General features: G+C 37.3%; 541 non-coding genes across 541 annotated transcripts; 517 read left to right on the top strand and 24 right to left on the bottom strand.

The window, feature by feature from the left end:
- Positions 1–30830: 30830 nt before the first annotated feature.
- Positions 30831–30912, top strand: Trnas-aga (transfer RNA serine (anticodon AGA)). Its single transcript has one exon. It is a non-coding gene; the product is annotated as a tRNA-Ser (tRNA).
- Positions 30913–31114: 202 nt separating this feature from the next.
- Trnas-aga (transfer RNA serine (anticodon AGA)) lies at positions 31115–31196 on the top strand. The gene has a single exon. It is a non-coding gene; the product is annotated as a tRNA-Ser (tRNA).
- Positions 31197–31397: 201 nt separating this feature from the next.
- Trnas-aga (transfer RNA serine (anticodon AGA)) lies at positions 31398–31479 on the top strand. The gene has a single exon. It is a non-coding gene; the product is annotated as a tRNA-Ser (tRNA).
- A 202-nt stretch (positions 31480–31681) lies between these two features.
- Positions 31682–31763, top strand: Trnas-aga (transfer RNA serine (anticodon AGA)). The gene has a single exon. It is a non-coding gene; the product is annotated as a tRNA-Ser (tRNA).
- Positions 31764–31965: 202 nt separating this feature from the next.
- Trnas-aga (transfer RNA serine (anticodon AGA)) lies at positions 31966–32047 on the top strand. Its single transcript has one exon. It is a non-coding gene; the product is annotated as a tRNA-Ser (tRNA).
- A 202-nt stretch (positions 32048–32249) lies between these two features.
- On the top strand, positions 32250–32331 carry Trnas-aga (transfer RNA serine (anticodon AGA)). Its single transcript has one exon. It is a non-coding gene; the product is annotated as a tRNA-Ser (tRNA).
- A 486-nt stretch (positions 32332–32817) lies between these two features.
- Positions 32818–32899, top strand: Trnas-aga (transfer RNA serine (anticodon AGA)). Its single transcript has one exon. It is a non-coding gene; the product is annotated as a tRNA-Ser (tRNA).
- Positions 32900–33101: 202 nt separating this feature from the next.
- Trnas-aga (transfer RNA serine (anticodon AGA)) lies at positions 33102–33183 on the top strand. Its single transcript has one exon. It is a non-coding gene; the product is annotated as a tRNA-Ser (tRNA).
- Positions 33184–33385: 202 nt separating this feature from the next.
- Positions 33386–33467, top strand: Trnas-aga (transfer RNA serine (anticodon AGA)). The gene has a single exon. It is a non-coding gene; the product is annotated as a tRNA-Ser (tRNA).
- Positions 33468–33669: 202 nt separating this feature from the next.
- Positions 33670–33751, top strand: Trnas-aga (transfer RNA serine (anticodon AGA)). Its single transcript has one exon. It is a non-coding gene; the product is annotated as a tRNA-Ser (tRNA).
- Positions 33752–33953: 202 nt separating this feature from the next.
- Positions 33954–34035, top strand: Trnas-aga (transfer RNA serine (anticodon AGA)). Its single transcript has one exon. It is a non-coding gene; the product is annotated as a tRNA-Ser (tRNA).
- Positions 34036–34234: 199 nt separating this feature from the next.
- Trnas-aga (transfer RNA serine (anticodon AGA)) lies at positions 34235–34316 on the top strand. The gene has a single exon. It is a non-coding gene; the product is annotated as a tRNA-Ser (tRNA).
- A 1325-nt stretch (positions 34317–35641) lies between these two features.
- On the top strand, positions 35642–35723 carry Trnas-aga (transfer RNA serine (anticodon AGA)). The gene has a single exon. It is a non-coding gene; the product is annotated as a tRNA-Ser (tRNA).
- Positions 35724–35925: 202 nt separating this feature from the next.
- Positions 35926–36007, top strand: Trnas-aga (transfer RNA serine (anticodon AGA)). Its single transcript has one exon. It is a non-coding gene; the product is annotated as a tRNA-Ser (tRNA).
- A 202-nt stretch (positions 36008–36209) lies between these two features.
- Trnas-aga (transfer RNA serine (anticodon AGA)) lies at positions 36210–36291 on the top strand. The gene has a single exon. It is a non-coding gene; the product is annotated as a tRNA-Ser (tRNA).
- A 202-nt stretch (positions 36292–36493) lies between these two features.
- On the top strand, positions 36494–36575 carry Trnas-aga (transfer RNA serine (anticodon AGA)). The gene has a single exon. It is a non-coding gene; the product is annotated as a tRNA-Ser (tRNA).
- A 202-nt stretch (positions 36576–36777) lies between these two features.
- Trnas-aga (transfer RNA serine (anticodon AGA)) lies at positions 36778–36859 on the top strand. The gene has a single exon. It is a non-coding gene; the product is annotated as a tRNA-Ser (tRNA).
- Positions 36860–37061: 202 nt separating this feature from the next.
- Trnas-aga (transfer RNA serine (anticodon AGA)) lies at positions 37062–37143 on the top strand. Its single transcript has one exon. It is a non-coding gene; the product is annotated as a tRNA-Ser (tRNA).
- A 202-nt stretch (positions 37144–37345) lies between these two features.
- Positions 37346–37427, top strand: Trnas-aga (transfer RNA serine (anticodon AGA)). Its single transcript has one exon. It is a non-coding gene; the product is annotated as a tRNA-Ser (tRNA).
- Positions 37428–37629: 202 nt separating this feature from the next.
- Positions 37630–37711, top strand: Trnas-aga (transfer RNA serine (anticodon AGA)). Its single transcript has one exon. It is a non-coding gene; the product is annotated as a tRNA-Ser (tRNA).
- Positions 37712–37913: 202 nt separating this feature from the next.
- On the top strand, positions 37914–37995 carry Trnas-aga (transfer RNA serine (anticodon AGA)). The gene has a single exon. It is a non-coding gene; the product is annotated as a tRNA-Ser (tRNA).
- Positions 37996–38197: 202 nt separating this feature from the next.
- Trnas-aga (transfer RNA serine (anticodon AGA)) lies at positions 38198–38279 on the top strand. Its single transcript has one exon. It is a non-coding gene; the product is annotated as a tRNA-Ser (tRNA).
- Positions 38280–38481: 202 nt separating this feature from the next.
- On the top strand, positions 38482–38563 carry Trnas-aga (transfer RNA serine (anticodon AGA)). The gene has a single exon. It is a non-coding gene; the product is annotated as a tRNA-Ser (tRNA).
- A 199-nt stretch (positions 38564–38762) lies between these two features.
- Trnas-aga (transfer RNA serine (anticodon AGA)) lies at positions 38763–38844 on the top strand. The gene has a single exon. It is a non-coding gene; the product is annotated as a tRNA-Ser (tRNA).
- Positions 38845–39330: 486 nt separating this feature from the next.
- Trnas-aga (transfer RNA serine (anticodon AGA)) lies at positions 39331–39412 on the top strand. Its single transcript has one exon. It is a non-coding gene; the product is annotated as a tRNA-Ser (tRNA).
- Positions 39413–39898: 486 nt separating this feature from the next.
- Positions 39899–39980, top strand: Trnas-aga (transfer RNA serine (anticodon AGA)). Its single transcript has one exon. It is a non-coding gene; the product is annotated as a tRNA-Ser (tRNA).
- A 202-nt stretch (positions 39981–40182) lies between these two features.
- Positions 40183–40264, top strand: Trnas-aga (transfer RNA serine (anticodon AGA)). The gene has a single exon. It is a non-coding gene; the product is annotated as a tRNA-Ser (tRNA).
- A 202-nt stretch (positions 40265–40466) lies between these two features.
- Positions 40467–40548, top strand: Trnas-aga (transfer RNA serine (anticodon AGA)). Its single transcript has one exon. It is a non-coding gene; the product is annotated as a tRNA-Ser (tRNA).
- A 202-nt stretch (positions 40549–40750) lies between these two features.
- Trnas-aga (transfer RNA serine (anticodon AGA)) lies at positions 40751–40832 on the top strand. Its single transcript has one exon. It is a non-coding gene; the product is annotated as a tRNA-Ser (tRNA).
- A 202-nt stretch (positions 40833–41034) lies between these two features.
- Positions 41035–41116, top strand: Trnas-aga (transfer RNA serine (anticodon AGA)). Its single transcript has one exon. It is a non-coding gene; the product is annotated as a tRNA-Ser (tRNA).
- A 202-nt stretch (positions 41117–41318) lies between these two features.
- On the top strand, positions 41319–41400 carry Trnas-aga (transfer RNA serine (anticodon AGA)). Its single transcript has one exon. It is a non-coding gene; the product is annotated as a tRNA-Ser (tRNA).
- Positions 41401–41602: 202 nt separating this feature from the next.
- On the top strand, positions 41603–41684 carry Trnas-aga (transfer RNA serine (anticodon AGA)). The gene has a single exon. It is a non-coding gene; the product is annotated as a tRNA-Ser (tRNA).
- Positions 41685–41886: 202 nt separating this feature from the next.
- Trnas-aga (transfer RNA serine (anticodon AGA)) lies at positions 41887–41968 on the top strand. Its single transcript has one exon. It is a non-coding gene; the product is annotated as a tRNA-Ser (tRNA).
- A 202-nt stretch (positions 41969–42170) lies between these two features.
- Trnas-aga (transfer RNA serine (anticodon AGA)) lies at positions 42171–42252 on the top strand. The gene has a single exon. It is a non-coding gene; the product is annotated as a tRNA-Ser (tRNA).
- A 202-nt stretch (positions 42253–42454) lies between these two features.
- Trnas-aga (transfer RNA serine (anticodon AGA)) lies at positions 42455–42536 on the top strand. Its single transcript has one exon. It is a non-coding gene; the product is annotated as a tRNA-Ser (tRNA).
- A 202-nt stretch (positions 42537–42738) lies between these two features.
- On the top strand, positions 42739–42820 carry Trnas-aga (transfer RNA serine (anticodon AGA)). The gene has a single exon. It is a non-coding gene; the product is annotated as a tRNA-Ser (tRNA).
- Positions 42821–43022: 202 nt separating this feature from the next.
- Trnas-uga (transfer RNA serine (anticodon UGA)) lies at positions 43023–43104 on the top strand. The gene has a single exon. It is a non-coding gene; the product is annotated as a tRNA-Ser (tRNA).
- Positions 43105–43306: 202 nt separating this feature from the next.
- On the top strand, positions 43307–43388 carry Trnas-uga (transfer RNA serine (anticodon UGA)). Its single transcript has one exon. It is a non-coding gene; the product is annotated as a tRNA-Ser (tRNA).
- A 199-nt stretch (positions 43389–43587) lies between these two features.
- Trnas-aga (transfer RNA serine (anticodon AGA)) lies at positions 43588–43672 on the top strand. The gene has a single exon. It is a non-coding gene; the product is annotated as a tRNA-Ser (tRNA).
- Positions 43673–44158: 486 nt separating this feature from the next.
- Trnas-aga (transfer RNA serine (anticodon AGA)) lies at positions 44159–44240 on the top strand. Its single transcript has one exon. It is a non-coding gene; the product is annotated as a tRNA-Ser (tRNA).
- A 202-nt stretch (positions 44241–44442) lies between these two features.
- Trnas-aga (transfer RNA serine (anticodon AGA)) lies at positions 44443–44524 on the top strand. Its single transcript has one exon. It is a non-coding gene; the product is annotated as a tRNA-Ser (tRNA).
- Positions 44525–45010: 486 nt separating this feature from the next.
- Trnas-aga (transfer RNA serine (anticodon AGA)) lies at positions 45011–45092 on the top strand. Its single transcript has one exon. It is a non-coding gene; the product is annotated as a tRNA-Ser (tRNA).
- Positions 45093–45294: 202 nt separating this feature from the next.
- On the top strand, positions 45295–45376 carry Trnas-aga (transfer RNA serine (anticodon AGA)). Its single transcript has one exon. It is a non-coding gene; the product is annotated as a tRNA-Ser (tRNA).
- A 202-nt stretch (positions 45377–45578) lies between these two features.
- On the top strand, positions 45579–45660 carry Trnas-aga (transfer RNA serine (anticodon AGA)). The gene has a single exon. It is a non-coding gene; the product is annotated as a tRNA-Ser (tRNA).
- A 202-nt stretch (positions 45661–45862) lies between these two features.
- On the top strand, positions 45863–45944 carry Trnas-aga (transfer RNA serine (anticodon AGA)). Its single transcript has one exon. It is a non-coding gene; the product is annotated as a tRNA-Ser (tRNA).
- A 202-nt stretch (positions 45945–46146) lies between these two features.
- Positions 46147–46228, top strand: Trnas-aga (transfer RNA serine (anticodon AGA)). Its single transcript has one exon. It is a non-coding gene; the product is annotated as a tRNA-Ser (tRNA).
- A 202-nt stretch (positions 46229–46430) lies between these two features.
- Positions 46431–46512, top strand: Trnas-aga (transfer RNA serine (anticodon AGA)). Its single transcript has one exon. It is a non-coding gene; the product is annotated as a tRNA-Ser (tRNA).
- A 202-nt stretch (positions 46513–46714) lies between these two features.
- Trnas-aga (transfer RNA serine (anticodon AGA)) lies at positions 46715–46796 on the top strand. The gene has a single exon. It is a non-coding gene; the product is annotated as a tRNA-Ser (tRNA).
- Positions 46797–46998: 202 nt separating this feature from the next.
- On the top strand, positions 46999–47080 carry Trnas-aga (transfer RNA serine (anticodon AGA)). The gene has a single exon. It is a non-coding gene; the product is annotated as a tRNA-Ser (tRNA).
- A 485-nt stretch (positions 47081–47565) lies between these two features.
- Positions 47566–47647, top strand: Trnas-aga (transfer RNA serine (anticodon AGA)). Its single transcript has one exon. It is a non-coding gene; the product is annotated as a tRNA-Ser (tRNA).
- A 202-nt stretch (positions 47648–47849) lies between these two features.
- On the top strand, positions 47850–47931 carry Trnas-aga (transfer RNA serine (anticodon AGA)). The gene has a single exon. It is a non-coding gene; the product is annotated as a tRNA-Ser (tRNA).
- A 202-nt stretch (positions 47932–48133) lies between these two features.
- Trnas-aga (transfer RNA serine (anticodon AGA)) lies at positions 48134–48215 on the top strand. Its single transcript has one exon. It is a non-coding gene; the product is annotated as a tRNA-Ser (tRNA).
- A 202-nt stretch (positions 48216–48417) lies between these two features.
- Trnas-aga (transfer RNA serine (anticodon AGA)) lies at positions 48418–48499 on the top strand. Its single transcript has one exon. It is a non-coding gene; the product is annotated as a tRNA-Ser (tRNA).
- A 202-nt stretch (positions 48500–48701) lies between these two features.
- Trnas-aga (transfer RNA serine (anticodon AGA)) lies at positions 48702–48783 on the top strand. Its single transcript has one exon. It is a non-coding gene; the product is annotated as a tRNA-Ser (tRNA).
- A 202-nt stretch (positions 48784–48985) lies between these two features.
- Trnas-aga (transfer RNA serine (anticodon AGA)) lies at positions 48986–49067 on the top strand. Its single transcript has one exon. It is a non-coding gene; the product is annotated as a tRNA-Ser (tRNA).
- A 465-nt stretch (positions 49068–49532) lies between these two features.
- Trnas-aga (transfer RNA serine (anticodon AGA)) lies at positions 49533–49614 on the top strand. Its single transcript has one exon. It is a non-coding gene; the product is annotated as a tRNA-Ser (tRNA).
- Positions 49615–49816: 202 nt separating this feature from the next.
- On the top strand, positions 49817–49898 carry Trnas-uga (transfer RNA serine (anticodon UGA)). The gene has a single exon. It is a non-coding gene; the product is annotated as a tRNA-Ser (tRNA).
- Positions 49899–50067: 169 nt separating this feature from the next.
- Trnay-aua (transfer RNA tyrosine (anticodon AUA)) lies at positions 50068–50149 on the top strand. Its single transcript has one exon. It is a non-coding gene; the product is annotated as a tRNA-Tyr (tRNA).
- Positions 50150–50351: 202 nt separating this feature from the next.
- Trnas-aga (transfer RNA serine (anticodon AGA)) lies at positions 50352–50433 on the top strand. Its single transcript has one exon. It is a non-coding gene; the product is annotated as a tRNA-Ser (tRNA).
- Positions 50434–50635: 202 nt separating this feature from the next.
- Positions 50636–50717, top strand: Trnas-aga (transfer RNA serine (anticodon AGA)). Its single transcript has one exon. It is a non-coding gene; the product is annotated as a tRNA-Ser (tRNA).
- A 198-nt stretch (positions 50718–50915) lies between these two features.
- On the top strand, positions 50916–50997 carry Trnas-aga (transfer RNA serine (anticodon AGA)). Its single transcript has one exon. It is a non-coding gene; the product is annotated as a tRNA-Ser (tRNA).
- A 202-nt stretch (positions 50998–51199) lies between these two features.
- Positions 51200–51281, top strand: Trnas-aga (transfer RNA serine (anticodon AGA)). The gene has a single exon. It is a non-coding gene; the product is annotated as a tRNA-Ser (tRNA).
- A 202-nt stretch (positions 51282–51483) lies between these two features.
- Trnas-aga (transfer RNA serine (anticodon AGA)) lies at positions 51484–51565 on the top strand. Its single transcript has one exon. It is a non-coding gene; the product is annotated as a tRNA-Ser (tRNA).
- A 202-nt stretch (positions 51566–51767) lies between these two features.
- On the top strand, positions 51768–51849 carry Trnas-aga (transfer RNA serine (anticodon AGA)). The gene has a single exon. It is a non-coding gene; the product is annotated as a tRNA-Ser (tRNA).
- Positions 51850–52048: 199 nt separating this feature from the next.
- On the top strand, positions 52049–52133 carry Trnas-aga (transfer RNA serine (anticodon AGA)). Its single transcript has one exon. It is a non-coding gene; the product is annotated as a tRNA-Ser (tRNA).
- Positions 52134–52332: 199 nt separating this feature from the next.
- Trnas-gga (transfer RNA serine (anticodon GGA)) lies at positions 52333–52414 on the top strand. The gene has a single exon. It is a non-coding gene; the product is annotated as a tRNA-Ser (tRNA).
- A 202-nt stretch (positions 52415–52616) lies between these two features.
- Trnas-aga (transfer RNA serine (anticodon AGA)) lies at positions 52617–52698 on the top strand. The gene has a single exon. It is a non-coding gene; the product is annotated as a tRNA-Ser (tRNA).
- A 202-nt stretch (positions 52699–52900) lies between these two features.
- On the top strand, positions 52901–52982 carry Trnas-uga (transfer RNA serine (anticodon UGA)). The gene has a single exon. It is a non-coding gene; the product is annotated as a tRNA-Ser (tRNA).
- A 202-nt stretch (positions 52983–53184) lies between these two features.
- Trnas-aga (transfer RNA serine (anticodon AGA)) lies at positions 53185–53266 on the top strand. Its single transcript has one exon. It is a non-coding gene; the product is annotated as a tRNA-Ser (tRNA).
- Positions 53267–53468: 202 nt separating this feature from the next.
- Trnas-aga (transfer RNA serine (anticodon AGA)) lies at positions 53469–53550 on the top strand. Its single transcript has one exon. It is a non-coding gene; the product is annotated as a tRNA-Ser (tRNA).
- Positions 53551–53753: 203 nt separating this feature from the next.
- On the top strand, positions 53754–53835 carry Trnas-aga (transfer RNA serine (anticodon AGA)). The gene has a single exon. It is a non-coding gene; the product is annotated as a tRNA-Ser (tRNA).
- Positions 53836–54037: 202 nt separating this feature from the next.
- Positions 54038–54119, top strand: Trnas-aga (transfer RNA serine (anticodon AGA)). Its single transcript has one exon. It is a non-coding gene; the product is annotated as a tRNA-Ser (tRNA).
- Positions 54120–54321: 202 nt separating this feature from the next.
- Positions 54322–54403, top strand: Trnaf-aaa (transfer RNA phenylalanine (anticodon AAA)). Its single transcript has one exon. It is a non-coding gene; the product is annotated as a tRNA-Phe (tRNA).
- A 202-nt stretch (positions 54404–54605) lies between these two features.
- Trnas-aga (transfer RNA serine (anticodon AGA)) lies at positions 54606–54687 on the top strand. Its single transcript has one exon. It is a non-coding gene; the product is annotated as a tRNA-Ser (tRNA).
- Positions 54688–54889: 202 nt separating this feature from the next.
- On the top strand, positions 54890–54971 carry Trnas-aga (transfer RNA serine (anticodon AGA)). Its single transcript has one exon. It is a non-coding gene; the product is annotated as a tRNA-Ser (tRNA).
- A 486-nt stretch (positions 54972–55457) lies between these two features.
- Trnas-aga (transfer RNA serine (anticodon AGA)) lies at positions 55458–55539 on the top strand. The gene has a single exon. It is a non-coding gene; the product is annotated as a tRNA-Ser (tRNA).
- Positions 55540–55741: 202 nt separating this feature from the next.
- Trnay-aua (transfer RNA tyrosine (anticodon AUA)) lies at positions 55742–55823 on the top strand. The gene has a single exon. It is a non-coding gene; the product is annotated as a tRNA-Tyr (tRNA).
- Positions 55824–56025: 202 nt separating this feature from the next.
- Trnas-aga (transfer RNA serine (anticodon AGA)) lies at positions 56026–56107 on the top strand. Its single transcript has one exon. It is a non-coding gene; the product is annotated as a tRNA-Ser (tRNA).
- A 487-nt stretch (positions 56108–56594) lies between these two features.
- Positions 56595–56676, top strand: Trnas-aga (transfer RNA serine (anticodon AGA)). Its single transcript has one exon. It is a non-coding gene; the product is annotated as a tRNA-Ser (tRNA).
- Positions 56677–56877: 201 nt separating this feature from the next.
- Positions 56878–56959, top strand: Trnas-aga (transfer RNA serine (anticodon AGA)). The gene has a single exon. It is a non-coding gene; the product is annotated as a tRNA-Ser (tRNA).
- A 486-nt stretch (positions 56960–57445) lies between these two features.
- Trnas-aga (transfer RNA serine (anticodon AGA)) lies at positions 57446–57527 on the top strand. Its single transcript has one exon. It is a non-coding gene; the product is annotated as a tRNA-Ser (tRNA).
- A 202-nt stretch (positions 57528–57729) lies between these two features.
- On the top strand, positions 57730–57811 carry Trnas-aga (transfer RNA serine (anticodon AGA)). The gene has a single exon. It is a non-coding gene; the product is annotated as a tRNA-Ser (tRNA).
- Positions 57812–58013: 202 nt separating this feature from the next.
- On the top strand, positions 58014–58095 carry Trnay-aua (transfer RNA tyrosine (anticodon AUA)). Its single transcript has one exon. It is a non-coding gene; the product is annotated as a tRNA-Tyr (tRNA).
- Positions 58096–58297: 202 nt separating this feature from the next.
- On the top strand, positions 58298–58379 carry Trnas-aga (transfer RNA serine (anticodon AGA)). Its single transcript has one exon. It is a non-coding gene; the product is annotated as a tRNA-Ser (tRNA).
- A 487-nt stretch (positions 58380–58866) lies between these two features.
- On the top strand, positions 58867–58948 carry Trnas-aga (transfer RNA serine (anticodon AGA)). The gene has a single exon. It is a non-coding gene; the product is annotated as a tRNA-Ser (tRNA).
- Positions 58949–59150: 202 nt separating this feature from the next.
- On the top strand, positions 59151–59232 carry Trnas-aga (transfer RNA serine (anticodon AGA)). Its single transcript has one exon. It is a non-coding gene; the product is annotated as a tRNA-Ser (tRNA).
- Positions 59233–59719: 487 nt separating this feature from the next.
- Trnas-aga (transfer RNA serine (anticodon AGA)) lies at positions 59720–59801 on the top strand. Its single transcript has one exon. It is a non-coding gene; the product is annotated as a tRNA-Ser (tRNA).
- A 202-nt stretch (positions 59802–60003) lies between these two features.
- On the top strand, positions 60004–60085 carry Trnas-aga (transfer RNA serine (anticodon AGA)). The gene has a single exon. It is a non-coding gene; the product is annotated as a tRNA-Ser (tRNA).
- Positions 60086–60571: 486 nt separating this feature from the next.
- On the top strand, positions 60572–60653 carry Trnas-aga (transfer RNA serine (anticodon AGA)). The gene has a single exon. It is a non-coding gene; the product is annotated as a tRNA-Ser (tRNA).
- Positions 60654–60855: 202 nt separating this feature from the next.
- On the top strand, positions 60856–60937 carry Trnay-aua (transfer RNA tyrosine (anticodon AUA)). The gene has a single exon. It is a non-coding gene; the product is annotated as a tRNA-Tyr (tRNA).
- Positions 60938–61139: 202 nt separating this feature from the next.
- On the top strand, positions 61140–61221 carry Trnas-aga (transfer RNA serine (anticodon AGA)). The gene has a single exon. It is a non-coding gene; the product is annotated as a tRNA-Ser (tRNA).
- A 486-nt stretch (positions 61222–61707) lies between these two features.
- Trnas-aga (transfer RNA serine (anticodon AGA)) lies at positions 61708–61789 on the top strand. Its single transcript has one exon. It is a non-coding gene; the product is annotated as a tRNA-Ser (tRNA).
- Positions 61790–61991: 202 nt separating this feature from the next.
- On the top strand, positions 61992–62073 carry Trnas-aga (transfer RNA serine (anticodon AGA)). The gene has a single exon. It is a non-coding gene; the product is annotated as a tRNA-Ser (tRNA).
- A 202-nt stretch (positions 62074–62275) lies between these two features.
- Positions 62276–62357, top strand: Trnay-aua (transfer RNA tyrosine (anticodon AUA)). The gene has a single exon. It is a non-coding gene; the product is annotated as a tRNA-Tyr (tRNA).
- Positions 62358–62559: 202 nt separating this feature from the next.
- Trnas-aga (transfer RNA serine (anticodon AGA)) lies at positions 62560–62641 on the top strand. Its single transcript has one exon. It is a non-coding gene; the product is annotated as a tRNA-Ser (tRNA).
- Positions 62642–63128: 487 nt separating this feature from the next.
- Trnas-aga (transfer RNA serine (anticodon AGA)) lies at positions 63129–63210 on the top strand. The gene has a single exon. It is a non-coding gene; the product is annotated as a tRNA-Ser (tRNA).
- Positions 63211–63697: 487 nt separating this feature from the next.
- Positions 63698–63779, top strand: Trnas-aga (transfer RNA serine (anticodon AGA)). The gene has a single exon. It is a non-coding gene; the product is annotated as a tRNA-Ser (tRNA).
- Positions 63780–63981: 202 nt separating this feature from the next.
- Positions 63982–64063, top strand: Trnas-aga (transfer RNA serine (anticodon AGA)). Its single transcript has one exon. It is a non-coding gene; the product is annotated as a tRNA-Ser (tRNA).
- Positions 64064–64549: 486 nt separating this feature from the next.
- On the top strand, positions 64550–64631 carry Trnas-aga (transfer RNA serine (anticodon AGA)). The gene has a single exon. It is a non-coding gene; the product is annotated as a tRNA-Ser (tRNA).
- Positions 64632–64833: 202 nt separating this feature from the next.
- On the top strand, positions 64834–64915 carry Trnas-aga (transfer RNA serine (anticodon AGA)). Its single transcript has one exon. It is a non-coding gene; the product is annotated as a tRNA-Ser (tRNA).
- Positions 64916–65117: 202 nt separating this feature from the next.
- Positions 65118–65199, top strand: Trnas-aga (transfer RNA serine (anticodon AGA)). The gene has a single exon. It is a non-coding gene; the product is annotated as a tRNA-Ser (tRNA).
- A 202-nt stretch (positions 65200–65401) lies between these two features.
- On the top strand, positions 65402–65483 carry Trnas-aga (transfer RNA serine (anticodon AGA)). Its single transcript has one exon. It is a non-coding gene; the product is annotated as a tRNA-Ser (tRNA).
- Positions 65484–65685: 202 nt separating this feature from the next.
- On the top strand, positions 65686–65767 carry Trnas-aga (transfer RNA serine (anticodon AGA)). The gene has a single exon. It is a non-coding gene; the product is annotated as a tRNA-Ser (tRNA).
- Positions 65768–65969: 202 nt separating this feature from the next.
- Trnas-aga (transfer RNA serine (anticodon AGA)) lies at positions 65970–66051 on the top strand. Its single transcript has one exon. It is a non-coding gene; the product is annotated as a tRNA-Ser (tRNA).
- Positions 66052–66253: 202 nt separating this feature from the next.
- On the top strand, positions 66254–66335 carry Trnas-aga (transfer RNA serine (anticodon AGA)). The gene has a single exon. It is a non-coding gene; the product is annotated as a tRNA-Ser (tRNA).
- A 202-nt stretch (positions 66336–66537) lies between these two features.
- Positions 66538–66619, top strand: Trnay-aua (transfer RNA tyrosine (anticodon AUA)). Its single transcript has one exon. It is a non-coding gene; the product is annotated as a tRNA-Tyr (tRNA).
- A 202-nt stretch (positions 66620–66821) lies between these two features.
- Positions 66822–66903, top strand: Trnas-aga (transfer RNA serine (anticodon AGA)). Its single transcript has one exon. It is a non-coding gene; the product is annotated as a tRNA-Ser (tRNA).
- Positions 66904–67105: 202 nt separating this feature from the next.
- Positions 67106–67187, top strand: Trnas-aga (transfer RNA serine (anticodon AGA)). The gene has a single exon. It is a non-coding gene; the product is annotated as a tRNA-Ser (tRNA).
- Positions 67188–67388: 201 nt separating this feature from the next.
- Trnay-aua (transfer RNA tyrosine (anticodon AUA)) lies at positions 67389–67470 on the top strand. The gene has a single exon. It is a non-coding gene; the product is annotated as a tRNA-Tyr (tRNA).
- A 202-nt stretch (positions 67471–67672) lies between these two features.
- Positions 67673–67754, top strand: Trnas-uga (transfer RNA serine (anticodon UGA)). The gene has a single exon. It is a non-coding gene; the product is annotated as a tRNA-Ser (tRNA).
- Positions 67755–67956: 202 nt separating this feature from the next.
- Positions 67957–68038, top strand: Trnas-aga (transfer RNA serine (anticodon AGA)). The gene has a single exon. It is a non-coding gene; the product is annotated as a tRNA-Ser (tRNA).
- Positions 68039–68240: 202 nt separating this feature from the next.
- Trnas-aga (transfer RNA serine (anticodon AGA)) lies at positions 68241–68322 on the top strand. Its single transcript has one exon. It is a non-coding gene; the product is annotated as a tRNA-Ser (tRNA).
- A 211-nt stretch (positions 68323–68533) lies between these two features.
- Positions 68534–68615, top strand: Trnaf-aaa (transfer RNA phenylalanine (anticodon AAA)). Its single transcript has one exon. It is a non-coding gene; the product is annotated as a tRNA-Phe (tRNA).
- Positions 68616–68817: 202 nt separating this feature from the next.
- Trnas-aga (transfer RNA serine (anticodon AGA)) lies at positions 68818–68899 on the top strand. The gene has a single exon. It is a non-coding gene; the product is annotated as a tRNA-Ser (tRNA).
- Positions 68900–69101: 202 nt separating this feature from the next.
- On the top strand, positions 69102–69183 carry Trnas-aga (transfer RNA serine (anticodon AGA)). The gene has a single exon. It is a non-coding gene; the product is annotated as a tRNA-Ser (tRNA).
- A 202-nt stretch (positions 69184–69385) lies between these two features.
- Trnas-aga (transfer RNA serine (anticodon AGA)) lies at positions 69386–69467 on the top strand. Its single transcript has one exon. It is a non-coding gene; the product is annotated as a tRNA-Ser (tRNA).
- Positions 69468–69669: 202 nt separating this feature from the next.
- Positions 69670–69751, top strand: Trnay-aua (transfer RNA tyrosine (anticodon AUA)). The gene has a single exon. It is a non-coding gene; the product is annotated as a tRNA-Tyr (tRNA).
- A 202-nt stretch (positions 69752–69953) lies between these two features.
- Positions 69954–70035, top strand: Trnay-aua (transfer RNA tyrosine (anticodon AUA)). The gene has a single exon. It is a non-coding gene; the product is annotated as a tRNA-Tyr (tRNA).
- Positions 70036–70237: 202 nt separating this feature from the next.
- On the top strand, positions 70238–70319 carry Trnay-aua (transfer RNA tyrosine (anticodon AUA)). Its single transcript has one exon. It is a non-coding gene; the product is annotated as a tRNA-Tyr (tRNA).
- Positions 70320–70521: 202 nt separating this feature from the next.
- Positions 70522–70603, top strand: Trnaf-aaa (transfer RNA phenylalanine (anticodon AAA)). Its single transcript has one exon. It is a non-coding gene; the product is annotated as a tRNA-Phe (tRNA).
- A 486-nt stretch (positions 70604–71089) lies between these two features.
- Positions 71090–71171, top strand: Trnas-aga (transfer RNA serine (anticodon AGA)). The gene has a single exon. It is a non-coding gene; the product is annotated as a tRNA-Ser (tRNA).
- A 202-nt stretch (positions 71172–71373) lies between these two features.
- On the top strand, positions 71374–71455 carry Trnay-aua (transfer RNA tyrosine (anticodon AUA)). Its single transcript has one exon. It is a non-coding gene; the product is annotated as a tRNA-Tyr (tRNA).
- A 202-nt stretch (positions 71456–71657) lies between these two features.
- Positions 71658–71739, top strand: Trnas-aga (transfer RNA serine (anticodon AGA)). The gene has a single exon. It is a non-coding gene; the product is annotated as a tRNA-Ser (tRNA).
- Positions 71740–71941: 202 nt separating this feature from the next.
- On the top strand, positions 71942–72023 carry Trnas-aga (transfer RNA serine (anticodon AGA)). The gene has a single exon. It is a non-coding gene; the product is annotated as a tRNA-Ser (tRNA).
- A 202-nt stretch (positions 72024–72225) lies between these two features.
- On the top strand, positions 72226–72307 carry Trnas-aga (transfer RNA serine (anticodon AGA)). The gene has a single exon. It is a non-coding gene; the product is annotated as a tRNA-Ser (tRNA).
- Positions 72308–72509: 202 nt separating this feature from the next.
- Trnas-aga (transfer RNA serine (anticodon AGA)) lies at positions 72510–72591 on the top strand. The gene has a single exon. It is a non-coding gene; the product is annotated as a tRNA-Ser (tRNA).
- Positions 72592–72793: 202 nt separating this feature from the next.
- Positions 72794–72875, top strand: Trnas-aga (transfer RNA serine (anticodon AGA)). The gene has a single exon. It is a non-coding gene; the product is annotated as a tRNA-Ser (tRNA).
- Positions 72876–73077: 202 nt separating this feature from the next.
- Trnas-aga (transfer RNA serine (anticodon AGA)) lies at positions 73078–73159 on the top strand. Its single transcript has one exon. It is a non-coding gene; the product is annotated as a tRNA-Ser (tRNA).
- Positions 73160–73361: 202 nt separating this feature from the next.
- On the top strand, positions 73362–73443 carry Trnas-aga (transfer RNA serine (anticodon AGA)). Its single transcript has one exon. It is a non-coding gene; the product is annotated as a tRNA-Ser (tRNA).
- A 202-nt stretch (positions 73444–73645) lies between these two features.
- On the top strand, positions 73646–73727 carry Trnay-aua (transfer RNA tyrosine (anticodon AUA)). The gene has a single exon. It is a non-coding gene; the product is annotated as a tRNA-Tyr (tRNA).
- A 201-nt stretch (positions 73728–73928) lies between these two features.
- On the top strand, positions 73929–74012 carry Trnas-aga (transfer RNA serine (anticodon AGA)). Its single transcript has one exon. It is a non-coding gene; the product is annotated as a tRNA-Ser (tRNA).
- Positions 74013–74214: 202 nt separating this feature from the next.
- On the top strand, positions 74215–74296 carry Trnas-aga (transfer RNA serine (anticodon AGA)). Its single transcript has one exon. It is a non-coding gene; the product is annotated as a tRNA-Ser (tRNA).
- Positions 74297–74498: 202 nt separating this feature from the next.
- Trnay-aua (transfer RNA tyrosine (anticodon AUA)) lies at positions 74499–74580 on the top strand. The gene has a single exon. It is a non-coding gene; the product is annotated as a tRNA-Tyr (tRNA).
- Positions 74581–74782: 202 nt separating this feature from the next.
- Trnas-aga (transfer RNA serine (anticodon AGA)) lies at positions 74783–74864 on the top strand. The gene has a single exon. It is a non-coding gene; the product is annotated as a tRNA-Ser (tRNA).
- Positions 74865–75066: 202 nt separating this feature from the next.
- On the top strand, positions 75067–75148 carry Trnas-aga (transfer RNA serine (anticodon AGA)). Its single transcript has one exon. It is a non-coding gene; the product is annotated as a tRNA-Ser (tRNA).
- A 202-nt stretch (positions 75149–75350) lies between these two features.
- On the top strand, positions 75351–75432 carry Trnas-aga (transfer RNA serine (anticodon AGA)). The gene has a single exon. It is a non-coding gene; the product is annotated as a tRNA-Ser (tRNA).
- A 202-nt stretch (positions 75433–75634) lies between these two features.
- Trnas-aga (transfer RNA serine (anticodon AGA)) lies at positions 75635–75716 on the top strand. The gene has a single exon. It is a non-coding gene; the product is annotated as a tRNA-Ser (tRNA).
- Positions 75717–75918: 202 nt separating this feature from the next.
- Trnay-aua (transfer RNA tyrosine (anticodon AUA)) lies at positions 75919–76000 on the top strand. The gene has a single exon. It is a non-coding gene; the product is annotated as a tRNA-Tyr (tRNA).
- Positions 76001–76202: 202 nt separating this feature from the next.
- Positions 76203–76284, top strand: Trnay-aua (transfer RNA tyrosine (anticodon AUA)). Its single transcript has one exon. It is a non-coding gene; the product is annotated as a tRNA-Tyr (tRNA).
- A 201-nt stretch (positions 76285–76485) lies between these two features.
- Trnay-aua (transfer RNA tyrosine (anticodon AUA)) lies at positions 76486–76567 on the top strand. The gene has a single exon. It is a non-coding gene; the product is annotated as a tRNA-Tyr (tRNA).
- Positions 76568–76769: 202 nt separating this feature from the next.
- Trnas-aga (transfer RNA serine (anticodon AGA)) lies at positions 76770–76851 on the top strand. Its single transcript has one exon. It is a non-coding gene; the product is annotated as a tRNA-Ser (tRNA).
- Positions 76852–77053: 202 nt separating this feature from the next.
- On the top strand, positions 77054–77135 carry Trnay-aua (transfer RNA tyrosine (anticodon AUA)). Its single transcript has one exon. It is a non-coding gene; the product is annotated as a tRNA-Tyr (tRNA).
- Positions 77136–77337: 202 nt separating this feature from the next.
- On the top strand, positions 77338–77419 carry Trnay-aua (transfer RNA tyrosine (anticodon AUA)). The gene has a single exon. It is a non-coding gene; the product is annotated as a tRNA-Tyr (tRNA).
- Positions 77420–77621: 202 nt separating this feature from the next.
- On the top strand, positions 77622–77703 carry Trnas-aga (transfer RNA serine (anticodon AGA)). Its single transcript has one exon. It is a non-coding gene; the product is annotated as a tRNA-Ser (tRNA).
- A 202-nt stretch (positions 77704–77905) lies between these two features.
- Trnas-aga (transfer RNA serine (anticodon AGA)) lies at positions 77906–77987 on the top strand. The gene has a single exon. It is a non-coding gene; the product is annotated as a tRNA-Ser (tRNA).
- A 202-nt stretch (positions 77988–78189) lies between these two features.
- On the top strand, positions 78190–78271 carry Trnas-aga (transfer RNA serine (anticodon AGA)). Its single transcript has one exon. It is a non-coding gene; the product is annotated as a tRNA-Ser (tRNA).
- Positions 78272–78470: 199 nt separating this feature from the next.
- Positions 78471–78555, top strand: Trnas-aga (transfer RNA serine (anticodon AGA)). Its single transcript has one exon. It is a non-coding gene; the product is annotated as a tRNA-Ser (tRNA).
- A 202-nt stretch (positions 78556–78757) lies between these two features.
- Trnas-aga (transfer RNA serine (anticodon AGA)) lies at positions 78758–78839 on the top strand. Its single transcript has one exon. It is a non-coding gene; the product is annotated as a tRNA-Ser (tRNA).
- A 202-nt stretch (positions 78840–79041) lies between these two features.
- Positions 79042–79123, top strand: Trnas-aga (transfer RNA serine (anticodon AGA)). Its single transcript has one exon. It is a non-coding gene; the product is annotated as a tRNA-Ser (tRNA).
- Positions 79124–79325: 202 nt separating this feature from the next.
- On the top strand, positions 79326–79407 carry Trnas-aga (transfer RNA serine (anticodon AGA)). Its single transcript has one exon. It is a non-coding gene; the product is annotated as a tRNA-Ser (tRNA).
- Positions 79408–79609: 202 nt separating this feature from the next.
- Trnap-agg (transfer RNA proline (anticodon AGG)) lies at positions 79610–79691 on the top strand. The gene has a single exon. It is a non-coding gene; the product is annotated as a tRNA-Pro (tRNA).
- Positions 79692–79893: 202 nt separating this feature from the next.
- Trnas-aga (transfer RNA serine (anticodon AGA)) lies at positions 79894–79975 on the top strand. Its single transcript has one exon. It is a non-coding gene; the product is annotated as a tRNA-Ser (tRNA).
- A 202-nt stretch (positions 79976–80177) lies between these two features.
- Trnas-aga (transfer RNA serine (anticodon AGA)) lies at positions 80178–80259 on the top strand. Its single transcript has one exon. It is a non-coding gene; the product is annotated as a tRNA-Ser (tRNA).
- A 202-nt stretch (positions 80260–80461) lies between these two features.
- On the top strand, positions 80462–80543 carry Trnas-aga (transfer RNA serine (anticodon AGA)). Its single transcript has one exon. It is a non-coding gene; the product is annotated as a tRNA-Ser (tRNA).
- Positions 80544–80742: 199 nt separating this feature from the next.
- On the top strand, positions 80743–80827 carry Trnas-aga (transfer RNA serine (anticodon AGA)). Its single transcript has one exon. It is a non-coding gene; the product is annotated as a tRNA-Ser (tRNA).
- A 202-nt stretch (positions 80828–81029) lies between these two features.
- Positions 81030–81111, top strand: Trnas-aga (transfer RNA serine (anticodon AGA)). The gene has a single exon. It is a non-coding gene; the product is annotated as a tRNA-Ser (tRNA).
- A 202-nt stretch (positions 81112–81313) lies between these two features.
- Trnas-aga (transfer RNA serine (anticodon AGA)) lies at positions 81314–81395 on the top strand. Its single transcript has one exon. It is a non-coding gene; the product is annotated as a tRNA-Ser (tRNA).
- Positions 81396–81597: 202 nt separating this feature from the next.
- On the top strand, positions 81598–81679 carry Trnas-aga (transfer RNA serine (anticodon AGA)). The gene has a single exon. It is a non-coding gene; the product is annotated as a tRNA-Ser (tRNA).
- A 202-nt stretch (positions 81680–81881) lies between these two features.
- Positions 81882–81963, top strand: Trnas-aga (transfer RNA serine (anticodon AGA)). Its single transcript has one exon. It is a non-coding gene; the product is annotated as a tRNA-Ser (tRNA).
- Positions 81964–82165: 202 nt separating this feature from the next.
- Trnas-aga (transfer RNA serine (anticodon AGA)) lies at positions 82166–82247 on the top strand. The gene has a single exon. It is a non-coding gene; the product is annotated as a tRNA-Ser (tRNA).
- A 202-nt stretch (positions 82248–82449) lies between these two features.
- Trnas-aga (transfer RNA serine (anticodon AGA)) lies at positions 82450–82531 on the top strand. Its single transcript has one exon. It is a non-coding gene; the product is annotated as a tRNA-Ser (tRNA).
- Positions 82532–83301: 770 nt separating this feature from the next.
- Trnas-aga (transfer RNA serine (anticodon AGA)) lies at positions 83302–83383 on the top strand. Its single transcript has one exon. It is a non-coding gene; the product is annotated as a tRNA-Ser (tRNA).
- Positions 83384–83585: 202 nt separating this feature from the next.
- Trnay-aua (transfer RNA tyrosine (anticodon AUA)) lies at positions 83586–83667 on the top strand. The gene has a single exon. It is a non-coding gene; the product is annotated as a tRNA-Tyr (tRNA).
- Positions 83668–83869: 202 nt separating this feature from the next.
- Trnas-aga (transfer RNA serine (anticodon AGA)) lies at positions 83870–83951 on the top strand. The gene has a single exon. It is a non-coding gene; the product is annotated as a tRNA-Ser (tRNA).
- Positions 83952–84153: 202 nt separating this feature from the next.
- Trnas-gga (transfer RNA serine (anticodon GGA)) lies at positions 84154–84235 on the top strand. The gene has a single exon. It is a non-coding gene; the product is annotated as a tRNA-Ser (tRNA).
- A 487-nt stretch (positions 84236–84722) lies between these two features.
- Positions 84723–84804, top strand: Trnas-aga (transfer RNA serine (anticodon AGA)). Its single transcript has one exon. It is a non-coding gene; the product is annotated as a tRNA-Ser (tRNA).
- Positions 84805–85007: 203 nt separating this feature from the next.
- Positions 85008–85089, top strand: Trnas-aga (transfer RNA serine (anticodon AGA)). The gene has a single exon. It is a non-coding gene; the product is annotated as a tRNA-Ser (tRNA).
- A 202-nt stretch (positions 85090–85291) lies between these two features.
- On the top strand, positions 85292–85373 carry Trnas-aga (transfer RNA serine (anticodon AGA)). Its single transcript has one exon. It is a non-coding gene; the product is annotated as a tRNA-Ser (tRNA).
- Positions 85374–85860: 487 nt separating this feature from the next.
- Trnas-aga (transfer RNA serine (anticodon AGA)) lies at positions 85861–85942 on the top strand. The gene has a single exon. It is a non-coding gene; the product is annotated as a tRNA-Ser (tRNA).
- A 202-nt stretch (positions 85943–86144) lies between these two features.
- Trnas-aga (transfer RNA serine (anticodon AGA)) lies at positions 86145–86226 on the top strand. The gene has a single exon. It is a non-coding gene; the product is annotated as a tRNA-Ser (tRNA).
- A 202-nt stretch (positions 86227–86428) lies between these two features.
- On the top strand, positions 86429–86510 carry Trnas-aga (transfer RNA serine (anticodon AGA)). Its single transcript has one exon. It is a non-coding gene; the product is annotated as a tRNA-Ser (tRNA).
- Positions 86511–86711: 201 nt separating this feature from the next.
- Positions 86712–86793, top strand: Trnas-aga (transfer RNA serine (anticodon AGA)). The gene has a single exon. It is a non-coding gene; the product is annotated as a tRNA-Ser (tRNA).
- A 202-nt stretch (positions 86794–86995) lies between these two features.
- Positions 86996–87077, top strand: Trnas-aga (transfer RNA serine (anticodon AGA)). Its single transcript has one exon. It is a non-coding gene; the product is annotated as a tRNA-Ser (tRNA).
- Positions 87078–87279: 202 nt separating this feature from the next.
- Trnaf-aaa (transfer RNA phenylalanine (anticodon AAA)) lies at positions 87280–87361 on the top strand. Its single transcript has one exon. It is a non-coding gene; the product is annotated as a tRNA-Phe (tRNA).
- Positions 87362–87563: 202 nt separating this feature from the next.
- On the top strand, positions 87564–87645 carry Trnas-aga (transfer RNA serine (anticodon AGA)). Its single transcript has one exon. It is a non-coding gene; the product is annotated as a tRNA-Ser (tRNA).
- A 487-nt stretch (positions 87646–88132) lies between these two features.
- On the top strand, positions 88133–88214 carry Trnas-aga (transfer RNA serine (anticodon AGA)). The gene has a single exon. It is a non-coding gene; the product is annotated as a tRNA-Ser (tRNA).
- Positions 88215–88416: 202 nt separating this feature from the next.
- Positions 88417–88498, top strand: Trnas-uga (transfer RNA serine (anticodon UGA)). The gene has a single exon. It is a non-coding gene; the product is annotated as a tRNA-Ser (tRNA).
- Positions 88499–88700: 202 nt separating this feature from the next.
- On the top strand, positions 88701–88782 carry Trnas-aga (transfer RNA serine (anticodon AGA)). The gene has a single exon. It is a non-coding gene; the product is annotated as a tRNA-Ser (tRNA).
- A 202-nt stretch (positions 88783–88984) lies between these two features.
- Positions 88985–89066, top strand: Trnas-aga (transfer RNA serine (anticodon AGA)). The gene has a single exon. It is a non-coding gene; the product is annotated as a tRNA-Ser (tRNA).
- Positions 89067–89268: 202 nt separating this feature from the next.
- Positions 89269–89350, top strand: Trnas-aga (transfer RNA serine (anticodon AGA)). Its single transcript has one exon. It is a non-coding gene; the product is annotated as a tRNA-Ser (tRNA).
- Positions 89351–89552: 202 nt separating this feature from the next.
- Positions 89553–89634, top strand: Trnas-aga (transfer RNA serine (anticodon AGA)). The gene has a single exon. It is a non-coding gene; the product is annotated as a tRNA-Ser (tRNA).
- Positions 89635–89835: 201 nt separating this feature from the next.
- On the top strand, positions 89836–89917 carry Trnas-aga (transfer RNA serine (anticodon AGA)). The gene has a single exon. It is a non-coding gene; the product is annotated as a tRNA-Ser (tRNA).
- Positions 89918–90119: 202 nt separating this feature from the next.
- On the top strand, positions 90120–90201 carry Trnas-aga (transfer RNA serine (anticodon AGA)). The gene has a single exon. It is a non-coding gene; the product is annotated as a tRNA-Ser (tRNA).
- Positions 90202–90687: 486 nt separating this feature from the next.
- Trnas-aga (transfer RNA serine (anticodon AGA)) lies at positions 90688–90769 on the top strand. Its single transcript has one exon. It is a non-coding gene; the product is annotated as a tRNA-Ser (tRNA).
- A 202-nt stretch (positions 90770–90971) lies between these two features.
- Trnas-aga (transfer RNA serine (anticodon AGA)) lies at positions 90972–91053 on the top strand. The gene has a single exon. It is a non-coding gene; the product is annotated as a tRNA-Ser (tRNA).
- A 202-nt stretch (positions 91054–91255) lies between these two features.
- Positions 91256–91337, top strand: Trnas-aga (transfer RNA serine (anticodon AGA)). The gene has a single exon. It is a non-coding gene; the product is annotated as a tRNA-Ser (tRNA).
- Positions 91338–91824: 487 nt separating this feature from the next.
- Trnas-aga (transfer RNA serine (anticodon AGA)) lies at positions 91825–91906 on the top strand. Its single transcript has one exon. It is a non-coding gene; the product is annotated as a tRNA-Ser (tRNA).
- Positions 91907–92108: 202 nt separating this feature from the next.
- Positions 92109–92190, top strand: Trnay-aua (transfer RNA tyrosine (anticodon AUA)). The gene has a single exon. It is a non-coding gene; the product is annotated as a tRNA-Tyr (tRNA).
- Positions 92191–92392: 202 nt separating this feature from the next.
- On the top strand, positions 92393–92474 carry Trnas-aga (transfer RNA serine (anticodon AGA)). The gene has a single exon. It is a non-coding gene; the product is annotated as a tRNA-Ser (tRNA).
- A 202-nt stretch (positions 92475–92676) lies between these two features.
- Trnas-aga (transfer RNA serine (anticodon AGA)) lies at positions 92677–92758 on the top strand. Its single transcript has one exon. It is a non-coding gene; the product is annotated as a tRNA-Ser (tRNA).
- A 486-nt stretch (positions 92759–93244) lies between these two features.
- Positions 93245–93326, top strand: Trnas-aga (transfer RNA serine (anticodon AGA)). Its single transcript has one exon. It is a non-coding gene; the product is annotated as a tRNA-Ser (tRNA).
- Positions 93327–93528: 202 nt separating this feature from the next.
- On the top strand, positions 93529–93610 carry Trnas-aga (transfer RNA serine (anticodon AGA)). The gene has a single exon. It is a non-coding gene; the product is annotated as a tRNA-Ser (tRNA).
- A 202-nt stretch (positions 93611–93812) lies between these two features.
- Trnas-aga (transfer RNA serine (anticodon AGA)) lies at positions 93813–93894 on the top strand. The gene has a single exon. It is a non-coding gene; the product is annotated as a tRNA-Ser (tRNA).
- A 487-nt stretch (positions 93895–94381) lies between these two features.
- Positions 94382–94463, top strand: Trnas-aga (transfer RNA serine (anticodon AGA)). Its single transcript has one exon. It is a non-coding gene; the product is annotated as a tRNA-Ser (tRNA).
- Positions 94464–94665: 202 nt separating this feature from the next.
- Trnay-aua (transfer RNA tyrosine (anticodon AUA)) lies at positions 94666–94747 on the top strand. The gene has a single exon. It is a non-coding gene; the product is annotated as a tRNA-Tyr (tRNA).
- A 202-nt stretch (positions 94748–94949) lies between these two features.
- On the top strand, positions 94950–95031 carry Trnas-aga (transfer RNA serine (anticodon AGA)). Its single transcript has one exon. It is a non-coding gene; the product is annotated as a tRNA-Ser (tRNA).
- Positions 95032–95233: 202 nt separating this feature from the next.
- Trnas-aga (transfer RNA serine (anticodon AGA)) lies at positions 95234–95315 on the top strand. Its single transcript has one exon. It is a non-coding gene; the product is annotated as a tRNA-Ser (tRNA).
- A 202-nt stretch (positions 95316–95517) lies between these two features.
- Positions 95518–95599, top strand: Trnas-aga (transfer RNA serine (anticodon AGA)). The gene has a single exon. It is a non-coding gene; the product is annotated as a tRNA-Ser (tRNA).
- A 202-nt stretch (positions 95600–95801) lies between these two features.
- Positions 95802–95883, top strand: Trnas-aga (transfer RNA serine (anticodon AGA)). The gene has a single exon. It is a non-coding gene; the product is annotated as a tRNA-Ser (tRNA).
- A 201-nt stretch (positions 95884–96084) lies between these two features.
- On the top strand, positions 96085–96166 carry Trnas-aga (transfer RNA serine (anticodon AGA)). Its single transcript has one exon. It is a non-coding gene; the product is annotated as a tRNA-Ser (tRNA).
- Positions 96167–96368: 202 nt separating this feature from the next.
- Positions 96369–96450, top strand: Trnas-aga (transfer RNA serine (anticodon AGA)). Its single transcript has one exon. It is a non-coding gene; the product is annotated as a tRNA-Ser (tRNA).
- Positions 96451–96936: 486 nt separating this feature from the next.
- Positions 96937–97018, top strand: Trnas-aga (transfer RNA serine (anticodon AGA)). The gene has a single exon. It is a non-coding gene; the product is annotated as a tRNA-Ser (tRNA).
- Positions 97019–97220: 202 nt separating this feature from the next.
- Positions 97221–97302, top strand: Trnas-aga (transfer RNA serine (anticodon AGA)). The gene has a single exon. It is a non-coding gene; the product is annotated as a tRNA-Ser (tRNA).
- Positions 97303–97504: 202 nt separating this feature from the next.
- Trnas-aga (transfer RNA serine (anticodon AGA)) lies at positions 97505–97586 on the top strand. The gene has a single exon. It is a non-coding gene; the product is annotated as a tRNA-Ser (tRNA).
- Positions 97587–98072: 486 nt separating this feature from the next.
- On the top strand, positions 98073–98154 carry Trnas-aga (transfer RNA serine (anticodon AGA)). The gene has a single exon. It is a non-coding gene; the product is annotated as a tRNA-Ser (tRNA).
- A 202-nt stretch (positions 98155–98356) lies between these two features.
- Positions 98357–98438, top strand: Trnas-aga (transfer RNA serine (anticodon AGA)). Its single transcript has one exon. It is a non-coding gene; the product is annotated as a tRNA-Ser (tRNA).
- Positions 98439–98924: 486 nt separating this feature from the next.
- Positions 98925–99006, top strand: Trnas-aga (transfer RNA serine (anticodon AGA)). The gene has a single exon. It is a non-coding gene; the product is annotated as a tRNA-Ser (tRNA).
- A 202-nt stretch (positions 99007–99208) lies between these two features.
- Positions 99209–99290, top strand: Trnas-aga (transfer RNA serine (anticodon AGA)). The gene has a single exon. It is a non-coding gene; the product is annotated as a tRNA-Ser (tRNA).
- A 202-nt stretch (positions 99291–99492) lies between these two features.
- On the top strand, positions 99493–99574 carry Trnay-aua (transfer RNA tyrosine (anticodon AUA)). The gene has a single exon. It is a non-coding gene; the product is annotated as a tRNA-Tyr (tRNA).
- Positions 99575–100060: 486 nt separating this feature from the next.
- Positions 100061–100142, top strand: Trnas-aga (transfer RNA serine (anticodon AGA)). The gene has a single exon. It is a non-coding gene; the product is annotated as a tRNA-Ser (tRNA).
- Positions 100143–100344: 202 nt separating this feature from the next.
- Trnas-aga (transfer RNA serine (anticodon AGA)) lies at positions 100345–100425 on the top strand. The gene has a single exon. It is a non-coding gene; the product is annotated as a tRNA-Ser (tRNA).
- A 202-nt stretch (positions 100426–100627) lies between these two features.
- On the top strand, positions 100628–100709 carry Trnas-aga (transfer RNA serine (anticodon AGA)). The gene has a single exon. It is a non-coding gene; the product is annotated as a tRNA-Ser (tRNA).
- A 202-nt stretch (positions 100710–100911) lies between these two features.
- Positions 100912–100993, top strand: Trnas-aga (transfer RNA serine (anticodon AGA)). Its single transcript has one exon. It is a non-coding gene; the product is annotated as a tRNA-Ser (tRNA).
- Positions 100994–101195: 202 nt separating this feature from the next.
- Trnas-aga (transfer RNA serine (anticodon AGA)) lies at positions 101196–101277 on the top strand. Its single transcript has one exon. It is a non-coding gene; the product is annotated as a tRNA-Ser (tRNA).
- Positions 101278–101479: 202 nt separating this feature from the next.
- Trnas-aga (transfer RNA serine (anticodon AGA)) lies at positions 101480–101561 on the top strand. The gene has a single exon. It is a non-coding gene; the product is annotated as a tRNA-Ser (tRNA).
- A 202-nt stretch (positions 101562–101763) lies between these two features.
- Positions 101764–101845, top strand: Trnas-aga (transfer RNA serine (anticodon AGA)). The gene has a single exon. It is a non-coding gene; the product is annotated as a tRNA-Ser (tRNA).
- A 202-nt stretch (positions 101846–102047) lies between these two features.
- On the top strand, positions 102048–102128 carry Trnas-aga (transfer RNA serine (anticodon AGA)). Its single transcript has one exon. It is a non-coding gene; the product is annotated as a tRNA-Ser (tRNA).
- Positions 102129–102330: 202 nt separating this feature from the next.
- Trnas-aga (transfer RNA serine (anticodon AGA)) lies at positions 102331–102412 on the top strand. The gene has a single exon. It is a non-coding gene; the product is annotated as a tRNA-Ser (tRNA).
- Positions 102413–102613: 201 nt separating this feature from the next.
- On the top strand, positions 102614–102695 carry Trnas-aga (transfer RNA serine (anticodon AGA)). The gene has a single exon. It is a non-coding gene; the product is annotated as a tRNA-Ser (tRNA).
- A 202-nt stretch (positions 102696–102897) lies between these two features.
- On the top strand, positions 102898–102979 carry Trnas-aga (transfer RNA serine (anticodon AGA)). Its single transcript has one exon. It is a non-coding gene; the product is annotated as a tRNA-Ser (tRNA).
- Positions 102980–103181: 202 nt separating this feature from the next.
- On the top strand, positions 103182–103263 carry Trnas-aga (transfer RNA serine (anticodon AGA)). Its single transcript has one exon. It is a non-coding gene; the product is annotated as a tRNA-Ser (tRNA).
- A 202-nt stretch (positions 103264–103465) lies between these two features.
- Positions 103466–103547, top strand: Trnas-aga (transfer RNA serine (anticodon AGA)). Its single transcript has one exon. It is a non-coding gene; the product is annotated as a tRNA-Ser (tRNA).
- A 202-nt stretch (positions 103548–103749) lies between these two features.
- On the top strand, positions 103750–103831 carry Trnay-aua (transfer RNA tyrosine (anticodon AUA)). Its single transcript has one exon. It is a non-coding gene; the product is annotated as a tRNA-Tyr (tRNA).
- A 201-nt stretch (positions 103832–104032) lies between these two features.
- On the top strand, positions 104033–104114 carry Trnas-aga (transfer RNA serine (anticodon AGA)). Its single transcript has one exon. It is a non-coding gene; the product is annotated as a tRNA-Ser (tRNA).
- A 486-nt stretch (positions 104115–104600) lies between these two features.
- On the top strand, positions 104601–104682 carry Trnas-aga (transfer RNA serine (anticodon AGA)). Its single transcript has one exon. It is a non-coding gene; the product is annotated as a tRNA-Ser (tRNA).
- A 202-nt stretch (positions 104683–104884) lies between these two features.
- Positions 104885–104966, top strand: Trnas-aga (transfer RNA serine (anticodon AGA)). The gene has a single exon. It is a non-coding gene; the product is annotated as a tRNA-Ser (tRNA).
- A 202-nt stretch (positions 104967–105168) lies between these two features.
- On the top strand, positions 105169–105250 carry Trnas-aga (transfer RNA serine (anticodon AGA)). The gene has a single exon. It is a non-coding gene; the product is annotated as a tRNA-Ser (tRNA).
- Positions 105251–105452: 202 nt separating this feature from the next.
- Trnas-aga (transfer RNA serine (anticodon AGA)) lies at positions 105453–105534 on the top strand. The gene has a single exon. It is a non-coding gene; the product is annotated as a tRNA-Ser (tRNA).
- Positions 105535–105736: 202 nt separating this feature from the next.
- Positions 105737–105818, top strand: Trnas-aga (transfer RNA serine (anticodon AGA)). Its single transcript has one exon. It is a non-coding gene; the product is annotated as a tRNA-Ser (tRNA).
- A 203-nt stretch (positions 105819–106021) lies between these two features.
- Trnas-aga (transfer RNA serine (anticodon AGA)) lies at positions 106022–106103 on the top strand. The gene has a single exon. It is a non-coding gene; the product is annotated as a tRNA-Ser (tRNA).
- Positions 106104–106305: 202 nt separating this feature from the next.
- Positions 106306–106387, top strand: Trnas-aga (transfer RNA serine (anticodon AGA)). Its single transcript has one exon. It is a non-coding gene; the product is annotated as a tRNA-Ser (tRNA).
- A 202-nt stretch (positions 106388–106589) lies between these two features.
- Trnas-aga (transfer RNA serine (anticodon AGA)) lies at positions 106590–106671 on the top strand. The gene has a single exon. It is a non-coding gene; the product is annotated as a tRNA-Ser (tRNA).
- Positions 106672–106873: 202 nt separating this feature from the next.
- Trnas-aga (transfer RNA serine (anticodon AGA)) lies at positions 106874–106955 on the top strand. Its single transcript has one exon. It is a non-coding gene; the product is annotated as a tRNA-Ser (tRNA).
- Positions 106956–107157: 202 nt separating this feature from the next.
- On the top strand, positions 107158–107239 carry Trnas-aga (transfer RNA serine (anticodon AGA)). The gene has a single exon. It is a non-coding gene; the product is annotated as a tRNA-Ser (tRNA).
- Positions 107240–107440: 201 nt separating this feature from the next.
- On the top strand, positions 107441–107522 carry Trnas-aga (transfer RNA serine (anticodon AGA)). Its single transcript has one exon. It is a non-coding gene; the product is annotated as a tRNA-Ser (tRNA).
- A 202-nt stretch (positions 107523–107724) lies between these two features.
- Trnas-aga (transfer RNA serine (anticodon AGA)) lies at positions 107725–107806 on the top strand. Its single transcript has one exon. It is a non-coding gene; the product is annotated as a tRNA-Ser (tRNA).
- Positions 107807–108008: 202 nt separating this feature from the next.
- Positions 108009–108090, top strand: Trnas-aga (transfer RNA serine (anticodon AGA)). The gene has a single exon. It is a non-coding gene; the product is annotated as a tRNA-Ser (tRNA).
- A 202-nt stretch (positions 108091–108292) lies between these two features.
- Positions 108293–108374, top strand: Trnas-aga (transfer RNA serine (anticodon AGA)). Its single transcript has one exon. It is a non-coding gene; the product is annotated as a tRNA-Ser (tRNA).
- Positions 108375–108576: 202 nt separating this feature from the next.
- Trnas-aga (transfer RNA serine (anticodon AGA)) lies at positions 108577–108658 on the top strand. Its single transcript has one exon. It is a non-coding gene; the product is annotated as a tRNA-Ser (tRNA).
- A 202-nt stretch (positions 108659–108860) lies between these two features.
- Positions 108861–108942, top strand: Trnas-aga (transfer RNA serine (anticodon AGA)). The gene has a single exon. It is a non-coding gene; the product is annotated as a tRNA-Ser (tRNA).
- Positions 108943–109144: 202 nt separating this feature from the next.
- On the top strand, positions 109145–109226 carry Trnas-aga (transfer RNA serine (anticodon AGA)). Its single transcript has one exon. It is a non-coding gene; the product is annotated as a tRNA-Ser (tRNA).
- Positions 109227–109428: 202 nt separating this feature from the next.
- On the top strand, positions 109429–109510 carry Trnas-aga (transfer RNA serine (anticodon AGA)). Its single transcript has one exon. It is a non-coding gene; the product is annotated as a tRNA-Ser (tRNA).
- Positions 109511–109712: 202 nt separating this feature from the next.
- Trnas-aga (transfer RNA serine (anticodon AGA)) lies at positions 109713–109794 on the top strand. Its single transcript has one exon. It is a non-coding gene; the product is annotated as a tRNA-Ser (tRNA).
- A 202-nt stretch (positions 109795–109996) lies between these two features.
- On the top strand, positions 109997–110078 carry Trnas-aga (transfer RNA serine (anticodon AGA)). The gene has a single exon. It is a non-coding gene; the product is annotated as a tRNA-Ser (tRNA).
- Positions 110079–110280: 202 nt separating this feature from the next.
- Trnas-aga (transfer RNA serine (anticodon AGA)) lies at positions 110281–110362 on the top strand. The gene has a single exon. It is a non-coding gene; the product is annotated as a tRNA-Ser (tRNA).
- A 202-nt stretch (positions 110363–110564) lies between these two features.
- Positions 110565–110646, top strand: Trnas-aga (transfer RNA serine (anticodon AGA)). Its single transcript has one exon. It is a non-coding gene; the product is annotated as a tRNA-Ser (tRNA).
- Positions 110647–110848: 202 nt separating this feature from the next.
- On the top strand, positions 110849–110930 carry Trnas-aga (transfer RNA serine (anticodon AGA)). The gene has a single exon. It is a non-coding gene; the product is annotated as a tRNA-Ser (tRNA).
- A 202-nt stretch (positions 110931–111132) lies between these two features.
- On the top strand, positions 111133–111213 carry Trnas-aga (transfer RNA serine (anticodon AGA)). The gene has a single exon. It is a non-coding gene; the product is annotated as a tRNA-Ser (tRNA).
- Positions 111214–111415: 202 nt separating this feature from the next.
- Trnas-aga (transfer RNA serine (anticodon AGA)) lies at positions 111416–111497 on the top strand. Its single transcript has one exon. It is a non-coding gene; the product is annotated as a tRNA-Ser (tRNA).
- Positions 111498–111699: 202 nt separating this feature from the next.
- Positions 111700–111781, top strand: Trnas-aga (transfer RNA serine (anticodon AGA)). Its single transcript has one exon. It is a non-coding gene; the product is annotated as a tRNA-Ser (tRNA).
- A 203-nt stretch (positions 111782–111984) lies between these two features.
- On the top strand, positions 111985–112066 carry Trnas-aga (transfer RNA serine (anticodon AGA)). Its single transcript has one exon. It is a non-coding gene; the product is annotated as a tRNA-Ser (tRNA).
- Positions 112067–112268: 202 nt separating this feature from the next.
- Trnas-aga (transfer RNA serine (anticodon AGA)) lies at positions 112269–112350 on the top strand. Its single transcript has one exon. It is a non-coding gene; the product is annotated as a tRNA-Ser (tRNA).
- Positions 112351–112552: 202 nt separating this feature from the next.
- Positions 112553–112634, top strand: Trnas-aga (transfer RNA serine (anticodon AGA)). Its single transcript has one exon. It is a non-coding gene; the product is annotated as a tRNA-Ser (tRNA).
- Positions 112635–112836: 202 nt separating this feature from the next.
- Trnay-aua (transfer RNA tyrosine (anticodon AUA)) lies at positions 112837–112918 on the top strand. Its single transcript has one exon. It is a non-coding gene; the product is annotated as a tRNA-Tyr (tRNA).
- A 201-nt stretch (positions 112919–113119) lies between these two features.
- On the top strand, positions 113120–113201 carry Trnas-aga (transfer RNA serine (anticodon AGA)). The gene has a single exon. It is a non-coding gene; the product is annotated as a tRNA-Ser (tRNA).
- A 202-nt stretch (positions 113202–113403) lies between these two features.
- Positions 113404–113485, top strand: Trnas-aga (transfer RNA serine (anticodon AGA)). The gene has a single exon. It is a non-coding gene; the product is annotated as a tRNA-Ser (tRNA).
- A 202-nt stretch (positions 113486–113687) lies between these two features.
- Positions 113688–113769, top strand: Trnas-aga (transfer RNA serine (anticodon AGA)). Its single transcript has one exon. It is a non-coding gene; the product is annotated as a tRNA-Ser (tRNA).
- A 202-nt stretch (positions 113770–113971) lies between these two features.
- On the top strand, positions 113972–114053 carry Trnas-aga (transfer RNA serine (anticodon AGA)). The gene has a single exon. It is a non-coding gene; the product is annotated as a tRNA-Ser (tRNA).
- Positions 114054–114255: 202 nt separating this feature from the next.
- On the top strand, positions 114256–114337 carry Trnas-aga (transfer RNA serine (anticodon AGA)). Its single transcript has one exon. It is a non-coding gene; the product is annotated as a tRNA-Ser (tRNA).
- A 202-nt stretch (positions 114338–114539) lies between these two features.
- Trnas-aga (transfer RNA serine (anticodon AGA)) lies at positions 114540–114621 on the top strand. Its single transcript has one exon. It is a non-coding gene; the product is annotated as a tRNA-Ser (tRNA).
- A 202-nt stretch (positions 114622–114823) lies between these two features.
- Positions 114824–114905, top strand: Trnay-aua (transfer RNA tyrosine (anticodon AUA)). The gene has a single exon. It is a non-coding gene; the product is annotated as a tRNA-Tyr (tRNA).
- A 202-nt stretch (positions 114906–115107) lies between these two features.
- Trnas-aga (transfer RNA serine (anticodon AGA)) lies at positions 115108–115189 on the top strand. The gene has a single exon. It is a non-coding gene; the product is annotated as a tRNA-Ser (tRNA).
- Positions 115190–115391: 202 nt separating this feature from the next.
- On the top strand, positions 115392–115473 carry Trnay-aua (transfer RNA tyrosine (anticodon AUA)). The gene has a single exon. It is a non-coding gene; the product is annotated as a tRNA-Tyr (tRNA).
- Positions 115474–115674: 201 nt separating this feature from the next.
- On the top strand, positions 115675–115756 carry Trnas-aga (transfer RNA serine (anticodon AGA)). The gene has a single exon. It is a non-coding gene; the product is annotated as a tRNA-Ser (tRNA).
- A 202-nt stretch (positions 115757–115958) lies between these two features.
- On the top strand, positions 115959–116040 carry Trnas-aga (transfer RNA serine (anticodon AGA)). The gene has a single exon. It is a non-coding gene; the product is annotated as a tRNA-Ser (tRNA).
- Positions 116041–116242: 202 nt separating this feature from the next.
- On the top strand, positions 116243–116324 carry Trnas-aga (transfer RNA serine (anticodon AGA)). The gene has a single exon. It is a non-coding gene; the product is annotated as a tRNA-Ser (tRNA).
- A 202-nt stretch (positions 116325–116526) lies between these two features.
- On the top strand, positions 116527–116608 carry Trnay-aua (transfer RNA tyrosine (anticodon AUA)). Its single transcript has one exon. It is a non-coding gene; the product is annotated as a tRNA-Tyr (tRNA).
- A 201-nt stretch (positions 116609–116809) lies between these two features.
- Trnas-aga (transfer RNA serine (anticodon AGA)) lies at positions 116810–116891 on the top strand. Its single transcript has one exon. It is a non-coding gene; the product is annotated as a tRNA-Ser (tRNA).
- Positions 116892–117093: 202 nt separating this feature from the next.
- Positions 117094–117175, top strand: Trnas-aga (transfer RNA serine (anticodon AGA)). The gene has a single exon. It is a non-coding gene; the product is annotated as a tRNA-Ser (tRNA).
- Positions 117176–117377: 202 nt separating this feature from the next.
- Positions 117378–117459, top strand: Trnas-aga (transfer RNA serine (anticodon AGA)). Its single transcript has one exon. It is a non-coding gene; the product is annotated as a tRNA-Ser (tRNA).
- A 202-nt stretch (positions 117460–117661) lies between these two features.
- Positions 117662–117743, top strand: Trnas-aga (transfer RNA serine (anticodon AGA)). The gene has a single exon. It is a non-coding gene; the product is annotated as a tRNA-Ser (tRNA).
- A 202-nt stretch (positions 117744–117945) lies between these two features.
- Positions 117946–118027, top strand: Trnas-aga (transfer RNA serine (anticodon AGA)). Its single transcript has one exon. It is a non-coding gene; the product is annotated as a tRNA-Ser (tRNA).
- Positions 118028–118229: 202 nt separating this feature from the next.
- Positions 118230–118311, top strand: Trnas-aga (transfer RNA serine (anticodon AGA)). Its single transcript has one exon. It is a non-coding gene; the product is annotated as a tRNA-Ser (tRNA).
- A 202-nt stretch (positions 118312–118513) lies between these two features.
- Positions 118514–118595, top strand: Trnay-aua (transfer RNA tyrosine (anticodon AUA)). Its single transcript has one exon. It is a non-coding gene; the product is annotated as a tRNA-Tyr (tRNA).
- A 202-nt stretch (positions 118596–118797) lies between these two features.
- On the top strand, positions 118798–118879 carry Trnas-gga (transfer RNA serine (anticodon GGA)). The gene has a single exon. It is a non-coding gene; the product is annotated as a tRNA-Ser (tRNA).
- A 202-nt stretch (positions 118880–119081) lies between these two features.
- Positions 119082–119163, top strand: Trnas-aga (transfer RNA serine (anticodon AGA)). The gene has a single exon. It is a non-coding gene; the product is annotated as a tRNA-Ser (tRNA).
- Positions 119164–119365: 202 nt separating this feature from the next.
- On the top strand, positions 119366–119447 carry Trnas-aga (transfer RNA serine (anticodon AGA)). The gene has a single exon. It is a non-coding gene; the product is annotated as a tRNA-Ser (tRNA).
- Positions 119448–119649: 202 nt separating this feature from the next.
- Trnas-aga (transfer RNA serine (anticodon AGA)) lies at positions 119650–119731 on the top strand. Its single transcript has one exon. It is a non-coding gene; the product is annotated as a tRNA-Ser (tRNA).
- A 202-nt stretch (positions 119732–119933) lies between these two features.
- On the top strand, positions 119934–120015 carry Trnas-aga (transfer RNA serine (anticodon AGA)). The gene has a single exon. It is a non-coding gene; the product is annotated as a tRNA-Ser (tRNA).
- Positions 120016–120216: 201 nt separating this feature from the next.
- On the top strand, positions 120217–120298 carry Trnas-aga (transfer RNA serine (anticodon AGA)). Its single transcript has one exon. It is a non-coding gene; the product is annotated as a tRNA-Ser (tRNA).
- A 202-nt stretch (positions 120299–120500) lies between these two features.
- Positions 120501–120582, top strand: Trnas-aga (transfer RNA serine (anticodon AGA)). Its single transcript has one exon. It is a non-coding gene; the product is annotated as a tRNA-Ser (tRNA).
- A 202-nt stretch (positions 120583–120784) lies between these two features.
- Positions 120785–120866, top strand: Trnas-aga (transfer RNA serine (anticodon AGA)). Its single transcript has one exon. It is a non-coding gene; the product is annotated as a tRNA-Ser (tRNA).
- Positions 120867–121068: 202 nt separating this feature from the next.
- On the top strand, positions 121069–121150 carry Trnas-aga (transfer RNA serine (anticodon AGA)). Its single transcript has one exon. It is a non-coding gene; the product is annotated as a tRNA-Ser (tRNA).
- Positions 121151–121352: 202 nt separating this feature from the next.
- On the top strand, positions 121353–121434 carry Trnas-aga (transfer RNA serine (anticodon AGA)). The gene has a single exon. It is a non-coding gene; the product is annotated as a tRNA-Ser (tRNA).
- A 202-nt stretch (positions 121435–121636) lies between these two features.
- Positions 121637–121718, top strand: Trnas-aga (transfer RNA serine (anticodon AGA)). Its single transcript has one exon. It is a non-coding gene; the product is annotated as a tRNA-Ser (tRNA).
- Positions 121719–121920: 202 nt separating this feature from the next.
- On the top strand, positions 121921–122002 carry Trnay-aua (transfer RNA tyrosine (anticodon AUA)). The gene has a single exon. It is a non-coding gene; the product is annotated as a tRNA-Tyr (tRNA).
- A 201-nt stretch (positions 122003–122203) lies between these two features.
- On the top strand, positions 122204–122285 carry Trnas-aga (transfer RNA serine (anticodon AGA)). The gene has a single exon. It is a non-coding gene; the product is annotated as a tRNA-Ser (tRNA).
- A 202-nt stretch (positions 122286–122487) lies between these two features.
- Positions 122488–122569, top strand: Trnas-aga (transfer RNA serine (anticodon AGA)). Its single transcript has one exon. It is a non-coding gene; the product is annotated as a tRNA-Ser (tRNA).
- A 202-nt stretch (positions 122570–122771) lies between these two features.
- On the top strand, positions 122772–122853 carry Trnas-aga (transfer RNA serine (anticodon AGA)). Its single transcript has one exon. It is a non-coding gene; the product is annotated as a tRNA-Ser (tRNA).
- A 202-nt stretch (positions 122854–123055) lies between these two features.
- Positions 123056–123137, top strand: Trnas-aga (transfer RNA serine (anticodon AGA)). The gene has a single exon. It is a non-coding gene; the product is annotated as a tRNA-Ser (tRNA).
- Positions 123138–123339: 202 nt separating this feature from the next.
- On the top strand, positions 123340–123421 carry Trnay-aua (transfer RNA tyrosine (anticodon AUA)). Its single transcript has one exon. It is a non-coding gene; the product is annotated as a tRNA-Tyr (tRNA).
- Positions 123422–123622: 201 nt separating this feature from the next.
- Positions 123623–123704, top strand: Trnas-aga (transfer RNA serine (anticodon AGA)). Its single transcript has one exon. It is a non-coding gene; the product is annotated as a tRNA-Ser (tRNA).
- Positions 123705–123906: 202 nt separating this feature from the next.
- Trnas-aga (transfer RNA serine (anticodon AGA)) lies at positions 123907–123988 on the top strand. The gene has a single exon. It is a non-coding gene; the product is annotated as a tRNA-Ser (tRNA).
- A 202-nt stretch (positions 123989–124190) lies between these two features.
- Positions 124191–124272, top strand: Trnas-aga (transfer RNA serine (anticodon AGA)). Its single transcript has one exon. It is a non-coding gene; the product is annotated as a tRNA-Ser (tRNA).
- Positions 124273–124474: 202 nt separating this feature from the next.
- On the top strand, positions 124475–124556 carry Trnas-aga (transfer RNA serine (anticodon AGA)). The gene has a single exon. It is a non-coding gene; the product is annotated as a tRNA-Ser (tRNA).
- Positions 124557–124758: 202 nt separating this feature from the next.
- Positions 124759–124840, top strand: Trnas-aga (transfer RNA serine (anticodon AGA)). Its single transcript has one exon. It is a non-coding gene; the product is annotated as a tRNA-Ser (tRNA).
- Positions 124841–125042: 202 nt separating this feature from the next.
- On the top strand, positions 125043–125124 carry Trnas-aga (transfer RNA serine (anticodon AGA)). Its single transcript has one exon. It is a non-coding gene; the product is annotated as a tRNA-Ser (tRNA).
- Positions 125125–125326: 202 nt separating this feature from the next.
- On the top strand, positions 125327–125408 carry Trnas-aga (transfer RNA serine (anticodon AGA)). The gene has a single exon. It is a non-coding gene; the product is annotated as a tRNA-Ser (tRNA).
- Positions 125409–125610: 202 nt separating this feature from the next.
- Positions 125611–125692, top strand: Trnas-aga (transfer RNA serine (anticodon AGA)). Its single transcript has one exon. It is a non-coding gene; the product is annotated as a tRNA-Ser (tRNA).
- Positions 125693–125894: 202 nt separating this feature from the next.
- On the top strand, positions 125895–125976 carry Trnas-aga (transfer RNA serine (anticodon AGA)). Its single transcript has one exon. It is a non-coding gene; the product is annotated as a tRNA-Ser (tRNA).
- A 202-nt stretch (positions 125977–126178) lies between these two features.
- Positions 126179–126260, top strand: Trnas-aga (transfer RNA serine (anticodon AGA)). Its single transcript has one exon. It is a non-coding gene; the product is annotated as a tRNA-Ser (tRNA).
- A 202-nt stretch (positions 126261–126462) lies between these two features.
- On the top strand, positions 126463–126544 carry Trnas-aga (transfer RNA serine (anticodon AGA)). Its single transcript has one exon. It is a non-coding gene; the product is annotated as a tRNA-Ser (tRNA).
- Positions 126545–126746: 202 nt separating this feature from the next.
- Positions 126747–126828, top strand: Trnas-aga (transfer RNA serine (anticodon AGA)). The gene has a single exon. It is a non-coding gene; the product is annotated as a tRNA-Ser (tRNA).
- Positions 126829–127030: 202 nt separating this feature from the next.
- On the top strand, positions 127031–127112 carry Trnas-aga (transfer RNA serine (anticodon AGA)). The gene has a single exon. It is a non-coding gene; the product is annotated as a tRNA-Ser (tRNA).
- Positions 127113–127314: 202 nt separating this feature from the next.
- Positions 127315–127396, top strand: Trnas-aga (transfer RNA serine (anticodon AGA)). Its single transcript has one exon. It is a non-coding gene; the product is annotated as a tRNA-Ser (tRNA).
- Positions 127397–127598: 202 nt separating this feature from the next.
- On the top strand, positions 127599–127680 carry Trnas-aga (transfer RNA serine (anticodon AGA)). The gene has a single exon. It is a non-coding gene; the product is annotated as a tRNA-Ser (tRNA).
- Positions 127681–127882: 202 nt separating this feature from the next.
- Positions 127883–127964, top strand: Trnas-aga (transfer RNA serine (anticodon AGA)). The gene has a single exon. It is a non-coding gene; the product is annotated as a tRNA-Ser (tRNA).
- A 202-nt stretch (positions 127965–128166) lies between these two features.
- On the top strand, positions 128167–128248 carry Trnas-aga (transfer RNA serine (anticodon AGA)). The gene has a single exon. It is a non-coding gene; the product is annotated as a tRNA-Ser (tRNA).
- Positions 128249–128450: 202 nt separating this feature from the next.
- Trnas-aga (transfer RNA serine (anticodon AGA)) lies at positions 128451–128532 on the top strand. Its single transcript has one exon. It is a non-coding gene; the product is annotated as a tRNA-Ser (tRNA).
- A 202-nt stretch (positions 128533–128734) lies between these two features.
- Positions 128735–128816, top strand: Trnay-aua (transfer RNA tyrosine (anticodon AUA)). The gene has a single exon. It is a non-coding gene; the product is annotated as a tRNA-Tyr (tRNA).
- Positions 128817–129017: 201 nt separating this feature from the next.
- Positions 129018–129099, top strand: Trnas-aga (transfer RNA serine (anticodon AGA)). Its single transcript has one exon. It is a non-coding gene; the product is annotated as a tRNA-Ser (tRNA).
- Positions 129100–129301: 202 nt separating this feature from the next.
- On the top strand, positions 129302–129383 carry Trnas-aga (transfer RNA serine (anticodon AGA)). Its single transcript has one exon. It is a non-coding gene; the product is annotated as a tRNA-Ser (tRNA).
- Positions 129384–129585: 202 nt separating this feature from the next.
- On the top strand, positions 129586–129667 carry Trnas-aga (transfer RNA serine (anticodon AGA)). Its single transcript has one exon. It is a non-coding gene; the product is annotated as a tRNA-Ser (tRNA).
- A 202-nt stretch (positions 129668–129869) lies between these two features.
- Positions 129870–129951, top strand: Trnas-aga (transfer RNA serine (anticodon AGA)). Its single transcript has one exon. It is a non-coding gene; the product is annotated as a tRNA-Ser (tRNA).
- A 202-nt stretch (positions 129952–130153) lies between these two features.
- Trnas-aga (transfer RNA serine (anticodon AGA)) lies at positions 130154–130235 on the top strand. The gene has a single exon. It is a non-coding gene; the product is annotated as a tRNA-Ser (tRNA).
- A 202-nt stretch (positions 130236–130437) lies between these two features.
- Positions 130438–130519, top strand: Trnas-aga (transfer RNA serine (anticodon AGA)). Its single transcript has one exon. It is a non-coding gene; the product is annotated as a tRNA-Ser (tRNA).
- Positions 130520–130721: 202 nt separating this feature from the next.
- Trnas-aga (transfer RNA serine (anticodon AGA)) lies at positions 130722–130803 on the top strand. The gene has a single exon. It is a non-coding gene; the product is annotated as a tRNA-Ser (tRNA).
- Positions 130804–131005: 202 nt separating this feature from the next.
- Positions 131006–131087, top strand: Trnas-aga (transfer RNA serine (anticodon AGA)). The gene has a single exon. It is a non-coding gene; the product is annotated as a tRNA-Ser (tRNA).
- Positions 131088–131289: 202 nt separating this feature from the next.
- On the top strand, positions 131290–131371 carry Trnas-aga (transfer RNA serine (anticodon AGA)). Its single transcript has one exon. It is a non-coding gene; the product is annotated as a tRNA-Ser (tRNA).
- A 202-nt stretch (positions 131372–131573) lies between these two features.
- On the top strand, positions 131574–131655 carry Trnas-aga (transfer RNA serine (anticodon AGA)). The gene has a single exon. It is a non-coding gene; the product is annotated as a tRNA-Ser (tRNA).
- Positions 131656–131857: 202 nt separating this feature from the next.
- Trnas-aga (transfer RNA serine (anticodon AGA)) lies at positions 131858–131939 on the top strand. Its single transcript has one exon. It is a non-coding gene; the product is annotated as a tRNA-Ser (tRNA).
- A 202-nt stretch (positions 131940–132141) lies between these two features.
- Positions 132142–132223, top strand: Trnas-aga (transfer RNA serine (anticodon AGA)). Its single transcript has one exon. It is a non-coding gene; the product is annotated as a tRNA-Ser (tRNA).
- Positions 132224–132425: 202 nt separating this feature from the next.
- Positions 132426–132507, top strand: Trnas-aga (transfer RNA serine (anticodon AGA)). Its single transcript has one exon. It is a non-coding gene; the product is annotated as a tRNA-Ser (tRNA).
- Positions 132508–132709: 202 nt separating this feature from the next.
- Positions 132710–132791, top strand: Trnas-aga (transfer RNA serine (anticodon AGA)). The gene has a single exon. It is a non-coding gene; the product is annotated as a tRNA-Ser (tRNA).
- Positions 132792–132993: 202 nt separating this feature from the next.
- Trnas-aga (transfer RNA serine (anticodon AGA)) lies at positions 132994–133075 on the top strand. The gene has a single exon. It is a non-coding gene; the product is annotated as a tRNA-Ser (tRNA).
- A 202-nt stretch (positions 133076–133277) lies between these two features.
- Positions 133278–133359, top strand: Trnas-aga (transfer RNA serine (anticodon AGA)). The gene has a single exon. It is a non-coding gene; the product is annotated as a tRNA-Ser (tRNA).
- Positions 133360–133561: 202 nt separating this feature from the next.
- Trnas-aga (transfer RNA serine (anticodon AGA)) lies at positions 133562–133643 on the top strand. Its single transcript has one exon. It is a non-coding gene; the product is annotated as a tRNA-Ser (tRNA).
- A 202-nt stretch (positions 133644–133845) lies between these two features.
- Positions 133846–133927, top strand: Trnas-aga (transfer RNA serine (anticodon AGA)). The gene has a single exon. It is a non-coding gene; the product is annotated as a tRNA-Ser (tRNA).
- A 262-nt stretch (positions 133928–134189) lies between these two features.
- Positions 134190–134271, bottom strand: Trnas-aga (transfer RNA serine (anticodon AGA)). The gene has a single exon. It is a non-coding gene; the product is annotated as a tRNA-Ser (tRNA).
- A 202-nt stretch (positions 134272–134473) lies between these two features.
- Positions 134474–134555, bottom strand: Trnas-aga (transfer RNA serine (anticodon AGA)). Its single transcript has one exon. It is a non-coding gene; the product is annotated as a tRNA-Ser (tRNA).
- Positions 134556–134757: 202 nt separating this feature from the next.
- Positions 134758–134839, bottom strand: Trnas-aga (transfer RNA serine (anticodon AGA)). The gene has a single exon. It is a non-coding gene; the product is annotated as a tRNA-Ser (tRNA).
- Positions 134840–135041: 202 nt separating this feature from the next.
- On the bottom strand, positions 135042–135123 carry Trnas-aga (transfer RNA serine (anticodon AGA)). Its single transcript has one exon. It is a non-coding gene; the product is annotated as a tRNA-Ser (tRNA).
- A 202-nt stretch (positions 135124–135325) lies between these two features.
- Positions 135326–135407, bottom strand: Trnas-aga (transfer RNA serine (anticodon AGA)). The gene has a single exon. It is a non-coding gene; the product is annotated as a tRNA-Ser (tRNA).
- A 202-nt stretch (positions 135408–135609) lies between these two features.
- Positions 135610–135691, bottom strand: Trnas-aga (transfer RNA serine (anticodon AGA)). Its single transcript has one exon. It is a non-coding gene; the product is annotated as a tRNA-Ser (tRNA).
- A 202-nt stretch (positions 135692–135893) lies between these two features.
- Trnas-aga (transfer RNA serine (anticodon AGA)) lies at positions 135894–135975 on the bottom strand. Its single transcript has one exon. It is a non-coding gene; the product is annotated as a tRNA-Ser (tRNA).
- Positions 135976–136177: 202 nt separating this feature from the next.
- On the bottom strand, positions 136178–136259 carry Trnas-aga (transfer RNA serine (anticodon AGA)). Its single transcript has one exon. It is a non-coding gene; the product is annotated as a tRNA-Ser (tRNA).
- A 202-nt stretch (positions 136260–136461) lies between these two features.
- Positions 136462–136543, bottom strand: Trnas-aga (transfer RNA serine (anticodon AGA)). The gene has a single exon. It is a non-coding gene; the product is annotated as a tRNA-Ser (tRNA).
- A 202-nt stretch (positions 136544–136745) lies between these two features.
- On the bottom strand, positions 136746–136827 carry Trnas-aga (transfer RNA serine (anticodon AGA)). The gene has a single exon. It is a non-coding gene; the product is annotated as a tRNA-Ser (tRNA).
- Positions 136828–137029: 202 nt separating this feature from the next.
- Positions 137030–137111, bottom strand: Trnas-aga (transfer RNA serine (anticodon AGA)). Its single transcript has one exon. It is a non-coding gene; the product is annotated as a tRNA-Ser (tRNA).
- A 201-nt stretch (positions 137112–137312) lies between these two features.
- Trnay-aua (transfer RNA tyrosine (anticodon AUA)) lies at positions 137313–137394 on the bottom strand. The gene has a single exon. It is a non-coding gene; the product is annotated as a tRNA-Tyr (tRNA).
- Positions 137395–137596: 202 nt separating this feature from the next.
- Trnas-aga (transfer RNA serine (anticodon AGA)) lies at positions 137597–137678 on the bottom strand. The gene has a single exon. It is a non-coding gene; the product is annotated as a tRNA-Ser (tRNA).
- Positions 137679–137880: 202 nt separating this feature from the next.
- Positions 137881–137962, bottom strand: Trnas-aga (transfer RNA serine (anticodon AGA)). The gene has a single exon. It is a non-coding gene; the product is annotated as a tRNA-Ser (tRNA).
- A 202-nt stretch (positions 137963–138164) lies between these two features.
- Positions 138165–138246, bottom strand: Trnas-aga (transfer RNA serine (anticodon AGA)). Its single transcript has one exon. It is a non-coding gene; the product is annotated as a tRNA-Ser (tRNA).
- A 188-nt stretch (positions 138247–138434) lies between these two features.
- Trnas-aga (transfer RNA serine (anticodon AGA)) lies at positions 138435–138516 on the top strand. The gene has a single exon. It is a non-coding gene; the product is annotated as a tRNA-Ser (tRNA).
- A 201-nt stretch (positions 138517–138717) lies between these two features.
- On the top strand, positions 138718–138799 carry Trnas-aga (transfer RNA serine (anticodon AGA)). Its single transcript has one exon. It is a non-coding gene; the product is annotated as a tRNA-Ser (tRNA).
- A 202-nt stretch (positions 138800–139001) lies between these two features.
- Positions 139002–139083, top strand: Trnas-aga (transfer RNA serine (anticodon AGA)). The gene has a single exon. It is a non-coding gene; the product is annotated as a tRNA-Ser (tRNA).
- Positions 139084–139285: 202 nt separating this feature from the next.
- On the top strand, positions 139286–139367 carry Trnas-aga (transfer RNA serine (anticodon AGA)). Its single transcript has one exon. It is a non-coding gene; the product is annotated as a tRNA-Ser (tRNA).
- Positions 139368–139569: 202 nt separating this feature from the next.
- Trnas-aga (transfer RNA serine (anticodon AGA)) lies at positions 139570–139651 on the top strand. The gene has a single exon. It is a non-coding gene; the product is annotated as a tRNA-Ser (tRNA).
- Positions 139652–139853: 202 nt separating this feature from the next.
- Trnas-aga (transfer RNA serine (anticodon AGA)) lies at positions 139854–139935 on the top strand. The gene has a single exon. It is a non-coding gene; the product is annotated as a tRNA-Ser (tRNA).
- A 202-nt stretch (positions 139936–140137) lies between these two features.
- On the top strand, positions 140138–140219 carry Trnas-aga (transfer RNA serine (anticodon AGA)). Its single transcript has one exon. It is a non-coding gene; the product is annotated as a tRNA-Ser (tRNA).
- Positions 140220–140421: 202 nt separating this feature from the next.
- Positions 140422–140503, top strand: Trnas-aga (transfer RNA serine (anticodon AGA)). Its single transcript has one exon. It is a non-coding gene; the product is annotated as a tRNA-Ser (tRNA).
- Positions 140504–140705: 202 nt separating this feature from the next.
- Positions 140706–140787, top strand: Trnas-aga (transfer RNA serine (anticodon AGA)). Its single transcript has one exon. It is a non-coding gene; the product is annotated as a tRNA-Ser (tRNA).
- A 201-nt stretch (positions 140788–140988) lies between these two features.
- On the top strand, positions 140989–141070 carry Trnas-aga (transfer RNA serine (anticodon AGA)). The gene has a single exon. It is a non-coding gene; the product is annotated as a tRNA-Ser (tRNA).
- Positions 141071–141272: 202 nt separating this feature from the next.
- Positions 141273–141354, top strand: Trnas-aga (transfer RNA serine (anticodon AGA)). The gene has a single exon. It is a non-coding gene; the product is annotated as a tRNA-Ser (tRNA).
- A 202-nt stretch (positions 141355–141556) lies between these two features.
- Trnas-aga (transfer RNA serine (anticodon AGA)) lies at positions 141557–141638 on the top strand. Its single transcript has one exon. It is a non-coding gene; the product is annotated as a tRNA-Ser (tRNA).
- Positions 141639–141840: 202 nt separating this feature from the next.
- Trnas-aga (transfer RNA serine (anticodon AGA)) lies at positions 141841–141922 on the top strand. The gene has a single exon. It is a non-coding gene; the product is annotated as a tRNA-Ser (tRNA).
- Positions 141923–142124: 202 nt separating this feature from the next.
- Trnas-aga (transfer RNA serine (anticodon AGA)) lies at positions 142125–142196 on the top strand. The gene has a single exon. It is a non-coding gene; the product is annotated as a tRNA-Ser (tRNA).
- Positions 142197–142398: 202 nt separating this feature from the next.
- On the top strand, positions 142399–142480 carry Trnas-aga (transfer RNA serine (anticodon AGA)). The gene has a single exon. It is a non-coding gene; the product is annotated as a tRNA-Ser (tRNA).
- Positions 142481–142682: 202 nt separating this feature from the next.
- On the top strand, positions 142683–142764 carry Trnas-aga (transfer RNA serine (anticodon AGA)). Its single transcript has one exon. It is a non-coding gene; the product is annotated as a tRNA-Ser (tRNA).
- A 202-nt stretch (positions 142765–142966) lies between these two features.
- On the top strand, positions 142967–143048 carry Trnas-aga (transfer RNA serine (anticodon AGA)). Its single transcript has one exon. It is a non-coding gene; the product is annotated as a tRNA-Ser (tRNA).
- Positions 143049–143250: 202 nt separating this feature from the next.
- On the top strand, positions 143251–143332 carry Trnas-aga (transfer RNA serine (anticodon AGA)). The gene has a single exon. It is a non-coding gene; the product is annotated as a tRNA-Ser (tRNA).
- Positions 143333–143534: 202 nt separating this feature from the next.
- Positions 143535–143616, top strand: Trnas-aga (transfer RNA serine (anticodon AGA)). Its single transcript has one exon. It is a non-coding gene; the product is annotated as a tRNA-Ser (tRNA).
- Positions 143617–143818: 202 nt separating this feature from the next.
- On the top strand, positions 143819–143900 carry Trnas-aga (transfer RNA serine (anticodon AGA)). The gene has a single exon. It is a non-coding gene; the product is annotated as a tRNA-Ser (tRNA).
- Positions 143901–144102: 202 nt separating this feature from the next.
- Trnas-aga (transfer RNA serine (anticodon AGA)) lies at positions 144103–144184 on the top strand. Its single transcript has one exon. It is a non-coding gene; the product is annotated as a tRNA-Ser (tRNA).
- Positions 144185–144386: 202 nt separating this feature from the next.
- Positions 144387–144468, top strand: Trnas-aga (transfer RNA serine (anticodon AGA)). The gene has a single exon. It is a non-coding gene; the product is annotated as a tRNA-Ser (tRNA).
- A 202-nt stretch (positions 144469–144670) lies between these two features.
- Positions 144671–144752, top strand: Trnas-aga (transfer RNA serine (anticodon AGA)). Its single transcript has one exon. It is a non-coding gene; the product is annotated as a tRNA-Ser (tRNA).
- Positions 144753–144954: 202 nt separating this feature from the next.
- Trnas-aga (transfer RNA serine (anticodon AGA)) lies at positions 144955–145036 on the top strand. Its single transcript has one exon. It is a non-coding gene; the product is annotated as a tRNA-Ser (tRNA).
- Positions 145037–145238: 202 nt separating this feature from the next.
- Trnas-aga (transfer RNA serine (anticodon AGA)) lies at positions 145239–145320 on the top strand. Its single transcript has one exon. It is a non-coding gene; the product is annotated as a tRNA-Ser (tRNA).
- Positions 145321–145583: 263 nt separating this feature from the next.
- Positions 145584–145665, bottom strand: Trnas-aga (transfer RNA serine (anticodon AGA)). The gene has a single exon. It is a non-coding gene; the product is annotated as a tRNA-Ser (tRNA).
- Positions 145666–145867: 202 nt separating this feature from the next.
- Positions 145868–145949, bottom strand: Trnas-aga (transfer RNA serine (anticodon AGA)). Its single transcript has one exon. It is a non-coding gene; the product is annotated as a tRNA-Ser (tRNA).
- A 202-nt stretch (positions 145950–146151) lies between these two features.
- On the bottom strand, positions 146152–146233 carry Trnas-aga (transfer RNA serine (anticodon AGA)). Its single transcript has one exon. It is a non-coding gene; the product is annotated as a tRNA-Ser (tRNA).
- Positions 146234–146435: 202 nt separating this feature from the next.
- On the bottom strand, positions 146436–146517 carry Trnas-aga (transfer RNA serine (anticodon AGA)). Its single transcript has one exon. It is a non-coding gene; the product is annotated as a tRNA-Ser (tRNA).
- Positions 146518–146719: 202 nt separating this feature from the next.
- On the bottom strand, positions 146720–146801 carry Trnas-aga (transfer RNA serine (anticodon AGA)). Its single transcript has one exon. It is a non-coding gene; the product is annotated as a tRNA-Ser (tRNA).
- A 202-nt stretch (positions 146802–147003) lies between these two features.
- Trnas-aga (transfer RNA serine (anticodon AGA)) lies at positions 147004–147085 on the bottom strand. The gene has a single exon. It is a non-coding gene; the product is annotated as a tRNA-Ser (tRNA).
- A 202-nt stretch (positions 147086–147287) lies between these two features.
- On the bottom strand, positions 147288–147369 carry Trnas-aga (transfer RNA serine (anticodon AGA)). The gene has a single exon. It is a non-coding gene; the product is annotated as a tRNA-Ser (tRNA).
- A 202-nt stretch (positions 147370–147571) lies between these two features.
- Trnas-aga (transfer RNA serine (anticodon AGA)) lies at positions 147572–147653 on the bottom strand. Its single transcript has one exon. It is a non-coding gene; the product is annotated as a tRNA-Ser (tRNA).
- A 202-nt stretch (positions 147654–147855) lies between these two features.
- Positions 147856–147937, bottom strand: Trnas-aga (transfer RNA serine (anticodon AGA)). Its single transcript has one exon. It is a non-coding gene; the product is annotated as a tRNA-Ser (tRNA).
- Positions 147938–148125: 188 nt separating this feature from the next.
- Trnas-aga (transfer RNA serine (anticodon AGA)) lies at positions 148126–148207 on the top strand. The gene has a single exon. It is a non-coding gene; the product is annotated as a tRNA-Ser (tRNA).
- A 202-nt stretch (positions 148208–148409) lies between these two features.
- On the top strand, positions 148410–148491 carry Trnas-aga (transfer RNA serine (anticodon AGA)). The gene has a single exon. It is a non-coding gene; the product is annotated as a tRNA-Ser (tRNA).
- A 202-nt stretch (positions 148492–148693) lies between these two features.
- Trnas-aga (transfer RNA serine (anticodon AGA)) lies at positions 148694–148775 on the top strand. Its single transcript has one exon. It is a non-coding gene; the product is annotated as a tRNA-Ser (tRNA).
- A 202-nt stretch (positions 148776–148977) lies between these two features.
- On the top strand, positions 148978–149059 carry Trnas-aga (transfer RNA serine (anticodon AGA)). Its single transcript has one exon. It is a non-coding gene; the product is annotated as a tRNA-Ser (tRNA).
- Positions 149060–149261: 202 nt separating this feature from the next.
- Positions 149262–149343, top strand: Trnas-aga (transfer RNA serine (anticodon AGA)). Its single transcript has one exon. It is a non-coding gene; the product is annotated as a tRNA-Ser (tRNA).
- Positions 149344–149544: 201 nt separating this feature from the next.
- Trnas-aga (transfer RNA serine (anticodon AGA)) lies at positions 149545–149626 on the top strand. Its single transcript has one exon. It is a non-coding gene; the product is annotated as a tRNA-Ser (tRNA).
- Positions 149627–149828: 202 nt separating this feature from the next.
- Positions 149829–149910, top strand: Trnas-aga (transfer RNA serine (anticodon AGA)). Its single transcript has one exon. It is a non-coding gene; the product is annotated as a tRNA-Ser (tRNA).
- A 202-nt stretch (positions 149911–150112) lies between these two features.
- Positions 150113–150194, top strand: Trnas-aga (transfer RNA serine (anticodon AGA)). Its single transcript has one exon. It is a non-coding gene; the product is annotated as a tRNA-Ser (tRNA).
- A 202-nt stretch (positions 150195–150396) lies between these two features.
- On the top strand, positions 150397–150478 carry Trnas-aga (transfer RNA serine (anticodon AGA)). The gene has a single exon. It is a non-coding gene; the product is annotated as a tRNA-Ser (tRNA).
- A 202-nt stretch (positions 150479–150680) lies between these two features.
- On the top strand, positions 150681–150752 carry Trnas-aga (transfer RNA serine (anticodon AGA)). Its single transcript has one exon. It is a non-coding gene; the product is annotated as a tRNA-Ser (tRNA).
- Positions 150753–150954: 202 nt separating this feature from the next.
- Trnas-aga (transfer RNA serine (anticodon AGA)) lies at positions 150955–151036 on the top strand. Its single transcript has one exon. It is a non-coding gene; the product is annotated as a tRNA-Ser (tRNA).
- Positions 151037–151238: 202 nt separating this feature from the next.
- On the top strand, positions 151239–151320 carry Trnas-aga (transfer RNA serine (anticodon AGA)). Its single transcript has one exon. It is a non-coding gene; the product is annotated as a tRNA-Ser (tRNA).
- A 202-nt stretch (positions 151321–151522) lies between these two features.
- Positions 151523–151604, top strand: Trnas-aga (transfer RNA serine (anticodon AGA)). Its single transcript has one exon. It is a non-coding gene; the product is annotated as a tRNA-Ser (tRNA).
- Positions 151605–151806: 202 nt separating this feature from the next.
- Trnas-aga (transfer RNA serine (anticodon AGA)) lies at positions 151807–151888 on the top strand. The gene has a single exon. It is a non-coding gene; the product is annotated as a tRNA-Ser (tRNA).
- Positions 151889–152090: 202 nt separating this feature from the next.
- Positions 152091–152172, top strand: Trnas-aga (transfer RNA serine (anticodon AGA)). The gene has a single exon. It is a non-coding gene; the product is annotated as a tRNA-Ser (tRNA).
- Positions 152173–152374: 202 nt separating this feature from the next.
- Positions 152375–152456, top strand: Trnas-aga (transfer RNA serine (anticodon AGA)). Its single transcript has one exon. It is a non-coding gene; the product is annotated as a tRNA-Ser (tRNA).
- Positions 152457–152658: 202 nt separating this feature from the next.
- Positions 152659–152740, top strand: Trnas-aga (transfer RNA serine (anticodon AGA)). The gene has a single exon. It is a non-coding gene; the product is annotated as a tRNA-Ser (tRNA).
- A 202-nt stretch (positions 152741–152942) lies between these two features.
- On the top strand, positions 152943–153024 carry Trnas-aga (transfer RNA serine (anticodon AGA)). Its single transcript has one exon. It is a non-coding gene; the product is annotated as a tRNA-Ser (tRNA).
- Positions 153025–153226: 202 nt separating this feature from the next.
- On the top strand, positions 153227–153308 carry Trnas-aga (transfer RNA serine (anticodon AGA)). The gene has a single exon. It is a non-coding gene; the product is annotated as a tRNA-Ser (tRNA).
- Positions 153309–153510: 202 nt separating this feature from the next.
- Trnas-aga (transfer RNA serine (anticodon AGA)) lies at positions 153511–153592 on the top strand. Its single transcript has one exon. It is a non-coding gene; the product is annotated as a tRNA-Ser (tRNA).
- Positions 153593–153794: 202 nt separating this feature from the next.
- On the top strand, positions 153795–153876 carry Trnas-aga (transfer RNA serine (anticodon AGA)). The gene has a single exon. It is a non-coding gene; the product is annotated as a tRNA-Ser (tRNA).
- Positions 153877–154078: 202 nt separating this feature from the next.
- Positions 154079–154160, top strand: Trnas-aga (transfer RNA serine (anticodon AGA)). The gene has a single exon. It is a non-coding gene; the product is annotated as a tRNA-Ser (tRNA).
- Positions 154161–154362: 202 nt separating this feature from the next.
- On the top strand, positions 154363–154444 carry Trnas-aga (transfer RNA serine (anticodon AGA)). Its single transcript has one exon. It is a non-coding gene; the product is annotated as a tRNA-Ser (tRNA).
- Positions 154445–154646: 202 nt separating this feature from the next.
- Trnas-aga (transfer RNA serine (anticodon AGA)) lies at positions 154647–154728 on the top strand. The gene has a single exon. It is a non-coding gene; the product is annotated as a tRNA-Ser (tRNA).
- Positions 154729–154930: 202 nt separating this feature from the next.
- Trnas-aga (transfer RNA serine (anticodon AGA)) lies at positions 154931–155012 on the top strand. Its single transcript has one exon. It is a non-coding gene; the product is annotated as a tRNA-Ser (tRNA).
- A 202-nt stretch (positions 155013–155214) lies between these two features.
- Trnas-aga (transfer RNA serine (anticodon AGA)) lies at positions 155215–155296 on the top strand. The gene has a single exon. It is a non-coding gene; the product is annotated as a tRNA-Ser (tRNA).
- A 202-nt stretch (positions 155297–155498) lies between these two features.
- Trnas-aga (transfer RNA serine (anticodon AGA)) lies at positions 155499–155580 on the top strand. The gene has a single exon. It is a non-coding gene; the product is annotated as a tRNA-Ser (tRNA).
- A 202-nt stretch (positions 155581–155782) lies between these two features.
- Trnas-aga (transfer RNA serine (anticodon AGA)) lies at positions 155783–155864 on the top strand. The gene has a single exon. It is a non-coding gene; the product is annotated as a tRNA-Ser (tRNA).
- Positions 155865–156066: 202 nt separating this feature from the next.
- Positions 156067–156148, top strand: Trnas-aga (transfer RNA serine (anticodon AGA)). The gene has a single exon. It is a non-coding gene; the product is annotated as a tRNA-Ser (tRNA).
- Positions 156149–156350: 202 nt separating this feature from the next.
- Positions 156351–156432, top strand: Trnas-aga (transfer RNA serine (anticodon AGA)). Its single transcript has one exon. It is a non-coding gene; the product is annotated as a tRNA-Ser (tRNA).
- A 202-nt stretch (positions 156433–156634) lies between these two features.
- Trnas-aga (transfer RNA serine (anticodon AGA)) lies at positions 156635–156716 on the top strand. Its single transcript has one exon. It is a non-coding gene; the product is annotated as a tRNA-Ser (tRNA).
- Positions 156717–156917: 201 nt separating this feature from the next.
- Trnas-aga (transfer RNA serine (anticodon AGA)) lies at positions 156918–156999 on the top strand. Its single transcript has one exon. It is a non-coding gene; the product is annotated as a tRNA-Ser (tRNA).
- Positions 157000–157201: 202 nt separating this feature from the next.
- On the top strand, positions 157202–157283 carry Trnas-cga (transfer RNA serine (anticodon CGA)). Its single transcript has one exon. It is a non-coding gene; the product is annotated as a tRNA-Ser (tRNA).
- Positions 157284–157485: 202 nt separating this feature from the next.
- Trnas-aga (transfer RNA serine (anticodon AGA)) lies at positions 157486–157567 on the top strand. Its single transcript has one exon. It is a non-coding gene; the product is annotated as a tRNA-Ser (tRNA).
- A 202-nt stretch (positions 157568–157769) lies between these two features.
- On the top strand, positions 157770–157851 carry Trnas-aga (transfer RNA serine (anticodon AGA)). Its single transcript has one exon. It is a non-coding gene; the product is annotated as a tRNA-Ser (tRNA).
- A 201-nt stretch (positions 157852–158052) lies between these two features.
- On the top strand, positions 158053–158134 carry Trnas-aga (transfer RNA serine (anticodon AGA)). Its single transcript has one exon. It is a non-coding gene; the product is annotated as a tRNA-Ser (tRNA).
- Positions 158135–158336: 202 nt separating this feature from the next.
- Positions 158337–158418, top strand: Trnas-aga (transfer RNA serine (anticodon AGA)). Its single transcript has one exon. It is a non-coding gene; the product is annotated as a tRNA-Ser (tRNA).
- A 202-nt stretch (positions 158419–158620) lies between these two features.
- On the top strand, positions 158621–158702 carry Trnas-aga (transfer RNA serine (anticodon AGA)). The gene has a single exon. It is a non-coding gene; the product is annotated as a tRNA-Ser (tRNA).
- Positions 158703–158904: 202 nt separating this feature from the next.
- Trnas-aga (transfer RNA serine (anticodon AGA)) lies at positions 158905–158986 on the top strand. Its single transcript has one exon. It is a non-coding gene; the product is annotated as a tRNA-Ser (tRNA).
- Positions 158987–159188: 202 nt separating this feature from the next.
- On the top strand, positions 159189–159270 carry Trnas-aga (transfer RNA serine (anticodon AGA)). The gene has a single exon. It is a non-coding gene; the product is annotated as a tRNA-Ser (tRNA).
- Positions 159271–159472: 202 nt separating this feature from the next.
- Positions 159473–159554, top strand: Trnas-aga (transfer RNA serine (anticodon AGA)). Its single transcript has one exon. It is a non-coding gene; the product is annotated as a tRNA-Ser (tRNA).
- Positions 159555–159755: 201 nt separating this feature from the next.
- Trnas-aga (transfer RNA serine (anticodon AGA)) lies at positions 159756–159837 on the top strand. Its single transcript has one exon. It is a non-coding gene; the product is annotated as a tRNA-Ser (tRNA).
- Positions 159838–160039: 202 nt separating this feature from the next.
- On the top strand, positions 160040–160121 carry Trnas-cga (transfer RNA serine (anticodon CGA)). Its single transcript has one exon. It is a non-coding gene; the product is annotated as a tRNA-Ser (tRNA).
- Positions 160122–160323: 202 nt separating this feature from the next.
- Trnas-aga (transfer RNA serine (anticodon AGA)) lies at positions 160324–160405 on the top strand. Its single transcript has one exon. It is a non-coding gene; the product is annotated as a tRNA-Ser (tRNA).
- Positions 160406–160607: 202 nt separating this feature from the next.
- Positions 160608–160690, top strand: Trnas-aga (transfer RNA serine (anticodon AGA)). The gene has a single exon. It is a non-coding gene; the product is annotated as a tRNA-Ser (tRNA).
- Positions 160691–160891: 201 nt separating this feature from the next.
- Positions 160892–160973, top strand: Trnas-aga (transfer RNA serine (anticodon AGA)). The gene has a single exon. It is a non-coding gene; the product is annotated as a tRNA-Ser (tRNA).
- A 202-nt stretch (positions 160974–161175) lies between these two features.
- Trnas-aga (transfer RNA serine (anticodon AGA)) lies at positions 161176–161257 on the top strand. Its single transcript has one exon. It is a non-coding gene; the product is annotated as a tRNA-Ser (tRNA).
- A 202-nt stretch (positions 161258–161459) lies between these two features.
- Trnas-aga (transfer RNA serine (anticodon AGA)) lies at positions 161460–161541 on the top strand. The gene has a single exon. It is a non-coding gene; the product is annotated as a tRNA-Ser (tRNA).
- A 202-nt stretch (positions 161542–161743) lies between these two features.
- Positions 161744–161826, top strand: Trnas-aga (transfer RNA serine (anticodon AGA)). The gene has a single exon. It is a non-coding gene; the product is annotated as a tRNA-Ser (tRNA).
- Positions 161827–162028: 202 nt separating this feature from the next.
- Trnas-aga (transfer RNA serine (anticodon AGA)) lies at positions 162029–162110 on the top strand. The gene has a single exon. It is a non-coding gene; the product is annotated as a tRNA-Ser (tRNA).
- A 202-nt stretch (positions 162111–162312) lies between these two features.
- Trnas-aga (transfer RNA serine (anticodon AGA)) lies at positions 162313–162394 on the top strand. The gene has a single exon. It is a non-coding gene; the product is annotated as a tRNA-Ser (tRNA).
- Positions 162395–162596: 202 nt separating this feature from the next.
- Positions 162597–162678, top strand: Trnas-aga (transfer RNA serine (anticodon AGA)). The gene has a single exon. It is a non-coding gene; the product is annotated as a tRNA-Ser (tRNA).
- Positions 162679–162880: 202 nt separating this feature from the next.
- On the top strand, positions 162881–162962 carry Trnas-aga (transfer RNA serine (anticodon AGA)). The gene has a single exon. It is a non-coding gene; the product is annotated as a tRNA-Ser (tRNA).
- A 202-nt stretch (positions 162963–163164) lies between these two features.
- On the top strand, positions 163165–163246 carry Trnas-aga (transfer RNA serine (anticodon AGA)). The gene has a single exon. It is a non-coding gene; the product is annotated as a tRNA-Ser (tRNA).
- A 202-nt stretch (positions 163247–163448) lies between these two features.
- Positions 163449–163530, top strand: Trnas-aga (transfer RNA serine (anticodon AGA)). The gene has a single exon. It is a non-coding gene; the product is annotated as a tRNA-Ser (tRNA).
- Positions 163531–163732: 202 nt separating this feature from the next.
- On the top strand, positions 163733–163814 carry Trnas-aga (transfer RNA serine (anticodon AGA)). Its single transcript has one exon. It is a non-coding gene; the product is annotated as a tRNA-Ser (tRNA).
- Positions 163815–164016: 202 nt separating this feature from the next.
- On the top strand, positions 164017–164098 carry Trnas-aga (transfer RNA serine (anticodon AGA)). Its single transcript has one exon. It is a non-coding gene; the product is annotated as a tRNA-Ser (tRNA).
- Positions 164099–164300: 202 nt separating this feature from the next.
- Positions 164301–164382, top strand: Trnas-aga (transfer RNA serine (anticodon AGA)). Its single transcript has one exon. It is a non-coding gene; the product is annotated as a tRNA-Ser (tRNA).
- Positions 164383–164584: 202 nt separating this feature from the next.
- Positions 164585–164666, top strand: Trnas-aga (transfer RNA serine (anticodon AGA)). The gene has a single exon. It is a non-coding gene; the product is annotated as a tRNA-Ser (tRNA).
- A 202-nt stretch (positions 164667–164868) lies between these two features.
- On the top strand, positions 164869–164950 carry Trnas-aga (transfer RNA serine (anticodon AGA)). The gene has a single exon. It is a non-coding gene; the product is annotated as a tRNA-Ser (tRNA).
- A 202-nt stretch (positions 164951–165152) lies between these two features.
- On the top strand, positions 165153–165234 carry Trnas-aga (transfer RNA serine (anticodon AGA)). Its single transcript has one exon. It is a non-coding gene; the product is annotated as a tRNA-Ser (tRNA).
- Positions 165235–165436: 202 nt separating this feature from the next.
- Trnas-aga (transfer RNA serine (anticodon AGA)) lies at positions 165437–165518 on the top strand. The gene has a single exon. It is a non-coding gene; the product is annotated as a tRNA-Ser (tRNA).
- A 201-nt stretch (positions 165519–165719) lies between these two features.
- On the top strand, positions 165720–165801 carry Trnas-aga (transfer RNA serine (anticodon AGA)). The gene has a single exon. It is a non-coding gene; the product is annotated as a tRNA-Ser (tRNA).
- A 202-nt stretch (positions 165802–166003) lies between these two features.
- On the top strand, positions 166004–166085 carry Trnas-aga (transfer RNA serine (anticodon AGA)). The gene has a single exon. It is a non-coding gene; the product is annotated as a tRNA-Ser (tRNA).
- A 202-nt stretch (positions 166086–166287) lies between these two features.
- On the top strand, positions 166288–166369 carry Trnas-aga (transfer RNA serine (anticodon AGA)). Its single transcript has one exon. It is a non-coding gene; the product is annotated as a tRNA-Ser (tRNA).
- Positions 166370–166571: 202 nt separating this feature from the next.
- Positions 166572–166653, top strand: Trnas-aga (transfer RNA serine (anticodon AGA)). Its single transcript has one exon. It is a non-coding gene; the product is annotated as a tRNA-Ser (tRNA).
- Positions 166654–166855: 202 nt separating this feature from the next.
- Positions 166856–166927, top strand: Trnas-aga (transfer RNA serine (anticodon AGA)). The gene has a single exon. It is a non-coding gene; the product is annotated as a tRNA-Ser (tRNA).
- A 201-nt stretch (positions 166928–167128) lies between these two features.
- Trnay-aua (transfer RNA tyrosine (anticodon AUA)) lies at positions 167129–167210 on the top strand. Its single transcript has one exon. It is a non-coding gene; the product is annotated as a tRNA-Tyr (tRNA).
- Positions 167211–167410: 200 nt separating this feature from the next.
- On the top strand, positions 167411–167492 carry Trnas-aga (transfer RNA serine (anticodon AGA)). The gene has a single exon. It is a non-coding gene; the product is annotated as a tRNA-Ser (tRNA).
- Positions 167493–167694: 202 nt separating this feature from the next.
- On the top strand, positions 167695–167776 carry Trnas-aga (transfer RNA serine (anticodon AGA)). Its single transcript has one exon. It is a non-coding gene; the product is annotated as a tRNA-Ser (tRNA).
- A 202-nt stretch (positions 167777–167978) lies between these two features.
- Trnas-aga (transfer RNA serine (anticodon AGA)) lies at positions 167979–168060 on the top strand. Its single transcript has one exon. It is a non-coding gene; the product is annotated as a tRNA-Ser (tRNA).
- A 202-nt stretch (positions 168061–168262) lies between these two features.
- Trnas-aga (transfer RNA serine (anticodon AGA)) lies at positions 168263–168344 on the top strand. The gene has a single exon. It is a non-coding gene; the product is annotated as a tRNA-Ser (tRNA).
- Positions 168345–168546: 202 nt separating this feature from the next.
- Trnas-aga (transfer RNA serine (anticodon AGA)) lies at positions 168547–168628 on the top strand. Its single transcript has one exon. It is a non-coding gene; the product is annotated as a tRNA-Ser (tRNA).
- A 202-nt stretch (positions 168629–168830) lies between these two features.
- Positions 168831–168912, top strand: Trnas-aga (transfer RNA serine (anticodon AGA)). The gene has a single exon. It is a non-coding gene; the product is annotated as a tRNA-Ser (tRNA).
- A 201-nt stretch (positions 168913–169113) lies between these two features.
- Trnas-aga (transfer RNA serine (anticodon AGA)) lies at positions 169114–169195 on the top strand. The gene has a single exon. It is a non-coding gene; the product is annotated as a tRNA-Ser (tRNA).
- A 202-nt stretch (positions 169196–169397) lies between these two features.
- Trnas-aga (transfer RNA serine (anticodon AGA)) lies at positions 169398–169479 on the top strand. Its single transcript has one exon. It is a non-coding gene; the product is annotated as a tRNA-Ser (tRNA).
- Positions 169480–169681: 202 nt separating this feature from the next.
- Positions 169682–169763, top strand: Trnas-aga (transfer RNA serine (anticodon AGA)). Its single transcript has one exon. It is a non-coding gene; the product is annotated as a tRNA-Ser (tRNA).
- Positions 169764–169965: 202 nt separating this feature from the next.
- On the top strand, positions 169966–170047 carry Trnas-aga (transfer RNA serine (anticodon AGA)). The gene has a single exon. It is a non-coding gene; the product is annotated as a tRNA-Ser (tRNA).
- Positions 170048–170533: 486 nt separating this feature from the next.
- On the top strand, positions 170534–170615 carry Trnay-aua (transfer RNA tyrosine (anticodon AUA)). Its single transcript has one exon. It is a non-coding gene; the product is annotated as a tRNA-Tyr (tRNA).
- Positions 170616–170817: 202 nt separating this feature from the next.
- Positions 170818–170899, top strand: Trnas-aga (transfer RNA serine (anticodon AGA)). The gene has a single exon. It is a non-coding gene; the product is annotated as a tRNA-Ser (tRNA).
- Positions 170900–171101: 202 nt separating this feature from the next.
- Trnas-aga (transfer RNA serine (anticodon AGA)) lies at positions 171102–171182 on the top strand. The gene has a single exon. It is a non-coding gene; the product is annotated as a tRNA-Ser (tRNA).
- Positions 171183–171384: 202 nt separating this feature from the next.
- Trnas-aga (transfer RNA serine (anticodon AGA)) lies at positions 171385–171466 on the top strand. The gene has a single exon. It is a non-coding gene; the product is annotated as a tRNA-Ser (tRNA).
- Positions 171467–171668: 202 nt separating this feature from the next.
- Positions 171669–171750, top strand: Trnas-aga (transfer RNA serine (anticodon AGA)). Its single transcript has one exon. It is a non-coding gene; the product is annotated as a tRNA-Ser (tRNA).
- A 202-nt stretch (positions 171751–171952) lies between these two features.
- On the top strand, positions 171953–172034 carry Trnas-aga (transfer RNA serine (anticodon AGA)). The gene has a single exon. It is a non-coding gene; the product is annotated as a tRNA-Ser (tRNA).
- Positions 172035–172236: 202 nt separating this feature from the next.
- Trnas-aga (transfer RNA serine (anticodon AGA)) lies at positions 172237–172318 on the top strand. The gene has a single exon. It is a non-coding gene; the product is annotated as a tRNA-Ser (tRNA).
- Positions 172319–172520: 202 nt separating this feature from the next.
- Trnas-aga (transfer RNA serine (anticodon AGA)) lies at positions 172521–172602 on the top strand. Its single transcript has one exon. It is a non-coding gene; the product is annotated as a tRNA-Ser (tRNA).
- Positions 172603–172804: 202 nt separating this feature from the next.
- Trnas-aga (transfer RNA serine (anticodon AGA)) lies at positions 172805–172886 on the top strand. The gene has a single exon. It is a non-coding gene; the product is annotated as a tRNA-Ser (tRNA).
- A 202-nt stretch (positions 172887–173088) lies between these two features.
- Trnas-aga (transfer RNA serine (anticodon AGA)) lies at positions 173089–173170 on the top strand. Its single transcript has one exon. It is a non-coding gene; the product is annotated as a tRNA-Ser (tRNA).
- A 202-nt stretch (positions 173171–173372) lies between these two features.
- Trnas-aga (transfer RNA serine (anticodon AGA)) lies at positions 173373–173454 on the top strand. Its single transcript has one exon. It is a non-coding gene; the product is annotated as a tRNA-Ser (tRNA).
- A 202-nt stretch (positions 173455–173656) lies between these two features.
- On the top strand, positions 173657–173738 carry Trnas-aga (transfer RNA serine (anticodon AGA)). Its single transcript has one exon. It is a non-coding gene; the product is annotated as a tRNA-Ser (tRNA).
- A 202-nt stretch (positions 173739–173940) lies between these two features.
- On the top strand, positions 173941–174022 carry Trnas-aga (transfer RNA serine (anticodon AGA)). Its single transcript has one exon. It is a non-coding gene; the product is annotated as a tRNA-Ser (tRNA).
- Positions 174023–174224: 202 nt separating this feature from the next.
- Trnas-aga (transfer RNA serine (anticodon AGA)) lies at positions 174225–174306 on the top strand. Its single transcript has one exon. It is a non-coding gene; the product is annotated as a tRNA-Ser (tRNA).
- A 203-nt stretch (positions 174307–174509) lies between these two features.
- Trnas-aga (transfer RNA serine (anticodon AGA)) lies at positions 174510–174591 on the top strand. Its single transcript has one exon. It is a non-coding gene; the product is annotated as a tRNA-Ser (tRNA).
- Positions 174592–174793: 202 nt separating this feature from the next.
- On the top strand, positions 174794–174875 carry Trnas-aga (transfer RNA serine (anticodon AGA)). Its single transcript has one exon. It is a non-coding gene; the product is annotated as a tRNA-Ser (tRNA).
- Positions 174876–175076: 201 nt separating this feature from the next.
- Positions 175077–175158, top strand: Trnas-aga (transfer RNA serine (anticodon AGA)). The gene has a single exon. It is a non-coding gene; the product is annotated as a tRNA-Ser (tRNA).
- A 202-nt stretch (positions 175159–175360) lies between these two features.
- Positions 175361–175633, top strand: Trnas-aga (transfer RNA serine (anticodon AGA)). The gene is made up of 2 exons: positions 175361–175397; positions 175589–175633. It is a non-coding gene; the product is annotated as a tRNA-Ser (tRNA).
- Positions 175634–175834: 201 nt separating this feature from the next.
- On the top strand, positions 175835–175916 carry Trnas-aga (transfer RNA serine (anticodon AGA)). The gene has a single exon. It is a non-coding gene; the product is annotated as a tRNA-Ser (tRNA).
- Positions 175917–176118: 202 nt separating this feature from the next.
- On the top strand, positions 176119–176200 carry Trnas-aga (transfer RNA serine (anticodon AGA)). Its single transcript has one exon. It is a non-coding gene; the product is annotated as a tRNA-Ser (tRNA).
- Positions 176201–176402: 202 nt separating this feature from the next.
- Positions 176403–176484, top strand: Trnas-aga (transfer RNA serine (anticodon AGA)). Its single transcript has one exon. It is a non-coding gene; the product is annotated as a tRNA-Ser (tRNA).
- Positions 176485–176686: 202 nt separating this feature from the next.
- Positions 176687–176768, top strand: Trnas-aga (transfer RNA serine (anticodon AGA)). The gene has a single exon. It is a non-coding gene; the product is annotated as a tRNA-Ser (tRNA).
- Positions 176769–176969: 201 nt separating this feature from the next.
- On the top strand, positions 176970–177051 carry Trnay-aua (transfer RNA tyrosine (anticodon AUA)). The gene has a single exon. It is a non-coding gene; the product is annotated as a tRNA-Tyr (tRNA).
- A 202-nt stretch (positions 177052–177253) lies between these two features.
- Trnas-aga (transfer RNA serine (anticodon AGA)) lies at positions 177254–177335 on the top strand. Its single transcript has one exon. It is a non-coding gene; the product is annotated as a tRNA-Ser (tRNA).
- Positions 177336–177536: 201 nt separating this feature from the next.
- Positions 177537–177618, top strand: Trnas-aga (transfer RNA serine (anticodon AGA)). Its single transcript has one exon. It is a non-coding gene; the product is annotated as a tRNA-Ser (tRNA).
- Positions 177619–177820: 202 nt separating this feature from the next.
- Trnas-aga (transfer RNA serine (anticodon AGA)) lies at positions 177821–177902 on the top strand. The gene has a single exon. It is a non-coding gene; the product is annotated as a tRNA-Ser (tRNA).
- A 202-nt stretch (positions 177903–178104) lies between these two features.
- Trnas-aga (transfer RNA serine (anticodon AGA)) lies at positions 178105–178186 on the top strand. Its single transcript has one exon. It is a non-coding gene; the product is annotated as a tRNA-Ser (tRNA).
- A 202-nt stretch (positions 178187–178388) lies between these two features.
- Positions 178389–178470, top strand: Trnas-aga (transfer RNA serine (anticodon AGA)). Its single transcript has one exon. It is a non-coding gene; the product is annotated as a tRNA-Ser (tRNA).
- A 202-nt stretch (positions 178471–178672) lies between these two features.
- Positions 178673–178754, top strand: Trnas-aga (transfer RNA serine (anticodon AGA)). The gene has a single exon. It is a non-coding gene; the product is annotated as a tRNA-Ser (tRNA).
- A 202-nt stretch (positions 178755–178956) lies between these two features.
- On the top strand, positions 178957–179038 carry Trnas-aga (transfer RNA serine (anticodon AGA)). Its single transcript has one exon. It is a non-coding gene; the product is annotated as a tRNA-Ser (tRNA).
- Positions 179039–179240: 202 nt separating this feature from the next.
- Positions 179241–179322, top strand: Trnas-aga (transfer RNA serine (anticodon AGA)). The gene has a single exon. It is a non-coding gene; the product is annotated as a tRNA-Ser (tRNA).
- Positions 179323–179523: 201 nt separating this feature from the next.
- On the top strand, positions 179524–179605 carry Trnas-aga (transfer RNA serine (anticodon AGA)). The gene has a single exon. It is a non-coding gene; the product is annotated as a tRNA-Ser (tRNA).
- A 202-nt stretch (positions 179606–179807) lies between these two features.
- On the top strand, positions 179808–179889 carry Trnas-aga (transfer RNA serine (anticodon AGA)). The gene has a single exon. It is a non-coding gene; the product is annotated as a tRNA-Ser (tRNA).
- A 202-nt stretch (positions 179890–180091) lies between these two features.
- Trnas-aga (transfer RNA serine (anticodon AGA)) lies at positions 180092–180173 on the top strand. Its single transcript has one exon. It is a non-coding gene; the product is annotated as a tRNA-Ser (tRNA).
- Positions 180174–180375: 202 nt separating this feature from the next.
- Positions 180376–180457, top strand: Trnas-aga (transfer RNA serine (anticodon AGA)). Its single transcript has one exon. It is a non-coding gene; the product is annotated as a tRNA-Ser (tRNA).
- A 202-nt stretch (positions 180458–180659) lies between these two features.
- Positions 180660–180741, top strand: Trnas-aga (transfer RNA serine (anticodon AGA)). The gene has a single exon. It is a non-coding gene; the product is annotated as a tRNA-Ser (tRNA).
- A 202-nt stretch (positions 180742–180943) lies between these two features.
- Positions 180944–181025, top strand: Trnas-aga (transfer RNA serine (anticodon AGA)). Its single transcript has one exon. It is a non-coding gene; the product is annotated as a tRNA-Ser (tRNA).
- A 202-nt stretch (positions 181026–181227) lies between these two features.
- Positions 181228–181309, top strand: Trnas-aga (transfer RNA serine (anticodon AGA)). The gene has a single exon. It is a non-coding gene; the product is annotated as a tRNA-Ser (tRNA).
- A 202-nt stretch (positions 181310–181511) lies between these two features.
- Trnay-aua (transfer RNA tyrosine (anticodon AUA)) lies at positions 181512–181593 on the top strand. Its single transcript has one exon. It is a non-coding gene; the product is annotated as a tRNA-Tyr (tRNA).
- Positions 181594–181795: 202 nt separating this feature from the next.
- On the top strand, positions 181796–181877 carry Trnas-aga (transfer RNA serine (anticodon AGA)). Its single transcript has one exon. It is a non-coding gene; the product is annotated as a tRNA-Ser (tRNA).
- Positions 181878–182079: 202 nt separating this feature from the next.
- Positions 182080–182161, top strand: Trnas-aga (transfer RNA serine (anticodon AGA)). The gene has a single exon. It is a non-coding gene; the product is annotated as a tRNA-Ser (tRNA).
- Positions 182162–182363: 202 nt separating this feature from the next.
- Trnas-aga (transfer RNA serine (anticodon AGA)) lies at positions 182364–182445 on the top strand. Its single transcript has one exon. It is a non-coding gene; the product is annotated as a tRNA-Ser (tRNA).
- Positions 182446–182647: 202 nt separating this feature from the next.
- Trnas-aga (transfer RNA serine (anticodon AGA)) lies at positions 182648–182729 on the top strand. The gene has a single exon. It is a non-coding gene; the product is annotated as a tRNA-Ser (tRNA).
- Positions 182730–182931: 202 nt separating this feature from the next.
- Trnas-aga (transfer RNA serine (anticodon AGA)) lies at positions 182932–183013 on the top strand. Its single transcript has one exon. It is a non-coding gene; the product is annotated as a tRNA-Ser (tRNA).
- Positions 183014–183215: 202 nt separating this feature from the next.
- On the top strand, positions 183216–183297 carry Trnay-aua (transfer RNA tyrosine (anticodon AUA)). Its single transcript has one exon. It is a non-coding gene; the product is annotated as a tRNA-Tyr (tRNA).
- Positions 183298–183499: 202 nt separating this feature from the next.
- Positions 183500–183581, top strand: Trnas-aga (transfer RNA serine (anticodon AGA)). The gene has a single exon. It is a non-coding gene; the product is annotated as a tRNA-Ser (tRNA).
- A 202-nt stretch (positions 183582–183783) lies between these two features.
- On the top strand, positions 183784–183865 carry Trnas-aga (transfer RNA serine (anticodon AGA)). Its single transcript has one exon. It is a non-coding gene; the product is annotated as a tRNA-Ser (tRNA).
- A 202-nt stretch (positions 183866–184067) lies between these two features.
- On the top strand, positions 184068–184149 carry Trnas-aga (transfer RNA serine (anticodon AGA)). The gene has a single exon. It is a non-coding gene; the product is annotated as a tRNA-Ser (tRNA).
- Positions 184150–184351: 202 nt separating this feature from the next.
- Trnas-aga (transfer RNA serine (anticodon AGA)) lies at positions 184352–184433 on the top strand. Its single transcript has one exon. It is a non-coding gene; the product is annotated as a tRNA-Ser (tRNA).
- A 486-nt stretch (positions 184434–184919) lies between these two features.
- On the top strand, positions 184920–185001 carry Trnas-aga (transfer RNA serine (anticodon AGA)). Its single transcript has one exon. It is a non-coding gene; the product is annotated as a tRNA-Ser (tRNA).
- Positions 185002–185203: 202 nt separating this feature from the next.
- On the top strand, positions 185204–185285 carry Trnas-aga (transfer RNA serine (anticodon AGA)). The gene has a single exon. It is a non-coding gene; the product is annotated as a tRNA-Ser (tRNA).
- A 202-nt stretch (positions 185286–185487) lies between these two features.
- On the top strand, positions 185488–185569 carry Trnas-aga (transfer RNA serine (anticodon AGA)). The gene has a single exon. It is a non-coding gene; the product is annotated as a tRNA-Ser (tRNA).
- Positions 185570–186055: 486 nt separating this feature from the next.
- Trnas-aga (transfer RNA serine (anticodon AGA)) lies at positions 186056–186137 on the top strand. Its single transcript has one exon. It is a non-coding gene; the product is annotated as a tRNA-Ser (tRNA).
- A 202-nt stretch (positions 186138–186339) lies between these two features.
- Trnas-aga (transfer RNA serine (anticodon AGA)) lies at positions 186340–186421 on the top strand. The gene has a single exon. It is a non-coding gene; the product is annotated as a tRNA-Ser (tRNA).
- Positions 186422–186907: 486 nt separating this feature from the next.
- On the top strand, positions 186908–186989 carry Trnas-aga (transfer RNA serine (anticodon AGA)). Its single transcript has one exon. It is a non-coding gene; the product is annotated as a tRNA-Ser (tRNA).
- Positions 186990–187191: 202 nt separating this feature from the next.
- On the top strand, positions 187192–187273 carry Trnas-aga (transfer RNA serine (anticodon AGA)). The gene has a single exon. It is a non-coding gene; the product is annotated as a tRNA-Ser (tRNA).
- A 202-nt stretch (positions 187274–187475) lies between these two features.
- On the top strand, positions 187476–187557 carry Trnas-aga (transfer RNA serine (anticodon AGA)). Its single transcript has one exon. It is a non-coding gene; the product is annotated as a tRNA-Ser (tRNA).
- A 202-nt stretch (positions 187558–187759) lies between these two features.
- Positions 187760–187841, top strand: Trnas-aga (transfer RNA serine (anticodon AGA)). The gene has a single exon. It is a non-coding gene; the product is annotated as a tRNA-Ser (tRNA).
- Positions 187842–188043: 202 nt separating this feature from the next.
- On the top strand, positions 188044–188125 carry Trnas-aga (transfer RNA serine (anticodon AGA)). The gene has a single exon. It is a non-coding gene; the product is annotated as a tRNA-Ser (tRNA).
- A 202-nt stretch (positions 188126–188327) lies between these two features.
- Trnay-aua (transfer RNA tyrosine (anticodon AUA)) lies at positions 188328–188409 on the top strand. Its single transcript has one exon. It is a non-coding gene; the product is annotated as a tRNA-Tyr (tRNA).
- A 202-nt stretch (positions 188410–188611) lies between these two features.
- Trnas-aga (transfer RNA serine (anticodon AGA)) lies at positions 188612–188693 on the top strand. The gene has a single exon. It is a non-coding gene; the product is annotated as a tRNA-Ser (tRNA).
- Positions 188694–188895: 202 nt separating this feature from the next.
- On the top strand, positions 188896–188977 carry Trnay-aua (transfer RNA tyrosine (anticodon AUA)). The gene has a single exon. It is a non-coding gene; the product is annotated as a tRNA-Tyr (tRNA).
- A 202-nt stretch (positions 188978–189179) lies between these two features.
- On the top strand, positions 189180–189261 carry Trnas-aga (transfer RNA serine (anticodon AGA)). The gene has a single exon. It is a non-coding gene; the product is annotated as a tRNA-Ser (tRNA).
- Positions 189262–189463: 202 nt separating this feature from the next.
- Positions 189464–189545, top strand: Trnay-aua (transfer RNA tyrosine (anticodon AUA)). The gene has a single exon. It is a non-coding gene; the product is annotated as a tRNA-Tyr (tRNA).
- A 202-nt stretch (positions 189546–189747) lies between these two features.
- On the top strand, positions 189748–189829 carry Trnas-aga (transfer RNA serine (anticodon AGA)). The gene has a single exon. It is a non-coding gene; the product is annotated as a tRNA-Ser (tRNA).
- Positions 189830–190031: 202 nt separating this feature from the next.
- Positions 190032–190113, top strand: Trnas-aga (transfer RNA serine (anticodon AGA)). Its single transcript has one exon. It is a non-coding gene; the product is annotated as a tRNA-Ser (tRNA).
- Positions 190114–190315: 202 nt separating this feature from the next.
- Positions 190316–190397, top strand: Trnas-aga (transfer RNA serine (anticodon AGA)). Its single transcript has one exon. It is a non-coding gene; the product is annotated as a tRNA-Ser (tRNA).
- Positions 190398–190599: 202 nt separating this feature from the next.
- Positions 190600–190681, top strand: Trnas-aga (transfer RNA serine (anticodon AGA)). The gene has a single exon. It is a non-coding gene; the product is annotated as a tRNA-Ser (tRNA).
- A 202-nt stretch (positions 190682–190883) lies between these two features.
- On the top strand, positions 190884–190965 carry Trnas-aga (transfer RNA serine (anticodon AGA)). The gene has a single exon. It is a non-coding gene; the product is annotated as a tRNA-Ser (tRNA).
- A 202-nt stretch (positions 190966–191167) lies between these two features.
- Trnas-aga (transfer RNA serine (anticodon AGA)) lies at positions 191168–191249 on the top strand. The gene has a single exon. It is a non-coding gene; the product is annotated as a tRNA-Ser (tRNA).
- A 486-nt stretch (positions 191250–191735) lies between these two features.
- On the top strand, positions 191736–191817 carry Trnas-aga (transfer RNA serine (anticodon AGA)). The gene has a single exon. It is a non-coding gene; the product is annotated as a tRNA-Ser (tRNA).
- A 202-nt stretch (positions 191818–192019) lies between these two features.
- Trnas-aga (transfer RNA serine (anticodon AGA)) lies at positions 192020–192101 on the top strand. The gene has a single exon. It is a non-coding gene; the product is annotated as a tRNA-Ser (tRNA).
- Positions 192102–192586: 485 nt separating this feature from the next.
- On the top strand, positions 192587–192668 carry Trnas-aga (transfer RNA serine (anticodon AGA)). Its single transcript has one exon. It is a non-coding gene; the product is annotated as a tRNA-Ser (tRNA).
- A 202-nt stretch (positions 192669–192870) lies between these two features.
- Positions 192871–192952, top strand: Trnas-aga (transfer RNA serine (anticodon AGA)). The gene has a single exon. It is a non-coding gene; the product is annotated as a tRNA-Ser (tRNA).
- Positions 192953–193154: 202 nt separating this feature from the next.
- Trnay-aua (transfer RNA tyrosine (anticodon AUA)) lies at positions 193155–193236 on the top strand. The gene has a single exon. It is a non-coding gene; the product is annotated as a tRNA-Tyr (tRNA).
- A 202-nt stretch (positions 193237–193438) lies between these two features.
- Positions 193439–193520, top strand: Trnas-aga (transfer RNA serine (anticodon AGA)). The gene has a single exon. It is a non-coding gene; the product is annotated as a tRNA-Ser (tRNA).
- A 202-nt stretch (positions 193521–193722) lies between these two features.
- Trnas-aga (transfer RNA serine (anticodon AGA)) lies at positions 193723–193804 on the top strand. The gene has a single exon. It is a non-coding gene; the product is annotated as a tRNA-Ser (tRNA).
- A 202-nt stretch (positions 193805–194006) lies between these two features.
- Positions 194007–194088, top strand: Trnay-aua (transfer RNA tyrosine (anticodon AUA)). The gene has a single exon. It is a non-coding gene; the product is annotated as a tRNA-Tyr (tRNA).
- A 202-nt stretch (positions 194089–194290) lies between these two features.
- On the top strand, positions 194291–194372 carry Trnas-aga (transfer RNA serine (anticodon AGA)). The gene has a single exon. It is a non-coding gene; the product is annotated as a tRNA-Ser (tRNA).
- A 202-nt stretch (positions 194373–194574) lies between these two features.
- Trnas-aga (transfer RNA serine (anticodon AGA)) lies at positions 194575–194656 on the top strand. Its single transcript has one exon. It is a non-coding gene; the product is annotated as a tRNA-Ser (tRNA).
- Positions 194657–195711: 1055 nt separating this feature from the next.
- Trnas-aga (transfer RNA serine (anticodon AGA)) lies at positions 195712–195793 on the top strand. The gene has a single exon. It is a non-coding gene; the product is annotated as a tRNA-Ser (tRNA).
- A 202-nt stretch (positions 195794–195995) lies between these two features.
- Trnas-aga (transfer RNA serine (anticodon AGA)) lies at positions 195996–196077 on the top strand. Its single transcript has one exon. It is a non-coding gene; the product is annotated as a tRNA-Ser (tRNA).
- A 5198-nt stretch (positions 196078–201275) lies between these two features.
- Trnas-aga (transfer RNA serine (anticodon AGA)) lies at positions 201276–201357 on the top strand. The gene has a single exon. It is a non-coding gene; the product is annotated as a tRNA-Ser (tRNA).
- A 466-nt stretch (positions 201358–201823) lies between these two features.
- Positions 201824–201906, top strand: Trnas-aga (transfer RNA serine (anticodon AGA)). Its single transcript has one exon. It is a non-coding gene; the product is annotated as a tRNA-Ser (tRNA).
- Positions 201907–202107: 201 nt separating this feature from the next.
- Trnas-aga (transfer RNA serine (anticodon AGA)) lies at positions 202108–202189 on the top strand. Its single transcript has one exon. It is a non-coding gene; the product is annotated as a tRNA-Ser (tRNA).
- Positions 202190–202391: 202 nt separating this feature from the next.
- Trnas-aga (transfer RNA serine (anticodon AGA)) lies at positions 202392–202473 on the top strand. Its single transcript has one exon. It is a non-coding gene; the product is annotated as a tRNA-Ser (tRNA).
- The last annotated feature ends 27297 nt before the right edge of the window (positions 202474–229770 follow it).

Raw genomic sequence — 229770 nt, 5'->3', positions numbered from 1 at the left:
CACGCCTTTACAACTCTGACGGGTTACGAGACAAGTAATAGTAACGGTAACAGTAGACAAGACAAGTATTTTTCCTGACTTTGAAATTTTAAATTGCATATTATATTATATGAATTATATTACGTGTATATCAACATACTGTGTCGTACAAAATGGTAGGTGTTGATGTGCCTAATTTTCAAGAGTAGTATTTCTTCTTTAGGGGCGAAAATAAAAAGAAACGTGTACAACTGCTTGTTGAGATTTTCTTTTGTTTGTTTTCTTTCTTTTGTTTCTTTTTTCCTTATATCCGGAAGTCAGTGTTTCCAACAAACCGCATTGATATAGCCTTCGAACACAACTTTCACAAAAGAGGAATCTCTCACTTTCTGCCTTCCTATATTCGTGCACAGCTAATTTCACGAAAAGTTATTTTATTTACTTTCTCTGTAGGAGGTTAGATACAAGATCAAATATTTGTTTGATGAAAGGGTTTCTAAGGAACAAACTGGTTTCAAACTCGGTACACCCAGATTTTCAGTGTGTTGTTAACAGCTTAACCCCCTCCACAATTTTATGAAAAGTTCGCAAGAGATTACAAAATAGTTATTACGTGGCATCACATTTCGGAGAAGGAAATTTGGTTCCACTATTTTACGAGAGTATTATTTTTTATTTGTTTTCCATACGAATCACCCTTGTGCGACATTTTTGATTATTACTATCGGCATAAGTTTCCTTGATTCTTTCAAATATTTCTAGGAAGGACCATCGTTAGGTTGCTAATATCCTTAAGTGAAAATGGAACTGTGGAAACAATTAGATTTGAACTCGGCACTCCAGGTTGTCAGTTTGCGCCCTTATTCACCTCAACACTACTACCTTGCAAATTCCCCGTTAAACGCGCAAATCTAACAGACGGCTGAAAAACTATTTCTTTCTTGTACAATTCTACCTTTTTCATCTAGCGAAGGTTAAAAAAACAAACTAAGACTAAAAAGTAAACTTGTATTTGCAGACAATTTTTCGAATTCCTGGTTACTGATTGCCAAAAAAAAAAGGTGAACATATTCCCAGAAGGCTTTTGCGGCAAAGTGAAATTAATGCATATCGCAGAAGTAGCGCTCGCACAAGAGTAAAAAGGGTTCCAGGCGACGCCAATCCCCCCGTGTATGACCTTCTGTACGCAGTGAAATTCAAAAGAAATGAAAAGATGTTTTCCGTGTACAAACATAACTCTTGAGAAAAGTCCGGAAAAAAATGTTCTTCTCTCATCAACTGATGTTGTTTATTATTCTGTGTCCGTTTCAACCATGTTTCATCGTTAGATGAATATTACAGTCAAACGGAATATATATATATATATATATATATATATATATATATATATATATATGGTAAGTTATGAAAAAATATATATGGCAATTAAGCTACCCAAAATTTTCTGCGTTTCATCCTCGTCAGGCCTCGTCAGGCTAATGCATGAAATTGATGTATACGGGTGTTTATATATATATATATATATATATATATATATATATATATATATATATATATATATATATATATAAGAGCAAATAGTTAATAAAACATGTTAAAAACACTTTGAAAAAGAGTTAAAAACATATTTAATCTGAAAAGGAAACACCTAATAAGTGGCTAGTCCTTAATCCGCGGAGTTACAAAGAAATACTTTCCTTCTCATCAGAGGGTAGGAATTAGCAAAATGCGGGATCGGATTTTGCATACAAAAGTATTTGATGAAACTGCAAGTAAGTTAAAGATCTTACTTGATAACAACAAGTGAAGCAGACGGAATATGGTGAAGAAAAAGGTGATTTCACGTTAATTGATAGTCTGGTGAAAGGTAAAGTATCCAATGATTGTAAAATCAAAAAATGTAAATCCAAGAAAATTAATTAAATTTCCATTCGCACAAGTAAAATCCAAGGAAATCGCGTAATTGGAAGATGGTCCAAAATAATCCAAAAGGCCGAAATCCGTGGAATAATTCACAAATATATACAAGGAAAAGGGAAAAATTCCAATAATATTAATAAAAAAAAATTAGATATGCGTTTAACACGGCTGCCGAGACAAAGTGTAATTAAGAAAAATCAATGAAGAAGAAGAGAAGAAAGATTAAATGGCGATAGAATTAAATATAAAATAGAAAAGAAAATGTAAAAATGATCCAGACAAAATGACGTTAAAAGGCGCGAAAACTGTATTATATATATATATTTAAAGGTCAAAACTTAAACGAGATTAGACATAACTTCAAAATGAATTTTTAAACGCTTTTAAACGAGACTTAAACTGAATGACAGGGGTGGGGATGCTTAAAGAAAAATAATAATATAGAATGAATCATCCCATACTTTTTAATTTATTGCTTCAAACTTATTAAAATAGCATACAAAAAAATAAAATAAAGGATAAAATAAATAAATAAATAAAAATTATGGTGTGCATATATAGAGTTCCGGTTCCGGTTAAAGACAGATGAGAGTCGGCTGAAGAGAGCCTGAGGCGGACATTAAGAGCAGTCCTCAACTACCGGGCTTGAAACCGTCGGTACCGACTACCGATATAAATGTAAATTCCTGTATATATTATACAAAAAAATATATTGCTCTTATTTCGAGAAAGGTTTTTTCCCTAATAATAGAGCACTGTATGGGATTTCTTTTTCTACAAAAAAGTACAAGTATATATATATATATATATATATATATATATATATATATATATATATAGTGTTATAATGGAATAATTCCAGGAGGAAATCCGGGTATGAGAGCTCAATGTCTTAAAACAGAGCAATAACATAAAATATAGACAATTATGTAATTTCCGTGTTATATATATATATATATATATATATATATATATATATATATATATATATATATATATATATATATCATAATTTAGGAATTTCAAATTTGTGATCTGAAAAGGTTAAATTTCAAATATAAAAATTGTATTGTATATAAGACAAAGAATACAGTATAGTAAAATATATTTCCTTAACCCATGAGTTTTCGATGTTTATACATCTTTTTTCTCCCTTTCTTTCTTTGTTTAATATTACTAGACTTTTTCTTTTTTAACATTACTAGGTTTTTTCTTTCTTTCTTTTTCTTTTTCTTTTCTTTTCTGCCTTTTTAACTCTTTGCTTGAACCGTGACCTATTTTTGAATCGTTTCGTGTCTAGACATTTCATATTCAAGATTAATAAGTTAGATGCTCCCTTTCTTTTCTTTTCTTTTCTTTTTCTTTCTCCCCTCTTTTTAAGTTAAATTCTCCTACCACTTCCTTATTTTTAGAAAATAGAATTTAAATTTTGCGATTTTAATAATATTATAACATTTGCACTTGCGCTGACTTAGAAATATAATCTTGATAACAAAAAACTGCATCTGATTTTTACATACATTGTTTAAACCTGGGTGACCTTAGACATGTCTGTTTATATTTTTGCTTATATTTTAGGTGTTATATTAGTTTAATTGATTTAATAATTATAATTATTATACGTGAATAGTTATTTATTTAATTTTATTTACTTGATAATTCATTATTATTATTTTTGTGCATTATTATCCTAAAGTATACCGTTGTTTGTCATTTCACTTCTGCAGTTTAATACATTTGGGGTTCTTTAAAATTTAAATTTACGAATTTCTCATTCATACATAGTCTACATGGATGATTTAAATTGCTACATGCACTGGCTTTTCATTCTATTATTGGATAGTGTGGCTTGAGCGTGCCAGATTGCTCGAGGAATGAACTATATGTCCGATGTTATTTAGGTTTGAAATATTTCGATAACAGTTAAATATTTATATAATAGAGGATTTGTAATTTTAGTCTTGCAAAATAATAACATTATGATTTACGAAAACAATAAAACTAACTGTGTTACGTGATGTATGATAATTAACAAGAAATGGGGTATATATTCATAAAGCACAAATCAGTCAGAGATTTTTCCAGCCAGGCGACTAGCGAACAGGGATTGAGTCGAGTCACTGGAGTTGCCGGAAGAAATTTTGTCTCTGCCGTCCATTGAGCATCTACTGCATCAACTAGAGAAGATGTGGAAAAAAGGGGGATGTGACAAACTCCGAGTGTAGAGAAAAATAAAGATTTGTAAATTATAACTTGTTGTTATGTCTGTTTCTTTTGGAGGAAAAGTAGCTTAATTACAGGACTCACGCTAAAGACGACCGCCAGGAACAAAAGATCTATTTCATAAGGTATGTTTTCCCATTTCCTGGTGCAAAGCAGACCGATATGTTTATTCGCTTCGGTTACAAAAAATGTATTTGTGTTTTGTGAACTTTCTAATTAAATCTTTATATACACTCGCATACACAAAAAAGATTCTTTACTATACAACCCGGTAACATACAGACATAATATATACATACACATATATAACATATACATTTGAAATCATTCATACATCAAGCGACTTGTTTACATAAACGTGGTTAAGTAGAGGCTATAAACCTGACACGTATAAATGCACCTATATATGTATACACAATAGACGACACAATCATCTATGTAAATACGTCATATATATGAACATTTATGTTATCACATACATCACAGACAATACGTATATACATACGACTATACGAAATGCATGCATACTAGTATACTACATGTATTTATAATGTGGTGCCGTGACCAGGATGCTTTTGTGTGAATAACCCAATTAAATCTATAAATACACACGAGTATACGACACTATTTTTCACTTGATTATCGCCGAGCGTTTATTTTCGTTGAGCTCCAAATAGTGGTTCGCTACTAATCTTTATATCTTTATACTTTATATATATAATAAGTTATTAGTTCAACCACAATCTGGACTGTCTCCCCCGAACACTAACACTACTGACAATGGTCGACCGCTCCAGCAAGTAAATTAGATTTCCTATCTAGAGAGCATTCTAACATTAGCATCGGGAAGAACAGAATCAGGGGAGCCCATTTCACATTTGGCCAACTCAACATATTTCAAATCCACACATTGACGATGGCACTAAAATTATGGTTTCCCAGGCAGTAGTCCTTTCCACTTTTTTATACGCTTGCAAAACATGAACTCTACATACAGAAGCGAGGTAAAAATGATAACATGCTTCCAGCAAGTGAAACTAACATCTTTTGGGAGAGCTACATTACCAACACAGAAGTGTAGCGTCGAGGCCACCATCTTCCACCAATGCCTTAGTTGGGCAGAACACGTCCACAGGATGGATCCTTCTAGGCTCCCCAAGAAATACTATATGGCGAGCTGGCATCGGGACCAAACGACGAGAAAGACCTAAAATGCACTAGAAAGACTAACTAACCAACTTACCAATATCATTCCATCTTCATGGGAAAAATCTACCAGGAATCGAATGACTTGGAGGAGAGCAATACACGTTGGCACTGCGGGCTCCGAGGAAAAGAGGAGGGAAAATAAAGAAACAAAGTGACGAAAGAGAAGAGCGCACTGTGAACGATCCAGTCCCCATATCCTCCACAGTGAACACTGTGCACAGCTATTTCTCCACCAACTGGAATTCGTTAGTATAACGGAAACATCAACAGTGAAGATTGGGCTTCATGACAGAACCTGATACTTGGATACGAGTGGGAGCCGACAATGATATATAACCAAGTTGCACTCATTAAATTCATTTAAAATAAATCTAGTCAAAGACTTCTTGAGCCAGCACCCATAATAAACTGACACAGTTAAAAGAATGATTATGTTTTAATTCATAAGAGAATAGTACATTTAGAGATTTGTTATTGTTTATATTTTTTTGTTTTCATTAAGCCTTTTCTTAAGTTCACATTGAGTTTAAGTATACATTCTTGTATTAAATATGACAGTTGTAGGAAAATGCTTTTTTCCATTTACTTTTGTTCTATGGATTGTAATGTAGTTGCGTTGTTGAAATGTTAATTTAAAGTGTTGTAAATTATCGTATTATTGGGATGAATAGGTATAAAAAATTCTATTTATAAGAAAAATGTTCCTTGTATATGATTTTTGTTTAATGTTTCTAGAAGTTTGCAGGGTATTTGTATTTCCATTTAATGTGAAATATGTGTAATATTGCAATAGTTTAGCTAAATTTGGGATGCAGTTGAATGTTTATTTTTTAGATATTGTGGGCTACACATTCTGTATTATTATGTTTTGATTTTATTATTATGGCGAGAGTAAAAATGTATAGCTTTGTGATGCACTTTGAAGTTTGGATTTTTATTCTCCTACAATGATATCGAGTTATATTTCTCTTTCATGGGTAAAATGGAGGGTTCGAGTACATTTAATTTGTTTTTAAAATATTTTTGTTTATGTGTTTTCAGCAAGGAAAATTAAAATATTGTCAATATGCCTGATATGTTCAGTAAGTAGGGATAATCTAATATTGAAAGGGCCAGGCTCTAGGAATTCTAAGAATAACGGAGGCTAGTGCTCCACTAAGTCATAGAAATTCCGACATTTTGGCAGACTATTTTTCACTACATTCATAACAAAAGTAACATTGATATTATATAAATAAAATAAATAAATAAATAAATAAATAAATAAAATTAAAAACTAATGCTATACACATTTTTTAGGCCCGTCATGGGGCGAGTATTTAAATTTCTTGTTACCATATAACACTGCTTATCAAAGCCCAGTGGCTACTCAAGGATAAGGGTTAATAATTACCGTTATGGTTGATTATGGTGGAAATTTATTGCATAGGATGACTCATCAGGAACATTTTTACATTGGACGTAAAAACGACCATGCATTAGTTAACTGAGAAGCAGCTCTGTGGTAAAGTGTTCCACAGATGAGCAGTTTTAGGAACAAGACACTGCTCAGGGAATTTTCGCTTATTTTTGGGCACAGATAGAGAATAAGAGAAATTGCTGACAGTTGTTGTGGCTAGTTGAGTGTTTGCTGTGAATGTCCTAAAGGAAAAAACTGCAGAAGTGAAGCTCAGTCGAGCACCTAGTATATAGATCATTATGTATACATCTGCATATATATATATATATATATATATATATATATATATATATATATATATATATATATAACTTTATTCGATTGGCAAAATTTTAGAATAATCATAAAGAAGTGAACCATTGCGTACATTCAATCGACTAAAATAAGATGGAAAACGGGGTGAGGAAAAGGAAATATATATATATATATATATATATATATATATATATATATATATATATATAACTACTTCATTTACTCACATAAAATTAATATACGAAAATATAAATTTATGCATAAACTTTAAGTATTTACTTCAAAAGTGCTCAATACGTAGGTAGAGCTAGTTAGTAAGTTATAAAATATATATGGCGATTAAGCTACACTGAATATTCCGCGTTTCATCCACTCTAGGATTTATTTTATAACTTATATATATATATATATATATATATATATATATATATATATATATATATATATATATACTAGCAGAGAGATCCGACATTGCCTGGACTTGAATGATGATCCATGAATATTTCTCGCTCTCATATTTTTATTGTCATCGAAAACTGAAATTGCCCATTTTTCAATCAAGTTGATTGATTGTCTGCTCTAGTTGGGGATCCAACGTGGGGCATTGGGAGGAAGCTTCACATACCTCCCCGCAGTGACTTAATTAACAATACATTGCAATATAGAGAACTTACCCTTGATTTTCTGAAATTATTTTTTTATATATAATGGCTTGAATTAAAGTTTAAAGTGCAAGTATCATGCTTCAGTTTGTAGGGGACTAGGATATATAAATACCCCAATCCCGTTACAAAAGAATAAATGAAACGAATGGGAATTGAAGGAAACAAAGACTCAAGTAATGGATAAGATAAACGTCGTTTATTTGCTGTTGAAAGAAATGAACATTTTAGTTATAACATGTCCGCGCGTATGTAACCAATGTCCGTTGCAGGACTGGTGTTGTAGCAAGAAAAGGAAATGTGTTTTCATCTCAAGTTTGGGTCACTATTGTTTGTTCGCGCGTGGGAAGAGAAATAAATGTTGTAGGAAAATTGAGAATGGTAGTCCAGCGTGTAGACAAGGAAGAGGATATTAGAGTTGTCATCAGTTAGTAGTCAGCTACGCGAAAATGTTCTTAGTGACCAGTAGTAGATGGAGAGAGAAAGAGGGAGAATGTATACATACAGTCATTAGCTCGTGCCCCATACATAGTAGGAAGTGGGCGTGAGGTGTGCGTGCGCGCGCGCCGAAACGGCGGCGGCTTGTTAGCCCAACCTCTCTCATTGAGAGTTGGTCCTAAAGAGAGGATTAGAAACAGCTTGTCTCCATGTTTTATACTCGCTTCTGGAGTGTCTTTTGCACATGTGTATTTCCTTAGAAAGTGGAAGTGACGTCGTCCATTTGTGTGTTCGTGTTCGCGTGTGTGAGTACATGTGTATATGTAAGCGTGTGTGTATATATACGTGAATGTGAGTGTATGTACGCGAACGTGAATATGTGTACATGTGTGGACGTGGGCGCGTATGTTTGTGTGTGCGTATGTATATGACAGCTTGAAATATGAATGTGTGTTTTGTGTGAGACTTGAAAAAGGCTCGTACAAGTTGTGCTATAAACAGAAACCTTGATTTCGACGCGCCCCTGTCATGTCAAAGAACCTACTGTTGATTTTTATATGTCGGCTTGTGTGGCAATAAAACTTCTGTCCCTTCTTTCATTAGATTATTTCGATTATCGATTATTGATATTTATCGAATACATTCCGATTCAAAACCTATCTAAGAATACTGCCAGCCACATAAAGTACCTTCATATGAAATTTCATAAAAACTGGTTCAGCTGTTTCGAGGGAATAAAGTCTCACACACATAAAGTTCCTTTTATATAATAGCAGCTTTATATATATATATATATATATATATATATATATATATATATATATATATATATATATATATATATATATACTAGCAAAAGTACCCGTCGTTGACTGGGTTCAAAAACAGCCCACAGAAAATGGACTCTGATTCATGAAAGTATGATAGATTATGAAAAGGAAAGGTTGTAAAGAGATAGCTTCGAATTTGGGGGTATCAAGACCAAAGCAAAATATGATGAAAGTAAAAATAAAATCCCCCATAATTTATTATACCATGCCTGTTCATACTGAAACACTTATCACAATATTTTGTGTATCTATAAACCTTGTTAAACTTTGTGACATATTTCCATCCTATGCGGTCAGGCGCGAACGAACACCCAATAATTTTATTATACCATATTTCTTCAAAATGAAACATAATTATAAAAGTAAACTTATGCAGATAGATATGAAAAGTCTTTATTAAAAGTTGAGTTAAAACATACTTATCAAAGTATTCTTATGTACATCTATATCAAAAACCCTTGTAAACGTTTTTTTTTTTTCATTTTTTATTTCCATACTTTGAGGGCCAGGCGCAAATGCAGACCCCACAATTTTAATGAACCACCGTTCTGCCAGATCAAACATACCCATTCCTGATCCTCGATACATCTTCTATCATTATATATAATCAGTTTTTTAAAATAGTCAACCATATAGGAGCCTATTCGTGACCAGACACAAACACACACATACACACACACACAGACGTTCAGCTTTATCTCTCTCTCTCTCTCTCTTTATATATATATATATATATATATATATATATATATATATATATATATATATATATATATTAAGTAATGTGATTTATAATTTAAAATTAAAAAATTAAAAAAATCTTTTAAAATTTAAAAATCAAATTTTAATTAAATTAAAAATCAGTTTCATAAGAAGGAACAACAACAAAATCAATTATCTGTACGATCGTTTCGGAAATCAGTGCTTTTTATTGTGGTATACATCAAGTTATGTAGAACAATTATATATAGTTTTTTGGTAAGCAAGGTCTCCTCATCAGCAAATTTAGGAGGGTTTTTATTGAATTTAAAAGACACCATAAATAAACCTAGCATTAAAAGTAAGGCAGATGAATCTGAAAAAATTGAAATAAAAGGTTTGGATTTAAAATTTATAAGAAAATTAATATGGGTTAGAGATGGAAATAAGTAGAGAAAAATATATATTTTTGAATTTACATAATAAATTTGATTTAAAAATATATAGAGATATTTACCTTTTAATTTTTCTTTTTTTGAAATCAGGAACTGTGTTTAAAGTAGTCATTTAGATGTTTGCTATAGCTTTTTATTTTATTGAATGATGAATTTAAAAAGGGGGACTCTCGTGCAATAAATTGTTTCCGTTAGCCTATTTTTGATTTAAAGACGCTACAGTTTATATATATAGAGAGAATATTTCTATTACAAGTTTTTAAGGGGAGATAATTGTCATGTGTTCTTGACTTTATTTATTATTTATTTTACGGGTCTACGGGAGGTAATTAGTCTAACTTAATTTATTAAAAAAAAAAATAAATAAAAAAAAAAAATAAAAAAAAAAAATAATAATTGTAATCTATTTTTACTAATAAATAATTTTTAATGATTTAAGGTGGTTTATATTTATTAAATTTAAACCAACGTTTATGACTACATGTCAGAAGCTCCTGTATTGAATTTAATAGTTTGGTTGTACTTTTTATATCTTCATATTTTAAAATTTTTAGGGTCTCTTTTGTACATAGTGCACAAAATTTATCTCCTGGTTTATATGATTTGCAAGTCTCAATTATTTGCCATTTTAAGTTGAAAGAAATATTACTGTTTTTTAGTTGCCAAATATAGTTGGATAGAGTAGTTTGGTTTGATAGAGAGTTATTTTTAAAAGAATGTTTGTGCGTTGAAATTCTATGTTTTATTAGGCCAGATGTGGAACCAATATATATTACCTCTTGATTGTTGTGATTATTTTCCGTTAGGTCTATTGTTGGATTATTATGTGGTGGGTTGATTAGTAATTGATCGGTAGATTGATTTAAGTTGGTGTTATTATTTAATCTGGTAGTTGAGTTATGGCTGTTAATAGGTTCTTGTAGATTTGGAGTTTTTGATACTGTGCAGCTATAGATAACATTTTTAATTTTACATGAGCCTCGTAGGGGACATTTATTTTTTCTTCTACAGTTACAGTCCGATGTATTTTGTATAGTTGTATTTTGTAGTTTATTAATTTTCTTATTATTAGAGCTAATTATTTTCTGATGAAGGTTAGGCATAGTAGAGTAAGAGACTTTAATTGTGTTCTTATTGAAAATTTTATTATATCTATGGGGGGGGGGCTTTAAAGCTCTTATCTAATATTCTAAAAAATTCTCTGGCTATGTTTGTTTCTAGGTTTTTGGAATATGGGGGATTGAACCATAGGATCTCCTTGTGTCTATTCTTACGTTTACGGGTTTTAGTTTGCTGTTTATTTGTATTATTATCTAATATTTGTAGTTTGGTTTTATCTTTTTTTTGTCTCTTGGTTATTTTTCTTAACTCGTATACGGGAAGACATTGCCATATTATATGTTATTACGCTCTTAATAGGTTTATTTTTAATGAAGTTTATGTTTCTATCATTTTCATTTATGAATTTAATTTGTGAATTATATCCAGAGTTTTTAAGGGCCTCATTATAGTATTTTTCATTTTTGGTAAATATTGATTTAGTAAAAGACAGTCTAGAAATTCTTAAAGCGATATTGGGAACTATTGATTTTAATATTGATTTAGGGTGGTTTGATTGATTGTAGACATATAGAAGTGATTGGTTAGGTTTATGATATGGTTCAAAGGTAGAATTCTCAAGATTTAAGGTTATGTCTAAGAAATTAACAATTTTTTTTATTAGGGTCGATTTTTATACTAAGTCCATAATTTTTAAATAATTTATGTAGAGCTTTAATTACTTTTTCATAATTTTTATTAATAGAATTAGTTATGAAAAGTGCATCATCTCTATATAGCCCTCCTTCAAGTTTGAATTGTTTATGGAGTATACAATGCCTTTCATTTAAAAGGAAAAGGCCAACTAGATCAGTGACCTGAGTCGAGTCCGTCGATCCCATTAAAATGTTTAAGTGGTTAGGGGTATTTTTCCTGGTCCAATATTTATTATCAAATGTTATTAAAGACTGTCTAGCTATAAGTATTAGTTTAATTTCGTCTTGAGTTATATTAGTTAATTTTCGTGCCATTAATAGAGATTTATTAAGTAGGATAGGTGATATAGATTGGTAATATGATTCAGTGTCAAAAGAAAGAAATTTAATATTATTTTTATTTTGAATATTAGAAAACCAGTCGATTACTTGGTTGGAAGATTGCCATAGTGGGTATTTTATTATGGATTTAATTTTGGGGATAATTCTATCTAATATGTTTTTACTAACCAGTCCTATATCTGATTTCGAGGGGCAAATGAGTCTAATAGTAGGGTTAATATTAAAGCTGTGTTTGTGGTCTTTTAAAGTAAATCTCGGGGTACCTGGTACCGTTATTTCTGTGTATTTATCTATTTTAAGTTTAGTTAAAATGTTTTTTGCATCATTATTTATTTTATTTAGTACTGATTTATTTGTAGTTTTATAATTTTTATTAAGTTCTTTATATATTAGATTTTTATATTGTATATAGTCCATTGTGTAGAAATTTCCAGTTTTATCTGCCGGTACTATGAGTTTATTTTGGTGGCTTATAGAAATAGATTTTGAAAATTTATTTATTTTTTTAAGTGTTGGAGTGATATATTTTTTATTTTTCTTAAATTTAATATTTTTAATCAGGTTGATTAAGTCATTTTCAAAATTTTCAGTGTCTATGTTTCTCTTAGGGTTTTTGTATGTTTTTAGTCTGTAGTATTTCGCTGCTTTTCTTTCTTCATTGTCTTGTCTGAGGATGGTTTCTTTTATTTCTCCAGGTTGGTGGTGTATTGGTTCTGTGGTTTCATTTTGGTAATTATCAAAATGGTAGGCTTTCCATCTCAAGTTCCTTATAAATATATTTATACTTGTAATTAAGCTGGTTATAAAGGTGTCTTTAGGGGGTATGGGGATGCATTTGGTTGATAATTGCAAGTCCTTCTTATGAAACATATCTACAATTACGTATATAAACTCAACCTGTTATAGGGAGCTAATAATTTAAAGGAGATTAGAACAATAGTCTAAAGAGCTGAGTGTATTTTAATGTAACAGTGAAATTACTAGTTTAATTAAAATACAGGAAATAGAAAGTGCTCGTTGTAATGTAGATATAAAAAATTGTGCATATGTATGGTAATGCCTTTCTATATAATAGGCTTCTTTAAATACCATAGAGAAAAGTTGATACCGCAGAGGTAAAATTTCTTTTTTACTTTGACCCTAATTTTGACCCCTTAACATTTATTGCTTTGGGCTTTAATCAAATTAAAATGTCTGACCTATATCCAAGTAACCTACATCTAAAATTTCAAGTGTTTAGACTCAAAACTGGCGGAAGAGTTTGGTAGAATCTACAAAGGTCAACTCTTTCAACTTTGACCTCTTGGCAGTCAAATTTTTGCCCCCAAACTGATTAAAAAAGTTGCTGAAAGTCCGAATACTCTTTAAAATTTTAAATGTTAAAACCCAAAATTGGCTTAATAGTTTGCTAGAGACCGCAAAGGGCAAATCTTTTGAACTTTGACCTCTTGGAAGCCAAATTTTCAGAAAAACAAAAAAACAAAAAAACATTAAAAAACTTGCACTATGTCTGAATATCTTTTATGTAAATTTTTAAATGTTTAAACCAAAAATTGGCTGTGTTATTTGTTAGAGACCACAGAGATCATTTTTTTTTTTAACTTTGACTCCAATTTTGACCCGTTCACATTTATTGTTTTGGGCTCAAATAAAATTATATATTAAGATCCATGTCCAAGTAACCAAGTGTTTAGACCCAAAATTGGCGGAGGAGTTTAGTAGAGTTTTCAAAGATCAAATCGTTGAACTTTGACGCTTTAACGGCAAAATTTCTCGCTAAAACCCGATTAAAAAGATTTTCACAAATCTCAATATCCTGTATGTCAAATTTCGAGTCTGTAGACTGAAAATTGACAGAGTTATTTGGTAGGGAAATGTATACACACACACAGACTTTTTCATATATATATATTCAAATGTTTAGATAAAGTAAGCTATCGGTACCGTCGGTTTCAACCCTGATAATAGGGATCCGTTTTAGTTCCCAATATCAAGCTCTCTTAAGCCGATCTATCTCATCTGTCTATAACCGCCTATATACAAATATTACGCTCTTATTTTGAAAATTTTTCCTAATGATAGCGTACTCTGCTAGAATTGTTTTTCCTCAAAATATTATATATATATATATATATATATATATGTGTGTGTGTGTGTGTGTGTGTGTGTGTGTGTGTGTGTGTGTGTTCATGCTTGTACACGTGGGCATGTGGACGAGGACTGTACATATAACAAGTATTAAAATAAATTATTTACATCATGTTGTAGCGCGTTGTTTATATAGGTGTTATTTTTATCAGTTGAATCGCCCATATTTATACCTGTATAATCTTCCATAGAGAATATCGTCAACACTTTCAATCGTCGAAAACAGCATGGGAATTTCTTAACGTCGGGAGACGATAACACACATATTCCTCACCATCAGCGAAATAGACTTGGTTTCAAAAGTAAAAATAAAATGAATTTTTTAAAGTATTCAAAGAATTCAAAGATTACTTAAATGTCAAACGTAATCATTTTCAAAAAGTACAAATTAACAACAGTTTTCCCTGCTAAAATTATCTGACTCGAATATTCTTACATTTATTTTCCATCTAAAAATAATTCTACACAAATATTTTAGTTAAAATAAACATCTAACATAGCTCAGAGCAATTTCGATGGTTCATATCTGTTCGTTTCTCCTTCGAGAAACGATGGATACTTCCTGTAAGAACGTCTGTATAACGAGGAAAGTTTGCGTAAACAACCACCTCACTTCTCCTGAACTATACCGAACTGGTAATACCTAGTGTGGTATTAGCCCTGAATGAGCTATGCCGGCTTCCTCCAAAGTTTACAAGTATTATAAAATTTACAAGTGGTCCTCAGCCATATGTATATCCCGGTTATTAGAAGATGACGTACACACACCTAGTATTCCCAAATGGTCACCCATCTGATACTGGCCAGCTCAACGTCGCTTAACTTTGGTAATGCAATGGGAACCGATGTGTCATGCGATTATGCTGTACTTATTGTGCCCCAGAACTAGCATTACTTAAATCTAAAATCATTGTAATCAGCACAGTTTTAAGCAGATACTTAAATTTGATCTCATATTTCGTGAGAATCCTATATTCCATATGAGTAATATATCATATAGCGGCTTTGATAACTATGTTACTATTAAGTATTATCAACTGTTCTGTTCGTGGATAAACGGCTACAAGCCCGTGTTACCGTCAAGCAAGGCAATGCAAGTGAGATTGGTTGGTTATTAGGTTTTATAGCATGTCAACTGTCGTTTAGTAATCTTATGCTTCGTATATGATTGGTTTGTAAACTTTCATTTTGTAGACGTATATTTTGCGACAAATACTTTGTAAACGATGGTTTCTATTTAATCTATAGATGGGGTCATGACAGTTGCTACCACTTTGGTAAAGAGGGAACCTGAAACTAATGCTTACTAAGGGCTCATTTTACATTCTCTAAAACTCCTACATTAAGGCCTTATGTACATACTTAGAAAGTTTAAGTGAAAAAACGATATGGTTTGTATAATAAAGATTCCGCTTATAGTAAGGCAATAGTTGCCGCATGTTAAAGCATCTAGATGAGAGAATGACGTTCTTACAATATCATATAGACGTTGTTAAAGCATCTAGAGAGAATGACGTTCTTACAATATCATACAGACGTTGTTAAAGCATCTAGAGAGAATGACGTTCTTACAATATCATATAGACGTTGTTAAAGCATCTAGAGAGAATGACGTTCTTACAATATCATACAGACGTTGTTAAAGCATCTAGAGAGAATGACGTTCTTACAATATCATATAGACGTTGTTAAAGCATCTAGAGAGAATGACGTTCTTACAATATCATATAGACGTTGTTAAAGCATCTAGAGAGAATGACGTTCTTACAATATCATATAGACGTTGTTAAAGCATCTAGAGAGAATGACGTTCTTACAATATCATACAGACGTTGTTAAAGCATCTAGAGAGAATGACGTTCTTACAATATCATATAGACGTTGTTAAAGCATCTAGAGAGAATGACGTTCTTACAATATCATACAGACGTTGTTAAAGCATCTAGAGAGAATGACGTTCTTACAATATCATATAGACGTTGTTAAAGCATCTAGAGAGAACGACGTTCTTACAATATCATATAGACGTTGTTAAAGCATCTAGAGAGAATGACGTTCTTACAATATCATATAGACGTTGTTAAAGCATCTAGAGAGAATGACGTTCTTACAATATCATACAGACGTTGTTAAAGCATCTAGAGAGAATGACGTTCTTACAATATCATATAGACGTTGTTAAAGCATCTAGAGAGAATGACGTTCTTACAATATCATACAGACGTTGTTAAAGCATCTAGAGAGAATGACGTTCTTACAATATCATATAGACGTTGTTAAAGCATCTAGAGAGAATGACGTTCTTACAATATCATACAGACGTTGTTAAAGCATCTAGAGAGAATGACGTTCTTACAATATCATATAGACGTTGTTAAAGCATCTAGAGAGAATGACGTTCTTACAATATCATATAGACGTTGTTAAAGCATCTAGAGAGAATGACGTTCTTACAATATCATATAGACGTTGTTAAAGCATCTAGAGAGAATGACGTTCTTACAATATCATATAGACGTTGTTAAAGCATCTAGAGAGAATGACGTTCTTACAATATCATATAGACGTTGTTAAAGCATCTAGAGAGAATGACGTTCTTACAATATCATATAGACGTTGTTAAAGCATCTAGAGAGAATGACGTTCTTACAATATCATATAGACGTTGTTAAAGCATCTAGAGAGAATGACGTTCTTACAATATCATATAGACGTTGTTAAAGCATCTAGAGAGAATGACGTTCTTACAATATCATATAGACGTTGTAAAAGCATCTAGAGAGAATGACGTTCTTACAATATCATATAGACGTTGTTAAAGCATCTAGAGAGAATGACGTTCTTACAATATCATACAGACGTTGTTAAAGCATCTAGAGAGAATGACGTTCTTACAATATCATATAGACGTTGTTAAAGCATCTAGAGAGAATGACGTTCTTACAATATCATACAGACGTTGTTAAAGCATCTAGAGAGAATGACGTTCTTACAATATCATATAGACGTTGTTAAAGCATCTAGAGAGAATGACGTTCTTACAATATCATATAGACGTTGTTAAAGCATCTAGAGAGAATGACGTTCTTACAATATCATATAGACGTTGTTAAAGCATCTAGAGAGAATGACGTTCTTACAATATCATATAGACGTTGTTAAAGCATCTAGAGAGAATGACGTTCTTACAATATCATATAGACGTTGTTAAAGCATCTAGAGAGAATGACGTTCTTACAATATCATATAGACGTTGTTAAAGCATCTAGAGAGAATGACGTTCTTACAATATCATATAGACGTTGTTAAAGCATCTAGAGAGAATGACGTTCTTACAATATCATATAGACGTTGTTAAAGCATCTAGAGAGAATGACGTTCTTACAATATCATATAGACGTTGTTAAAGCATCTAGAGAGAATGACGTTCTTACAATATCATACAGACGTTGTTAAAGCATCTAGAGAGAATGACGTTCTTACAATATCATATAGACGTTGTTAAAGCCAGATGTAACATTTTTCTAGACAGAATATCTTTTTTTTTCTCACCTTCACCCCAATCACAACACATCGTTACTTGGACGTAAAGGGCTACTAATTGAGACTATTCTTAAGAAAGATTAACAAGATGTTGGTTTATGTTACATTTGAACTTCTGAATATCAGTAGAGTCAAAGAAGCAGGTAGGGAATTCCAAAGTCTTGCTGTTCTAGGAAAGAAGCTATTATAGTAGAAAGCTTTCTAGCATTTAGGGACCTCTTTTGTGATCCTGATCGACCGAGACACCACCTACAAATAAGTTCCTTCATACTTCAAATTATATTACGAGAGTAGTTCCAATAGCAAAGCCTTTGCGATGTAGAGAGTAGTACCATTAAAACGAGCGGCCTTTTGTGCTTCAGAATTTATTTTTCTACATAGTCACCACTATTCTGAATGCACTTGTGCCAGAAATTTAATGATGTATCTCTGCTTCTGATGCACATCCATGACAGGAGTTGTTTTCTTAGAGTCTCACACGCCAATAATTGCAACAGAGAGATGAAACTTTCAGGTCATTAGTGCATAAGTTTATTCATCATAACAATGCAATTTGCAATTCCTTCTGATTCATTTGGGCAGAATAAAAAATAGGAGGCATTACTTTTGGAACGCCCTTCGTATTATAGTCATACCTACAATTGTAAAAGATAGTAATAATAACACTACACAATTATTTGGTCATAGTAGATATGAAATAGCGGAAGTTTCTCTCTCTCACAATTTTTCTTTTATTTTGTTGTTGAAAGTCGTGCATGGTCTTCTTTAAGAACAGCTGTAAAAATATTCATAAGAACATCAGTTGCGGTTTTACAATTCTTTCTAAATATTTAGTTCTATGTACAGTATACAGTAGAGGTTCTCAATCTTGCTTGTCCCATTCACTCCTTTCATCAATTGTAAAAATGTCATTCCTCCCATTTCCTGTTCTTTCCAAGATTGCCCGTTTCAAAAACGCGCACTGCTTTGCTATATCAAGTGCTAAGACATACGAAGCTTCAGTAACTTTTTGGTTTTCTTCTTTAAAATCTTCTGTTGAAATCAGCTTCATCTTTTTGAAAGCATTCACATGGTGTTCAATTTTTTTTTTGTTCTTATTTCTGTGATGAGGATGAACAGTTTGCAAATGTTGCTTCATCTTTGCTGGTTTCATAGAATCATTTGTCAAAACCTTACTACGAATAACAATCTGGGTCTTTCTTCTTCATTTATGATGATGGATGTGAATCCATTTCAATATACGAATGATTGTATTTTCTTTTTTTTTTGATACTCATGCGAATAAAAACAAGAAAAGTTAAAACTATAAATGGGTTGAAGATTCACCTCCTGAGAATCCAACATTCATATCTGGGGGTGAATTTCACCCCTATTGAAAACCTATGGTATAAATTATGCATAGACATATCTCTTGTCTTTTCTTTCATATACTAAGGGAGAAGCTGCCTCAAATATGACAGCTTACTTTTCTTCGCTTACGTATCATTGGCGACTTTCTGTCTATGATGCAACTTCCTGACACGTTAACTTAATTTTCTAATCTTAATATCTAATTGAAAATTGTTTTACATAGTAAATTCTGTTTCTAAGATTATTCTAACACACCTGCGCCTAACTATTGCTTCAATACATTTTTTGTGAGATTAATGGACCGTGACAAATGATTGTTATCTTAAAATTTGGCAACGTTTTCTTGGAATTCATTTTTTTTTGGCGGGGGGGGGGTAGTTTTTCGAGCATGAAATAAAAAACAAAGATGAAATTATTATTTTGTTAACTATGTTTAACCTCTAACAAAGCACATTGCCACTTGGAATGTAGGTGCAACTATTTGAGATTATGCTTAAGAAGGTGCTTTTGGGGAGTTGAGCAGCGAGATATATGCTCACATCACATTTAAATATGTGCATGGTTATACAGTCAGGGAAGCAAGACACAGGGAAGGAATTTCAAAGTCTAGCAGTCCGAAGGAAGAAACTATTAGAGTAGAAGGTTTTCCGGCATCTAGGATCCTCAACAGTGAAGGAACGAATTTTGCTGCATGTTGGGCTAGTCTGAGCAGGTACGAAGAGACGCATCCCATTAAAGTACTTGTAAAAAACACAGGGATACAACATTTCGGCGATGAGAAAGAAGTTCGAGTGTAGGACCTTGTAGATTTTAGTCTTTGGGCCCTATCTAATAGAGACTAGTGATAGATGTACCAGCTCAGATATGGCAACAATACTGTAAGCCTGGGGAAATTATGACTTTGTAAAGATGTAGGATATTCGCTGATGTGAGTAATTTTCTTGTACGGTGTAGGAGCACACCTTCTTTGCAGCAGCCTTGGCAATGTTCCCAATGTAGTTGTTCCAATTCATATGGCCTATGAATGTATAAGTCGATAATTTTGAAGGATGAGCCATTTGGTAGGGTGTTATTTCTCATGGCAATATTCTTTTTGCTATAGTTTAGTAGTAGTAGCAGTACTTATAGTTACTCTTTAGTGTAAGATGGTCACTGATGATTTTTCATAAAAAAAACATTTATATACTTAAATTACTTTACTCCGCCTCTACCTCTATTTTAATGAGGAAATACGTCTTACTATACTAATAATTGAGATTTAATGACAACCTTTTCAACGAGATGATATAATGTAAGTTATGGATTAAGAAACGGCAAATAACGTAAAAAGTACTTTTTTCTACAAAAACAATAAAAAGAAAAAAAAAAAGAATGTTCCTGATTGAAAAAATCCCTTTCTAAAAAGCAAGACAATCACCTGATCTTAATGAACTGTTACGTATTCTTTAATAATAAATAAATAAAGGTAAATATAAAGTACTAGACATATTAGCTCATTAAAAACGGGGGAAGTTTTAAAGAACTAATAAAAATTGCCAATATTTTCCAAGCTTTATACTAGTAGACCGCCCGACGTTGCCTGGTCCTAAAATATGCATCAATATTATATTTTAATAATGCAGATTTCTTATTTATTGTAAACAGAAATATCGTAGGTATTAAATGTAACGTTTAATTCTTTTAAAAATCAAATAAAAACAAACAAACAAAGGAACTGATACATGTGAACGTGAGTACTATGTTTTTTCTAAACAATTCACTTTTTGTAAGTAAAAAATACTCGAGCTGAGATTGAACCCAAAACCTTAAAACAGTGAGTACGATTAGACCAGCTTGACACGCTCTTTAAAAAGTGTTTTCAAACCTACTTATTCTTAAGATAAGGAAAATGTGAACAATGCACACATGCGCAGTCGTGAAACAGTTGACAAACAGATAAAAATCCGATGACTCTAAATACCAAATTTTACAATTTTGATCCCTTAGCAGACCCTTTTCTGGATGAAAACCAATTACAAAGTTTTCCAAGTGTTTGAATACCCTATATAGCAAATTTCAAGTCTGTAGATAAAAATTACCAAATTTCAAGACAGTAGATCACAAATTTGTTAAGAAATGTCCTCTCACTCACACACATTCTCACTTTTATAGATAAATAGATAGATAGATTAGCAGGCCACCCGGTGTTGCCCGGTCGTAAAATACGCATAAATATTATATTTTAATTCATACAGAAACTGTGCATGCGATTATTATGTTTTTTTTAAACAGTTAGCTTCTTGTAAGTAAAAAAAAAAAAAAAAACTCGAGGAGATATCAAAAGCATAAATGTGTTAATGACCTATACTTCAACTCCCACCATCCATATAATGTAAAAAACGAATCATCAGTTGCCTACAACACCGTTGCCTAGCAGCTATATATAGTACCAGCAATACCTATCAAGAGGTATATTCTGAACTGATGACAAAACTCGCATCAAAGAATACCTGGATATATCATATAAGAAGGAATTTAAAGAAGTTAAGACCCGCTAAATAAAGAAAGAAAATTTGAGAATTAAGGATGTAAGACTCTATGTCCACCATTCACTAATGAGAGCTATTTTCAACGAAAGTAAATGTCAGCTAACTCTCTCTGAGGAATTGGTGCTAAACTAAGGTCTCAACTTTGCCATAACTATCAAGAGGATTGAATACGTGGATATAATAGTTCCAATAGAGGAGGCAGCCTTACATAAACCAATTCACGAGGAGATAAGTTAAGCTGAAAAGTGAAACAAGCACTAGAGAATTCACCCCCCCCCCCAAAAAAAAAATCCCTAACCTTTTAGAGGAAGAAGTATTGGGTATGAATTTACTATGCAGTTATGATGATATCATAATACTACCAGAGACAAAAGCAATACTACAGTGTTAATGGATAGAGCAGAATATTCCAAGAAATTGGCAGATTTATTACAGTCTGGTAGCTGCTGTAAAATAAAAACGAATCCGACTTTGAAAATTAAAAGGAAGCTGTCACAGATTCTCAGTAAGAATAAAGACCTAATATCACCTGCAAACATACAGACAGCTAGCGCAGCATTAAAGCAAGCTACGACACCTTCCTAAGATTCATAAAGATGGTATTCCATTAAGGCCCACTGTCAGCGACTAAGGTTCAGCATGCCATCCACATTCCTGGTAGATATAATCATCCCAACCATAGGCAAATCTCCAACCTACGTCAAGAAATCAACTCAATTCATGGAAATAAGCACCAATGCTCCCATTCATTCCAACTAGATGGTGGGTCTAGATGCAATGAGCCTCTTCACGGAAGTACCCACTAACGAGACTCTGACGGTGGTATGGGATAAGCTAACTCCAGATACGTCACCGAAGGAACGAACAGATCCTAATCAATAATATAATGGGGATGTTGACCTTCTGTATAGAAACTACATACTTTGTGATGGGTTTTGATATATATCGGCAGGAAGAATGTCTGGCAATGGGATCATCATTGTCTCAAATACATCAGTGTATACCTAGAATACCATGGAAATTACGCTAGGATCAACACTACTAAAGCAATATATGGATGACACATTCATAGTCTGGTCCCACCAGGAAGATGTTCAAACATTACTGGACCATGTGAACTCCCCATCATCTATACAATTCAGAGTGAAAAAAAGAATATAACAAATTAACGTTTCTATGTTAATGACTCGCACTATGTCATCTTTATATCGAAAGCTAACTTTTACTGAACAGTACCGATGCTTCAACTCCCAGCATTCATATAATGCAAAAAAAGGAATCATCAGTTGCCTACAACACCGTTGCCTACAATCAAGAGGTGATTGACAATTTAAGAGAAACCTTCCATCAAAACAACTATCCAGAGAGTATGACACCAGCTTCAAGAAATCTGGACCAGACACCAAAGGACGCAACATGAAAACTAATCACGGTTACCATATATGAAAGATTAGTCAGAAAAAAAAAAAAAAATCTATATGACATCAGGATAGTATCCAGGAGCTATTCGACTACCCGAAAGCATCTTGTGCTAATCAAGCTTCCAACAGAAAAAAAATCATGAATAAGAACAGTGTGTATGTCTGTCTGTCTTCATATTTTCAAACTCTATCTCCGCTGAAACTAAAAGTCGCAAAGCAGCACTAGGGACCTTAAATGATTTGATTTTTTTATGGGCCGTTCTTTTATGGACACCAAGAGGTCAAAAATGGGTCAAAATTGAAAAAATCCTTATACATTTGTACTTTCATCTTAGTTTATTTTTAATTTTAATTTTCAATCTGTTTATATGCGTGTCACATTGGTACAGTGGTAACATCACCAGCTTTGAATGCTACAGTTTCGGTTTTGATACTAGCTAATGGCACCCAAGAAGTTTTTTTTTTATTTTAAAATCACGATTCTATAATAATCTATTTATATCTATCTATCTATAAAAGTAAAGTTGTCTGTGTGAGTACATTTTCCTACCAAACTACTCTGTCAATTTTAAGACTACAGATTCGAGATTTAACATAAGGGTTATTGAGATTTGGGAAAATCTTTCTAATCGGTTATCGGCCAGAAATTTTGCTATTAACGGGCCAAAGTTCAACGATTTGGCCTTTGAAAACTCTACCAAACTCCTCCGCCAATTTCGGCTCTAAACACTCGAAATGTTCAATGTAAATTACTTGGACATGAATCAAACTTTTTAATTTGATTTGAGCCCAAACAATAAATGTTAAGGAGTAAAAAATTGTGGTAAAAGTTTAACAAAAATTTGACCTCTGTGGTCTCTACCAAATTACCCAGCTCATTTCTGGTCTAAACATTTGAAATTTTACATAAAGGGTATTCAGACATGCAGTAAGCTTTTTAATCAGTTGTTGGGCGAAAATTTAGCTGCCAAGAAATCAAAGTTAAAAGAGTTGACCTTTGCAGACTCTACCAAACCCCTCCGCCAATTTTGGGTCTAAAGACTTGAAATTTTAGATGTAGGTTACTTGGAGATGAATCAAAATTTTTAAGATATATATACATATACACATAAAGTTATGAACAGTACAAAGGCCCGAGCAAAGCCGGGATGAACTGCTAGTCTATAAATCTATAGAAGTGAAAATGCCTCTGTGTGTGTGTGTGTGTGTGTGTGTGTGTGTGTGTGTGTGTGTGTGTGCATGTGTTTGTGTACATTTCCCTACCAAATTACTCTGTCAATTTTCAGTCTAAAGACTTGAGATTTGACATAACGGGTATTGAGATTTGGGATAATCTTCTTAATCGGTTTTTGGCCAGTAATTTGGCTGTCAAGGGGTTTAAGTTCAACGATTCAACCTTTAAAAACTCTACCAAACACCTCCACCAATTTTGGGTCTAAATACTTGAAATGTTTGGACATGGCTAAAACTTTTTAACTTGATTTGAGACCAAAACAATAAATGTTAAGGGGTCAAAATTGGTGTCAAAGTTACATACATAACGGGTATTCAGACATGTGGCAAGCATTTTAATTAGTTTTGGGGCGAAAATTTGGCTGCCAAAAGGTCAAAGTTAAAAGAGTTGACCTTTGCAGATTCTATCAAATTTCTTGGACATGGTAAAACTTTTTATTTTGATTTGAGACCAAAATAATAAATGTTAAGCGGTCAAAATTCGGGTCCAAGTTATAAAAGACTTCTGCTGTCTCTACGGAATTACTCAATTTTTAGTCTAAACATTTGAAATCTTACATAAAGTGTATTCACATGTAGGGCAAGTTATGAACAATAAAACCGAGCAAAGACGGGCTGAACTGCTAGTATATCTAAAAAAGTTAAAATGTGTGTGTGCGTATGTGTGTATGTGTGTGTGTATGTGTGTGTATGTGTGTGTGTATGTGTGTGTGTATGTGTGTGTATGTATGTGTGTGTATGTGTGTGTGTGTATGTGTGTGTGTATGTGTGTGTGTATGTGTGTGTGTATGTGTGTGTATGTGTGTATGTGTGTGTGTGTGTGTGTGTGTGTGTACATTACCCTACCAAATAATTGTGTCAATTTTCAGCCTAGAAACTCGAGATTTGACATAAGGGGTACTAAGATTTGGAAAAATCTTTATAATCAGTTTTCGGCCAGAAATTTGTCTGTTAAAGGGTCAAAGTTCAACGATTTGACCCTTGAAAACGAAATTACTCAGCCAATTTCTGGTCTAAACATATGATTTTACATAAAGTGCATTCAGAGATAGGGCAAGCTTTTTCATCGGTTTCTGTCGAAAATTTGAGCTGCCAAGATGTCAAAGTAAAAGAGATTTGACCGTTGCAGTGTCTAGCAAACTATTCAGCCAATTTTGGGTCTAAGCATTTAAAATGTATACATAACGGGTATTCAGACATGCGGCAAGTATTTTAATCAGTTTTGGGGCGAAAAAGTGGCTGTCAAAGGGTCAAAGTTAAAAGAGTTGACTTTTGCAGATTCTACCAAATTTCTCCGCCAATTTTGGGTTTAAAGACTTGAAATTTTAGACATAGGTAACTTGGACATGGGTAAAGCTTTTTATTTTTATTTGAGACCAAAATAATAAATGTTAAGAGGTCGAAATTCGGGTCCAAGTTATAAAAAATTAACCTCTGCGGTTTCTACGAAATTTCTTAGACAAATTCTTGGTTTAAACATTTGAAATCTTACATAAAGTGTATTCCCGTGTAGGGCAAGTTATGAATAGTACGTAGGGCCAGTGCAAAGCCGGGCTGAGCTGCGAGTATAAAAGTGAAATTGTCTGTGCGTGTGTCTGTGTGTGTACACTTCCCTACGAAACTACTCTGCCAATTTTCAATCTACAGACTCGAAATTTGACAGAAGGGGTATTGAGATTTGGGAAAATCTTTCTAATCGGTTTTCGGCCAGAAATTTGGCTGTCAAAGGGTAACAGTTCTACGATTTGATCTTTGCTAACTCTATCGAACTCTTCTGCCAATTGAAATTTTAGATGTAGTATACGTGGACATGGATCAAACTTTTTAATTTGATTTGAGCCCAAGAAATAAATAATAATAAAAAAAAATTGACGTCTTCGGTCTCTACAAAATTACTCAGCCAATTTTTGGCTAAACATTTGAATCTGTCCATAAAGGGTATTCAGATAATAGATGCACTGAGACTAAATCTGTCCATAAAGGGTATTCAGGTAACAGATGCAGTGAGACTAAAGATGCTTTCAGGAACGCCAGCAACCACTGTAAAAGAGTAATAAAAAATGCAAGAGAGCTATATGCCCAGTCTGTTAAATCCAAGGTAGCTGATCAGCGGCTTGGTTCCCACCAGTTTTGGCAAATAACAAATAGGATCCTGAATAGAAGTGTGCGTTCTATCCCAACCATTATCAATGGACCAGAGGTCATCTCGTCAGCATCAGACAAGGCCAAACTATTTGCAAAGAACTTTGCAGCTAATTCTACCCTATGCGACGAAGGCCATCAACTCCTCATATTTCCTCCTATAACACAGAACACGCTAGGTAACATACAACTATCTGTGCATGAGGTCACCAATCTAGAACCTTGATTCCAGTAAAGCAACTGGACCTGACGGCATCCCAATTATAGTGATGAAAAAGCTTCAACCAGAACTTGCTCCCATACTTACAAAACTGTTTAAGCGTTGCCTTAAGCAGAAGTGCTTTCCGACTCCCTGGAAAACCTCATCAGTATGCCCTGTATTTAAGAATTCAGGTGATAAGTCATCTCCCTCTCAGTACAGACCAATAAGTCTACTGTGTCTTATGAGTAAGTTGCTAGAATCCATATTAAATAGAGAAATAGTCAACCACCTCAGCAGAAATAACCTTCTTAGTGACACACAATATGGTTTCCGTTCTGCAAGATCTACCGCAGATGTGCTAACGGTTATATCTCACAGGATTAGTGAATCTCTTGACAAAGGCTTCCTTTCTAGGGCAATTGCTCTTGACATATCAAAGGCCTTTGACAAGGTATGGCATAAGGGTCTACTTCACAAGATTTCCAGCTACAGTATAACTGGAAATGTTTTCTCAATCATTAAATCATTTCTCTCCGATAGGCTCATAAGAGTAGTGGTCGATGGACAAAAATCAGAGGCTTTCAGTATTAATGCTGGAATCCCTCAAGGGTCAATCCTGGGCCCAACTCTCTTCCTGATCTACATCAATTATCTCCCTAAACACATACTTAAGTCATTCGTTGATATCTATGCTGATGACACGACCATCTACGGCAACACATCAAAGGCTATAAATGACAAAGCTCTCTCTGATTCTCTCTCCTCTGATCTCGAGCACGTGGTTCAGTAGGGAAGACGTGGCTGGTTACCTTTAATGCATCTAAAACCAAACTCCTATCTTTACATCATCAACGCTCTGATCCTTATCTGGCATCAATTGAAATGGATGGCTCTCGTCTAGGAGAAGCCCCATGTTTTGACAAGCTTCTGGGGTTGTCCTTTACTCCTGATCTGAAATGGAACACGTACATCAAGTCTGTTGCCAAGGTCGCTGGAAAGATGGTGGGATCCTTCTACCGCTCCAGAAGATATCTCACTACTGATGCAATTCTCTATCTATATAAAAGACAAGTACGTATAAGGATGGAATACTGCTGCCATATCTGGGCAGGAGCTGCTAAAAACAGCCTATCCTGCCTTGACAGAGTACAAAATAGACTTCGTGGCTTAGTGGGGGATGCCCTTTTCTCTTCCCTGCAACCTCTCTCCCACAGAAGAGACGTTGCGAGCCTATCCTTGTCTGAAAAACAAACAAACAAAAGAACTAAAACTTTACATGTTGAAAATAGTTAAAAAAAAAAGTGAACGTTAGAGAAAATCTCGTTATGAACAGAATAAAAAAATATCATTCGATGGAAAAATTAGAAGAAAAATATTACATTTTGTACAGTTTTAAATAAACGATGCGCCGAGGAGAGAAAGACGGCGAGAAAATGTAACTGAAACACACACAGTTGAATACATCGGATTGTTTTGAACTGTGTGTCGTAAAAATTGATGGTATTTTTTGGGTCAGAAGCATAAAAATTGATGGTATTTTTTGGGTCAGAAGCATAAAAATTGATGGTATTTTTTGGGTCAGAAGCATAAAAATTGATGGTATTTTTTGGGTCAGAAGCAAAAGTTTTTGAAAATTGTGAACATTGTTTTCTATCCCAGTATTGAATGGCATTTATTAGACAATTAAAAAAAAGGGACGGGAAAAAGTTGTTTTATGTAATTTACTTAGAAATTAATGTTGAATGTTAAAATAAGAAAAAATGTGCAGTGATGATTTTGTATTGTATTATGTATTGTATAATTTGTTATTTACAAATTCCCAATCTTGGAAGTAACAGAACTTCCAACACAAGAGCGGACATGTGGTGTTGACGTGGCTACTATGTAGTGAATCCGAAGGAGGAGAAAAAAAAATAGAATAGAGGCCGCTTATATGTGAGAACTTTAGAAGTAAAATGTTGCCGTATTGTGAAAAATTTTATATCTCAGAGTATGTCCGTGGGATGTTCCTAGTTTGTTATTCTGAAGCGGTCCGGGTGAGATATTTGGAAAAATCACACACCTCATCATCAGGATAGCTAAGGAGCGCTTTGTACCATTGGGAGCGAATGGGGTACAGGTCACCTGAATTAAGAGTTTAGTTAAGAAAAGTGTTACGTTTTTCCACTGTCTGATTTGGAAAACTGAGAGATCCAGAGCTTGGAAGTCCGAGTGAATCCGTAAATAAAATTATGAAGTTTGGAAGATACCTAGGAAACTTGAATGCTGACCGCAGAAACTTAAGTAGCTAGTTTTTTTTCTGTTTTGGTTCCAAGAATCAGAGTATGTATGATCATTAAAAGCATGGGAAGGTTTAGAGATTAACGGCTGGAAAAAGGAATAAAAAATCTGTCAGATGAGATGTCGTCAAAATTTTATTTGAGATAAGGCAGAAGCCACATTGATTTTGGAAATGGCAGGGGAATGGCTGACATGGCAGCTATTAGCGAACGTGAGCTTAGTTTACCCATATCCCCGAGTGATGCTATGGGCCGTGAAAAAGGGTCGGACTGAACAAACCAAATGAAACGGAAGACATAAAAACATATGTCTACGCCGTACTATTGTAGAAAAAGTTGTGAATAAATTGAAAAAAAAAACCCCCAAAAAAACGAATACAAATATATATTAGATATGTTATCTGACGTTTTCTTGACTCACAGGTGAGAAAAATAAGTGAGAATAGGGAGATTAGAAAATCCATAGATATACATTATGAAAAAAAGGACAAAAGAGGAGTGTTAGAAAATTAACATTGTTAAAAGTCAATTAGTTATTATGGATCTATCTGTCTATATATCTATTTATTTATCTATTCAAACATAAACTATAGGGAGGTATTTACTGTTTATAGAATAAAGTAAAGCAATGAGTATTTAGTGTTTATAGAATAAAGTAAAGCAATGAGTATTAGCTGAGGATTTTTACATAAATTAGCTAGGTCAAATATAAACAAAACACCTTGAGCAGGCGTATGTGACAAAGGAGGTCACGTGAAGGCGACGTGTCTTTTAATTAGCTACGTCATCGGAACTACGGTCAGGAGGACGGGAAGTTTAGTCAGTTCAAGGAAGTTGGAGTTTAGTCACGAGTGATTAGACGTACATGAAGCCAGGAAGCAAAACTGAAAAGAATAAGAATATAGACGAAATGCAGACATTATGAAGACTATTATAGACAACTGAAATGAATTTATGTCTCAAAAATATAAAGTGTTGTTCTCTGGTTTCACAAAAGAAGGTAGACCAGAGGTCTCAATTGGTTATGGTTGGTGGTTTCATATTTCATCACGGAGTTGTTCAGCACAGAAGATAGAAGAACTCTTAAAGAAAAAAAGGTATGAAGCATACATTATTCTTCTTAAAAAAATGACACCTTATGTAAATATGAACTGGACTATATACCTGTATGATACAACATGATTCAGGTCACAAGTCGATATCATATCCCCTGGCAGAAAAACACACGCATACAATCTATACGTATATATCTGGTGCTGTCACAAAACACAATATCTCCGCACCTCACAACATAACATATAACTGTTTTAATATCTAACCTAATATATAGCATACACGTAAAACCTCTAAATATCTAACCTAATATATAGCATACACGTAAAACCTCTAAATCATGCAAATTTTAAACGTTAAAAATCATGTGACTTTGATTCATACATAATATCGAGAGAAGTATGATTACAGAAATACATGTGGTCGTCGTGGCCGAGCCATAAAGGGGATGGACTAGACATCCATTGGGGTCTTCCAGCATAGGTGCAAATCCTATCGGCGACGTTGCTTTTGGATTTTATTCATGGTAAGGGAAAAGTGTAAATGGATTCAATCGAAACACAGGTAAACATTAGATCATTCTCAACTGAGAAGAAGCAAAATAGAACGGTTAGAAAGAATGAATGTTCATTTTTAATCGTATAATATCATAAAGATCTGATTGATACATAATAAAGATAGAAGTATGAGGGTTAAAGTGCATGTGGTCGTCGTGGCCGAGCGATTAAGGCGATGGACTAGAAATCCATTGGGGTCTCCCCGCATAGGTTTTAATCCTATCGGCGACGTTGCTTTTGGATTTTATGCATGGTCAGGGAAAAGTGTAAATGGATTCAATCGAAACACAGGTAAACATTAGATCATTCTCAACTGATAAGAAGCAAAATAGAACGGTTAAAAAGAAGGAATGTTCATTTTTAATCGTATAATATCATAAAGATCTGATATATACATAATAAAGATAGAAGTATGACAACTAAAATGCTTGTGGTCGTCGTGGCCGAGCGGTTAAGGCGATGGGCTAGAAATCCATTGGGGTCTCCCCGCATAGGGTCGAATCCTATCGGCGACGTTGCTTTTGGATTTTATTCATGGTCAGGGAAAAGTGTAAATGGATTCAATCGAAACACAGGAAAACATTAGATTATTCTCAACTAAGAAGAACAAAAACAGAACGGTTGGAATGGAGGAATTGCAATTTTTAATCGTATAATATCATAAAGATCTTATATATACATAATAAAGATAGAAGTATGAGAAATAAATGCATGTAGTCGTCGTGGCCGAGCGGTTAAGGCGATGGGCTAGAAATCCATTGTGGTCTCACCGCATAGGTTCGAATCCTATCGGCGACGTTGCTATTGGATTTTATTCATGGCCAGGGAAAAGTGTAAATTGAGTCAATCGAAACACAGGTAAACGTATGATTATTCTCAACTGAGAAGAAGCAAAATAGAACGGTTAAAAAGAAGGAATGTTCATTATTAATAGTATAATATCATAAAGATCTGATATATACATAATAAAGATGTAAGTATGAGAAAAAAAATGCATCTGGTCGTCGTGGCCGAGCGGTTTAGGCGATGGACTAGAAATCCATTGGGGTCTCCCCGCATAGGTGCGAATCCTATCGGCGACGTTGCTTTTGGATTTTATTCATGGTCAGGGAAATATGTAAATTGATTCAATCGAAACACAGGTAAACATTAGATCATTCTCAACTGAGAAGAAGCAAAATAGAACGGTTAGAAAGAAGGAATGTTCATTTTTAATCGAATAATATCATAAAGATCTGATTGATACATAATAAAGATAGAAGTATGAGAACTGAAATGCATGTGGTCGACGTGGCCGAGCGGTTAAGGCGATGAACTAGAAATCCATTGGGGTCTACCCGCATAGGTTCGAATCCTATCGGCGACGTTGCTTTTGGATTTTATTCATGGTCAGGGAAAAGTGTAAATTGATTCAATCGAAACACAGGTAAACATTAGATCATTCTCAACTGAGAAGAAGCAAAATAGAACGGTTAAAAAGAAGGAATGTTCATTCTTAATCGTATAATATCATAAAGATCTGATATATACATAACAAAGATAGAAGTATTAGAACTAAAATGCATGTGGTCGTCGTGGCCGAGCGGTTAAGGCGATGAACTAGAAATCCATTGGGGTCTCCCCGCATAGGGTCGAATCCTATCGGCGACGTTGCTTTTGGATTTTATTCATGGTCAGGGAAAAGTGTAAATGGATTCAATCGAAACACAGGTAAACATTAGATCATTCTCAACTGAGAAGAAGCAAAATAGAACGGTTAGAAAGACTGGATGTTCATTTTTAATCGTATAATATCATAAAGATCTGATATATACATAATAAAGATAGAAGTATGAGAACTAAAATGCATGTGGTCGTCGTGGCCGAGCGGTTAATGCGATTGAGTAGAAATCCGTTGGGGTCTCCCCGCATAGGTTCGAATCCTATCGGCGACGTTGCTTTTGGATTGTATTCATGGTCAGGGAAAAGTGTAAATTGATTCAATCGAAACACAGGTAAACATTAGATCATTCTCAACTGAGAAGAAGCAAAATAGAACGGTTTAAAAGAACGAATGTTCATTTTTTATCATAAAATATCATAAAGATCTGATTGATACATAATAAAGATAGAAGTATGAGAACTAAAATGCATGTGGTCGACGTGGCCGAGCGGTTAAGGCGATGAACTAGAAATCCATTGGGGTCTACCCGCATAGGTTCGAATCCTATCGGCGACGTTGCTTTTGGATTTTATTCATGGTTAGGGAAAAGTGTAAATTGATTCAATCGAAACACAGGTAAACATTAGATCATTCTCAACTGAGAAGAAGCAAAATAGAACGGTTAAAAAGAAGGAATGTTCATTTTTAATCGAATAATATCATAAAGATCTGATTGATACATAATAAAGATAGAAGTATGAGAACTGAAATGCATGTGGTCGACGTGGCCGAGCGGTTAAGGCGATGAACTAGAAATCCATTGGGGTCTACCCGCATAGGTTCGAATCCTATCGGCGACGTTGCTTTTGGATTTTATTCATGGTCAGGGAAAAGTGTAAATTGATTCAATCGAAACACAGGTAAACATTAGATCATTCTCGACTGAGAAGAAGCAAAATAGAACGGTTAAAAAGAAGGAATGTTCATTTTTAATCGAATAATATCATAAAGATCTGATTGATACATAATAAAGATAGAAGTATGAGAACTAAAATGCATGTGGTCGACGTGGCCGAGCGGTTAAGGCGATGAACTAGAAATCCATTGGGGTCTACCCGCATAGGTTCGAATCCTATCGGCGACGTTGCTTTTGTATTTTATTCATGGTCAGGGAAAAGTGTAAATTGATTCAATCGAAACACAGGTAAACATTAGATCATTCTCAACTGAGAAGAAGCAAAATAGAACGGTTAGAAAGAAGGAATGTTCATTTTTAATCGAATAATATCATAAAGATCTGATTGATACATAATAAAGATAGAAGTATGAGAACTGAAATGCATGTGGTCGACGTGGCCGAGCGGTTAAGGCGATGAACTAGAAATCCATTGGGGTCTACCCGCATAGGTTCGAATCCTATCGGCGACGTTGCTTTTGGATTTTATTCATGGTCAGGGAAAAGTGTAAATTGATTCAATCGAAACACAGGTAAACATTAGATCATTCTCAACTGAGAAGAAGCAAAATAGAACGGTTAAAAAGAAGGAATGTTCATTTTTAATCGAATAATATCATAAAGATCTGATTGATACATAATAAAGATAGAAGTATGAGGGTTAAAGTGCATGTGGTCGTCGTGGCCGAGCGATTAAGGCGATGGACTAGAAATCCATTGAGTTCTCCCCGCATAGGTTCGAATCCTATCGGCGACGTTGCTTTTGGATTTTATTCATGGTCAGGGAAAAGTGTAAATGGACTCAATCGAAACACAGGTAAACATTAGATCATTCTCAACTGAGAAGAAGCAAAATAGAACGGTTAAACAGAACAAATGTTCATTTTTCATCGTATAATATCATAAAGATCTGATTGATACATCATAAAGATAGAATTATGAGAAGTAAAATGCATGTTGTCGTGGCCGAGCGGTTAAGGCGATGGACTAGAAATCCATTGGGGTCTCCCCGCATAGGTTCGAATCCTATCGGCGACGTTGCTTTTGGATTTTGTGAATGGTCAGGGAAATATGTAAATTGATTAAATCGAAACACAGGTAAACATTAGATCATTCTCAACTGAGAAGAAGCAAAATAGAACGGTTAGAAAGAAGGAATGTTGATTTTTAATCGTATAATATCATAAAGATCTGATATATACATAATAAAGATAGAAGTATGAGAACTGAAATGCATGTGGTCGTCGTGGCCGAGCGGGAACGGCGATGACCTAAAAATCCATTGGGGTCTCCCCGCATAGGTTTTAATCCTATCGGCGACGTTGCTTTTGGATTGTATTCATGGTCAGGGAAAAGTGTAAATGGATTCAATCGAAACACAGGTAAACATTAGATCATTCTCAACTGAGAAGAAGCAAAACAGAACGGTTAAAAAGAAGGAATGTTCATTCTTAATCGTATAATATCATAAAGATCTGATATATACATAATAAAGATAGAAGTATGAGAACTAAAATGCATGTGGTCGTCGTGGCCGAGCGGTTAAGGCGATGAACTAGAAATCCATTGGGGTCTCCCCGCATAGGGTGCAATCCTATCGGCGACGTTGCTTTTGGATTTTATTCATGGTCAGGGAAAAGTGTAAATGGATTCAATCGAAACACAGGTAAACATTAGATCATTCTCAACTGAGAAGAAGCAAAATAGAACGGTTAAAAAGAAGGAATGTTCATTCTTAATCGTATAATATCATAAAGATCTGATATATACATAATAAAGATAGAAGTATGAGAACTAAAATGCATGTGGTCGTCGTGGCCGAGCGGTTAAGGCGATGAACTAGAAATCCATTGGGGTCTCCCCGCATAGGGTGCAATCCTATCGGCGACGTTGCTTTTGGATTTTATTCATGGTCAGGGAAAAGTGTAAATGGATTCAATCGAAACACAGGTAAACATTAGATCATTCTCAACTGAGAAGAAGCAAAATAGAACGGTTAGAAAGACTGGATGTTCATTTTTAATCGTATAATATCATAAAGATCTGATATATACATAATAAAGATAGAAGTATGAGAACTAAAATGCATGTGGTCGTCGTGGCCGAGCGGTTAATGCGATTGAGTAGAAATCCGTTGGGGTCTCCCCGCATAGGTTCGAATCCTATCGGCGACGTTGCTTTTGGTCAGGGAAAAGTGTAAATTGATTCAATCGAAACACAGGTAAACATTAGATCATTCTCAACTGAGAAGAAGCAAAATAGAACGGTTTAAAAGAACGAATGTTCATTTTTTATCATAAAATATCATAAAGATCTGATTGATACATAATAAAGATAGAAGTATGAGAACTAAAATGCATGTGGTCGACGTGGCCGAGCGGTTAAGGCGATGAACTAGAAATCCATTGGGGTCTACCCGCATAGGTTCGAATCCTATCGGCGACGTTGCTTTTGGATTTTAATCATGGTTAGAGAAAAGTGTAAATTGATTCAATCGAAACACAGGTAAACATTAGATCATTCTCAACTGAGAAGAAGCAAAATAGAACGGTTAAAAAGAAGGAATGTTCATTTTTAATCGAATAATATCATAAAGATCTGATTGATACATAATAAAGATAGAAGTATGAGAACTGAAATGCATGTGGTCGACGTGGCCGAGCGGTTAAGGCGATGAACTAGAAATCCATTGGGGACTACCCGCATAGGTTCGAATCCTATCGGCGACGTTGCTTTTGTATTTTATTCATGGTCAGGGAAAAGTGTAAATGGATTCAATCGAAACACAGGTAAACATTAGATCATTCTCGACTGAGAAGAAGCAAAATAGAACGGTTAAAAAGAAGGAATGTTCATTTTTAATCGAATAATATCATAAAGATCTGATTGATACATAATAAAGATAGAAGTATGAGAACTAAAATGCATGTGGTCGACGTAGCCGAGCGGTTAAGGCGATGAACTAGAAATCCATTGGGGTCTACCCGCATAGGTTCGAATCCTATCGGCGACGTTGCTTTTGTATTTTATTCATGGTCAGGGAAAAGTGTAAATTGATTCAATCGAAACACAGGTAAACATTAGATCATTCTCAACTGAGAAGAAGCAAAATAGAACGGTTAGAAAGAAGGAATGTTCATTTTTAATCGAATAATATCATAAAGATCTGATTGATACATAATAAAGATAGAAGTATGAGAACTGAAATGCATGTGGTCGACGTGGCCGAGCGGTTAAGGCGATGAACTAGAAATCCATTGGGGTCTACCCGCATAGGTTCGAATCCTATCGGCGACGTTGCTTTTGGATTTTATTCATGGTCAGGGAAAAGTGTAAATTGATTCAATCGAAACACAGGTAAACATTAGATCATTCTCAACTGAGAAGAAGCAAAATAGAACGGTTAAAAAGAAGGAATGTTCATTTTTAATCGAATAATATCATAAAGATCTGATTGATACATAATAAAGATAGAAGTATGAGAACTAAAATGCATGTGGTCGACGTGGCCGAGCGGTTAAGGCGATGAACTAGAAATCTATTGGGGTCTCCCCGCATAGGTTCGAATCCTATCGGCGACGTTGCTTTTGTATTTTATTCATGGTCAGGGAAAAGTGTAAATTGATTCAATCGAAACACAGGTAAACATTAGATCATTCTCAACTGAGAAGAAGCAAAATAGAACGGTTAGAAAGAAGGAATGTTCATTTTTAATCGAATAATATCATAAAGATCTGATTGATACATAATAAAGATAGAAGTATGAGAACTGAAATGCATGTGGTCGACGTGGCCGAGCGGTTAAGGCGATGAACTAGAAATCCATTGGGGTCTACCCGCATAGGTTCGAATCCTATCGGCGACGTTGCTTTTGGATTTTATTCATGGTCAGGGAAAAGTGTAAATTGATTCAATCGAAACACAGGTAAACATTAGATCATTCTCAACTGAGAAGAAGCAAAATAGAACGGTTAAAAAGAAGGAATGTTCATTTTTAATCGAATAATATCATAAAGATCTGATTGATACATAATAAAGATAGAAGTATGAGAACTAAAATGCATGTGGTCGACGTGGCCGAGCGGTTAAGGCGATGAACTAGAAATCCATTGGGGTCTACCCGCATAGGTTCGAATCCTATCGGCGACGTTGCTTTTGGATTTTATTCATGGTCAGGGAAAAGTGTAAATTGATTCAATCGAAACACAGGTAAACATTAGATCATTCTCAACTGAGAAGAAGCAAAAAAGAACGGTTAGAAAGAAGGAATGTTCATTTTTAATCGAATAATATCATAAAGATCTGATTGATACATAATAAATATAGAAGTATGAGAACTGAAATGCTTATAGTCGTCGTGGCCGAGCGGTTAAGGCGAGGGACTAGAAATCCATTGGGGTCTCCCCGCATAGGTTCGAATCCTATCGGCGACGTTGCTTTTCGATTTTATTCATGGTTAGGGAAAAGTGTAAATTGATTCAATCGAAACACAGGTAAACATTAGATCATTCTAAACTGAGAAGAAGCAAAATAGAACGGTTAGAAAGAAGGAATGTTCATTTTTAATCGTATAATATCATAAAGATCTGATTGATACATAATAAAGATAGAAGTATGAGAACTAAAATGCATGTGGTCGACGTGGCCGAGCGGTTAAGGCGATGAACTAGAAATCCATTGGGGTCTACCCGCATAGGTTCGAATCCTATCGGCGACGTTGCTTTTGGATTTTATTCATGGTTAGGGAAAAGTGTAAATTGATTCAATCGAAACACAGGTAAACATTAGATCATTCTCAACTGAGAAGAAGCAAAATAGAACGGTTAAAAAGAAGGAATGTTCATTTTTAATCGAATAATATCATAAAGATCTGATTGATACATAATAAAGATAGAAGTATGAGAACTGAAATGCATGTGGTCGACGTGGCCGAGCGGTTAAGGCGATGAACTAGATATCCATTGGGGTCTACCCGCATAGGTTCGAATCCTATCGGCGACGTTGCTTTTGGATTTTATTCATGGTCAGGGAAAAGTGTAAATTGATTCAATCGAAACACAGGTAAACATTAGATCATTCTCAACTGAGAAGAAGCAAAATAGAACGGTTAAAAAGAAGGAATGTTCATTTTTAATCGAATAATATCATAAAGATCTGATTGATACATAATAAAGATAGAAGTATGAGGGTTAAAGTGCATGTGGTCGTCGTGGCCGAGCGATTAAGGCGATGGACTAGAAATCCATTGAGTTCTCCCCGCATAGGTTCGAATCCTATCGGCGACGTTGCTTTTGGATTTTATTCATGGTCAGGGAAAAGTGTAAATGGACTCAATCGAAACACAGGTAAACATTAGATCATTCTCAACTGAGAAGAAGCAAAATAGAACGGTTAAACAGAACAAATGTTCATTTTTCATCGTATAATATCATAAAGATCTGATTGATACATCATAAAGATAGAATTATGAGAAGTAAAATGCATGTTGTCGTGGCCGAGCGGTTAAGGCGATGGACTAGAAATCCATTGGGGTCTCCCCGCATAGGTTCGAATCCTATCGGCGACGTTGCTTTTGGATTTTGTGAATGGTCAGGGAAATATGTAAATTGATTAAATCGAAACACAGGTAAACATTAGATCATTCTCAACTGAGAAGAAGCAAAATAGAACGGTTAGAAAGAAGGAATGTTGATTTTTAATCGTATAATATCATAAAGATCTGATATATACATAACAAAGATAGAAGTATGAGAACTGAAATGCATGTGGTCGTCGTGGCCGAGCGGGAACGGCGATGACCTAAAAATCCATTGGGGTCTCCCCGCATAGGTTTTAATCCTATCGGCGACGTTGCTTTTGGATTGTATTCATGGTCAGGGAAAAGTGTAAATGGATTCAATCGAAACACAGGTAAACATTAGATCATTCTCAACTGAGAAGAAGCAAAATAGAACGGTTAAAAAGAAGGAATGTTCATTCTTAATCGTATAATATCATAAAGATCTGATATATACATAACAAAGATAGAAGTATGAGAACTAAAATGCATGTGGTCGTCGTGGCCGAGCGGTTAAGGCGATGAACTAGAAATCCATTGGGGTCTCCCCGCATAGGGTCGAATCCTATCGGCGACGTTGCTTTTGGATTTTATTCATGGTCAGGGAAAAGTGTAAATGGATTCAATCGAAACACAGGTAAACATTAGATCATTCTCAACTGAGAAGAAGCAAAATAGAACGGTTAGAAAGACTGGATGTTCATTTTTAATCGTATAATATCATAAAGATCTGATATATACATAATAAAGATAGAAGTATGAGAACTAAAATGCATGTGGTCGTCGTGGCCGAGCGGTTAATGCGATTGAGTAGAAATCCGTTGGGGTCTCCCCGCATAGGTTCGAATCCTATCGGCGACGTTGCTTTTGGATTGTATTCATGGTCAGGGAAAAGTGTAAATTGATTCAATCGAAACACAGGTAAACATTAGATCATTCTCAACTGAGAAGAAGCAAAATAGAACGGTTTAAAAGAACGAATGTTCATTTTTTATCATAAAATATCATAAAGATCTGATTGATACATAATAAAGATAGAAGTATGAGAACTAAAATGCATGTGGTCGACGTGGCCGAGCGGTTAAGGCGATGAACTAGAAATCCATTGGGGTCTACCCGCATAGGTTCGAATCCTATCGGCGACGTTGCTTTTGGATTTTAATCATGGTTAGGGAAAAGTGTAAATTGATTCAATCGAAACACAGGTAAACATTAGATCATTCTCAACTGAGAAGAAGCAAAATAGAACGGTTAAAAAGAAGGAATGTTCATTTTTAATCGAATAATATCATAAAGATCTGATTGATACATAATAAAGATAGAAGTATGAGAACTGAAATGCATGTGGTCGACGTGGCCGAGCGGTTAAGGCGATGAACTAGAAATCCATTGGGGACTACCCGCATAGGTTCGAATCCTATCGGCGACGTTGCTTTTGGATTTTATTCATGGTCAGGGAAAAGTGTAAATGGATTCAATCGAAACACAGGTAAACATTAGATCATTCTCGACTGAGAAGAAGCAAAATAGAACGGTTAAAAAGAAGGAATGTTCATTTTTAATCGAATAATATCATAAAGACCTGATTGATACATAATAAAGATAGAAGTATGAGAACTAAAATGCATGTGGTCGACGTAGCCGAGCGGTTAAGGCGATGAACTAGAAATCCATTGGGGTCTACCCGCATAGGTTCGAATCCTATCGGCGACGTTGCTTTTGTATTTTATTCATGGTCAGGGAAAAGTGTAAATTGATTCAATCGAAACACAGGTAAACATTAGATCATTCTCAACTGAGAAGAAGCAAAATAGAACGGTTAGAAAGAAGGAATGTTCATTTTTAATCGAATAATATCATAAAGATCTGATTGATACATAATAAAGATAGAAGTATGAGAACTGAAATGCATGTGGTCGACGTGGCCGAGCGGTTAAGGCGATGAACTAGAAATCCATTGGGGTCTACCCGCATAGGTTCGAATCCTATCGGCGACGTTGCTTTTGGATTTTATTCATGGTCAGGGAAAAGTGTAAATTGATTCAATCGAAACACAGGTAAACATTAGATCATTCTCAACTGAGAAGAAGCAAAATAGAACGGTTAAAAAGAAGGAATGTTCATTTTTAATCGAATAATATCATAAAGATCTGATTGATACATAATAAAGATAGAAGTATGAGAACTAAAATGCATGTGGTCGACGTGGCCGAGCGGTTAAGGCGATGAACTAGAAATCCATTGGGGTCTACCCGCATAGGTTCGAATCCTATCGTGGACGTTGCTTTTGGATTTTATTCATGGTCAGGGAAAAGTGTAAATGGATTCAATCGAAACACAGGTAAACATTAGATCATTCTCAACTGAGAAGAAGCAAAATAGAACGGTTAGAAAGAAGGAATGTTCATTTTTAATCGAATAATATCATAAAGATCTGATTGATACATAATAAAGATAGAAGTATGAGAACTGAAATGCTTATAGTCGTCGTGGCCGAGCGGTTAAGGCGAGGGACTAGAAATCCATTGGGGTCTCCCCGCATAGGTTCTAATCCTATCGGCGACGTTGCTTTTCGATTTTATTCATGGTTAGGGAAAAGTGTAAATTGATTCAATCGAAACACAGGTAAACATTAGATCATTCTAAACTGAGAAGAAGCAAAATAGAACGGTTAGAAAGAAGGAATGTTCATTTTTAATCGTATAATATCATAAAGATCTGATATATACATAATAAAGATAGAAGTATGAGAACTAAAATGCATGTGGTCGACGTGGCCGAGCGGTTAAGGCGATGAACTAGAAATCCATTGGGGTCTACCCGCATAGGTTCGAATCCTATCGGCGACGTTGCTTTTGGATTTTATTCATGGTCAGGGAAAAGTGTAAATTGATTCAATCGAAACACAGGTAAACATTAGATCATTCTCAACTGAGAAGAAGCAAAATAGAACGGTTAAAAAGAAGGAATGTTCATTTTTAATCGAATAATATCATAAAGATCTGATTGATACATAATAAAGATAGAAGTATGAGAACTAAAATGCATGTGGTCGACGTGGCCGAGCGGTTAAGGCGATGAACTAGAAATCCATTGGGGTCTACCCGCATAGGTTCGAATCCTATCGGCGACGTTGCTTTTGTATTTTATTCATGGTCAGGGAAAAGTGTAAATTGATTCAATCGAAACACAGGTAAACATTAGATCATTCTCAACTGAGAAGAAGCAAAATAGAACGGTTAAAAAGAAGGAATGTTCATTTTTAATCGAATAATATCATAAAGATCTGATTGATACATAATAAAGATAGAAGTATGAGAACTGAAATGCATGTGGTCGACGTGGCCGAGCGGTTAAGGCGATGAACTAGAAATCCATTGGGGTCTACCCGCATAGGTTCGAATCCTATCGGCGACGTTGCTTTTGGATTTTATTCATGGTCAGGGAAAAGTGTAAATTGATTCAATCGAAACACAGGTAAACATTAGATCATTCTCAACTGAGAAGAAGCAACATAGAACGGTTAGAAAGAAGGAATGTTCATTTTTAATCGTATAATATCATAAAGATCTGATTGATACATAATAAAGATAGAAGTATGAGAACTAAAATGCATGTGGTCGACGTGGCCGAGCGGTTAAGGCGATGAACTAGAAATCCATTGGGGTCTCCCCGCATGGGTTCGAATCCTATCGGCGACGTTGCTTTTGGATTTTATTCATGGTTAGGGAAAAGTGTAAATTGATTCAATCAAAACACAGGTAAACATTACATCATTCTCAACTGAGAAGAAGCAAAATAGAACGGTTAAAAAGAAGGAATGTTCATTTTTAATCATAAAATATCATAAAGATCTGATTGATACATAATAAAGATAGAAGTATGAGAACTAAAATGCATGTGGTCGACGTGGCCGAGCGGTTAAGGCGATGAACTAGAAATCCATTGGGGTCTACCCGCATAGGTTCGCATCCTATCGGCGACGTTGCTTTTGGATTTTATTCATGGTCAGGGAAAAGTGTAAATTGATTCAATCGAAACACAGGTAAACATTAGATCATTCTAAACTTAGAAGAAGCAAAATAGAACGGTTAGAAAGAAGGAATGTTCATTTTTAATCGTATAATATCATAAAGATCTGATATATACATAATAAAGATAGAAGTATGAGAACTAAAATGCATGTGGTCGTCGTGGCCGAGCGGTTAATGCGATTGAGTTGAAATCCATTGGGGTCTGCCCGCATAGGTTCGAATCCTATCGGCGACGTTGCTTTTGGATTGTATTCATGGTCAGGGAAAAGTGTAAATTGATTCAATCGAAACACAGGTAAACATTAGATCATTCTCAACTGAGAAGAAGCAAAATAGAACGGTTAGAAAGAAGGAATGTTCATTTTTAATCGTATAATATCATAAAGATCTGATATATACATAATAAAGATAGAAGTATGAGAACTAAAATGCATGTGGTCGTCGTGGCCGAGCGGTTAATGCGATTGAGTTGAAATCCATTGGGGTCTGCCCGCATAGGTTCGAATCCTATCGGCGACGTTGCTTTTGGATTGTATTCATGGTCAGGGAAAAGTGTAAATTGATTCAATCGAAACACAGGTAAACATTAGATCACTCTCAACTGAGAAGAAGCAAAATAGATCGGTTAAAAAGAAGGAATGTTGATTTTTAATCGTATAATATCATAAAGGTCTGATATATACATAATAAAGATAGAAGTATGAGAACTAAAATGCATGTGGTCGTCGTGGCCGAGCGGTTAAGGCGATGGACTAGAAATCCATTGGGGTCTCCCCGCATAGGTTCGAATCCTATCGGACACGTTACTTTTGGATTTTTTTCATGGTCAGGGAAAAGTGTAAATGGATTCAATCGAAACACAGGTAAACATTAGATCATTCTCAACTGAGAAGAAGCAAAATAGAACGGTTAAAAAGAAGGAATGTTAATGTTTTATCGTATAATATCATAAAGATCTGATTGATACATAATAAAGATAGAAGTATGAGAACTAAAATGCATGTAGTCGTCGTGGCCGAGCGGTTAAGGCGATGGGCTAGAAATCCATTGGGGTCTCACCGCATAGGTTCGAATCCTATCGGTTGCGTGTCTATTGGATTTTATTCATGGCCAGGGAAAAGTGTAAATGGATTCAATCGAAACACAGGTAAACATTAGATCATTCTCAACTGAGAAGAAGCAAAATAGAACGGTTAAAAAGAAGGAATGTTCATTTTTAATCGTATAATATCATAAAGATCTTATATATACATAATAAAGATAGAAGTATGAGAACTGAAATGCGTATAGTCGTCGCGGCCGAGCGGTTAAGGCGATGAACTAGAAATCCATTGGGGTCTCCCCGCATAGGTTCGAATCCTATCGGCGACGTTGCTTTTGGATTTTATTCATGGTTAGGGAAAAGTGTAAATTGATTCAATCGAAACACAGGTAAACATTAGATCATTCTCAACTGAGAAGAAGCAAAATAGAACGGTTAAAAAGAAGGAATGTTCATTTTTAATCGTATTATATCATAAAGATCTTATATATACATAATAAAGATAGAAGTATGAGAACTAAAATGTATGTAGTCGTCGTGGCCGAGCGGTTAAGGCGATGGGCTAGAAATCCACTGTGGTCCCACCGCATAGGTTCGAATCCTATAGGCGACGTTGCTTTTGGATTGTATTCATGGTCAGGGAAAGGTGTAAATGGATTCAATCGAAACACAGGTAAACATTAGATCATTCTCAACTGAGAAGAAGCAAAATAGAACGGTTAGAAAGAAGGAATGTTCATTTTTAATCGTATAATATAATAAAGATCTGATTGATACATAATAAAGATAGAAGTATGAGAACTAAAATGCATGTGGTCGTAATGGCCGAGCGATTAAGGCGATGGACTAGAAATCCATTGGAGACTCCCCGCATAGGTTCGAATCCTATCGGCGACGTTGCTTTTGGATTGTATTCATGGTCAGGGAAAAGTGTAAATTGATTTAATCGAAACACAGGTGAACATTAGATCACTCTCAACTGAGAAGAAGCAAAATAGATCGGTTAAAAAGAAGGAATGTTCATTTTTTATCGTATATTATCATAAAGATCTGATATATACATAATAAAGATAGAAGTATGAGAACTAAAATGCATGTGGTCGTCATGGCCGAGCGGTTAAGGCGAGGGACTAGAAATCCATTGGGGTCTCCCCGCATGGGTTCGAATCCTATCGGTGACGTTGCTTTTGGATTTTATTGATGGTCAGGGAAAGGTGTAAATGGATTCAATCGAAACACAGGTAAACATTAGATCATTCTCAACTGAAAAGAAGCAAAATAGAACGGTTAGAAAGAAGGAATGTTCATTTTTAATCGTATTATATCATAAAGATCTGATTGATACATAATAAAGATAGAAGTATGAGAACTAAAATGCATGTGGTCGTCGTGGCCGAGCGGTTAAGGCGATGGGCTAGAAATCCATTGGGGTCTCCCCGCATAGGTTCGAATCCTATCGGCGACGTTGCTTTTGGATTTTATTCATGGTCAGGGAAAAGTGTAAATTGATTCAATCGAAACACAGGAAAACATTAGATCATTCTCAACTGAGAAGAAGCAAAATAGATCGGTTAAAAAGAAGGAATGTTGATTTTTAATCGTATAATATCATAAAGGTCTGATATATACATAATAAAGATAGAAGTATGAGAACCAAAATGCATGTGGTCGTAGTGGCCGAGCGGTTAAGGCGAGGGACTAGAAATCCATTGGGGTCTCCCCGCATAGGTTCTAATCCTATCGGCGACGTTGCTTTTCGATTTTATTCATGGTTAGGGAAAAGTGTAAATTGATTCAATCGAAACACAGGTAAACATTAGATCATTCTAAACTGAGAAGAAGCAAAATAGAACGGTTAGAAAGAAGGAATGTTCATTTTTAATCGTATAATATCATAAAGATCTGATATATACATAATAAAGATAGAAGTATGAGAACTAAAATGCGTATAGTCGTCGTGGCCGAGCGGTTAAGGCGATGGACTAGAAATCCATTGGGGTCTCCCAGCATAGGTTCGAATCCTATCGGCGACGTTGCTTTTGGATTTTATTCATGGTCAGGGAAAAGTGTAAATTGATTCAATCGAAACACAGGTAAACATTAGATCATTCTCAACTGAGAAGAAGCAAAATAGATCGGTTAAAAAGAAGGAATGTTGATTTTTAATCGTATAATATCATAAAGATCTGATATATACATAATAAAGATAGAAGTATGAGAACTGAAATGCGTATAGTCGTCGTGGCCGAGCGGTTAAGGCGATGGACTAGAAATCCATTGGGGTCTCCCCGCATAGGTTCGAATCCTATCGGCGACGTTGCTTTTGGATTTTATTCATGGTTAGGGAAAAGTGTAAATTGATTCAATCGAAACACAGGTAAACATTAGATCATTCTCAACTGAGAAGAAGCAAAATAGAACGGTTAAAAAGAAGGAATGTTCATTTTTAATCGTATTATATCAAAAAGATCTTATATATACATAATAAAGATAGAAGTATGAGAACTGAAATGTATGTAGTCGTCGTGGCCGAGCGGTTAAGGCGATGGACTAGAAATCCATTGGAGACTCCCCGCATAGGTTCGAATCCTATCGGCGACGTTGCTTTGGGATTGTATTCATGGTCAGGGAAAAGTGTAAATGGATTTAATCGAAACACAGGTGAACATTAGATCATTCTCAACTGAGAAGAAGCAAAATAGATCGGTTAAAAAGAAGGAATGTTCATTTTTTATCGTATAATATCATAAAGATCTGATATATACATAATAAAGATAGAAGTATGAGAACTAAAATGCATGTGGTCGTCATGGCCGAGCGGTTAAGGCGATGGACTAGAAATCCATTAGGGTCTCCCCGCATGGGTTCGAATCCTATCGGTGACGTTGCTTTTGGATTTTATTGATGGTCAGGGAAAGGTGTAAATGGATTCAATCGAAACACAGGTAAACATTAGATCATTCTCAACTGAAAAGAAGCAAAATAGAACGGTTAGAAAGAAGGAATGTTCATTTTTAATCGTATTATATCATAAAGATCTGATTGATACATAATAAAGATAGAAGTATGAGAACTAAAATGCATGTGGTCGTCGTGGCCGAGCGGTTAAGGCGATGGGCTAGAAATCCATTGGGGTCTCCCCGCATAGGTTCGAATCCTATCGGCGACGTTGCTTTTGGATTTTATTCATGGTCAGGGAAAAGTGTAAATTGATTCAATCGAAACACAGGTAAACATTAGATCATTCTCAACTGAGAAGAAGCAAAATAGATCGGTTAAAAAGAAGGAATGTTGATTTTTAATCGTATAATATCATAAAGGTCTGATATATACATAATAAAGATAGAAGTATGAGAACCAAAATGCATGTGGTCGTCGTGGCCGAGCCGTTTAGGCGATGGGCTAGTAATCCATTGGGGTCTCCACGCATAGGTTCGAATCCTATCGGCGACGTTGCATTTGGATTTTATTCATGGCCAGGAAAAGTGTAAATGGATTCAATCGAAACACAGGTAAACATTAGATCATTCTCAACTGAGAAGAAGCAAAATAGAACGGTTAAAAAGAACGAATGTTCATTTTTAATCGTATAATATCATAAAGATCTGATTGATACATAATAAAGATAGAAGTATGAGAACTGAAATGCGTATAGTCGTCGTGGCCGAGCGGTTAAGGCGAGGGACTAGAAATCCATTGGGGTCTCCCCGCATAGGTTCTAATCCTATCGGCGACGTTGCTTTTCGATTTTATTCATGGTTAGGGAAAAGTGTAAATTGATTCAATCGAAACACAGGTAAACATTAGATCATTCTAAACTGAGAAGAAGCAAAATAGAACGGTTAGAAAGAAGGAATGTTCATTTTTAATCGTATAATATCATAAAGATCTGATATATACATAATAAAGATAGAAGTATTAGAACTAAAATGCGTATAGTCGTCGTGGCCGAGCGGTTAAGGCGATGGACTAGAAATCCATTGGGGTCTCCCCGCATAGGTTCGAATCCTATGGGCGACGTTGCTTTTGGATTTTATTCATGGTCAGGGAAAAGTGTAAATGGATTCAATCGAAACACAGGTAAACATTAGATCATTCTCAACTGAGAAGAAGCAAAATAGATCGGTTAAAAAGAAGGAATGTTGATTTTTAATCGTATAATATGATAAAGATCTGATATATACATAATAAAGATAGAAGTATGAGAACTGAAATGCGTATAGTCGTCGTGGCCGAGCGGTTAAGGCGATGGACTAGAAATCCATTGGGGTCTCCCCGCATAGGTTCGAATCCTATCGGCGACGTTGCTTTTCGATTTTATTCATGGTTAGGGAAAAGTGTAAATTGATTCAATCGAAACACAGGTAAACATTAGATCATTCTAAACTGAGAAGAAGCAAAATAGAACGGTTAGAAAGAAGGAATGTTCATTTTTAATCGTATAATATCATAAAGATCTGATATATACATAATAAAGATAGAAGTATGAGAACTAAAATGCGTATAGTCGTCGTGGCCGAGCGGTTAAGGCGATGGACTAGAAATCCATTGGGGTCTCCCTGCATAGGTTCGAATCCTATCGGCGACGTTGCTTTTGGATTTTATTCATGGTCAGGGAAAAGTGTAAATGGATTCAATCGAAACACAGGTAAACATTAGATCATTCTCAACTGAGAAGAAGCAAAATAGAACGGTTAAAAAGAACGAATGTTCATTTTTAATCGTATAATATCATAAAGATCTGATTGATACATAATAAAGATAGAAGTATGAGAACTGAAATGCGTATAGTCGTCGTGGCCGAGCGGTTTAGGCGATGGACTAGAAATCCATTGGGGTCTCCCCGCATAGGTTCGAATCCTATGGGCGACGTTGCTTTTGGATTTTATTCATGGTCAGGGAAAAGTGTAAATGGATTCAATCGAAACACAGGTAAACATTATATCATTCTCAACTGAGAAGAAGCAAAATAGAACGGTTAGAAAGAAGGAATGTTCATTTTTAATTGTATTATATCATAAAGATCTGATTGATACATAATAAAGATAGAAGCATGAGAACTAAAATGCATGTGGTCGTCGTGGCCGAGCGGTTAAGGCGATGGGCTAGAAATCCATTGGGGTCTCCCCGCATAGGTTCGAATCCTATCGGCGACGTTGCTTTTGTATTTTGTTAATGGCCAGGAAAAGTGTAAATGGATTCAATCGAAACACAGGTAAACATTAGATCATTCTCAACTGAGAAGAAGCAAAATAGAACGGTTAAAAAGTAGGAATGTTCATTTTTTATCGTAAAACAATATATAAAAATAGAAGTATGAGAACTAAAATGCATGTGGTCGTCGTGGCCGAGCGGTTAATGCGATTGAGTAGAAATCCATTGCGGTCTCCCCGCATAGGTTCGAATCCTATCGGCGACGTTGCTTTTGGATTGTATTCATCGTCAGGGAAAAGTGTAAATTGATTCAATCGAAACACCGGTAAACATTAGATCATTCTCAACTGAGAAGAAGCAAAATAGAACGGTTAGAAAGAAGGAATGTTGATTTTTAATCGTATAATATCATAAAGATCTGATATATACACAACAAAGATAGAAGTATGAGAACTAAAATGCATGTGGTCGTCGTGGCCGAGCGGTTAAGGCGATGAACTAGAAATCCATTGGGGTCTCCCCGCATAGGTTTTAATCCTATCGGCGACGTTGCTTTTGGATTGTATTCATGGTCAGGGAAAAGTGTAAATGGATTCAATCGAAACACAGGTAAACATTAGATCATTCTCAACTGAGAAGAAGCAAAATAGAACGGTTAGAAAGAAGGAATGTTCATTTTTAATCGTATAATATCATAAAGATCTGATATATACATAATAAAGATAGAAGTATGAGAACTAAAATGCATGTGGTCGTCGTGGCCGAGCGGTTAATGCGATTGAGTTGAAATCCATTGGGGTCTCCCCGCATAGGTTCGAATCCTATCGGCGACGTTGCTTTTGGATTGTATTCATTGTCAGGTAAACATTAGATCATTCTCAACTGAGAAGAAGCAAAATAGAACGGTTAGAAAGAAGGAATGTTCATTTTTAATCGTATAATATCATAAAGATCGGATTGATACATAATAAAGATAGAAGTATGAGAACTAAAATGCATGTGGTCGACGTGGCCGAGCGGTCAAGGCGATGAACTATAAATCCATTGGGGTCTCCCCGCATAGGTTCGAATCCTTTCGGCGACGGTGCTTTTGGATTTTATTGACGGTCAGGGAAAAGTGTAAATGGATTCAATCGAAACACAGGTAAACATTAGATCATTCTCAACTGAGAAGAAGCAAAATAGAACGGTTTAAAAGAACGAATGTTCATTTTTTATCATAAAATATCATAAAGATCTGATTGATACATAATAAAGATAGAAGTATAAGAACTAAAATGCATGTGGTCGTCGTGGCCGAGCGGTTAAGGCAATGGACTAGAAATCAATTGAGTTCTCCCTGCATAGGTTCGAATCCTATCGGCGACGTTGCTTTTGGATTTTATGCATGGTCAGGGAAAAGTGTAAATGGATTCAATCGAAACACAGGTAAACATTAGATCATTCTCAACTGAGAAGAAGCAAAATAGAACGGTTAAAAAGAAGGAATGTTCATTTTTAATCGTATAATATCATAAAGATCTGATTGATACATAATAAAGATAGAAGTATGAGAACTGAAGTGCCTGTAGTCGTCGTGGCCGAGCGGTTAAGTCGATGGACTAGAAATCCATTGGGGTCTCCCCGCATAGGTTCGAATCCTATCGGCGACGTTGCTTTTGGATGTTTTTAATGGTCAGGTAAATATGTAAATTGATTCAATCGAAACACAGGTAAACATTAGATCATTCTCAACTGAGAAGAACCAAAATAGAACGGTTAGAAAGAAGGAATGTTCATTTTTAATCGTATAATATCATAAAGATCTGATTGATACATAATAAAGAAAGAAGTATGAGAACTAAAATGTGGTCGTCTTGGCCGAGCGGTTAAGGCGATGGACTAGAAATCCATTGGGGTCTCCCCGCATAGGTTCGAATCCTATAGGCGACGTTGCTTTTGGATTGTATTCATGGTGAGGGAAAAGTGTAAATGGATTCAATCGAAACACAGGTAAACATTAGATCATTCTCAACTTAGAAGAAGCAAAATATAACGGTTAAAAAGAAGGAATGTTCATTTTTAATCGTATAATATCATAAAGATCTGATATATACATAATAAAGATAGAAGTATAAGAACTAAAATGCATGTGGTCGTCGTGGCCGAGCGGTTAAGGCGACGGACTAGAAATCCATTGGTGTCTCCCCGCATAGGTTCGAATCCTATCGGCGACGTTGCTTTTGGATTTTATTCATGGTCAGGGAAATGTGTAAATGGATTCAATCGAAACACAGGTAAACATTAGATCATTCTCAACTGAGAAGAAGCAAAATAGAACGGTTAAAAAGAAGGACTGTTGATTTTTACTCGTATAATGTCATAAAGATCTGATTGATACATAATAAAGATAGAAGTATGAGAACTAAAATGCATGTGGTCGTCGTGGCCGAGCGGTTAAGGCGATGGACTAGAAATCCATTGGGGTCTCCCCGCACAGGTTCGAATCCTATCGGCGACGTTGCTTTTGGATTTTATGCATGGTCAGGAAAAAGTGTAAATGGATTCAATCGAAACACAGGTAAACATTAGATCATTCTCAACTGAGAAGAAGCAAAATAGAACGGTTAAAAAGAAGGAATGTTCATTTTTAATCGTATAATATCATAAAGATCTGATATATACATAATAAAGATAGAAGTATTAGAACTAAAATGCATGTGGTCGTCGTGGCCGACCGGTTAAGGCGATGGACTAGAAATCCATTGGGGTTTCCCCGCACAGGTTCGAATCCTATCGGTGATGTTTCTTTTGTATTTTATTCATGGTCAGGGAAAAGTGTAAATGGATTCAATCGAAACACAGGTAAACATTAGATCATTCTCAACTGAGAAGAAGCAAAATAGAACGGTAAGAAAGAAGGAATGCTCATTTTTAATCGTATAATATCATAAAGATCTGATATATACATAATAAAGATAGAAGTACAAGAACTAACATGCATGTCGTCGTAATGGCCGAGCGGTTAAGGCGATGGACTAGAAATCCATTGGTGTCTCCCCGCATAGGTTCGAATCCTATCGGCGACGTTGCTTTTGGATTTTATTCATGGTCAGGGAAAAGTGTAAATGGATTCAATCGAAACACAGGTAAACATTAGATCATTCTCAACTGAGAAGAAGCAAAATAGAACGGTAAAAAAGAACAAATGTTCATTTTTAATCGTATAATATCATAATGATCTGATTGATACATAATAAAGATAGAAGTATGAGAACTAAAATGCATGTTGTCGTGGCCGAGCGGTTAAGGCGATGGACTGGAAATCCATTGGGGTCTCCCCGCATAGGTTCGAATGCTATCGGCGACGTTGTTTTTGGATTTTATTCATGGTCAGGGAAAAGTGTAAATGGATTCAATCGAAACACAGGTAAACATTAGATCATTCTCAACTAAGAAGAACAAAAACAGAACGGTTGGACAGGAGGAATTGTAATTTTTAATCGTGTAATATCATATAGATCTGATTGATACATAATAAAGATAGAAGTATGAGATCTAAAATGCATGTGGTCGTCGTGGCCGAGCGGTTAAGGCGATGGACTAGAAATCCATTGGGGTCTCCCCGCATAGGTTCGAATCCTATCGGCGACGTTGCTTTTGGATTTTATTCATGGTCAGGGAAAAGTGTAAATGGATTCAAGCGAAACACAGGAAAACATTAGATTATTCTCAACTAAGAAGAACAAAAACAGAACGGTTGGACAGGAGGAATTGTAATTTTTAATCGTATAATATCATATAGATCTGATATATACATAATAAAGATAGAAGTATGAGAACTAAAATGCATGTGGTCGTCGTGGCCGAGCGGTTAAGGCGATGAACTTGAAATCCATTGGGGTCTCCCCATATAGGTTTTAATCCTATCGGCGACGTTGCTTTTGGATTTTATTCATGGTCAGGGAAAAGTGTAAATGGATTCAATCGAAACACAGGTAAACATTAGATCATTCTCAACTGAGAAGAAGCAAAATAGAACGGTTAAAAAGAAGGAATGTTCATTTTTAATCGTATAATATCATAAAGATCTGATTGATACATAATAAAGATAGAAGTATGAGAACTAAAATGCATGTGGTCGTCGTGGCCGAGCGGTTAAGGCGATGGACTAGAAATCCATTTGGGTCTCCCCACATAGGTTCGAATCCTATCGGCGACGTTGCTTTTGGATTTTATTCATGGTCAGGGAAAAGTGTAAATTGATTCAATCGAAACACAGGAAAACATTAGATTATTCTCAACTAAGAAGAACAAAAACAGAACGGTTGGACAGGAGGCATTGTAATTTTTAATCGTATAATATCATATAGATCTGATTGATACATAATAAAGATAGAAGTATGAGAACTAAAATGCATGTGGTCGTCGTGGCCGAGCGGTTAAGGCGATAGACTAGAAATCCATTGGGGTCTCCCCGCATAGGTCCGAATCCTATCGGCGACGTTGCTTTTGGATTTTATTCATGGTCTGGGAAAAGTGTAAATGGATTCAATCGAAACGCAGGTAAAAATTAGATCATCCTCAACTGAGAAGAAGCCAAAATAGAATGGTTAAAAAGAAAGAATGTTCATTTTTGATCGTATAATATCATAAAGATCTGATTGATACATAATAAAGATAGAAGTATGAGAACTAAAATGCATGTGGTCGTCGTGGCCGAGCGGTTAAGGCGATGGACTAGAAATCAATTGGGGTCTCCCCGCATAGGTTCGAATCCTATCGGCGACGTTGCTTTTGGATTTTATTCATGGTCAGGGAAAAGTGTAAATGGATTCAATCGAAACACAGGTAAACATTAGATTATTCTCAACTAAGAAGAACAAAAACAGAACGGTTGGACAGTAGGAATTGTAATTTTTAATCGTATAATATCATAAAGATCTGATTGATACATAATAAAGATAGAAGTATTAGAACTAAAATGCATGTGGTCGTCGTGGCCGAGCGGTTAAGGCGATGGACTAGAAATCCATTGGGGTCTCCCCGCATAGGTTCGACTCCTATCGGCGACGTTGCTTTTGGATTTTATTCATGGTCAGGGAAAAGTGTAAATGGATTCAATCGAAACACAGGTAAACATTAGATCATTCTCAACTGAGAAGAAGCAAAATAGAACGGTTAAAAAGAAGGAATGTTTATTTTTAATCGTATAATATCATAAAGATCTGATTGATACATAATAAAGATAGAAGTATGAGAACTAAAATGCATGTGGTCGTCGTGGCCGAGCAGTTAAGGCGATGGACTAAAAATCAATTGGGGTCTCCCCGCATAGGTTCGAATCCTATCGGCGACGTTGCTTTTGGATTGTATTCATGGTCAGGGAAAAGTGTAAATGGATTCAATCGAAACACAGGAAAACATTAGATTATTCTCAACTAAGAAGAACAAAAACAGAACGGTTGGACATGAGGAATTGTAATTTTTAATCGTATAATATCATAAAGATCTGATTGATACATTATAAAGATAGAAGTATGAGAACTAAAATGCATGTGGTCGTCGTGGCCGAGCGGTTAAGGAGATGGACTAGAAATCCATTGGGGTCTCCCCGCATAGGTTCGAATCCTATCGGCGACGTTGCTTTTGGATTTTATTCATGGTCAGGGAAAAGTGTAAATGGATTCAATCGAAACACAGGAAAACATTAGATTATTCTCAACTAAGAAGAACAAAAACAGAACGGTTGGACAGGAGGAATTGTAATTTTTAATCGTATAATATCATACAGATCTGATTGATACATAATAAAGATAGAAGTATTAGAACTACAATGCATGTGGTCGTCGTGGCCGAGCGGTGAAGGCGATGGACTAGAAATCAATTGGGGTCTCCCCGCATAGGTTCGAATCCTGTCGGCGACGTTGCTTTTGGATTTTATTCATGGTCAGGGAAAAGTGTAAATGGATTCAATCGAAACACAGGTAAACATTAGATCATTCTCAACTGAGAAGAAGCAAAATAGAACGGTTAAAAGAAGGAATGTTCATTTTTAATCGTATATTATCATAAAGATCTTATATATACATATTAAAGATAGAAGTATGAGAACTAAAATGTATGTGGGCGGTCGTGGCCGAGCGGTTAAGGCGAGGGACTAGAAATCAATTGGGGTCTCCCCGCATAGGTTCGAATCCTTTCGGCGACGTTGCTTTTGGATTGTATTCATGGTCAGGAAAAAGTGTAAATGGATTCAATCGAAACACAGGTAAACATTAGATCATTCTAAACTAAGAAGAAGCAAAATGGAACCGTTTAAAAGAATGAATGTTCATTTTTAATCGTATAATATCATAAAGATCTGATTGATACATAATAAAGATAGAAGTATGAGAACTACAATGCATGTGGTCGTCGTGGCCGAGCGGTTAAGGCGGTGGACTAGAAATCCATTGGAGTCTCCCCGCATAGGTTCGAATCCTATCGGCGACGTTGCTTTTGGATTTTATTCATGGTCAGGAAAAAGTGTAAATTGATTCAATCGAAACACAGGAAAACATTAGATTATTCTCAACTAAGAAGAACAAAAACAGAACGGTTGGACAGTAGGAATTGTAATTTTTAATCGTATATTATCATAAAGATTTGATTGATACATAATAAAGATAGAAGTATGAGAACTAAAATGCATGTGGTCGTCGTGGCCGAGCGGTTAAGGAGATGGACTATAAATCCATTGGGGTCTCCCCGCATATGTTCGAATCCTTTCGGCGACGTTGCTTTTGGATTTTATTCATGGTTAGGGAAAAGTGTAAATGGATTCAATCGAAACACAGGAAAACATAAGATTATTCTCAACTAAGAAGAACAAAAACAGAACGGTTGGACAGTAGGAATTGTAATTTTTAATCGTATAATATCATAAAGATCTGATTGATACATAATAAAGATAGAAGTATTAGAACTAAAATGCATGTGGTCGTCGTGGCCGAGCGGTTAAGGCGATGGACTAGAAATCCATTGGGGTCTCCCCGCATAGGTTCGAATCCTATCGGCGACGTTGCTTTTGGATTTTATTCATGGTCAGGGAAAAGTGTACATGGATTCAATCCAAACACAGGTAAACATTAGATCATTCTCAACTGAGAAGAAGCAAAATAGAACGGTTAAAAAGAAGGAATGTTCATTTTTAATCGTATAATATCATAAAGATCTGATTGATACATAATAAAGATAGAAGTATGAGAACTAAAATGCATGTGGGCGGTCGTGGCCGAGCGGTTAAGGCGAGGGACTAGAAATCCATTGGGGTCTCCCCGCATATGTTCGAATCCTTTCGGCGACGTTGCTTTTGGATTGTATTCATTGTCAGGAAAAAGTGTAAATGGATTCAATCGAAACACAGGTAAACATTAGATCATTCTAAACTTAGAAGAAGCAAAATGGAACCGTTTAAAAGAATGAATGTTCATTTTTAATCGTATAATATCATAAAGATCTGATTGATACATAATAAAGATAGAAGTATGAGAACTAAAATGCATGTGGTCGTCGTGGCCGAGCGGTTAAGGAGATGGACTAGAAATCCATTGGGGTCTCCCCGCATAGGTTCGAATCCTATCGGCGACGTTGTTTTGGATTTTATTCATGGTCAGGGAAAAGTGTAAATGGATTCAATCGAAACACAGGAAAACATTAGATTATTCTCAACTAAGAAGAACAAAAACAGAACGGTTGGACAGGAGGAATTGTAATTTTTAATCGTATAATATCATACAGATCTGATTGATACATAATAAAGATAGAAGTATTAGAACTACAATGCATGTGGTCGTCGTGGCCGAGCGGTGAAGGCGATGGACTAGAAATCAATTGGGGTCTCCCCGCATAGGTTCGAATCCTGTCGGCGACGTTGCTTTTGGATTTTATTCATGGTCAGGGAAAAGTGTAAATGGATTCAATCGAAACACAGGTAAACATTAGATCATTCTCAACTGAGAAGAAGCAAAATAGAACGGTTAAAAGAAGGAATGTTCATTTATAATCGATTATTATCATAAAGATCTGATATATACATATTAAAGATAGAAGTATGAGAACTAAAATGCATGTGGGCGGTCGGGGCCGAGCGGTTAAGGCGAGGGACTAGAAATCCATTGGGGTCTCCCCGCATATGTTCGAATCCTTTCGGCGACGTTGCTTTTGGATTGTATTCATGGTCAGGAAAAAGTGTAAATGGATTCAATCGAAACACAGGTAAACATTAGATCAGTCTAAACTAAGAAGAAGCAAAATGGAACCGTTTAAAAGAATGAATGTTCATTTTTAATCGTATAATATCATAAAGATCTGATTGATACATAATAAAGATAGAAGTATGAGAACTACAATGCATGTGGTCGTCGTTGCCGAGCGGTTAAGGCGGTGGACTAGAAATCCATTGGGGTCTCCCCGCATAGGTTCGAATCCTATCGGCGACGTTGCTTTTGGATTTTATTCATGGTCAGGAAAAAGTGTAAATTGATTCAATCGAAACACAGGAAAACATTAGATTATTCTCAACTAAGAAGAACAAAAACAGAACGGTTGGACAGTAGGAATTGTAATTTGTAATCGTATAATATCATAAAGATCTGATTGATACATAATAAAGATAGAAGTATTAGAACTAAAATGCATGTGGTCGTCGTGGCCGAGCGGTTAAGGCGATGGACTAGAAATCCATTGGGGTCTCCCCGCATAGGTTCGAATCCTATCGGCGACGTTGCTTTTGGATTTTATTCATGGTCAGGGAAAAGTGTACATGGATTCAATCGAAACACAGGTAAACATTAGATCATTCTCAACTGAGAAGAAGCAAAATAGAACGGTTAAAAAGAAGGAATGTTTATTTTTAATCGTATATTATCATAAAGATTTGATTGATACATAATAAAGATAGAAGTATGAGAACTAAAATGCATGTGGTCGTCGTGGCCGAGCGGTTAAGGAGATGGACTATAAATCCATTGGGGTCTCCCCGCATATGTTCGAATCCTTTCGGCGACGTTGCTTTTGGATTTTATTCATGGTCAGGGAAAACTGTAAATGGATTCAATTGAAACACAGGAAAACATAAGATTATTCTCAACTAAGAAGAACAAAAACAGAACGGTTGGACAGTAGGAATTGTAATTTTTAATCGTATAATATCATAAAGATCTGATTGATACATAATAAAGATAGAAGTATTAGAACTAAAATGCATGTGGTCGTCGTGGCCGAGCGGTTAAGGCGATGGACTAGAAATCCATTGGGGTCTCCCCGCATAGGTTCGAATCCTATCGGCGACGTTGCTTTTGGATTTTATTCATGGTCAGGGAAAAGTGTACATGGATTCAATCGAAACACAGGTAAACATTAGATCATTCTCAACTGAGAAGAAGCAAAATAGAACGGTTAAAAAGAAGGAATGTTCATTTTTAATCGTATAATATCATAAAGATCTGATATATACATAATAAAGATAGAAGTATTAGAACTAAAATGCATGTGGGCGGTCGTGGCCGAGCGGTTAAGGCGAGGGACTAGAAATCCATTGGGGTCTCCCCGCATATGTTCGAATCCTTTCGGCGACGTTGCTTTTGGATTGTATTCATGGTCAGGAAAAAGTGTAAATGGATTCAATCGAAACACAGGTAAACATTAGATCATTCTCAACTGAGAAGAAGCAAAATAGAACGGTTAAAAAGAACGAATGTTCATTTTTAATCGAATAATATCATACAGATCTTATTGATACATAATAAAGATGGAAGTATGAGAACTAAAATGCATGTGGTCGTCGTGGCCGAGCGGTTAAGGCGATGGACTAGAAATCCATTGGGGTCTGCCCGCATAGGTTCGAATCCTATCGACGACGTTGCTTTTGGATTTTATTCATGGTCAGGGAAAAGTGTAAATGGATTCAATCGAAACACAGGTAAACATTAGATCATTCTAAACTTAGAAGAAGCAAAATGGAACCGTTTAAAAGAATGAATGTTCATTTTTAATCGTATAATATCATAAAGATCTGATTGATACATAATAAAGATAGAAGTATGAGAACTAAAGTGCATGTGGTCGTCGTGGCCGAGCGGTTAAGGCGATGGACTAGAAATCTATTGGGGTCTCCCCGCATAGGTTCGAATCCTATCGACGACGTTGCTGTTGGATTTTATTCATGGTCAGGAAAAAGTGTAAATGGATTCAATCGAAAAACAGGTAAACATTAGATCATTCTCAACTGAGAAGAAGCAAAATAGAACGGTTAAAAAGAAGGAATGTTCATTTTTAATCGTATAATATCATAAAGATCTGATATATACATAATAAAGATAGAAGTATGAGAACTAAAATGCATGTGGGCGGTCGTGGCCGAGCGGTTAAGGCGAGGGACTAGAAATCCATTGGGGTCTCCCCGCATATGTTCGAATCCTTTCGGCGACGTTGCTTTTGGATTGTATTCATGGTCAGGAAAAAGTGTAAATGGATTCAATCGAAACACAGGTAAACATTAGATCATTCTCAACTGAGAAGAAGCAAAATAGAACGGTTAAAAAGAACGAATGTTCATTTTTAATCGAATAATATCATACAGATCTGATTGATACATAATAAAGATGGAAGTATGAGAACAAAAATGCATGTGGTCGTCGTGGCCGAGCGGTTAAGGCGATGGACTAGAAATCCATTGGGGTCTGCCCGCATAGGTTCGAATGCTATCGGCGACGTTGCTTTTGGATTTTATTCATGGTCAGGGAAAAGTGTAAATGGATTCAATCGAAACACAGGAAAACATTAGAATATTCTCAACTAAGAAGAACAAAAACAGAACGGTTGGACAGTAGGAATTGTAATTTTTAATCGTATAATATCATAAAGATCTGATTGATACATAATAAAGATAGAAGTATGAGAACTAAAATGCATGTGGTCGTCGTGGCCGAGCGGTTAAGGCGATGGACTAGAAATCCATTTGGGTCTCCCCGCATAGGTTCGAATCCTATCGGCGACGTTGCTTTTGGATTTTATTCATGGTCAGGGAAAAGTGTAAATGGATTCAATCGAAACACAGGTAAACATTAGATCATTCTCAACTGAGAAGAAGCAAAATAGAACGGTTAAAAGAAGGAATGTTCATTTTTAATCGTATATTATCATAAAGATCTGATATATACAACATAAAGATAGAAGTATGAGAACTAAAATGCATGTGGGCGGTCGTGGCCGAGCGGTTAAGGCGAGGGACTAGAAATCAATTGGGGTCTCCCCGCATATGTTCGAATCCTTTCGGCGACGTTGCTTTTGGATTGTATTCATTGTCAGGAAAAAGTGTAAATGGATTCAATCGAAACACAGGTAAACATTAGATCATTCTAAACTTAGAAGAAGCAAAATGGAACCGTTTAAAAGAATGAATGTTCATTTTTAATCGTATAATATCATAAAGATCTGATTGATACATAATAAAGATAGAAGTATGAGAACTAAAGTGCATGTGGTCGTCGTGGCCGAGCGGTTAAGGCGATGGACTAGAAATCTATTGGGGTCTCCCCGCATAGGTTCGAATCCTATCGGCGACGTTGCTTTTGGATTTTATTCATGGTCAGGGAAAAGTGTACATGGATTCAATCGAAACACAGGTAAACATTAGATCATTCTCAACTGAGAAGAAGCAAAATAGAACGGTTAAAAAGAAGGAATGTTTATTTTTAATCGTATATTATCATAAAGATCTGATTGATACATAATAAAGATAGAAGTATGAGAACTAAAATGCATGTGGTCGTCGTGGCCGAGCGGTTAAGGAGATGGACTATAAATCCATTGGGGTCTCCCCGCATAGGTTCGAATCCTATCGGCGACGTTGCTTTTGGATTTTATTCATGGTCAGGGAAAAGTGTAAATGGATTCAATCGAAACACAGGAAAACATTAGATTATTCTCAACTAAGAAGAACAAAAACAGAACGGTTGTACAGGAGGAATTGTAATTTTTAATCGTATAATATCATACAGATCTGATTGATACATAATAAAGATAGAAGTATGAGAACTAAAGTGTATGTGGTCGTCGTGGCCGAGCGGTTAAGGCGATGGACTAGAAATCTATTGGGGTCTCCCAACATAGGTTCGAATCCTGTCGGCGACGTTGCTTTTGGATTTTATTCATGGTCAGGGAAAAGTGTAAATGGATTCAATCGAAACACAGGTAAACATTAGATCATTCTCAACTGAGAAGAAGCAAAATAGAACGGTTAAAAGAAGGAATGTTAATTTTTAATCGTATATTATCATAAAGATCTGATATATACATATTAAAGATGGAAGTATGAGAACTAAAATGCATGTGGGCGGTCGTGGCCGAGCGGTTAAGGCGAGGGACTAGAAATCCATTGGGGTCTCCCCGCATATGTTCGAATCCTTTCGGCGACGTTGCTTTTGGATTGTATTCATGGTCAGGAAAAAGTGTAAATGGATTCAATCGAAACACAGGTAAACATTAGATCAGTCTAAACTAAGAAGAAGCAAAATGGAACCGTTTAAAAGAATGAATGTTCATTTTTAATCGTATAATATCATAAAGATCTGATTGATACATAATAAAGATAGAAGTATGAGAACTACAATGCATGTGGTCGTCGTGGCCGAGCGGTTAAGGCGGTGGACTAGAAATCCATTGGGGTCTCCCCGCATAGGTTCGAATCCTATCGGCGACGTTGCTTTTGGATTTTATTAATGGTCAGGAAAAAGTGTAAATTGATTCAATCGAAACACAGGAAAACATTAGATTATTCTCAACTAAGAAGAACAAAAACAGAACGGTTGGACAGTAGGAATTGTAATTTTTAATCGTATAATATCATAAAGATCTGATTGATACATAATAAAGATAGAAGTATTAGAACTAAAATGCATGTGGTCGTCGTTGCCGAGCGGTTAAGGCGATGGACTAGAAATCCATTGGGGTCTCCCCGCATAGGTTCGAATCCTATCGGCGACGTTGCTTTTGGATTTTATTCATGGTCAGGGAAAAGTGTACATGGATTCAATCGAAACACAGGTAAACATTAGATCATTCTCAACTGAGAAGAAGCAAAATAGAACGGTTAAAAAGAAGGAATGTTTATTTTTAATCGTATATTATCATAAAGATTTGATTGATACATAATAAAGATAGAAGTATGAGAACTAAAATGCATGTGGTCGTCGTGGCCGAGCGGTTAAGGAGATGGACTATAAATCCATTGGGGTCTCCCCGCATATGTTCGAATCCTTTCGGCGACGTTGCTTTTGGATTTTATTCATGGTCAGGGAAAAGTGTAAATGGATTCAATCGAAACACAGGAAAACATAAGATTATTCTCAACTAAGAAGAACAAAAACAGAACGGTTGGACAGTAGGAATTGTAATTTTTAATCGTATAATATCATAAAGATCTGATTGATACATAATAAAGATAGAAGTATTAGAACTAAAATGCATGTGGTCGTCGTGGCCGAGCGGTTAAGGCGATGGACTAGAAATCCATTGGGGTCTCCCCGCATAGGTTCGAATCCTATCGGCGACGTTGCTTTTGGATTTTATTCATGGTCAGGGAAAAGTGTACATGGATTCAATCGAAACACAGGTAAACATTAGATCATTCTCAACTGAGAACAAGCAAAATAGAACGGTTAAAAAGAAGGAATGTTCATTTTTAATCGTATAATATCATAAAGATCTGATTGATACATAATAAAGATAGAAGTATGAGAACTAAAATGCATGTGGGCGGTCGTGGCCGAGCGGTTAAGGCGAGGGACTAGAAATCCATTGGGGTCTCCCCGCATATGTTCGAATCCTTTCGGCGACGTTGCTTTTGGATTGTATTCATTGTCAGGAAAAAGTGTAAATGGATTCAATCGAAACACAGGTAAACATTAGATCATTATAAACTTAGAAGAAGCAAAATAGAACCGTTTAAAAGAATGAATGTTCATTTTTAATCGTATAATATCATAAAGATCTGATTGATACATAATAAAGATAGAAGTATGAGAACTAAAGTGCATGTGGTCGTCGTGGCCGAGCGGTTAAGGCGATGGACTAGAAATCTATTGGGGTCTCCCCGCATAGGTTCGAATCCTATCGACGACGTTGCTGTTGGATTTTATTCATGGTCAGGAAAAAGTGTAAATGGATTCAATCGAAACACAGGTAAACATTAGATCATTCTCAACTGAGAAGAAGCAAAATAGAACGGTTAAAAAGAAGGAATGTTCATTTTTAATCGTATAATATCATAAAGATCTGATATATACATAATAAAGATAGAAGTATGAGAACTAAAATGCATGTGGGCGGTCGTGGCCGAGCGGTTAAGGCGAGGGACTAGAAATCCATTGGGGTCTCCCCGCATATGTTCGAATCCTTTCGGCGACGTTGCTTTTGGATTGTATTCATGGTCAGGAAAAAGTGTAAATGGATTCAATCGAAACACAGGTAAACATTAGATCATTCTCAACTGAGAAGAAGCAAAATAGAACGGTTAAAAAGAACGAATGTTCATTTTTTATCGAATAATATCATACAGATCTGATTGATACATAATAAAGATGGAAGTATGAGAACTAAAATGCATGTGGTCGTCGTGGCCGAGCGGTTAAGGCGATGGACTAGAAATCCATTGGGGTCTGCCCGCATAGGTTCGAATCCTATCGACGACGTTGCTTTTGGATTTTATTCATGGTCAGGGAAAAGTGTAAATGGATTCAATCGAAACACAGGTAAACATTAGATCATTCTAAACTTAGAAGAAGCAAAATGGAACCGTTTAAAAGAATGAATGTTCATTTTTAATCGTATAATATCATAAAGATCTGATTGATACATAATAAAGATAGAAGTATGAGAACTAAAGTGCATGTGGTCGTCGTGGCCGAGCGGTTAAGGCGATGGACTAGAAATCTATTGGGGTCTCCCCGCATAGGTTCGAATCCTATCGACGACGTTGCTTTTGGATTTTATTCATGGTCAGGAAAAAGTGTAAATGGATTCAATCGAAACACAGGTAAACATTAGATCATTCTCAACTGAGAACAAGCAAAATAGAACGGTTAAAAAGAAGGAATGTTCATTTTTAATCGTATAATATCATAAAGATCTGATATATACATAATAAAGATAGAAGTATGAGAACTAAAATGCATGTGGGCGGTCGTGGCCGAGCGGTTAAGGCGAGGGACTAGAAATCCATTGGGGTCTCTCCGCATATGTTCGAATCCTTTCGGCGACGTTTCTTTGGATTGTATTCATGGTCAGGAAAAAGTGTAAATGGATTCAATCGAAACACAGGTAAACATTAGATCATTCTCAACTGAGAAGAAGCAAAATAGAACGGTTAAAAAGAACGAATGTTCATTTTTAATCGAATAATATCATACAGATCTGATTGATACATAATAAATATGGAAGTATGAGAACTAAAATGCATGTGGTCGTCGTGGCCGAGCGGTTAAGGCGATGGACTAGAAATCCATTGGGGTCTGTCCGCATAGGTTCGAATGCTATCGGCGACGTTGCTTTTGGATTTTATTCATGGTCAGGGAAAAGTGTAAATGGATTCAATCGAAAAACAGGAAAACATTAGAATATTCTCAACTAAGAAGAACAAAAACAGAACGGTTGGACAGTAGGAATTGTAATTTTTAATCGTATAATATCATAAAGATCTGATTGATACATAATAAAGATAGAAGTATGAGAACTAAAATGCATGTGGTCGTCGTGGCCGAGCGGTTAAGGCGATGGACTAGAAATCCATTTGGGTCTCCCCGCATAGGTTCGAATCCTATCGGCGACGTTGCTTTTGGATTTTATTCATGGTCAGGGAAAAGTGTAAATGGATTCAATCGAAACACAGGTAAACATTAGATCATTCTCAACTGAGAAGAAGCAAAATAGAACGGTTAGAAAGAAGGAATGTTCATTTTTAATCGTATAATATCATAAAGATCTGATTGATACATAATAAAGATAGAAGTATGAGAACTAAAATGCATGTGGTCGTCGTGGCCGAGCGGTTAAGGCGATGGACTAGAAATCAATTGGGGTCTCCCCGCATAAGTTCGAATCCTATCGGCAACGTTGCTTTTGGATTTTATTCATGGTCAGGGAAAAGTGTAAATGGATTCAATCGAAACACAGGAAAACATTAGATTATTCTCAACTAAGAAGAACAAAAACAGAACGGTTGAATAGTAGGAATTGTAATTTTTAATCGTATAATATCATAAAGATCTGATTGATACATAATAAAGATAGAAGTATGAGAACTAAAATGCATGTGGTCGTCGTGGCCGAGCGGTTAAGGCGATAGGCTAGAAATCCATTGGGGTCTCCCCGCGTAGGTTCGAATCCTATCGGCGACGTTGCTTTTGGATTTTATTCATGGTCAGGGAAAAGTGTAAATGGATTCAATCGAAACACAGGTAAACATTAGATCATTCTCAACTGAGAAGAAGCAAAATAGAACGGTTAGAAAGAAGGAATGTTTATTTTTAATCGTATAATATCATAAAGATCTGATTGATACATAATAAAGATAGAAGAATGAGAACTAAAATGCATGTGGTCGTCGTGGCCGAGCAGTTAAGGCGATGGACTAGAAATCAATTGGGGTCTCCCCGCATAGGTTCGAATCCTATCGGCGACGTTGCTTTTGGATTGTATTCATGGTCAGGGAAAAGTGTAAATGGATTCAATCGAAACACAGGAAAACATTAGATTATTCTCAACTAAGAAGAACAAAAACAGAACGGTTGGACATGAGGAATTGTAATTTTTAATCGTATAATATCATAAAGATCTGATTGATACATAATAAAGATAGAAGTATTAGAACTAAAATGCATGTGGTCGTCGTGGCCGAGCGGTTAAGGCGATGGGCTAGAAATCCATTGGGGTCTCCCCGCGTAGGTTCGAATCCTATTTGCGACGTTGCTTTTTGATTTTATTCATGGTCAGGGAAAAGTGTAAATGGATTCAATCGAAACACAGATAAACATTAGATCATTCTCAACTGAGAAGAAGCAAAATAGAACGGTTAGAAAGAAGGAATGTTCATTTTTAATCGTATAATATCATAAAGATCTGATTGATACATAATAAAGATAGAAGTATGAGAACTAAAATGCATGTGGTCGTCGTTGCCGAGCGGTTAAGGCGATGGACTAGAAATCCATTGGGGTCTCCCCGCATAGGTTCGAATCCTATCGGCGACGTTGCTTTTGGATTTTATTCATGGTCAGGGAAAAGTGTAAATGGATTCAATCGAAACACAGGAAAACATTAGATTATTCTCAACTAAGAAGAACAAAAACAGAACGGTTGGACAGTAGGAATTGTAATTTTTAATCGTATAATATCATAAAGATCTGATTGATACATAATAAAGATAGAAGTATTAGAACTAAAAAGCATGTGGTCGTCGTGGCCGAGCGGTTAAGTTTATGGACTATAAATCCATTGGGGTCTCCCCGCATAGGTTCGAATCCTGTCGGCGACGTTGCTTTTGGATTTTATTCATGGTCAGGGAAAAGTGTACATGGATTCAATCGAAACACAGGTAAACATTAGATCATTCTCAACTGAGAAGAAGCAAAATAGAACGGTTAAAAAGAAGGAATGTTTATTTTTAATCGTATATTATCATAAAGATCTGATTGATACATAATAAAGATAGAAGTATGAGAACTAAAATGCATGTGGTCGTCGTGGCCGAGCGGTTTAGGAGATGGACTAGAAATCCATTGGGGTCTCCCCGCATAGGTTCGATTCCTATCGGCGACGTTGCTTTTGGATTTTATTCATGGTCAGGGAAAAGTGTAAATGGATTCAATCGAAACACAGGAAAACATTAGATTATTCTCAACTAAGAAGAACAAAAACAGAACGGTTGGACAGGAGGAATTGTAATTTTTAATCGTATAATATCATACAGATCTGATTGATACATAATAAAGATAGAAGTATTAGAACTACAATGCATGTGGTCGTCGTGGCCGAGCGGTGAAGGCGATGGACTAGAAATCAATTGGGGTCTCCCCGCATAGGTTCGAATCCTATCGGCGACGTTGCTTTTGGATTTTATTCATGGTCAGGGAAAAGTGTAAATGGATTCAATCGAAACACAGGTAAACATTAGATCATTCTCAACTGAGAAGAAGCAAAATAGAACGGTTAAAAGAAGGAATGTTCATTTTTAATCGTATATTATCATAAAGATCTGATATATACATATTAAAGATAGAAGTATGAGAACTAAAATGCATGTGGTCGTCGTGGCCGAGCGGTTAAGTTTATGGACTATAAATCCATTGGGGTCTCCCCGCATAGGTTCGAATCCTATCGGCGACGTTGCTTTTGGATTTTATTCATGGTCAGGGAAAAGTGTACATGGATTCAATCGAAACACAGGTAAACATTAGATCATTCTCAACTGAGAAGAAGCAAAATAGAACGGTTAAAAAGAAGGAATGTTCATTTTTAATCGTATAATATCATAAAGATCTGATTGATACATAATAAAGATAGAAGTATGAGAACTAAAATGCATGTTGTCGTCGTGGCCGAGCGGTTAAGGCGATGGACTTGAAATCCATTGGGGTCTCCCCGCATAGGTTCGAATCCTATCGGCGACGTTGCTTTTGGATTTTATTCATGGTCAGGGAAAAGTGTAAATGGATTCAATCGAAACACAGGTAAACATTAGATCATTCTCAACTGACAAGAAGCAAAATAGAACGGTTTAAAAGAAGGAATGTTCATTTTTAATCGTATAATATCATACAGATCTGATTGATACATAATAAAGACAGAAGTATGAGAACTAAAATGCATGTTGTCGTCGTGGCCGAGCGGTTAAGGCGATGGACTAGAAATCCATTGGGGTCTCCCCGCATAGGTTCGAATCCTATCGGCGACGTTGCTTTTGGATTTTATTCATGGTCAGGGAAAAGTGTACATGGATTCAATCGAAACACAGATAAACATTAGATCATTCTCAACTGAGAAGAAGCAAAATAGAACGGTTAAAAAGAACGAATGTTCATTTTTAATCGTATAATATCATAAAGATCTGATTGATACATAATAAAGATAGAAGTATGAGAACTAAAATGCATGTGGTCGTCGTGGCCGAGCGGTTAATGCGATGGACTAGAAATCCATTGGGGTCTCCCCGCATAGGTTCGAATCCTATCGGCGACGTTGCTTTTGGATTTTATTCATGGTCAGGAAAAAGTGTAAATGGATTCAATCCAAACACAGGTAAACATTAGATCATTCTCAACTGAGAAGAAGCAAAATAGAACGGTTAACAAAAAGAAATGTGAATTTTTAATCGTATAATATCATAAAGATCTGATTAATACGTAATAAAGATAGAAGTATGAGAACTAATATGTATGTGGTCGTCGTGGTCGTCGTGGCCGAGCGGTTAAGGCGATGGACTAAAAATCCATTTGGGTCTCCCCGCATAGGTTCGAATCCTATCGGCGACGTTGCTTTTGGATTTTATTCATGGTCAGGGAAAAGTGTAAATGGATTCAATCGAAACACAGGAAAACATTAGATTATTCTCAACTAAGAAGAACAAAAACAGAACGGTTGGACAGGACGAATTTTAATTTGTAATCGTATAATATCATATAGATCTGATTGATACATAATAAAGATAGACGTATGAGACCTAAAATGCATGTGGTCGTCGTGGCCGAGCGGTTAAGGCGATAGACTAGAAATCCATTGGGGTCTCCCCGCATAGGTTCGAATCCTATCGGCGACGTTTCTTTTGGATTTTATTCATGGTCAGGGAAAAGTGTAAATGGATTCAATCGAAACACAGGTAAACATTAGATCATTCTCAACTGAGAAGACGCAAAATAGAACGGTTAAAAAGAAGGAATTGTTATTTTTAATCGTATATTATCATAAAGATCTGATTGATACATAATAAAGATAGAAGTATGAGAACTAAAATGCATGTGGTCGTCGTGGCCGAGCGGTTAAGGCGATGGACTAGAAATCCATTGGGGTCTCCCCGCATAGGTTCGAATCCTATCGGCGACGTTGCTTTTGGATTTTATTCATGGTCAGGGAAAAGTGTAAATGGATTCAATCGAAACACAGGTAAACATTAGATCATTCTCAACTGACAAGAAGCAAAATAGAACGGTTTAAAAGAAGGAATGTTCATTTTTAATCGTATAATATCATAAAGATCTGATTGATACATAATAAAGATAGAAGTATGAGAACTAAAATGCATGTGGTCGTCGTGGCCGAGCGGTTAAGGCGATTGATTAGAAATCCATTGGGGTCTCCCCGCATAGGTTCGAATCCTATCGGCGACTTTGCTTTTGGATTTTATTCATGGTCAGGGAAAAGTGTAAATGGATTCAATCGAAACACAGGAAATCATTAGATTATTCTCAACTAAGAAGAACAAAAACAGAACGGTTGGACAGTAGGAATTGTAATTTTTAATCGTATAATATCATAAAGATCTGATTGATACATAATAAAGATAGAAGTATGAGATACAAAATGCATGTGGTCGTCGTGGCCGAGCGGTTAAGTTTATGGACTATAAATCCATTGGGGTCTCCCCGCATAGGTTCGAATCCTATCGGCGACGTTGCTTTTGGATTTTATTCATGGTCAGTGAAAAGTGTACATGGATTCAATCGAAACACAGGTAAACATTAGATCATTCTCAACTGAGAAGAAGCAAAATAGAACGGTTAGAAAGAAGGAATGTTTATTTTTAATCGTATAATATCATAAAGATCTGATTGATACATAATAAAGATAGAAGTATGAGATACAAAATGCATGTGGTCGTCGTGGCCGAGCGGTTAAGTTTATGGACTATAAATCCATTGGGGTCTCCCCGCATAGGTTCGAATCCTATCGGCGACGTTGCTTTTGGATTTTATTCATGGTCAGGGAAAAGTGTACATGGATTCAATCGAAACACAGGTAAACATTAGATCATTCTCAACTGAGAAGAAGCAAAATAGAACGGTTAAAAAGAAGGAATGTTCATTTTTAATCGTATAATATCAGAAAGATCTGATTGATACATAATAAAGATAGAAGTATGAGAACTGAAATGCACGTGGTCGTCGTGGCCGAGCGGTTAAGTTTATGGACTATAAATCCATTGGGGTCTCCCCGCATAGGTTCGAATCCTATCGGCGACGTTGCTTTTGGATTTTATTCATGGTCAGGGAAAAGTGTAAATGGATTCAATCGAAACACACGTAAACATTAGATCATTCTCAACTGAGAAGAAGCAAAATAGAACGGTTAAAAAGAAGGAATGTTCATTTTTAATCGTATAATATCATAAAGATCTGATTGATACATAATAAAGATAGAAGTATGAGAACTAAAATGCATGTGGTCGTCGTGGCCGAGCGGTTAAGGCGATCGACTAAAAATCCATTTGGGTCTCCCCGCATAGGTTCGAATCCTATCGGCGACGTTGCTTTTGGATTTTATTCATGGTCAGGGAAAAGTGTAAATGGATTCAATCGAAACACAGGTAAACATTAGATCATTCTCAACTGAGAAGAAGCAAAATAGAACGGTTAAAAAGAAGGAATGTTCATTTTTAATCGTATAATATCATAAAGATCTGATTGATACATAATTAAGATAGAAGTATGAGAACTAAAATGCATGTGGTCGTCGTGGCCGAGCGGTTAAGTTTATGGACTATAAATCCATTGGGGTCTCCCCGAAAAGGTTCGAATCCTATCGGCGACGTTGCTTTTGGATTTTATTCATGGTCAGGGAAAAGTGTAAATGGATTCAATCGAAACACACGTAAACATCAGATCATTCTCAACTGAGAAGAAGCAAAATAGAACGGTTAAAAAGAAGGAATGTTCATTTTTAATCGTATAATATCATAAAGATCTGATTGATACATAATAAAGATAGAAGTATGAGAACTAAAATGCATGTGGTCGTCGTGGCCGAGCGGTTAAGGCGATGGACTAGACATCCATTGGGGTCTCCCCGCATAGGTTCGAATCCTATCGGCGACGTTGCTTTTGGATTTTATTCATGGTCAGGAAAAAGTGTAAATGGATTCAATCGAAACACAGGTAAACATTAGATCATTCTCAACTGAGAAGAAGCAAAATAGAACGGTTAAAAAGAAGGAATGTTCATTTTTAATCGTATAATATCATAAAGATCTGATACATACATAATAAAGATAGAAGTATGAGAACTAAAATGCATGTGGTCGTCGTGGCCGAGCGGTTAAGGCGATGGACTATAAATCCATTTGGGTCTCCCCGCATAGGTTCGAATGCTATCGGCGACGTTGCTTTTGGATTTTATTCATGGTCAGGGAAAAGTGTAAATGGATTCAATCGAAACACAGGAAAACATTAGATTATTCTCAACTAAGAAGAACAAAAACAGAACGGTTGGACAGGAGGAATTGTAATTTTTAATCGTATAATATCATAAAGATCTGATTGATACATAATAAAGATAGAAGTATGAGAACTAAAATGCATGTGGTCGTCGGGGCCGAGCGGTGAAGGCGATGGACTAGAAATCCATTGGGGTCTGCCCGCATAGGTTCGAATCCTATTGGCGACGTTGGTTTTGGATTTTATTCATGGTTAGGGAAAAGTGTAAATGGATTCAATCGAAACACAGGTAAACATTAGATCATTCTCAACTGAGAAGAAGCAAAATAGAACGGTTAAAAAGAAGGAATTGTTATTTTTAATCGTATATTATCATAAAGATCTGATTGATACATAATAAAGATAGAAGTATGATAACTAAAATGCATGTGGTCGTCGTGGCCGAGCGGTTAAGGCGATGGACTAGAAATCCATTGGGGTCTCCCCGCATAGGTTCGAATCCTATCGGCGACGTTGCTTTTGGATTTTATTCATGGTCAGGAAAAAGTGTAAATGGACTCAATCCAAACACAGGTAAACATTAGATCATTCTCAACTGAGAAGCAGCAAAATAGAACGGTTAACAAAAAGAAATGTGAATTTTTAATCGTATAATATCATAAAGATCTGATTGATACGTAATAAAGATAGAAGTATGAGTACTAAAATGCATGTGGTCGTCGTGGCCGAGCGGTTAAGGCGATGGACTAGAAATCCATTGGGGTCTGCCCGCATAGGTTCGAATGCTATCGGCGACGTTGCTTTTGGATTTTATTCATGGTCAGGGAAAAGTGTAAATGGATTCAATCGAAACACAGGAAAACATTAGATTATTCTCAACTAAGAAGAACAAAAACAGAACGGTTGGACAGGAGGAATTGTAATTTTTAATCGTATAATATCATAAAGATCTGATTGATACATAATAAAGATAGAAGTATGAGAACTAAAATGCATGTGGTCGTCGTGGCCGAGCGGTGAAGGCGATGGACTAGAAATCCATTGGGGTCTCCCCGCATAGGTTCGAATCCTATCGGCGACGTTGCTTTTGGATTTTATTCATGGTCAGGGAAAAGTGTAAATGGATTCAATCGAAACACAGGTAAACATTAGATCATTCTCAACTGAGAAGATGCAAAATAGAACGGTTAAAAAGAAGGAATTGTTATTTTTAATCGTATATTATCATAAACATCTGATTGATACATAATACAGATAGAAGTATGAGAACTAAAATGCATGTGGTCGTCGTGGCCGAGCGGTTAAGGCGATGGACTAGAAATCCATTGGGGTCTCCCCGCATAGGTTCGAATCCTGTAAGCGACGTTGCTTTTGGATTTTATTCATGGTCAGGGAAAAGTGTAAATGGATTCAATCGAAACACACGTAAACATTAGATCATTCTCAACTGAGAAGAAGCAAAATAGAACGGTTAAAAAGAAGGAATGATCTTATTTAATCGTATAATATCATAAAGATCTGATTGATACATAATAAAGATAGAAGTATGAGAACTAAAATGCATGTGGTCGTCGTGGCCGAGCGGTTAAGGCGATGGACTAGAAATCCATTGGGGTCTCCCCGCATAGGTTCGAATCCTATCGGCGACGTTGCTTTTGGATTTTATTCATGGTCAGGAAAAAGTGTAAATGGATTCAATCGAAACACAGGAAAACATTAGATTATTCTCAACTAAGAAGAACAAAAACAAAACGGTTGGACAGGAGGAAATGTAATTTTTAATCGTATAATATCATAAAGATCTGATTGATACATAATAAAGATAGAAGTATTAGAACTAAAATGCATGTGGTCGTCGTGGCCGAGCGGTTAAGGCGATGAACTAGAAATCCATTGGGGTCTCCCCGCATAGGTTCGAATCCTATCGGCGACGTTGCTTTTGGATTTTATTCATGGTCAGGGAAAAGTGTAAATGGATTCAATCGAAACACAGGTAAACATTAGATCATTCTCAACTGAGAAGAAGCAAAATAGAACGGTTTAAAAGAAGGAATGTTCACTTTTAATCGTATAATATCAGAAAGATCTGATTGATACATAATAAAGATAAAAGTATGAGAACTAAAATGCATGTGGTCGTCGTGGCCGAGCGGTTAAGTTTATGGACTATAAATCCATTGGGATCTCCCCGCATAGGTTCGAATCCTATCGGCGACGTTGCTTTTGGATTTTATTCATGGTCAGGGAAAAGTGTAAAGTGATTCAATCGAAACACACGTAAACATTAGATCATTCTCAACTGAGAAGAAGCAAAATAGAACGGTTAAAAAAAGAAATGTTCATGTTTAATCGTATAATACCATAAAGATCTGATTGATACATAATAAAGATAGAAGTATGAGAACTAAAATGCATGTGGTCGTCGTGTGACCGAGCGGTTAAGGCGATGGACTAGAAATCCATTGGGGTCTCCCCGCATAGGTTCGAATCCTATCGGCGACGTTGCTTTTGGATTTTATTCATGGTCAGGGAAAAGTGTAAATGGATTCAATCGAAACACAGGAAAACATTAGATTATTCTCAACTAAGAAGAACAAAAACAGAACGGTTGGACAGTAGGAATTGTAATTTTTAATCGTATAATATCATAAAGATCTGATTGATACATAATAAAGATAGAAGTATGAGAACCAAAATGAATATGGTCGTCGTGGCCGAGCCGTTAAGGCGATGAACTAGAAATCCATTGGGGTCTCCCCGCATAGGTTCGAATCCTATCGGCGACGTTGCTTTTGGATTTTATTCATGGTCAGGGAAAAGTGTAAATGGATTCAATCGAAACACAGGAAAACATTAGATTATTCTCAACTAAGAAGAACAAAAACAGAACGGTTGGACAGGAGGAATTGTAATTTTTAATCGTATAATATCATAAAGATCTGATTGATACATAATAAAGATAGAAGTATGAGAACTAAAATGCATGTGGGCGTCGTGGCCGAGCGGTTAAGTTTATGGACTATAAATCCATTGGGATCTCCCCGCATAGGTTCGAATCCTATCGGCGACGTTGCTTTTGGATTTTATTCATGGTCAGGGAAAAGTGTAAATGGATTCAATCGAAACACAGGTAAACATTAAATCATTCTCAACTGAGAAGAAGCAAAATAGAACGGTTAAAAAGAAGGAATGTTCATTTTTAATCGTATAATATCATAAAGATCTGATTGATACATAATAAAGATAGAAGTATGAGAACTAAAATGCATGTGGTCGTCGTGGCCGAGCGGTTAAGGCGATGGACTAGAAATCCATTGGGGTCTCCCCGCATAGGTTCGAATCCTATCGGCGACGTTGCTTTTGGATTTTATTCATGGTCAGGGAAAAGTGTAAATGGATTCAATCGAAACACAGGAAAACATTAGATTATTCTGAACTAAGAAGAACAAAAACAGAACGGTTGGACAGGAAGAATTGTAATTTTTAATCGTATTATATCATAAAGATCTGATTGATACATAATAAAGATAGAAGTATGAGAACCAAAATGCATGTGGTCGTCGTGGCCGAGCGGTTAAGGCGATGGACTAGAAATCCATTGGGGTCTCCCCGCATAGGTTCGAATCCTATCGACGACGTTGCTTTTGGATTTTATTCATGGTCAGGGAAAAGTGTAAATGGATTCAATCGAAACACAGGAAAACATTAGATTATTCTCAACTAAGAAGAACAAAAAGAGAACGGTTGGACAGGAGGAATTGTAATTTTTAATCGTATAATATCATAAAGATCTGATTGATACATAATAAAGATAGAAGTATGAGAACCAAAATGCATGTGGTCGTCGTGGCCGAGCCGTTAAGGCGATGGACTAGAAATCCATTGGGGTCTCCCCGCATAGGTTCGAATCCTATCGACGACGTTGCTTTTGGATTTTATTCATGGTCAGGGAAAAGTGTAAATGGATTCAATCGAAACACAGGAAAACATTAGATTATTCTCAACTAAGAAGAACAAAAACAGAACGGTTGGACAGGAGGAATTGTAATTTTTAATCGTATTATATCATAAAGATCTGAGTGATACATAATAAAGATAGAAGTATGAGAACCAAAATGCATGTTGCCGTCGTGGCCGAGCCGTTAAGGCGATGGACTAGAAATCCATTGGGGTCTCCCCGCATAGGTTCGAATCCTATCGACGACGTTGCTTTTGGATTTTATTCATGGTCAGGGAAAAGTGTAAATGGATTCAATCGAAACACAGGAAAACATTAGATTATTCTGAACTAAGAAGAACAAAAACAGAACGGTTGGACAGGAGGAATTGTAATTTTTAATCGTATAATATCATAAAGATCTGATTGATACATAATAAAGATAGAAGTATGAGAACCAAAATGCATGTTGTCGTCGTGGCCGAGCGGTTAAGGCGATGGACTATAAATCCATTGGGGTCTCCCCGCATAGGTTCGAATCCTATCGGCGACGTTGCTTTTGGATTTTATTCATGGTCAGGGAAAAGTGTAAATGGATTCAATCGAAACACAGGTAAACATTAGATCATTCTCAACTGAGAAGAAGCAAAATAGAACGGTTTAAAAGAAGGAATGTTCACTTTTAATCGTATAATATCAGAAAGATCTGATTGATACATAATAAAGATAAAAGTATGAGAACTAAAATGCATGTGGTCGTCGTGGCCGAGCGGTTAAGTTTATGGACTATAAATCCATTGGGATCTCCCCGCATAGGTTCGAATCCTATCGGCGACGTTGCTTTTGGATTTTATTCATGGTCAGGGAAAAGTGTAAAGTGATTCAATCGAAACACACGTAAACATTAGATCATTCTCAACTGAGAAGAAGCAAAATAGAACGGTTAAAAAAAGAAATGTTCATGTTTAATCGTATAATACCATAAAGATCTGATTGATACATAATAAAGATAGAAGTATGAGAACTAAAATGCATGTGGTCGTCGTGGCCGAGCGGTTAAGGCGATGGACTATAAATCCATTGGGGTCTCCCCGCATAGGTTCTAATCCTATCGGCGACGTTGCTTTTGGATTTTATTCATGGTCAGGGAAAAGTGTAAATGGATTCAATCGAAACACAGGAAAACATTAGATTATTCTCAACTAAGAAGAACAAAAACAGAACGGTTGGACAGTAGGAATTGTAATTTTTAATCGTATAATATCATAAAGATCTGATTGATACATAATAAAGATAGAAGTATGAGAACCAAAATGCATATGGTCGTCGTGGCCGAGCCGTTAAGGCGATGGACTAGAAATCCATTGGGGTCTCCCCGCATAGGTTCGAATCCTATCGGCGACGTTGCTTTTGGATTTTATTCATGGTCAGGGAAAAGTGTAAATGGATTCAATCGAAACACAGGAAAACATTAGATTATTCTCAACTAAGAAGAACAAAAACAGAACGGTTGGACAGGAGGAATTGTAATTTTTAATCGTATAATATCATAAAGATCTGATTGATACATAATAAAGATAGAAGTATGAGAACTAAAATGCATGTGGTCGTCGTGGCCGAGCGGTTAAGTCTATGGAATATAAATCCATTGGGGTCTCCCCGCATAGGTTCGAATCCTATCGGCGACGTTGCTTTTGGATTTTATTCATGGTCAGGGAAAAGTGTAAATGGATTCAATCGAAACACACGTAAACATTAGATCATTCTCAACTGAGAAGAAGCAAAATAGAACGGTTAAAAAGAAGGAATATTCATTTTTAATCGTATAATATCATAAAGATCTGATTGATACATAATAAAGATAGAAGTATGAGAACTAAAATGCATGTGGTCGTCGTGGCCGAGCGGTTAAGGCGATGGACTATAAATCCATTGGGGTCTCCCCGCATAGGTTCGAATCCTATCGGCGACGTTGCTTTTGGATTTTATTCATGGTCAGGGAAAAGTGTAAATGGATTCAATCGAAACACAGGAAAACATTAGATTATTCTCAACTAAGAAGAACAAAAACAGAACGGTTGGACAGGAGGAATTGTAATTTTTAATCGTATTATATCATAAAGATCTGATTGATACATAATAAAGATAGAAGTATGAGAACCATTATGCATGTGGTCGTCGTGGCCGAGCCGTTAAGGCGATTGATTAGAAATCCATTGGGGTCTCCCCGCATAGGTTCGAATCCTATCGACGACGTTGCTTTTGGATTTTATTCATGGTCAGGGAAAAGTGTAAATGGATTCAATCGAAACACAGGAAAACATTAGATTATTCTGAACTAAGAAGAACAAAAACAGAACGGTTGGACAGGAGGAATTGTAATTTTTAATCGTATAATATCATAAAGATCTGATTGATACATAATAAAGATAGAAGTATGAGAACCAAAATGCATGTGGTCGTCGTGGCCGAGCCGTTAAGGCGATGGACTAGAAATCCATTGGGGTCTCCCCGCATAGGTTCGAATCCTATCGACGACGTTGCTTTTGGATTTTATTCATGGTCAGGGAAAAGTGTAAATGGATTCAATCGAAACAGAGGAAAACATTAGATTATTCTCAACTAAGAAGAACAAAAACAGAACGGTTGGACAGGAGGAATTGTAATTTTTAATCGTATAATATCATAAAGATCTGAGTGATACATAATAAAGATAGAAGTATGAGAACCAAAATGCATGTGGTCGTCGTGGCCGAGCCGTTAAGGCGATGGACTAGAAATCCATTGGGGTCTCCCCGCATAGGTTCGAATCCTATCGACGACGTTGCTTTTGGATTTTATTCATGGTCAGGGAAAAGTGTAAATGGATTCAATCGAAACACAGGAAAACATTAGATTATTCTGAACTAAGAAGAACAAAAACAGAACGGTTGGACAGGAGGAATTGTAATTTTTAATCGTATAATATCATAAAGATCTGATTGATACATAATAAAGATAGAAGTATGAGAACCAAAATGCATGTGGTACTCGTGGCCGAGCCGTTAAGGCGATAGACTAGAAATCCATTGGGGTCTCCCCGCATAGGTTCGAATCCTATCGACGACGTTGCTTTTGGATTTTATTCATGGTCAGGGAAAAGTGTAAATGGATTCAATCGAAACACAGGAAAACATTAGATTATTCTCAACTAAGAAGAACAAAAACAGAACGGTTGGACAGGAGGAATTGTAATTTTTAATCGTATAATATCATAAAGATCTGATTGATACATAATAAAGATAGAAGTATGAGAACTAAAATGCATGTGGTCGTCGTGGCCGAGCGGTGAAGACGATGGACTAGAAATCCATTGGGGTCTCCCCGCATAGGTTCGAATCCTATCGACGACGTTGCTTTTGGATTTTATTCATGGTCAGGGAAAAGTGTAAATGGATTCAATCGAAACACAGGAAAACATTAGATTATTCTCAACTAAGAAGAACAAAAACAGAACGGTTGGACAGTAGGAATTGTAATTTTTAATCGTATAATATCATAAAGATCTGATTGATACATAATAAAGATAGAAGTATGAGAACTAAAATGCATGTGGTCGTCGTGGCCGAGCGGTTAAGTTTACGGACTAGAAATCCATTGGGGTCTCCCCGCATAGGTTCGAATCCTATCGGCGACGTTGCTTTTGGATTTTATTCATGGTCAGGGAAAAGAGTAAATGGATTCAATCGAAACACAGGTAAACATTAGATCATTCTTAACTGAGAAGAAGCAAAATAGAACGGTTAAAAAGAAGGAATGTTCATTTTTAATCGTATAATATCATAAAGATCTGATTGATACATAATAAAGATAGAAGTATGAGAACTAAAATGCATGTGGTCGTCGTGGCCGAGCGGTTAAGGCGATGGACTAGAAATCCATTGGGGTCTCCCCGCATAGGTTCGAATCCTATCGACAACGTTGCTTTTGGACTTTATTCATGGTCAGGGAAAAGTGTAAATGGATTCAATCGAAACACAGGAAAACATTAGATTATTCTCAACTAAGAAGAACAAAAACAGAACGGTTGGACAGGAGGAATTGTAATTTTTAATCGTATAATATCATAAAGATCTGATTGATACATAATAAAGATAGACGTATGAGACCTAAAATGCATGTGGTCGTCGTGGCCGAGCGGTTAAGGCGATGGACTAGGAATCCATTGGGGTCTCCCCGCATAGGTTCGAATCCTATCGACGACGTTGCTTTTGGATTTTATTCATGGTCAGGGAAAAGTGTAAATGGATTCAATCGAAACACAGGAAAACATTAGATTATTCTCAACTAAGAAGAACAAAAACAGAACGGTTGGACAGGAGTAATTGTAATTTTTAATCGTATAATATCATACAGATCTGATTGATACATAATAAAGATAGAAGTATGAGAACCAAAATGCATGTGGTCCTCGTGGCCGAGCCGTTAAGGCGATGGACTAGAAATCCATTGGGGTCTCCCCGCATAGGTTCGAATCCTATCGACGACGTTGCTTTTGGATTTTATTCATGGTCAGGGAAAAGTGTAAATGGATTCAATCGAAACACAGGAAAACATTAGATTATTCTGAACTAAGAAGAACAAAAACAGAACGGTTGGACAGGAGGAATTGTAATTTTTAATCGTATTATATCATAAAGATCTGATTGATACATAATAAAGATAGAAGTATGAGAACCATTATGCATGTGGTCGTCGTGGCCGAGCCGTTAAGGCGATGGACTAGAAATCCATTGGGGTCTCCCCGCATAGGTTCGAATCCTATCGGCGACGTTGCTTTTGGATTTTATTCATGGTCAGGGAAAAGTGTAAATGGATTCAATCGAAACACAGGAAAACATTAGATTATTCTGAACTAAGAAGAACAAAAACAGAACGGTTGGACAGGAGGAATTGTAATTTTTAATCGTATAATATCATAAAGATCTGATTGATACATAATAAAGATAGAAGTATTAGAACCAAAATGCATGTGGTCGTCGTGGCCGAGCCGTTAAGGCGATGGACTAGAAATCCATTGGGGTCTCCCCGCATAGGTTCGAATCCTATCGACGACGTTGCTTTTGGATTTTATTCATGGTCAGGGAAAAGTGTAAATGGATTCAATCGAAACACAGGAAAACATTAGATTATTCTGAACTAAGAAGAACAAAAACAGAACGGTTGGACAGGAGGAATTGTAATTTTTAATCGTATAATATCATACAGATCTGATTGATACATAATAAAGATAGAAGTATGAGAACCAAAATGCATGTGGTACTCGTGGCCGAGCCGTTAAGGCGATAGACTAGAAATCCATAGGGGTCTCCCCGCATAGGTTCGAATCCTATCGACGACGTTGCTTTTGGATTTTATTCATGGTCAGGGAAAAGTGTAAATGGATTCAATCGAAACACAGGAAAACATTAGATTATTCTCAACTAAGAAGAACAAAAACAGAACGGTTGGACAGTAGGAATTGTAATTTTTAATCGTATAATATCATAAAGATCTGATTGATACATAATAAAGATAGAAGTATGAGAACTAAAATGCATGTGGTCGTCGTGGCCGAGCGGTTAAGTTTACGGACTAGAAATCCATTGGGGTCTCCCCGCATAGGTTCGAATCCTATCGGCGACGTTGCTTTTGGATTTTATTCATGGTCAGGGAAAAGAGTAAATGGATTCAATCGAAACACAGGTAAACATTAGATCATTCTCAACTGAGAAGAAGCAAAATAGAACGGTTAAAAAGAAGGAATGTTCATTTTTAGTCGTATAATATCATAAAGATCTGATTGATACATAATAAAGATAGACGTATGAGAACTAAAATGCATGTGGTCGTCGTGGCCGAGCGGTTAAGGCGATGGACTAGAAATCCATTGGGGTCTCCCCGCATAGGTTCGAATCCTATCGACAACGTTGCTTTTGGAATTTATTCATGGTCAGGGAAAAGTGTAAATGGATTCAATCGAAACACAGGAAAACATTAGATTATTCTCAACTAAGAAGAACAAAAACAGAACGGTTGGACAGGAGGAATTGTAATTTTTAATCGTATAATATCATAAAGATCTGATTGATACATAATAAAGATAGACGTATGAGAACTAAAATGCATGTGGTCGTCGTGGCCGAGCGGTTAAGGCGATGGACTAGAAATCCATTGGGGTCTCCCCGCATAGGTTCGAATCCTATCGGCGACGTTGCTTTTGGATTTTATTCATGGTCAGGGAAAAGTGTAAATGGATTCAATCGAAACACAGGTAAACATTAGATCATTCTCAACTGAGAAGAAGCAAAATAGAACGGTTAAAAAGAAGGAATGTTCATTTTTAATCGTATAATATCATAAAGATCTGATTGATACATAATAAAGATAGACGTATGAGAAGTAAAATGCATGTGGTCGTCGTGGCCGAGCGGTTAAGGCGATGGACTAGAAATCCATTGGGGTCTCCCCGCATAGGTTCGAATCCTATCGGCGACGTTGCTTTTGGATTTTATTCATGGTCAGGAAAAAGTGTAAATGGATTCAATCCAAACACAGGTAAACATTAGATCATTCTCAACTGAGAAGAAGCAAAATAGAACGGTTAACAAAAAGAAATGTGAATTTTTAATCGTATAATATCATAAAGATCTGATTGATACGTAATAAAGATAGAAGTATGAGAACTAAAATGCATGTGGTCGTCGTGGCCGAGCGGTTAAGGCGATGGACTAGAAATCCATTGGGGTCTGCCCGCATAGGTTCGCATGCTATCGGCGACGTTGCTTTTGGATTTTATTCATGGTCAGGGAAAAGTGTAAATGGATTCAATCGAAACACAGGTAAACATTAGATCATTCTCAACTAAGAAGAACAAAAACAGAACGGTTGGACAGGAGGAATTGTAATTTTTAATCGTATAATATCATAAAGATCTGATTGATACATAATAAAGATAGAAGTATGAGAACTAAAATGCATGTGGTCGTCGTGGCCGAGCGGTGAAGGCGATGGACTAGAAATGCATTGGGGTCTCCCCGCATAGGTTCGAATCCTATCGGCGACGTTGCTTTTGGATTTTATTCATGGTCAGGGAAAAGTGTAAATGGATTCAATCGAAACACAGGTAAACATTAGATCATTCTAAACTTAGAAGAAGCAAAATGGAACGGTTAAAAAGAAGGAATGTTCATTTTTAATCGTATAATATCATAAAGATCTGATTGATACATAATAAAGATAGAAGTATGAGAACTAAAATGCATGTGGGCGGTCGTGGCCGAGCGGTAAATGCGAGGGACTAGAAATCCATTGGGGTCTCCCCGCATATGTTCGAATCCTTTCGGCGACGTTGCTTTTGGATTGTATTCATGGTCAGGAAAAAGTGTAAATGGATTCAATCGAAACACAGGTAAACATTAGATCATTCTAAACTTAGAAGAAGCAAAATGGAACCGTTTAAAAGAATGAATGTTCATTTTTAATCGTATAATATCAGAAAGATCTGATTGATACATAATAAAGATAAAAGTATGAGAACTAAAATGCATGTGGTCGTCGTGGCCGAGCAGTTAAGTTTATGGACTATAAATCCATTGGGATCTCCCCGCATAGGTTCGAATCCTATCGGCGACGTTGCTTTTGGATTTTATTCATGGTCAGGGAAAAGTGTAAAGTGATTCGATCGAAACACACGTAAACATTAGATCATTCTCAACTGAGAAGAAGCAAAATAGAAGGGTTAAAAACAGAAATGTTCATTTTTAATCGTATAATACCATAAAGATCTGATTGATACATAATAAAGATAGAAGTATGAGAACTAAAATGCATGTGGTCGTCGTGGCCGAGCGGATAAGGCGATGGACTAGAAATCCATTAGGGTCTCCCCGCATAGGTTCGAATCCTATCGGCGACGTTGCTTTTGGATTTTATTCATGGTCAGGGAAAAGTGTAAATGGATTCAATCGAAACACAGGAAAACATTAGATTATTCTCAACTAAGAAGAACAAAAACAGAACGGTTGGACAGGAGGAATTGTAATTTTTAATCGTATAATATCATAAAGATCTGATTGATACATAATAAAGATAGAAGTATGAGAACCAAAATGCATGTGGTCGTCGTGGCCGAGCGGTTAAGGCGATGGACTATAAATCCATTGGGGTCTCCCCGCATAGGTTCGAATCCTATCGACGACGTTGCTTTTGGATTTTATTCATGGTCAGGGAAAAGTGTAAATGGATTCAATCGAAACACAGGAAAACATTAGATTATTCTCAACTGAGAAGAACAAAAACAGAACGGTTGGACAGGACGAATTGTAATTTTTAGTCGTATAATATCATATAGATCTGATTGATACATAACAAAGATAGACGTATGAGAACTAAAATGCATGTGGTCGTCGTGGCCGAGCGGTTAAGGCGATGGACTAGAAATCCATTGGGGTCTCCCCGCATAGGTTCGAATCCTTTCGGCGACGTTGCTTTTGGATTTTATTCATGGTCAGGGAAAAGTGTAAATGGATTCAATCGAAACACAGGAAAACATTAGATTATTCTCAACTAAGAAGAACAAAAACAGAACGGTTGGACAGGAGGAATTGTAATTTTTAATCGTATAATATCATATAGATCTGATTGATACATAATAAAGATAGAAGTATGAGAACTAAAATGCATGTGGTCGTCGTGGCTTAGCGGTGAAGGCGATGGACTGGAAATCCATTGGGGTCTCCCCGCATAGGTTCGAATCCTATCGGCGACGTTGCTTTTGGATTTTATTCATGGTCAGGGAAAAGTGTAAATGGATTCAATCGAAACACAGGTAAACATTAGATCATTCTAAACTTAGAAGAAGCAAAATGGAACGGTTAAAAAGAAGGAATGTTCATTTTTAATCGTATAATATCATAAAGATCTGATTGATACATAATAAAGATAGAAGTATGAGAACTAAAATGCATGTGGGCGGTCGTGGCCGAGCGGTTAATGCGAGGGACTAGAAATCCATTGGGGTCTCCCCGCATATGTTCGAATCCTTTCGGCGACGTTGCTTTTGGATTGTATTCATGGTCAGGAAAAAGTGTAAATGGATTCAATCGAAACACAGGTAAACATTAGATCATTCTAAACTTAGAAGAAGCAAAATGGAACCGTTTAAAAGAATGAATGTTCATTTTTAATCGTATAATATCATAAAGATCTGATTGATACATAATAAAGATAGAAGTATGAGAACTAAAATGCATGTGGTCGTCGTGGCCGAGCGGTTAAGGCGATGGACTAGAAATCTATTGGGGTCTCCCCGCATAGGTTCGAATCCTATCGACGACGTTGCTGTTGGATTTTATTCATGGTCAGGAAAAAGTGTAAATGGATTCAATCGAAACACAGGTAAACATTAGATCATTCTCAACTGAGAAGAAGCAAAATAGAACGGTTAAAAAGAAAGAAATGTTCATTTTTAATCGTATAATATCATAAAGATCTGATATATACATAATAAAGATAGAAGTATGAGAACTAAAATGCATGTGGTCGTCGTGGCCGAGCGGTTAAGGCGATGGACTAGAAATCCATTGGGGTCTCCTCGCATAGGTTCGAATGCTATCGGCGACGTTGCTTTTGGATTTTATTCATGGTCAGGGAAAAGTGTAAATGGATTCAATCGAAACACAGGAAAACATGAGATTATTCTCAACTAAGAAGAACAAAAACAGAACGGTTGGACAGGAGGAATTGTAATTTTTAATCGTATAATATCATAAAGATCTGATTGATACATAATAAAGATAGAAGTATGAGAACTAAAATGCATGTGGTCGTCGTGGCAAAGCGGTGAAGGCAATGGACTAGAAATCCATAGGGGTCTCCCCGCATAGGTTCGAATCCTATCGACGACGTTGCTTTTGGATTTTATTCATGGTCAGGGAAAAGTGTAAATGGATTCAATCGAAACACAGGTAAACATTAGATCATTCTCAACTGAAAAGAAGCAAAATAGAACGGTTAAAAAGAAGGAATGTTCATTTTTAATCGTATAATATCATAAAGATCTGATTGATATATAATAAAGATAGAAGTATGAGAACTAAAATGCATGTGGGCGGTCGTGGCCGAGCGGTTAAGGCGAGGGACTAGAAATCCATTGGGGTCTCCCCGCATATGTTCGAATCCTTTCGGCGACGTTGCTTTTGGATTTTGTTCATGGTCAGGAAAATGTGTAAATGGATTCAATCCAAACACAGGTAAACATTAGATCATTCTAAACTTAGAAGAAGCAAAATGGAACCGTTTAAAATTATGAATGTTCATTTTTAATCGTATAATATCATAAAGATCTGATTGATACATAATAAAGATAGAAGTATGAGAACTAAAATGCATGTGGTCGTCGTGGCCGAGCGGTTAAGGCGATGGACTAGAAATCCATTGGGGTCTCCCCGCGTAGGTTCGAATCCTATCGGCGACGTTGCTTTTGGATTTTATTCATGGTCAGGGAAAAGTGTAAATGGATTCAATCGAAACACAGGTAAACATTAGATCATTCTCAACTGAGAAGAAGCAAAATAGAACGGTTAAAAAGAAGGAATGTTTATTTTTAATCGTATATAATCATAAAGATCTGATTGATACATAATAAAGATAGACGTATGAGAACTAAAATGCCTGTGGTCGTCGTGGCCGAGCGGTTAAGGCGATGGACTAGAAATCCATTGGGGTCTCCCCGCTTAGGTTCGAATCCTATCGGCGACGTTGCTTTTGGATTTTATTCATGGTCAGGGAAAAGTGGAAATGGACTCAATCGAAACACAGGAAAACATTAGATTATTCTCAACTAAGAAGAACAAAAACAGAACTGTTGGACAGGAGGAATTGTAATTTTTAATCGTATAATATCAGAAAGATCTGATTGATACATAATAAAGATAGAAGTATGAGAACTAAAATGCATGTGGTCGTCGTGGCCGAGCGGTGAAGGCGATGGACTAGAAATCCATTGGGGTCTCCCCGCGTAGGTTCGAATCCTATCGGCGACGTTGCTTTTGGATTTTATTCATGGTCAGGGAAAAGTGTAAATGGATTCAATCGAAACACAGGTAAACATTAGATCATTCTCAACTGAGAAGAAGCAAAATAGAACGGTTAAAAAAAGAAATGTTCATTTTTAATCGTATAATATCATATAGATCTGATTGATACATAATAAAGATAGAAGTATGAGAACTAAAATGCATGTGGTCGTCGTGGCCGAGCGGTTAAGGCGATGGACTAGAAATCCATTTGGGTCTCCCCGCTTAGGTTCGAATCCTATCGGCGACGTTGCTTTTGGATTTTATTCATTGTCAGGGAAAAGTGTAAATGGACTCAATCGAAACACAGGAAAACATTAGATTATTCTCAACTAAGAAGAACAAAAACAGAACGGTTGGACAGGAGGAATTGTAATTTTTAATCGTATAATATCAGAAAGATCTGATTGATACATAATAAAGATAGAAGTATGAGAACTAAAATGCATGTGGTCGTCGTGGCCGAGCGGTGAAGGCGATGGACTAGAAATCCATTGGGGTCTTCCCGCATAAGTTCGAATCCTATCGGCGACGTTGCTTTTGGATTTTATTCATGGTCAGGGAAAAGTGTAAATGGATTCAATCGAAACACAGGTAAACATTAGATCATTCTCAACTGAGAAGAAGCAAAATAGAACGGTTAACAAAAAGAAATGTGAATTTTTAATCGTATAATATCATAAAGATCTGATTGATACGTAATAAAGATAGAAGTATGAGAACTAATATGCATGTGGTCGTCGTGGCCGAGCGGTTAAGGCGATGGACTAAAAATCCATTTGGGTCTCACCGCATAGGTTCGCATCCTATCGGCGACGTTGCTTTTGGATTTTATTCATGGTCAGGGAAAAGTGTAAATGGATTCAATCGAAACACAGGAAAACATTAGATTATTCTCAACTAAGAAGAACAAAAACAGAACGGTTGGACAGGACGAATTGTAATTTTTAATCGTATAATATCATAAAGATCTGATTGATACATAATAAAGATAGACGTATGAGAACTAAAATGCATGTGGTCGTCGTGGCCGAGCGGTTAAGGCGATGGACTAGAAATCCATTGGGGTGTCCCCGCATAGGTTCGAATCCTATCGACGACGTTGCTTTTGGATTTTATTCATGGTCAGGGAAAAGTGTAAATGGATTCAATCGAAACACACGTAAACATTAGATCATTCTCAACTGAGAAGAAGCAAAATAGAACGGTTCAAAAGAAGGAATGTTCATTTTTAATCGTATAATATCATAAAGATCTGATATATACATAATAAAGATAGAAGTATGAGAACTAAAATGCATGTGGGCGGTCGTGGCCGAGCGGTTAAGGCGAGGGACTAGAAATCCATTGGGGTCTCCCCGCATATGTTCGAATCCTTTCGGCGACGTTGCTTTTGGATTGTATTCATGGTCAGGAAAAAGTGTAAATGGATTCAATCCAAACACAGGTAAACATTAGATCATTCTAAACTTAGAAGAAGCAAAATGGAACCGTTTAAAAGAATGAATGTTCATTTTTAATCGTATAATATCATAAAGATCTGATTGATACATAATAAAGATAGAAGTATGAGAACTAAAATGCATGTGGTCGTCGTGGCCGAGCGGTTAAGGCGATGGACTAGAAATCTATTGGGGTCTCCCCGCATAGGTTCGAATCCTATCGACGACGTTGCTGTTGGATTTTATTCATGGTCAGGAAAAAGTGTAAATGGATTCAATCGAAACACAGGTAAACATTAGATCATTCTCAACTGAGAAGAAGCAAAATAGAACGGTTAAAAAGAAGGAATGTTCATTTTTAATCGTATAATATCATAAAGATCTGATATATACAAAATAAAGATAGAAGTATGAGAACTAAAATGCATGTGGTCGTTGTGGCCGAGCGGTTAAGGCGATGGAGTTGAAATCCATTGGGGTCTCCCCGCATAGGTTCGAATGCTATCGGCGACGTTGCTTTTGGATTTTATTCATGGTCAGGGAAAAGTGTAAATGGATTCAATCGAAACACAGGAAAACATTAGATTATTCTCAACTAAGAAGAACAAAAACAGAACGGTTGGACAGGAGGAATTGTAATTTTTAATCGTATAATATCATAAAGATCTGATTGATACATAATAAAGATAGAAGTATGAGAACTAAAATGCATGTGGTCGTCGTGTCCGAGCGGTTAAGGCGATGGACTAGAAATCCATTGGGGTCTCCCCGCGTAGGTTCGAATCCTATCGGCGACGTTGCTTTTGGATTTTATTCATGGTCAGGGAAAAGTGTAAATGGATTCAATCGAAACACACGTAAACATTAGATCATTCTCAACTGAGAAGAAGCAAAATAGAACGGTTAAAAAGAAGGAATGTTTATTTTTAATCGTATAATATCATAAAGATCTGATTGATACATAATAAAGATAGAAGTATGAGAACTAAAATGCATGTGGTCGTCGTGGCTTAGCGGTTAAGGCAATGGACTAGAAATCTATTGGGGTCTCCCCGCATAGGTTCGAATCCTATCGACGACGTTGCTGTTGGATTTTATTCATGGTCAGGAAAAAGTGTAAATGGATTCAATCGAAACACAGGTAAACATTAGATCATTCTCAACTGAGAAGAAGCAAAATAGAACGGTTAAAAAGAAGGAATGTTCATTTTTAATCGTATAATATCATAAAGATCTGATATATACATAATAAAGATAGAAGTATGAGAACTAAAATGCATGTGGTCGTCGTGGCCGAGCGGTTAAGGCGATGGACTAGAAATCCATTGGGGTCTCCCCGCATAGGTTCGAATCCTATCGGCGACGTTGCTTTTGGATTTTATTCATGGTCAGGGAAAAGTGTAAATGGATTCAATCGAAACACAGGAAAACATTAGATAATTCTCATTTAAGAAGAACAAAAACAGAACGGTTGGACAGGAGGAATTGTAATTTTTAATCGTATAATATCATAAAGATCTGATTGATACATAATAAAGATAGAAGTATGAGAACTAAAATGCATGTGGTCGTCGTGGCCGAGCGGTTAAGGCGATGGACTAGAAATCCATTGGGGTCTCCCCGCATAGGTTCGAATCCTATCGGCGACGTTGCTTTTGGATTTTATTCATGGTCAGGGAAAAGTGTAAATGGATTCAATCGAAACACAGGTAAACATTAGATCATTCTCAACTGAGAAGAAGCAAAATAGAACGGTTAAAAAAAGAAATGTTCATTTTTAATCGTATAATATCATAAAGATCTGATTGATACATAATAAAGATAGAAGTATGAGTATTAAAATGCATGTGGTCGTCGTGGCCGAGCGGTTAAGGCGATGGACTAGAAATCCATTGGGGTCTTCCCGCATAGGTTCGAATCCTATCGGCGACGTTGCTTTTGGATTTTATTCATGGTCAGGGAAAAGTGTAAATGGATTCAATCGAAACACAGGAAAACATTAGATTATTCTCAACTAAGAAGAACAAAAACAGAACGGTTGGACAGGACGAATTGTAATTTTTAATCGTATAATATCATAAAGATCTGATTGATACATAATAAAGATAGACGTATGAGAACTAAAATGCATGTGGTCGTCGTGGCCGAGCGGTTAAGGCGATGGACTAGAAATCCATTGGGGTGTCCCCGCATAGGTTCGAATCCTATCGACGACGTTGCTTTTGGATTTTATTCATGGTCAGGGAAAAGTGTAAATGGATTTAATCGAAACACACGTAAACATTAGATCATTCTCAACTGAGAAGAAGCAAAATCGAACGGTTAAAAAGAATGAATGTTCATTTTTAATCGTATAATATCATAAAGATCTGATATATACATAATAAAGATAGAAGTATGAGAACTAAAATGCATGTGGGCGGCCGTGGCCGAGCGGTTAAGGCGAGGGACTAGAAATCCATTGGGGTCTCCCCGCATACGTTCGAATCCTTTCGGCGACGTTGCTTTTGGATTGTATTCATGGTCAGGAAAAGTGTAAATGGATTCAATCGAAACACAGGTAAACATTAGATCATACTTAACTTAGAAGAAGCAAAATTGAACCGTTTAAAAGAATGAATGTTCATTTTTAATCGTATAATATCATATAGATCTGATTGATACATAATAAAGATAGACGTATGAGAACTAAAATGCATGTGGTCGTCGTGGCCGAGCGGTTAAGGCGATGGACTAGAAATCCATTGGGGTCTCCCCTCATTGGTTCGAATCCTATCGACGACGTTGCTTTTGGATTTTATTCATGGTCAGGGAAAAGTGTAAATGGATTCAATCGAAACACAGGAAAACATTAGATTATTCTCAACTAAGAAGAACAAAAACAGAACGGTTGGACAGGAGGAATTGTAATTTTTAATCGTATAATATCATAAAGATTTGATTGATACATAATAAAGATAGAAGTATGAGAACTAAAATGCATGTGGTCGTCGTGGCCGAGCGGTTAAGGCGATGGACTAGAAATCTATTGGGGTCTCCCCGCATAGGTTCGAATCCTATCGGCGACGTTGCTTTTGGATTTTATTCATGGTCAGGGAAAAGTGTAAATGGATTCAATCGAAACACAGGAAAACATTAGATTATTCTCAACTAAGAAGAACAAAAACAGAACGGTTGGACAGGAGGAATTGTAATTTTTAATCGTATAATATCATACAGATCTGATTGATACATAATAAAGATAGAAGTATGAGAACTAAAATGCATGTGGTCGTCGTGGCCGAGCGGTGAAGGCGATGGACTAGAAATCCATTGGGGTCTCCCCGCATAGGTTCGAATCCTATCGACGACGTTGCATTTGGATTTTATTCATGGTCAGGGAAAAGTGTAAATGGATTCAATCGAAACACAGGTAAACATTAGATCATTCTCAACTGAGAAGAAGCAAAATAGAACGGTTAGAAAGAAGGAATGTTCATTTTTAATCGTATAATATCATAAAGATCTGATATATACATAACAAAGATAGAAGTATGAGAACTAAAATGCATGTGGGCGGTCGTGGCCGAGCGGTTAAGGCGAGGGACTAGAAATCCATTGGGGTCTCCCCGCATATGTTCGAATCCTTTCGGCGACGTTGCTTTTGGATTGTATTCATGGTCAGGAAAAAGTGTAAATGGATTCAATCGAAACACAGGTAAACATTAGATCATTCTAAACTTAGAAGAAGCAAAATGGAACCGTTTAAAAGAATGAATGTTCATTTTTAATCGTATAATATCATAAAGATCTGATTGATACATAATAAAGATAGAAGTATGAGAACTAAAATGCATGTGGTCGTCGTGGCCGAGCGGTTAAGGCGATGGACTAGAAATCTAATGGGGTCTCCCCGCATAGGTTCGAATCCTATCGACGACGTTGCTGTTGGATTTTATTCATGGTCAGGAAAAAGTGTAAATGGATTCAATCGAAACACAGGCAAACATTAGATCATTCTAAACTGAGAAGAAGCAAAATAGAACGGTTAAAAAGAAGGAATGTTCATTTTTAATCGTATAATATCATAAAGATCTGATATATACATAATAAAGATAGAAGTATGAGAACTAAAATGCATGTGGTCGTCGTGGCCGAGCGGTTAAGGCGATGGACTATAAATCCATTGGGGTCTCCCCGCATAGGTTCGAATGCTATCGGCGACGTTGCTTTTGGATTTTATTCATGGTCAGGGAAAAGTGTAAATGGATTCAATCGAAACACAGGAAAACATTAGATTATTCTCAACTAAGAAGAACAAAAACAGAACGGTTGGACAGGAGGAATTGTAATTGTTAATCGTATAATATCATAAAGATCTGATTGATACATAATAAAGATAGAAGTATGAGAACTAAAATGCATGTGGTCGTCGTGGCCGAGCGGTTAAGGCGATGGACAAGAAATCCATTGGTGTCTCCCCGCATAGGTTCGAATCCTATCGGCGACGTTGCTTTTGGATTTTATTCATGGTCAGGGAAAAGTGTAAATGGATTCAATCGAAACACAGGAAAACATTAGATTATTCTCAACTAAGAAGAACAAAAACAGAACGGTTGGACAGGACAAATTGTAATTTTTAATCGTATAATATCATAAAGATCTGATTGATACATAATAAAGATAGACGTATGAGAACTAAAATGCATGTGGTCGTCGTGGCCGAGCGGTTAAGGCGATGGACTAGAAATCCATTGGGGTGTCCCCGCATAGGTTCGAATCCTATCGACGACGTTGCTTTTGGATTTTATTCATGGTCAGGGAAAAGTGTAAATGGATTTAATCGAAACACACGTAAACATTAGATCATTCTCAACTGAGAAGAAGCAAAATAGAACGGTTAAAAAGAAGGAATGTTCATTTTTAATCGTATAATATCATAAAGATCTGATATATACATAATAAAGATAGAAGTATGAGAACTAAAATGCATGTGGGCGGTCGTGGCCGAGCGGTTAAGGCGAGGGACTAGAAATCCATTGGGGTCTCCCCGCATACGTTCGAATCCTTTCGGCGACGTTGCTTTTGGATTGTATTCATGGTCAGGAAAAGTGTAAATGGATTCAATCGAAACACAGGTAAACATTAGATCATACTTAACTTAGAAGAAGCAAAATTGAACCGTTTAAAAGAATGAATGTTCATTTTTAATCGTATAATATCATATAGATCTGATTGATACATAATAAAGATAGACGTATGAGAACTAAAATGCATGTGGTCGTCGTGGCCGAGCGGTTAAGGCGATGGACTAGAAATCCATTGGGGTCTCCCCTCATTGGTTCGAATCCTATCGACGACGTTGCTTTTGGATTTTATTCATGGTCAGGGAAAAGTGTAAATGGATTCAATCGAAACACAGGAAAACATTAGATTATTCTCAACTAAGAAGAACAAAAACAGAACGGTTGGACAGGAGGAATTGTAATTTTTAATCGTATAATATCATAAAGATTTGATTGATACATAATAAAGATAGAAGTATGAGAACTAAAATGCATGTGGTCGTCGTGGCCGAGCGGTTAAGGCGATGGACTAGAAATCTATTGGGGTCTCCCCGCATAGGTTCGAATCCTATCGGCGACGTTGCTTTTGGATTTTATTCATGGTCAGGGAAAAGTGTAAATGGATTCAATCGAAACACAGGAAAACATTAGATTACCCTCAACTAAGAAGAACAAAAACAGAACGGTTGGACAGGAGGAATTGTAATTTTTAATCGTATAATATCATACAGATCTGATTGATACATAATAAAGATAGAAGTATGAGAACTAAAATGCATGTGGTCGTCGTGGCCGAGCGGTGAAGGCGATGGACTAGAAATCCATTGGGGTCTCCCCGCATAGGTTCGAATCCTATCGACGACGTTGCATTTGGATTTTATTCATGGTCAGGGAAAAGTGTAAATGGATTCAATCGAAACACAGGTAAACATTAGATCATTCTCAACTGAGAAGAAGCAAAATAGAACGGTTAGAAAGAAGGAATGTTCATTTTTAATCGTATAATATCATAAAGATCTGATATATACATAACAAAGATAGAAGTATGAGAACTAAAATGCATGTGGGCGGTCGCGGTAGAGCGGTTAAGGCGAGGGACTAGAAATCCATTGGGGTCTCCCCGCATATGTTCGAATCCTTTCGGCGACGTTGCTTTTGGATTGTATTCATGGTCAGGAAAAAGTGTAAATGGATTCAATCGAAACACAGGTAAACATTAGATCATTCTAAACTTAGAAGAAGCAAAATGGAACCGTTTAAAAGAATGAATGTTCATTTTTAATCGTATAATATCATAAAGATCTGATTGATACATAATAAAGATAGAAGTATGAGAACTAAAATGCATGTGGTCGTCGTGGCCGAGCGGTTAAGGCGGTGGACTAGAAATCTAATGGGGTCTCCCCGCATAGGTTCGAATCCTATCGACGACGTTGCTGTTGGATTTTATTCATGGTCAGGAAAAAGTGTAAATGGATTCAATCGAAACACAGGCAAACATTAGATCATTCTCAACTGAGAAGAAGCAAAATAGAACGGTTAAAAAGAAGGAATGTTCATTTTTAATCGTATAATATCATAAAGATCTGATATATACATAATAAAGATAGAAGTATGAGAACTAAAATGCATGTGGTCGTCGTGGCCGAGCGGTTAAGGCGATGGACTATAAATCCATTGGGGTCTCCCCGCATAGGTTCGAATGCTATCGGCGACGTTGCTTTTGGATTTTATTCATGGTCAGGGAAAAGTGGAAATGGATTCAATCGAAACACAGGAAAACATTAGATTATTCTCAACTAAGAAGAACAAAAACAGAACGGTTGGACAGGAGGAATTGTAATTGTTAATCGTATAATATCATAAAGATCTGATTGATACATAATAAAGATAGAAGTATGAGAACTAAAATGCATGTGGTCGTCGTGGCCGAGCGGTTAAGGCGATGGACTAGAAATCCATTGGTGTCTCCCCGCATAGGTAAGAATCCTATCGGCGACGTTGCTTTTGGATTTTATTCATGGTCAGGGAAAAGTGTAAATGGATTCAATCGAAACACAGGAAAACATTAGATTATTCTCATTTAAGAAGAACAAAAACAGAACGGTTGGACAGGAGGAATTGTAATTTTTAATCGTATAATATCATAAAGATCTGATTGATACATAATAAAGATAGAAGTATGAGAACTAAAATGCATGTGGTCGTCGTGGCCGAGCGGTTAAGGCGATGGACTAGAAATCCATTGGGGTCTCCCCGCGTAGGTTCGAATCCTATCGGCGACGTTGCTTTGGGATTTTATTCATGGTCAGGGAAAAGTGTAAATGGATTCAATCGAAACACAGGTAAACATTAGATCATTCTCAACTGAGAAGAAGCAAAATAGAACGGTTAAAAAGAAGGAATGTTTATTTTAAATCGTATAATATCATAAAGATCTGATTGATACATAATAAAGATAGAAGTATGAGAACTAAAATGCATGTGGTCGTCGTGGCCGAGCGGTTAAGGCGATGGACTAGAAATCCATTGGGGTCTCCCCGCATAGGTTCGAATGCTATCGGCGACGTTGCTTTTGGATTTTATTCATGGTCAGGGAAAAGTGTAAATGGATTCAATCGAAACACAGGAAAACATTAGATTATTCTCAACTAAGAAGAACAAAAACAGAACGGTTGGACAGGAGGAATTGTAATTTTTAATCGTATAATATCATACAGATCTGATTGATACATAATAAAGATAGAAGTATGAGAACTAAAATGCTTGTGGTCGTCGTGGCCGAGCGGTGAAGGCGATGGACTAGAAATCCATTAGGGTCTCCCCGCATAGGTTCGAATCCTATCGGCGACGTTGCTTTTGGATTTTATTCATGGTCAGGGAAAAGTGTAAATGGATTCAATCGAAACACAGGTAAACATTAGATCATTCTCAACTGAGAAGAAGCAAAATAGAACGGTTAAAAAAAGAAATGTTCATTTTTAATCGTATAATATCATAAAGATCTGATTGATACATAATAAAGATAGAAGTATTAGAACTAAAATGCATGTGGTCGTCGTGGCCGAGCGGTTAAGGCGATGGACTAGAAATCCATTGGGGTCTCCCCGCATAGGTTCGAATCCTATCGGCGACGTTGCTTTTGGATTTTATTCATGGTCAGGGAAAAGTGTAAATGGATTCAATCGAAACACAGGAAAACATTAGATTATTCTCAACTAAGAAGAACAAAAACAGAACGGTTGGACAGGACGAATTGTAATTTTTAATCGTATAATATCATATAGATCTGATTGATACATAATAAAGATAGACGTATGAGAACTAAAATGCATGTGGTCGTCGTGGCCGAGCGGTTAAGGCGATGGACTAGAAATCCATTGGGGTGTCCCCGCATACGTTCGAATCCTATCGACGACGTTGCTTTTGGATTTTATTCATGGTCAGGGAAAAGTGTAAATGGATTTAATCGAAACACACGTAAACATTAGATCATTCTCAACTGAGAAGAAGCAAAATAGAACGGTTAAAAAGAAGGAATGTTCATTTTTAATCGTATAATATCATAAAGATCTGATATATACATAATAAAGATAGAAGTATGAGAACTAAAATGCATGTGGGCGGTCGTGGCCGAGCGGTTAAGGCGAGGGACTAGAAATCCATTGGGGTCTCCCCGCATACGTTCGAATCCTTTCGGCGACGTTGCTTTTGGATTGTATTCATGGTCAGGAAAAGTGTAAATGGATTCAATCGAAACACAGGTAAACATTAGATCATACTTAACTTAGAAGAAGCAAAATGGAACCGTTTAAAAGAATGAATGTTCATTTTTAATCGTATAATATCATATAGATCTGATTGATACATAATAAAGATAGACGTATGAGAACTAAAATGCATGTGGTCGTCGTGGCCGAGCGGTTAAGGCGATGGACTAGAAATCCATTGGGGTCTCCCCGCATTGGTTCGAATCCTATCGACGACGTTGCTTTTGGATTTTATTCATGGTCAGGGAAAAGTGTAAATGGATTCAATCGAAACACAGGTAAACATTAGATCATTCTCAACTGAGAAGAAGCAAAATAGAACGGTTAAAAAGAAGGAATGTTTATTTTTAATCGTATATTATCATAAAGATCTGATATATACATAATAAAGATAGAAGTATGAGAACTAAAATGCATGTGGTCGTCGTGGCCGAGCGGTTAAGGCGATGGACTAGAAATCCATTGGGGTCTCCCCGCATAGGTTCGAATGCTATCGGCGACGTTGCTTTTGGATTTTATTCATGGTCAGGGAAAAGTGTAAATGGATTCAATCGAAACACAGGAAAACATTAGATTATTCTCAACTAAGAAGAACAAAAACAGAACGGTTGGACAGGAGGAATTGTAATTTTTAATCGTATAATATCATAAAGATCTGATTGATACATAATAAAGATAGAAGTATTAGAACTAAAATGCATGTGGTCGTCGTGGCCGAGCGGTTAAGGCGATGGACTAGAAATCCATTGGGGTCTCCCCGCATAGGTTCGAATCCTATCGGCGACGTTGCTTTTGGATTTTATTCATGGTCAGGGAAAAGTGTAAATGGATTCAATCGAAACACAGGAAAACATTAGATTATTCTCAACTTAGAAGAACAAAAACAGAACGGTTGGACAGGACGAATTGTAATTTTTAATCGTATAATATCATACAGATCTGATTGATACATAATAAAGATAGAAGTATGAGAACTAAAATGCATGTGGTCTTCGTGGCCGAGCGTTTAAGGCGATGGACTAGAAATCCATTGGGGTCTCCTCGCATAGGTTCGAATGCTATGGGCGACGTTGCTTTTGGATTTTATTCATGGTCAGGGAAAAGTGTAAATGGATTCAATCGAAACACAGGAAAACATTAGATTATTCTGAACAAAGAAGAACAAAAACAGAACGGTTGGACAGGAGGAATTGTTATTTTTAATCGTATAATATCATAAAGATCTGATTGATACATAATAAAGATAGAAGTATGAGAACTAAAACGCATGTGGTCGTCGTGGCCGAGCGGTGAAGGCGATGGACTAGAAATCCATTGGGGTGTCCCCGCATAGGTTCGAATCCTATCGGCGACGTTGCTTTTGGATTTTATTCATGGTCAGGGAAAAGTGTAAATGGATTCAATCGAAACACAGGTAAACATTAGATCATTCTCAACTGAGATGAAGCAAAATAGAACGGTTAAAAAGAAGGAATGTTTATTTTTAATCGTATAATATGAGAAAGATCTGATTGATACATAATAAAGATAGAAGTATGAGAACTAAAATGCATGTGGTCGTCGTGGCCGAGCGGTTAACGCGATGGACTAGAAATCCATTGGGGTCTCCCCGCATAGGTTCGAATCCTATCGGCGACGTTGCTTTTGGATTTTATTCATGGTCAGGGAAAAGTGTAAATGGATTTAATCGAAACACAGGAAAACATTAGATTATTCTCAACTAAGAAGAACAAAAACAGAACTGTTGGACAGGAGGAATTGTAATTTTCAATCGTATAATATCATAAAGATCTGATTGATACATAATAAAGATAGAAGTATGAGAACTAAAATGCATGTGGGCGGTCGTGGCCGAGCGGTTAAGGCGAGGGACTAGAAATCCATTGGGGTCTCCCCGCATACGTTCGAATCCTTTCGGCGACGTTGCTTTTGGATTGTATTCATGGTCAGGAAAAGTGTAAATGGATTCAATCGAAACACAGGTAAACATTAGATCATACTTAACTTAGAAGAAGCAAAATGGAACCGTTTAAAAGAATGAATGTTCATTTTTAATCGTATAATATCATATAGATCTGATTGATACATAATAAAGATAGACGTATGAGAACTAAAATGCATGTGGTCGTCGTGGCCGAGCGGTTAAGGCGATGGACTAGAAATCCATTGGGGTCTCCCCGCATTGGTTCGAATCCTATCGACGACGTTGCTTTTGGATTTTATTCATGGTCAGGGAAAAGTGTAAATGGATTCAATCGAAACACAGGTAAACATTAGATCATTCTCAACTGAGAAGAAGCAAAATAGAACGGTTAAAAAGAAGGAATGTTTATTTTTAATCGTATATTATCATAAAGATCTGATATATACATAATAAAGATAGAAGTATGAGAACTAAAATGCATGTGGTCGTCGTGGCCGAGCGGTTAAGGCGATGGACTAGAAATCCATTGGGGTCTCCCCGCATAGGTTCGAATGCTATCGGCGACGTTGCTTTTGGATTTTATTCATGGTCAGGGAAAAGTGTAAATGGATTCAATCGAAACACAGGTAAACATTAGATAATTCTCAACTGACAAGAAGCAAAATAGAACGGTAAAAAAGAAGGAATGTTCATTTTTAATCGTATAATATCAGAAAGATCTGATTGATACATAATAAAGATAGAAGTATGAGAACTAAAATGCATGTGGTCGTCGTGGCCGAGCGGTTAAGTTTATGGACTATAAATCCATTGGGGTCTCCCCGCATAGGTTCGAATCCTATCGGCGACGTTGCTTTTGGATTTTATTCATGGTCAGGGAAAAGTGTAAATGGATTCAATCGAAACACAGGAAAACATTAGATTATTCTCAACTTAGAAGAACAAAAACAGAACGGTTGGACAGGACGAATTGTAATTTTTAATCGTATAATATCATACAGATCTGATTGATACATAATAAAGATAGAAGTATGAGAACTAAAATGCATGTGGTCTTCGTGGCCGAGCGTTTAAGGCGATGGACTATAAATCCATTGGGGTCTCCTCGCATAGGTTCGAATGCTATGGGCGACGTTGCTTTTGGATTTTATTCATGGTCAGGGAAAAGTGTAAATGGATTCAATCGAAACACAGGAAAACATTAGATTATTCTCAACTAAGAAGAACAAAAACAGAACGGTTGGACAGGAGGAATTGTTATTTTTAATCGTATAATATCATAAAGATCTGATTGATACATAATAAAGATAGAAGTATGAGAACTAAAACGCATGTGGTCGTCGTGGCCGAGCGGTGAAGGCGATGGACTAGAAATCCATTGGGGTCTCCCCGCATAGGTTCGAATCCTATCGGCGACGTTGCTTTTGGATTTTATTCATGGTCAGGGAAAAGTGTAAATGGATTCAATCGAAACACAGGAAAACATTAGATTATTCTAAACTAAGAAGAACAAAAACAGAACGGTTGGACAGGAGGAATTGTAATTTTTAATCGTATAATATCATAAAGATCTGATTGATACATAATAAAGATAGAAGTATGAGAACTAAAATGCATGTGGTCGTCGTGGCCGAGCGGTTAAGGCGATGGACTAGAAATCCATTGGGGTCTCCCTGCGTAGGTTCGAATCCTGTCGCGACGTTGCTTTTGGATTTTATTCATGGTCAGGGAAAAGTGTAAATAGATTCAATCGAAACACAGGTAAACATTAGATCATTCTCAACTGAGAAGAAGCAAAATAGAACGGTTAAAAAGAAGGAATGTTTATTTTTAATCGTATATTATCATAAAGATCTGATTGATACATAATAAAGATAGAAGTATGAGAACTAAAATGCATGTGGTCGTCGTGGCCGAGCGGTTAAGGCGATGGACTAGAAATCCATTGGGGTCTCCCCGCACAGGTTCGAATCCTATCGGCGACGTTGCTTTTGGATTTTATTCATGGTCAGGGAAAAGTGTAAATGGATTCAATCGAAACACAGGAAAACATTAGATTATTCTCAACTTAGAAGAACAAAAACAGAACGGTTGGACAGGAGGAATTGTAATTTTTAATCGTATAATATCATAAAGATCTGATTGATACATAATAAAGATAGAAGTATTAGAACTAAAATGCATGTGGTCGTCGTGGCCGAGCGGTTAAGGCGATGGACTAGAAATCCATTGGGGTCTCCCCGCATAGGTTCGAATCCTATCGGCGACGTTGCTTTTGGATTTTATTCATGGTCAGGGAAAAGTGTAAATGGATTCAATCGAAACACAGGAAAACATTAGATTATTCTCAACTAAGAAGAACAAAAACAGAACGGTTGGACAGGAGAAATTGTAATTTTTAATCGTATAATATCATAAAGATCTGATTGATACATAATAAAGATAGAAGTATGAGAACTAAAACGCATGTGGTCGTCGTGGCCGAGCGGTGAAGGCGATGGACTAGAAATCCATTGGGGTCTCCCCGCATAGGTTCGAATCCTATCGGCGACGTTGCTTTTGGATTTTATTCATGGTCAGGGAAAAGTGTAAATGGATTCAATCGAAACACGGGTAAACATTAGATCATTCTCAACTGAGGAGAAGCAAAATAGAACGGTTAGAAAGAAGGAATGTTTATTTTTAATCGTATAATATCATAAAGATCTGATTGATACATAATAAAGATAGAAGTATGAGAACTAAAATGCATGTGGTCGTCGTGGCCGAGCGGTTAAGGCGATGGACTAGAAATCCATTGGGTTCTCCCCGCATAGGTTCGAATGCTATCGGCGACGTCGCTTTTGGATTTTATTCATGGTCAGGGAAAAGTGTAAATGGATTCAATCGAAACACAGGAAAACATTAGATTATTCTCAACTAAGAAGAACAAAAACAGAACGGTTGGACAGGAGGAATTGTAATTTTTAATCGTATAATATCATACAGATCTGATTGATACATAATAAAGATAGAAGTATGAGAACTAAAATGCATGTGGTCGTCGTGGCCGAGCGGTTAAGGCGATGGACTAGAAATCCATTGGGGTCTCCCCGCGTAGGTTCGAATCCTATCGGCGACGTTGCTTTTGGATTTTATTCATGGTCAGGGAAAAGTGTAAATGGATTCAATCGAAACACAGGTAAACATTAGATCATTCTCAACTGAGAAGAAGCAAAATAGAACGGTTAAAAAGAACGAATGTTTATTTTTAATCGTATATTATCATAAAGATCTGATTGATACATAATAAAGATAGAAGTATGAGAACTAAAATGCATGTGGTCGTCGTGGCCGAGCGGTGAAGGCGATGGACTAGAAATCCATTGGGTCTCCCCGCATAGGTTCGAATCCTATCGGCGACGTTGCTTTTGGATTTTATTCATGGTCAGGGAAAAGTGTAAATGGATTCAATCGAAACACAGGTAAACATTAGATCATTCTAAACTGAGGAGAAGCAAAATAGAACGGTTAGAAAGAAGGAATGTTTATTTTTAATCGTATAATATCATAAAGATCTGATTGATACATAATAAAGATAGAAGTATGAGAACTAAAATGCATGTGGTCGTCGTGGCCGAGCGGTTAAGGCGATGGACTAGAAATCCATTGGGGTCTCCCCGCGTAGGTTCGAATCCTGTAAGCGACGTTGCTTTTGGATTTTATTCATGGTCAGGGAAAAGTGTAAATGGATTCAATCGAAACACAGGAAAACATTAGATTATTCTCAACTAAGAAGAACAAAAACAGAACGGTTGGACAGGAGGAATTGTCATTTTTATCGAATAATATCATAAAGATCTGATTGATACATAATAAAGATAGAAGTATGAGAACTAAAATGCATGTGGTCGTCGTGGCCGAGCGGTTAAGGCGATGGACTAGAAATCCATTGGGGTCTCCCCGCGTAGGTTCGAATCCTATCGGCGACGTTGCTTTTGGATTTTATTCATGGTCAGGGAAAAGTGTAAATGGATTCAATCGAAACACAGGTAAACATTAGATCATTCTCAACTGAGAAGAAGCAAAATAGAACGGTTAAAAAGAACGAATGTTTATTTTTAATCGTATATTATCATAAAGATCTGATTGATACATAATAAAGATAGAAGTATGAGAACTAAAATGCATGTGGTCGTCGTGGCCGAGCGGTGAAGGCGATGGACTAGAAATCCATTGGGGTCTCCCCGCATAGGTTCGAATGCTATCGGCGACGTTGCTTTTGGATTTTATTCATGGTCAGGGAAAAGTGTAAATGGATTCAATCGAAACACAGGAAAACATTAGATCATTCTCAACTAAGAAGAACAAAAAGAGAACGGTTGGACAGGAGGAATTGTACTTTTTAATCGTATAATATCATAAAGATCTGATTGATACATAATAAAGATAGAAGTATGAGAACTAAAATGCATGTGGTCGTCGTGGCCGAGCGGTTAAGGCGATGGACTAGAAATCCATTGGGGTCTCCCCGCATAGGTTCGAATCCTATCGGCGACGTTGCTTTTGGATTTTATTCATGGTCAGGGAAAAGTGTAAATGGATTCAATCGCAACACAGGAAAACATTAGATTATTCTCAACTAAGAAGAACAAAAACAGAACGGTTGGACAGGAGGAATTGTACTTTTTAATCGTATAATATCATAAAGATCTGATTGATACATAATAAAGATAGAAGTATGAGAACTAAAATGCATGTGGTCGTCGTGGCCGAGCGGTTAAGGCGATGGACTAGAAATCCATTGGGGTCTCCCCGCATAGGTTCGAATCCTATCGGCGACGTTGCTTTTGGATTTTATTCATGGTCAGGAAAAAGTGTAAATGGATTCAATCGAAACACAGGTAAACATTAGATAATTCTCAACTGAGAAGAAGCAAAATAGAACGGTTAAAAAGAAGGAATGTTCATTTTTAATCGTATAATATCAGAAAGATCTGATTGATACATAATAAAGATAGAAGTATGAGAACTAAAATGCATGTGGTCGTCGTGGCCGAGCGGTTAAGTTTATGGACTATAAATCCATTGGGGTCTCCCCGCATAGGTTCGAATCCTATCGGCGACGTTGCTTTTGGATTTTATTCATGGTCAGGGAAAAGTGTAAATGGATTCAATCGAAACACAGGTACACATTAGATCATTCTCAACTGAGAAGAAGCAAAATAGAACGGTTAAAAAAAGAAATGTTCATTTTTAATCGTATAATATCATAAAGATCTGATTGATACATAATAAAGATAGAAGTATGAGAACTAAAATGCATGTGGTCGTCGTGGCCGAGCGGTTAAGGCGATGGACTAGAAATCCATTGGGGTCTCCCCGCATAGGTTCGAATCCTATCGGCGACGTTGCTTTTGGATTTTATTCATGGTCAGGGAAAAGTGTAAATGGATTCAATCGAAACACAGGAAAACATTAGATTATTCTCAACTTAGAAGAACAAAAACAGAACGGTTGGACAGGACGAATTGTAATTTTTAATCGTATAATATCATACAGATCTGATTGATACATAATAAAGATAGAAGTATGAGAACTAAAATGCATGTGGTCTTCGTGGCCGAGCGTTTAAGGCGATGGACTAGAAATCCATTGGGGTCTCCTCGCATAGGTTCGAATGCTATGGGCGACGTTGCTTTTGGATTTTATTCATGGTCAGGGAAAAGTGTAAATGGATTCAATCGAAACACAGGAAAACATTAGATTATTCTCAACTAAGAAGAACAAAAACAGAACGGTTGGACAGGAGGAATTGTTATTTTTAATCGTATAATATCATAAAGATCTGATTGATACATCATAAAGATAGAAGTATGAGAACTAAAACGCATGTGGTCGTCGTGGCCGAGCGGTGAAGGCGATGGACTAGAAATCCATTGGGGTCTCCCCGCATAGGTTCGAATCCTATCGGCGACGTTGCTTTTGGATTTTATTCATGGTCAGGGAAAAGTGTAAATGGATTCAATCGAAACACAGGAAAACATGAGATTATTCTCAACTAAGAAGAACAAAAACAGAACGGTTGGACAGGAGGAATTGTAATTTTTAATCGTATAATATCATAAAGATCTGATTGATACATAATAAAGATAGAAGTATGAGAACTAAAATGCATGTGGTCGTCGTGGCCGAGCGGTTAAGGCGATGGACTAGAAATCCATTGGGGTCTCCCCGCGTAGGTTCGAATCCTGTCGGCGACGTTGCTTTTGGATTTTATTCATGGTCAGGGAAAAGTGTAAATGGATTCAATCGAAACACAGGAAAACATTAGATTATTCTCAACTAAGAAGAACAAAAACAGAACGGTTGGACAGGAGGAATTGTCATTTTTAATCGTATAATATCATAAAGATCTGATTGATACATAATAAAGATAGAAGTATGAGAACTAAAATGCATGTGGTCGTCGTGGCCGAGCGGTTAAGGCGATGGACTAGAAATCCATTGGGGTCTCCCCGCGTAGGTTCGAATCCTATCGGCGACGTTGCTTTTGGATTTTATTCATGGTCAGGGAAAAGTGTAAATGGATTCAATCGAAACACAGGTAAACATTAGATCATTCTCAACTGAGAAGAAGCAAAATAGAACGGTTAAAAAGAACGAATGTTTATTTTTAATCGTATATTATCATAAAGATCTGATTGATACATAATAAAGATAGAAGTATGAGAACTAAAATGCATGTGGTCGTCGTGGCCGAGCGGTTAAGGCGATGGACTAGAAATCCATTGGGGTCTCCCCGCATAGGTTCGAATGCTATCGGCGACGTTGCTTTTGGATTTTATTCATGGTCAGGGAAAAGTGTAAATGGATTCAATCGAAACACAGGAAAACATTAGATCATTCTCAACTAAGAAGAACAAAAAGAGAACGGTTGGACAGGAGGAATTGTAATTTTTAATCGTATAATATCATAAAGATCTGATTGATACATAATAAAGATAGAAGTATGAGAACTAAAATGCATGTGGTCGTCGTGGCCGAGCGGTTAAGGCGATGGACTAGAAATCCATTGGGGTCTCCCCGCATAGGTTCGAATCCTATCGGCGACGTTGCTTTTGGATTTTATTCATGGTCAGGGAAAAGTGTAAATGGATTCAATCGAAACACAGGAAAACATTAGATTATTCTCAACTAAGAAGAACAAAAACAGAACGGTTTGACAGGAGGAATTGTAATTTTTAATCGTATAATATTCATAAAGATCTGATTGATACATAATAAAGATAGAAGTATGAGAACTAAAATGCATGTGGTCGTCGTGGCCGAGCGGTTAAGGCGATGGACTAGAAATCCATTGGGGTCTCCCCGCGTAGGTTCGAATCCTATCGGCGACGTTGCTTTTGGATTTTATTCATGGTCAGGGAAAAGTGTAAATGGATTCAATCGAACCACAGGAAAACATTAGATTATTCTCAACTAAGAAGAACAAAAACAGAACGGTTGGACAGGAGGAATTGTCATTTTTAATCGTATAATATCAGAAAGATCTGATTGATACATAATAAAGATAGAAGTATGAGAACTAAAATGCATGTGGTCGTCGTGGCCGAGCGGTTAAGGCGATGGACTAGAAATCCATTGGGGTCTCCCCGCGTAGGTTCGAATCCTATCGGCGACGTTGCTTTTGGATTTTATTCATGGTCAGGGAAAAGTGTAAATGGATTCAATCGAACCACAGGAAAACATTAGATTATTCTCAACTAAGAAGAACAAAATCAGAACGGTTGGACAGGAGGAATTGTCATTTTTAATCGTATAATATCATAAAGATCTGATTGATACATAATAAAGATAGAAGTATGAGAACTAAAATGCATGTGGTCGTCGTGGCCGAGCGGTTAAGGCGATGGACTAGAAATCCATTGGGGTCTCCCCGCGTAGGTTCGAATCCTATCGGCGACGTTGCTTTTGGATTTTATTCATGGTCAGGGAAAAGTGTAAATGGATTCAATCGAACCACAGGAAAACATTAGATTATTCTCAACTAAGAAGAACAAAAACAGAACGGTTGGACAGGAGGAATTGTCATTTTTAATCGTATAATATCAGAAAGATCTGATTGATACATAATAAAGATAGAAGTATGAGAACTAAAATGCATGTGGTCGTCGTGGCCGAGCGGTTAGGGCGATGGACTAGAAATCCATTGGGGTCTCCCCGCATAGGTTCGAATCCTATCGGCGACGTTGCTTTTGGATTTTATTCATGGTCAGGGAAAAGTGTAAATGGATTCAATCGAAACACAGGTAAACATTAGATAATTCTCAACTGAGAAGAAGCAAAATAGAACGATTAAAAAGAAGGAATGTTCATTTTTAATCGTATAATATCAGAAAGATCTGATTGATACATAATAAAGATAGAAGTATGAGAACTAAAATGCATGTGGTCGTCGTGGCCGAGCGGTTAAGGCGATGGACTAGAAATCCATTGGGGTCTCCCCGCATAGGTTCGAATCCTATCGGCGACGTTGCTTTTGGATTTTATTCATGGTCAGGGAAAAGTGTAAATGGATTCAATCGAAACACAGGTACACATTAGATCATTCTCAACTGAGAAGAAGCAAAATAGAACGGTTAAAAAAAGAAATGTTCATTTTTAATCGTATAATATCATAAAGATCTGATTGATACATAATAAAGATAGAAGTATGAGAACTAAAATGCATGTGGTCGTCGTGGCCGAGCGGTTAAGGCGATGGACTAGAAATCCATTGGGGTCTCCCCGCATAGGTTCGAATCCTATCGGCGACGTTGCTTTTGGATTTTATTCATGGTCAGGGAAAAGTGTAAATGGATTCAATCGAAACACAGGAAAACATTAGATTATTCTCAACTAAGAAGAACAAAAACAGAACGGTTGGACAGGAGGAATTGTCATTTTTAATCGTATAATATCATAAAGATCTGATTGATACATAATAAAGATAGAAGTATGAGAACTAAAATGTATGTGGTCGTCGTGGCCGAGCGGTTAAGGCGATGGACTAGAAATCCATTGGGGTCGCCCCGCGTAGGTTCGAATCCTATCGGCGACGTTGCTTTTGGATTTTATTCATGGTAAGGGAAAAGTGTAAATGGATTCAATCGAAACACAGGTAAACATTAGATCATTCTCACCTGAGGAGAAGCAAAATAGAACGGTTAGAAAGAAGGAATGTTTATTTTTAATCGTATAATATCATAAAGATCTGATTGATACATAATAAAGATAGAAGTATGAGAACTAAAATGCATGTGGTCGTCGTGGCCGAGCGGTTAAGGCGATGGACTAGAAATCCATTGGGTTCTCCCCGCATAGGTTCGAATGCTATCGGCGACGTCGCTTTTGGATTTTATTCATGGTCAGGGAAAAGTGTAAATGGATTCAATCGAAACACAGGAAAACATTAGATTATTCTCAACTAAGAAGAACAAAAACTGAACGGTTGGACAGGAGGAATTGTCATTTTTAATCGTATAATATCATAAAGATCTGATTGATACATAATAAAGATAGAAGTATGAGAACTAAAATGCATGTGGTCGTCGTGGCCGAGCGGTTAAGGCGATGGACTAGAAATCCATTGGGGTCTCCCCGCGTAGGTTCGAATCCTATCGGCGACGTTGCTTTTGGATTTTATTCATGGTCAGGGAAAAGTGTAAATGGATTCAATCGAAACACAGGTAAACATTAGATCATTCTCAACTGAGAAGAAGCAAAATAGAACGGTTAAAAAGAACGAATGTTTATTTTTAATCGTATATTATCATAAAGATCTGATTGATACATAATAAAGATAGAAGTATGAGAACTAAAATGCATGTGGTCGTCGTGGCCGAGCGGTTAAGGCGATGGACTAGAAATCCATTGGGGTCTCCCCGCATAGGTTCGAATGCTATCGGCGACGTTGCTTTTGGATTTTATTCATGGTCAGGGAAAAGTGTAAATGGATTCAATCGAAACACAGGAAAACATTAGATTATTCTCAACTCAGAAGAACAAAAAGAGAACGGTTGGACAGGAGGAATTGTAATTTTTAATCGTATAATATCATAAAGATCTGATTGATACATAATAAAGATAGAAGTATGAGAACTAAAATGCATGTGGTCGTCGTGGCCGAGCGGTTAAGGCGATGGACTAGAAATCCATTGTGTTCTCCCCGCATAGGTTCGAATGCTATCGGCGACGTCGCTTTTGGATTTTATTCATGGTCAGGGAAAAGTGTAAATGGATTCAATCGAAACACAGGAAAACATTAGATTATTCTCAACTAAGAAGAACAAAAACAGAACGGTTGGACAGGAGGAATTGTCATTTTTAATCGTATAATATCATAAAGATCTGATTGATACATAATAAAGATAGAAGTATGAGAACTAAAATGCATGTGGTCGTCGTGGCCGAGCGGTTAAGGCGATGGACTAGAAATCCATTGGGGTCTCCCCGCGTAGGTTCGAATCCTATCGGCGACGTTGCTTTTGGATTTTATTCATGGTCAGGGAAAAGTGTAAATGGATTCAATCGAAACACAGGTAAACATTAGATCATTCTCAACTGAGAAGAAGCAAAATAGAACGGTTAAAAAGAACGAATGTTTATTTTTAATCGTATATTATCATAAAGATCTGATTGATACATAATAAAGATAGAAGTATGAGAACTAAAATGCATGTGGTCGTCGTGGCCGAGCGGTTAAGGCGATGGACTAGAAATCCATTGGGGTCTCCCCGCATAGGTTCGAATGCTATCGGCGACGTTGCTTTTGGATTTTATTCATGGTCAGGGAAAAGTGTAAATGGATTCAATCGAAACACAGGAAAACATTAGATTATTCTCAACTAAGAAGAACAAAAAGAGAACGGTTGGACAGGAGGAATTGTAATTTTTAATCGTATAATATCATAAAGATCTGATTGATACATAATAAAGATAGAAGTATGAGAACTAAAATGCATGTGGTCGTCGTGGCAAAGCGGTTAAGGCGATGGACTAGAAATCCATTGGGGTCTCCCCGCATAGGTTCGAATCCTATCGGCGACGTTGCTTTTGGATTTTATTCATGGTCAGGGAAAAGTGTAAATGGATTCAATCGAAACACAGGTAAACATTAGATCATTCTCAACTGAGGAGAAGCAAAATAGAACGGTTGGAAAGAAGGAATGTTTATTTTTAATCGTATAATATCATAAAGATCTGATTGATACATAATAAAGATAGAAGTATGAGAACTAAAATGCATGTGGTCGTCGTGGCCGAGCGGTTAAGGCGATGGACTAGAAATCCATTGGGTTCTCCCCGCATAGGTTCGAATGCTATCGGCGACGTCGCTTTTGGATTTTATTCATGGTCAGGGAAAAGTGTAAATGGATTCACTCGAAACACAGGAAAACATTAGATTATTCTCAACTAAGAAGAACAAAAACAGAACGGTTGGACAGGAGGAATTGTCATTTTTAATCGTATAATATCATAAAGATCTGATTGATACATAATAAAGATAGAAGTATGAGAACTAAAATGCATGTGGTCGTCGTGGCCGAGCGGTTAAGGCGATGGACTAGAAATCCATTGGGGTCTCCCCGCGAAGGTTCGAATCCTATCGGCGACGTTGCTTTTGGATTTTATTCATGGTCAGGGAAAAGTGTAAATGGATTCAATCGAAACACAGGTAAACATTAGATCATTCTCAACTGAGAAGAAGCAAAATAGAACGGTTAAAAAGAACGAATGTTTATTTTTAATCGTATATTATCATAAAGATCTGATTGATACATAATAAAGATAGAAGTATGAGAACTAAAATGCATGTGGTCGTCGTGGCCGAGCGGTTAAGGCGATGGACTAGAAATCCATTGGGGTCTCCCCGCGTAGGTTCGAATCCTATCGGCGACGTTGCTTTTGGATTTTATTCATGGTCAGGGAAAAGTGTAAATGGATTCAATCGAAACACAGGTAAACATTAGATCATTCTCAACTGAGAAGAAGCAAAATAGAACGGTTAAAAAGAACGAATGTTTATTTTTAATCGTATATTATCATAAAGATCTGATTGATACATAATAAAGATAGAAGTATGAGAACTAAAATGCATGTGGTCGTCGTGGCCGAGCGGTTAAGGCGATGGACTAGAAATCCATTGGGGTCTCCCCGCATAGGTTCGAATGCTATCGGCGACGTTGCTTTTGGATTTTATTCATGGTCAGGGAAAAGTGTAAATGGATTCAATCGAAACACAGGAAAACATTAGATTATTCTCAACTAAGAAGAACAAAAACAGAACGGTTGGACAGGAGGAATTGTAATTTTTAATCGTATAATATCATAAAGATCTGATTGATACATAATAAAGATAGAAGTATGAGAACTAAAACGCATGTGGTCGTCGTGGCCGAGCGGTGAAGGCGATGGACTAGAAATCCATTGGGTCTCCCCGCATAGGTTCGAATCCTATCGGCGACGTTGCTTTTGGATTTTATTCATGGTCAGGGAAAAGTGTAAATGGATTCAATCGAAACACAGGTAAACATTAGATCATTCTCAACTGAGGAGAAGCAAAATAGAACGGTTAGAAAGAAGGAATGTTTATTTTTGATCGTATAATATCATAAAGATCTGATTGATACATAATAAAGATAGAAGTATGAGAACTAAAATGCATGAGGTCGTCGTGGCCGAGCGGTTAAGGCGATGGACTAGAAATCCATTGGGTTCTCCCCGCATAGGTTCGAATGCTATCGGCGACGTCGCTTGTGGATTTTATTCATGGTCAGGGAAAAGTGTAAATGGATTCAATCGAAACACAGGAAAACATTAGATTATTCTCAACTAAGAAGAACAAAAACAGAACGGTTGGACAGGAGGAATTGTAATTTTTAATCGTATAATATCAGAAAGATCTGATTGATACATAATAAAGATAGAAGTATGAGAACTAAAATGCATGTGGTCGTCGTGGCCGAGCGGTTAAGGCGATGGACTAGAAATCCATTGGGGTCTCCCCGCGTAGGTTCGAATCCTATCGGCGACGTTGCTTTTGGATTTTATTCATGGTCAGGGAAAAGTGTAAATGGATTCAATCAAAAACACAGGTAAACATTAGATCATTCTCAACTGAGAAGAAGCAAAATAGAACGGTTAAAAAGAAGGAATGTTTATTTTTAATCGTATATTATCATAAAGATCTGATTGATACATAATAAAGATAGAAGTATGAGAACTAAAATGCATGTGGTCGTCGTGGCCGAGCGGTTAAGGCGATGGACTAGAAATCCATTGGGGTCTCCCCGCATAGGTTCGAATGCTATCGGCGACGTTGCTTTTGGATTTTATTCATGGTCAGGGAAAAGTGTAAATGGATTCAATCGAAACACAGGAAAACATTAGATTATTCTCAACTAAGAAGAACAAAAACAGAACGGTTGGACAGGAGGAATTGTAATTTTTAATCGTATAATATCATAAAGATCTGATTGATACATAATAAAGATAGAAGTATGAGAACTAAAATGAATGTGGTCGACGTGGCCGAGCGGTTAAGGCGATGGACTAGAAATCCATTGGGGTCTCCCCGCATAGGTTCGAATCCTATCGGCGACGTTGCTTTTGGATTTTATTCATGGTCAGGGAAAAGTGTAAATGGATTCAATCGAAACACAGGAAAACATTAGATTATTCTCAACTAAGAAGAACAAAAACAGAACGGTTGGACAGGAGGAATTGTCATTTTTAATCGTATAATATCATAAAGATCTGATTGATACATAATAAAGATAGAAGTATGAGAACTAAAGTGCATGTGGTCGTCGTGGCCGAGCGGTTAAGGCGATGGACTAGAAATCCATTGGGGTCTCCCCGCGTAGCTCCGAATCCTATCGGCGACGTTGCTTTTGGATTTTATTCATGGTCAGGGAAAAGTGTAAATGGATTCAATCGAAACACAGGTAAACATTAGATAATTCTCAACTGAGAAGAAGCAAAATAGAACGGTTAAAAAGAAGGAATGTTCATTTTTAATCGTATAATATCATATAGATCTGATTGATACATAATAAAGATAGAAGTATGAGAACTAAAATGCATGTGGTCGTCGTGGCCGAGCGGTTAAGTTTATGGACTATAAATCCATTGGGGTCTCCCCGCATAGGTTCGAATCCTATCGGCGACGTTGCTTTTGGATTTTATTCATGGTCAGGGAAAAGTGTAAATGGATTCAATCGAAACACAGGTACACATTAGATCATTCTCAACTGAGAAGAAGCAAAATAGAACGGTTAAAAAAAGAAATGTTCATTTTTAATCGTATAATATCATAAAGATCTGATTGATACATAATAAAGATAGAAGTATGAGAACTAAAATGCATGTGGTCGTCGTGGCCGAGCGGTTAAGGCGATGGACTAGAAATCCATTGGGGTCTCCCCGCATAGGTTCGAATCCTATCGGCGACGTTGCTTTTGGATTTTATTCATGGTCAGGGAAAAGTGTAAATGGATTCAATCGAAACACAGGAAAACATTAGATTATTCTCAACTAAGAAGAACAAAAACAGAACGGTTGGACAGGAGGAATTGTAATTTTTAATCGTATGATATCATACAGATCTGATTGATACATAATAAAGATAGAAGTATGAGAACTAAAATGCATGTGGTCGTCGTGGCCGAGCGGTTAAGGCGATGGACTAGAAATCCATTGGGGTCTCCCCGCGTAGGTTCGAATCCTGTCGGCGACGTTGCTTTTGGATGTTATTCATGGTCAGGGAAAAGTGTAAATGGATTCAATCGAAACACAGGTAAACATTAGATCATTCTCAACTGAGAAGAAGCAAAATAGAACGGTTAAAAAGAACGAATGTTTATTTTTAATCGTATATTATCATAAAGATCTGATTGATACATAATAAAGATAGAAGTATGAGAACTAAAATGCATGTGGTCGTCGTGGCCGAGCGGTTAAGGCGATGGACTAGAAATCCATTGGGGTCTCCCCGCATAGGTTCGAATCCTATCGGCGACGTTGCTTTTGGATTTTATTCATGGTCAGGGAAAAGTGTAAATGGATTCAATCGAAACACAGGAAAACATTAGATTATTCTCAACTTAGAAGAACAAAAACAGAACGGTTGGACAGGAGGAATTGTAATTTTTAATCGTATAATATCATAAAGATCTGATTGATACATAATAAAGATAGAAGTATTAGAACTAAAATGCATGTGGTCGTCGTGGCCGAGCGGTTAAGGCGATGGACTAGAAATCCATTGTGGTCTCCCCGCATAGGTTCGAATCCTATCGGCGACGTTGCTTTTGGATTTTATTCATGGTCAGGGAAAAGTGTAAATGGATTCAATCGAAACACAGGTAAACATTAGATCATTCTCAACTGAGATGAAGCAAAATAGAACGGTTAAAAAGAAGGAATGTTTATTTTTAATCGTATAATATGAGAAAGATCTGATTGATACATAATAAAGATAGAAGTATGAGAACTAAAATGCATGTGGTCGTCGTGGCCGAGCGGTTAAGGCGATGGACTAGAAAACTATTAGGGTCTCCCCGCATAGGTTCGAATCCTATTGACGACGTTGCTGTTGGATTTTATTCATGGTAAGGGAAAAGTGTAAATGGATTCAATCGAAACACAGGAAAACATTAGATTATTCTCAACTAAGAAGAACAAAAACAGAACGGTTGGACAGGACGAATCGTAATTTTTAATCGTATAATATCATAAAGATCTGATTGATACATAATAAAGATAGAAGTATGAGAACTAAAATGCATGTGGTCGTCGTGGCCGAGCGGTTAACGCGATGGACTAGAAATCCATTGGGGTCTCCCCGCATAGGTTCGAATCCTATCGGCGACGTTGCTTTTGGATTTTATTCATGGTCAGGGAAAAGTGTAAATGGATTCAATCGAAACACAGGAAAACATTAGATTATTCTCAACTAAGAAGAACAAAAACAGAACGGTTGGACAGGAGGAATTGTAATTTTTAATCGTATAATATCATAAAGATCTGATTGATACATAATAAAGATAGAAGTATGAGAACTAAAACGCATGTGGTCGTCGTGGCCGAGCGGTGAAGGCGATTGACTATAAATCCATTGGGGTCTCCCCGCATAGGTTCGAATGCTATCGGCGACGTTGCTTTTGGATTTTATTCATGGTCAGGGAAAAGTGTAAATGGATTCAATCGAAACACAGGAAAACATTAGATTATTCTAAACTAAGAAGAACAAAAACAGAACGGTTGGCCTGGAGGAATTGTAATTTTTAATCGTATAATATCATAAATATCTGATTGATACATAATAAAGATAGAAGTATGAGAACTAAAATGCATGTGGTCGTCGTGGCCGAGCGGTTAAGGCGATGGACTAGAAATCCATTGGGGTCTCCCCGCGTAGGTTCGAATCCTATCGGCGACGTTGCTTTTGGATTTTATTCATGGTCAGGGAAAAGTGTAAATGGATTCAATCGAAACACAGGTAAACATTAGATCATTCTCAACTGAGAAGAAGCAAAATAGAACGGTTAAAAAGAACGAATGTTTATTTTTAATCGTATATTATCATAAAGATCTGATTGATACATAATAAAGATAGAAGTATGAGAACTAAAATGCATGTGGTCGTCGTGGCCGAGCGGTTAAGGCGATGGACTATAAATCCATTGGGGTCTCCCCGCATAGGTTCGAATCCTATCGGCGACGTTGCTTTTGGATTTTATTCATGGTCAGGGAAAAGTGTAAATGGATTCAATCGAAACACAGGTACACATTAGATCATTCTCAACTGAGAAGAAGCAAAATAGAACGGTTAAAAAAAGAAATGTTCATTTTTAATCGTATAATATCATAAAGATCTGATTGATACATAATAAAGATAGAAGTATGAGAACTAAAATGCATGTGGTCGTCGTGGCCGAGCGGTTAAGGCGATGGACTAGAAATCCATTGGGGTCTCCCCGCGTAGGTTCGAATCCTATCGGCGACGTTGCTTTTGGATTTTATTCATGGTCAGGGAAAAGTGTAAATGGATTCAATCGAAACACAGGAAAACATTAGATTATTCTCAACTTAGAAGAACAAAAACAGAACGGTTGGACAGGAGGAATTGTAATTTTTAATCGTATAATATCATAAAGATCTGATTGATACATAATAAAGATAGAAGTATTAGAACTAAAATGCATGTGGTCGTCGTGGCCGAGCGGTTAAGGCGATGGACTAGAAATGCATTGGGGTCTCCCCGCATAGGTTCGAATCCTATCGGCGACGTTGCTTTTGGATTTTATTCATGGTCAGGGAAAAGTGTAAATGGATTCAATCGAAACACAGGAAAACATTAGATTATTCTCAACTAAGAAGAACAAAAACAGAACGGTTGGACAGGAGGAATTGTAATTTTTAATCGTATAATATCATAAAGATCTGATTGATACATAATAAAGATAGAAGTATGAGAACTAAAATGCATGTATTCGTCGTGGCCGAGCGGTTAAGGCGATGGACTAGAAATCCATTGGGGTCTCCCCGCGTAGCTCCGAATCCTATCGGCGACGTTGCTTTTGGATTTTATTCATGGTCAGGGAAAAGTGTAAATGGATTCAATCGAAACACAGGTAAACATTAGATAATTCTCAACTGAGAAGAAGCAAAATAGAACGATTAAAAAGAAGGAATGTTCATTTTTAATCGTATAATATCATAAAGATCTGATTGATACATAATAAAGATAGAAGTATGAGAACTAAAATGCATGTGGTCGTCGTGGCCGAGCGGTTAAGTTTATGGACTATAAATCCATTGGGGTCTCCCCGCATAGGTTCGAATCCTATCGGCGACGTTGCTTTTGGATTTTATTCATGGTCAGGGAAAAGTGTAAATGGATTCAATCGAAACACAGGTACACATTAGATCATTCTCAACTGAGAAGAAGCAAAATAGAACGGTTAAAAGAAGAAATGTTCATTTTTAATCGTATAATATCATAAAGATCTGATTGATACATAATAAAGATAGAAGTATGAGAACTAAAATGCATGTGGTCGTCGTGGCCGAGCGGTTAAGGCGATGGACTAGAAATCCATTGGGGTCTCCCCGCATAGGTTCGAATCCTATCGGCGACGTTGCTTTTGGATTTTATTCATGGTCAGGGAAAAGTGTAAATGGATTCAATCGAAACACAGGAAAACATTAGATTATTCTCAACTTAGAAGAACAAAAACAGAACGGTTGGACAGGACGAATTGTCATTTTTAATCGTATAATATCATAAAGATCTGATTGATACATAATAAAGATAGAAGTATGAGAACTAAAATGTATGTGGTCGTCGTGGCCGAGCGTTTAAGGCGATGGACTAGAAATCCATTGGGGTCTCCCCGCGTAGGTTCGAATCCTATCGGCGACGTTGCTTTTGGATTTTATTCATGGTCAGGGAAAAGTGTAAATGGATTCAATCGAAACACAGGTAAACATTAGATCATTCTCAACTGAGAAGAAGCAAAATAGAACGGTTAAAAAGAACGAATGTTTATTTTTAATCGTATATTATCATAAAGATCTGATTGATACATAATAAAGATAGAAGTATGAGAACTAAAATGCATGTGGTCGTCGTGGCCGAGCGGTTAAGGCGATGGACTAGAAATCCATTGGGGTCTCCCCGCATAGGTTCGAATGCTATCGGCGACGTTGCTTTTGGATTTTATTCATGGTCAGGGAAAAGTGTAAATGGATTCAATCGAAACACAGGAAAACATTAGATTATTCTCAACTAAGAAGAACAAAAAGAGAACGGTTGGACAGGAGGAATTGTAATTTTTAATCGTATAATATCATAATGATCTGATTGATACATAATAAAGATAGAAGTATGAGAACTAAAATGCATGTGGTCGTCGTGGCCGAGCGGTTAAGGCGATGGACTAGAAATCCATTGGGGTCTCCCCGCGTAGGTTCGAATCCTATCGGCGACGTTGCTTTTGGATTTTATTCATGGTCAGGGAAAAGTGTAAATGGATTCAATCGAAACACAGGTAAACATTAGATCATTCTCAACTGAGAAGAAGCAAAATAGAACGGTTAAAAAGAACGAATGTTTATTTTTAATCGTATATTATCATAAAGATCTGATTGATACATAATAAAGATAGAAGTATGAGAACTAAAATGCATGTGGTCGTCGTGGCCGAGCGGTTAAGGCGATGGACTAGAAATCCATTGGGGTCTCCCCGCATAGGTTCGAATGCTATCGGCGACGTTGCTTTTGGATTTTATTCATGGTCAGGGAAAAGTGTAAATGGATTCAATCGAAACACAGGAAAACATTAGATCATTCTCAACTAAGAAGAACAAAAAGAGAACGGTTGGACAGGAGGAATTGTAATTTTTAATCGTATAATATCATAAAGATCTGATTGATACATAATAAAGATAGAAGTATGAGAACTAAAATGCATGTGGTCGTCGTGGCCGAGCGGTTAAGGCGATGGACTAGAAATCCATTGGGGTCTCCCCGCATAGGTTCGAATCCTATCGGCGACGTTGCTTTTGGATTTTATTCATGGTCAGGGAAAAGTGTAAATGGATTCAATCGAACCACAGGAAAACATTAGATTATTCTCAACTAAGAAGAACAAAAACAGAACGGTTGGACAGGAGGAATTGTCATTTTTAATCGTATAATATCATAAAGATCTGATTGATACATAATAAAGATAGAAGTATGAGAACTAAAATGCATGTGGTCGTCGTGGCCGAGCGGTTAGGGCGATGGACTATAAATCCATTGGGGTCTCCCCGCGTAGGTTCGAATCCTATCGGCGACGTTGCTTTTGGATTTTATTCATGGTCAGGGAAAAGTGTAAATGGATTCAATCGAAACACAGGTAAACATTAGATAATTCTCAACTGAGAAGAAGCAAAATAGAACGGTTAAAAAGAAGGAATGTTCATTTTTTATCGTATAATATCAGAAAGATCTGATTGATACATAATAAAGATAGAAGTATGAGAACTAAAATGCATGTGGTCGTCGTGGCCGAGCGGTTAAGGCGATGGACTGGAAATCCATTGGGGTCTCCCCGCATAGGTTCGAATCCTATCGGCGACGTTGCTTTTGGATTTTATTCATGGTCAGGGAAAAGTGTAAATGGATTCAATCGAAACACAGGTAAACTTTAGATCATTCTCAACTGAGAAGAAGCAAAATAGAACGGTTAAAAAGAACGAATGTTTTTTTTTAATCGTATATTATCATAAAGATCTGATTGATACATAATAAAGATAGAAGTATGAGAACTAAAATGCATGTGGTCGTCGTGGCCGAGCGGTTAAGGCGATGGACTAGAAATCCATTGGGGTCTCCCCGCATAGGTTCGAATGCTATCGGCGACGTTGCTTTTGGATTTTATTCATGGTCAGGGAAAAGTGTAAATGGATTCAATCGAAACACAGGAAAACATTAGATTATTCTCAACTAAGAAGAACAAAAAGAGAACGGTTGGACAGGAGGAATTGTCATTTTTAATCGTATAATATCATAAAGATCTGATTGATACATAATAAAGATAGAAGTATGAGAACTAAAATGCATGTGGTCGTCGTGGCCGAGCGGTTAAGGCGATGGACTAGAAATCCATTGGGGTCTCCCCGCGTAGGTTCGAATCCTATCGGCGACGTTGCTTTTGGATTTTATTCATGGTCAGGGAAAAGTGTAAATGGATTCAATCGAAACACAGGTAAACATTAGATCATTCTCAACTGAGAAGAAGCAAAATAGAACGGTTAAAAAGAACGAATGTTTATTTTTAATCGTATATTATCATAAAGATCTGATTGATACATAATAAAGATAGAAGTATGAGAACTAAAATGCATGTGGTCGTCGTGGCCGAGCGGTTAAGGCGATGGACTAGAAATCCATTGGGGTCTCCCCGCATAGGTTCGAATGCTATCGGCGACGTTGCTTTTGGATTTTATTCATGGTCAGGGAAAAGTGTAAATGGATTCAATCGAAACACAGGAAAACATTAGATCATTCTCAACTTAGAAGAACAAAAAGAGAACGGTTGGACAGGAGGAATTGTAATTTTTAATCGTATAATATCATAAAGATCTGATTGATACATAATAAAGATAGAAGTATGAGAACTAAAATGCATGTGGTCGTCGTGGCCGAGCGGTTAAGGCGATGGACTAGAAATCCATTGGGGTCTCCCCGCGTAGGTTCGAATCCTATCGGCGACGTTGCTTTTGGATTTTATTCATGGTCAGGGAAAAGTGTAAATGGATTCAATCGAAACACAGGTACACATTAGATCATTCTCAACTGAGAAGAAGCAAAATAGAACGGTTAAAAAAAGAAATGTTCATTTTTAATCGTATAATATCATAAAGATCTGATTGATACATAATAAAGATAGAAGTATGAGAACTAAAATGCATGTGGTCGTCGTGGCCGAGCGGTTAAGGCGATGGACTAGAAATCCATTGGGGTCTCCCCGCATAGGTTCGAATCCTATCGGCGACGTTGCTTTTGGATTTTATTCATGGTCAGGGAAAAGTGTAAATGGATTCAATCGAAACACAGGAAAACATTAGATTATTCTCAACTAAGAAGAACAAAAACAGAACGGTTGGACAGGAGGAATTGTCATTTTTAATCGTATAATATCATAAAGATCTGATTGATACATAATAAAGATAGAAGTATGAGAACTAAAATGCATGTGGTCGTCGTGGCCGAGCGGTTAAGGCGATGGACTAGAAATCCATTGGGGTCTCCCCGCGTAGGTTCGAATCCTATCGGCGACGTTGCTTTTGGATTTTATTCATGGTCAGGGAAAAGTGTAAATGGATTCAATCGAAACACAGGTAAACATTAGATCATTCTCAACTGAGAAGAAGCAAAATAGAACGGTTAAAAAGAACGAATGTTTATTTTTAATCGTATATTATCATAAAGATCTGATTGATACATAATAAAGATAGAAGTATGAGAACTAAAATGCATGTGGTCGTCGTGGCCGAGCGGTTAAGGCGATGGACTAGAAATCCATTGGGGTCTCCCCGCAAAGGTTCGAATGCTATCGGCGACGTTGCTTTTGGATTTTATTCATGGTCAGGGAAAAGTGTAAATGGATTCAATCGAAACACAGGAAAACATTAGATTATTCTCAACTAAGAAGAACAAAAAGAGAACGGTTGGACAGGAGGAATTGTAATTTTTAATCGTATAATATCATAAAGATCTGATTGATACATAATAAAGATAGAAGTATGAGAACTAAAATGCATGTGGTCGTCGTGGCCGAGCGGTTAAGGCGATGGACTAGAAATCCATTGGGGTCTCCCCGCATAGGTTCGAATCCTATCGGCGACGTTGCTTTTGGATTTTATTCATGGTCAGGGAAAAGTGTAAATGGATTCAATCGAAACACAGGTAAACATTAGATCATTCTCAACTGAGGAGAAGCAAAATAGAACGGTTAGAAAGAAGGAATGTTTATTTTTAATCGTATATTATCATAAAGATCTGATTGATACATAATAAAGATAGAAGTATGAGAACTAAAATGCATGTGGTCGTCGTGGCCGAGCGGTTAAGGCGATGGACTAGAAATCCATTGGGGTCTCCCCGCATAGGTTCGAATGCTATCGGCGACGTTGCTTTTGGATTTTATTCATGGTCAGGGAAAAGTGTAAATGGATTCAATCGAAACACAGGAAAACATTAGATTATTCTCAACTAAGAAGAACAAAAAGAGAACGGTTGGACAGGAGGAATTGTAATTTTTAATCGTATAATATCATAAAGATCTGATTGATACATAATAAAGATAGAAGTATGAGAACTAAAATGCATGTGGTCGTCGTGGCCGAGCGGTTAAGGCGATGGACTAGAAATCCATTGGGGTCTCCCCGCATAGGTTCGAATCCTATCGGCGACGTTGCTTTTGGATTTTATTCATGGTCAGGGAAAAGTGTAAATGGATTCAATCGAAACACAGGTAAACATTAGATAACTCTCAACTGAGAAGAAGCAAAATAGAACGGTTAAAAAGAAGGAATGTTCATTTTTAATCGTATAATATCAGAAAGATCTGATTGATTCATAATAAAGATAGAAGTATGAGATCTAAAATGCATGTGGTCGTCGTGGCCGAGCGGTTAAGTTTATGGACTATAAATCCATTGGGGTCTCCCCGCATAGGTTCGAATCCTATCGGCGACGTTGCTTTTGGATTTTATTCATGGTCAGGGAAAAGTGTAAATGGATTCAATCGAAACACAGGTACACATTAGATCATTCTCAACTGAGAAGAAGCAAAATAGAACGGTTAAAAAAAGAAATGTTCATTTTTAATCGTATAATATCATAAAGATCTGATTGATACATAATAAAGATAGAAGTATGAGAACTAAAATGCATGTGGTCGTCGTGGCCGAGCGGTTAAGGCGATGGACTAGAAATCCATTGGGGTCTCCCCGCATAGGTTCGAATCCTATCGGCGACGTTGCTTTTGGATTTTATTCATGGTCAGGGAAAAGTGTAAATGGATTCAATCGAAACACAGGAAAACATTAGATTATTCTCAACTAAGAAGAACAAAAACAGAACGGTTGGACAGGAGGAATTGTCATTTTTAATCGTATAATATCATAAAGATCTGATTGATACATAATAAAGATAGAAGTATGAGAACTAAAATGCATGTGGTCGTCGTGGCCGAGCGGTTAAGGCGATGGACTAGAAATCCATTGGGGTCTCCCCGCGTAGGTTCGAATCCTATCGGCGACGTTGCTTTTGGATTTTATTCATGGTCAGGGAAAAGTGTAAATGGATTCAATCGAAACACAGGTAAACATTAGATCATTCTCAACTGAGAAGAAGCAAAATAGAACGGTTAGAAAGAAGGAATGTTTATTTTTAATCGTATAATATCAAAAAGATCTGATTGATACATAATAAAGATAGAAGTATGAGAACTAAAATGCATGTGGTCGTCGTGGCCGAGCGGTTAAGGCGATGGACTAGAAATCCATTGGGGTCTCCCCGCATAGGTTCGAATGCTATCGGCGACGTTGCTTTTGGATTTTATTCATGGTCAGGGAAAAGTGTAAATGGATTCAATCGAAACACAGGAAAACATTAGATTATTCTCAACTAAGAAGAACAAAAAGAGAACGGTTGGACAGGAGGAATTGTAATTTTTAATCGTATAATATCATAAAGATCTGATTGATACATAATAAAGATAGAAGTATGAGAACTAAAATGCATGTGGTCGTCGTGGCCGAGCGGTTAAGGCGATGGACTAGAAATCCATTGGGGTCTCCCCGCATAGGTTCGAATCCTATCGGCGACGTTGCTTTTGGATTTTATTCATGGTCAGGGAAAAGTGTAAATGGATTCAATCGAAACACAGGTAAACATTAGATCATTCTCAACTGAGGAGAAGCAAAATAGAACGGTTAGAAAGAAGGAATGTTTATTTTTAATCGTATAATATCAGAAAGATCTGATTGATTCATAATAAAGATAGAAGTATGAGAACTAAAATGCATGTGGTCGTCGTGGCCGAGCGGTTAAGTTTATGGACTATAAATCCATTGGGGTCTCCCCGCATAGGTTCGAATCCTATCGGCGACGTTGCTTTTGGATTTTATTCATGGTCAGGGAAAAGTGTAAATGGATTCAATCGAAACACAGGTACACATTAGATCATTCTCAACTGAGAAGAAGCAAAATAGAACGGTTAAAAAAAGAAATGTTCATTTTTAATCGTATAATATCATAAAGATCTGATTGATACATAATAAAGATAGAAGTATGAGAACTAAAATGCATGTGGTCGTCGTGGCCGAGCGGTTAAGGCGATGGACTAGAAATCCATTGGGGTCTCCCCGCATAGGTTCGAATCCTATCGGCGACGTTGCTTTTGGATTTTATTCATGGTCAGGGAAAAGTGTAAATGGATTCAATCGAAACACAGGAAAACATTAGATTATTCTCAACTAAGAAGAACAAAAACAGAACGGTTGGACAGGAGGAATTGTCATTTTTAATCGTATAATATCATAAAGATCTGATTGATACATAATAAAGATAGAAGTATGAGAACTAAAATGCATGTGGTCGTCGTGGCCGAGCGGTTAAGGCGATGGACTAGAAATCCATTGGGGTCTCCCCGCGTAGGTTCGAATCCTATCGGCGACGTTGCTTTTGGATTTTATTCATGGTCAGGGAAAAGTGTAAATGGATTCAATCGAAACACAGGTAAACATTAGATCATTCTCAACTGAGAAGAAGCAAAATAGAACGGTTAAAAAGAACGAATGTTTATTTTTAATCGTATATTATCATAAAGATCTGATTGATACATAATAAAGATAGAAGTATGAGAACTAAAATGCATGTGGTCGTCGTGGCCGAGCGGTTAAGGCGATGGACTAGAAATCCATTGGGGTCTCCCCGCAAAGGTTCGAATGCTATCGGCGACGTTGCTTTTGGATATTATTCATGGTCAGGGAAAAGTGTAAATGGATTCAATCGAAACACAGGAAAACATTAGATTATTCTCAACTAAGAAGAACAAAAAGAGAACGGTTGGACAGGAGGAATTGTAATTTTTAATCGTATAATATCATAAAGATCTGATTGATACATAATAAAGATAGAAGTATGAGAACTAAAATGCATGTGGTCGTCGTGGCCGAGCGGTTAAGGCGATGGACTAGAAATCCATTGGGGTCTCCCCGCATAGGTTCGAATCCTATCGGCGACGTTGCTTTTGGATTTTATTCATGGTCAGGGAAAAGTGTAAATGGATTCAATCGAAACACAGGTAAACATTAGATCATTCTCAACTGAGGAGAAGCAAAATAGAACGGTTAGAAAGAAGGAATGTTTATTTTTAATCGTATAATATCAAAAAGATCTGATTGATACATAATAAAGATAGAAGTATGAGAACTAAAATGCATGTGGTCGTCGTGGCCGAGCGGTTAAGGCGATGGACTAGAAATCCATTGGGTTCTCCCCGCATAGGTTCGAATGCTATCGGCGACGTCGCTTTTGGATTTTATTCATGGTCAGGGAAAAGTGTAAATGGATTCAATCGAAACACAGGAAAACATTAGATTATTCTCAACTAAGAAGAACAAAAACAGAACGGTTGGACAGGAGGAATTGTCATTTTTAATCGTATAATATCATAAAGATCTGATTGATACATAATAAAGATAGAAGTATGAGAACTAAAATGCATGTGGTCGTCGTGGCCGAGCGGTTAAGGCGATGGACTAGAAATCCATTGGGGTCTCCCCGCGTAGGTTCGAATCCTATCGGCGACGTTGCTTTTGGATTTTATTCATGGTCAGGGAAAAGTGTAAATGGATTCAATCGAAACACAGGTAAACATTAGATCATTCTCAACTGAGAAGAAGCAAAATAGAACGGTTAAAAAGAACGAATGTTTATTTTTAATCGTATATTATCATAAAGATCTGATTGATACATAATAAAGATAGAAGTATGAGAACTAAAATGCATGTGGTCGTCGTGGCCGAGCGGTTAAGGCGATGGACTAGAAATCCATTGGGGTCTCCCCGCATAGGTTCGAATGCTATCGGCGACGTTGCTTTTGGATTTTATTCATGGTCAGGGAAAAGTGTAAATGGATTCAATCGAAACACAGGAAAACATTAGATTATTCTCAACTAAGAAGAACAAAAAGAGAACGGTTGGACAGGAGGAATTGTAATTTTTAATCGTATAATATCATAAAGATCTGATTGATACATAATAAAGATAGAAGTATGAGAACTAAAATGCATGTGGTCGTCGTGGCCGAGCGGTTAAGGCGATGGACTAGAAATCCATTGGGGTCTCCCCGCATAGGTTCGAATCCTATCGGCGACGTTGCTTTTGGATTTTATTCATGGTCAGGGAAAAGTGTAAATGGATTCAATCGAAACACAGGAAAACATTAGATTAATCTCAACTAAGAAGAACAAAAACAGAACGGTTGGACAGGAGGAATTGTCATTTTTAATCGTATAATATCATAAAGATCTGATTGATACATAATAAAGATAGAAGTATGAGAACTAAAATGTATGTGGTCGTCGTGGCCGAGCGGTTAAGGCGATGGACTAGAAATCCATTGGGTTCTCCCCGCATAGGTTCGAATGCTATCGGCGACGTCGCTTTTGGATTTTATTCATGGTCAGGGAAAAGTGTAAATGGATTCAATCGAAACACAGGAAAACATTAGATTATTCTCAACTAAGAAGAACAAAAACAGAACGGTTGGACAGGAGGAATTGTCATTTTTAATCGTATAATATCATAAAGATCTGATTGATACATAATAAAGATAGAAGTATGAGAACTAAAATGCATGTGGTCGTCGTGGCCGAGCGGTTAAGGCGATGGACTAGAAATCCATTGGGGTCTCCCCGCGTAGGTTCGAATCCTATCGGCGACGTTGCTTTTGGATTTTATTCATGGTCAGGGAAAAGTGTAAATGGATTCAATCGAAACACAGGTAAACATTAGATCATTCTCAACTGAGAAGAAGCAAAATAGAACGGTTAAAAAGAACGAATGCTTATTTTTAATCGTATATTATCATAAAGATCTGATTGATACATAATAAAGATAGAAGTATGAGAACTAAAATGCATGTGGTCGTCGTGGCCGAGCGGTTAAGGCGATGGACTAGAAATCCATTGGGGTCTCCCCGCATAGGTTCGAATGCTATCGGCGACGTTGCTTTTGGATTTTATTCATGGTCAGGGAAAAGTGTAAATGGATTCAATCGAAACACAGGAAAACATTAGATTATTCTCAACTAAGAAGAACAAAAAGAGAACGGTTGGACAGGAGGAATTGTAATTTTTAATCGTATAATATCATAAAGATCTGATTGATACATAATAAAGATAGAAGTATGAGAACTAAAATGCATGTGGTCGTCGTGGCCGAGCGGTTAAGGCGATGGACTAGAAATCCATTGGGGTCTCCCCGCATAGGTTCGAATCCTATCGGCGACGTTGCTTTTGGATTTTATTCATGGTCAGGGAAAAGTGTAAATGGATTCAATCGAAACACAGGAAAACATTAGATTATTCTCAACTAAGAAGAACAAAAACAGAACGGTTGGACAGGAGGAATTGTAATTTTTAATCGTATAATATCATAAAGATCTGATTGATACATAATAAAGATAGAAGTATGAGAACTAAAATGTATGTGGTCGTCGTGGCCGAGCGGTTAAGGCGATGGACTAGAAATCCATTGGGGTCTCCCCGCGTAGGTTCGAATCCTATCGGCGACGTTGCTTTTGGATTTTATTCATGGTCAGGGAAAAGTGTAAATGGATTCAATCGAAACACAGGTAAACATTAGATCATTCTCAACTGAGAAGAAGCAAAATAGAACGGTTAAAAAGAACGAATGTTTATTTTTAATCGTATATTATCATAAAGATCTGATTGATACATAATAAAGATAGAAGTATGAGAACTAAAATGCATGTGGTCGTCGTGGCCGAGCGGTTAAGGCGATGGACTAGAAATCCATTGGGGTCTCCCCGCATAGGTTCGAATGCTATCGGCGACGTTGCTTTTGGATTTTATTCATGGTCAGGGAAAAGTGTAAATGGATTCAATCGAAACACAGGAAAACATTAGATTATTCTCAACTAAGAAGAACAAAAACAGAACGGTTGGACAGGAGGAATTGTCATTTTTAATCGTATAATATCATAAAGATCTGATTGATACATAATAAAGATAGAAGTATGAGAACTAAAATGCATGTGGTCGTCGTGGCCGAGCGGTTAAGGCGATGGACTAGAAATCCATTGGGGTCTCCCCGCATAGGTTCGAATCCTATCGGCGACGTTGCTTTTGGATTTTATTCATGGTCAGGGAAAAGTGTAAATGGATTCAATCGAAACACAGGTAAACATTAGATCATTCTCAACTGAGGAGAAGCAAAATAGAACGGTTAGAAAGAAGGAATGTTTATTTTTAATCGTATAATATCATAAAGATCTGATTGATACATAATAAAGATAGAAGTATGAGAACTAAAATGCGTGTGGTCGTCGTGGCCGAGCGGTTAAGGCGATGGACTAGAAATCCATTGGGGTCTCCCCGCGTAGGTTCGAATCCTATCGGCGACGTTGCTTTTGGATTTTATTCATGGTCAGGGAAAAGTGTAAATGGATTCAATCGAAACACAGGTAAACATTAGATCATTCTCAACTGAGAAGAAGCAAAATAGAACGGTTAAAAAGAACGAATGTTTATTTTTAATCGTATATTATCATAAAGATCTGATTGATACATAATAAAGATAGAAGTATGAGAACTAAAATGCATGTGGTCGTCGTGGCCGAGCGGTTAAGGCGATGGACTAGAAATCCATTGGGGTCTCCCCGCATAGGTTCGAATGCTATCGGCGACGTTGCTTTTGGATTTTATTCATGGTCAGGGAAAAGTGTAAATGGATTCAATCGAAACACAGGAAAACATTAGATTATTCTCAACTAAGAAGAACAAAAAGAGAACGGTTGGACAGGAGGAATTGTAATTTTTAATCGTATAATATCATAAAGATCTGATTGATACATAATAAAGATAGAAGTATGAGAACTAAAATGCATGTGGTCGTCGTGGCCGAGCGGTTAAGGCGATGGACTAGAAATCCATTGGGGTCTCCCCGCATAGGTTCGAATCCTATCGGCGACGTTGCTTTTGGATTTTATTCATGGTCAGGGAAAAGTGTAAATGGATTCAATCGAAACACAGGTAAACATTAGATCATTCTCAACTGAGGAGAAGCAAAATAGAACGGTTAGAAAGAAGGAATGTTTATTTTTAATCGTATAATATCAGAAAGATCTGATTGATTCATAATAAAGATAGAAGTATGAGAACTAAAATGCATGTGGTCGTCGTGGCCGAGCGGTTAAGTTTATGGACTATAAATCCATTGGGGTCTCCCCGCATAGGTTCGAATCCTATCGGCGACGTTGCTTTTGGATTTTATTCATGGTCAGGGAAAAGTGTAAATGGATTCAATCGAAACACAGGTACACATTAGATCATTCTCAACTGAGAAGAAGCAAAATAGAACGGTTAAAAAAAGAAATGTTCATTTTTAATCGTATAATATCATAAAGATCTGATTGATACATAATAAAGATAGAAGTATGAGAACTAAAATGCATGTGGTCGTCGTGGCCGAGCGGTTAAGGCGATGGACTAGAAATCCATTGGGGTCTCCCCGCATAGGTTCGAATCCTATCGGCGACGTTGCTTTTGGATTTTATTCATGGTCAGGGAAAAGTGTAAATGGATTCAATCGAAACACAGGAAAACATTAGATTATTCTCAACTAAGAAGAACAAAAACAGAACGGTTGGACAGGAGGAATTGTCATTTTTAATCGTATAATATCATAAAGATCTGATTGATACATAATAAAGATAGAAGTATGAGAACTAAAATGCATGTGGTCGTCGTGGCCGAGCGGTTAAGGCGATGGACTAGAAATCCATTGGGGTCTCCCCGCGTAGGTTCGAATCCTATCGGCGACGTTGCTTTTGGATTTTATTCATGGTCAGGGAAAAGTGTAAATGGATTCAATCGAAACACAGGTAAACATTAGATCATTCTCAACTGAGAAGAAGCAAAATAGAACGGTTAAAAAGAACGAATGTTTATTTTTAATCGTATATTATCATAAAGATCTGATTGATACATAATAAAGATAGAAGTATGAGAACTAAAATGCATGTGGTCGTCGTGGCCGAGCGGTTAAGGCGATGGACTAGAAATCCATTGGGGTCTCCCCGCAAAGGTTCGAATGCTATCGGCGACGTTGCTTTTGGATATTATTCATGGTCAGGGAAAAGTGTAAATGGATTCAATCGAAACACAGGAAAACATTAGATTATTCTCAACTAAGAAGAACAAAAAGAGAACGGTTGGACAGGAGGAATTGTAATTTTTAATCGTATAATATCATAAAGATCTGATTGATACATAATAAAGATAGAAGTATGAGAACTAAAATGCATGTGGTCGTCGTGGCCGAGCGGTTAAGGCGATGGACTAGAAATCCATTGGGGTCTCCCCGCATAGGTTCGAATCCTATCGGCGACGTTGCTTTTGGATTTTATTCATGGTCAGGGAAAAGTGTAAATGGATTCAATCGAAACACAGGTAAACATTAGATCATTCTCAACTGAGGAGAAGCAAAATAGAACGGTTAGAAAGAAGGAATGTTTATTTTTAATCGTATAATATCAAAAAGATCTGATTGATACATAATAAAGATAGAAGTATGAGAACTAAAATGCATGTGGTCGTCGTGGCCGAGCGGTTAAGGCGATGGACTAGAAATCCATTGGGTTCTCCCCGCATAGGTTCGAATGCTATCGGCGACGTCGCTTTTGGATTTTATTCATGGTCAGGGAAAAGTGTAAATGGATTCAATCGAAACACAGGAAAACATTAGATTATTCTCAACTAAGAAGAACAAAAACAGAACGGTTGGACAGGAGGAATTGTCATTTTTAATCGTATAATATCATAAAGATCTGATTGATACATAATAAAGATAGAAGTATGAGAACTAAAATGCATGTGGTCGTCGTGGCCGAGCGGTTAAGGCGATGGACTAGAAATCCATTGGGGTCTCCCCGCGTAGGTTCGAATCCTATCGGCGACGTTGCTTTTGGATTTTATTCATGGTCAGGGAAAAGTGTAAATGGATTCAATCGAAACACAGGTAAACATTAGATCATTCTCAACTGAGAAGAAGCAAAATAGAACGGTTAAAAAGAACGAATGTTTATTTTTAATCGTATATTATCATAAAGATCTGATTGATACATAATAAAGATAGAAGTATGAGAACTAAAATGCATGTGGTCGTCGTGGCCGAGCGGTTAAGGCGATGGACTAGAAATCCATTGGGGTCTCCCCGCATAGGTTCGAATGCTATCGGCGACGTTGCTTTTGGATTTTATTCATGGTCAGGGAAAAGTGTAAATGGATTCAATCGAAACACAGGAAAACATTAGATTATTCTCAACTAAGAAGAACAAAAAGAGAACGGTTGGACAGGAGGAATTGTAATTTTTAATCGTATAATATCATAAAGATCTGATTGATACATAATAAAGATAGAAGTATGAGAACTAAAATGCATGTGGTCGTCGTGGCCGAGCGGTTAAGGCGATGGACTAGAAATCCATTGGGGTCTCCCCGCATAGGTTCGAATCCTATCGGCGACGTTGCTTTTGGATTTTATTCATGGTCAGGGAAAAGTGTAAATGGATTCAATCGAAACACAGGAAAACATTAGATTAATCTCAACTAAGAAGAACAAAAACAGAACGGTTGGACAGGAGGAATTGTCATTTTTAATCGTATAATATCATAAAGATCTGATTGATACATAATAAAGATAGAAGTATGAGAACTAAAATGTATGTGGTCGTCGTGGCCGAGCGGTTAAGGCGATGGACTAGAAATCCATTGGGTTCTCCCCGCATAGGTTCGAATGCTATCGGCGACGTCGCTTTTGGATTTTATTCATGGTCAGGGAAAAGTGTAAATGGATTCAATCGAAACACAGGAAAACATTAGATTATTCTCAACTAAGAAGAACAAAAACAGAACGGTTGGACAGGAGGAATTGTCATTTTTAATCGTATAATATCATAAAGATCTGATTGATACATAATAAAGATAGAAGTATGAGAACTAAAATGCATGTGGTCGTCGTGGCCGAGCGGTTAAGGCGATGGACTAGAAATCCATTGGGGTCTCCCCGCGTAGGTTCGAATCCTATCGGCGACGTTGCTTTTGGATTTTATTCATGGTCAGGGAAAAGTGTAAATGGATTCAATCGAAACACAGGTAAACATTAGATCATTCTCAACTGAGAAGAAGCAAAATAGAACGGTTAAAAAGAACGAATGCTTATTTTTAATCGTATATTATCATAAAGATCTGATTGATACATAATAAAGATAGAAGTATGAGAACTAAAATGCATGTGGTCGTCGTGGCCGAGCGGTTAAGGCGATGGACTAGAAATCCATTGGGGTCTCCCCGCATAGGTTCGAATGCTATCGGCGACGTTGCTTTTGGATTTTATTCATGGTCAGGGAAAAGTGTAAATGGATTCAATCGAAACACAGGAAAACATTAGATTATTCTCAACTAAGAAGAACAAAAAGAGAACGGTTGGACAGGAGGAATTGTAATTTTTAATCGTATAATATCATAAAGATCTGATTGATACATAATAAAGATAGAAGTATGAGAACTAAAATGCATGTGGTCGTCGTGGCCGAGCGGTTAAGGCGATGGACTAGAAATCCATTGGGGTCTCCCCGCATAGGTTCGAATCCTATCGGCGACGTTGCTTTTGGATTTTATTCATGGTCAGGGAAAAGTGTAAATGGATTCAATCGAAACACAGGAAAACATTAGATTATTCTCAACTAAGAAGAACAAAAACAGAACGGTTGGACAGGAGGAATTGTAATTTTTAATCGTATAATATCATAAAGATCTGATTGATACATAATAAAGATAGAAGTATGAGAACTAAAATGTATGTGGTCGTCGTGGCCGAGCGGTTAAGGCGATGGACTAGAAATCCATTGGGGTCTCCCCGCGTAGGTTCGAATCCTATCGGCGACGTTGCTTTTGGATTTTATTCATGGTCAGGGAAAAGTGTAAATGGATTCAATCGAAACACAGGTAAACATTAGATCATTCTCAACTGAGAAGAAGCAAAATAGAACGGTTAAAAAGAACGAATGTTTATTTTTAATCGTATATTATCATAAAGATCTGATTGATACATAATAAAGATAGAAGTATGAGAACTAAAATGCATGTGGTCGTCGTGGCCGAGCGGTTAAGGCGATGGACTAGAAATCCATTGGGGTCTCCCCGCATAGGTTCGAATGCTATCGGCGACGTTGCTTTTGGATTTTATTCATGGTCAGGGAAAAGTGTAAATGGATTCAATCGAAACACAGGAAAACATTAGATTATTCTCAACTAAGAAGAACAAAAACAGAACGGTTGGACAGGAGGAATTGTCATTTTTAATCGTATAATATCATAAAGATCTGATTGATACATAATAAAGATAGAAGTATGAGAACTAAAATGCATGTGGTCGTCGTGGCCGAGCGGTTAAGGCGATGGACTAGAAATCCATTGGGGTCTCCCCGCATAGGTTCGAATCCTATCGGCGACGTTGCTTTTGGATTTTATTCATGGTCAGGGAAAAGTGTAAATGGATTCAATCGAAACACAGGTAAACATTAGATCATTCTCAACTGAGGAGAAGCAAAATAGAACGGTTAGAAAGAAGGAATGTTTATTTTTAATCGTATAATATCATAAAGATCTGATTGATACATAATAAAGATAGAAGTATGAGAACTAAAATGCGTGTGGTCGTCGTGGCCGAGCGGTTAAGGCGATGGACTAGAAATCCATTGGGGTCTCCCCGCGTAGGTTCGAATCCTATCGGCGACGTTGCTTTTGGATTTTATTCATGGTCAGGGAAAAGTGTAAATGGATTCAATCGAAACACAGGTAAACATTAGATCATTCTCAACTGAGAAGAAGCAAAATAGAACGGTTAAAAAGAACGAATGTTTATTTTTAATCGTATATTATCATAAAGATCTGATTGATACATAATAAAGATAGAAGTATGAGAACTAAAATGCATGTGGTCGTCGTGGCCGAGCGGTTAAGGCGATGGACTAGAAATCCATTGGGGTCTCCCCGCATAGGTTCGAATGCTATCGGCGACGTTGCTTTTGGATTTTATTCATGGTCAGGGAAAAGTGTAAATGGATTCAATCGAAACACAGGAAAACATTAGATTATTCTCAACTAAGAAGAACAAAAAGAGAACGGTTGGACAGGAGGAATTGTAATTTTTAATCGTATAATATCATAAAGATCTGATTGATACATAATAAAGATAGAAGTATGAGAACTAAAATGCATGTGGTCGTCGTGGCCGAGCGGTTAAGGCGATGGACTAGAAATCCATTGGGTTCTCCCCGCATAGGTTCGAATGCTATCGGCGACGTCGCTTTTGGATTTTATTCATGGTCAGGGAAAAGTGTAAATGGATTCAATCGAAACACAGGAAAACATTAGATTATTCTCAACTAAGAAGAACAAAAACAGAACGGTTGGACAGGAGGAATTGTCATTTTTAATCGTATAATATCATAAAGATCTGATTGATACATAATAAAATAGAAGTATGAGAATGATCTAATGTTTACCTGTGTTTCGATTGAATCCATTTACACTTTTCCCTGACCATGAATAAAATCCAAAAGCAACGTCGCCGATAGGATTCGAACCTACGCGGGGAGACCCCAATGGATTTCTTGTCCATCGCCTTAACCGCTCGGCCACGACGACCACATGCATTTTAGTTCTCATACTTCTATCTTTATTATGTATCAATCAGATCTTTATGATATTATACGATTAAAAATTACAATTCCTCCTGTCCAACCGTTCTCTTTTTGTTCTTCTTAGTTGAGAATAATCTAATGTTTTCCTGTGTTTCGATTGAATCCATTTACACTTTTCCCTGACCATGAATAAAATCCAAAAGCAACGTCGCCGATAGCATTCGAACCTATGCGGGGAGACCCCAATGGATTTCTAGTCCATCGCCTTAACCGCTCGGCCACGACGACCACATGCATTTTAGTTCTCATACTTCTATCTTTATTATGTATCAATCAGATCTTTATGATAATATACGATTAAAAATAAACATTCGTTCTTTTTAACCGTTCTATTTTGCTTCTTCTCAGTTGAGAATGATCTAATGTTTACCTGTGTTTCGATTGAATCCATTTACACTTTTCCCTGACCATGAATAAAATCCAAAAGCAACGTCGCCGATAGGATTCGAACCTACGCGGGGAGACCCCAATGGATTTCTAGTCCATCGCCTTAACCGCTCGGCCACGACGACCACATGCATTTTAGTTCTCATACTTCTATCTTTATTATGTATCAATCAGATCTTTATGATATTATACGATTAAAAATTACAATTCCTCCTGTCCAACCGTTCTGTTTTTGTTCTTCTTAGTTGAGAATAATCTAATGTTTTCCTGTGTTTCGATTGAATCCATTTACACTTTTCCCTGACCATGAATAAAATCCAAAAGCGACGTCGCCGATAGCATTCGAACCTATGCGGGGAGAACCCAATGGATTTCTAGTCCATCGCCTTAACCGCTCGGTCACGACGACCACATGCATTTTAGTTCTCATACTTCTATCTTTATTATGTATCAATCAGATCTTTATGATATTATACGATTAAAAATTACAATTCCTCCTGTCCAACCGTTCTCTTTTTGTTCTTCTTAGTTGAGAATAATCTAATGTTTTCCTGTGTTTCGATTGAATCATTTTACACTTTTCCCTGACCATGAATAAAATCCAAAAGCAACGTCGCCGATAGCATTCGAACCTATGCGGGGAGACCCCAATGGATTTCTAGTCCATCGCCTTAACCGCTCGGCCACGACGACCACATGCATTTTAGTTCTCATACTTCTATCTTTATTATGTATCAATCAGATCTTTATGATAATATACGATTTAAAATAAACATTTGTTCTTTTTAACCGTTCTATTTTGCTTCTTCTCAGTTGAGAATGATCTAATGTTTACCTGTGTTTCGATTGAATCCATTTACACTTTTCCCTGACCATGAATAAAATCCAAAAGCAACGTCGCCGATAGGATTCGAACCTACGCGGGGAGACCCCAATGGATTTCTAGTCCATCGCCTTAACCGCTCGGCCACGACGACCACATACATTTTAGTTCTCATACTTCTATCTTTATTATGTATCAATCAGATCTTTATGATATTATACGATTAAAAATGACAATTCCTCCTGTCCAACCGTTCTGTTTTTGTTCTTCTTAGTTGAGAATAATCTAATGTTTTCCTGTGTTTCGATTGAATCCATTTACACTTTTCCCTGACCATGAATAAAATCCAAAAGCAACGTCGCCGATAGGATTCGAACCTATGCGGGGAGACCCCAATGGATTTCTAGTCCATCGCCTTAACCGCTCGGCCACGACGACCACATGCATTTTAGTTCTCATACTTCTATCTTTATTATGTATCAATCAGATCTTTATGATATTATACGATTAAAAATTACAATTCCTCCTGTCCAACCGTTCTCTTTTTGTTCTTCTTAGTTGAGAATAATCTAATGTTTTCCTGTGTTTCGATTGAATCCATTTACACTTTTCCCTGACCATGAATAACATCCAAAAGCAACGTCGCCGATAGCATTCGAACCTATGCGGGGAGACCCCAATGGATTTCTAGTCCATCGCCTTAACCGCTCGGCCACGACGACCACATGCATTTTAGTTCTCATACTTCTATCTTTATTATGTATCAATCAGATCTTTATGATAATATACGATTAAAAATAAACAGTCGTTCTTTTTAACCGTTCTATTTTGCTTCTTCTCAGTTGAGAATGATCTAATGTTTACCTGTGTTTCGATTGAATCCATTTACACTTTTCCCTGACCATGAATAAAATCCAAAAGCAACGTCGCCGATAGGATTCGAACCTACGCGGGGAGACCCCAATGGATTTCTAGTCCATCGCCTTAACCGCTCGGCCACGACGACCACATGCATTTTAGTTCTCATACTTCTATCTTTATTATGTATCAATCAGATCTTTATGATATTATACGATTAAAAATGACAATTCCTCCTGTCCAACCGTTCTGTTTTTGTTCTTCTTAGTTGAGAATAATCTAATGTTTTCCTGTGTTTCGATTGAATCCATTTACACTTTTCCCTGACCATGAATAAAATCCAAAAGCGACGTCGCCGATAGCATTCGAACCTATGCGGGGAGAACCCAATGGATTTCTAGTCCATCGCCTTAACCGCTCGGCCACGACGACCACATGCATTTTAGTTCTCATACTTCTATCTTTATTATGTATCAATCAGATCTTTATGATATTATACGATTAAAAATGACAATTCCTCCTGTCCAACCGTTCTGTTTTTGTTCTTCTTAGTTGAGAATAATCTAATGTTTTCCTGTGTTTCGATTGAATCCATTTACACTTTTCCCTGACCATGAATAAAATCCAAAAGCAACGTCGCCGATAGGATTCGAACCTATGCGGGGAGACCCCAATGGATTTCTAGTCCATCGCCTTAACCGCTCGGCCACGACGACCACATGCATTTTAGTTCTCATACTTCTATCTTTATTATGTATCAATCAGATCTTTATGATATTATACGATTAAAAATGAACATTTCTTTTTTTAACCGTTCTATTTTGCTTCTTCTCTGTTGAGAATGATCTAATGTGTACCTGTGTTTCGATTGAATCCATTTACACTTTTCCCTGACCATGAATAAAATCCAAAAGCAACGTCGCCGATAGGATTCGAACCTATGCGGGGAGACCCCAATGGATGTATAGTCCATAAACTTAACCGCTCGGCCACGACGACCACATGCATTTTAGTTCTCATACTTCTATCTTTATTATGTATCAATCAGATCTTTATGATATTATACGATTAAAAATTACAATTCCTCCTGTCCAACCGTTCTGTTTTTGTTCTTCTTAGTTGAGAATAATCTAATGTTTTCCTGTGTTTCGATTGAATCCATTTACACTTTTCCCTGACCATGAATAAAATCCAAAAGCAACGTCGCCGATAGCATTCGAACCTATGCGGGGAGACCCCAATGGATTTCTAGTCCATCGCCTTAACCGCTCGGCCACGACGACCACATGCATTTTAGTTCTCATACTTCTATCTTTATTATGTATCAATCAGATCTTTATGATATTATACGATTAAAAATTACAATTCCTCCTGTCCAACCGTTCTCTTTTTGTTCTTCTTAGTTGAGAATAATCTAATGTTTTCCTGTGTTTCGATTGAATCCATTTACACTTTTCCCTGACCATGAATAACATCCAAAAGCAACGTCGCCGATAGCATTCGAACCTATGCGGGGAGACCCCAATGGATTTCTAGTCCATCGCCTTAACCGCTCGGCCACGACGACCACATGCATTTTAGTTCTCATACTTCTATCTTTATTATGTATCAATCAGATCTTTATGATAATATACGATTAAAAATAAACAGTCGTTCTTTTTAACCGTTCTATTTTGCTTCTTCTCAGTTGAGAATGATCTAATGTTTACCTGTGTTTCGATTGAATCCATTTACACTTTTCCCTGACCATGAATAAAATCCAAAAGCAACGTCGCCGATAGGATTCGAACCTACGCGGGGAGACCCCAATGGATTTCTAGTCCATCGCCTTAACCGCTCGGCCACGACGACCACATGCATTTTAGTTCTCATACTTCTATCTTTATTATGTATCAATCAGATCTTTATGATATTATACGATTAAAAATGAACATTTCTTTTTTTAACCGTTCTATTTTGCTTCTTCTCAGTTGAGAACCGTTCTAAAGATCTGATTGATACATAATAAAGATAGAAGTATGAGAACTAAAATGCATGTGGTCGTCGTGGCCGAGCGGTTAAGGCGATGGACTAGAAATCCATTGGGGTCTCCCTGCGTAGGTTCGAATCCTATCGGCGACGTTGCTTTTGGATTTTATTCATGGTCAGGGAAAAGTGTAAATGGATTCAATCGAAACACAGGTAAACATTAGATCATTCTCAACTGAGAAGAAGAAAAATAGAACGGTTAAAAAGAACGAATGTTTATTTTTAATCGTATATTATCATAAAGATCTGATTGATACATAATAAAGATAGATAATGAGAACTAAAATGCATGTGGTCGTCGTGGCCGAGCGGTTAAGGCGATGGACTAGAAATCCATTGGGTTCTCCCCGCATAGGTTCGAATGCTATCGGCGACGTTGCTTTTGGATTTTATTCATGGTCAGGGAAAAGTGTAAATGGATTCAATCGAAACACAGGAAAACATTAGATTATTCTCAACTAAGAAGAACAAAAACAGAACGGTTGGACAGGACGAATTGTAATTTTTAATCGTATAATATCAGAAAGATCTGATTGATACATAATAAAGATAGAAGTATGAGAACTAAAATGCATGTGGTCGTCGTGGCCGAGCGGTTAAGGCGATGGACTAGAAATCCATTGGGGTCTCCCCGCGTAGGTTCGAATCCTATCGGCGACGTTGCTTTTGGATTTTATTCATGGTCAGGGAAAAGTGTAAATGGATTCAATCGAAACACAGGAAAACATTAGATTATTCTCAACTAAGAAGAACAAAAACAGAACAGTTGTACAGGAGGAATTGTAATTTTTAATCGTATAATATCATAAAGATCTGATTGATACATAATAAAGATAGAAGTATGAGAACTAAAATGCATGTGGTCGTCGTGGCCGAGCGGTTAAGGCGATGGACTAGAAATCCATTGGGGTCTCCCCGCGTAGGTTCGAATCCTATCGGCGACGTAGCTTTTGGATTTTATTCATGGTCAGGGAAAAGTGTAAATGGATTCAATCGAAACACAGGTAAACATTAGATCATTCTCAACTGAGAAGAAGCAAAATAGAACGGTTAAAAAGAACGAATGTTTATTTTTAATCGTATATTATCATAAAGATCTGATTGATACATAATAAAGATAGAAGTATGAGAACTAAAATGCATGTGGCCGTCGTGGCCGAGCTTTTAAGGCGATGGACTAGAAATCCATTGGGGTCTCCCCGCATAGGTTCGAATCCTATCGGCGACGTTGCTTTTGGATTTTATTCATGGTCAGGGAAAAGTGTAAATGGATTCAATCGAAACACAGGAAAACATTAGATTATTCTCAACTTAGAAGAACAAAAACAGAACGGTTGGACAGGAGGAATTGTAATTTTTAATCGTATAATATCATAAAGATCTGATTGATACATAATAAATATAGAAGTATTAGAACTAAAATGCATGTGGTCGTCGTGGCCGAGCGGTTAAGGCGATGGACTAGAAATCCATTGGGGTCTCCCCGCATAGGTTCGAATCCTATCGGCGACGTTGCTTTTGGATTTTATTCATGGTCAGGGAAAAGTGTAAATGGATTCAATCGAAACACAGGTAAACATTAGATCATTCTCAACTGAGAAGAAGCAAAATAGAACGGTTAAAAAGAACGAATGTTTATTTTTAATCGTATAATATCATAAAGATCTGATTGATACATAATAAAGATAGAAGTATTAGAACTAAAATGCATGTGGTCGTCGTGGCCGAGCGGTTAAGGCGATGGACTAGAAATCCATTGGGGTCTCCCCGCATAGGTTCGAATCCTATCGGCGACGTTGCTTTTGGATTTTATTCATGGTCAGGGAAAAGTGTAAATGGATTCAATCGAAACACAGGTAAACATTAGATCATTCTCAACTGAGAAGAAGCAAAATAGAACGGTTAAAAAGAACGAATGTTAATTTTTAATCGTATAATATCAGAAAGATCTGATTGATACATAATAAAGATAGAAGTATGAGAACTAAAATGCATGTGGTCGTCGTGGCCGAGCGGTTAAGGCGATGGGCTAGAAATCTATTGGGGTCTCCCCGCATAGGTTCGAATCCTATCGGCGACGTTGCTTTTGGATTTTATTCATGGTCAGGGAAAAGTGTAAATGGATTCAATCGAAACACAGGAAAACATTAGATTATTCTCAACAAAGAAGAACAAAAACAGAACGGTTGGACAGGAGGAATTGTAATTTTTAATCGTATAATATCATAAAGATCTGATTGATACATAATAAAGATAGAAGTATGAGAACCAAAATGCATGTGGTCGTCGTGGCCGAGCGGTTAAGGCGATGGACTAGAAATCCCTTGGGGTCTCCCCGCATAGGTTCGAATGCTATCGGCGACGTTGCTTTTGGATTTTATTCATGGTCAGGGAAAAGTGTAAATGGATTCAATCGAAACACAGGAAAACATTAGATTGTTCTCAACTAAGAAGAACAAAAACAGAACGGTTGGACAGGAGGAATTGTAACTTTTAATCGTATGATATCATAAAAATCTGATTAACACATAATAAAGTTGAAGTATTAGAACTAAAATGCATGTTGTCGTCGTGGCCGAGCGGTTAAGGCGATGGACTAGAAATCCATTGGGGTCTCCCCGCATATGTTCGAATCCTATCGGCGACGTTGCTTTTGGATTTTATTCATGGTCAGGGAAAAGTGTAAATGGATTCAATCGAAACACAGGAAAACATTAGATTATTCTCAACTAAGAAGAACAAAAACAGAACGGTTGGACAGGAGGAATTGTAATTTTTAATCGTATAATATCATAAAGATCTGATTGATACATAATAAAGATAGAAGTATGAAAACTAAAATACATGTGGTCGTCGTGGCCGAGCGGTGAAGGCGATGGACTAGAAATCCATTGGGGTCTCCCCGCATAGGTTCGAATCCTATCGGCGACGTTGCTTTTGGATTTTATTCATGGTCAGGGAAAAGTGTAAATGGATTCAATCGAAACACAGGAAAACATTAGATTATTCTCAACTAAGAAGAACAAAAACAGAACGGTTGGACAGGAGGAATTGTAATTTTTAATCGTATAATATCATAAAGATCTGATTGATACATAATAAAGATAGAAGTATGAGAACTAAAATGCATGTGGTCGTCGTGGCCGAGCGGTTAAGGCGATGGACTAGAAATCCATTGGGGTCTCCCCGCGTAGGTTCGAATCCTATCGGCGACGTTGCTTTTGGATTTTATTCATGGTCAGGGAAAAGTGTAAATGGATTCAATCGAAACACAGGTAAACATTAGATCATTCTCAACTGAGAAGAAGAAAAATAGAACGGTTAAAAAGAACGAATGTTTATTTTCAATCGTATATTATCATATAGATCTGATTGATACATAATAAAGATAGAAGTATGAGAACTAAAATGCATGTGGTCGTCGTGGCCGAGCGGTTAAGGCGATGGACTAGAAATCCATTGGGGTCTCCCCGCATAGGTTCGAATCCTATCGGCGACGTTGCTTTTGGATTTTATTCATGGTCAGGGAAAAGTGTAAATGGATTCAATCGAAACACAGGAAAACATTAGATTATTCTCAACTTAGAAGAACAAAAACAGACCGGTTGGACAGGGCGAATCGTAATTTTTAATCGTATAATATCATAAAGATCTGATTGATACATAATAAAGATAGAAGTATGAGAACTAAAATGCATGTGGTCGTCGTGGCCGAGCGGTTAAGGCGATGGACTAGAAATCTCCCCGCATAGGTTCGAATCCTATCGGCGACGTTGCTTTTGGATTTTATTCATGGTCAGGGAAAAGTGTAAATGGATTCAATCGAAACACAGGAAAACATTAGATTATTCTCAACTAAGAAGAACAAAAACAGAACGGTTGGACAGGAGGAATTGTAATTTTTAATCGTATAATATCATAAAGATCTGATTGATACATAATAAAGATAGAAGTATGAGAACTAAAACGCATGTGGTCGTCGTGGCCGAGCGGTGAAGGCGATGGTCTAGAAATCCATTGGGGTCTCCCCGCATAGGTTCGAATCCTATCGGCGACGTTGCTTTTGGATTTTATTCATGGTCAGGGAAAAGTGTAAATGGATTCAATCGAAACACAGGTAAACATTAAATCATTCTCAACTTAGGAGAAGCAAAATAGAACGGTTAGAAAGAAGGAATGTTTATTTTTAATCGTATAATATCATAAAGATCTGATTGATACATAATAAAGATAGAAGTATGAGAACTAAAATGCATGTGGTCGTCGTGGCCGAGCGGTTAAGGCGATGGACTAGAAATCCATTGGGTTCTCCCCGCATAGGTTCGAATGCTATCGGCGACGTCGCTTTTGGATTTTATTCATGGTCAGGGAAAAGTGTAAATGGATTCAATCGAAACACAGGAAAACATTAGATTATTCTCAACTAAGAAGAACAAAAACAGAACGGTTGGACAGGAGGAATTGTCATTTTTAATCGTATAATATCATAAAGATCTGATTGATACATAATAAAGATAGAAGTATGAGAACTAAAATGCATGTGGTCGTCGTGGCCGAGCGGTTAAGGCGATGGGCTAGAAATCCATTGGGGTCTCCCCGCGTAGGTTCGAATCCTATCGGCGACGTTGCTTTTGGATTTTATTCATGGTCAGGGAAAAGTGTAAATGGATTCAATCGAAACACAGGTAAACATTAGATCATTCTCAACTGAGAAGAAGCAAAATAGAACGGTTAAAAAGAACGTATGTTTATTTTTAATCGTATATTATCATAAAGATCTGATTGATACATAATAAAGATAGAAGTATGAGAACTAAAATGCATGTGGTCGTCGTGGCCGAGCGGTTAAGGCGATGGACTAGAAATCCATTGGGGTCCCCCCGCATAGGTTCGAATCCTATCGGCGACGTTGCTTTTGGATTTTATTCATGGTCAGGGAAAAGTGTAAATGGATTCAATCGAAACACAGGAAAACATTAGATTATTCTCAACTAAGAAGAACAAAAACAGAACGGTTGGACAGGAGGAATTGTTATTTTTAATCGTATATTATCATAAAGATATGATTGATACATAATAAAGATAGAAGTATGAGAACTAAAACGCATGTGGTCGTCGTGGCCGAGCGGTGAAGGCGATGGACTAGAAATCCATTGGGGTCTCCCCGCATAGGTTCGAATCCTATCGGCGACGTTGCTTTTGGATTTTATTCATGGTCAGGGAAAAGTGTAAATGGATTCAATCGCAACACAGGAAAACATTAGATTATTCTCAACTAAGAAGAACAAAAACAGAACGGTTGGAAAGGAGGAATTGTAATTTTTAATCGTATAATATCATAAAGATCTGATTGATACATAATAAAGATAGAAGTATGAGAACTAAAATGCATGTGGTCGTCGTGGCCGAGCGGTTAAGGCGATGGACTAGAAATCCATTGAGGTCTCCCCGCGTAGGTTCGAATCCTGTCGGCGACGTTGCTTTTGGATTTTATTCATGGTCAGGGAAAAGTGTAAATGGATTCAATCGAAACACAGGTAAACATTAGATCATTCTCAACTGAGAAGAAGCAAAATAGAACGGTTAAAAAGAACGAATGTTTATTTTTAATCGTATATTATCATAAAGATCTGATTGATACACAATAAAGATAGAAGTATGAGAACTAAAATGCATGTGGTCGTCGTGGCCGAGCGGTTAAGGCGATGGACTAGAAAACTATTGGGGTCTCCCCGCATAGGTTCGAATCCTATTGACGACGTTGCTGTTGGATTTTATTCATGGTCAGGGAAAAGTGTAAATGGATTCAATCGAAACACAGGAAAACATTAGATTATTCTCAACTAAGAAGAACAAAAACAGAACGGTTGGACAGGACGAATCGTAATTTTTAATCGTATAATATCATAAAGATCTGATTGATACATAATAAAGATAGAAGTATGAGAACTAAAACGCATGTGGTCGTCGTGGCCGAGCGGTGAAGGCGATGGACTAGAAATCCATTGGGGTCTCCCCGAATAGGTTCGAATCCTATCGGCGACGTTGCTTTTGGATTTTATTCATGGTCAGGGAAAAGTGTAAATGGATTCAATCGACACACAGGTAAACATTAGATCATTCTCAACTGAGGAGAAGCAAAATAGAACGGTTAGAAAGAAGGAATGTTTATTTTTAATCGTATAATATCATAAAGATCTGATTGATACATAATAAAGATAGAAGTATGAGAACTAAAATGCATGTGGTCGTCGTGGCCGAGCGGTTAAGGCGATGGACTAGAAATCCATTGGGTTCTCCCCGCATAGGTTCGAATGCTATCGGCGACGTCGCTTTTGGATTTTATTCATGGTCAGGGAAAAGTGTAAATGGATTCAATCGAAACACAGGAAAACATTAGATTATTCTCAACTAAGAAGAACAAAAACAGAACGGTTGGACAGGAGGAATTGTCATTTTTAATCGTATAATATCATAAAGATCTGATTGATACATAATAAAGATAGAAGTATGAGAACTAAAATGCATGTGGTCGTCGTGGCCGAGCGGTTAAGGCGATGGACTAGAAATCCATTGGGGTCTCCCCTCGTAGGTTCGAATCCTATCGGCGACGTTGCTTTTGGATTTTATTCATGGTCAGGGAAAAGTGTAAATGGATTCAATCGAAACACAGGTAAACATTAGATCATTCTCAACTGAGAAGAAGCAAAATAGAACGGTTAAAAAGAACGAATGTTTATTTTTAATCGTATATTATCATAAAGATCTGATTGATACATAATAAAGATAGAAGTATGAGAACTAAAATGCATGTGGTCGTCGTGGCCGAGCGGTTAAGGCGATGGACTAGAAATCCATTGGGGTCTCCCCGCATAGGTTCGAATCCTATCGGCGACGTTGCTTTTGGATTTTATTCATGGTCAGGGAAAAGTGTAAATGGATTCAATCGAAACACAGGAAAACATTAGATTATTCTCAACTAAGAAGAACAAAAACAGAACGGTTGGACAGGAGGAATTGTAATTTTTAATCGTATAATATCATAAAGATCTGATTGATACATAATAAAGATAGAAGTATGAGAATGATCTAATGTTTACCTGTGTTTCGATTGAATCCATTTACACTTTTCCCTGACCATGAATAAAATCCAAAAGCAACGTCGCCGATAGGATTCGAACCTATGCGGGGAGACCCCAAGGGATTTCTAGTCCATCGCCTTAACCGCTCGGCCACGACGACCACATGCATTTTGGTTCTCATACTTCTATCTTTATTATGTATCAATCAGATCTTTATGATATTATACGATTAAAAATTACAATTCCTCCTGTCCAACCGTTCTGTTTTTGTTCTTCTTTGTTGAGAATAATCTAATGTTTTCCTGTGTTTCGATTGAATCCATTTACACTTTTCCCTGACCATGAATAAAATCCAAAAGCAACGTCGCCGATAGGATTCGAACCTATGCGGGGAGACCCCAATAGATTTCTAGCCCATCGCCTTAACCGCTCGGCCACGACGACCACATGCATTTTAGTTCTCATACTTCTATCTTTATTATGTATCAATCAGATCTTTCTGATATTATACGATTAAAAATTAACATTCGTTCTTTTTAACCGTTCTATTTTGCTTCTTCTCAGTTGAGAATGATCTAATGTTTACGTGTGTTTCGATTGAATCCATTTACACTTTTCCCTGACCATGAATAAAATCCAAAAGCAACGTCGCCGATAGGATTCGAACCTATGCGGGGAGACCCCAATGGATTTCTAGTCCATCGCCTTAACCGCTCGGCCACGACGACCACATGCATTTTAGTTCTAATACTTCTATCTTTATTATGTATCAATCAGATCTTTATGATATTATACGATTAAAAATAAACATTCGTTCTTTTTAACCGTTCTATTTTGCTTCTTCTCAGTTGAGAATGATCTAATGTTTACCTGTGTTTCGATTGAATCCATTTACACTTTTCCCTGACCATGAATAAAATCCAAAAGCAACGTCGCCGATAGGATTCGAACCTATGCGGGGAGACCCCAATGGATTTCTAGTCCATCGCCTTAACCGCTCGGCCACGACGACCACATGCATTTTAGTTCTAATACTTCTATATTTATTATGTATCAATCAGATCTTTATGATATTATACGATTAAAAATTACAATTCCTCCTGTCCAACCGTTCTGTTTTTGTTCTTCTAAGTTGAGAATAATCTAATGTTTTCCTGTGTTTCGATTGAATCCATTTACACTTTTCCCTGACCATGAATAAAATCCAAAAGCAACGTCGCCGATAGGATTCGAACCTATGCGGGGAGACCCCAATGGATTTCTAGTCCATCGCCTTAAAAGCTCGGCCACGACGGCCACATGCATTTTAGTTCTCATACTTCTATCTTTATTATGTATCAATCAGATCTTTATGATAATATACGATTAAAAATAAACATTCGTTCTTTTTAACCGTTCTATTTTGCTTCTTCTCAGTTGAGAATGATCTAATGTTTACCTGTGTTTCGATTGAATCCATTTACACTTTTCCCTGACCATGAATAAAATCCAAAAGCTACGTCGCCGATAGGATTCGAACCTACGCGGGGAGACCCCAATGGATTTCTAGTCCATCGCCTTAACCGCTCGGCCACGACGACCACATGCATTTTAGTTCTCATACTTCTATCTTTATTATGTATCAATCAGATCTTTATGATATTATACGATTAAAAATTACAATTCCTCCTGTACAACTGTTCTGTTTTTGTTCTTCTTAGTTGAGAATAATCTAATGTTTTCCTGTGTTTCGATTGAATCCATTTACACTTTTCCCTGACCATGAATAAAATCCAAAAGCAACGTCGCCGATAGGATTCGAACCTACGCGGGGAGACCCCAATGGATTTCTAGTCCATCGCCTTAACCGCTCGGCCACGACGACCACATGCATTTTAGTTCTCATACTTCTATCTTTATTATGTATCAATCAGATCTTTCTGATATTATACGATTAAAAATTACAATTCGTCCTGTCCAACCGTTCTGTTTTTGTTCTTCTTAGTTGAGAATAATCTAATGTTTTCCTGTGTTTCGATTGAATCCATTTACACTTTTCCCTGACCATGAATAAAATCCAAAAGCAACGTCGCCGATAGCATTCGAACCTATGCGGGGAGAACCCAATGGATTTCTAGTCCATCGCCTTAACCGCTCGGCCACGACGACCACATGCATTTTAGTTCTCATACTTCTATCTTTATTATGTATCAATCAGATCTTTATGATAATATACGATTAAAAATAAACATTCGTTCTTTTTAACCGTTCTATTTTTCTTCTTCTCAGTTGAGAATGATCTAATGTTTACCTGTGTTTCGATTGAATCCATTTACACTTTTCCCTGACCATGAATAAAATCCAAAAGCAACGTCGCCGATAGGATTCGAACCTACGCAGGGAGACCCCAATGGATTTCTAGTCCATCGCCTTAACCGCTCGGCCACGACGACCACATGCATTTTAGTTCTCATACTTCTATCTTTATTATGTATCAATCAGATCTTTAGAACGGTTCTCAACTGAGAAGAAGCAAAATAGAACGGTTAAAAAAAGAAATGTTCATTTTTAATCGTATAATATCATAAAGATCTGATTGATACATAATAAAGATAGAAGTATGAGAACTAAAATGCATGTGGTCGTCGTGGCCGAGCGGTTAAGGCGATGGACTAGAAATCCATTGGGGTCTCCCCGCGTAGGTTCGAATCCTATCGGCGACGTTGCTTTTGGATTTTATTCATGGTCAGGGAAAAGTGTAAATGGATTCAATCGAAACACAGGTAAACATTAGATCATTCTCAACTGAGAAGAAGCAAAATAGAACGGTTAAAAAGAACGACTGTTTATTTTTAATCGTATATTATCATAAAGATCTGATTGATACATAATAAAGATAGAAGTATGAGAACTAAAATGCATGTGGTCGTCGTGGCCGAGCGGTTAAGGCGATGGACTAGAAATCCATTGGGGTCTCCCCGCATAGGTTCGAATGCTATCGGCGACGTTGCTTTTGGATGTTATTCATGGTCAGGGAAAAGTGTAAATGGATTCAATCGAAACACAGGAAAACATTAGATTATTCTCAACTAAGAAGAACAAAAAGAGAACGGTTGGACAGGAGGAATTGTAATTTTTAATCGTATAATATCATAAAGATCTGATTGATACATAATAAAGATAGAAGTATGAGAACTAAAATGCATGTGGTCGTCGTGGCCGAGCGGTTAAGGCGATGGACTAGAAATCCATTGGGGTCTCCCCGCATAGGTTCGAATCCTATCGGCGACGTTGCTTTTGGATTTTATTCATGGTCAGGGAAAAGTGTAAATGGATTCAATCGAAACACAGGTAAACATTAGATCATTCTCAACTGAGAAGAAGCAAAATAGAACGGTTAAAAAGAACGAATGTTAATTTTTAATCGTATAATATCAGAAAGATCTGATTGATACATAATAAAGATAGAAGTATGAGAACTAAAATGCATGTGGTCGTCGTGGCCGAGCGGTTAAGGCGATGGGCTAGAAATCTATTGGGGTCTCCCCGCATAGGTTCGAATCCTATCGGCGACGTTGCTTTTGGATTTTATTCATGGTCAGGGAAAAGTGTAAATGGATTCAATCGAAACACAGGAAAACATTAGATTATTCTCAACAAAGAAGAACAAAAACAGAACGGTTGGACAGGAGGAATTGTAATTTTTAATCGTATAATATCATAAAGATCTGATTGATACATAATAAAGATAGAAGTATGAGAACCAAAATGCATGTGGTCGTCGTGGCCGAGCGGTTAAGGCGATGGACTAGAAATCCCTTGGGGTCTCCCCGCATAGGTTCGAATGCTATCGGCGACGTTGCTTTTGGATTTTATTCATGGTCAGGGAAAAGTGTAAATGGATTCAATCGAAACACAGGAAAACATTAGATTGTTCTCAACTAAGAAGAACAAAAACAGAACGGTTGGACAGGAGGAATTGTAACTTTTAATCGTATGATATCATAAAAATCTGATTAACACATAATAAAGTTGAAGTATTAGAACTAAAATGCATGTTGTCGTCGTGGCCGAGCGGTTAAGGCGATGGACTAGAAATCCATTGGGGTCTCCCCGCATATGTTCGAATCCTATCGGCGACGTTGCTTTTGGATTTTATTCATGGTCAGGGAAAAGTGTAAATGGATTCAATCGAAACACAGGAAAACATTAGATTATTCTCAACTAAGAAGAACAAAAACAGAACGGTTGGACAGGAGGAATTGTAATTTTTAATCGTATAATATCATAAAGATCTGATTGATACATAATAAAGATAGAAGTATGAAAACTAAAATACATGTGGTCGTCGTGGCCGAGCGGTGAAGGCGATGGACTAGAAATCCATTGGGGTCTCCCCGCATAGGTTCGAATCCTATCGGCGACGTTGCTTTTGGATTTTATTCATGGTCAGGGAAAAGTGTAAATGGATTCAATCGAAACACAGGAAAACATTAGATTATTCTCAACTAAGAAGAACAAAAACAGAACGGTTGGACAGGAGGAATTGTAATTTTTAATCGTATAATATCATAAAGATCTGATTGATACATAATAAAGATAGAAGTATGAGAACTAAAATGCATGTGGTCGTCGTGGCCGAGCGGTTAAGGCGATGGACTAGAAATCCATTGGGGTCTCCCCGCGTAGGTTCGAATCCTATCGGCGACGTTGCTTTTGGATTTTATTCATGGTCAGGGAAAAGTGTAAATGGATTCAATCGAAACACAGGTAAACATTAGATCATTCTCAACTGAGAAGAAGAAAAATAGAACGGTTAAAAAGAACGAATGTTTATTTTCAATCGTATATTATCATATAGATCTGATTGATACATAATAAAGATAGAAGTATGAGAACTAAAATGCATGTGGTCGTCGTGGCCGAGCGGTTAAGGCGATGGACTAGAAATCCATTGGGGTCTCCCCGCATAGGTTCGAATCCTATCGGCGACGTTGCTTTTGGATTTTATTCATGGTCAGGGAAAAGTGTAAATGGATTCAATCGAAACACAGGAAAACATTAGATTATTCTCAACTTAGAAGAACAAAAACAGACCGGTTGGACAGGGCGAATCGTAATTTTTAATCGTATAATATCATAAAGATCTGATTGATACATAATAAAGATAGAAGTATGAGAACTAAAATGCATGTGGTCGTCGTGGCCGAGCGGTTAAGGCGATGGACTAGAAATCTCCCCGCATAGGTTCGAATCCTATCGGCGACGTTGCTTTTGGATTTTATTCATGGTCAGGGAAAAGTGTAAATGGATTCAATCGAAACACAGGAAAACATTAGATTATTCTCAACTAAGAAGAACAAAAACAGAACGGTTGGACAGGAGGAATTGTAATTTTTAATCGTATAATATCATAAAGATCTGATTGATACATAATAAAGATAGAAGTATGAGAACTAAAACGCATGTGGTCGTCGTGGCCGAGCGGTGAAGGCGATGGTCTAGAAATCCATTGGGGTCTCCCCGCATAGGTTCGAATCCTATCGGCGACGTTGCTTTTGGATTTTATTCATGGTCAGGGAAAAGTGTAAATGGATTCAATCGAAACACAGGTAAACATTAGATCATTCTCAACTTAGGAGAAGCAAAATAGAACGGTTAGAAAGAAGGAATGTTTATTTTTAATCGTATAATATCATAAAGATCTGATTGATACATAATAAAGATAGAAGTATGAGAACTAAAATGCATGTGGTCGTCGTGGCCGAGCGGTTAAGGCGATGGACTAGAAATCCATTGGGTTCTCCCCGCATAGGTTCGAATGCTATCGGCGACGTCGCTTTTGGATTTTATTCATGGTCAGGGAAAAGTGTAAATGGATTCAATCGAAACACAGGAAAACATTAGATTATTCTCAACTAAGAAGAACAAAAACAGAACGGTTGGACAGGAGGAATTGTCATTTTTAATCGTATAATATCATAAAGATCTGATTGATACATAATAAAGATAGAAGTATGAGAACTAAAATGCATGTGGTCGTCGTGGCCGAGCGGTTAAGGCGATGGGCTAGAAATCCATTGGGGTCTCCCCGCGTAGGTTCGAATCCTATCGGCGACGTTGCTTTTGGATTTTATTCATGGTCAGGGAAAAGTGTAAATGGATTCAATCGAAACACAGGTAAACATTAGATCATTCTCAACTGAGAAGAAGCAAAATAGAACGGTTAAAAAGAACGTATGTTTATTTTTAATCGTATATTATCATAAAGATCTGATTGATACATAATAAAGATAGAAGTATGAGAACTAAAATGCATGTGGTCGTCGTGGCCGAGCGGTTAAGGCGATGGACTAGAAATCCATTGGGGTCCCCCCGCATAGGTTCGAATCCTATCGGCGACGTTGCTTTTGGATTTTATTCATGGTCAGGGAAAAGTGTAAATGGATTCAATCGAAACACAGGAAAACATTAGATTATTCTCAACTAAGAAGAACAAAAACAGAACGGTTGGACAGGAGGAATTGTTATTTTTAATCGTATATTATCATAAAGATCTGATTGATACATAATAAAGATAGAAGTATGAGAACTAAAACGCATGTGGTCGTCGTGGCCGAGCGGTGAAGGCGATGGACTAGAAATCCATTGGGGTCTCCCCGCATAGGTTCGAATCCTATCGGCGACGTTGCTTTTGGATTTTATTCATGGTCAGGGAAAAGTGTAAATGGATTCAATCGCAACACAGGAAAACATTAGATTATTCTCAACTAAGAAGAACAAAAACAGAACGGTTGGAAAGGAGGAATTGTAATTTTTAATCGTATAATATCATAAAGATCTGATTGATACATAATAAAGATAGAAGTATGAGAACTAAAATGCATGTGGTCGTCGTGGCCGAGCGGTTAAGGCGATGGACTAGAAATCCATTGAGGTCTCCCCGCGTAGGTTCGAATCCTGTCGGCGACGTTGCTTTTGGATTTTATTCATGGTCAGGGAAAAGTGTAAATGGATTCAATCGAAACACAGGTAAACATTAGATCATTCTCAACTGAGAAGAAGCAAAATAGAACGGTTAAAAAGAACGAATGTTTATTTTTAATCGTATATTATCATAAAGATCTGATTGATACACAATAAAGATAGAAGTATGAGAACTAAAATGCATGTGGTCGTCGTGGCCGAGCGGTTAAGGCGATGGACTAGAAAACTATTGGGGTCTCCCCGCATAGGTTCGAATCCTATTGACGACGTTGCTGTTGGATTTTATTCATGGTCAGGGAAAAGTGTAAATGGATTCAATCGAAACACAGGAAAACATTAGATTATTCTCAACTAAGAAGAACAAAAACAGAACGGTTGGACAGGACGAATCGTAATTTTTAATCGTATAATATCATAAAGATCTGATTGATACATAATAAAGATAGAAGTATGAGAACTAAAACGCATGTGGTCGTCGTGGCCGAGCGGTGAAGGCGATGGACTAGAAATCCATTGGGGTCTCCCCGAATAGGTTCGAATCCTATCGGCGACGTTGCTTTTGGATTTTATTCATGGTCAGGGAAAAGTGTAAATGGATTCAATCGACACACAGGTAAACATTAGATCATTCTCAACTGAGGAGAAGCAAAATAGAACGGTTAGAAAGAAGGAATGTTTATTTTTAATCGTATAATATCATAAAGATCTGATTGATACATAATAAAGATAGAAGTATGAGAACTAAAATGCATGTGGTCGTCGTGGCCGAGCGGTTAAGGCGATGGACTAGAAATCCATTGGGTTCTCCCCGCATAGGTTCGAATGCTATCGGCGACGTCGCTTTTGGATTTTATTCATGGTCAGGGAAAAGTGTAAATGGATTCAATCGAAACACAGGAAAACATTAGATTATTCTCAACTAAGAAGAACAAAAACAGAACGGTTGGACAGGAGGAATTGTCATTTTTAATCGTATAATATCATAAAGATCTGATTGATACATAATAAAGATAGAAGTATGAGAACTAAAATGCATGTGGTCGTCGTGGCCGAGCGGTTAAGGCGATGGACTAGAAATCCGTTGGGGTCTCCCCTCGTAGGTTCGAATCCTATCGGCGACGTTGCTTTTGGATTTTATTCATGGTCAGGGAAAAGTGTAAATGGATTCAATCGAAACACAGGTAAACATTAGATCATTCTCAACTGAGAAGAAGCAAAATAGAACGGTTAAAAAGAACGAATGTTTATTTTTAATCGTATATTATCATAAAGATCTGATTGATACATAATAAAGATAGAAGTATGAGAACTAAAATGCATGTGGTCGTCGTGGCCGAGCGGTTAAGGCGATGGACTAGAAATCCATTGGGGTCTCCCCGCATAGGTTCGAATCCTATCGGCGACGTTGCTTTTGGATTTTATTCATGGTCAGGGAAAAGTGTAAATGGATTCAATCGAAACACAGGAAAACATTAGATTATTCTCAACTAAGAAGAACAAAAACAGAACGGTTGGACAGGAGGAATTGTAATTTTTAATCGTATAATATCATAAAGATCTGATTGATACATAATAAAGATAGAAGTATGAGAACTAAAACGCATGTGGTCGTCGTGGCCGAGCGGTTAAGGCGATGGACTAGAAATCCATTGGGGTCTCCCCGCATAGGTTCGAATCCGATCGGCGACGTTGCTTTTGGATTTTATTCATGGTCAGGGAAAAGTGTAAATGGATTCAATCGAAACACAGGTAAACATTAGATCATTCTCAACTGAGGAGAAGCAAAATAGAACGGTTAGAAAGAAGGAATGTTTATTTTTGATCGTATAATATCATAAAGATCTGATTGATACATAATAAAGATAAAAGTATGAGAACTAAAATGCATGTGGTCGTCGTGGCCGAGCGGTTAAGGCGATGGACTAGAAATCCATTGGGTTCTCCCCGCATAGGTTCGAATGCTATCGGCGACGTCGCTTTTGGATTTTATTCATGGTCAGGGAAAAGTGTAAATGGATTCAATCGAAACACAGGAAAACATTAGATTATTCTCAACTAAGAAGAACAAAAACAGAACGGTTGGACGGGAGGAATTGTAATTTTTAATCGTATAATATCATAAAGATCTGATTGATACATAATAAAGATAGAAGTATGAGAACTAAAATGCATGTGGTCGTCGTGGCCGAGCGGTTAAGGCGATGGACTAGAAATCCATTGGGGTCTCCCCGCGTAGGTTCGAATCCTATCGGCGACGTTGCTTTTGGATTTTATTCATGGTCAGGGAAAAGTGTAAATGGATTCAATCGAAACACAGGTAAACATTAGATCATTCTCAACTGAGAAGAAGCAAAATAGAACGGTTAAAAAGAACGAATGTTTATTTTTAATCGTATATTATCATAAAGATCTGATTGATACATAATAAAGATAGAAGTATGAGAACTAAAATGCATGTGGTCGACGTGGCCGAGCGGTTAGGGCGATGGACTAGAAATCCATTGGAGACTCCCCGCATAGGTTCGAATCCTATCGGCGACGTTGCTTTTGGATTTTATTCATGGTTAGGGAAAAGTGTAAATGGATTCAATCGAAACACAGGAAAACATTAGATTATTCTCAACTTAGAAGAACAAAAACAGAACGGTTGGACAGGAGGAATTGTAATTTTTAATCGTATAATATCATAAAGATCTGATTGATACATAATAAAGATAGAAGTATTAGAACTAAAATGCATGTGGTCGTCGTGGCCGAGCGGTTAAGGCGATGGACTAGAAATCCATTGGGGTCTCCCCGCATAGGTTCGAATCCTATCGGCGACGTTGCTTTTGGATTTTATTCATGGTCAGGGAAAAGTGTTAATGGATTCAATCGAAACACAGGTAAACATTAGATCATTCTCAACTGAGAAGAAGCAAAATAGAACGGTTAAAAAGAAGGAATGTTTATTTTTAATCGTATAATATCATAAAGATCTGATTGATACATAATAAAGATAGAAGTATGAGAACTAAAATGCATGTGGTCGTCGTGGCCGAGCGGTTAAGGCGATGGACTAGAAATCCATTGGGGTCTCCCCGCATAGGTTCGAATCCTATCGGCGACGTTGCTTTTGGATTTTATTCATGGTCAGGGAAAAGTGTAAATGGATTCAATCCAAACACAGGAAAACATTAGATCATTCTCAACTGAGAAGAAGCAAAATAGAACGGTTAACAAAAAGAAATGTGAATTTTTAATCTTATAATATCATAAAGATCTGATTGATACGTAATAAAGATAGAAGTATGAGAGCTAAAATGCATGTGGTCGTCGTGGCCGAGCGGTTAAGGCGATGGGGTAGAAATCCATTGGGGTCTCCCCGCATAGGTTCGAATCCTATCGGCGACGTTGCTTTTGGATTTTATTCATGGTCAGGGAAAAGTGTAAATGGATTCAATCGAAACACAGGAAAACATTAGATTATTCTCAACTAAGAAGAACAAAAACAGAACGGTTGGACAGGACGAATTGTAATTTTTAATCGTATAATATCATATAGATCTGATTGATACATAATAAAGATAGACGTATGAGAACTAAAATGCATGTGGTCGTCGTGGCCGAGCGGTTAAGGCGATGGACTAGAAATCCATTGGGGTCTCCCCGCATAGGTTCGAATCCTATCGGCGACGTTGCTTTTGGATTTTATTCATGGTCAGGGAAAAGTGTAAATGGATTCAATCGAAACACAGGAAAACATTAGATTATTCTCAACTTAGAAGAACAAAAACAGAACGGTTGGACAGGAGGAATTGTAATTTTTAATCGTATAATATCATAAAGATCTGATTGATACATAATAAAGATAAAAGTATGAGAACTAAAATGCATGTGGTCGTCGTGGCCGAGCGGTTAAGGCGATGGGCTAGAAATCCATTGGGGTCTCCCCGCATAGGTTCGAATCCTATCGACGACGTTGCTTTTGGATTTTATTCATGGTCAGGGAAAAGTGTAAATGGATTCAATCGAAACACAGGTAAACATTAGATCATTCTCAACTGAGAAGAAGCAAAATAGAACGATTAAAAAGAAGGAATGTTTATTTTAAATCGTATTTTATCATAAAGATCTGATTGATACATAATAAAGATAGAAGTATGAGAACTAAAATGCATGTGGTCGTCGTGGCCGAGCAGTTAAAGCGATGGACTAGAAATCCATTGGGGTCTCCCCGCATAGGTTCGAATCCTATCGGCGACGTTGCTTTTGGATTTTATTCATGGTCAGGGAAAAGTGTAAATGGATTCAATCGAAACACACGTAAACATTAGATCATTCTCAACTGAGAAGAAGCAAAATAGAACGGTTAAAAAAAGAAATGTTAATTTTTAATCGTATAATATCATAAAGATCTGATTGATACATAATAAAGATAGAAGTATGAGAACTAAAATGCATGTGGTCGTCGTGGCCGAGCGGTTAAGGCGATGGACTAGAAATCCATTGGGGTCTCCCCGCATAGGTTCGAATCCTATCGGCGACGTTGCTTTTGGATTTTATTCATGGTCAGGGAAAAGTGTAAATGGATTCAATCCAAACACAGGAAAACATTAGATCATTCTCAACTGAGAAGAAGCAAAATAGAACGGTTAACAAAAAGAAATGTGAATTTTTAATCTTATAATATCATAAAGATCTGATTGATACGTAATAAAGATAGAAGTATGAGAGCTAAAATGCATGTGGTCGTCGTGGCCGAGCGGTTAAGGCGATGGGGTCGAAATCCATTGGGGTCTCCCCGCATAGGTTCGAATCCTATCGGCGACGTTGCTTTTGGATTTTATTCATGGTCAGGGAAAAGTGTAAATGGATTCAATCGAAACACAGGAAAACATTAGATTATTCTCAACTAAGAAGAACAAAAACAGAACGGTTGGACAGGACGAATTGTAATTTTTAATCGTATAATATCATATAGATCTGATTGATACATAATAAAGATAGACGTATGAGAACTAAAATGCATGTGGTCGTCGTGGCCGAGCGGTTAAGGCGATGGACTAGAAATCCATTGGGGTCTCCCCGCATAGGTTCGAATCCTATCGACGACGTTGCTTTTGGATTTTATTCATGGTCAGGGAAAAGTGTAAATGGATTCAATCGAAACACAGGTAAACATTAGATCATTCTCAACTGAGAAGAAGCAAAATAGAACGGTTAAAAAGAAGGAATGTTTATTTTAAATCGTATTTTATCATAAAGATCTGATTGATACATAATAAAGATAGAAGTATGAGAACTAAAATGCATGTGGTCGTCGTGGCCGAGCAGTTAAAGCGATGGACTAGAAATCCATTGGGGTCTCCCCGCATAGGTTCGAATCCTATCGGCGACGTTGCTTTTGGATTTTATTCATGGTCAGGGAAAAGTGTAAATGGATTCAATCGAAACACAGGAAAACATTAGATTATTCTCAACTAAGAAGAACAAAAACAGAACGGTTGGACAGGAGGAATTGTAATTTTTAATCGTATAATATCATAAAGATCTGATTGATACATAATAAAGATAAAATATGAGAACTAAAATGCATGTGGTCGTCGTGGCCGAGCGGTTAAGGCGATGGACTAGAAATCCATTGGGGTCTCCCCGCATAGGTTCGAATCCTATCGGCGACGTTGCTTTTGGATTTTATTCATGGTCAGGGAAAAGTGTTAATGGATTCAATCGAAACACAGGTAAACATTAGATCATTCTCAACTGAGAAGAAGCAAAATAGAACGGTTAAAAAGAAGGAATGTTTATTTTTAATCGTATAATATCATAAAGATCTGATTGATACATAATAAAGATAGAAGTATGAGAACTAAAATGCATGTGGTCGTCGTGGCCGAGCGGTTAAGGCGATGGACTAGAAATCCATTGGGGTCTCCCCGCATAGGTTCGAATCCTATCGGCGACGTTGCTTTTGGATTTTATTCATGGTCAGGGAAAAGTGTAAATGGATTCAATCCAAACACAGGAAAACATTAGATCATTCTCAACTGAGAAGAAGCAAAATAGAACGGTTAACAAAAAGAAATGTGAATTTTTAATCTTATAATATCATAAAGATCTGATTGATACGTAATAAAGATAGAAGTATGAGAGCTAAAATGCATGTGGTCGTCGTGGCCGAGCGGTTAAGGCGATGGGGTAGAAATCCATTGGGGTCTCCCCGCATAGGTTCGAATCCTATCGGCGACGTTGCTTTTGGATTTTATTCATGGTCAGGGAAAAGTGTAAATGGATTCAATCGAAACACAGGAAAACATTAGATTATTCTCAACTAAGAAGAACAAAAACAGAACGGTTGGACAGGACGAATTGTAATTTTTAATCGTATAATATCATATAGATCTGATTGATACATAATAAAGATAGACGTATGAGAACTAAAATGCATGTGGTCGTCGTGGCCGAGCGGTTAAGGCGATGGACTAGAAATCCATTGGGGTCTCCCCGCATAGGTTCGAATCCTATCGGCGACGTTGCTTTTGGATTTTATTCATGGTCAGGGAAAAGTGTAAATGGATTCAATCGAAACACAGGAAAACATTAGATTATTCTCAACTTAGAAGAACAAAAACAGAACGGTTGGACAGGAGGAATTGTAATTTTTAATCGTATAATATCATAAAGATCTGATTGATACATAATAAAGATAAAAGTATGAGAACTAAAATGCATGTGGTCGTCGTGGCCGAGCGGTTAAGGCGATGGACTAGAAATCCATTGGGGTCTCCCCGCATAGGTTCGAATCCTATCGACGACGTTGCTTTTGGATTTTATTCATGGTCAGGGAAAAGTGTAAATGGATTCAATCGAAACACAGGTAAACATTAGATCATTCTCAACTGAGAAGAAGCAAAATAGAACGATTAAAAAGAAGGAATGTTTATTTTAAATCGTATTTTATCATAAAGATCTGATTGATACATAATAAAGATAGAAGTATGAGAACTAAAATGCATGTGGTCGTCGTGGCCGAGCAGTTAAAGCGATGGACTAGAAATCCATTGGGGTCTCCCCGCATAGGTCCGAATCCTATCGGCGACGTTGCTTTTGGATTTTATTCATGGTCAGGGAAAAGTGTAAATGGATTCAATCGAAACAAACGTAAACATTAGATCATTCTCAACTGAGAAGAAGCAAAATAGAACGGTTAAAAAAAGAAATGTTAATTTTTAATCGTATAATATCATAAAGATCTGATTGATACATAATAAAGATAGAAGTATGAGAACTAAAATGCATGTGGTCGTCGTGGCCGAGCGGTTAAGGCGATGGACTAGAAATCCATTGGGGTCTCCCCGCATAGGTTCGAATCCTATCGGCGACGTTGCTTTTGGATTTTATTCATGGTCAGGGAAAAGTGTAAATGGATTCAATCCAAACACAGGAAAGCATTAGATCATTCTCAACTGAGAAGAAGCAAAATAGAACGGTTAACAAAAAGAAATGTGAATTTTTAATCTTATAATATCATAAAGATCTGATTGATACGTAATAAAGATAGAAGTATGAGAGCTAAAATGCATGTGGTCGTCGTGGCCGAGCGGTTAAGGCGATGGGGTCGAAATCCATTGGGGTCTCCCCGCATAGGTTCGAATCCTATCGGCGACGTTGCTTTTGGATTTTATTCATGGTCAGGGAAAAGTGTAAATGGATTCAATCGAAACACAGGAAAACATTAGATTATTCTCAACTAAGAAGAACAAAAACAGAACGGTTGGACAGGACGAATTGTAATTTTTAATCGTATAATATCATATAGATCTGATTGATACATAATAAAGATAGACGTATGAGAACTAAAATGCATGTGGTCGTCGTGGCCGAGCGGTTAAGGCGATGGACTAGAAATCCATTGGGGTCTCCCCGCATAGGTTCGAATCCTATCGACGACGTTGCTTTTGGATTTTATTCATGGTCAGGGAAAAGTGTAAATGGATTCAATCGAAACACAGGTAAACATTAGATCATTCTCAACTGAGAAGAAGCAAAATAGAACGGTTAAAAAGAAGGAATGTTTATTTTAAATCGTATTTTATCATAAAGATCTGATTGATACATAATAAAGATAGAAGTATGAGAACTAAAATGCATGTGGTCGTCGTGGCCGAGCAGTTAAAGCGATGGACTAGAAATCCATTGTGGGTCTCCCCGCATAGGTTCGAATCCTATCGGCGACGTTGCTTTTGGATTTTATTCATGGTCAGGGAAAAGTGTAAATGGATTCAATCGAAACACAGGAAAACATTAGATTATTCTCAACTAAGAAGAACAAAAACAGAACGGTTGGACAGGAGGAATTGTAATTTTTAATCGTATAATATCATAAAGATCTGATTGATACATAATAAAGATAAAATATGAGAACTAAAATGCATGTGGTCGTCGTGGCCGAGCGGTTAAGGCGATGGACTAGAAATCCATTGGGGTCTCCCCGCATAGGTTCGAATCCTATCGGCGACGTTGCTTTTGGATTTTATTTATGGTCAGGGAAAAGTGTAAATGGATTCAATCCAAACACAGGTAAACATTAGATCATTCTCAACTGAGAAGAAGCAAAATAGAACGGTTAAAAAGAACGAATGTTCATTTTTAATCGTATAATATCATACAGATCTTATATATACATAATCAAGATAGAAGTATGAGAACTAAAATGCATGTGGTCGTCGTGGCCGAGCGGTTAAGGTGATGGACTAGAAATCCATTGGGGTCTCCCCGCATAGGTTCGAATGCTATCGGCGACGTTGCTTTTGGATTTTATTCATGGTCAGGGAAAAGTATAAATGGATTCAATCGAAACACAGGAAAACATTAGATTATTCTCAACTAAGAAGAACAAAAACAGAACGGTTGGACAGGAGGAATTGTAATTTTTAATCGTATAATATCATAAAGATCTGATTGATACATAATACAGATAGAAGTATGAGAACTAAAATGCATGTGGTCCTCGTGGCCGAGCGGTTAAGGCGATGGACTAGAAATCCATTGGGGTCTCCCCGCATAGGTTCGAATCCTATCGGCGACGTTGCTTTTGGATTTTATTCATGGTCAGGGAAAAGTGTAAATGGATTCAATCGAAACACACGTAAACATTAGATCATTCTCAACTGAGAAGAAGCAAAATAGAACGGTTAAAAAGAACGAATGTTTATTTTTAATCGAATATTATCATAAAGATCTGATTGATACATAATAAAGATAGAAGTATGAGAACTAAAAGGCATGTGGTCGTCGTGGCCGAGCGGTTAAGGCGATGGACTAGAAATCCATTGGGGTCTCCCCGCATAGGTTCGAATCCATTTCGGCGACGTTGCTTTTGGATTTTATTCATGGTCAGGGAAAAGTGTAAATGGATTCAATCGAAACACAGGAAAATATTAGATTATTCTCAACTAAGAAGAACAAAAACAGAACGGTTGGACAGGAGGAATTGTAATTTTTAATCGTATAATATGAGAAAGATCTGATTGATACATAATAAAGATAGAAGTATGAGAACTAAAATGCATGTGGTCGTCGTGGCCGAGCGGTTAAGGCGATGGACTAGAAATCCATTGGGGTCTCCCCGCATAGGTTCGAATCCTATCGGCGACGTTGCTTTTGGATTTTATTCATGGTCAGGGAAAAGTGTAAATGGATTCAATCCAAACACAGGAAAACATTAGATCATTCTCAACTGAGAAGAAGCAAAATAGAACGGTTAACAAAAAGAAATGTGAATTTTTAATCTTATAATATCATAAATATCTGATTGATACATAATAAAGATAAAAGTATGAGAACTAAAATGCATGTGGTCGTCGTGGCCGAGCGGTTAAGGCGATGGACTAGAAATCCATTGGGGTCTCCCTGCATAGTTTCGAATCCTATCGACGACGTTGCTTTTGGATTTTATTCATGGTCAGGGAAAAGTGTAAATGGATTCAATCGAAACACAGGTAAACATTAGATCATTCTCAACTGAGAAGAAGCAAAATAGAACGGTTAAAAAGAAGGAATGTTTATTTTAAATCGTATTTTATCATAAAGATCTGATTGATACATAATAAAGATAGAAGTATGAGAACTAAAATGCATGTGGTCGTCGTGGCCGAGCAGTTAAAGCGATGGACCAGAAATCCATTGGGGTCTCCCCGCATAGGTTCGAATCCTATCGGCGACGTTGCTTTTGGATTTTATTCATGGTCAGGGAAAAGTGTAAATGGATTCAATCGAAACACAGGAAAACATTAGATTATTCTCAACTAAGAAGAACAAAAACAGAACGGTTGGACAGGAGGAATTGTAATTTTTAATCGTATAATATCATAAAGATCTGATTGATACATAATAAAGATAGAAGTATTAGAACTAAAATGCATGTGGTCGTCGTGGCCGAGCGGTTAAGGCGATGGACTAGAAATCCATTGGGGTCTCCCCGCATAGGTTCGAATCCTATCGGCGACGTTGCTTTTGGATTTTATTTATGGTCAGGGAAAAGTGTAAATGGATTCAATCCAAACACAGGTAAACATTAGATCATTCTCAACTGAGAAGAAGCAAAATAGAACGGTTAAAAAGAACGAATGTTTATTTTTAATCGAATATTATCATAAAGATCTGATTGATACATAATAAAGATAGAAGTATGAGAACTAAAAGGCATGTGGTCGTCGTGGCCGAGCGGTTAAGGCGATGGACTAGAAATCCATTGGGGTCTCCCCGCATAGGTTCGAATCCTATCGGCGACGTTGCTTTTGGATTTTATTCATGGTCAGGGAAAAGTGTAAATGGATTCAATCGAAACACAGGAAAACATTAGATTATTCTCAACTAAGAAGAACAAAAACAGAACGGTTGGACAGGACGAATTGTAATTTTTAATCGTATAATATCATATAGATCTGATTGATACATAATAAAGATAGACGTATGAGAACTAAAATGCATGTGGTGGTCGTGGCCGAGCGGTTAAGGCGATGGACTAGAAATCCATTGGGTTCTCCCCGCATAGGTTCGAATGCTATCGGCGACGTTGCTTTTGGATTTTATTCATGGTCAGGGAAAAGTGTAAATGGATTCAATCGAAACACAGGAAAACATTAGATTATTCTCAACTAAGAAGAACAAAAACAGAACGGTTGGACAGGAGGAATTGTAATTTTTAATCGTATAATATCAGAAAGATCTGATTGATACATAATAAAGATAGAAGTATGAGAACTAAAATGCATGTGGTCGTCGTGGCCGAGCGGTTAAGGCGATGGACTAGAAATCCATTGGGGTCTCCCCGCGTAGGTTCGAATCCTATCGGCGACGTTGCTTTTGGATTTTATTCATGGTCAGGGAAAAGTGTAAATGGATTCAATCGAAACACAGGAAAACATTAGATTATTCTCAACTAAGAAGAACAAAAACAGAACAGTTGTACAGGAGGAATTGTAATTTTTAATCGTATAATATCATAAAGATCTGATTGATACATAATAAAGATAGAAGTATGAGAACTAAAATGCATGTGGTCGTCGTGGCCGAGCGGTTAAGGCGATGGACTAGAAATCCATTGGGGTCTCCCCGCGTAGGTTCGAATCCTATCGGCGACGTAGCTTTTGGATTTTATTCATGGTCAGGGAAAAGTGTAAATGGATTCAATCGAAACACAGGTAAACATTAGATCATTCTCAACTGAGAAGAAGCAAAATAGAACGGTTAAAAAGAACGAATGTTTATTTTTAATCGTATATTATCATAAAGATCTGATTGATACATAATAAAGATAGAAGTATGAGAACTAAAATGCATGTGGCCGTCGTGGCCGAGCTTTTAAGGCGATGGACTAGAAATCCATTGGGGTCTCCCCGCATAGGTTCGAATCCTATCGGCGACGTTGCTTTTGGATTTTATTCATGGTCAGGGAAAAGTGTAAATGGATTCAATCGAAACACAGGAAAACATTAGATTATTCTCAACTTAGAAGAACAAAAACAGAACGGTTGGACAGGAGGAATTGTAATTTTTAATCGTATAATATCATAAAGATCTGATTGATACATAATAAAGATAGAAGTATTAGAACTAAAATGCATGTGGTCGTCGTGGCCGAGCGGTTAAGGCGATGGACTAGAAATCCATTGGGGTCTCCCCGCATAGGTTCGAATCCTATCGGCGACGTTGCTTTTGGATTTTATTCATGGTCAGGGAAAAGTGTAAATGGATTCAATCGAAACACAGGTAAACATTAGATCATTCTCAACTGAGAAGAAGCAAAATAGAACGGTTAAAAAGAACGAATGTTTATTTTTAATCGTATAATATCATAAAGATCTGATTGATACATAATAAAGATAGAAGTATTAGAACTAAAATGCATGTGGTCGTCGTGGCCGAGCGGTTAAGGCGATGGACTAGAAATCCATTGGGGTCTCCCCGCATAGGTTCGAATCCTATCGGCGACGTTGCTTTTGGATTTTATTCATGGTCAGGGAAAAGTGTAAATGGATTCAATCGAAACACAGGTAAACATTAGATCATTCTCAACTGAGAAGAAGCAAAATAGAACGGTTAAAAAGAACGAATGTTAATTTTTAATCGTATAATATCAGAAAGATCTGATTGATACATAATAAAGATAGAAGTATGAGAACTAAAATGCATGTGGTCGTCGTGGCCGAGCGGTTAAGGCGATGGGCTAGAAATCTATTGGGGTCTCCCCGCATAGGTTCGAATCCTATCGGCGACGTTGCTTTTGGATTTTATTCATGGTCAGGGAAAAGTGTAAATGGATTCAATCGAAACACAGGAAAACATTAGATTATTCTCAACAAAGAAGAACAAAAACAGAACGGTTGGACAGGAGGAATTGTAATTTTTAATCGTATAATATCATAAAGATCTGATTGATACATAATAAAGATAGAAGTATGAGAACCAAAATGCATGTGGTCGTCGTGGCCGAGCGGTTAAGGCGATGGACTAGAAATCCCTTGGGGTCTCCCCGCATAGGTTCGAATGCTATCGGCGACGTTGCTTTTGGATTTTATTCATGGTCAGGGAAAAGTGTAAATGGATTCAATCGAAACACAGGAAAACATTAGATTGTTCTCAACTAAGAAGAACAAAAACAGAACGGTTGGACAGGAGGAATTGTAATTTTTAATCGTATGATATCATAAAGATCTGATTAACACATAATAAAGTTGAAGTATTAGAACTAAAATGCATGTTGTCGTCGTGGCCGAGCGGTTAAGGCGATGGACTAGAAATCCATTGGGGTCTCCCCGCATATGTTCGAATCCTATCGGCGACGTTGCTTTTGGATTTTATTCATGGTCAGGGAAAAGTGTAAATGGATTCAATCGAAACACAGGAAAACATTAGATTATTCTCAACTAAGAAGAACAAAAACAGAACGGTTGGACAGGAGGAATTGTAATTTTTAATCGTATAATATCATAAAGATCTGATTGATACATAATAAAGATAGAAGTATGAAAACTAAAATACATGTGGTCGTCGTGGCCGAGCGGTGAAGGCGATGGACTAGAAATCCATTGGGGTCTCCCCGCATAGGTTCGAATCCTATCGGCGACGTTGCTTTTGGATTTTATTCATGGTCAGGGAAAAGTGTAAATGGATTCAATCGAAACACAGGAAAACATTAGATTATTCTCAACTAAGAAGAACAAAAACAGAACGGTTGGACAGGAGGAATTGTAATTTTTAATCGTATAATATCATAAAGATCTGATTGATACATAATAAAGATAGAAGTATGAGAACTAAAATGCATGTGGTCGTCGTGGCCGAGCGGTTAAGGCGATGGACTAGAAATCCATTGGGGTCTCCCCGCGTAGGTTCGAATCCTATCGGCGACGTTGCTTTTGGATTTTATTCATGGTCAGGGAAAAGTGTAAATGGATTCAATCGAAACACAGGTAAACATTAGATCATTCTCAACTGAGAAGAAGAAAAATAGAACGGTTAAAAAGAACGAATGTTTATTTTCAATCGTATATTATCATATAGATCTGATTGATACATAATAAAGATAGAAGTATGAGAACTAAAATGCATGTGGTCGTCGTGGCCGAGCGGTTAAGGCGATGGACTAGAAATCCATTGGGGTCTCCCCGCATAGGTTCGAATCCTATCGGCGACGTTGCTTTTGGATTTTATTCATGGTCAGGGAAAAGTGTAAATGGATTCAATCGAAACACAGGAAAACATTAGATTATTCTCAACTTAGAAGAACAAAAACAGACCGGTTGGACAGGGCGAATCGTAATTTTTAATCGTATAATATCATAAAGATCTGATTGATACATAATAAAGATAGAAGTATGAGAACTAAAATGCATGTGGTCGTCGTGGCCGAGCGGTTAAGGCGATGGACTAGAAATCTCCCCGCATAGGTTCGAATCCTATCGGCGACGTTGCTTTTGGATTTTTTCATGGTCAGGGAAAAGTGTAAATGGATTCAATCGAAACACAGGTAAACATTAGATCATTCTCAACTGAGAAGAAGCAAAATAGAACGGTTAAAAAGAAGGAATGTTCATTTTTAATCGTATAATATCAGAAAGATCTGATTGATACATAATAAAGATAAAAGTATGAGAACTAAAATGCATGTGGTCGTCCTGGCCGAGCGGTTAAGTTTATGGACTATAAATCCATTGGGGTCTCCCCGCATAGGTTCGAATCCTATCGGCGACGTTGCTTTTGGATTTTATTCATGGTCAGGGAAAAGTGTAAATGGATTCAATCGAAACACACGTAAACATTAGATCATTCTCAACTGAGAAGAAGCAAAATAGAACGGTTAAAAAAAGAAATGTTCATTTTTAATCTTATAATATCATAAAGATCTGATTGATACATAATAAAGATAGAAGTATGAGAACTAAAATGCTGTGGTCGTCGTGGCCGAGCGGTTAAGGTTATGGACTAGAAATCCATTGGGGTCTCCCCGCATAGGTTCGAATCCTATCGGCGACGTTGCTTTTGGATTTTATTCATGGTCAGGGAAAAGTGTAAATGGATTCAATCGAAACACAGGAAAACATTAGATTATTCTCAACTAAGAAGAACAAAAACAGAACGGTTGGACAGGAGGAATTGTAATTTTTAATCGTATAATATCATATAGATCTGATTGATACATAATAAAGATAGACGTATGAGAACTAAAATGCATGTGGTCGTCGTGGCCGAGCGGTTAAGGCGATGGACTAGAAATCCATTGGGGTCTCCCCGCATAGGTTCGAATCCTATCGGCGACGTTGCTTTTGGATTTTATTCATGGTCAGGGAAAAGTGTAAATGGATTCAATCGAAACACAGGAAAACATTAGATTATTCTCAACTTAGAAGAACAAAAACAGAACGGTTGGACAGGAGGAATTGTAATTTTTACTCGTATAATATCATAAAGATCTGATTGATACATAATAAAGATAGAAGTATCAGAACTAAAACGCATGTGGTCGTCGTGGCCGAGCGGTTAAGGCGATGGACTAGAAATCCATTGGGGTCTCCCCGCATAGGTTCGAATCCTATCGGCGACGTTGCTTTTGGATTTTATTCATGGTCAGGGAAAAGTGTAAATGGATTCAATCGAAACACAGGTAAACATTAGATCATTCTCAACTGAGAAGAAGCAAAATAGAACGGTTAAAAAGAAGGAATGTTTATTTTTAATCGTATAATATCATAAAGATCTGATTGATACATAATAAAGATAAAAGTATGAGAACTAAAATGCATGTGGTCGGCGTGGCCGAGCGCTTAAGGCGATGGACTAGAAATCTATTGGGGTCTCCCCGCATAGGTTCGAATCCTATCGACGACGTTGCTTTTGGATTTTATTCATGGTCAGGGAAAAGTGTAAATGGATTCAATCGAAACACAGGAAAACATTAGATTATTCTCAACTAAGAAGAACAAAAACAGAACGGTTGGACAGGACGAATCGTAAGTTTTAATCGTATAATATCATATAGATCTGATTGATACATAATAAAGATAGACGTATGAGAACTAAAATGCATGTGGTCGTCGTGGCCGAGCAGTTAAAGCGATGGACTAGAAATCCATTGGGGTCTCCCCGCATAGGTTCGAATCCTATCGGCGACGTTGCTTTTGGATTTTATTCATGGTCAGGGAAAAGTGTAAATGGATTCAATCGAAACACAGGAAAACATTAGATTATTCTCAACTAAGAAGAACAAAAACAGAACGGTTGGACAGGAGGAATTGTAATTTTTAATCGTATAATATCATAAAGATCTGATTGATACATAATAAAGATAGAAGTATTAGAACTAAAATGCATGTGGTCGTCGTGGCCGAGCGGTTAAGGTGATGGACTAGAAATCCATTGGGGTCTCCCCGCATAGGTTCGAATCCTATCGGCGACGTTGCTTTTGGATTTTATTCATGGTCAGGGAAAAGTGTAAATGGATTCAATCCAAACACAGGTAAACATTAGATCATTCTCAACTGAGAAGAAGCAAAATAGAACGGTTAAAAGAACGAATGTTCATTTTTAATCGTATAATATCATACAGATCTGATTGATACATAATAAAGATAGAAGTATGAGAACTAAAATGCATGAGGTCGTCGTGGCCGAGCGGTTATGGCGATGGACTAGAAATCCATTGGTGTCTCCCCGCATAGGTTCGAATGCTATCGGCGACGTTGCTTTTGGATTTTATTCATGGTCAGGGAAAAGTGTAAATGGATTCAATCGAAACACAGGAAAACATTAGATTATTCTCAACTAAGAAGAACAAAAACAGAACGGTTGGACAGGAGGAATTGTAATTTTTAATCGTATAATATCATAAAGATCTGATTGATACATAATAAAGATAGAAGTATGAGAACTAAAATGCATGTGGTCGTCGTGGCCGAGCGGTTAGGGCGATGGACTAGAAATCCATTGGGGTCTCCCCGCATAGGTTCGAATCCTATCGGCGACGTTGCTTTTGGATTTTATTCATGGTCAGGGAAAAGTGTAAATGGATTCAATCGAAACACAGGTAAACATTAGATCATTCTCAACTGAGAAGAAGCAAAATAGAACGGTTAAAAAGAAGGAATGTTTATTTTTAATCGTATAATATCATAAAGATCTGATTGATACATAATAAAGATAGAAGTATGAGAACTAAAAGGCATGTGGTCGTCGTGGCCGAGCGGTTAAGGCGATGGACTAGAAATCCATTGGGGTCTCCCCGCATAGGTTCGAATCCTATCGGCGACGTTGGTTTTGGATTTTATTCATGGTCAGGGAAAAGTGTAAATGGATTCAATCGAAACACAGGAAAACATTAGATTATTCTCAACTTAGAAGAACAAAAACAGAACGGTTGGACAGGAGGAATTGTCATTTTTTATCGTATAATATCATAAAGATCTGATTGATACATAATAAAAATAGAAGTATTAGAACTAAAATACATGTGGTCGTCGTGGCCGAGCGGTTAAGGCGATGGACTAGAAATCTATTGGGGTCTCCCCGCAGAGGTTCGAATCCTATCGGCGACGTTGCTTTTGGATTTTATTCATGGTCAGGGAAAAGTGTAAATGGATTCAATCGAAACACAGGAAAACATTAGATTATTCTCAACTAAGAAGAACAAAAACAGAACGGTTGGACAGGAGGAATTGTAATTTTTAATCGTATAATATCATAAAGATCTGATTGATACATAATAAAGATAGAAGTATGAAAACTAAAATGCATGTGGTCGTCGTGGCCGAGCGGTTAAGGCGATGGACTAGAAATCCATTGGAGTCTCCCCGAATACGTTCGAATGCTATCGGCGACGTTGCTTTTGGATTTTATTCATGGTCAGGGAAAAGTGTAAATGGATTCAATCGAAACACAGGTAAACATTAGAGTGTTCTCAACTAAGAAGAACAAAAACAGAACGGTTGGACAGGAGGAATTGTAATTTTTAATCGTATAATATCATAAAGATCTGATTGATACATAATAAAGATAGAAGTATGAAAACTAAAATGCCTGTGGTCGTCGTGGCCGAGCGGTGAAGGCGATGGACTATAAATCCATTGGGGTCTCCCCGCATAGGTTCGAATCCTATCGGCGACGTTGCTTTTGGATTTTATTCATGGTCAGGGAAAAGTGTAAATGGATTCAATCGAAACACAGGTAAACATTAGATCATTCTCAACTGAGAAGAAGCAAAATAGAACGGTTAGAAAGAAGGAATGTTTATTTTTAATCGTATAATATCATAAAGATCTGATTGATACATAATAAAGATAGAAGTATGAGAACTAAAATGCATGTGGTCGTCGTGGCCGAGCGGTTAAGGCGATGGACTAGAACACCATTGGGGTCTCCCCGCATAGGTTCGAATCCTATCGGCGACGTTGCTTTTGGATTTTATTCATGGTCAGGGAAAAGTGTAAATGGATTCAATCAAAACACAGGAAAACATCAGATTATTCTCAACTAAGAAGAACAAAAACAGAACGGTTGGACAGGAGGAATTGTAATTTTTAATCGTATAATATCATAAAGATCTGATTGATACATAATAAAGATAGAAGTATGAGAACTAAAATGCATGTGGTCGTCGTGGCCGAGCGGTTAGGCGATGGACTAGAAATCCATTGGGGTCTCCCCGCATAGGTTCGAATCCTATCGGCGACGTTGCTTTTTGATTTTATTCATGGTCAGGGAAAAGTGTAAATGGATTCAATCGAAACACAGGAAAACATTAGATTATTCTCAACTAAGAAGAACAAAAACAGAACGGTTGGACAGGAGGAATTGTAATTTTTAATCGTATAATATCATAAAGATCTGATTGATACATAATAAAGATAGAAGTATGAGAACTAAAAAACATGTGGTCGTCGTGGCCGAGCGGTTAAGGCGATGGACTAGAAATCCATTGGGGTCTCCCCGCGTAGGTTCGAATCCTATCGGCGACGTTATTTTTGGATTTTATTCATGGTCAGGGAAAAGTGTAAATGGATTCAATCGAAACACAGGTAAAAATTAGATCATTCTCCACTGAGAAGAAGCAAAATAGAACGGTTAAAAAGAAGGAATGTTCATTTTTAATCGTATATTATCATAAAGATCTGATATATACATAATAAAGATAGAAGTATGAGAACTAAAATGCATGTGGTCGTCGTGGCCGAGCGGTTAAGGCGATGGACTAGAAATCCATTGGGGTCTCCCCATATAGGTTCGAATCCTATCGGCGACGTTGCTTTTGGATTGTATTCATGGTCAGGGAAAAGTGTAAATGAATTCAATCGAAACACAGGAATACATTAGATTATTCTCAACTAAGAAGAACAAAAACAGAACGGTTGGACAGGAGGAATTGTAATTTTTAATCGTATAATATCATAAAGATCTGATTGATACATAATAAAGATAGAAGTATTAGAACTAAAATGCATGTGGTCGTCGTGGCCGAGCGGTTAAGGCGATGGACTAGAAATCCATTGGGGTCTCCCCGCATAGGTTCGAATCCTATCGGCGACGTTGCTTTTGGATTTTATTCATGGTCAGGGAAAAGTGTAAATGGATTCAATCGAAACACAGGTAAACATTAGATCATTCTCAACTGAGAAGAAGCAAAATGGAACGGTTAAAAAGAAGGAATGTTCATTTTTAATCGTATAATATCATAAAGATCTGATTGATACATAATAAAGATAGAAGTATGAGAACTAAAATGCATGTGGTCGTCGTGGCCGAGCGGTTAAGGCGATGGACTAGAAATCCATTGGGGTTTCCCCGCATATGTTCGAATCCTTTCGGCGACGTTGCATTTGGATTTTATTCATGGTCAGGGAAAAGTTTAAATGGATTCAATCGAAACACAGGTAAACCTTAGATCATTCTAAACTTAGAAGAAGGAAAATGGAACGGTTAAAAAGAATGAATGTTCATTTTTAATCGTATAATATCATAAAGATCTGATTGATACATAATAAAGATAGAAGTATGAGAACTAAAATGCATGTGGTCGTCGTGGCCGAGCGGTTAAGGCGATGGACTAGAAATCCATTGGGGTCTCCCCGCGTAGGTTCGAATCCTATCGGCGACGTTATTTTTGGATTTTATTCATGGTCAGGGAAAAGTGTAAATGGATTCAATCGAAACACAGATAAAAATTAGATCATTCTCCACTGAGAAGAAGCAAAATAGAACGGTTAAAAAGAAGGAATGTTCATTTTTAATCGTATATTATCATAAAGATCTGATATATACATAATAAAGATAGAAGTATGAGAACTAAAATGCATGTGGTCGTCGTGGCCGAGCGGTTAAGGCGATGGACTAGAAATCCATTGGGGTCTCCCCATATAGGTTCGAATCCTATCGGCGACGTTGCTTTTGGATTGTATTCATGGTCAGGGAAAAGTGTAAATGAATTCAATCGAAACACAGGAATACATTAGATTATTCTCAACTAAGAAGAACAAAAACAGAACGGTTGGACAGGAGGAATTGTAATTTTTAATCGTATAATATCATAAAGATCTGATTGATACATAATAAAGATAGAAGTATTAGAACTAAAATGCATGTGGTCGTCGTGGCCGAGCGGTTAAGGCGATGGACTAGAAATCCATTGGGGTCTCCCCGCATAGGTTCGAATCCTATCGGCGACGTTGCTTTTGGATTTTATTCATGGTCAGGGAAAAGTGTAAATGGATTCAATCGAAACACAGGTAAACATTAGATCATTCTCAACTGAGAAGAAGCAAAATGGAACGGTTAAAAAGAAGGAATGTTCATTTTTAATCGTATAATATCATAAAGATCTGATTGATACATAATAAAGATAGAAGTATGAGAACTAAAATGCATGTGGTCGTCGTGGCCGAGCGGTTAAGGCGATGGACTAGAAATCCATTGGGGTTTCCCCGCATATGTTCGAATCCTTTCGGCGACGTTGCATTTGGATTTTATTCATGGTCAGGGAAAAGTTTAAATGGATTCAATCGAAACACAGGTAAACCTTAGATCATTCTAAACTTAGAAGAAGGAAAATGGAACGGTTAAAAAGAATGAATGTTCATTTTTAATCGTATAATATCATAAAGATCTGATTGATACATAATAAAGATAGAAGTATGAGAACTAAAATGCATGTGGTCGTCGTGGCCGAGCGGTTAAGGCGATGGACTAGAAATCCATTGGGGTCTCCCCGCATAGGTTCGAATCCTATCGGCGACGTTGCTTTTGGATTTTATTCATGGTCAGGGAAAAGTGTAAATGGATTCAATCGAAACACAGGAAAACATTAGATTATTCTCGACTGAGAAGAACAAAAACAGAACGGTTGGACAGGAGGAATTGTAATTTTTAATCGTATAATATCACAAAGATTTGATTGATACATAATAAAGATAGAAGTATGAGAACTAAAATGCATGTGGTCGTCGTGGCCGAGCGGTTAAGGCGATGGACTAGAAATCCATTGGGGTCTCCCCGCATAGGTTCGAATCCTATCGGCGAAGTTGCTTTTGGATTTTATTCATGGTCAGGGAAAAGTGTAAATGGATTTAATCGAAACACAGGAAAACATTAGATTGTTCTCAACTAAGAAGAACAAAAACAGAACGGTTGGACAGGAGGAATTGTAATTTTTAATCGTATAATATCATAAAGATCTGATTGATACATAATAAAGATAGAAGTATGAGAACTAAAATGCATGTGGTCGTTGTGGCCGAGCGCTTAAGGCGATGGACTAGAAATCCATTGGGGTCTCCCCGCATAGGTTCGAATCCTATCGGCGACGTTGCTTTTGGATTTTATTCATGGTCAGGGAAAAGTGTAAATGGATTCAATCGAAACACACGTAAACATTAGATCATTCTCAACTGAGAAGAAGCAAAATGGAACGGTTAAAAAAAAAGGAATGTTCATTTTTAATCGTATAATATCATAAAGATCTGATTGATACATAATAAAGATAGAAGTATGAGAACTAAAATGCATGTGGTCGTCGTGGCCGAGCGGTTAAGGCGATGGACTAGAAATCCATTGGGGTTTCCCCGCATATGTTCGAATCCTTTCGGCGACGTTGCATTTGGATTTTATTCATGGTCAGGGAAAAGTTTAAATGGATTCAATCGAAACACAGGTAAACCTTAGATCATTCTAAACTTAGAAGAAGGAAAATGGAACGGTTAAAAAGAATGAATGTTCATTTTTAATCGTATAATATCATAAAGATCTGATTGATACATAATAAAGATAGAAGTATGAGAACTAAAATGCATGTGGTCGTCGTGGCCGAGCGGTTAAGGCGATGGACTAGAAATCCATTGGGGTCTCCCCGCATAGGTTCGAATCCTATCGGCGACGTTGGTTTTGGATTTTATTCATGGTCAGGGAAAAGTGTAAATGGATTCAATCGAAACTCAGGAAAACATTAGATTATTCTCAACTAAGAAGAACAAAAGCAGAACGGTTGGACAGGAGGAATTGTAATTTTAATCGTATAATATCATAAAGATCTGATTGATACATAATAAAGATAGAAGTATGAGAACTAAAATGCATGTGGTCGTGTTGGGCGAGCGGTTAAGGCGATGGACTAGAAATCCATTGGGGTCTCCCCGCATAGGTTCGAATCCTATCGGCGACGTTGCTTTTGAATTTTATTCATGGTCAGGGAAAAGTGTAAATGGATTCAATTTAAACACAGGAAAACATTAGATTATTCTCAACTAAGAAGAACAAAAACAGAACGGTTGGACAGGAGGAATTGTAATTTTTAATCGTATAATATCATAAAGATCTGATTGATACATAATAAAGATAGAAGTATGAGCACTAAAATGCATGTGGTCGTCGTGGCCGAGCGGTTAAGGCGATGGACTAGAAATCGAAACACAGGTAAACATTAGATCATTCTCAACTGAGAAGAAGCGAAATAGAACGGTTAAAAAGAACGAATGTTCATTTTTAATCGTATAATATCATAAAGATCTGATTGATACATAATAAAGATAGAAGTATGAGAACTAAAATGCATGTGGTCGTCGTGTCCGAGCGGTTTATGTTATGGACAAGAAATCCATTGGGGTCTCCCCGCATAGGTTCGAATCCTATCGGCGACGTTGCTTTTGGATTTTTTCATGGTCAGGGAAAAGTGTAAATGGATTCAATCGAAACACAGGAAAACATTAGATTATTCACAACTAAGAAGAACAAAAACAGAACGGGTGGACAGGAGGAATTGTAATTTTTAATCGTATAATATCATAAAGATCTGATTGATACATAATAAAGATAGAAGTATGAGAACTAAAATGCATGTGGTCGTCGTGGCCGAGCGGTTAAGGCGATGGACTAGAAATCCATTGGGGTCTCCCCGCATAGGTTCGAATCCTATCGGCGACGTTGCTTTTGGATTATATTCATGGTCAGGGAAAAGTGTAAATGGATTCAATCCAAACACAGGTAAACATTAGATCATTCTCAACTGAGAAGAAGCAAAATAGAACGGTTAAAAAGAAGGAATGTTCATTTTTAATCGTATAATATCATAAAGATCTGATATATACATAATAAAGATAGAAGTATGAGAACTAAAATGCGTGTGGTCGTCGTGGCCGAGCGGTTAAGTTTATGGACTAGAAATCCATTGGGGTCTCCCCGCATAGGTTCGAATGCTATCGGCGACGTTGCTTTTGGATTTTATTCATGGTCAGGGAAAAGTATAAATGGATTCAATCGAAACACAGGAAAACATTAGATTATTCTCAACTAAGAAGAAGCAAAATAGAACGGTTAGAAAGAAGGAATGTTTATTTTTAATCGTATAATATCATAAAGATCTGATTGATACATAATAAAGATAGAAGTATGAGAACTAAAATGCATGTGGTCGTCGTGGCCGAGCGGTTAAGGCGATGGACTAGAAATCCATTGGGGTCTCCCCGCATAGGTTCGAATCCTATCGGCGACGTTGCTTTTGGATTTTATTCATGGTCAGGGAAAAGTGTAAATGGATTCAATCGAAACACAGGAAAACATTAGATTATTCTCAACTAAGAAGAACAAAAACAGAACGGTTGGACAGGAGGAATTCTAATTTTTAATCGTATAATATCATAAAGATCTGATTGATACATAATAAAGATAGAAGTATGAGAACTAAAATGCATGTGGTCGTCGTGGCCGAGCGGTTTATGTTATGGACAAGAAATCCATTGGGGTCTCCCCGCATAGGTTCGAATCCTATCGGCGACGTTGCTTTTGGATTTTTTCATGGTCAGGGAAAAGTGTAAATGGATTCAATCGAAACACAGGAAAACATTAGATTATTCTCAACAAAGAAGAACAAAAACAGAAAGGTTGGACAGGAGGAATTGTAATTTTTAATCGTATAATATCATAAAGATCTGATTGATACATAATAAAGATAGAAGTATGAGAACTGAAATGCATGGGGTCGTCGTGGCCGAGATGTTAAGTTTATGGACTATAAATCCATTGGGGTCTCCCCGCATAGGTTCGAATCCTATCGGCGACGTTGCTTTTGGATTTTATTCATGGTCAGGGAAAAGTGTAAATGGATTCAATCGAAACACACGTAAACATTAGATCATTCTCAAATGAGAAGAAGCAAAATAGAACGGTTAGAAAGAAGGAATGTTTATTTTTAATCGTATAATATCATAAAGATCTGATTGATACATAATAAAGATAGAAGTATGAGAACTAAAATGCATGTGGTCGTCGTGGCCGAGCGGTTAAGGCGATGGACTAGAAATCCATTGGGGTCTCCCCGCATAGGTTCGAATCCTATCGACGACGTTGCTTTTGGATTTTATTCATGGTCAGGGAAAAGTGTAAATGGATTCAATCGAAACACAGGAAAACATTAGATTATTCTCAACTAAGAAGAACAAAAACAGAACGGTTGAACAGAGGAATTGTAATATTTAATCGTATAATATCATAAAGATCTGATTGATACATAATAAAGATAGAAGTATTAGAACTAAAATGCATGTGGTCGTCGTGGCCGAGCGGTTAAGGCGATGGATTAGAAATCCAATAAGGTCTCCCCGCATAGGTTCGAATCCTATCGGCGACGTTGCTTTTGGATTTTATTCATGGTCAGGGAAAAGTGTAAATGGATTCAATCGAAACACAGGTAAACATTAGATCATTCTCAACTGAGAAGAAGCAAAATAGAACGGTTAGAAAGAAGGAATGTTCATTTTTAATCGTATAATATCATAAAGATCTGATTGATACATAATAAAGATAGAAGTATGAGAACTAAAATGCGTGTGGTCGTCGTGGCCGAGCGGTTAAGGCGATGGAGTAGAAATCCATTGGGGTCTCCCCGCATATGTTCGAATCCTATCGGCGACGTTGCTTTTGGATTTTATTCATGGTCAGGGAAAAGTGTAAATGGATTCAATCGAAACACAGGTAAACATTAGATCATTCTCAACTGAGAAGAAGCAAAATAGAACGGTTTAAAAGAACGAATGTTCATTTTTAATCGTATAATATCATAAAGATCTGATTGATACATAATAAAGATAGAAGTATGAGACCTTAAATGCATGTGGTCGTCGTGGCCGAGCGGTTAAGGCGATGGACTAGAAATCCATTGGGGTCTCCCCGCATAGGTTCGAATCCTATGGGCGACGTTGCTTTTGGATTTTATTCATGGTCAGGGAAAAGTGTAAATGGATTCAATCGAAACACAGGTAAACATTAGATCATTCTCAACTGAGAAGAAGCAAAATAGAACGGTTAAAAAGAACGAATGTTCATTTTTAATCGTATAATATCATAAAGATCTGATTGATACATAATAAAGATAGAAGTATGAGAACTAAAATGCATGTGGTCGTCGTGGCCGAGCGGTTAAGGCGATGGACTAGAAATCCATTGGGGTCTCCCCGCATAGGTTCGAATCCTATCGGCGACGTTGCTTTTGGATTTTATTCATGGTCAGGGAAAAGTGTAAATGGATTCAATCGAAACACAGGAAAACATTAGATTATTCTCAACTAAGAAGAACAAAAACAGAACGGTTGGACAGGAGGAATTGTCATTTTTAATCGTATAATATCATAAAGATCTGATTGATACTTAATAAAGATAGAAGTATGATAACTAAAATGCATGTGGTCGTCGTGGGCGAGCGGTTAAGGCGATGGATTAGAAATCTATTGGGGTCTCCCCGCATAGGTTCGCATCCTATCGACGACGTTGCTTTTGGATTATATTCATGGTCAGGAAAAAGTGTAAATGGATTCAATCGAAACACAGGTAACCATTAGATAATTCTCAACTGAGAAGAAGCAAAATAGAACGGTTAGAAAGAAGGAATGTTTATTTTTAATCGTATAATATCATAAAGATCTGATTGATACATAATAAAGATAGAAGTATGAGAACTAAAATGCGTGTGGTCGTCGTGGCCGAGCGGTTAAGGCGATGGAGTAGAAATCCATTAAGGTCTCCCCGCATAGGTTCGAATCCTATGGGCGACGTTGCTTTTGGATTTTATTCATGGTCAGGGAAAAGTGTAAATGGATTCAATCGAAACACAGGTAAACATTAGATCATTCTCAACTGAGAAGAAGACAAATAGAACGGTTTAAAAGAACGAATGTTCATTTTTAATCGTATAATATCATAAAGATCTGATTGATACATAATAAAGATAGAAGTATGAGACCTTAAATGCATGTGGTCGTCGTGGCCGAGCGGTTAAGGCGATGGACTAGAAATCCATTGGGGTCTCCCCGCATAGGTTCGAATCCTATGGGCGACGTTGCTTTTGGATTTTATTCATGGTCAGGGAAAAGTGTAAATGGATTCAATCGAAACACAGGTAAACATTAGATAATTCTCAACTGAGAAGAAGCAAAATAGAACGGTTAAAAAGAACGAATGTTCATTTTAATCGTATAATATCATAAAGATCTGATTGATACATAATAAAGATAGAAGTATGAGAACTAAAATGCATGTGGTCGTCGTGGTCGAGCGGTTAAGGCGATGGACTAGAAATCCATTGGGGTCTCCCCGCATAGGTTCGAATCCTATCGGCGACGTTGCTTTTGGATTTTATTCATGGTCAGGGAAAAGTGTAAATGGATTCAATCGAAACACAGGGAAACATTAGATTATTCTCAAATAAGAAGAACAAAAACAGAACGGTTGGACAGGAGGAATTGTAATTTTTAATCGTATAATATCATAAAGATCTGATTGATACTTAATAAAGATAGAAGTATGATAACTAAAATGCATGTGGTCGTCGTGTCCCAGCGGTTAAGGCGATGGACTAGAAATCCATTGGGGTCTCCCCGCATAGGTTCGAATGCTATCGGCGACGTTGCTTTTGGATTTTATTCATGGTCAGGGAAAAGTATAAATGGATTCAATCGAAACACAGGAAAACATTAGATTATTCTCAACTAAGAAGAACAAAAACAGAACGGTTGGACAGGAGGAATTGTAATTCTTAATCGTATAATATCATAAAGATCTGATTGATACATAATAAAGATAGAAGTATTAGAACTAAAATGCATGTGGTCGTCGTGGCCGAGCGGTTATGGCGATGAACTAGAAATCCATTGGGGTCTCCCCGCATAGGTTCGAATCCTATTTGCGACGTTGCTTATGGATTTTATTCATGGTCAGGGAAAAGTGTAAATGGATTCAATCGAAACACAGGAAAACATTAGATTATTCTCAACTAAGAAGAACAAAAACAGAACGGTTGGACAGGAGGAATTGTAATTTTTAATCATATAATATCATAAAGATCTGATTGATACATAATAAAGATAGAAGTATGAGAACTAAAATGCATGTGGTCGTCGTGGCCGAGCGGTGAAGGCGATAGACTAGAAATCCATTGGGGTCTCCCCGCATAGGTTCGAATCCTATCGTTGACGTTGCTTTTGGATTTTATTCATGGTCAGGGAAAAGTGTAAACGGATTCAATCGAAACACAGGTAAACATTAGATCATTCTCAACTGAGAAGAAGCAAAATAGAACGGTTAGAAAGAAGGAATGTTTATTTTTAATCGTATAATATCATAAAGATCTGATTGATACATAATAAAGATAGAAGTATGAGAACTAAAATGCATGTGGTCGTCGTGGCCGAGCGGTTAAGGCGATGGACTAGAAATCCATTGGGGTCTCCCCGCATAGGTTCGAATCCTATCGGCGACGTTGCTTTTGGATTTTATTCATGGTCAGGGAAAAGTGTAAATGGATTCCATCCAAACACAGGTAAACATTAGATCATTCTCAACTGAGAAGAAGCAAAATAGAACGGTTAAAAAGAACGAATGTTCATTTTTAATCGTATAATATCATACAGATCTGATTGATACATAATAAAGATAGAAGTATGAGAACTAAAATGCATGTGGTCGTTGTGGCCGAGCGGTTAAGGCGATGGACTAGAAATCCATTGGGGTCTCCCCGCATAGGTTCGAATGCTATCGGCGACGTTGCTTTTGGATTTTATTCATGGTCAGGGAAAAGTATAAATGGATTCCATCGAAACACAGGAAAACATTAGATTATTCTCAACTAAGAAGAACAAAAACAGAACGGTTGGACAGGAGGAATTGTAATTTTTAATCGTATAATATCATAAAGATCTGATTGATACATAATAAAGATAGAAGTATGAGAACTAAAATGCATGTGGTCGTCGTGGCCGAGCGGTTAAGGCGATGGACTAGAAATCCTTTGGGGTCTCCCCGCATAGGTTCGAATCCTATCGGCGACGTTGCTTTTGGATTTTATTCATGGTCAGGGAAAAGTGTAAATGGATTCAATCGAAACACAGGAAAACATTAGATTATTTTCAACAAAGAAGAACAAAAACAGAACGGTTGGACAGGAGGAATTGCAATTTTTAATCGTATAATATCATAAAGATCTGATTGATACATAATAAAGATAGATGTATGAGAACTGAAATGCATGTGGTCGTCGTGGCCGAGCGGTTAAGTTTATGGACTATAAATCCATTGGGGTCTCCCCGCATAGGTTCGAATCCTATCGGCGACGTTGCTTTTGGATTTTATTCATGGTCAGGGAAAAGTGTAAATGGATTCAATCGAAACACACGTAAACATTAGATCATTCTCAAATGAGAAGAAGCAAAATAGAACGGTTAGAAAGAAGGAATGTTTGTTTTTAATCGTATAATATCATAAAGATCTGATTGATACATAATAAAGATAGAAGTATGAGAACTAAAATGCATGTGGTCGTCGTGGCCGAGCGGTTAAGGCGATGGACTAGAAATCCATTGGGGTCTCCCCGCATAGGTTCGAATCCTATCGACGACGTTGCTTTTGGATTTTATTCATGGTCAGGGAAAAGTGTAAATGGATTCAATCGAAACACAGGTAAACATTAGATCATTCTCAACTGAGAAGAAGCAAAATAGAACGGTTAAAAAGAAGGAATGTTCATTTTTAATCGTATAATATCATAAAGATCTGATATATACATAATAAAGATATAAGTATGAGAACTAAAACGCATGTGGTCGTCGTGGCCGAGCGGTTAAGTTTATGGACTAGAAATCCATTGGGGTCTCCCCGCATTGGTTCGAATCCTATCGGCGACGTTGCTTTTGGATTTTATTCATGGTCAGGGAAAAGTGTAAATGGATTCAATCGAAACACAGGTAAACATTAGATCATTCTCAACTGAGAAGAAGCAAAATAGAACGGTTAGAAAGAAGGAATGTTCATTTTTTATCGTATAATATCATAAAGATCTGATTGATACATAATAAAGATAGAAGTATGAGAACTAAAATGCGTGTGGTCGTCGTGGCCGAGCGGTTAAGGCGATGGAGTAGAAATCCATTGGGGTCTCCCCGCATATGTTCGAATCCTATCGGCGACGTTGCTTTTGGATTTTATTCATGGTCAGGGAAAAGTGTAAATGGATTCAATCGAAACACAGGTAAACATTAGATCATTCTCAACTGAGAAGAAGCAAAATAGAACGGTTAAAAAGAACGAATGTTCATTTTTAATCGTATAATATCATAAAGATCTGATTGATACATAATAAAGATAGAAGTATGAGAACTAAAATGCATGTGGTCGTCGTGGCCGAGCGGTTAAGGCGATGGACTAGAAATCCATTGGGGTCTCCCCGCATAGGTTCGAATCCTATCGGCGACGTTGCTTTTGGATTTTATTCATGGTCAGGGAAAAGTGTAAATGGATTCAATCGAAACACAGGAAAACATTAGATTATTCTCAACTAAGAAGAACAAAAACAGAACGGTTGGACAGGAGGTCTTGTAATTTTTAATCGTATAAAATCATAAAGATCTGATTGATACATAATAAAGATAGAAGTATGAGAACTGAAATGCATGTGGTCGTCGTGGCCGAGCGGTTAAGGCGATGGACTAGAAATCCATTGGGGTCTCCCCGCGTAGGTTCGAATCCTATCGGCTACGTTGCTTTTGGATTTAGTTCATGGTCAGGGAAAAGTGTAAATGGATTCAATCGAAACACAGGTAAACATTAGATTATTCTCAACTGAGAAGAAGCAAAATAGAACGGTTAAAAAGAACGAATGTTCATTTTTAATCGTATATTATCATATAGATCTGATATATACATAATAAAGATAGAAGTATGAGGACTAAAATGCATGTGGTCGTCGTGGCCGAGCGGTTAAGGCGATGGACTATAAATCTATCGGGGTCTCCCCGCATAGGTTCGAATCCTATCGGCGACGTTGCTTTTGGATTTTATTCATGGTCAGGGAAAAGTGTAAATGGATTCAATCGAAACACAGGAAAACATTAGATTATTCTCAACTAAGAAGAACAAAAACAGAACGGTTGGACAGGAGGAATTGTAATTTTTAATCATATAATATCATAAAGATCTGATTGATACATAATAAAGATAGAAGTATGAGAACTAAAATGCATGTGGTCGTTGTGGCCGAGCGGTTAAGGCGATGGACTAGAAATCCATTGGGGTGTCCCCGCATTGGTTCGAATCCTATCGGCGACGTTGCTTTTGGATTTTATTCATGGTCAGGGAAAAGTGTAAATGGATTCAATCGAAACACAGGTAAACATTAGATCATTCTCAACTGAGAAGAAGCAAAATGGAACGGTTACAAAGAAGGAATGTTCATTTTTAATCGTATAATATCATAAAGATCTGATTGATACATAATAAAGATAGAAGTATGAGAACTAAAATGCATGTGGTCGTCGTGGCCGAGCGGTTAAGGCGATGGACTAGAAATCCATTGGGGTTTCCCCGCATATGTTCGAATCCTTTCGGCGACGTTGCTTTTGGATTTTATTCATGGTCAGGAAAAAGTTTAAATGGATTCAATCGAAACACAGGTAAACCTTAGATCATTCTAAACTTAGAAGAAGGAAAATGGAACGGTTAAAAAGAAGGAATGTTCATTTTTAATCGTATAATATCATAAAGATCTGATTGATACATAATAAAGATAGAAGTATGAGAACTAAAATGCATGTGGTCGTCGTGGCCGAGCGGTTAAGGCGATGGACTAGAAATCCATTGGGGTCTCCCCGCATAGGTTCGAATCCTATCGGCGACGTTGCTTTTGGATTTTATTCATGGTCAGGGAAAAGTGTAAATGGATTCAATCGAAACACAGGTAAACATTAGATCATTCTCAACTGAGAAGAAGCAAAACAGAACGGTTAGAAAGAAGGAATGTTCATTTTTAATCGTATAATATCATAAAGATCTGATTGATACATAATAAAGATAGAAGTATAAGAACTAAAATGCATGTGGGCGTCGTGGCCGAGCGGTTAAGGCGATGGACTAGAAATCCATTTGGGTCTCCCCGCATAGGTTCGAATCCTATCGGCGACGTTGCTTTTGGATTTTATTCATGGTCAGGGAACAGTGTAAATGGATTCAATCGAAACACACGTAAACATTAGATCATTCTCAACTGAGAAGAAGCAAAATAGAACGGTTAAAAAGAACGAATGTTCATTTTTAATCGTATAATATCATAAAGATCTGATTGATACATAATAAAGATAGAAGTATGAGAACTAAAATGCATGTGGTTTTCGTGGCCGAGCGGGTGATGTTATCGACAAGAATTCCACTGGGGTCTCCCCGCATAGGTTCGAATCCTATCGGCGACGTTGCTTTTGGATTTTATTCATGGTCAGGGAAAAGTGTAAATGGATTCAATCGAAACACAGGTAAACCTTAGATCATTCTAAACTTAGAAGAAGGAAAATGGAACGGTTAAAAAGAAGGAATGTTCATTTTTAATCGTATAATATCATAAAGATCTGATTGATACATAATAAAGATAGAAGTATGAGAACTAAAATGCATGTGGTCGTCGTGGCCGAGCGGTTAAGGCGATGGACTAGAAATCCATTGGGGTCTCCCCGCATAGGTTCGAATCCTATCGGCGACGTTGCTTTTGGATTTTATTCATGGTCAGGGAAAAGTGTAAATGGATTCAATCGAAACACAGGTAAACATTAGATCATTCTCAACTGAGAAGAAGCAAAATAGAACGGTTAGAAAGAAGGAATGTTCATTTTTAATCGTATAATATCATAAAGATCTGATTGATACATAATAAAGATAGAAGTATGAGAACTAAAATGCATGTGGGCGTCGTGGCCGAGCGGTTAAGGCGATGGACTAGAAATCCATTTGGGTCTCCCCGCATAGGTTCGAATCCTATCGGCGACGTTGCTTTTGGATTTTATTCATGGTCAGGGAAAAGTGTAAATGGATTCAATCGAAACACAGGTAAACATTAGATCATTCTCAACTGAGAAGAAGCAAAATAGAACGGTTAGAAAGAAGGAATGTTCATTTTTAATCGTATAATATCATAAAGATCTGATTGATACATAATAAAGATAGAAGTATGAGAACTAAAATGCATGTGGTCGTCGTGGCCGAGCGGTTAAGGCGATGGACTAGAAATCCATTTGGGTCTCCCCGCATAGGTTCGAATCCTATCGGCGACGTTGCTTTTGGATTTTATTCATGGTCAGGGAAAAGTGTAAATGGATTCAATCGAAACACAGGTAAACATTAGATCATTCTCAACTGAGAAGAAGCAAAATAGAACGGTTAAAAAGAACGAATGTTCATTTTTAATCGTATAATATCATAAAGATCTGATTGATACATAATAAAGATAGAAGTATGAAAACTAAAATGCATGTGGTTTTCGTGGCCGAGCGGGTGATGTTATCGACAAGAATTCCACTGGGGTCTCCCCGCATAGGTTCGAATCCTATCGGCGACGTTGCTTTTGGATTTTATTCATGGTCAGGGAAAAGTGTAAATGGATTCAATCGAAACACAGGTAAACCTTAGATCATTCTAAACTTAGAAGAAGGAAAATGGAACGGTTAAAAAGAAGGAATGTTCATTTTTAATCGTATAATATCATAAAGATCTGATTGATACATAATAAAGATAGAAGTATGAGAACTAAAATGCATGTGGTCGTCGTGGCCGAGCGGTTAAGGCGATGGACTAGAAATCCATTGGGGTCTCCCCGCATAGGTTCGAATCCTATCGGCGACGTTGCTTTTGGATTTTATTCATGGTCAGGGAAAAGTGTAAATGGATTCAATCGAAACACAGGTAAACATTAGATCATTCTCAACTGAGAAGAAGCAAAATAGAACGGTTAGAAAGAAGGAATGTTCATTTTTAATCGTATAATATCATAAAGATCTGATTGATACATAATAAAGATAGAAGTATGAGAACAAAAATGCATGTGGGCGTCGTGGCCGAGCGGTTAAGGCGATGGACTAGAAATCGATTTGGGTCTCCCCGCATAGGTTCGAATCCTATCGGCGACGTTGCTTTTGGATTTTATTCATGGTCAGGGAAAAGTGTAAATGGATTCAATCGAAACACAGGTAAACATTAGATCATTCTCAACTGAGAAGAAGCAAAATAGAACGGTTAAAAAGAACGAATGTTCATTTTTAATCGTATAATATCATAAAGATCTGATTGATACATAATAAAGATAGAAGTATGAGAACTAAAATGCATGTGGTTTTCGTGGCCGAGCGGGTGATGTTATCGACAAGAATTCCACTGGGGTCTCCCCGCATAGGTTCGAATCCTATCGGCGACGTTGCTTTTGGATTTTATTCATGGTCAGGGAAAAGTGTAAATGGATTCAATCGAAACACAGGTAAACATTAGATCATTCTCAACTGAGAAGAAGCAAAATAGAACGGTTAGAAAGAAGGAATGTTTATTTTTAATCGTATAATATCATAAAGATCTGATTGATACATAATAAAGATAGAAGTATGAGAACTAAAATGCATGTGGGCGTCGTGGCCGAGCGGTTAAGTCGATGGACTAGAAATCCATTGGGGTCTCCCCGCATAGGTTCGAATCCTATCGGCGACGTTGCTTTTGGATTTTATTCATGGTCAGGGAAAAGTGTAAATGGATTCAATCGAAACACAGGAAAACATTAGATTATTCTCAACTAAGAAGAACAAAAACAGAACGGTTGGACAGGAGGAATTGTAATTTTTAATCGTATAATATCATAAAGATCTGATTGATACATAATAAAGATAGAAGTATGAGAACTAAAATGCATGTGGTCGTCGTGGCCGAGCGGTTAAGGCGATGGACTAGAAATCCATTGGGGTCTCCCCGCATAGGTTCGAATCCTATCGGCGACGTTGCTTTTGGATTTTATTCATGGTCAGGGAAAAGTGTAAACGGATTCAATCGAAACACAGGTAAACATTAGATCATTCTCAACTGAGAAGAAGCAAAATAGAACGGTTAAAAAGAAGGAATGTTCATTTTTAATCGTATAATATCATAAAGATCTGATTGATACATAATAAAGATAGAAGTATGAGAACTAAAATGCATGTGGTCGTCGTGGCCGAGCGGTTAAGGCGATGGACTAGAAATCCATTGGGGTCTCCCCGCATAGGTTCGAATCCTATCGGCGACGTTGCTTTTGGATTTTATTCATGGTAAGGGAAAAGTGTAAATGGATTCAATCGAAACACAGGAAAACATTAGATTATTCTCAACTCAGAAGAACAAAAACAGAACGGTTGGACAGGAGGAATTGTAATTTTTAATCGTATAATATCATAAAGATCTGATTGATACATAATAAAGATAGAAGTATAAAAACTAAAATGCATGTGGTCGTCGTGGCCGAGCGGTGAAGGCGATGGACTAGAAATCCATTGGGGTCTCCCCGCATAGGTTCGAATCCTATCGACGACGTTGCTTTTGGATTTTATTCATGGTCAGGGAAAAGTGTAAATGGATTCAATCGAAACACAGGAAAACATTAGATTATTCTCAACTAAGAAGAACAAAAACAGAACGGTTGGACAGGAGGAATTGTAATTTTTAATCGTATAATATCATAAAGATCTGATTGATACATAATAAAGATAGAAGTATGAGAACTAAAATGCATGTGGTCGTCGTGGCCGAGCGGTTAAGGCGATGGACTAGAAATCCATTGGGGTCTCCCCGCATAGGTTCGAATCCTATCGGCGACGTTGCTTTTGGATTTTATTCATGGTCAGGGAAAAGTGTAAATGGATTCAATCGAAACACAGGAAAACCTTAGATTATTCTCAACTAAGAAGAACAAAAACAGAACGGTTGGACAGGAGGAATTGTAATTTTTAATCGTATAATATCATAAAGATCTGATTGATACATAATAAAGATAGAAGTATGAGAACTGAAATGCATGTGGTCGTCGTGGCCGAGCGGTTAAGTTTATGGACTATAAATCCATTGGGGTCTCCCCGCATAAGTTCGAATCCTATCGGCAACGTTGCTTTTGGATTTTATTCATGGTCAGGGAAAAGTGTAAATGGATTCAATCGAAACACACGTAAAAATTAGATCATTCTCAAATGAGAAGAAGCAAAATAGAACGGTTAGAAAGAAGGAATGTTTATTGTTAATCGTATAATATCATAAAGATCTGATTGATACATAATAAAGATAGAAGTATGAGAACTAAAATGCATGTGGTCGTCGTGGCCGAGCGGTTAAGTTGATGGACTAGAAATCCATTGGGGTCTCCCAGCATAGGTTCGAATCCTATCGACGACGTTGCTTTTGGATTTTATTCATGGTCAGGGAAAAGTGTAAATGGATTCAATCGAAACACAGGAAAACATTAGATTATTCTCAACTAAGAAGAACAAAAACAGAACGGTTGGACAGGAGGAATTGTAATTTTTAATCGTATAATATCATAAAGATCTGATTGATACATAATAAAGATAGAAGTATGAGAACTGAAATGCATGTGGTCGTCGTGGTCGAGCGGTAAAGTTTATGGACTATAAATCCATTGGGGTCTCCTCGCATAGGTTCGAATCCTATCGGCGACGTTGCTTTTGGATTTTATTCATGGTCAGGGAAAAGTGTAAATGGATTCAATCGAAACACACGTAAACATTAGATCATTCTAAAATGAGAAGAAGCAAAATAGAACGGTCAGAAAGAAGGAATGTTTATTTTTAATCGTATAATATCATAAAGATCTGATTGATACATAATAAAGATAGAAGTATGAGAACTAAAATGCATGTGGTCGTCGTTGCCGAGCGGTTAAGGCGATGGACTAGAAATCCATTGGGGTCTCCCAGCATAGGTTCGAATCCTATCGACGACGTTGCTTTTGGATTTTATTCATGGTCAGGGAAAAGTGTAAATGGATTATATCGAAACACAGGAAAACATTAGATTATTCTCAACTAAGAAGAACAAAAACAGAACGGTTGGACAGGAAGAATTGTAATTTTTAATCGTATAATATCATAAAGATCTGATTGATACATAATAAAGATAGAAGTATGAGAACTGAAATGCATGTGGTCGTCGTGGCCGAGCGGTTAAGTTTATGGACTATAAATCCATTGGGGTCTCCCCGCATAGGTTCGAATCCTATCGGCGACGTTGCTTTTGGATTTTATTCATGGTCAGGGAAAAGTGTAAATGGATTCAATCGAAACACACGTAAACATTAGATCATTCTCAAATGAGAAGAAGCAAAATAGAACGGTTAGAAAGAAGGAATGTTTATTTTTAATCGTATAATATCATAAAGATCTGATTGATACATAATAAAGATAGAAGTATGAGAACTAAGATGCATGTGGTCGTCGTGGCCGAGCGGTTAAGGCGATGGACTAGAAATCCATTGGGGTCTCCCCGCATAGGTTCGAATTTTATCGACGACGTTGCTTTTGGATTTTATTCATGGTCAGGGAAAAGTGTAAATGGATTCAATCGAAACACAGGAAAACATTAGATTATTCTCAACTAAGAAGAACAAAAACAGAACGGTTGGACAGGAGGAATTGTAATTTTTAATCGTATAATATCATAAAGATCTGATTGATACATAATAAAAATAGAAGTATTAGAACTAAAATGCATGTGGTCGTCGTGGCCGAGCGGTTAAGGAGATGGACTAGAAATCCATTGGGGTCTCCCCGCATAGGTTCGAATCCTATCGGCGACGTTGCTTTTGGATTTTATTCATGGTCAGGGAAAAGTGTAAATGGATTCAATCGAAACACAGGTAAACATTAGATCATTCTCAACTGAGAAGAAGCAAAATAGAACGGTTAAAAAGAAGGAATGTTCATTTTTAATCGTATAATATCATAAAGATCTGATTGATACATAATAAAGATAGAAGTATGAGAACTAAAATGCATGTGGTCGTCGTGGCCGAGCGGTTAAGGCGATGGACTAGAAATCCATTGGGGTCTCCCCGCATAGGTTCGAATCCTATCGGCGACGTTGCTTTTGGATTTTATTCATGGTCAGGGAAAAGTGTAAATGGATTCAATCGAAACACAGGTAAACATTAGATCATTCTCAACTGAGAAGAAGCAAAATAGAACGGTTAAAAAGAACGAATGTTCATTTTTAATCGTATAATATCATAAAGATCTGATTGATACATAATAAAGATAGAAGTATGAGAACTAAAATGCATGTGGTCGTCGTGGCCGAGCGGTTAAGGCGATGGACTAGAAATCCATTGGGGTCTCCCCGCATAGGTTCGAATCCTATCGGCGACGTTGCTTTTGGATTTTATTCATGGTCAGGGAAAAGTGTAAATGGATTCAATCGAAACACAGGTAAAGATTAGATCATTCTCAACTGAGAAGAAGCAAAATAGAACGGTTAAAAAGAACGAATGTTCATTTTTAATCGTATAATATCATAAAGATCTGATTGATACATAATAAAGATAGAAGTATGAGAACTAAAATGCATGTGGTCGTCGTGGCCGAGCGGTTAAGGCGATGGACTAGAAATCCATTGGGGTCTCCCCGCATAGGTTCGAATCCTATCGGCGACGTTGCTTTTGGATTTTATTCATGGTCAGGGAAAAGTGTAAATGGATTCAATCGAAACACAGGTAAACATTAGATCATTCTCAACTGAGAAGAAGCAAAATAGAACGGTTAAAAAGAACGAATGTTCATTTTTAATCGTATAATATCATAAAGATCTGATATATACATAATAAAGATAGAAGTATGAGAACTAAAATGCATGTGGTCGTCGTTGCCGAGCGGTTAAGGCGATGGACTAGAAATCCATTGGGGTCTCCCCGCATAGGTTCGAATCCTATCGGCGACGTTGCTTTTGGATTTTATTCATGGTCAGGGAACAGTGTAAATGGATTCAATCGAAACACACGTAAACATTAGATCATTCTCAACTGAGAAGAAGCAAAATAGAACGGTTAAAAAGAACGAATGTTCATTTTTAATCGTATAATATCATAAAGATCTGATTGATACATAATAAAGATAGAAGTATGAGAACTAAAATGCATGTGGTCGTCGTGGCCGAGCGGGTGATGTTATGGACAAGAAATCCACTGGGGTCTCCCCGCATAGGTTCGAATCCTATCGGCGACGTTGCTTTTGGATTTTATTCATTGTCAGGGAAAAGTGTAAATGGATTCAATCGAAACACAGGAAAACATTAGATTATTCACAACTAAGAAGAACAAAAGCAGAACGGTTGGACAGGAGGAATGTTCATTTTTAATCGTATAATATCATAAAGATCTGATTGATACATAATAAAGATAGAAGTATGAGAACTAAAATGCATGTGGTCGTCGTGGCCGAGCGGTTAAGGCGATGGACTAGAAATCCATTGGGGTCTCCCCGCGTAGGTTCGAATCCTATCGGCGACGTTGCTTTTGGATTTTATTCATGGTCAGGGAAAAGTGTAAATGGATTCAATCGAAACACAGGTAAACATTAGATTATTCTCAACTAAGAAGAACAAAAACAGAACGGTTGGACAGGAGGAATTGTAATTTTTAATCGTATAATATCATAAAGATCTGATTGATACATAATAAAGATAGAAGTATGAGCACTAAAATGCATGTGGTCGCCGTGGCCGAGCGGTTAAGGCGATGGACTAGAAATCCATTGGTGTCTCCCCGCATAGGTTCGAATCCTATCGGCGACGTTGCTTTTGGATTTTATTCATGGTCAGGGAAAAGTGTAAATGGATTCAATCGAAACACAGGTAAACATTAGATCATTCTCAACTGAGAAGAAGCAAAATAGAACGGTTAAAAAGAAGGAATGTTCATTTTTAATCGTATAATATCATAAAGATCTGATTGATACATAATAAAGATAGAAGTATGAGAACTAAAATGCATGTGGTCGTCGTGGCCGAGCGGTTAATGTTATGGACAAGAAATCCATTGGGGTCTCCCCGCATAGGTTCGAATCCTATCGGATACGTTGCTTTTGGATTTTTTCATGGTCAGGGAAAAGTGTAAATGGATTCAATCGAAACACACGAAAACATTAGATTATTCACAACTAAGAAGAACAAAAACAGAACGGTTGGACAGGAGGAATTATAATTTTTAATCGTATAATATCATAAAGATCTGATTGATACATAATAAAGATAGAAGTATGAGAACTAAAATGCATGTGGTCGTCGTGGCCGAGCGGTTAAGGCGATGGACTAGAAATCCATTGGGGTCTCCCCGCATATGTTCGAATCCTATCGGCGACGTTGCTTTTGGATTTTATTCATGGTCAGGGAAAAGTGTAAATGGATTCAATCCAAACACAGGTAAACATTAGATCATTCTCAACTGAGAAGAAGCAAAATAGAACGGTTAACAAAAAGAAATGTGAATTTTTAATCGTATAATATCATAAAGATCTGATATATACATAATAAAGATAGAAGTATGAGAACTAAAATGCATGTGGTCGTCGTGGCCGAGCGGTTAAGGCGATGGACTAGAAATCCATTGGGGTCTCCCCGCATAGGTTCGAATCCTATCGGCGACGTTGCTTTTGGATTTTATTCATGGTCAGGGAAAAGTGTAAATGGATTCAATCGAAACACAGGAAAACATTAGATTATTCTCAACTAAGAAGAACAAAAACAGAACGGTTGGACAGGAGGAATTGTAGTTTTTAATCGTATAATATCATAAAGATCTGATTGATACATAATAAAGATAGAAGTATGAGAACTGAAATGCATGTGGTCGTCGTGGCCGAGCGGTTAAGTTTATGGACTATAAATCCATTGGGGTCTCCCCGCATAGGTTTGAATCCTATCGGCGTCGTTGCTTTTGGATTTTATTCATGGTCAGGGAAAAGTGTAAATGGATTCAATCGAAACACACGTAAACATTAGATCATTCTCAAATGAGAAGAAGCAAAATAGAACGGTTAGAAAGAAGGAATGTTTATTTTTAATCGTATAATATCATAAAGATCTGATTGATACATAATAAAGATAGAAGTATGAGAACTAAAATGCATGTGGTCGTCGTGGCCGAGCGGTTAAGGCGATGGACTAGAAATCCATTGGGGTCTCCCCGCATAGGTTCGGATCCTATCGGCGACGTTGCTTTTGGATTTTATTCATGGTCAGGGAAAAGTGTAAATGGATTCAATCGAAACACAGTTAAACATTAGATCATTCTCAACTGAGAAGAAGCAAAATAGAACGGTTAAAAAGAACGAATGTTCATTTTTAATCGTATAATATCATAAAGATCTGATTGATACATAATAAAGAAAGAAGTATGATAACCAAAATGCATGTGGTCGTCGTGGGCGAGCGGTTAAGGCGATGGACTAGAAATCCATTGGGGTCTCCCCGCATAGGTTCGAATCCTATCGGCGACGTTGCTTTTGGATTTTATTCATTGTCAGGGAAAAGTGTAAATGGATTCAATCGAAACACAGGAAAACATTAGATTATTCTCAACTAAGAAGAACAAAAACAGAACGGTTGGACAGGAGGAATTGTAATTTTTAATCGTATAATATCATAAAGATCTGATTGATACATAATAAAGATAGAAGTATGAGAACTGAAATGCATCTGGTCGTCGTGGCCGAGCGGTTAAGTTTATGGACTATAAATCCATTGGGGTCTCCCCGCATAGGTTCGAATCCTATCGGCGACGTTGCTTATGGATTTTATTCATGGTCAGGGAAAAGTGTAAATGGATTCAATCGAAACACACGTAAACATTAGATCATTCTCAAATGAGAAGAAGCAAAATAGAACGGTTAGAAAGAAGGAATGTTTATTTTTAATCGTATAATATCATAAAGATCTGATTGATACATAATAAAGATAGAAGTATGAGAACTAAAATGCATGTGGTCGTCGTGGCCGAGCGGTTAAGGCGATGGACTAGAAATCCATTGGGGTCTCCCAGCATAGGTTCGAATCCTATCGGCGACGTTGCTTTTGGATTTTATTCATGGTCAGGGAAAAGTGTAAATGGATTCAATCGAAACACAGTTAAACATTAGATCATTCTCAACTGAGAAGAAGCAAAATAGAACGGTTAAAAAGAAGGAATGTTCATTTTTAATCGTATAATATCATAAAGATCTCATTGATACATAATAAAGATAGAAGTATGAGAACTAAACTGCATGTGGTCGTCGTGGCCGAGCGGTTAAGGCGATGGACTAGAAATCCATTGGGGTCTCCCCGCATAGGTTCGAATCCTATCGGCGACGTTGCTTTTGGATTTTATTCATGCTCAGGGAAAAGTGTAAATGGATTCAATCGAAACACAGGTAAACATTAGATCATTCTCAACTGAGAAGAAGCAAAATAGAACGGTTAAAAAGAACGAATGTTCATTTTTAATCGTATAATATCATAAAGATCTGATTGATACATAATAAAGATAGATGTATGAGAACTAAAATGCATGTGGGCGGTCGTGGCCGAGCGGTTAAGGCGAGGGACTAGAAATCCATTGGGGTCTCCCCGCATATGTTCGAATCCTTTCGGCGACGTTGCGTTTGCATTGTATTCATGGTCAGGAAAAAGTGTAAATGGATTCAATCGAAACACAGGTAAACATTAGATCATTCTCAACTGAGAAGAAGCAAAATAGAACGGTTAAAAAGAACGAATGTTCATTTTTAATCGTATAATATCATAAAGATCTGATTGATACATAATAAAGAAAGAAGTATGATAACCAAAATGCATGTGGTCGTCGTGGGCGAGCGGTTAAGGCGATGGATTAGAAATGCATTGGGATCTCCCCGCATAGGTTAGAATCCTATCGACGACGTTGCTTTTGGATTATATTCATGGTCAGGAAAAAGTGTAAATGGATTCAATCGAAACACAGGTAAACATTAGATCATTCTCAACTGAGAAGAAGCAAAATAGAACGGTTAAAAAGAAGGAATGTTCATTTTTAATCGTATAATATCATAAAGATCTGATTGATACATAATAAAGATAGAAGTATAAAAACTAAAATGCATGTGGTCGACGTTGCAGAGCGGTTAAGGCGATGGATTAGAAATCCATTGGGGTCTCATCGCATCTGTTCGAATCCTATCGGCGACGTTGCTTTTGGATTTTATTCATGGTCAGGGAAAAGTGTAAATGGATTCAATCGAAACACAGGTAAAGATTAGATCATTCTCAGCGGAGAAGAAGAAAAATAGAACGGTTAGAAAGAAGGAATGTTCATTTTTAATCGTATAATATCATAAAGATCTGATTGATACATAATTAAGGTAGAAGTATGAGAACTAAAATGCCTGTGGTCGTCGTGGCCGAGCGGTTAAGGCGATGGACTAGAAATCCATTGGGGTCTCCCCGCATAGGTTCGAATCCTATCGGCGACGTTGCTTTTGGATTTTATTCATGGTCAGGGAAAAGTGTAAATGGATTCAATCGAAACACAGGAGAACATTAGATCATTCTCAACTGAGAAGAACAAAAACAGAACGATTGGAAAGAAGGAATGTTTATTTTTAATCGTATAATATCATAAAGATCTGATTGATACATAATAAAGATAGAAGTATGAGAACTATATTGCATGTTGTCATCGTGGCCGAGCGGTTAAGGCGATGGACTAGAAATCCATTGGGGTCTCCCCGTATAGGTTCGAATCCTATCGGCGACGTTGCTTTTGGATTTTATTCATGGTCAGGGAAAAGTGTAAATGGATTCAATCGAAACACCGGTAAACATTAGATCATTCTCAACTGAGAAGAAGCAAAATAGAACGGTTAGAAAGAAGGAATGTTCACATTTTATTGTATAACTAGCATGGGGGCCCGGCGTTGCCCGGGTGTTTGGAGGTGTATGCTGAGCAAAAAAATGGGGGTAATTTTTTAAACTTTGACCCCTATTATGACCCCTGAAAATTTATTGTTTTGGGCTCAAATCAAGTTATTAAGTTAGATCCATGTCCACTGAAGCTATATCTACAATTTCAAGTGTGTAGACCCAAAATTGTAGGAGAAGTTTGGTAGAGTTCTCAAAGCTTAAATCGTTGAACTTTGACCCCTTAATCGCCAAATTTCTGGCTAAAAACCGATCACATAGATTTTTCCAAATCTCATTACCCTGTATATCAAATTTCGAGTCTGTACACTAAAAATTGACAGAGTTATTTCGTAGGGAAATGTACACAGACACACACACACACACACACACACTTTCACTTTTATAGATATATAGATTTAAAATTTGAGTCCGACAGAATGACAAAATTATATTGCAAACCGATATATTAAACAAACGAACTTCAAAGAGACAAATGAACACATAAGTAAAAACAATTTGTATTAGAAAACATTTATTATTCCACGTCTTTTTTTACAGACCTGACGACTGAGGTTCGCTCTTAATAAAAATTGTTTTTATAGTCTTAATTTTGACTTCCTTTTTCATAAAAAACTAAAAAAAAATCAAGAAAGAAAAGAAATTTAATTTTATTTTTTCATTAATTTCTTTCTGTGCAAAGCAATTCTTTCAAACTTACTCTGTTTCCAAAATGTTTTTATTTTATTCCCCTCCCCCTTCATTCATTTTCCTCCGCATCCTGGCAAGTATTAAAATAAACCATTTATAATATTTATTTATGGATTTATTTACTTATCATTTCTTTTGTATCGGTAAATGAATTCCATTTAAAAAAAACTGTAAAAGTCACGTTAAAGGTGATTAAGTTGGAAAGTAAGTAAAAATTTACCCTTTTTACTTTTATACGATTTCTGATCACTTTGAAAAAGGTGTGTGTGTGTTTTAAAGTGTTTTTTAACTGCTATAATCTCATTTATATATATATATATATATATATATATATATATTTTTTTTTTTTACAAAGGCATCACCACATTATCAAGGCCCAGAGGCCACTCAAGGATAAGGGTTAAAGAGTGTACAGTAGAAATTGGTCAATATAGTAATCATTAGTAATGAAAATTTGGTAAATTTAATAACTTATATGGAACGGCTCATCAAGAACTTATTTACTTTAGACTTGAACACAACCATATTGTAGTCAGCCGGAAAGCAGGAAAACGGATGACAATTCCACAGGCGTGCAGTTCTAAGAAAGAAGCTTTGTTCATGGAATCTACGTTTAGGCTTAGGCACAGATAAAGATTGGGGGAAATTATTGATAGTGTTTACAGCTAGACGAGTGTTTCTTGTGAAAGTTTGGCGAGGGGGGACCATAGATTGAAGCTCAGTTGAACACTTTCCATGAAAATAACGATACATCAGAGACAAACTCGCAACATCTCGTCTGTGAGATAGAGGTTGCAAGGAGAAAAGGACATCTCCTACGAGGCTACGAAGTCTATTTTGAACTCTATCAAGGCAGGACAAGTCCTTTCTAGCAGCTCCTGCCCAGATGTGGCAACAGTATTCCATCCTTGGACGTAACTAGCTCTTATATAGATAGAGAATAGCATCAGCAGTGAGATATCTACTGGATCGATAGAAAGATCCCACCATTTTTCCAGCGGCCTTGGCAACAGATTTGATATACGTGTTCCATTTAAGATCAGGAGTAATGGTCAAGCCCAGAAGCTTGTCAAAACTTGAGGCCTCCTGAAGACGAGAGCCATTCATTTCAATTGATGACAAATGTGAATTAGAATGTTGATGATGTAAAGAGAGAAGCTTGGTTTTAGATGCATTAAAAGTAACCAGCCACTCCTTTCCCCATTGTACTACGTGCTCAAGATCAGAGGAGAGAGAATTGGAGAGAACTTGGTCGTTTACTGTCTTAGATGTGGTACCATAAATGGTAGTGTCGTCAGCATAGATGTCTACAAATGATGTAAGGATATGATTTGGAAGATCATTAATGTAGATCAGGAAAAGAGTTGGGCCCAGGATGGATCCCTGAGGGACACCGGCATTAATACTGTGAGCTTCTGATTTTTGCCCCTCAACTACTACTCTTATGAACCTATCAGAAAGAAATGATTTAATAATTGAGAAGACTTTTCCAGCTATACCATAGCTAGCGATCTTATGAAGTAAACCTTTATGCCATACCCTATCAAAGGCTTTAGATATGTCAAGAGCAATTGCCCTAGAAAGATTGCCACCGTCGAGAGATTTGCTAATCCTATGCGATATAATTCAAGATGGCGTCTCACACCCTCTTTAACACCGTAAGTTTGGGAAAAGGTGTTATAAATAAAAAATTATACAAAATACTATTAAAAACCCGCCGAATATATGTCAACCTATGTCACGGTAACATATATTGAGCGAGTTTTTAACAGTATTTTAACAGGGCACATCGTAAAAACTGACCCATTAATTTTCCTGAAGTAAAAACTATATAGTTTTTAAACTTTTAAAACTGTACATTATAAAAAGAAAACTGTTCGAGTGATTTTTTTTTTACATGGGTGTCACCACTTATCAAGGCCCAGAGGCCACTCAAGGATAAGGGTTAATAGGTATACATTAGTCATTGTGATTTTAGCATAGTAAACAGTGGGAATTTTGTAACTTGGATTACTTGAAAAAGAAAACTGTTCGAATGATTGAAAATGAAAACAAAATAACAATGTAAATATATTGATAAGAAAAAAACAAAAACAAACGAAGTTTCCGTTTCAGGAACCCGAGTTTAATTTTATGTCGTAATCATTCAACTCGTTAGCGGTTTTATTCAGCGATTAGGGATAACCATACGAAATATCTAATTACCAAAGCGATTTAAAAATTTTTTTTTTTTTTATTAAAACTAAACCTGTTTAGTTTTAATGAACCAATTTTTTTTAAATCCAACACTTTAGTTATTTTGAGAGCGTGCAACTGCACCCGAAAGGTTGATTAGGAAACTCCAAATCCTTTTATGACTCGAAAAAAAAGGGCTTTTTATCGGCTTAAATGATAAACTAATGTTAAATATTAGTATTTAATATAATGAGATATCAATCTACACAATTTGCCATCGATTCTGAAATAAAATGAAATCCTGACATTGTGATCATTTTTGCAGGTGTTATGTGCCAAATATTGAAATAAGAATGTTTAAATTCAATTATTGTAATTTAAGTCTTTAATTTTAAAGTCGATTTTATTTATAAAATATCTTTTTAGAAATCAATCTCAAAAACAATCTGAACAATAAATCTCTTTTGTTATGGCTAAGTTTTTGTCAAGGGTAGAAATTATAATAGACAAGTATTCATCCATGATGACATTTTACCGATTTCCTGGTTTACAGGTATTCTTGCTAAATTTCTTCGAAAGAATAGTTTAACATTCTGTAAAAGTACCTTCCGTTTTTTTGTTTTTTTTTGTACTTCTGCAGAGAAGGTAAAAAACCGATAAAAACTGGATATATTTTTCGTGTTTTTATTCAATTTAACATGTTTATTCAGCTCGAAAAGAATATAGTGTTTACCGATGTGTTGGAAAATTCAAGATGGCGTCTCACACATTCTTTAACACCGTAAGTTTGGGAAAAGGTGTTATAAATAAAAAACTATACAAAATACTATTAAAAACCCGCTGAATATATGTCAACCTATGTCACGGTAACATATATTGAGCGAGTTTTTAACAGTATTTTAACCGGTTTTTTATTTATTACACCTTTTTCCAAACTTACCGTGTTAAAGAGAGAATCGGCCGCCATATTGAATTTTTCAATACATCGGTAAACACTGTATGCTGTTCGAGCTGAATAAACATGTTAAATTGAATAAAAACACGAAAAATATATCCAGTTTGGTAGAAAAGTAATTTATCTTGCCTTTGATAACATTTATTTGTTATATATTTGTTTTTTGGCAACTTATTCGAATCTATGTGTACAGTAATACAAACCCGAAATGAATTTAAGACCACGAGTGAAATGAGAAAATAAAGAAAATCACATTTACTGTGTGTGTTTACTGTTTATGTACCTATTTACTATGCCTCCCCACGGGACAGAGTTAGACACCAGGGTCATTTTTTAACGTGGAGAAAAGGTACAAAAATAAAAATTGTCTCAGTCGTGAAGGATTTCTCCTCCACCGAAAGAGAACAAGAAATAGAAGTGCACCATCTGCAGAACAGATACTACACTTTGATCTTGTCCTGAAGAGTCAGCGGGTTTGTTTGCCATAACAACGTCACGGTAGTGAACGTGTGTGTGTGCGTGTGTGCGCGTTTCGTGTAGTTTAGTTTCGTATAATAGTTTCGTATTTATTTAATTTGTAAATAACAAGTTATTAAAAAATTAAACCCTTCCAAGATGGACAACAAATAAAGCCATAATATTTTATGGTAAAGGTAAGAGCGTAGAAACGATTGTTTTTTAGGAGATGTGATTATTGGATTAACCAATCAGAAATCGTCTGTGGCACACACATCTCTGTTTTTTTATAGATATATATATATAGGTCGAGGTAATTAGTTAAAGAGATTTAATACAATGTGATATATAGATAGATAGATTAAATGTTAAATAGATTTTGTAAATAGTACAGTTGAAATGATTAGAATATTTCCAATATGTAATAAGGTCGAGGTAATTAGTTAAAGAGATTTAATATAATGTGATATGCAAATGAGCATAAGTCATTCGATATGGGGGTGGTTTGTAGAATAGTATATAAAGAAATTAGGCAAAGATTCTTATGTCTCCTATAACAGAAACATCCTAAAATGGGTTCTAATGTTTCTCTACCAGGAGAGATCTACCCTCTTACCTCCTTTATATTTCGTTGATGATGGAGAGCTGTACACACAGACAGAAACACACGAACCCTATTACTTTATAAAAATATAGATATCATAAAGATCTGATTGAGGCATAATAAAGATAGAAGTATGAGAACTAAAATGCATGTGGTCGTCGTGGCCGAGTGGTTAAGGCGATGGACTAGAAATCCATTGGGGTCTCCCCGCATAGGTTCGAATCCTATCGGCGACGTTGCTTTTGGATTTTATTCATGGTCAGGGAAAAGTGTAAATGGATTCAATCGATTCACAGGAGAACATTAGATTATTCTCAACTAAGAAGAACAAAAACAGAAAGGTTGTAAAGAAGGAATGTTCATTTTTAATTGTATAATATCATAAATATCTGATTGAGGCATAATAAAGATAGAAGTATGAGAACTAAAATGCGGTTAAGGCGATGGACTTGAAATCCATTAGGATCTCCCCGCATAGGTTCGAATCCTATCGGCGACGTTGCTTTTGGATATTATTCATGGTCAGGGAAAAGTGTAAATGGATTCAATCGAAACACAGGAGAACATTAGATCATTCTCAACTAAGAAGAAGCAAAAGCAGAAAGGTTGTAAAGAAGGAATGTTCATTTTTAATTGTATAATATCATAAAGATCTGATTGATACATAATAAAGATAGAAGTATGAGAACTAAAATGAATGTGGTCGTCGTGGCCGAGCGGTTAATGCGATGGACTAGAAATCCATTTGGGTCAGCCCCGCATAGGTTCGAATCCTATCGTCGACGTCGCATTTGGATTTTATTCATGGTCAGGGAAAATGTAAATTGATTCAATCGAAACACAGGTAAACATTAGATCATTCTCAACTAAGAAGAAGCAAAACAAAACGGTTAGAAAGAAGGAATTGTAATTTTTAATCGTATAGTATCATAAAGATCTGATTGATACATAATAAAGTTAAAAGTCTGAGAACTAAAATACATGTGGTCCTCGTGGCCGAGCGGTTAAGGCGATGGACTAGAAGTCCATTGGGGTCTCCCCGCGTAGGTTAGAATCCTATCGGCGACGTTGCTTTTGGATTTTATTCATGGTCAGGGAAAAGTGTAAATGGATTCACTCAAAACACAGGTAAACATTAGTTCATTCTCAAATAAGAAGAAGCAAAACAGAACGGTTAGAAAGAAGGATTTGTAATTTTTAATCGTATAATATCATAAAGATCTGATTGATACATATTAAAGATAGAAGTATGAGACGTAAAATAACTGTGGTCGTCGTGGCCGAGGGGTTAAGGCGATGGACTAGAAATCCACTGGGGTCTCCCCGCATAGGTTCGAATCCTATCGGCGACGTTGCTTTTGGATATTATTCATGGTCAGGGAAAAGTGTAAATGGATTCAATCGAAACACAGGTAAACATTAGATCATTCTCAACTAAGAAGTAGCAAAACTGAACGATTAGAAAGAGGGAGTTTTAATTTTTAATCGTATAATATCATAAGAGACTTAGAGAGATTGTTAATGTTATGATTCTTATATGTTAAATGTTCATTACCGAGTGTGTAGATTGGAGGAAGAAAGAGAGGAAGCTCTTTGAGTGAAGGAGAGCGTGTTCAGTGTTCAGATATTGTGTAGACATGATGTAGATTCACATTGTGGATATTAGAAGTCGAGATGTGTATGAAAAGACATTTTATAACACAAACATATAATACAATTTTCACTTTACCTTTTTGTAAGAATCATAGGACAAGACGACGTTTTTATAAAACACATGATGGTTTATTTCGTCACGACCGGCCGTTATTTCCATCATCAAGAATTCAAAGTTTCACATTTTTTATCTTGAAGTGACGTCTCGCTTCCTAGACGACTGACTGTCTCTCTCCGAGTTTCTCCCCGACTGACCAACTCTAAAGTTGTTTCTCTATTCCTAGAACTTTCTATTTTCCGTGACGTCATACACATGTTAAAACATGTGCTTTCTTTCACGTGTTCTGGACATACGTGTCAAAAACTTTTCCTATTTCTACAAAAGGAATTTTTCAAATATGTTAAAAACATTATCTTATAAGCTGCATTCTTTCGATTAAAAATTTCATACCAAACTTGACGGTTCACATTCTTTTCTTGAAATATTTTATCTATATTCTACACAATTGTTTATTTTACATTTTTAAATTCTCACACGTAATCTATTTCTAAACCTAAATTACGAGGATCGAATTTCGTCTATTGCTATTTCATTTTAATTTTAACTAATCTCTCAATTTTTATACTTACATGAAAAGGGGCCATATAATATCATAAAGATCTGATTGATACATCATAAAGATAGAAGTCTGAGCGCTTAAATGCATGTGGAAGTCGTGGCCGAGCGGTTAAGGCAAAGGACTAGAAATCCATGGGGTTCTCCCCGCATAGGTTCGAATACTATCGGCGACGTTGCTTTTGGATTTTATTCATGGTCAGAGAAAAGTGTAAATGGATTCAATCGAAACACAGGTAAACATTAGATCATTCTCAACTGAGAAGAAGCAAAACAGAACGGTTAGAAAGAAGGAATGTTCATTTTTAATAGTATAATATCATAAAGAGCTGATTGATACATAATAAAGATAGAAGTATGAGAACTAAAATACGTGTGGTCGTCGTTGCCGAGCGGTTAAGGCGATGGGGTCTCCCCGCATAGGTTCGAATCCTATCGGCGACGTTGTTTTGGATTTTATTCATGGTTAGGGTAAAGTGTAAATGGATTCAATCGAAACACAGGTAAACATTAGATCATTCTCAACTGAGAAGAAGCAAAACAGAACGGTTAGAAATAAGCAAATGTTATTTTTAATTATATAATATCAAAAGGATCTGATTGATACATAAAGATAGAAGTATGAGACCGAAAATAAATGTTGTCGTCGTGACTGAGTGGTTAAGGCGATTGACTAGAAATCCATTCCCTCTCCCCGCATATGTTCTGCTCCTATCGGCGACGTTGGTTTTGGATTTTATTCATGATCAGGAAAAAGTGTAAATGGATTCCATTGAAACACAGGTAAACATTAGATCATTCTCAACTGAGAAGAAGAAAAACAGAACCGTTTGGAAAGGAATTTTCATTTTTAATCGTATAATATTGTAAGAATCTCATTAATACATAATAAAGATAGAAGTATTTGAACGGAAATACATGTGGTTGTCTTTGCCGAGCGGTTAAGGAGATGGACTAGAAATCCATAGGTGTCTCACCTCATAGGTTTGAATTCCATCTGCGACATTTCTTTTGTTATTCATCTGCAGAAAATAGTGTAAATGGTTCAATCGAAACACAGGTGGGAATTTATTGTTCTTAACTTAGTAGAAGAAAAGCAGAACTGTTTAAAAGAAGGAATGTTAATTTTTAATCGTATAAAATTATTAGAATCTTATTGATACATATTAAAGATAGAAATAAAAGAACAGAATCACAGGTGGTCCTTTTGGCCGAGGGGGTACAGAGATGGATATGAGATCTCTTGGCGTCTCCCCGCATAGGTTTCAATCCTACAGGCGACGTTGCTTTTGGATTTAATGCATGTTAAAGAAAATCTCTGAATTGATACAATCGCAACTCAGGTGGAAAGTAGATCTTTCATACGTAGAGAAGGCGGGAATAAAGTGCCAGGCGCCTGGGAGGCGATCGACCGCAGAATACTGTCCTCGTCATCATCGACATACAAGAAAACCCACCTCCTGATAGGCAACTTCTGGACAATGCTGAAGGCCACTGAAAAGGCTGTTTCGGGAATGGAACTCATTAAGAAAAACGACCCTTTCCTGGACGAACTGTCAAAACAATGCAAAGGAAGGGTCCCAGTGTTGGTTCATTTGTCACTCCATAGGACACTTAATTGACTTTTCCTGTTCACTGGCTGACTTCGGAGCTGAGTGTTACCATGTGTACCGTGGCTTTGAATTTGGCTAGTCTGAGAGCGAGAGGCTTGAGATCATCGGGCCGGGCGGCTTGCCTCCCGAAGGATATCTTGTCCCTGGGAGTGGATGTAGATGTGATTCAGGAAACGCATTTCGTTTCCTCTGTGGACTGTTAGGTGCTGACCGGGGATTTTTAGGTTTTCTCGGCATACGCCAGCTTGCAGGGTAATGGAGTCTTCTTTCTAGTTAAATGTACCCTATCCACGACCGTCGACATTGTTCATAGGGATGTGGAGGGCAGGCTGGTCGTGGGCAGTGTTGCCATAAAAGATTCTGTGTTTCAGGTGATCACGGTTCATGCGCCCAGCACTGCTCGTGAAAGGGTCTCATTCTTCAGTCAGCTCGATGCGTTCGTAGCATGTCAGATGCGGGTAGTGCTAATGGGGGATTGGAACGCCATCTTAGACTTCGATATAGTCAAGGTAGGAGGCGAAGCTAGAGGGTCGGAAAGGTGAGAGCCCAGCCTGGCTGATCTGATGGCTAGATGCGGTCTTGTCAACAGGTTTTGGATCGAGCATCGGGGGCGGGAGATGTGGACGTGGACCAATAACGTTTCCTCCTATTCAAATACCTATTTGGACATGATGTTAGGAGAGGCGAAGTAGACTTCCTATCTTGTCCCACGTTCACTTGGCTTTGGCAGATGAACCATAAACTAGCTTATGGTCTGGCTGAAGCTAAGTTAGCGGGGTACTGGAAGTTTAACACCTCTCTTCTGGAGATACAAGACTTTCGAGATCAATTAAGAGAATTAATTAAAAAGGCACTAGTGAGGGCGGTTAGAGAGAGTAATTGGTGGTTAAGTCTAAAATCAAGATTAGAAGCTTCTCCGTCAAGTATGCCCAACGCCTTGCACTAGATAAGGCAAAGATGAAGAAACACCTAGAGCAGAAACTAGCCTGAGCTATTGAGGAGGGTTATAGGGCTAGTCAGGAACTCGCTAAGCAGAACCTTCTGCGCGAGACTAGTGAGCATTACGAAGGCCAAGTAGTCAGAGCTAGGCTTAGAAAGGTAGGCAGCGAAGCAGTCAATTCTGATGCAGACGTGTATTGTGAGGTTTCTATGCGTGGCTTGAACAAGTACACTGGAAAAGTGAAACATCTGAATAGATGCACATTGGAATCGACTTGAGAGATCTCCGAGAGGTTTCGAGAACATTTCAAGGAGCGTTTTACGCAGCAGCTCGATCTTCCAGTCCTTGAGTTTAGTGACTATTTGGCCGACTCTCCCCGTTTTGAGTCAGCTAGACTGGCTAGATGACTCAAAACGGGGAGATGCGAGGGCCGGGTGATGGAGCAGGAGGTTTTTACTGCGCTGAAGCAAGTCAGCTGTGACAAATCGCCGGGGCTCGAATTGTATCTGAGGCTGTCACCCATGTTTCTGCTTCTTCTAATGGATGTGTTCAACCATCTCTCGGTCAGTTCGTCAGGGTTATCTGCTGTCGCCCCTGCTCTATGTCCTGGCGTTGGAGCAAGATGAGACGTGGGGAGCCAATTCGGCCCTGCACGGAATTGCTTTACCGGGTTTCTCAGCAGGTATTCGCGTTGTGATGACGTCACGGTCTTTGTGTCAAGCTTCTGATACATCGAGATGATGTAAGAGGCACTCACTCGGTACGAAAAAATTACAGGAGCCAAGATAAACTGCAGCAAGCCAGTCAGACTGCGGTTGTGTGCCTGGAATGTCAATACAAACCTCCCAGCGCCTTTCAGCTGGACGGATAGTCTGGTTTGGATCCTCGGCGTGTGGTTTAAACTGAGACTCTGGCTCGGCAAAAATTGGTCGGCGGTACAGTTAAAGGTGGAGGCTGAGGTCAACTCGTGGCTTCCCAGGAAACTTTTCTTAAAGGGTAGAGCTGAGGCGTGCGCCATGTATGTCCTTCCTCTCATCCTTTACTGACTGGCTGTACTTCCCCTGTCTGCACAACACATAATAGCTCTCATCGAACTCTTGTCCTCGCCCCTTTGGGACAGAGAAAGACACTGGGTGAGCAGACATCTGCGTTAGGGAGGCTTAGGAATGCCGGACTTGAAGTGTCCTCGAAACTCTGAGAGGCTGGCTTTCCTGAGACACTATATGCAAGATGATCAACCGTGGCACCTCGCGATTACTGCTGCCTTTCCCGACCTGGTTCTCGTAGGCCGCGGGGAGAATCTGCCTTTCTAAAAGAGTGCCGAGCCGCACTAAAATGACTACTAAGGTCTAGGAATCTTATGACTGCTACCCGCAGGGAACTCCACAGAGATCTAGTGAAGGGGGCTGCCGACGACCCTCTATGCACGTGTTTGGGTTGGCAGCAGAGTGAGATCCACTCCACGTAGAGTTGGATGCCAGGTTCGAGTCATCTGAATAATTCAGTTCTCTCTGACCTGGCGATTAGCCCGAAATGCACTTCTACTCAACAACATACAATGCAGTTCCGGGTTTTTGGATTCGCCTGCTTGTCCCCGTTGTGGAATAATGCCCGTAGAAATGAGTGATCATGCTTTCTTCGATTGCTGCGAACTCCACCGGTACTGGCCGTATGTTAGTGAAGTGACGGCTCACATCGATCCCAAAAATCCTCGCCCATATCCAATGTCGTTTACAATGTGAGGTCGTCTACATTACGATCCTGGCCGTGGCTAGAACGGTGATTTTGATGTCGCGTCTGCAACGTGGCCGGGGGCTGCTGTCTTTTTCTGATCAGGATCTGATCGCTTTCTTTAAACACCAAACACAGGTGAAGATCAGATGTGATAGAAGAAGGCTGCATCGCACGGCATTTTACAGAAGATGGATACATGTAGCAAGTCTGTGTGTACGAAAAGGAGCCACATTTAAATACGTGTTCTTCGCCTAGGTGTGGAATACGCAGCTCTGTCAAGTGTAACTTAATCGTTAGCCTCTTAGCTAGACGAGACAAGATACTCACCACCTCCTAACTGCAATTTTTTCTTTTCACCCCTCCCTCTAAATTTCACTCATCTTGAAGAGAAAGAAATCAATCACTACCCACCCCCCATCCCTCAACCACAAAATTTTCTTTTCTTCATTTCGTCTCATCTAGAGAGCATCTCCATTTAGAGACTAGTCCACAGGAGCTCAGGTTCCTTTACAAACTGAAGTGGAATGGGCGGTCTATCAACTAGACGGGGTTGGGAGGGTCTTACTAACTATTGTCTTATTTTTCTTCCCCCGGCCTCGACACAAATGAATTATTGTATTACCTTTATTATTTTTTATATTTTTACACGTTAATAAAAAATGTTTTAAACAATTGGGTGCTAAGTAGGATGCCCCCCTACGAAAGGGTGAATGCGGTATTATGGTGGAAGAAGATACTAGCTAAGAGAAACTTTTGTTTAGTTCTGGAGTGACAAGGATGACCAACGACCTCCACTTTCCTCCCTTTTGAGTTGGCTTTATGCCTAGTTTTTTGTTCATGTAAAAGTTTGCCAGAGTAAAGGGTTTAATATCTCAAAGTGTAGTATCTGTTCCGGCAGATGCTGCACTAAAAGACCATTGCCCTTGACGTAATCAGTTTCTGGTCCATGTAGGGGAAACCTTGAATACCAAGAGTCAGCACTATCAACTCCCCCTCCATTCATCTAGGTGGTTTGTCCCTCTTTCCCCTCCCCCTCTCCACATTAAAAAACGGCCTTATGCTTAATTTGCTCTCGTTGGGAAGCAAATAAATACAGCCGTCATGGGACATCTTAAAGGCAATTAGCTTTAATCAATGTGGGGGAAACTTTTCATGTCAGACAATTGCTATTCATCAGAGTTCCCCCCTTTTTGTGGAGAGCTGGTTTTCCCTGATATCGTGAGGAAAGAAATAATAAAAAGGCCAGACGTTCATTTCTGCGCCTGCGTGAACTTATTCACTTAACTGCGATTAAAATTTTTGATTGACATCGATAAATGTGAACACTTTACATCCTCTCGCGTCGTAGCGTAGCGGTAAGATGTTAGCTTTTCTTTGCGTCATGGGTTCGAGTCTGCCTGCCTACTACCACTTTTTTTTTCTTTTTCACACACCTACAAACACCCGGGCAACACCAGGCACCCCGCTAGTACATAAAAAAAATAAAGCATAATCACGAAAACAGATGTGGTCGTCGTGGCCGAGCTGTTAAGGCGATGGATTGGGGACTCCTCGCATGCGTTCGAATCCTATCGGCGACGTTGCTTTACGATTTTGAATTCAAGATCAAGATACAGTGTGAAAGTTTTAATGGATACAATCGAAACTTTAGCGAATTTTGATCTTTTCTAACTTAACAATTGAATACGCGTTTCAAACAAATATGATGGAAATAAAATATTAATAGATATAACGTAAAAATAATGGCATATATAACGTACAAGGTGAAAAGCGGAAAAAACTGAAAAGGAAATGTGCAGTTGAAAAGTACAGCTTTAGGAAAGAATTTAAGTAATAAACTTACGGTGCGTAAGGATTCGTTGAAATAAGTTTTAACCGTCGTGAAGGAAAACCATCAATAAATTGAGAATCATAGAGTTTTAGGTTTAATTCAATAAATCTAATTATTTATGCCCGATTTTTCCAGGAGATATTAACCTAAATAACCAATAAATATTAACTACCCATGCGGGGTCGCAGAAATACCTGGATTAGGACCCAGGCGCGGGGCGAACCCCCTCGGAGCTGATGGACCCGTAGGTCTTCCCAGGCCATCCGTCTAGGAGAAGGAAAACTCTGAAACTAAACCTAGAGGAGGGAGGTCTCTTCAGTCCTGGACGACAACCTTCCTAGAGCTGGTGACTCAAACAAATCACCGGTTGGCAAACCTAAACTGCTTAAGGAGGAGATAGATTCTGTCTATCGCTCGGCTTTCATACTCCTTCTTTGCCTATTGGCCAGGCGTAGAGGTACTATCACAGGGACTCGCTTGAATCACCCAGTGGTTGACCTTGTTTCCTGACTAGGGTAATGAACGCCGCTTTTCCCCACTCCTGCCACACCCCATCCCCCTAAACTGGACACAGTGGGGTGCTTCAGTGCCATATATGTCAGTGCAGTTGGACTGGGCTGGCTTTGCCTAATGGATTGAGGGTACCGGATTGACAGTTCCTGGCTGCTGTTTCCGACTGATAGTACAGGAGCCCTAACTCTTTGGTAGCGCTTAGAGCGGCTGCTCCATCAACAGTTGTAAAATATCGGGATGTTTGTAGTGCCATGTCGCGCATGGAAAGAGACCCTGCACTCATCCCCGGTGGGCTTTCCTGAGGCCACAATCCTGTGGGTGAGGACAGCTGATGGTCTACTTGTATTGCATGTCTGGTATTCTGCACAACTACTTGTCCAGCACTCCCTCACTCATCCACCCTAACTGAAACTTTTAAATAAAATAAAATGAAATGACAGCTCAAGCAAAAGTTACGTTTAAACCAGGACCAAACTCAAAGAAAACCAACCTGCCTCCTCCCTTGAGGCTTGCATTTACTAATATCCGCGGGCTTAGAACTAACTTAGATGATGTTGAGTCATTTCTCCTTGTAAACACCCCGGATATCTTAGCATTAAGTGAAACTAAACTTCACTCCTCCATACCCTCTAACCACTTTAACATGCCTGGTTATCTCCCACTCTACCGTAAGGACTCGGACAGACATATGCATGGACTTGGAGTCTATATTCGAAACACCCTCCCCCTAACTAGAGAAATAAAACTAGAATCAGAGGGCCAGGCCTTTATGTGCTTCAGACTAAATATGCAACACAATATTAGCTACTTATATTTTCTCTACCGCTCTCCCTCAAACCAAGACTGTACCCTAATAAACAAAGTCTCAGACAGCATAGATATAGCACTCTCCCTCGATACTAGCGCACAAATACATGTATTTGGTGACTTCAATGTCCACCATAGTAACTGGCTAGGATTCTCAAATCACACAGACGTAGCTGGTAGCGCCACATATAGCTTCTCTATATCTCATTCCCTATCTCAGATGGTTACATTTCCGACACGTTTCCCAGACCAGCACGATCAACATGCCTCACTTCTAGATCTCTTTCTGACAACAGTTCCCAATGACTGTACAACAAATGCCCATAGCCCACTCGGGAATGCTGATCACGCTGTGATAATGGTAGAAATCAGCCTAAATTCTCGCCCTAAAACTGAAGACCCACTACTCAAAACAACGAGGTATTACAAAAAGGCTGATTGGGAAGCCATCAGGGAGCTCATCAGAGATGCCCCATGGCAAAATATCTTTACTCTTCCAGCGGAACAGTGTGCAAATGAGACAACTGAATGGTTCAAAACTGCTATTGAAGCACATGTTCCCGCACGGAAATACTATAGCAAGCCCCACTCCCCCCAATGGTTTACTTCTGCTTGTACAGCTGCCATTTGTCAAAGGCAGCATGCGTTCCGCAGATTCAACCGACATAAGTCCAGCTCAAATAAACAGAAGTTTATAGAAGCTAGAAATAATTGTAAGAGAGTGATAGACACAGCTAAGTCAGATTACTCTGAAACCACCAGAAAGCGCATCGAAGCACAGAAATTAGGAACCCGGGATTTTTGGAAAATCTACAACAGCGTAGTTAATAATGGACAGTCAATTATTCCCCCACTAACAAACAATCATGAGGTTGCTTGCACGGCAACTGACAAGGCTAATCTGCTTGCCAGTCGGTTTGCCTCAAACTCCACACTGAACTCGGTACACCACTCACTCCCTGATTTTCCTCTGCGAACAGACGCCACACTTGACGACTTGAAAATCACCCCTTCTCAGGTACATGCTATTATAAAAAACCTAGACACCTCTAAAGCATGTGGACCAGATCTCATCCCGGCTGTGCTATTAAAAAAATGCTCTGCCGAGGTTGCTCCAGTTCTGTCCAAACTTTACAATAAATGCCTTAACGAATCTTGTTTTCCCGACTGCTGGAAAACCGCCTCTGTGGTACCAGTCTTCAAGAATTCTGGTGAAAGAACTGACCCACTAAATTATCGCCCCATTAGCCTCCTCCCGCTTTTCGCCAAAATATTTGAGTCCTTAGTTAATAAAGCCCTAGTCCAGCACCTAACAGCTGCTAAACTCTTGACTGACAAACAATATGGATTCAGGCAAGCCCGTTCAACAGCAGATATCTTAACTGTAGTTTCTGAACGTATATACCGTTCATTGGATAAAACAGGGGAGGGTAGAGCGGTGGCCCTTGATATATCTAAGGCTTTTGACAGGGTATGGCACGATGGTCTTCTAAGGAAAATTAGATCATATGGAATCACTGGAAGAATTCATAACGTAATTAAATCCTTCTTAAGTAATAGAAAAATCAAAGTTGTCCTCGACGGACGTACATCCAAACAATATGACATAAATGCGGGAGTGCCTCAGGGGTCTATCCTTGGACCTCTATTGTTCCTGATATTCATAAACGACCTGCCTGATAATATTGTTTCGGAGATGGGTATATTTGCCGATGACACCACTCTCTATAACAGATATGAGGGGAAAACAAATGAACACATATCCAAGAAAATGGCAGAAACACTAGAGGATGACCTCCAATCCGTAGTGGAATGGGGACAAAAATGGTTGGTCTCATTCAATGCTGCTAAGACTAAGCTTGTTTCCTTCAATAACTACAAGAAACCTTCTCTACCACCAATAGCAATGGCCAAGAACACATTGCCTGAAAGTACTTCTTTTAAACTCCTCGGCCTAACGTTTACAGGGAATATGAACTGGAATAGATACATTGAGAGCATTGCCAAGGCTGCTGCAAGGAAGGTTGGCTCCCTCTACCGTGCTAGAAAACTACTTACGCCTGCCAGTATCCTATACCTCTATAAGGCAACCATTCGTCCATGTATGGAGTACTGTTGTCACATCTGGGCTGGTGCATCTGCTGCTTGTCTCTCGCTCCTGGACAGGGTTCAAAAAAGAGTCGCAAACCTGATAGGTCCTGAACTGTCATCTGGGCTTCAACCTCTGTCCCATCGACGAGATGTTGCATCCCTCTGCCTGTTCTACAAATACTTTAATGGTGAATGCTCTGACGAACTGCAAACACTTGTACCTCCCCGACGTAACTACCCCCGACAAACCCGACAAGCTACTAAGTCTCATCCCTTTACAGTGGAGATCCCTAGGTGCAAGAAAGCCTTTTACTCCAATAGTTTCTTCCCCAGAACTGCGGGTCTTTGGAACTCCCTTCCGGGATTCTGCTTTCCCAACTGCAATGATATGCAGAAGTTCAAGTGTAATGTTAACAAACATCTTTCTACTCTTCTCCCTTCATAATGACCCCGCTAATTAATTCCCTAATAGTAGCCCCCTGCTTCAAAGTGGCACTGTGCCTTGTTTGGGGTGAAAATTGAATTAAAAAAAAAAAAAAAAAAGTAAAGAAATGGTTTGATATAAATAAATATCATATTTAATCCTAGAGAATAATGAGATAATTAAATGGTACATAATGAAGAAAAATATATAACAACGAGAACAGTGGCTGAGTGTTTAAGGCAGTTGACAAATAATCCATTGGGGTCTCCGCGTATAGGTTCAAGTCCCATGGACGACGTTGCTTTTCGATATTTTTTCATGGTCAAGACAAAGTGTGAAAGCTTGAATGGATACAAACGAAACACTAATGGATATTTGATCTTTTCTAACTCAATAAAGAAATAACAATTTATTTGAAAGAAGTAATTGTCATTTTTAATGGTAAAGAATAATGAGATAATTGATTCATCTATCTATCTATCTATCTATCTATCTATCTATCTATCTATCTATCTATCTATCTATCTATAAAAGTTAAATTGTCTGTCTATGGGTGTGTCTGTGTGTGTACATTTCCCTACCAACATACTCTATCAATTTTCAGTCTACAGACAATATTGGATATGACGGGTATTGAGATTTGAGAAAATCTTTTTAATCATTTTGCTGTTAAAGGGTCAAAGTTCAACGATTTGTCCTTTGAAATCTCTACCAAACTCATTTGCCAATTTTGGGTTGAAACACTTGAAATTTTAGATGTAGGTTACTTAGACATGGATTTAACTTCATAACTTGATTTGAGCCCAAAATAATAAATGTTAAGGGTTCAAAATTGGGGTCAAATTAAAAAAAAAAAATTGACCATCAGTGGTCTCTCCCAAATTACTAAGCCAATTTTGGTCTAAACATTTGAAATTTTGCATAAAATATATTCAAACATAAGGCATGCCTTTTCATCGGTTTTTGCCAGATTATTTGGCTGCAAAGTCGTCAAAGTTCAAAAGATTTTACCGTTGCGGCCTCTAGCAATTTATTCAGCCAATTTTGGGTCTAAACATTTGAAATTTTACATAAAGGATATTCAGACATACAGCGAAGAGAGTAAAGTTGAAAGAGTTGCCCTTTGCAGACTCTACCAAATTCCTCCGCCAATTTTGGGTCTAAACACTTGAAATTTTAGATGTAGGTTTTCTGGACATGAGTCAAACTTTTTAATAAATAATAAATATGTGTGAATTTTCAGATCATTACAGTAAAATTTGATTAGTCGCCTACGTTCTGGTAACATACACATTTTCTCTCTTCAGATTTCAAATGGCTAAACGCAAATTACAAACTTTTACACTATTTAGGATACGGGAAAGTGGGATGAAAATTGCTATAAATATCAAATATATAAATCGTAATATATATCGTAACGACTTTTATTCTATAAATAAATAGATATACATCCTAATAAATAGATAGATATTTATCTATAAATAAATAGATATATATTGTAACGACTTTTATTCTATAAATAGATAGGCACTCGTCCAAGTTATCCGGAAATAGAAATCTTCTTACGCTCTAGAAAGACACGACGACATGCCAGCTACCAGTTGGCAAAAAAACAGCCGACGGAACACTATGGCAAACACGTAAAGTATTCTTTAAACTCATCCTTAATGTTTTTTATGTTACCTTGTTTTTAAACTTGTTTTTCTTGTTTTATTTATGTATTTGTCTATTCCCCTGTCTTATTCGTCACCTCCCCATGCTACAAAGTAAACGATAAAAACAAACAAAATGCCGGAAACTAACAGTAAATAAAATGCCGGGAATTATTCTCTATTAGAGTAGATAAAGTTAGGACTTTATAAAAAAAAAAAGTTAGAACTTTTTTAACAATAAAAAAAAATGTAAATTAAATATTTTACACATCTGAACGTAACGACTTTTATTCTATAAATAGATAGGCACTCGTCCAAGTTATCCGGAAATAGAAATCTTCTTACGCTCTAGAAAGACACGACGACATGCCAGCTACCAGTTGGCAAAAACAGCGGACGGAACACGATGGCAAACACGTTAAGTATTTTTTTAAACTCATCCTAAATGTTTTTTATGTTACCTTGCTTTTAAACTTGTTTTTCTTGTTTTATTTTTGTATTTGTCTATTCTCCTGTCTTATTCGTCACCTCCCCATGCTACAAAGTAAACGATAAAAACAAACAAAATGTCGGAAACTAACGATAAAAAAAACAAAAACAAAACAAAAACAAAACAAAATGCCGGGAATTATTCTCTATTAGAGTAGATAAAGTTAGGACTTTTAAAAAAAAGTTAGAACTTTTTTAACAATAAAAAAGAATGTAAATTAAATATTTTACACATCTGAACGTAACGACTTTTATTCTATAAATAGATAGGCACTCGTCCAAGTTATCCGGAAATAGAAATCTTCTTACGCTCTAGAAAGACACGACGAGATGCCAGCTACCAGTTGGCAAAAACAGCGGACGGAACACTATGGCAAACACGTTAAGTATTTTTTTAAACTCATCCTTAATGTTTTTTTATGTTACCTTGTTTTTAAACTTGTTTTCTTGTTTTATTTATATATTTGTCTATTCTCCTGTCTTATTCGTCACCTCCCCATGCAACAAAGTAAACGATAAAAACAAACAAAATGCCGGAAACTAACAGTAAATAAAATGCCGGGAATTATTCTCTATTAGAGTAGATAAAGTTAGGACTTTATTTAAGTAGTATACTTAATATATACTATTACTGCAAGCTTACCTATATTGAAAATGCTTGCTTCCTTGCTAGCCAATCAAACCATCTCATATACTTAGCCTTATTTTCAAGTACATTCGGAATATAATAAAGTGCCATTAGCAAAGAAAAAGTTACCTATGAAAACGAACCTCCTAAAGTACAACCTTGAATAATTATCTAAACTCGAATGTAAGTTAATATTAAGCAGGCTTTACAAATTGATAATAGTTAATTATTGGATTTTAATTAATTATAAGGTGAAGCACAAATGATTCAAACTCGATAACTTCCACCCATTAATATGGGAGGGGAGATTATCATCAAAACTGTCCTGAATTGTTAACTTAGCACCGGACTTGCTACTTAGATATAAATAAGTCGCTTGTACTCATTCCCCTCCCCCTTTTTTAAATGGAGAGTAGATAATACAGGGGATGTGTTATCGGCAGCTCCAGTAACTCTCGCTTCTCCTTTTTTGTCCCTCAGTCCTCATTCACTGAGTTATTTTTCTGACAAAGGGTGAAGAAAAAGCTGCTTAAAGGTCGGTAGTACGTGGTGACCAGTAGTCTGAGATGTCGGAAATTTTTCTGTCTCTATCTGTCCTTGTGGTCATGTCATTAGTAAGGGTGCTGGAGGTAAACGTTTTGTCTGGACTGACGTTATCCGCCTGCTGATAGTCAGGGACCCGAACCTTCGATTAACCACTAAGGAGGCTGTCCTATCAGCAGGCGCAAAGTCCTGGGACTTCTGTATTGCCATTTGGTGAGTGGATCTGGACCATGCAGTAGTCTCTGGTGGGGCCTCTCGATGCCATATTAGTGGGTAATTGTTACGGCTTTACCTTTTCGTGTGCTACAAAAAAATTCCTGTCTTTTTCTCTCTTACTTTCCCTCTCTGTACTGCTCAAACAAAGTATGCCGACCTATTCCACAAATCCCAAAACCTCAACATGAAATATCTCCAGAATAAAAACTCGATTAAACCTAGAACCCCATCTTCCAACGTAGACCCCTACTACCAGGTCTCCTTCTCCAACATCAGGGGTCTACGTTCCAACCTTCCAGAGGTTGAAACCCAATTACAGGAGACGAAACCTAACATATTATTTCCAAGTGAAACTGGAATAGGGCCGAACACTTCCCTCGATGAGTTCAAATTTAACATCTAAATCTGACCCCCAAGATCGCCATGGGCATGAAATATGTGCCTACATTAAGGATGACTTCCCGTGTGGCAGGGATATCTCTAGAGAAGATCCTAATTTACCCTATATGTGCTTCAGGGTTGCACTTGCTAACACCACTGCATTTATATTTGCCCTCTATCGGCCCCACAACAGCGGAGTTACTATTTTTTTGAGCATATCTGAGAAAATAGACTACATACTGTCTACATATCACTCGGCTAACATCCACATCTGTGGTGACTTCAACGTCCATAACGTTGAATGGCTGACCCATTCAAATAAGACAGACGATGAGGGGAGGTTTTGTCATGGTTTTGCCATAGCTTATGACCTCACTCAGATTGTTCGCGAACCCACCCGTGTGCCCGATACACCGGTCAATATGCAAGCCTCCTAGACCTTTTTCTCTCAACTTCCCCTGAGCTATGTTCATATTCCGTTCATTCTCCTCTAGGATCCTCCGACCACTCCGTCGTATCAGTTAAGATAAAAACGAAATGTAAGAAGTCCTCAGACGTACCCCACCACCGTACTGTATACCGATACTCTATGGCTGACTGGGATAGCTTCCGTACATTCATATCTGATTTACCTCTGCACTCCATGTTTAAAAAAGAAGTATCCTCTATAGTATCAGATCTGACCGAATGGTTAATTGTAGGCATAGACCAATTCATACCATCTAAAAAATTCCAACAAAAACCTAACAGCCAGCCATGGTTCTCCCCAGAATGTACTGCTGCTATCGCGCACAGAAATCACTTTTTCCATAGCTACCAACGTAATAGATGTACTGAGACTAAAGCTGCCTTCAGGACTGCCAGCAACCACTGTAAAAGAGTAATAAAAAATGCAAGAGAGCTATATGCCCAGTCTGTTAAATCCAAGGTAGCTGATCAGCGGCTTGGTTCCCACCAGTTTTGACAAATAACACATATGATCCTAAACAGAAGTGTGCGTTCTATCCCAACCATTATCAATGGACCAGAGGTCATCTCGTCAGCGTCAGACAAGGCCAAACTATTTGCAAAGAACTTTGCAGCTAATTCTACCCTATGCGACGAAGGCCATCAACTCCCCATATTTCCTCCTATAACACAGAACAAGCAAGGTAACATACAAATATCCGTGCCTGAGGTCGCCAAGCTAATCAAGAACCTAGATTCCAGTAAAGCAACTGGCCCTGATGGCACCCCAATTATAGTGTTAAAAAAGCTTCAACCAGAACTTGCTCCCATACTTACGAAACTATTTAAACGCTGCCTTAAGGAGAAGTGCTTTCCGATTCCCTGGAAGACCTCATCAGTTTGCCCTGTATTTAAGAATTCAGGTGATAAGTCATCTCCCTCTCAGTACAGACCAATAAGTCTCCTGTGTGTTATGAGTAAGTTGCTGGAATCCATATTAAATAGAGAAATAGTTAACCACCTCAGCAGAAACAATCTTCTTAGTGACACACAATATGGTTTCCGCTCTGCAAGATCTACCGCAGATGTGCTGACGGTTATATCCCACAGGATTAGTGAATCTCTTGACAAAGGCTTCCTTTCTAGGGCAATTGCTCTTGACATATCAAAGGACTTCGACAATGTATGGCATAAGGGTCTACTTCACAAGATTTCCAGCTACGGTATAACTGGAAATGTTTTCTCAATCATTAAATCATTTCTCTCCGATAGGCTCATAAGAGTAGTGGTAGATGGACAAAAATCGGAGGCCTGCAATATAAATGCTGGAGTCCCTCAGGGGTCAATCCTGGGCCCGACTCTCTTCCTGATCTACATCAATGACCTCCCTAAACACATACTTAAATCATTCGTTGACATCTATGCTGATGACACGACCATCTACGGCAACACATCAAAGGCTGTAAATGACAAAGTTCTCTCTGATTCTCTCTCCTCTGATCTCGAGCGCGTGGTTCAGTGGGGGAAGATGTGGCTGGTTACCTTTAATGCATCCAAAACCAAACTCATATGCTTACATCATCAACGCTCTGATCCCCATCTGGCATCAATTGTGATGGATGGCTCTCGTCTGGGTGAGGCTCCGTGTTTTGACAAGCTTATGGGTTTGACCTTTACTCCTGATCTGAAATGGAACACGTACATCAAGTCTGTTGCCAAGGTCGCTGGAAAGATGGTGGGATCCTTCTACCGCTCCAGACGATATCTCACTACTGATGCAATTCTCTATCTATATAAAAGCCAAGTACGTCCAAGGATGGAATACTATTGCCATATCTGGGCAGGAGCTGCTAAAAACAGCCTATCCTGCCTTGACAGAGTACAAAATAGACTTCGTGGCTTAGTGGGGGATGCCCTTTTCTCTACCCTGCAACCTCTCTCCCACAGAAGAGACGTTGCGAGCCTATCCTTGTTTAATCGTTATTTCCATGGCAGGTGCTCGTCTGAACTCCAATCTCTGGTTCCCCCTCGCCAATCCACTGTGAAAAATTTCCCCCACTCTATATCTGTGCCTAAATCAAAACGCGGATTCCATGGACAAAGCTTCTTTGTTAGAACTGCACGCCTGTGGAACTCTGTTCCGTCTGTCTGCTTCCCACCGGACTACAACTTGGATGTCTTCAAGTCCAACGTCAACAAATTCCTAATGAATCGCCCCCTTAAGTAAACACTTCATCACATCTCCACACTAACGTAATGTACTTGCAATAACCCTTATCCCTGAGTGGCTTCCGGCCTTGATAAGTGGTGATCACTGTGTAAAAAAAATAAAAATAAAAATAATAATTTAACATACAAAAGAATAATAAATTATTTAGAATAATTTCTTACTGGTATTTTCTTTAAAATAATTTATGTAAGTATTAGTAAACATTATTGCATATATTTTCAATAACAACATTTTATTATATACTAGCAGATCCAACCGGCTCTACTCGGGCCCTTTGTACTGTTCATAACTGTATGTGCATATGTATATATTAAAAAGTGTGAATATGTACAGTAATGCCCTTCTATATAATAGACTGCCTAAACTACCATTAAGAAAAGTTGGTAAAGACCGAAGACGTCAATTTTATTTAACTTTGACCCCAATTTTGACCCCATAACATTTGTTTTAGGCTCAAATTGAATAAAAATGTTGGACCCATGTCCAAGTAATCCGCATCTAAAATTTCAAGTGTGTAGACCCAAAATTGGTGGAGGAGTTTTGTAGAGTCTGCAAAGGTAAACTATATAAATTTGACGACTTGCCAGCAAAATTTTCGCCCCAAAATCGTTAAAAAAAGCGTGTTGCATGTCTGAATACCCTTTATGTAAATTTTCAAATGTTTAGACCCAAAATTGGCTTAATAGTTTGCTAGAGGCTGCAAAGGTAAAATCTTTAGAACTTTAACTCCTTGGTAGCTAAATTTTCAGCAAAAAAAAAAAAAAAACAGTTAAAAAGCTTACCCTATGTCTGAATACACTTTATGTAAAATTTCAAATGTTTAGAACAGCGATTGGCTGAGTGATTTGGTAGAGACCGAAGAGATCAATTTTTAAAAAACCTTGACCCCAATAATGGCCTCTTAACATTCATTGCGTTGGGCTTAAATCAAATTAAAAAGTTAGATCCATGTCCAAGTAACCTATATCTAAAAATTCAAGTGTTCAGATCCAAAATTGGCGGGGGAGTTTGGTAGAGTTCTCAAAGGTCACATCGTTTAACTTTGACCCCTTAACAGCTAAATTTCTGGCCAAAAATCGATTAAAAAGATTTTCCCAAATCTTAATACCTCTTATGTAAAATCTCGAGTCTGTAGACCGAAAATTGACAGTTATTGTGTAGGGAAATGTACACAGAAATACAGACACACAGACAATTTCATTTTGATAGATATACTAGCATTTTAGCGCGGCGTTTCCCCCGGGTGTTTGGACGTGTTTGTTGAGCAAAAAAAAAAGCAAAAAAATAAAAAAAGTGTTAGTAGGAAGGCAGGCTCGAACCCGTATCGCGAAGGAGGAATAGAACGCGGGGGGGGGGACCCGACGTCTATGCTGTTACGACTACCGTCAAACCGGAAGTGACATTTTTTTAAAATTAAGGCTAGACAATCAAAAAGAGGATGACTTTCAAAAATATCGGCGAAAAAAACGAAACACTGTTTCGAGGATTTAAAAACAAAACAGTATATTACAACATGGCTCCCCAGCAGTGTTGATCAAAAACCACCGCGCTTAATCTTAAGAAGAAGACATGTTACAAATATTAAATCTAGTTTTCTATTCTTAATTAATTTATTTAAGCTATTCATCTTATAAAAATGAATTTATTACCAGTCTTGCATTTATAAGATTAGGATTAATCCATTTGACTACTTATCACTCCCACTATGATTTGTATTTTGTGTGTGTATATATATATATATATATATATATATATATATATATATATATATATATATATATATGTTATATGTATGCATATATATATACATATATATATATGTATATATATATATATATATATTAATAATAGTAATAATAATATGTAACAGTAAGTAATGATGTTTACATCCAGAAATGAAATGGGTGTAAAGCTTCTTAAATCTGTACTATAATTATCCGCAAGGAATCTTGGCGCAGTGATTAAAATAATTGTAAAAATTTGGTTGTAAAGTGACACTCTTTTGTAGGTAATACAATTATGAATTACTGAGGACCTCTATCCAGCACAAAGTCCGTGCAGATTTCTTCTATACTTGAAGAAGGTTGGATGTTATATCGACCGAAATGACACTCAAGATGAGAATAATAGTCCGAAGAATCCAAATAATACGACTAATCAATCCTCATCTAAAAAAAAAAAAAACAGAAACAAAAAGACGACTTATAAGACGTATTTACATTGATTATAACACGTTTCTCGTACAAAAAAAAAAAAAAAAAAAAACATCAAGTTAAATTCTGTCTTATACAGGTGCAGTTTTCAAAAAAATCATGAATTATGACAAAACAGTTTAAATTATTCTGCTATAGATACCCTATCAACTTTGAAACTAATTCCTCATACTCTTTAGGATTAATGGTAGTTTGGCGACGGACTTATGTCTTCCCAACCCCGATATTTATTTCTAAAGGAAAAATAAGTCGAAAATGTTCATAGTTTGAAAGGAAATAAAAACGTTCTAATTTATTTGGGCGGAAATTGTCAATAAGTAGCGGAAATGTCAGCAGCAAACGAAACCACCGTGGAAATTTGGTTTCGTCTGCGTGAAAATCTACGATTTCTGTTAACATATTGGTTCAATTAGGAATAACGGAAGTTATCTGTGGTCCGGTAACGTGAACGATGGGCGCATATCTTACCGTGTCTTAACAAAACGATTCTATTAATAAAATTAGTATAGCATTAAAGTTGATAAGATATACATAAATCTTTTATAATTAACCTTGTCTCTGCGCATGCGTCAATTTAGCCCACACTTATAGTGAAAGAATCGCATTATAAATTGTGGGGCGGACACGAAACCATAGAGAAAACAATGGCTGCACAAAATAAATAGAGTAACTATTTAAAATCTGAAATATATCGAAAATCTTGGAACTAACATGCAATTATATCCAGAAATCAAAAATAGGCACATAACGTTGTCGAAGTATGACTATTGAATCTTCTTTTCTACGGTTAATCACTGTAGAACAGTCACTAGATAGACCTTTTAGTGAGGTAGTGGTGGTGGTGGTTATTTACTTACCAAGGGTAGTCACACAGGCCATCATAGAACAACTCGTGGCATTGTTTATAAACTGAGTGACAACAAGTCTCCCCAGATTTCCAATACTCTGTACCTCTTTCGATAACCATTGCAGATGGATTTGCGTTATCGTAACAGCCGCTTACCTTTGATTTCTCGTTAGCGGCGACCATTGATCTTCACTAGAATTTGGGTGGCAAAAGCCTACCCAAGGCCTCAGTCCTCTTTGCACTCGTCCAGCAGAGGTTTGCCTAGTGCTTTCTCTTCTCGGTCTTTCTATCCTCCTTGACCCTCCTCGCTTTGTATGGTGTGATATCAGTTTTTTGGTGACAAAAGAAAAAAACAGTTTTTGTGATTCCATGTGATGCTCCTTTTTGTTTTACATCTGTAGTATTTTCTGCATGTCCAGTTTGTGTCTGTAGTTCATGTGTAATTAATCTCCGCATTGAAGGGGTTTCCCTTAATATTTCAGAAATTTTCATTATTGTTATCCAGTTTATCTTGTCAGCCATCCCTCTGATTCCGCTCTCTCCCATTCTCCTTTCAAAGTTTTTCGGTATTGTTCTTAGCGCTCCTAATATATATGGTGTTATCCTGACTTTTTTTTATCTTCCATATTCCTTTGAGCTCTCTGGCCAGTTCAGTGTATTTGTTCCGTTTCTCCGTCTCCTCGATGTTCATTCTGTGGTTTGTTGGGACAACAAAATCAACAATCTGACAGGTCTTTTCTTTCTTGTTAACTAGTATGACATCCGGTCATCTTGCTTGGATGGGTTTATACATTTGTATATCCATGTTCCATAGGATCTTCTGGCTTTCATTTATCAGAGTTTTTTTATTATGATCTCGTCGATCTTTCCATATCTAAAATACCAGAGTTTTGTTTATGTCGGGTTTGGTTCTCGTTCTTCCTCCGTTCACATTTTGATAAAACTGTCCTTCATTGCTTTCAAAGTTTGGTTTGTACTGTTCAGTTTTGTATTTGTATTGTCTTAATTTCCTATCTTTTGCTTCTATTTTTTTAGTTTGATTCTTGTCTTTTAAGTCTCTCCCTGCTGTTCACATTTCTATTGTTCCATCCTCTTCGCTTTTTGTTTATTGCTTTAACGTAAGTTTGATCTGCTTCCAGCCTCAATTAACATCATGGTTTTGTCGGTTCATTTTCTTTCCCCGCCTTGTTTCTACTTCGGACTTCATACTTACTGTCTTGGCACCTGCGTGAATTAAATTAAGTCTGTCATTGTATCTAATGTATAGTAGGAGCTTGTTAACCCTCTCAGTTTCTACTCAATGTCTTCCACTCTTGGTTCCTTAAAGATGAGAGCTTTGTTTTTTCTTCACACGTCAATTGTCTGATTTTTATTTTACTTCATTCTCGTTAAGTTCTGTTTTATAGATCTCGATCTCCACATTCCTTATATCCGGAGTTGCAATATGTGTGTGGAAGGGAGTTTTGTTTCTTTTCCCTAATAAGTTGCATGATATTTTCTTCTGTTTCATTCTCGTTTAGTTTCGTTGTTTCACAGATCTTGGTCTCGCTGTTTACTGCGTTTATATTTTGCTGGTCATCTGTATGGTTTTCCATGTGCGAGATTCCAGTGAGGATCCTATTCATGTCTTTTCCATCATTTATCCTATTCTAATTTAGAGGATTTCTACATTCTGAGAATAAGTCCTGCTTGGTCTGCAATTCTTTGTTCAGTTGCATGGTATTCGCTGAACATGTCCCACAATGCTTTCATCCATTTCCGATAACCGTGTTCTTTGGGGTGGTTTCTAGAATAGCATTCCCTTGCCAGTTGATTCTCTTTCGTTGTCCATCTCTTTCTTTGAAATTTTGTATTTTTTAATGCTTAGTTTGGCTGCTCTGTATTTCATTATTTTGACAGCTAAAATTAGAGAGGATACTTAACTGCTCAGTGTCTGTGATATTTTTGTAGCTGAAATTAAAAGAGAGCCACCATTCGCAGGATGACGAACAGGACCCTCATGTTGGCTACAAAGGGAGCATCTGCCAATCATGACACCCAGATCTTTTTTCTGCGTCCCACATTGCTTATTATTTGTAGGTTGAAATTTCATTTTGTTGTGTTTGTGGCAACACCAATCGCAGAATTGTTTTACCTGTGGTTCTCTCGCAGATAGTTTTTGCCTCTCATAAGGAGGGGGCAAGATGCACTATTACGCACACAAGACAACAGACGTAAACGATCCACGCACAAAAAATTCCTAAGTATATACACTTAGTATCAGTCCTCATGATTACTTTTAGTGTTGGAAAATACGTGCTCAACATGTATTCTTTCTAATCTTTAACACCAGTCACCTTTTCTTTTTTAGACTTCACGTGAGGAAAGTTGAACTACTACTTCTTCATTCAGAATGATTGTTGAAATCAGTACATGATCTGCTCCAACGAGTTTTTACCATGTTCATGGGGAGGGGGAGCGCTAAGTACCAGCATTCATTTTCTCCATACTTAGAGATATGTCTGGTTAATAAAGTCTAAAATACAATAGTAATGCTACACACACACACACACACACACACACACACACACACACACACACACACACACACACACACACACACACACACACACACACACACAAAAAAAAAAATACAAAAATATTTTTTTTATAGAATGCATATCTTGGCGACAATTTGCAGACTGAACATGAAAGTGGAACTACTACTACTTCGTTCAAACTGATTGTTGTTGATCTTGTAGAGCTCTTTTAAATATTCGTGCAGGCAAAATGCTGGAAATAATTATCTGGAAAGCAGCTTTTATGTACATTTTGCCGAATAAATTTCTTTATTTGATTTATATTAAATTAATATATACTGTTTTTTCTACATCGAAATTTTTAAAGGTTAATTATAATATAACGTTGGATAAACTAAGAGGGGAATAAAATTCTCCATTACTCTCATTGGCTTTTTATGTGCAAATGAAATGTAATTTACTAGGTCATGAACCAATTTGACCGTATCTAGTCGAGGTTAAGATTTCGAATGGGAGAAGGAGAGAGTGGGTATAAGAGAAGGATAGAGAAAGTCAGAGTGGATATTGGAGAAGATAAAGGAAGGGGGTTGCGTTTACCAGTCTAAGATATTTGACATTTTACAAGTTTTGAACTTTATAAGCAAATATATTATATTTTTTGTACATATTAAAATGATCAAGTATTAAGTTTATTTTACCTTCGCTGTTTTCTATAATTTTTCTATAATTTATTGGGAAATATTAAATAATTATTATTAATAAATTAATACTTTATTGGGAATTACATGAATAATTAATATTAATACATTAATAATTTATTGGAAAATACTTAAATAATTAATATTAATAAAATAATAATTTATTGGGAAATACATAGATAAATAATATTAATAAATTGATAATTTATTGGGAAATACTTAAATAAATGATATTAATAAATTAAAAATTTATTGGAAAATAAAAAATTAATTAATATTAAAAATTAATAATTTATTGAGAAATATTTAAAAAATTAATACTAATAATTTATTGGGAAATACAAAAATAATTAATATTAATAAATTAATAATTTTTGGGAAAATACATAAATAATTAATATTTATAAATTGATAATTTATTGGGAAATACTTAAATAATTAATATTAATAAATTAATCATTTATTGAGAAATACATAAATAATTAATATTAATAAATTGATTACTAATTGGGAAATACTTAAATACTTAATATTAATAAATTAATGATTTATTGGGAAATACTTAAATTATTAATATTAATAAATTAATCATTTATTGGGAAATACATAAATAATTAATATTTATAAATTGATTACTAATTGGGAAATACTTAAATACTTAATATTAATAAATTAATGATTTATTGGGAAATACATAAATAATTAATATTATTGAATTAATAATTTATTGAGAAATACTTCAAAAAATTATATTAAAAACTTATTGGGCAATACAAAAATAATTAATATTAATAAATTAATAATTTATTGGGAATACATAAATAATTATTATTTATAAATGTATAATTTATTGGGAAATACTTAAATAATTTATATTAATAAATAATTTATTGGGAAATACTTATATAATAATTATTAATAATTTAATAATTTATTGGGAAGTACTTAAATAAGTAATATTAATATATACATAATTTATTGAAAAATACTTTAATAATTAATATTAATAAATTAATAATTTATTGGGAAATACATAAATAATTAATATTAATTAATTAGTAATTTATTAGGAATCACGTCAGTACAGTTGGGGAAGCAGGGACCTAGAATGGAATTCCAAAGTCTCGCGGTTCTGGGGAAGAAACTACTGGAGTAGTAAGATCTTTTACATCTATTGATCTCTGCTGTGTGGGGGTGGGATTCAGCTGCCTCTCGTGTTTGTCGAGGGTGTCTACGTCGTGGGGGCACAAGTGCTTGCAGTTCGTCAGAGCATTCACCATCAAAATACTTGTAGAACAGGCAGAGGGATGCAATATTTCGTCGATGGGACAGAGGCTGAAGCTTAGATGCCAGTTCAGAGCTTATCAGATTGGCGACTCTCCTTTGACCCTTGTCTAGGAGCGAGAAACTAGTAGCAGATGTACCAGCCCAAATATGACAGCAATACTCCATACATGGGCGAATGGTGGCCTTATAGAGGTACAGGATACTTTAAGGTGTTAGTAGTTTTCTAGCACGGTGAGAAAGCCTACCTTTTTCGCAGCGGCCCCTACAATGCTTTCAATGTAATTGTTCCAACTTATGTTTCCTGTAAACGTTAGGCCAAGGAGTTTGAAAGATGTACTCTCAGATAAAGAGTCGTTGGTCATTGCTTTTGATGGTAGAGAAGGTTTCTTGTAATTATTGAAGGAAACAAGTTTAATATTGGCGGCATTGAACGTGACCATCAATTTTTGTCCCCATTCCACTACAGACTGGAGGTCATCCTCTAGTGTTTCTGCCATTTCTTTAGTTATGTGTTCATTTGTTTTCCTGTCGTGCCTGTTATAGAGTGTGGTGTAATCAGTATATATACCCATCTCAGAGGAAATTTTGTCGGAAGTCATTAATGAATATTAGGAACAATAGAGGTCCAAGGATAGACCCTTGGGGCACTCTCGCATTTATATCATATTGTTTAGATGTACGACCGTCAAGGACAACCTGGATTTTTCTCTTCTCTAAGAAGGATTTAATTATGTTAAGTATTCTACCAGTGATACAGTATGATCTAATGTTCCTGAGGGGCCCTCATGCCATACCCTGTCAAAAGCCATAGATATATCTAGAGTTACCGTTCACCCCTCCTCCGCTTTGTCCACTAAATGGTATATACGTTCAGAGATTACAGTTAGGATGTCTGCTGTGGAACGGGCTTGTCTAAATTCATATTCTTAGTCAGTCAGAAGTTTAGCATTTGTAAGGTGATGCACTAGAGCATGGTTAATTAAGGTCTCAAATATTTTGGCAAAAAGTGGGAGGGGGCTAATGGGGCGATCATTTAATTGGTCAGTTCTTTCGCCAGGCATTTGTTGTAGAGTTTGGAGAGAACTGGAGCTATTTCGGCTGAGCATTTTTTAATAACGCAGCTGGGATGAGATAGGGTCCACATGCTTTTGAAGTGTCAAGGTTTTTTATGATAGCATGTACCTGAGCAGGGGTGATTTGTAGATCGTCTAGCGTGGCATATGTCTGCATAGAAAAGTCAGGTAGGGAGTGGTTGGAAGGGTCCAGTGAGGAGCTTGAGGCAAACCGACTGGCAAACATGTTAGCCTTCCCAATTGCAGAGCAAACAACCTCGTGATTGTTGGTTAGTGGGGTAATTGTTGATTTCCCATTATTTACTACACTGTTGTAAATTTTCCAGAAGTCACGAGTTCCTAATTTCTGTGCTTCGATGCGTTTTCTAGTGGTTTTAGTAAATTCTCTCTTAGCTGTCGCTATTTCTTTCTTAACGTTACTTCTAGCTTCTATATACTTCGGTCTGTTTGAATTGGACTCATGTCGGTTAAATCTGCGGTATGCATACTGCCTTTGAGCAATGGCAGTTGCGCAAGTCGAAGTAAACCATTGGGGAGAGTGAGACTTGTTATAAAATTTCCGCATGGGAACATGTGCTTCTATTGTCGTTTTGAACCATTCAGTGGTCTCATTTGCGCACTGTTCAGCAGAAAGAGAAAAAATATTTCCCCATAGGGCGTCTCTGATAAGATCTTTGATGGCTTCCCAGTCAGCCTTTTTATAATATCTCGTTGTTTTGAGCACTGGCTCTTCAGTTTTGGCTCGAGAGTTTAGGGCGATTTCAACCATTATCACTGCATGATCAGCGTTCCCAAGTGGGTTGTCGGCATTTGTTATACAATCATCGGGAACTGTGGTCAGAAACAGATCTAGAAGTGATGCTTGTTGTTCTTGCTGGTCAGGGAAACGGGTTGGAAAAGTAACAATTTTCGATAGGAAGTGAGATATAGAGAAGCTATGTGTTGTGCTTCCTGTTGCATCTGTGTAAGTAGAGAATCCAAGCCAGTTTTTGTGGTGGACATTGAAATCACCAAATACATATACTTGTGCGCTAGTGTTGAGACTTTGTTTATTAGGGTGCAGTCCTGGGTCGAGGGAGAGTGGTAGAGAAAATAAAAATAGCTAATATTACGTTGCATGTTTATTCTAAAGCAATAAAGTCTTGATCGTTCGATTTTAGGTTTGTTTCTCTAATCAAGGGAAGGGTATTACGAATGTAGACTC

This window comes from Euprymna scolopes, chromosome 7, assembly GCF_053919585.1.
Source record: "Euprymna scolopes isolate OS-2025 chromosome 7, ASM5391958v1, whole genome shotgun sequence".
Lineage (NCBI taxonomy): Eukaryota > Metazoa > Mollusca > Cephalopoda > Sepiida > Sepiolidae > Euprymna > Euprymna scolopes.
Note: the sequence above shows the minus strand (reverse complement) of the source record. Positions and strands in the feature narration are given on the sequence as shown.